The 288,358-nt window shown below is 45.0% G+C and overlaps 1 protein-coding gene across 2 annotated transcripts; it reads left to right on the top strand.

The window, feature by feature from the left end:
* The first annotated feature begins 47,440 nt into the window (after positions 1 to 47,440).
* On the top strand, positions 47,441 to 264,741 carry RHPN2 (rhophilin Rho GTPase binding protein 2). 2 transcript variants are annotated; one of them, XR_013603773.1, is made up of 16 exons: positions 47,441 to 47,641; positions 127,850 to 127,965; positions 168,191 to 168,319; positions 169,602 to 169,677; positions 190,725 to 190,802; positions 191,095 to 191,219; positions 208,416 to 208,582; positions 212,861 to 213,048; positions 220,711 to 220,867; positions 222,139 to 222,258; positions 230,845 to 231,039; positions 234,740 to 234,816; positions 240,054 to 240,200; positions 250,031 to 250,186; positions 259,996 to 261,579; positions 262,024 to 264,741. XR_013603773.1 is itself a non-coding variant. In XM_078670447.1 (15 exons), exons 1-15 carry the CDS (start codon positions 47,570 to 47,572, stop codon positions 260,251 to 260,253), a joined length of 2,061 nt encoding a protein of 686 aa, XP_078526573.1. In that variant the 5' UTR covers positions 47,441 to 47,569; the 3' UTR covers positions 260,254 to 264,741. The 2 variants fall into 2 exon arrangements, 1 of the variants encoding a protein (XP_078526573.1); XM_078670447.1 differs by having other exon boundaries at positions 259,996 to 264,741.
* Positions 264,742 to 288,358: the final 23,617 nt, after the last annotated feature.

Genomic DNA, 288,358 nt, shown 5'->3' with positions numbered 1-288,358 from the left:
TAATCCTGAACTACTCTACAAGAAGAAACCCTGGACTTCGACGTTCTGCTCCACTGAAGACTGAAGAAATCTCCCTTGTGGGCAAGGAGTGTCCACCCTGCAACTGCAGGCACCATCAAGCGTCCAGCGGCTTCACTTTGTCGTCTTCCCTTGAGGATCCAGACTTCAGAGCCCAACAAGACCCGGATTCCCAGACCTCTCCGACCTCAACTCACATCTGCAGCTCAGCTGAGACCCGTGGGTGCGACGAGACACGTGGGACTTGCCATCTTGAAAGAAACTGCACTTCGCTTCCAGCACGACTCCCGAGGTACACTCGACCAAGTGCTTTGGGGACTGAGAAGCCCCAGCCCTGAGCAGCCCCTGCACCGAAGATCAGCCCTCCAGCCTCCACGAGATCTGCGTGGGGCCCTTCTGCTTGTTTGCTGCTCGACGCGTTGTCTGGTCACTTGCCGGCTGGCTAGTGCCCTCCTAGACAACGAACCTTGAAATCTTCACTCCTGGTCTGGTTGCTCCAGACTGGCCCTTGCTCCCTTCCAAAAGAGAAGCACCCCGGACTCTTCTAGTCCGCACCAGACGCCTTTTCCACTCACCGCGTGGGTTGCCTTTGCTAAGGCCTGTTGACGCCGAATCCGGAACAGACACCGCCGACAGCGAGAGCCTACGTGGGACAGCACGTGCCTCCATCCTGGTCGTCGAAGACGCCTCCTGGTCCACGTGGCTGCAGAGTCAAGCGTCCACTCTTCACCTGATCGCGACGACGACAGCTGGTTCCTTCCTGGTTCTACTCCAGTCACTGGCTAGTGACTTTGGACATTGTCCCCTCTGCTTTCAGGTCTTCAGCATCTGTGACCCACCCTTGGATCACACCGGACATCTTCCTCCTGGTCACCTGCAGCATCTTTTCTTACAGGCTCCATAGACTTCAACGCAGAAACCCGACACGATTTCGCACCTATGCACCCGCAGCCCGTGGGTGAGGTAACGAGAGAATTTCGGTGCTCAAGGGTAGCTTGACTCTCCTAGTGTCCAGATTCACAGTCGTTTTAGTCCTAACTAGTCAGGATTGTCCGTACTCACCTTTTACTTGTACTATACTGTCCATAGACGTTGTTACGCATCTTGCGTGTGAGTTCACACTCTGCACACGCGTTCCGTGGGCCTCCTATTACTTACCTAAGGTTAGGATAGTGTAGTCCCAATGATCCTACAGCCTCTGGACCGCTCCATTTCTTCTATTGATTTCCTTATACCATTTACTTAGTATATGGTTTCCCGTGCCCCTAGGGCACCATTGTAATTTTGTGCAACTCATCGTATTTTTCCTAAGAGATTGCCATGTGCTTAGCCCTCTGATCTCATAAAGAGTTCAGAGGTGTTTGTTATTAATAAATATATTGTTTATTTTCATAACAACCTGTGTGGTGTCCTTTCATCTGGTATTCAAGGGGTTATATTGTGGTAAAACAGCTGGCTTCACATGCCAAAAGAGTTTAGCCTAAGACTGCTTTGTCCATGCTACCATTAGGATAGCTGGTCTATAAGGTTGACCTACAACCAATCACGATAAGGGTTGTTTGGACTGATACAAGGAGATCACTAGAACTAGTGAGCATCATATATCAGGCCAACTTCTCACACGGGGCTGATTCTCCGGCGCTGTTTCGGGGACCGTCGCTGGTTGTGTGGCCCTCGGCTTTCCCATGGTGGCGACTCCGGGGGCTGCTCCCGTGCCGGTGTCCGTCAGGCGTGGGGGTGAGGTCCAAGAGTTACACCCCAGAGTATCGTGCGTGTTGCTCTTCGTCTTCCTGCGGTAGGGGGCGAAATGTGCCCTGAGGTCTCCGGCGCCCCAGCGGGGCCTACCTCGTCGTGTCGCCAGCCGTGCCAGTCGGGTGGGGACCCCACAGCATGTGCCACCAGTCTTCCACTTGGTCTCCCAGCGCTTTATGGCTCAGATCTCTGGGTGGCTGAGAGGGGCCCGTATTCAGCCCAGAGGGGAGCTGGTCTCTCCATGATGCATGCTCGGGGGTAGACCTGGATTCAGTCCTGGGTTGTGGGTGCCATCTTAAGGTCAGGCAATATCCACGTGATGGTCAGCCCATGTGCAGCTGGTGCGGATCCCCCGGGGAGTCTCGTGGGGGGGGCGTGGGGAGGTCAATATTGTGAGGCACTCACCCCTCGAAACCGCCCTCTGGGCTCCTCAGGTTCGCTGGGGGCATCTGCTGCACTGGTGTCGTCGCGCTATGGGCGCCATCTTGGGGTCAGGCGGGCAACGCTGCTGGGGCTCCCGTTGTGTGCCTGGCCCCAAATCTTGACCACCGGTGCTCCCCGGAGTCAGCGTGCACGCCTGCGCGGGGGGGGCCTGCCCAAGGCTCCGCCGCGTCCCGCAGCGTCGCGGCGGTGCCCCCAGTCCGTCAGCCGCTCCCGCCATCCCAGAAGCGGCCTGACAAGCTCTGGTAGCATCGCGGTCCCTCGCAGCAAGGGGGACCTCCTGCGGGGCCAGATCCGGGCCCCCGGGTCCGGCGGGCACTCTCCAGGTGTATGGCAGAGCAGGCTGGTCGCGTCTCCTTCCCCCGGCTCGATCAGCGGTCCGCAGTCGCTATCTTGTCAGCTGGTCCGCGGGCTGGGGATTAAGCTGATTCCTTCCCTGACGCCGTGGAGTGCTGCAGGTCTTGGGGTCTCCCCCGGTGCCGTACGTGCTCCGCTGCCAGGGTGTGTGATTTCGCCCCGGGAAGACGAAGGTTACAGGGCTTTGTGGCCGCCCGCTCCCGGAGCCTCAGCAAGGCACAGCCGCCATCGTGGCTCGCCTGGCCACGCCCCTTCCCTCGTCATCCACTCTTTGACTCTTATCAAGCAGGAGGACAGTTTCTCCCCATCCCTACTATTTTTTGGGTCCAGGGAGATAACCTGCTGCAAGTCGTCGGCATACAAGGTCATGGATATGTCAAATTCCTGCACAATAATGGGATCTCATTACACTTGGTGCAATGGGGGATGTTACTGTTCTGAGTATTTACTGCACACCTCACAGTTAGATCCATTCACTTTTACTCTTACATGTCACTTAAACGCAATGAACATCACCCAGAAAAGTAAGTGTTTCACAGGCATATTTGCGTCAGTACTGTCCATTTTTTTATCTAACAAAACATTGACAGTGTTTTGGCATCCTAATCAATTTTGGTAGCTATCTCCAGGATGAAAGGAGACTCGTGGGTAGAGAATTGGATACAACAATATATCAGTTGCAGAATCTTGAAGTTTGAGGAGCTTACTGTTGAAAATTAGTACGTTTTGGTGAACATTATCTGCGCCATCTTGCCTCTTCCCCTGATGCCACACTTTTGTCGTGCGCGCCCGCCATTTTAAGATGCCCCGATCAGAACAAACCCTTTTGCATGCCGCTGGCCCCTGACATAGCCTTTTGCCTTCGCTAAGCCTGCACGCTGACCACCCCCTGCTTGCACCTGCCTTGAGTCATAAACCCCTCTTCGGCGCTGCTCTGCCCCAGGCCCTCATCCTGTTCCCAGCGCGACACCTCCCTGCTTTCCTTTCATGATCTCCGGCCCTTAGATGCAAACCCCCTTTTTCCCCGTGTGCCCGTTTTGTCCTCCCCGTTCCCAAGCCGACACCCAGCTCTGCCGATACCATCCTTGCCCCTCCCCGTACAACAGAAAGCTTCCCCCATCAAAGAATCCCCGGGTTGATCAAAGCCCCCACCCCATGAGACCCGATCAAACCCCCCACATTCCGTGAATCGGCGGATTATCCAGCTGCGCGATGCTCATCACCTGTTGTGACTAGGGTGGGGACTTCAACTGTAAATGTGTATGGGAACGGGCCCAAAGGGGAGTTCCGAGAATGTCTTTTCCGTACATCAAAGCTTTAACATGTATGTGTAATCTACAATAAAGTCATAAATGTGTGTATAAGAGGCCAGGCCTCAGGAATACAGTTAGAGCACCTCAGAACGATACCTTCTGTCCGTTTCGTTGTGTTCTCCTCCGGAGAGAATAAAAACCTTGTTTCCTGCCTTCCAGTCTCCAGCGCCTGCCTCTTCAATAGTTTAACTTCTTTGTGGGTTCAAGAGGCGACACCGCCGGGCAATAATTAAGGATCTTATATTCTGGTTGGTAGTGCCCCCCAGTTTAGTTTCCACAATTGGCGTCCCAAGCGTGGGGCCCATCAGCGACCCATGGATCCAGTGGGAGAGGTCCTGACGACAAAGTGAACGACTGCAACGATCGGGAACGCGTCTGTCCGATAGACCCTCGTCTGACAGCCGATCATCCGAACTTCACTGGGTCCGAACAGACCTCTCTCGAGTGATCTACGGTCCTGACTGGGAACCATCAGGAGTGCCGCGAGGATAACGGAGAAGAGAGGACGATCGGGCGCTGGATTCGGAAGACAGGAAACTGTCCATGCGGTCCGGGTAAGGTCGTGTAACCACGACAAGTCGCGAAATTTGTTTGATTGCCTGTTTGTTAAAAAATACTAGTATTGCTCTTTTTGTTTATTTGGAGATTCACTGTCTGCAAACGGAGAAGCAACGGTCTCTCTCTTTGCAAGCAGTGGAGGATAGGTAGGCCAGCAGCCGTGCTTATTTTCTCCCCCACTCAATAATCACCTGAAACTGAACTGTTGTTCACAAACTATTGTTTCCTGGAGATTCCCTGTCTGCAAACAGGGAAGAGACCACCCTTTTTGCAGATAGTGAAAAAGGTAGGTAACGCAAATCTTTGCGGACCTACTCATTCTCCCCATTGTTATTTATCGGTCTTTTGTTATCTTGATCTATGAGGGATTCACTGTCTGCAAACGGAGAAACAACGGGCTCTCTCTTTGCAAACAGTGGAGGATAGGTAGGGCAGCAGCCGTGCTTATTTTTTTCCCTCCCACTCAATAATCTCTTGAAATTGAACTGTTGTTCGCAAACTATTGTTTCCTGGAGATTCCCTGTCTGCAAACAGGGAAGTGACCACCCTTTTTGCAGATAGTGAAAAGGGTAGGTAACGCAGATCTTTGCGGACCTACTCATTCTCCCCATTGTTATTTATTGGTCTTTTGGTTTTTGATCCATGAGGTATTCACTACCTGCAAACAACGTAGAATAGAAATATTCTGTCTAGTCTTTGCACCTAGTGATAAGATAGGCAGTGCTGACTTTTTTAGTCCCTCGTTACGAGCCGTCATGTCTGTCTTCTCCCCACTGATAAATAGCCTGTTTAGCCCGGACCGGGTGTTAGAGGTGGACCATATAGCTCCACTAGAAGGCACCCCTAATAAGGACATGTTCATAAACTATGGGTTAGTCACCATAGCTTATAATAAATTATGGCACAGGTATACCGAAGATAGCCAAGACAAACAGTGGCCACTGGCAGGATCCTTTGACCTTGATAAAATAGAAACGTTAGAAATAGCCCTTCGAAATAATAAGACAACGCCAATTATGCTCGACAGTCTCGGTATGTGGCGCAGAGAGGCTACGCAACGACAGAGAAAAGACGAGGACAAACCAAGTAGAGAAATATACCGACAGGACAACCCCAGGACACCGCCACCCACGACTTATCCCCCGACACTATGCAAAGGACGACCAGACTTAGGGTCAAACCAATGCGCTTTTTGTAGGTATGTCGGACACTGGAAAGCCCAATGCCCGACTCTACTGAGCGTGAGTAAAGGCAAAGGGCCGACAAGAACGACAGACCGACAGTACGAGAAAAGGCGCGAGACAAAGAAGAACCCGACTTACATAGACAGACCAGACAGAACTACCACGTTTGATTATGCCCGATGGCACAGATTTCGCCAGGAAAATCTCAGCGGCATGCTCAAGTTCTCCTAGGTCGGGCAATGTCAAGACGGGAACCCAGCCTCGTTTAAAATTCACAGACGGAAAGAGATAATTATGACCAATAACTGTTTTTATATTTGTCTTGGGTCTTTGTATGTCGTACTTGTACTGTCCCCCGTCTGAGTTTGTGTGTATGTAATGTACAAATCTGCGTCATCCCTCTACACGTGTTTCCGTGTTACTCGACCTCTGTTAGCAGAAACTTAGCATAAAAGCAACCTGGAAAGAAAGAAATGGTAAAACAAAATCCGTAGACCATTAATGAACTTGAACTTTTAATTTAACACAACAAACAAGGAATAATAACGATAAACTGTAGAAAATGAAAGTCAAACAGAACATTCGCCCCCCCCCCCATTCTGGAACCTTCCAAAGTAGGGCAGGGCTACGGCTACGCCCAACCAACGGCAACCCATATAAGGCGAGCCCGGCCGCCAACTCTTGGTCAGGAAATCTTAACGTATGGGGGAGCCGGAGGAGAGGCAGGAGCCCGCAGCCTGGGCATTTGCAGGTAGTCCCGCCACATGTCTCCTTGGCCGGCCGCAACGGGCCTGGAAAGACTAAGGTAGTCCCGCCACATGTCCAGAGGAGAACGAGGCACCTCTTCCTTTTCTCTTCCGTCACAGCCGCAGCAGTCCTGGACGGCGGGATGTCCTGCACGTACCTCCACAACAATTTGTCCAAGTTGGGCTGGGAGGGAGAGGCGACGCGGACGAGCCTCTCCCACCTCCGCCGATAGGAGGTTTCCCAGCCCCCGGCCCGACGCCGAACACCCCCAGTCAGGCGATGGTGCCAATACTTCCACAGCACCGAACGTACAATGGTGGCACCCCAGTACTTGCGCAGCACCGAACGTACAATGGTGGCACCCCAGTACTTGCGCAGCACCGAACGTACAATGGTGGCACTTGGGGAACACTGGATGTGGAGAGACCTTCATGCGGGGCGATGAAAAGGAGCGGCATGGAGTGCACCGGGAGAAGGAGACGATGTGAACGAGTCTCCCTCGCCCCCCCAGGTGGGGGCATCACAGCTGCACCCCAGCTGAACGTCCCGCTTACACAAAACAGGGACCTCTTCCTTTCACTCCGAAGGATCTCTTCCATTCTTGCAAACTCGACGAGAGTGGCCCCTGTAGGGCCTCAAAATGGCGTCTGGATCCGCTGGAAGGCGGGCCCCGGCCACTAGAGTAACTTTGGCCAGCCATATAACTCGAACATTTGTCCCATGGAGCACGAGCCCCCATCTCCGACAGCATCTCCGCAGCCTTGAAGATCATACAAAGGTCCCCGGCGGAACCTTCGGCCTTTGCAGGTTTCCGGTAAGGGACGGCTGCCTTGATCGCCAACGAAACAAACATGACATTGCCACACCTTCTGTTAGCGTGAATTCTAGAACTGCCGAAAAGGACTCTGGTCCAAACTGCCAGTAATGGAAACATTTCCCCCTGATGCTGCTTCCGGACTGTGCCGGCCCCGCCCAAAATGGCGCTGGTATCAATCGGAACTTACGAACACCTCGTGGTGTTCCTTCGCACTAATATAAACTTGATGTTCTGAGATTTTATATGATCCTTTGTACACTTGGCTAGAAAAGACAAGGAGAACTCACACGACGAACAGTATGAAAGGATCCCCGTTACAAATGTTGATTACAAATGTACAATGTATTATATTTTTATAACTGATGTAAACCTCATTTACGACGCTCACGTACGGTATGCATATAGGAAAATAAATGCCCCCGAACCCCCAACCAATTAATAGACGTTTTTAGTTACTTACAAATGAACGAGTAAAACTTTCCGATGTTTTTTTGCTGCAAGCGAAACCCCCCACTGTATGCACTTTAGCCATTGCCACGACCGGCCAAATACGACCGCACCCTCATAATCCATATGCTGAAATGATTTTGCAAAATAAAGTCTTTGAAACTATGGACGGGTATTGCATGCTTTATTTTAAAAAAAAAATGTGGGATCGGTGGGAAAGTTTTTTCTGTGCACCCTACTCTGCTCTCTCTTTAAGGTTAAAGGAAGATGGTTACCCAGCCCTGGAGGACGGATCGGATCAACAACACGACACTCCGCCTTCAAAGTACGCGACTGACCCATGAACTCTCGCGTAGAGGAAGACCTTGACTTCCAAGGATGGGTAAAACGAACGGTGTAAATGAGGGAATGTAAAAGGAGGGAGAAATAAAATAATGTAAATATTATAAAGTACCACGTTCCAAAGTATCAGGGGCCCAAGAACCGAAGAACCTTAGAACGCCACAGCGTTGAAAGAGGTTTAAGGACCCCGATAGTGAGATACATCCTTTTGACTAGATACCTCGCACTAGGCACCTCTGGTTTCCTTTTTACGTTTCCCCGCACACGACCTATATGAACACACTACCCCCCCCCCCCTCGACTCCAGAAACCATATCCCCAGGGACCCTGCCCCGAGGAGGAAAGACGAGTAAGAGGTAAGTAAAGGACTTATGAATCCATGTATTTGAATGTGCGCGAATGCTGTCTCCCACCCCCCCCCCCTTTTTCCTCCCTCTGCAGGTTACATCAGAGATTACAGCCGAGGTGTGGCGAAGATCCGAAACCTTGCCATGTCTAATGCACGAAACGAACTAGCGCCGCAAGGTGGCGTCTAAGCATGCCTGCAGACTACTCACGTACCGAACAAACCCGAAAAATTAGCACAACCCTGATACAAAGTGATCACCCTTAAACCAGACCGGACGAATGAACCCATGTCACGTATGATGCGAAACTATGAGGGAATGTGTGTGTGTGACTGAGGCGTCGACCCAACTGGTCGAAGGACCGAGAATGCGAGAAGTGCGACAAAATGGTACCTCCTTTCTTCTTTCCTTCTTCTCAAGGCGCGTCCCCTCTACCCTGTCTAATGCTCAAACTGCATGATTACAAGATCCTAACGCAGACCCGCGAATGCCCTTTACTGTGTAATGCACTAAATAGCCTTTCTTGAATACACTGCCACCCTCTCTGTTGCACGTGTACTATTTAGCCTGCCGTTGCACTCTCTCTCTCTCTCTCTCTCTCTCTCTCTCTCTCTCTCTCTCACTCTCTCTCTCGCTCTCTCTCTCTCTCTCTCTCTCTCTCTCTCTATTTCTGCACTCCCACTCTTCCGAGTGGTTAGCCCCGAAATTGGCAGACTGCCACCCCTAGCACCCCACCTAATTGGCTTCAAATACCGTCAGTATTTGCACAAAAACTTGTCTTTAATACAATCACCCTGAGACCGCGTCGTTACCTCTCCTTTTCCGCTAGAAGTCAATGAACCCAGGTGGGGCCGTAAGGGAAAGGACAGGTAAGACGACAGAGGTTCCCTAATCTGACCCGAAATAAGGGAACTACATGTCAACGGCTCCTATAGTATAAAACAAGGACCTCAGAATACGCGACCCTCCCCTCCCCGAATTGTCGCAATACCCAAGCCGAAAAAATGATCACCCCCGTTACCTCCCCTGTATATGTCCCTGGTTGTTTCCCATAAAACCCCTGTCCTTCCTGATTAAGTAATCGGGCTGTAAAAGGTTACGTAGGATCCAGAATGATGTTTTACAAGGTTAACAGATTAGCCCAAGGTAAAGAAATAACCGAAATGAACCCCGTAGTAGTTTAAAAGCAGGATGCATCTATAGAAAGGAGATGTTTTAGTCATGTTCGCCTCTCAGCAAAATACCTGTGTAGTACCATGTTGATGACTCACAGTACCCTTTGTAAATGTAAAACTCTAGAGAACAGCATATCTTCGCCAGGTTCGTCTCACGAAGGTGGGTCACCATCAGATGAACTGTCGTGAACTAATTATGAAGGAAAGTCATAAGTAAATCCAACAGGCCCGTCACCGGTCATTTCATGTGTCAGTTGTGAGAACGAGCATTTTCATTCTTTGCCTGGAGCTGGGAGAGAAATAGACTTTTTGATTATCTCCATCTGCAAATTTTCTAAAGACTGTCTTTTCAAACTTGTTTAAGGGTACTGCTGTTGGAGGAAAGAAGGACCGGATGTGGGAGCACGAGGCCTGACTGCAGACTAAGGAACACCTGCGACATTAGCCAAGGCGAGACCACGACAGAAAAGAGCTGCAGGACGAGGCACTGTTTTCGACAGCATGAAAAGAAAGGGTCGACCTGATGCCCCTGCTCGACGTCCAGTGCCTGTCGACAAGTCCCCGCTCTCTGAATTCTGTCACACGCCCGCCTATTTGAAGTCTCTCGTTCCCCTAGTTTGTTCCCAATTTGGCCTTGCTCCATCCCCCTTTTTCCTCTGACCTACCCTATGGACTGTTTTGAACGCTCTTCTTCCATCGGAACTTTCTGACAATCACCTCAAAGGACACAGGGCGAAAAGGACCTTACCGACCAGAAACGCGAGGAAAGGGTCGTGCCCTGCAACGCAGAACTTAGAACAGAGCTGGACTCGTAGCTCCACCGCCGGTGCTCAACAGCGCCAACGAAAGACCACAAAGAACAATGAGAACTCGTAAAACTTCGAACATTTGACGTCCACAATCACCGTTTTTGCTATGCCTCATTTCTCTCCCAGCCGCCATTGTATTGATCCTGCTCCAATCCAAATCTGAAATATGTAATAACCTGCCAGTTCACGTTATGATATGTACTTGCTGCTCGCTACAGAACCGTTTTTTGTATTGCATTCCTATGACTTTCCTGCTGAACAAGTTTATCAAAGTTTATCAAATAGGCCCACCTCCTAAAAACTAGGAATCTCAAAATGTATTGTTTACAATTTTTTCATCTAGGGTTCCTACCGTTTCCTTCTCATGCCCACCACAATAGACCCGAGTAGAAAATGAACCAGCAAGATGTCTTGAATATGTTAAAGGGAGGACTGTTGAAAATTAGTACGTTTTGGTGAACATTATCTGCGCCATCTTGCCTCTTCCCCTGATGCCACACTTTTGTCGTGCGCGCCCGCCATTTTAAGATGCCCCGATCAGAACAAACCCTTTTGCATGCCGCTGGCCCCTGACATAGCCCTTTGCCTTCGCTAAGCCTGCACGCTGATCACCCCCTGCTTGCACCTGCCTTGAGTCATAAACCCCTCTTCGGCGCTGCTCTGCCCCAGGCCCTCATCCTGTTCCCAGCGCGACACCTCCCTGCTTTCCTTTCATGATCTCCGGCCCTTAGATGCAAACCCCCTTTTTCCCCGTGTGCCCGTTTTGTCCTCCCCGTTCCCAAGCCGACACCCAGCTCTGCCGATACCATCCTTGCCCCTCCCCGTACAACAGAAAGCTTCCCCCATCAAAGAATCCCCGGGTTGATCAAAGCCCCCACCCCATGAGACCCGATCAAACCCCCCACATTCCGTGAATCGGCGGATTATCCAGCTGCGCGATGCTCATCACCTGTTGTGACTAGGGTGGGGACTTCAACTGTAAATGTGTATGGGAACGGGCCCAAAGGGGAGTTCCGAGAATGTCTTTTCCGTACATCAAAGCTTTAACATGTATGTGTAATCTACAATAAAGTCATAAATGTGTGTATAAGAGGCCAGGCCTCAGGAATACAGTTAGAGCACCTCAGAACGATACCTTCTGTCCGTTTCGTTGTGTTCTCCTCCGGAGAGAATAAAAACCTTGTTTCCTGCCTTCCAGTCTCCAGCGCCTGCCTCTTCAATAGTTTAACTTCTTTGTGGGTTCAAGAGGCGACACCGCCGGGCAATAATTAAGGATCTTATATTCTGGTTGGTAGTGCCCCCCAGTTTAGTTTCCACATTACAACTTTGATCATGTAACTAACAATTGGCATACGTGAGATTCATATGGCTAAAACTTAAGAGCACCCACACAAGTTCCTTTTGCAGCACAGGAAAAGTCCACAGTGTTGCCAAGTTCAATAGTTTTATATCAATCAAACAAGAGTAAATAACTTGTGATTCATTGTTTTGTAGGGTAAGTTAAAGCATTTTTGCAGCAGCTTGAACTGTGAAATAGTGCTTTTAATATTTTAAATGAGATTGAAGAATCCACCATCACAGGGAATAAATAACAACCAGACCCATTCATCTATTTCACCCCCTTCACCTGCTGTACTAAATATTACAAAGATATATGTAAGGTGTCAAATGCCCTGAATAGATAGTCTACATTGTGGTTTCTCCCACCCGGATAACTATGGCGGAGATGTTGGGGTAAGGGAGAAAACAACAAAATCAAAACTATCTTCACTTTATCTCATATAGCTCTACTTCCATGAGGATCCTCCTCCCCCGACCCGCAAATAGATCACCCCAATAACAGCACAACTACAAACACTTCTCTACCAAAGGTTAGTCCTCTCCTTTGACCCAGGCGCCAGTGACTGACTTCTAACAGGGTATTCTGTGCTGTGTTGATTGTTAAGCACATCTCTTTGTCAGAGCATTAAGTCCTCTTTGTTTTTAGATCTACCCCTGCCTCATCCAGGGCACTCACATAAATCTCTCTCCTCTCCATGGGACCCTTTTTTTACAGGATGATTTGCTGGATCCCCAAAGGGTAGCCTTTTCTTGTAAATAACCCCTTTTCCTGTCCTCCAGATAAAACTGTCAGGGAAGGGATAGCACAAAGCTTACAAGTAACTTACAGTTCTTTTACGGTTATCTCTTATACTGTTAGAACTCTATTGTGCTGTGGTTCCTGCCACATGTACCTCTTAATTGTGCAGTTTCTTCCTAACAGATTTCAACCCATTCATCTGAGAACTACTCACCCCTCCTGCCCAGGTCACTATCATAGGTTGTATGGACTCCATCATACACCTGTGGACCAAAGTGAGCTCTAAGCATTTAATTTTAGATTCAAAGAAATCACAGCTACTAGGTGTCTCCTGGAGATGTGTAAACCATGCACAGGCCTCGCTGTTTACAGGCTCAAAAAAGTTCACAGGACAGAACCATGGACACCTCCCACAGGGTCCCCACTTTTTTTTTTAAACCTTTATTTTCCATTTTCAAATAACAATTGTCAGCGGTACATATACAAGGTATCAGTGGTCAGATTAAGTTTATAGGGCGACATATTTTCAGAGGAGGTCTTTTACCAGCATTTCATTGGGTGAGGGCGATTCTAAAAGCCCCCTCAACCGTACAATTCTGAATACACTCATACTATCTTTTGGAAAGAACAGCCCCTTTCATGCTCATTCATCCTCTTCTTCACTCGCTGCCATACCAGCGCACTCGAAGATGTCAATGTCTACATCCGGCCTGAAAACAGCTTCACTGAGCTCCCTCCAGTCTCTGAGGTCATCTACCAATTCGTCATCCCTCCTATTCAATTTCATGTGTGATTCTTCAGCCAGGGCCCATTCTTGCACATCTCTGTGCCTGTATTCTACCCTGGGGTAGTGCCGTCCCATCCATGTGATGGCTACTCTCCGTCGAGCTAATTCTAAGGCAAAATGTAAGAATTGATATGCCATCGTGTGTTTCTTTGTTTTTTTTTTAATCTAGCCTAGCAAACAGTTTAGTGGTGTGCTGTCTATATGGATACGTGTGATCCTATGCAGTTCCGACACCACCTGTGTCCAGTATCCCTTTACCACCTGGCACACAGGGTCCCCACTTAGCTCTGTCTCTGCAATGAGCTCTTCTGTCATCTATTAAAAACTTTGATGCTGCATTTCCAGTATGCTTGCACCTTTTTCCTTTGTTTCGCCTCTCCTGAGGCCCAGTCCATTTCCACTCCTCTCATTGCCATTATTAGCCTTCAATTCTAGCCCTCAACCAATGTGGCAGTTAAGGCTAGGCTCCACGTGCCACAAGATGTCAACATCTGCACAGAACATCCCCACCTTCTTCTTGTGAAGACCACCAATGTCTGAATGGCTTTATCATGCCTTGGTGAAACAGCCTGGACCTGTGCACTATCTTGACCACTGCAACTTCACATAAAGGGACCTGGCTCACCAAAGTATATCTCCTGACTAGTACAGACATAGGTTCCCTGTTGCTCACAACAGATTCTTCTTCATTTCTGACATCCATATATTGAAGCTTTATGGGAATCGCCATCCTACAAGTGCTAGTTGTACACCCAAATGTAGAGCTTTCACCTAAGTATTGATTGAGAATGACCACTGCTCTGTTCATCAGACTCCCTTGCCTTTGTTTTCAGCACTTTAGCTCAACTGATGAGAATCATAGAGCTGTGAGTAGTGTGTATAGATGTGATGGGTTCAGCAAACACAGGGCTATTGAAAAATGCATTGCTTTTACAACTAGAATATAGAAAAAACTCTTAAGGATAATAGATATATTTCTCAAAGGTAAATTTTACATATTTATTTCTGGGGCGTAGAAATCAATGGGTGGTACCGTGCACTTCTTTATCTCATGGTGTCCTTAAATGCTCACACACTCCAATGAAGAGTGAAAACGATCTGTGTAAGGGTGGAAATGTATGCAAATCTGCTAATTCAATACAGATTTCAAAGCCCCTTAGCTACACCATCAAACAGGGACACACAGGACCTTCTCCATGAGTGAACCCACAACTGAGACCCTTTGGAATTCAGTGTGATCGGAAAACGAATATTCTTTTCCCCCCTGAAGACCATACTCTTCATTAGATGCATGACCATTTATTCTTTGGTCCTGATTACATTAGCTGTGGTAAACCTGGAATCGCGAAAATAAAATAATGTTTATGCACCCAATTTCAAATTACAAGTTGGTTAAGTTGCACATCGACACTGCAATCAGACCCACTGCTCTACGGCTCAGAAGAGTACCTTTCCACATGTGCCCACTTGTAGAAGAGGAACTACACAAATTAGAGCAACAAGGAGGCATTGAAACGGTTTCTGGGACAATACCCTGGGTGTATCCCATGGTGGTTCTGCCTAATCCCAAACAGATGGGGGCTATCAGACTCGGTGTGGATATGATACTCCTAAACAAACTCATTCGCAGGGAGCGGCATCTCATGCCAACCATGAACAACATAATAGCAGACCTCAATGAGCCCCAGTGGTTATCGAAGCTCGATATAAATGTGGGGTATGACCAGCTGGAACTTGACCCCAGACGTAAGTAAATTACTACCTTCTCTATGCACTTGGGGTGCAGAGGTACTGAAGATCGAACCTTGGAATTTCCTCAGTGGCCAAAATGCAGTCATAGAGACTGAAAGGGGTCCAGAACATAAGTGACAATATTTTCATCTACTCAGCAACTGTAGAGCACCTCTACCGCCACCTCCGAGCCACCCTCCAATGGCTTGTGGACCAAGGACTGACCCTTCACATGTAAACGTACCCCTTCTTTGAAACTTCCATAGATTTCTTTAGTTACATCTTGCCAAAAGATGGGATGAAGGTGGAACCTCGCAAAGCAGATGCCATTCGAATCTACAGAATACCCTGAGGTCAGGAGTTTTCTGGGTATGGCCAGTTACTGCGGGTGTGTGATCGTGGGCGGTCGGCTGACTGGAAAAGCAGGCAAGGAGGCCGGATATAGCGTGCAATAGTAGGGTTTATTATGTATAATGAGAGTCCAGATAACGTAGTCCAAGGGGTGTGAGGGAGGAAAGAAACCAAAGAAACGATAACTGTGTGATGGGCTGTAGGTAAGACAAGGAAGGATTCGGAGGGGTCCAGGTCTTGGGATGACGGGCTGGTCTTGGAGTGCAGGTCCGGGTCTTGGGTGAAGGTCGAGGTCTAGGTTGATGGTCCGGGTCTCGGGACGGGACACTGCTCTGCCTTGGGGAGTCCTCCGGAGGGCGGTAAGAGAAGACAGAAGAAAGGAGCCGTTAGTCCCACCGTAATGGTATATAAGCGCCACTACCTACACCGGGTCGTGAGGGCTTGAAATGGAACCGTGAGGGAAGAAGGCTATCGGGTTTTTGGGCAACTGGGGTATGGACGGAGAAGAGTAAAGAGGCTAGTGCAGCAGCGTGATCGGTGTCGGGGAGGGACGGTTAGTATCCTAGGGCTATGTACATCATAGGTGCTTTACAATTATCAACAGTGAACTATCAGGGTTAGCGTGCCTAAAGAGTGCTCAGTGAGACATCAATACTGCTCTAAACTATGTACAGGCACTTAAGGTGCAACAGAGAGGCTAGGCGTTACTCACGCGCTCCGCCGCAACTCTCCGGGTGAGTTGCGGCCGCTCTTCAGCTTCCTCCTGGGGACTCCACCAGTCCTCGCACCACTCGTCTGCTTCTCCGTTCTCTTCGTTCTCTTTCTCCTCACCAGTCGCAATCTCCTGCCACGATCTTCCGACGTCTCCTGGTCCTCTGTTTCCGTCTTTTCCGTCTCTGGCCGGCGGCGGGGAGGCTGGACTTCCGGGGTCAGGCGGGTGTGCTTCCGGTTCTCGGGTCTCCCGGATTGGTTCCTGCAAAACAGAGAGGGGAGGGGATTTTGTTGTCATGGACGCTGCCGCTGTGGAATCCGCCGGGAATGGTGAGAGTCTGAGTGGCGGCAGCCCGGGTGGTGTACATGACGGTGTCCCCGGGGTCCTTTCCCGAGGGGCCATTTCACATCCCTTTCCCTAGCTGTCTTTCTTGTACCGGTGGGGGATCTGGGGTATCGGGAGAGGAAGTCCGCATTGCCCTGATGGGCCCCTTTTCGATGTTGAGTCTTAAAGTGGTATGGTTGCAGTGACAAGAACCAGCGAAGGACGCGGTCGTTTCGTCCTTTGTTTTGAGCCATCCATTCTAAGGGGGCATGATCCGTGTATAAAATGAATTCACGACCATCCAAGTAATAACGCAGACTCTCGACGGCCCATTTAATGGCAAGGGCCTCCTTCTCTACCACGGCGTAGTTTTTTTCTTGTGGGAACAATTTCCTGCTGAGGTAGAGTATTGGTTTTTCGTTTCCGTGGTGGTCTCTTTGGGATAGTACCGCCCCCAAACCTTGGTCAGACGCGTCTGTTTGGAGGAGGAAGGGTAGGGTATAGTCCGGGCTAACTAATACCGGACTGGATGTCAGGGCCTTCTTTAGGTCTATGAAGGCCTGCCACAGTAGAGGAGTAGGGTCTCTGAGGGCGGCCTCCGTTTTGGTGGTTTTCTTGAGGAGATCGGTAAGGGGCGCTGCTCTTTGCGAGAAATTAGGTACGAACCTCCGGTAATAGCCCAGAAATCCTAAAAAGGCCCGGAGATCTTTACGGGTCTGGGGAAAGGGTAGAGTATGTATGGCGTCGATTTTGTTCTTTTGGGGTCTTATCAGGCCTTCGCCAAGGAGATAACCTAGATATTTCACCGTCTGTGCTGCCAAGGTGGTCTTGGCGGGGTTAATGGTGAATCCGAAAGACCCCAGAGCTGTGACGACCTTCTGCAGGTGTTCCAGGTGTTGGGGCCAACTATTGCTGTAGATAATGATGTCGTCCAGATAGGCACCCGCATATTGGGAATGAGGCGTTAGGACGTGGTTCATCGCTCGTTGGAACGTGGCGGGTGCTCCGTGTAAACCAAATGGCAAAACGAGGAACTGAAACAACCCATCAGGGGTGGAGAAAGCGGTCTTTTTTCGGTCTTCGGTTCGGAGGGGTATTTGCCAATACCCCTTACAGAGGTCCAATGTGGAAATGTATTTTGCTTTCCCTATTCGTTCAACCATTTCATCGACACGAGGTAATGGGTATGTATCGAAGGTGGAGATTTTGTTGACTTCGCGAAAATCAATACAAAATCTGACCGACCCGTCAGGCTTCGGGACAAGGACGATGGGGGAGTTCCAGTCGCTTACTGATGGTTCTATGATTCCCATCCTCAGCATCTGTTCCGTTTCCTTACGTATCACCTCCCTACGGGCTTCGGGTACTCGATATGGCCGCTGTCGGACTATCTTCCCTTGTTCGGTTTGAATGATGTGTTCGGTTACAGTGGTCCTTCCGGGTGAGGAGGAGAACACTTGTCGCAGGGGATGAAGAACGCTCTGAATCTCCTGTTTTTGGGTGGTGGTCAGGTCTGCATCCAGGCAGGGGTCGAAGGAGAGAGGGAGAGATGAGGCAGAACCGGCCAGGACCGGACGTGGTCCTTCCCATTTCTTGAGGAGGTTCACGTGATAGATCTGAGTCGTGCCCCGGTTGGAATCCAGCTCTATTTCATACGTGACAGGAGTCACTTGTCGTAGGACAGAATACGGTCCCTGCCATTGGCCCAAAAGCTTCTGATCTGAGGACGGCATCATCAGGAGAACCAGGTCTCCTACGACGAACTCCCGGGGTTTCGTACCCTTGTCATATTGCCCTTTCTGGGTGAGTTGGGCGCACTCCAGGTTTTGACGCACAATCTCTCGGATCACCGATAGGTGGGTTTTTAAGTTGTCGACGTATTCGGGAAGGGGACGGGTGCGATCTGGTTCGGCTTCCCATGCCTCTTGGGCCATGTCCAGCAGTGTACGAGGGGGGCGTCCGTACAGAAGCTCAAACGGGGAATAACCGGTACTGCTTTGGGGTTTGCACCGGATGGCGAACAAGGCAAGCGGTAATATATCTTCCCACCTCTTGGCTTCGAGGCCCAACATCTTCTTCAAAGTCTGTTTCAGGGTGGCGTTGTACCTCTCGACTAAGTCGTCTGTTTGGGGGTGGTAGGCTGATGTTCGGATTTGTTTGATGCCCAACTGGGAGCACACCTGCTTCATAAGTGCCGAGACGAACGGGGTGCCTTGGTCGGTCAGGATTTCCCGGGGAAACCCTACCCTGCAAAACACTGAAAGGAGCGCTTTGGCAATGTTCTGTGTAGTAGGTTGACGCAGGGGCAGGGCTTCGGGGAATCGCGTGGCGTAGTCCACAATCACCAGTGCATAACAACAGCCACTTCTAGAGGGCAGAAGGGGTCCGATGATGTCCATCCCTACGCGGCTGAAGGGGACATCTATCACAGGAAGGGGACGCAGAGGCACTCTGGGGGGTCGGTATCTGCTATGCTTCTGGCAGACAGGGCATTCCTGGCAGTATACTTTGATGCGCTGGTAAACGCCTGGCCAGTAGAACTTCTCCAATACGGATTGGCTGGTCTTCTCGTCACTGAAATGGCCCCCCAGGAGGTGGCTATGGGCCAAATATAGCACCTTGTCCTGGAACAGTCCAGGGATCAGGAGTTGGGGATTGTGTTGGGCCCCTCCCTTACGGTACAATAACCCTTTGTTCTTAAAGAAATAGGGACCTACTTTAAGGGGGTCCTCGTGTTCCAGGGCGCTGCCCCACGCCTCTTGTAGGAGGGGGTCCTCCAGTTGTGCTGCCCGGAATTCTCTGTCCGTCTGCCAGGGGTGGTCGTCTGTCATGGTGAGGTGCACTTCTGTGTGTTCCCTCCTTTCCTTCCTTTTCTGGGTTCGGGTTTTGTGTATCTTGGATTCTTTGGCTGGCGGAGACAGTCCTTGTGGATATGGTGCTTCTTCCCACCATCTGGATAGGGAGTCGTTGGGGTCTTGGAGTAGCTGAGGCAGACCAGAGTAGTCTCTTCCTAGTATGGCCTGTTCGGGGAGAGCGGGGATAAGACCCACGGAGAGAGTGGTACCGGGGTCCTTAGGGTGTTGGACCCGTACCCGGGTGGTGGGGTATCTTTTGGTGTCTCCGTGTACACACTATATGGCAACCATGCCAGAAGGAGGTTCCAATGAAGAGGTCATGTCTTGTGGCCTGAGTACACTCTGACGGCACCCAGTGTCTGCTAGGGCAAGGACCTCCTGTCCGTTGATGGTCACTGGACATCGGAACGGGGGAGGTGCCAGGTCCGGAGGAGAGCATACGTAGTTGTGCACCAAGCCTACTTCCATGGGCTCGTCTTTCTGAGGGCAATGCCGTGCAATATGACCAAAGCCGCCACAACTGTAACACTGGGGCCCTGGATTGGTCGGTCTATACATGAGCGGGGCAGGTATAACGGGTGGCAGTTCGGGTCGTCGTGGCAACGAGGGTCGGTGGAGCCGGGCGCCTGCAGGAACGTGCGGTTTAAACGGATGTTCATCTTTGTGCCGCTGTTGTTCCTGTGCTCGGCTGTAGGCGCTCGCGATTTCAACGGCAGTCTCTAGGGTGAGGCGGGCCTGTTGTCTCACCCACCGTTGGGTCCCTGGGTGTAGGGATGCCAGGAATTGTTCAAGGTATAGTTTCTCAAGGATTTCATCCTTAGTGGAGACTTCAGGTCTGAGCCAACGATTGGTTAGATCCTTAACCCTAAAGGACAGGGCTCTAGGGGTTTCCTGGGGTCCTTCCCTGATCTGCCAGAGCTTTACTCGGTACCGTTCATCATCTATTCCTAGACGTTCCAGGATACACTTCTTGATATCCGTGTACGGCGTGTTGCCCTGTATATTGGCCTGTTGATATGCCGCCTGGAGATCGCCCGTCAACAAGGGGCCTAGATATTGACCCCAGCGATCATTTGGCCATGCAGCGGCTTGGGCTAGCCTCTCAAAATTTGTGAAGAAATAATCCGGGTCTTCCCCCGGTACATATTTCTGAAGGACAACTGATGGGAGGGAGGTCATCGGTCTCTGTTGACCCAGAACGTCGGTAAGCTTCCCCAATGCTTGACCATGGGAGTCCCCTTGTCCTTTAAGGACGTCGTGCAATTGGCCACGATCGTCCTCAGCGGTCTTCAGAAATTGCTCCATAAGCTTCCCCAGCTGTTCTTGGGACTCTGCCATTCTTTTTACCGCGGCCTCCATGCTTCCAGGCGATCCCACTTCTGACACCAGATGTGATCGTGGGCGGTCGGCTGACTGGAAAAGCAGGCAAGGAGGCCGGATATAGCGTGCAATAGTAGGGTTTATTATGTATAATGAGAGTCCAGATAACGTAGTCCAAGGGGTGTGAGGGAGGAAAGAAACCAAAGAAACGATAACCGTGCGGTGGGCTGTAGGTAAGACAAGGAAGGATTCGGAGGGGTCCAGGTCTTGGGATGACGTGCTGGTCTTGGAGTGCAGGTCCGGGTCTTGGGTGAAGGTCGAGGTCTCGGTTGATGGTCCGGGTCTCGGGACGGGACACTGCTCTGCCTTGGGGAGTCCTCCGGAGGGCGGTAAGAGAAGACAGAAGAAAGGAGCCGTTAGTCCCACCGTAATGGTATATAAGCACCACTACCTACACCGGGTCGTGAGGGCTTGAAATGGAACCGTGAGGGAAGAAGGCTATCGGGTTTTTGGGCAACTGGGGTATGGACGGAGAAGAGTAAAGAGGCTAGTGCAGCAGCGTGATCGGTGTCGGGGAGGGACGGTTAGTATCCTAGGGCTATGTACGTCATAGGTGCTTTACAATTATCGACAGTGAACTATCAGGGTTAGCGTGCCTAAAGAGTGCTCAGTGAGACATCAATACTGCTCTAAACTATGTACAGGCACTTAAGGTGCAACAGAGAGGCTAGGCGTTACTCACGCGCTCCGCCGCAACTCTCCGGGTGAGTTGCGGCCGCTCTTCAGCTTCCTCCTGGGGACTCCACCAGTCCTCGCACCACTCGTCTGCTTCTCCGTTCTCTTTCTCCTCACCAGTCGCAATCTCCTGCCACGATCTTCCGACGTCTCCTGGTCATCTGTTTCCGTCTTTTCCGTCTCTGGCCGGCGGCGGGGAGGCTGGACTTCCGGGGTCAGGCGGGTGTGCTTCCGGTTCTCGGGTCTCCCGGATTGGTTCCTGCAAAACAGAGAGGGGAGGGGATTTTGTTGTCATGGACGCTGCCGCTGTGGAATCCGCCGGGAATGGTGAGAGTCTGAGTGGCGGCAGCCCGGGTGGTGTACATGACGGTGTCCCCGGGGTCCTTTCCCGAGGGGCCATTTCACAGGGTGGTTCATACCAAACCTGGCCACCCTGTCAGAACCTCTTAGGGCACTAACTAGGGTGAAAGTAGACTCGTCCTAGACAGAATAGGTTGACCCAGCCTTCCAAAAAGTTCAGAAAGCCCTTCTCAGAGATGCCACTATAGCATACTTTGATCTCAGGCGTAACGTGGAGCACATGGTGGATGGAAGTCTGATAGGATTGGGAGCAATATTCACGGGGGAACTAAGCCAACGCATATGGATGTCCACTGTGCATCAAAGCTGAATATTAACAAAAACAGTGACATGATGCGCACAGATTGAATGGGAGACCCTAGCCATCTAGGGGGAAAGCAGGCCTTTTCACCTTTATCTCAATGGAAGTCAGGGCCGGACTGGGAACCAAAACCGGCCCTGGCAAAGTGCTCGTCCGGACCCCCGGGGGTGCCGCCGAGCTGTTTGCAAGGGCCGGTTTCAGCCGATTTTGTTACAGGGACCGAAATTGAATCTACACTGCAAAAACGGCCCTGTAACACAAGCACTGGCGTTGCCAATAGGTCTCGCATTAGGAAAGTTTAACCTATTGGTATTGTAAATGACATAAACTTTCCTAATGCGAGACCTATTGGCAACGCCAGTGCTTGTTTTTCCTGCGATGTTACTTGTATTCAGGAGGCAGCTCTCTAAATAGAACTCCTCGGCTCCGTGCCAGTAGCGAGTTTTTCGATCACCCTGTCCTCCATCTCTGCCAGGCGGCCTACGGTCGTCCGGAGCGTTTGTTGCTGGGTCTTCAGGGTCAAGTAAATAATTGGCTTGGTAGTTTGGTCTGCCCTGTTCCCATGATGCACTGGGCCAGGGACAGACTAATTTGCATGTAGCCAGGTTCTGAACTGGGATGGTGCAGTGAGCTAAAAAACGTTGATGGATCAAGCCCTGATCTTTTGACTGGGTAGGAGTGTTCTGCTTAATTCAGATACTCTGTCCATCACCACCCCCCTTTATGAATTGGGTCTTCAGGGTCGGCTGCATATCGGCGAGTGTTCTCTCTCCCTCACGGACCCTATCAGTTAGTTTCCGCTGATTGTCCCTGATAAGGTTAATGTCTGTGGTGAGGGTGCCCAAGCGCTCCTCCATGGAAGCCCTAGAGAGTTCTATGGCGGCCAGGACGCGGTCCAGCTTGTCGAATATGGTGGGGTCCGGCTGCGATGGTGGCGCCGTGGGAAGAGCGCTGATGCGGGGCTGATTCTCCGACGCTGTTTCGGGGACCGTCGCTGGTTGTGTGGCCCTCGGCATTCCCATGGTGGCGACTCCGGGGGCTGCTCCCGTGCCGGTGTCCGTCAGGCGTGGGGGTGAGGTCCAAGAGTTACACCCCAGAGTATTGTGCGTGTTGCTCTCCGTCTTCCTGTGGTAGGGGGCGAAATGTGCCCTGAGGTCTCCGGCGCCCCAGCAGGGCCTACCTCGTTGTGTCACCAGCCGTGCCAGTTGGGTGGGGCCCCCACAGCGTGTGCCACCAGTCTTCCACTTGGTCTCCCAGCGCTTTATGGCTCAGATCTCTGGGTGGCTGAGAGGGGCCAGTATTCGGCCCAGAGGGGAGCTGGTCTCTCCGTGATGCATGCTCGGGGGTAGACATGGATTCAGTCCTGGGTTGTGGGTGCCATCTTAAGGTCAGGCAATATCCACGTGATGGTCAGCCCATGTGCAGCTGGTGCGGATCCCCCGGGGAGTCTCGTGGGGGGCGGCGTGGGGAGGTCAATATTGTGAGGCACTCACCCCTCGAAACCGCCCTCTGGGCTCCTCAGGTTCGCTGGGGGCATCTGCTGCACTGGTGTCGTCGCGCTATGGGCACCATCTTGGGGTCAGGTGGGCAACGCTGCTGGGGCTCCCGTTGTGTGTCTGGCCCCAAATCTTGACCACCGGTGCTCCCCGGAGTCGGCGCGCACGCCTGCACGGAGGGGGGCCCTGCCCAAGCCTCCGCCGCGTCCCGCAGCGTTGCGGCGGTGCCCCCAGTCCGTCAGCCGCTCCCGCCGTCCCAGAAGCGGCCCGGCAAGCTCTGGTAGCGTTGCGGTCCCTCGCAGCAAGGGGGACCTCCTGCGGGGCCGGATCCGGGCCCCGGGTCCGGCGGGCACTCTCCAGGTGTATGGCAGAGTGGACTGGTCGTGTCTCCTTCCCCCGGCTCGATCAGAGGTCCGCAGCCACTATCTTGTCAGCGGGTCCGTGGGCTGGGGATTAAGCTGATTCCTTCCCTCATGCCGTGGAGTGCTGCAGGTCTTGGGGTCTCCCCCGGTGCCGTACGTGCTCCGCTGCCAGGGTATGATTTCGCCCCGGGAAGACGAAGGTTACAGGGCTTTGTGGCCGCCCGCTCCCGGAGCCTCAGCAAGGCACAGCCGCCATCGTGGCTCGCCTGGCCACGCCCCTTCCCTCGTCATCCACTCTTTGACTCTTATCAAGCAGGAGGACAGTTTATTCTTTTTGGGTCCAGGGAGATAACCTGCTGCAAGTCGTCGGCATACAAAGGTCATGGATATGTCAAATTCCTGCACAATAATGGGATCTCATTACATTTGGTGCAATGGGGGATGTTACTGTTCTGAGTATTTACTGCACACCTCACACTTAGATCCATTCACTTTTACTCTTACATGTCACTTAAACGCAATGAACATCACCCAGAAAAGTAAGTGTTTCACAGGCATATTTGCGTCAGTACTGTCCATTTTTTTATCTAACAAAACATTGACAGTGTTTTGGCATCCTAATCAATTTTGGTAGCTATCTCCAGGATGAAATGAGACTCGTGGGTAGAGAATTAGATACAACAATATATCAGTTGCAGAATCTTGAAGTTTGAGGAGCTTACAACTTTGATCATGTAACTAACAATTGTCATAAGTGAGATTCATATGGCTAAAACTTAAGAGCACCCACACGTTCCTTTTGCAACACCGGAAAAGTCCACAGTGTTGCCAATTTCAATAGCTTTATATCAATCAAACAAGAGTAAATAACTTGTGATTCATTCTTTTGTAGGGTAAGTTAAAGCATTTTTGCAGCAGCTTGAACTGTGAAATAGTGCTTTTAATATTGTAAATGAGATTGAAGAATCCACCATCACAGGGAATAAATAACAACCAGACCCATTCATCTCTATCACCCCCTTTACCTGCTGTACTAAATATTACAAAGATATATTTAAGGTGTCAAATGCCCTGAATAGATAGTCTACATTGTGGTTTCTCCCACCCGGATAACTATGGCGGAGATGTTGGGGTAAGGGAGAAAACAACAAAATCAAAACTATCTTCACTTTATCTCATATAGCTCTACTCCCATGAGGACCCTCCGCCCCCGACCCGCAAATAGATCACCCCAATAACAGCACAACTACAAAGACTTCTCTACCAAAGGTTAGTCCTGTCCTTCTGACCCAGGCGCCAGAGACTGACTTCTAACAGGGTATTATGTGCTATGTTGATTGTTAAGCACATCTCTTTGTCAGAGCATTAAGTCATCTTTGTTTTTAGATCTACCCCTGCCTCATCCAGGGCACTCACATAAATCTCTCTCCTGGCCATGGAACTCTTTTTTTACAGGATGACTTGCTGGATCCCCAAAGAGTAGCCTTTTTTAAGGTTTCCTCTTTTTTTGTGAATAACCCCTTTTCCTATCCTCCAGATAAAACTGTTGGATAAGGGATAGCACAAAGCTTACAAGTAACTTACAGTTCTTTTTACGGTTATCTCTTATACTGTTAGAACTCTATTGTGCTGTGGTTCTTGCCACAAGTACCTCTTAATTGTACAGTTTCTTCCTAACAGATTGCAACCCATTCTTCTGAGAACTACTCACCCCTCCTGCCCAGGTCACTATCATAGGTTGTATGGACTCCATCATACACCTGTGGACCAGAGTGAGCTCTAAGCAGGTGTCTCCTGGAGATGTGTAAACCATGCACAGGCCTCGCTGTTTACAGGCTCAAAAAAGTTCACAGGACAGGACCATGGACACCTCCCACAGGGTCCCCACTTTTTTTTTTTAAACCATTATTCTCCATTTTCAAATAACATTTGTCAGCGGTACATATACAAGGTATCAGTGGTCAGATTAAGTTTATAGGGCGACATATTTTCAGAGGAGGTCTTTTACCAGCATTTCATTGGGTGAGGGCGATTCTAAAAGCCCCCTCAACCGTACAATTCTGAATACACTCATACTATCTTTTGGAAAGAACAGCCCCTTTCATGCTCATTCATCCTCTTCTTCACTCGCTGCCATACCAGCGCACTCGAAGGTGTCAATGTCTACATCCGGCCTGAAAACAGCTTCACTGAGCTCCCTCCAGTCTCTGAGGTCATCTACCAATTCGTCATCCCTCCTATTCAATTTCATGTGTGATTCTTCAGCCAGGGCCCATTCTTGCACATCTCTGTGCCTGTATTCTACCCTGGGGTAGTGCCGTCCCATCCATGTGATGGCTACTCTCCGTCGAGCTAATTCTAAGGCAAAATGTAAGAATTGATATGCCATCGTGTGTTTCTTTGTTTTTTTTTTAATCTAGCCTAGCAAACAGTTTAGTGGTGTGCTGTCTATATGGATACGTGTGATCCTATGCAGTTCCGACACCACCTGTGTCCAGTATCCCTTTACCACCTGGCACACAGGGTCCCCACTTAGCTCTGTCTCTGCAATGAGCTCTTCTGTCATCTATTAAAAACTTTGATGCTGCATTTCCAGTATGCTTGCACCTTTTTCCTTTGTTTCGCCTCTCCTGAGGCCCAGTCCATTTCCACTCCTCTCATTGCCATTATTAGCCTTTAATTCTAGCCCTCAACCAGTGTGCCAGTTAAGGCTAGGCTCCACGTGCCACAAGATGTCAACATCTGCACAGAACATCCCCACCTTCTTCTTGTGAAGACCACCAATGTCTGAATGGCTTTATCATGCCTTGGTGAAACAGCCTGGACCTGTGCACTATCTTGACCACTGCAACTTCACATAAAGGGACCTGGCTCACCAAAGTATATCTTCTGACTAGTACAGACATAGGTTCCCTGTTGCTCACAACAGATTCTTCTTCATTTCTGACATCCATATATTGAAGCTTTATGGGAATCGCCATCCTACAAGTGCTAGTTGTACACCCAAATGTAGAGCTTTCACCTAAGTATTGATTGAGAATGACCACTGCTCTGTTCATCAGACTCCCTTGCCTTTGTTTTCAGCACTTTAGCTCAACTGATGAGAATCATAGAGCTGTGAGTAGTGTGTATAGATGTGATGGGTTCAGCAAACACAGGGCTATTGAAAAATGCATTGCTTTTACAACTAGAATATAGAAAAAACTCTTAAGGATAATAGATATATTTCTCAAAGGTAAATTTTACATATTTATTTCTGGGGCGTAGAAATCAATGGGTGGTACCGTGCACTTCTTTATCTCATGGTGTCCTTAAATGCTCACACACTCCAATGAAGAGTGAAAACAATCTGTGTAAGGGTGGAAATGTATGCAAATCTGCTAATTCAATACAGATTTCAAAGCCCCTTAGCTACACCATCAAACATGGACACACAGGACCTTCTCCATGAGTGAACCCACAACTGAGACCCTTTGGAATTCAGTGTGATCGGAAAAGGAATATTCTTTTCCCCCCTGAAGACCATACTCTTCATTAGATGCATGACCATTTATTCTTTGGTCCTGATTACATTAGCTGTGGTAAACCTGGAATCGCGAAAATAAAATAATGTTTATGCACCCAATTTCAAATTACAAGTTGGTTAAGTTGCACATCGACACTGCAATCAGACCCACTGCTCTACGGCTCAGAAGAGTACCTTTCCACATGTGCCCACTTGTAGAAGAGGAACTACACAAATTAGAGCAACAAGGAGTCAGTGAAACGGTTTCTGGAACACTACCCTGGGTGCATCCCATGGTGGTTCTGCCTAATCCCAAACAGATGGGGGCTATCAGACTCGGTGTGGATATGATACTCCTAAACAAACTCATTCGCAGGGAGCGGCATCTCATGCCAACCATGAACAACATAATAGCAGACCTCAATGAGCCCCAGTGGTTATCGAAGCTCGATATAAATGTGGGGTATGACCAGCTGGAACTTGACCCCAGACGTAAGTAAATTACTACCTTCTCTATGCACTTGGGGTGCAGAGGTACTGAAGATCGAACCTTGGAATTTCCTCAGTGGCCAAAATGCAGTCATAGAGACTGAAAGGGGTCCAGAACATAAGTGACAATATTTTCATCTACTCAGCAACTGTAGAGCACCTCTACCGCCACCTCCGAGCCACCCTCCAATGGCTTGTGGACCAAGGACTGACCCTTCACATGTAAACGTACCCCTTCTTTGAAACTTCCATAGATTTCTTTAGTTACATCTTGCCAAAAGATGGGATGAAGGTGGAACCTCGCAAAGCAGATGCCATTCGAATCTACAGAATACCCTGAGGTCAGGAGTTTTCTGGGTATGGCCAGTTACTGCGGGTGTGTGATCGTGGGCGGTCGGCTGACTGGAAAAGCAGGCAAGGAGGCCGGATATAGCGTGCAATAGTAGGGTTTATTATGTATAATGAGAGTCCAGATAACGTAGTCCAAGGGGTGTGAGGTAGGAAAGAAACCAAAGAAACGATAACTGTGCGGTGGGCTGTAGGTAAGACAAGGAAGGATTCGGAGGGGTCCAGGTCTTGGGATGACGTGCTGGTCTTGGAGTGCAGGTCCGGGTCTTGGGTGAAGGTCGAGGTCTCGGTTGATGGTCCGGGTCTCGGGACGGGACACTGCTCTGCCTTGGGGAGTCCTCCGGAGGGCGGTAAGAGAAGACAGAAGAAAGGAGCCGTTAGTCCCACCGTAATGGTATATAAGCACCACTACCTACACCGGGTCGTGAGGGCTTGAAATGGAACCGTGAAGGAAGAAGGCTATCGGGTTTTTGGGCAACTGGGGTATGGACGGAGAAGAGTAAAGAGGCTAGTGCAGCAGCGTGATCGGTGTCGGGGAGGGACGGTTAGTATCCTAGGGCTATGTACATCATAGGTGCTTTACAATTATCGACAGTGAACTATCAGGGTTAGCGTGCCTAAAGAGTGCTCAGTGAGACATCAATACTGCTCTAAACTATGTACAGGCACTTAAGGTGCAACAGAGAGGCTAGGCGTTACTCACGCGCTCCGCCGCAACTCTCTGGGTGAGTTGCGGCCGCTCTTCAGCTTCCTCCTGGGGACTCCACCAGTCCTCGCACCACTCGTCTGCTTCTCCATTCTCTTCGTTCTCTTTCTCCTCACCAGTCGCAATCTCCTGCCACGATCTTCCGACGTCTCCTGGTCCTCTGTTTCCGTCTTTTCCGTCTCTGGCCGGCGGCGGGGAGGCTGGACTTCCGGGGTCAGGCGGGTGTGCTTCCGGTTCTCGGGTCTCCCGGATTGGTTCCTGCAAAACAGAGAGGGGAGGGGATTTTGTTGTCATGGACGCTGCCGCTGTGGAATCCGCCGGGAATGGTGAGAGTCTGAGTGGCGGCAGCCCGGGTGGTGTACATGACGGTGTCCCCGGGGTCCTTTCCCGAGGGGCCATTTCACATCCCTTTCCCTAGCTGTCTTTCTTGTACCGGTGGGGGATCTGGGGGATCGGGAGAGGAAGTCCGCATTGCCCTGATGGGCCCCTTTTCGATGTTGAGTCTTAAAGTGGTATGGTTGCAGTGACAAGAACCAGCGAAGGACGCGGTCGTTTCGTCCTTTGTTTTGAGCCATCCATTCTAAGGGGGCATGATCCGTGTATAAAATGAATTCACGACCATCCAAGTAATAACGCAGACTCTCGACGGCCCATTTAATGGCAAGGGCCTCCTTCTCTACCACGGCGTAGTTTTTTTCTTGTGGGAACAATTTCCTGCTGAGGTAGAGTATTGGTTTTTCGTTTCCGTGGTGGTCTCTTTGGGATAGTACCGCCCCCAAACCTTGGTCAGACGCGTCTGTTTGGAGGAGGAAGGGTAGGGTATAGTCCGGGCTAACTAATACCGGACTGGATGTCAGGGCGTTCTTTAGGTCTGTGAAGGCCTGCCACAGTAGAGGAGTAGGGTCTCTGAGGGTGGCCTCCGTTTTGGTGGTTTTCTTGAGGAGATCGGTAAGGGGCGCTGCTCTTTGCGAGAAATTAGGTACGAACCTCCGGTAATAGCCCAGAAATCCTAAAAAGGCCCGGAGATCTTTACGGGTCTGGGGAAAGGGTAGGGTATGTATGGCGTCGATTTTGTTCTTTTGGGGTCCTATCAGGCCTTCGCCAAGGAGATAACCTAGATATTTCACCGTCTGTGCTGCCAAGGTGGTCTTGGCGGGGTTAATGGTGAATCCGAAAGACCCCAGAGCTGTGACAACCTTCTGCAGGTGTTCCAGGTGTTGGGGCCAACTATTGCTGTAGATAATGATGTCGTCCAGATAGGCACCCGCATATTGGGAATGAGGCGTTAGGACATGGTTCATCGCTCGTTGGAACGTGGCGGGTGCTCCGTGTAAACCAAATGGCAAAACGAGGAACTGAAACAACCCATCAGGGGTGGAGAAAGCGGTCTTTTTTCGGTCTTCGGTTCGGAGGGGTATTTGCCAATACCCCTTACAGAGGTCCAATGTGGAAATGTATTTTGCTTTCCCTATTCGTTCAACCATTTCATCGACACGGGGTAATGGGTATGTATCGAAGGTGGAGATTTTGTTGACTTCGCGAAAATCAATACAAAATCTGACCGACCCGTCAGGCTTCGGGACAAGGACGATGGGGGAGTTCCAGTCGCTTACTGATGGTTCTATGATTCCCATCCTCAGCATCTGTTCCGTTTCCTTCCGTATCACCTCCCTACGGGCTTCGGGTACTCGATATGGCCGCTGTCGGACTATCTTCCCTTGTTCGGTTTGAATTATGTGTTCGGTGACAGTGGTCCTTCCGGGTGAGGAGGAGAACACTTGTCGCAGGGGATGAAGAACGCTCTGAATCTCCTGTTTTTGGGTGGTGGTCAGGTCTGCATCCAGGCAGGGGTCGAAGGAGAGAGGGAGAGATGAGGCAGAACCGGCCAGGACCGGACGTGGTCCTTCCCATTTCTTGAGGAGGTTCACGTGATAGATCTGAGTCGTGCCCCGGTTGGAATCCAGCTCTATTTCATACGTGACAGGAGTCACTTGTCGTAGGACAGAATACGGTCCCTGCCATTGGCCCAAAAGCTTCTGATCTGAGGACGGCATCATCAGGAGAACCAGGTCTCCTACGACGAACTCCCGGGGTTTCGTACCCTTGTCGTATTGCCCTTTCTGGGTGAGTTGGGCGCTCTCCAGGTTTTGACGCACAATCTCTCGGATCACCGATAGGTGGGTTTTTAAGTTGTCGACGTATTCGGGAAGGGGACGGGTGCGATCTGGTTCGGCTTCCCATGCCTCTTGGGCCATGTCCAGCAGTGTACGAGGGGGGCGTCCGTACAGAAGCTCAAACGGGGAATAACCGGTACTGCTTTGGGGTTTGCACCGGATGGCGAACAAGGCAAGCGGTAATATATCTTCCCACCTCTTGGCTTCGAGGCCCAACATCTTCTTCAAAGTCTGTTTCAGGGTGGCGTTGTACCTCTCGACTAAGTGGTCTGTTTGGGGGTGGTAGGCTGATGTTCGGATTTGTTTGATGCCCAACTGGGAGCACACCTGCTTCATAAGTGCCGAGACGAACGGGGTGCCTTGGTCGGTCAGGATTTCCCGGGGAAACCATACCCTGCAAAACACGGAAAGGAGCGCTTTGGCAATGTTCTGTGTAGTAGGTTGACGCAGGGGCAGGGCTTCGGGGAATCGCGTGGCGTAGTCCACAATCACCAGTGCATAACAACAGCCACTTCTAGAGGGCAGAAGGGGTCCGATGATGTCCATCCCTACGCGGCTGAAGGGGACATCTATCACAGGAAGGGGACGCAGAGGCACTCTGGGGGGTCGGTATCTGCTATGCTTCTGGCAGACAGGGCATTCCTGGCAGTATACTTTGATGCGCTGGTAAACGCCTGGCCAGTAGAACTTCTCCAATACGGATTGGCTGGTCTTCTCGTCACTGAAATGGCCCCCCAGGAGGTGGCTATGGGCCAAATATAGCACCTTGTCCTGGAACGGTCCAGGGATCAGGAGTTGGGGATTGTGTTGGGCCCCTCCCTTACGGTACAATAACCCTTTGTTCTTAAAGAAATAGGGACCTACTTTAAGGGGGTCCTCGTGTTCCAGGGCGCTGCCCCACGCCTCTTGTAGGAGGGGGTCCTCCAGTTGTGCTGCCCGGAATTCTCTGTCCGTCTGCCAGGGGTGGTCGTCTGTCGTGGTGAGGTGCACTTCTGTGTGTTCCCTCCTTTCCTTCCTTTTCTGGGTTCGGGTTTTGTGTATCTTGGATTCTTTGGCTGGCGGAGACAGTCCTTGTGGATATGGTGCTTCTTCCCACCATCTGGATAGGGAGTCGTTGGGGTCTTGGAGTAGCTGAGGCAGACCAGAGTAGTCTCTTCCTAGTATGGCCTGTTCGAGGAGAGCGGGGATAAGACCCACGGAGAGAGTGGTACCGGGGTCCTTAGGGTGTTGGACCCGTACCCGGGTGGTGGGGTATCTTTTGGTGTCTCCGTGTACACACTGTATGGCAACCATGCCAGAAGGAGGTTCCAATGAAGAGGTCATGTCTTGTGGCCTGAGTACACTCTGACGGCACCCAGTGTCTGCTAGGGCAAGGACCTCCTGTCCGTTGATGGTCACTGGACATCGGAACGGGGGAGGTGCCAGGTCCGGAGGAGAGCATACGTAGTTGTGCACCAAGCCTACTTCCATGGGCTCGTCTTTCTGAGGGCAATGCCGTGCAATATGACCAAAGCCGCCACAACTGTAACACTGGGGCCCTGGATTGGTCGGTCTATACATGAGCGGGGCAGGTATAACGGGTGGCAGTTCGGGTCGTCGTGGCAACGAGGGTCGGTGGAGCCGGGCGCCTGCAGGAACGTGCGGTTTAAACGGATGTTCATCTTTGTGCCGCTGTTGTTCCTGTGCTCGGCTGTAGGCGCTCGCGATTTCAACTGCAGTCTCTAGAGTGAGGCGGGCGTGTTGTCTCACCCACCGTTGGGTCCCTGGGTGTAGGGATGCCAGGAATTGTTCAAGGTATAGTTTCTCAAGGATTTCATCCTTAGTGGAGACTTCAGGTCTGAGCCAACGATTGGTTAGATCCTTAACCCTAAAGGACAGGGCTCTAGGGGTTTCCTGGGGTCCTTCCCTGATCTGCCGGAGCTTTACTCGGTACCGTTCATCATCTATTCCTAGACGTTCCAGGATACACTTCTTGATATCCGTGTACGGCGTGTTGCCCTGTATATTGGCCTGTTGATATGCCGCCTGGAGATCGCCCGTCAACAAGGGGCCTAGATATTGGCCCCAGCGATCATTTGGCCATGCAGCGGCTTGGGCTAGCCTCTCAAAATTTGTGAAGAAATAATCCGGGTCTTCCCCCGGTACATATTTCTGAAGGACAACTGATGGGAGGGAGGTCATCGGTCTATGTTGACCCAGAACGTCGGTAAGCTTCCCCAATGCTTGACCATGGGAGTCCCCTTGTCCTTTAAGGACGTCGTGCAATTGGCCACGATCGTCCTCAGCGGTCTTCAGAAACTGCTCCATAAGCTTCCCCAGCTGTTCTTGGGACTCTGCCATTCTTTTCACCGCGGCCTCCATGCTTCCAGGCGATCCCACTTCTGACACCAGATGTGATCGTGGGCGGTCGGCTGACTGGAAAAGCAGGCAAGGAGGCCGGATATAGCGTGCAATAGTAGGGTTTATTATGTACAATGAGAGTCCAGATAACGTAGTCCAAGGGGTGTGAGGGAGGAAAGAAACCAAAGAAACGATAACTGTGCGGTGGGCTGTAGGTAAGACAAGGAAGGATTCGGAGGGTCCAGGTCTTGGGATGACGTGCTGGTCTTGGAGTGCAGGTCCGGGTCTTGGGTGAAGGTCGAGGTCTCGGTTGATGGTCCGGGTCTCGGGACGGGACACTGCTCTGCCTTGGGGAGTCCTCCGGAGGGCGGTAAGAGAAGACAGAAGAAAGGAGCCGTTAGTCCCACCGTAATGGTATATAAGCACCACTACCTACACCGGGTCGTGAGGGTTTGAAATGGAACCGTGAGGGAAGAAGGCTATCGGGTTTTTGGGCAACTGGGGTATGGATGGAGAAGAGTAAAGAGGCTAGTGCAGCAGCGTGATCGGTGTCGGGGAGGGACGGTTAGTATCCTAGGGCTACGTACGTCATAGGTGCTTTACAATTATCGACAGTGAACTATCAGGGTTAGCGTGCCTAAAGAGTGCTCAGTGAGACATCAATACTGCTCTAAACTATGTACAGGCACTTAAGGTGCAACAGAGAGGCTAGGCGTTACTCACGCGCTCCGCCGCAACTCTCCGGGTGAGTTGCGGCCGCTCTTCAGCTTCCTCCTGGGGACTCCACCAGTCCTCGCACCACTCGTCTGCTTCTCCGTTCTCTTCGTTCTGTTTCTCCTCACCAGTCGCAATCTCCTGCCACGATCTTCCGACGTCTCCTGGTCATCTGTTTCCGTCTTTTCCGTCTCTGGCCGGCGGCGGGGAGGCGGGACTTCCGGGGTCAGGCGGGTGTGCTTCCGGTTCTCGGGTCTCCCGGATTGGTTCCTGCAAAACAGAGAGGGGAGGGGATTTTGTTGTCATGGACGCTGCCGCTGTGGAATCCGCCGGGAATGGTGAGAGTCTGAGTGGCGCCAGCCCGGGTGGTGTACATGACGGTGTCCTCGGGGTCCTTTCCCGAGGGGCCATTTCACAGGGTGGTTCATACCAAACCTGGCCACCCTGTCAGAACCTCTTAGGGCACTAACTAGGGTGAACGTAGACTCGTCCTAGACAGAATAGGTTGACCCAGCCTTCCAAAAAGTCCAGAAAGCCCTTCTCAGAGATGCCACTATAGCATACTTTGATCTCAGGCGTAACGTGGAGCACATGGTGGATGGAAGTCTGATAGGATTGGGAGCAATATTCACGGGGGAACTAAGCCAACACATATGGATGTCCACTGTGCATCAAAGCTGAATATTAACAAAAACAGTGACATGATGCGCACAGATTGAATCGGAGACCCTAGCCATCTAGGGGGACAGCAGGCCTTTTCACCTTTATCTCAATGGAAGTCAGGGCCGGACTGGGAACCAAAACCGGCCCTGGCAAAGTGCTCGTCCGGACCCCCGGGGGTGCCGCCGAGCTGTTTGCAAGGGCCGGTTTCAGCCGATTTTGTTACAGGGACCGAAATTGATTCTACACTGCAAAAACGGCCCTGTAACACAAGCACTGGCGTTGCCAATAGGTCTCGCATTAGGAAAGTTTAACCTATTGGTATTGTAAATGACATAAACTTTCCTAATGCGAGACCTATTGGCAACGCCAGTGCTTGTTTTTCCTGCGATGTTACTTGTATTCAGGAGGCAGCTCTCTAAATAGAACTCCTCGGCTCCGTGCCAGTAGCGAGTTTTTTTTCCTGCGATGTTTGTCTATAGTAGGCAATGGATTATTCATCTATTTTGTGTACATGAGTGTTTAATACTTATCAGTGACTCTAAATTCTTCAGATAAAGCCACTGTTTTACTTTTTACGTTGGTGTGCACTGCTCGGTTTTATATTGTTGGTCCTCTAAAGCGCGAGACATGCGTGCAGCCCGGCCTGTTAAGCAAGATGCACCTTTTGAAGTCACGGCCTGCGGCCGTGAATAAGTGAGGGCGGGGGGCGGGGCAGCGGAAGCCTTTGATGAGGCAAATGCTGCTGGCAAAGCTGGCTGGGGAGGGGGAAAGTTTATGGCCCAAAAGCACGTGCCTGTGGCCACGTGAACTCGATGAAAAACGCACGAAAAAAGCGGTGGTTTCACGAGAATTTCGAGCACTTGAATTCTCGCCATTTCCCATTCCTTCGGAATGGAAAAGGCGAGACCTAAAAAACGACCCCTCAGGGGCCCAAAACCGGCCCCTACCCTGGCGGCCCACTGGGGAAATGCCGGTGCCCGCTACGGCCTGTCCGGCCCTGATGGAAGAGACTGCAGGGTGGTAAAGGACCACAAGCCGCTAGTGCCCCTGTTCGCCAAATTGTCAAGAAACCTTTCCCCGAAAATTGAGCATTAGGCTGTGCAGCTCCACTTGTAACACTTCGTCATGCTATACCGCCTGCGGGTTGGAAATCCAGCTGACTATATCTCCCTGCACCCTCCCCTGCTTGTCAAAAATGAAGACAGAGATGAGAGAACAGCCAAAGAATTAATCCAAATAGTGGTACAGGCTGCGGGCCTGAAGGCACTATCGCTGGAAGAAATACAATCAATGACCCTAGCTGTGGCAGTCGGCAGAAAGACACCTGAGCCATCCAATAATACCAGTAGATACGATCCTGGACGGCGCTCACTAGTAGAATGAAACTGAGTGCCATGCAGCTCTGAAATGTCAAGTACAAGCCCAGCACGACCTATGACAGTCTTTTACTGTGAGGTCAATGCCTAGTACTGCCAGAGGCGCTATGGAAACAAGGGGTGGACCGGGCACACCAAAGCCATCAAGGTGCTATAAAGATGAAATCCAGGCTCGAGGCAAAGTATGGTTTCCTGGCATTGACAATAAAGGGGGATGAGAAAGTGTGGGCCTCCATACCTTGTCGAACCATAGGCTAGTCCTCAAGACCCTCCCTTGTAAGAACAGAGGAAATTATCTTCGAACCAGGGAACCATCTATACATGGACTTTGGGAGCTTTCCTGATGGTCGCCTAACAATTGTAATAGTGGACAACTACTTGAAGTAGCCGGTGGTAGAACTGCCATCTTTCACTGCGTTTTACAGCTTGAGACCTCTCCTGGAAAATACGTTTGCTACGTTCAGCCTGCCTAAAGAGGCAGAAACTGACAATAGACCACCTTTTCACAAATGTGAATTGATAGACTGCATTGAGTCATTGGGTGTTGTACACCGACAAACCACACAGCAATGGCCCCAGGTGTTCGGTGAGGTGAAGCATTTCATGTGAACCTTGAACAAGACTCTACGTATCGGTATGTGTCCCAAGATGACAACCTCAAGTGGTGTTTCCTTCAGCTCCCAAAGATTTACCACGACACGCCCCATAGCACTAAATCCTTGTGAGAAAGTGGCTCTATATATACTGGACCAGAATAAGGTACAGTGTGTATAGAGTCCACAAACCCCAGAGGTATAACAGAGGTTAAAGCCAGGTGTGACCTTACTCTCTAAAGTGGTAGCTTGGTCGAGCAGTAAGGCAGTACCAGAGGACAGTGTGAAGCATTTATTGTACACACTCAGTCAGCAAAAGGTTTCACACACTCAAAGACTGAACTCCAGACCAATTGTTTTTATATCAAAGATATAGTTGTTTTATTTCTAGAACCAACAGGTATCAAAATATACTGTTCTCAATATGAGAGGTCTCAAGTGAGTACTTTGCAGAAACACAATACACTTTGTAAATACAATAGGTACAGGGGTTGCAGTAGGCAACACAATTCTACAGACAATTTAGCATTGAGTTCAATGGATTTTCTTGTATAAACACAGTTGATTACTTTGTAGATTACTTTGATAATTCCAGGACTGGCTCCTAGATTCAGTCATGGGGTCTAAGCTGAAAACAGTTCAGCAAAAACATGTTAGGTATTGCAGTGATTTTTCAGGAATAAAAAGCTATTTTGAAAGTTCACACTTAGAAACTTTTCAACAGAAATCTGGCAATGTTAACCAATGGGAGAAAATTCAGGTTGCAGGTAAAGTACGTTCTTGTTACTTTTGTAATCCAGTACTGGGCAACTGGGGCCAGCACTGGGGTCTCAACTTAAAACAGGTAAGTAATTACGTTTCAGTATTTCGTATGATTTTTAAAGAATATTTCTAGTTTTCAAAAGTAGACAGAAGAAATTTCATAGAAAAGCATACAATGGATTCCTGTGGAGAAACACAAGTTACTAGTAAACCCTCTAGGGATTACTTTTGCGGTTCAGCACTGGGCTACAAGGTACAGTACTGGCTCCTCTCCTGGTCACAGGTGATATTTCGGAATTCTGATGATTTTATAGGAATATTTCAAGTTTTCAAAAGTAGGCACTTTTAAGATTTTTTGAGTCAAACCAGTCAATGTTTTTCAATGACAGGTAAGTGAGTTGCCGGTATCCTGGTGAGTACTCGACTGGTGAAGTTGTGGTTCTGGGCATAGACTCAGGGGTCTACCAGAGTCAGGTAGGTACAGTTGGTTCACCCTCAGCGGCGCAGGGGCGGCAGGTAGTTAGGCCCAATGTTATCCAATAAGGGACAGGGGGTCTTCGGTGTGTAGCTGCTGGCTAGCAGGCCACGTGGCTGTGGGAGCTGGACTCCTGGACACTTGCTCGGGGCAAAGGGGGAAGCAGGATAGGAAAAAGGTGACACAGCCAGCGGCACTCGAGCGGCTGGGTGCAGGGTGCGTTTGAGCCATCGGGTGTTCAATGTTATCCAATGGAAAAGGTAAAAGGGGAACAAAGGCTGAAGGCTCGGGGGCGGAGACTCTCCAGGGGCGACCAGCACGTCGAGAGGTAAGTTGGGATCTTGGAGCACAGGTAGGTACCCCAAAGGGAGGCACAGGGGGCTGTAGTGCGCCGGGTGCAGGCGTGTCTTTGGGTGTCGGAAAAGCTTACCCTCAGCTGGTCGCGGGTGGGGGGTGGCCTGGTTCTGAGTCTGCAGGCATCCTCTGGTTTGTCGAGGAGGGTCTTTGGGCACTGGACTTCGGGTCCCAATCACCGGGGGGACGTCCTCGTGGTCTTGGATCACTCAGGCACGGGCCGGGCTCGGCGGGAGCAGAGCGGGCTGGTCCAGAACTTCCTGGCTGGCACCAGGGGGGTTGTTGCAACAGAGCCTCTGCTGATGGGAGTCCCAGTCTTTAAGAGGGTCAAGGCAGGCAGGTCCTCTGGGTGTCCCAAGGTTGTTGTCCGCAGGAGTCACCGGGATTTAGGCAGGAGCAGGTTCCAGGATCGACAGGCCAGTAGGGCTGGGGCGAAGTCAGTTGTTGTCGTCCTGTTGTTAGCAGCTGCGCAGCGGGTCTTCTTCTTGATCATCTTTCTTCTTTTGGTATCGGGATCTGAGGAAGGAAGGTTCAGGGAGCCCCTAAATACTGAATTTAGGCAAGTGCAGGGACCAATAGGTCCCTGTCCTGTTGTGGGTACACCCCCTAGCCTGCTCCTCTCCTGTGGGAGGGGGGCAGAAGCCTAGCTGGGATTGGGCAGGGCTCACCATCTTCAAGATGGCCGGAGCCCGGGGTCGTGCTTCACCTCGTCTCCCTCACCTGAGGGGTGGGGTTGGCATAGGCTGGCACACCCCCCTTCCTGACATAGTTTTTCCCGCCAGTCTTCCCGCCAGAGTGGGGGTCAGAACTGGTGGGGGCCAGTTGCTGGGTACAGCAAATGGTCTGGAGAAGCTCACAGAGGCGGCATGCCTTTGAAGCTTCCCCCTGCCCATCCTGGGGGAGGAGACCTAGCACCTCGCCCAGGATGTGCATTGTTGCAGGCCCAGGAGAGCGGGGGCTCTCCACCCAGGGGTCCAGCAACATGTCTGCTGTGTGGCAGCCTCTGCAGTGACTCAGCTCAGATGTGGATTGTAGGTTAGGTTTTCAGGGGGCATCTCTAAGATGCCCTCTGGTGCATTTTACATTAAATCCCACACTGGCATCAGTGCGGGTTTAATGTGCTGAGAAGTTTGGTACCAAACTTGTCAGTCTTCACTGTAGCCATTATGGTGCTGTGGAGTTCGTAATGACAACCTCCCAGCACCATATACTCCTAATGGCATCACTGCACTTACAGTTCCCAGGAATGGCCCTGGGTACTGTAAGGGCACAGGGCTCATGCACCTGTGCCCACACCTCAGTCATAGGGCACCCAGCTAGAGGGGTGACTGAAGTATGCCAGGGCAGTGGCTTATGTGGGCATGGCACACAGGGATGTGTGCCATGTCGACTCTTTGTTTAGGTCTGTACTTAGACACTCTGCCTGCAAAGGCAGTGTGTGGGTGTCAGGGTACAGGGCCCCTGAGGGTGGCACAATAAGTGCTGCAGTCCTCAGGTGTCTTCTCTGGTCACCATGCCCTGGGTACCTAGGGTACCATTTACTAGGGGCTGACAGGTGGCCAGAGAATCCAATTGGGTTTTAGTTTCACCACAGCTTTTAGGGAAGGAACACAGGCCCTGGGTACCTGGTTGACAGGAACCCAGGGCACACTCGGTCAAAGTTCATCAGCAGTTCAGAAAAAAAGTGGGGGCATACCAGTGCAAGAAAGATGGCACTTTCTCACAATCTTGCTCCTATCGATCGCTGATGTTCCGGCAACCGACAAGGAACAGCATTCAAGCTTGAACAGGTTGGTGCCCTAGGGAACTAAATGCCAGATTGGTGCTGCAAAAAAGGAAAACCACAAATGTCTGTACTAGTCATGTCCGGCGAGTAGAGCAGTCAAATCTGCACATGGGGAACTCAGTAATGAAGAAAACAGATGCCCAGGTTGGAAATTTCTAACACCATTTAAATGAAACCTTTGGCAAGTGCGTTTGAAAAAGGCACCATGGTGACTGCTGCAAGAGGGTGGGAAAAGATCACTCACAATGTGTTGTGATTAAAGAGAGTGTCAATGCCTCTAATAGGCTAATGCAAGTCACATCTTAGCCTGCCAGTGCTAAATTTGTAAAATATTAATTGCCAGGGCCCTGACCAGGAGGCCACTGCAGCTTGCACCACCCATCACCCCTGTCATCACTGCCAAAACAACTACTAACCATTTCTCTCTCCAGCAAGCGTGACAGTTTAGGTTATTCCAGGTCCCCAAAGCTAAAGGAATGACTGAGGATGCAGGTATTAGTCATTTTTAATGTATATTGTATTCACAAACAACCATTGTTCTACTCATCACTAAATTAGATGAGCAGCGCCACCATGTGGCAGTCTGTCCTAAGTGCAGTGTTGACAATTAAGTGCCGGTGCCCAGCTCCGGAAACCAATTAAGTATAGTGTTGAGCACCGGAAACCACCAGCTCAAATTAGGCACTGTAGCCTGCCAACTCCTTGGTGTAGGTAGACAGGTTGGCCTGTCTTCCAGAGGGGGAAAACGCATTGAACTGGTTTTCCAGGAGGGGTGGTTCATTATTACAGTTCTGGGGTGTGCCCATAGTGCTGACCTAGAAAAGAAGTGTACCAACATCTTGGATTTGTACAGAGAGATACACTGTGGGATTGTTTAGTGCTAACCCCACAGCAAATGATTGAAAAGTAATTAACCTTGCGCCTCCACAACGCCCAGCTGACATGTCGCCACTAGACTTGACCTGGACTCCTTTGGAATAGCCCATGAGATTGAGTCCTAGCCCCTAAGAGTTGCCCACCAGGTCATGGGCCCTTGGCTGGTTGGTACTAGAGTGTACTTATTCACCCCACAGAATCCCAACTTGGGAGCCTAGAGCAAAAGATAAAAATTGGGCACAGAGTCCAAGGTTCATAGACTACTGCTACTTGCCAGTTCGTAGGTAGCCTCAAACACCGCCAAGACTCAAGGCTTTCACCGGACCACTGGACTTTGACTGATGGACAAACGTTGAGAAAAAGAAAAAGGAAAAGTGGGCCTGAAACTTGCATTTTGCCACTGACCAAGGTTTGTAGACTACTACTAAGAGTGGAAAGCAGTGATTTACAAAACGTTTTGGAGTGAATTGCAGTGATCTATGAAAACCTTTTAAAAATCATAACTCCGGTTGCCTTCATCAGATTTGTGATGTTTTAGTGTCGATTTAAAGATAAAAATGTACACAATGTTCATAAATTGGAGTTGGATTTTGTATTGTGTCATGTCTCTTACTTATCAACTGTTTTGGTACTGTTAAATACATTATACTTGTTTTCCTTTGGGCTAAGACTGTCTGCTCTGTGCCACAGCTACTCAGGACAGAGCTATGGTTTGATTTAAAGAAATCTAATTGGACCTGATACAGAACAGTGACTTTATTACTGGGCTAGGTCTCACTACCACCCCATCTAATAATCCACTTTCTCACAGGATACATAACGGGTTTCTCTGTAATATATTCCAATATTGTCATTGAAAGGTTCTAGTGACATCATAAACCACAAAACCCAAGACTGAGTGGTTTGTAAATGTCACCAGATCCCTACGATGGCAAGATAAAACAATATTGAACATTTTACACATTATGTATTTTATAAAATACTCAACAAGTTTGGGATAGTTGGCTTTAAGTGTGTTTGCTTCAAAAGAGAGCTACCATTAGGAAATTGTTTGGAATCATAATTAGGACTCCCGGTTTTATTGTATTTATTTTTTAACATTTCCGTCTGTATTTATCCATATTTATTTTTTGGGCATTTTATCTGTATTTATCCATATTTATTTAGTGTTTTGTAGATAAATGAAGTTGTAAAACTGTACATTTCCATATTTATTTAAGTGATAGACACATAGTCATACTTTGATGTATATTGTGTTTTAGCTATTTAAGCTGCCAAATATTACATAACAATACATCTACAGGTAAATATTAGCCTTATACCACAAATGTAAAGAGATTTCATCCTGTTTTTCAACTTCCCATGCTGTCCTTCTGCTCATCTGTTGGGCTATAATTCACGAAGGACAGCGCGGAGAGTCACTTAAAAGAAGCTCGATTTTCTGTATTTATCCACTTTTTAAAATAAATGCAGACAGAAAAATATTGCTTTCTGTCTGTATTTATCAGTAAAAATCCGTAAAAACTGAAAACCGGGAGGCTTAATTATAATGTTTAAGTTTTGTTTACCTTTCATGAATATTGGTTTTGATAATAAAGTGGAGAATGGTCAAGATCAGTGGATTTCACTATCTTTAGTAGTGTTGAACTAGTATTCTTTTTAACGTATAAATGGACTACTTTATTGACCCTTGTGACAACAGTGTGGTACCGGGTTTGCACCCATAAGTACAGACAGATTTACAAGGTGATGTTTTAACTCTATGGAACATTTTTCCATGGGAATGGTGGCGGCTGTCAAATATATCTCTTCATTTTCAAAAATCGGTCTTTCAAATGCAAATTTATCCACCGCAGCATATTCTTTTGTCACACGGAATTACAGTGTTTTTAATGCACACAGATGACCGGAGGGAACTTTCGTAGGAAAAAACAGGAAAGGGTTGTTTGCTTATGTAAACTGGGTAATCACCTACGGTGCCAAATTATTTGCGGCAATAAATTCAAAGAAAAAAAAGAAAATATAAAAAAAGGGGTACAGTCTGCATTATTCTTCTAAGGCTATTTTGTTTTAGAGAGAGAATTGTATTTCCAAAAGCCTTGCATTGAATTGTGGGATGTTTTAGGAATGCGGAAGTAAAAGAAATAAATATAAATAGTTTTGGCAAAGAAAATTCAGGAATATCTTTTGCAAATTGGGGATATTAAGGTTGTAAGAGAGGTACATCCAGCCAGTTCCTAGATCCGGCACCTATTAATGAGCCAGACCAGCCTCAGTGAAATGCGCCACGTGCTGTTACAATTTGCCAACACCAGAACTCAATCAGCTGTGCCCATCATTGGTGTGCTTTGTTTTTACAGCAGCAACTTGCGGAGGATATAGAAAATCTCTTATTTTCAGTTCCACATAGAATATCACTTAAAGGCCCATCAATGTTCCTTTTGTTCCACCCTCATCCTGGTTTGGAGGTAGCTGGAGCCTAACACCTTGAGACAATGCCATTGAACAATCAAAGATATTCAGCTCGTTGTCACTTCCCAGGTGCTTATGAGGTAAACTATGATTTGGAGGGACATTTTGTATTTTTCCCAGCTCTATATGTAAGAGGTATGCTGGTGCTCTTACGAATATCAGATATATTTGCATGTATGAGTAATTATACTAAAAACCATTAACATAGCACTTACTAATTTTATTACTACCCTAAGGAGCCCGTTTTAGCAAATTAATTAAGAATACTGAAAGACACAGCAAGATTCTAAATGTATGCCTTGCTGTTTGCATGCAGCTCTTTGATGTCGGTTCTTAGCTCATTAAGCTGCACTACAAGGATTCTGACCTGTCACTGGCTCTTCACAAGGATTTCTGCAACAAAAACAGTAACCAAGTGAGCTGTCTACATAAAATACCATTGTGTGACCTACGTGTTACACTGTTGTGTAGTTCCAACTAATCCGCAGGACCTGCACGTTTGTTGGACAACATAAACTTTGGGTGAGGTGCCGAGACTGATTCCAAGCACCCCCGCTGGATATGTTGGCCTAGAGACCAGCTAGCTCACAGTGCCACCATAAGCCTCCGTAACTTAAACAAGGAGCAAATGGTTTCTGCAACCACTGAACATGACATCCCTGACCCCTCAGGGATCGTGGGAACAGATCAGGACCCTTCCGCACACATTGGGAAGTTTTCAATACATTTATTGAACCAACTTTATCCTTGTATAAAATACATGTGCTGGGATAATCAGTAGACAGAAGCAGATGAAAGTGATTACAAGCACCAAAAGAGTAAATAGCAGAAGTAGTTCCACCATGGTGCTAAGACAGTGTATACATGCAGGCATATAAAACAAGGTAGTAATCAGTGTGTACTCCTACTATGCAGTCCCTACGCTGTGTATGTCTAGAGTGGGTGTAGGTGTTGAACCAAGAATCCCCTCTAGGGATGATCCAACCCCATTATCTGGCAGGAGAGAATGTAGGACCCCGTCCTGGTCATGAACTGGACACCCCTCACAGAGATGTCAGATCGATGCGTGGTGAAGTCTCAGCATGCAGGGACCCTCGGTGTCAGCTGAGTACCTCCTCTGCTAATCCTATGAGATGCTTATTATTTATAATAAAAGGCATGTATGTAGATAGTCTTGTCACCCCGTGGATGAAGATAGAACGGCATTTGTGCATTTGGCGTAAAGGTCTGTACTTGGTGTTTGAGGCATTGTGAAAATGTTATGCAAAGCCAGAAGTATAAACAGAAGTACTCCCAGAGAAACTAATCCAACAGTCATGCCCGCGAATATGTGCAAAAGGTCACAGCAGTCATGTTTTTGTACAGAAAGAGGAAAATGTAAGAAAATGTGCAGCTAAGTAACATGGACCTAAACTTTTGCACATAACAACACACTGTACTTTTCAACTGGCACACTAACCTCACATGCTACTTTATAATGAGACAATTGAGTGACTGGACTATACTCAGGTCTCCCTCATAAAGTGCATTAACAACCAAATTTATGTTATCACTATTATATAATGGAATTCCCAAATTGTATAGCTGTTTTAATGAAAATGCATATTTTGTATTAACACATGATGAATTCAAGATATTCTGCTGAGAAGCTGTGGTTTTTTTTACACTGGATAATGTAAGTCTCTTGTTGTTGCTTTCTGTCGCCATCTTTCCCTTGCAGGCAGTCATCTTTCTGTCCTTTCCACACTGTGCATTCAGTGTCTAATAGATATTGTGTGACCAATGTTTTGAAGCACAATGTCATTCTCTCATGTACAACAGGATACTCCGCTATCAAGCTTCGTTTTCATGCTGTGTAAGCATAGTGGATGTTTTCCGAAGTCTCACCTATTGGGGCGATGACAGTGACCTAACACATGCCCGAGCTGCAGGGGCTCCCCTCAGCACAGTACTCTGGTCTGAGAGCTCTGGATTAAATCTGAAGCGGGGGACCCTCCAAGCACCTTGCAGGGGGTGGGGGGGGGGCTCAAGTTTCGTTACGCATGTGGACTACGCTGTGATTCTAATGAGAATTTACCCTAGATTTGTAACAATTTCTGTACTAATTTAAGGTGTTTCAGGAGCACTGGGGATGGAAACTACATTACATGAATCTGTGGGATTGTGCTTGCAAATGATATTTTAAACTGCATCACTCTTTCTGTAACATGATTGGAAGGGAGTTCCAGACCTTTGCACACTCGCACAAAATGTGTGAATCTTATTGTATTTCACCCTTTATAATGAGCCTTACCCAGAGGGTGTATTGCTCACCATCCCATGATCTTTAGATGGCGACACTCCGGTTTGACCTCTGATTTATAATGCTGATTCATTTCCTTAGAACTGAAATATGCTGGACTATGTTTATTCATTTTCTGCATTTATTCTGGGCGGCTCCATGCCATTTACTTGAATTAAATTAATAACTGGTTGATTCTAACACTTGATTTTTGCCTTCTCTAATGATTTATGCCTTTAATAAACCTTCATGATTTTGACCTTAATACTTGTCCGTTTGTATTGTGAAGCCTTAATGTGCTTTACCTTATATCATGAAATATTCTTTCAAATTTAATTGCTTTGAATGAACAGATCCAGTGAGAATCAACAAAATCCTTGAGGGATTAGCACTGCACCTGTTTCATCAGTAGCGCTTTAGATTAAATACCATGAAAAAGCACTACATAACAAGTGTTGGATTGGACAGTCTGGCACTGCCAGATGGGCCAGCTTAAAAGGGCCAGTGAGTGGGCTATTTTTTTCCGTGGCCTGTTGGGACCGAGAAAGAAAACAGCCCATACACTGGTCCTTTCAAACTGGTTCATCTGGCAGAGCCAGGCTGCCCGACTGGTCAGTCCAGCACTGTAATTTGCACCAATAACTCTGCAGCAGGTGCCTTGATTCTGCAAGATAGTTTAAATTAGTGTCTGTTTCTGATCAATTGAATAAACCGGAACAGCATTATTGTTTCATTTGTCCTTCGTGCCAATTTATTTAGGGGCAGACTTATGAAGTTTGGGAAAAAAATAAATGCATGTTGATTGTAGGACTCCTGATGACTCAATTCCTGAGTGACTTCGCCCCCTTTCTGCTGCCACCTCTTGACCCCAATTTTATGGGCCTACATTTTAATTTTATTTTGCATTTCTAATACTGGGATATGTATTTTTACATAATGTATTTAACGTCAGAGTGCTTCACGTTGTCTATTATGTTACACATTGTTTTTGGTTTTGTGTTATTTTGAGAGATATTGGGAACACTTACTGTGGTGTAATTTATTTTGGTCTACTTTGATTTTATTCAGTGCAATTATTTTTTAGTTAGAGACAGAATCATAATGATTATCAATTTCGAAAGCCTATCGAGTTCACTGTGTACTGGCGTGTGTATTCCTTCTTGTATCCGCTGTGTTCCTCTTAAAATAAACACTTTTAACTCTGGGGTCGCTCTTCCATATCCACTCGGAAACCCGGCCGCACATCAAAGACCATCCACTTTAAGCCTCTCTCGGCTCAGTAAGAGATATGAAACTGGGAGCAGAGAACACAAATCCCTAAGGCTGAGTCACAGGGCGGGAAAGGGGAGGGCGGTGGTGTTTGTTTGTCAGTGTACTCTTTTCCTCATCACTAGGCCTAGTTACTGATTACGCGTTGCCAGGGTAACGAAGAGCGCCACCACGAGCCTCAGAGGGCGAGAGGGCGAGAGGGCAGGGCGTGTAACAATGACGTCTCTCCTGTTAGGGCTGAATGCTCGCTGCTTGAAAAGAACGAGTCCGTCCTCCTTTTCAATAGACAGGCTTTTGAATATTCATTAGGGGGTGGACACAGGGGGCGGAGTGATGGTATGGAATGTCTACGGAAGGGAAGAGATAGGGAAATTATGTTCAATCCTAAAGTCGTGCGCTGGTTGGGGGAGGCGTTCTAGATCTTCTTCTGGCGTGACGTCACAATGTCAACAGTAGAACTAACGCTGGGGCTTCCTGCCAAGGAGGAGTCCGGACGGCAGGGGAGGAGATGGGCGGGACCATTGCGAAGCGTGGGTGGGGTGAGAGGAGGAGCTCGGTTCAGTGCCGAGCCAGAGCTGAGCGCTACGACTCTCCTATAGAGCGCAACAGGTTGACGGATACTTGTGGCACACAGAGCGCCGAGCACAAGGGCACGGAGGGCAGCAATGACCGACGCCATCCTCCGCGGCGGGGCCGAGGGCCTCAGCATCAAGAGGAACAGCGAGTACTTCAGAAAGGTAAGTGGAGGAGGGGTCGGGCAGGTGTATGTGTGCACAGGTGCCGGGGGAAGGAAGGGGAGAGGCCAGCTCCTTCAGTCCGTTTAGAGCCAGGAGCACCGTATAACTACACAGTAAACTCTGTAGGACACCTTATTGAAATAGGTTTTATTTTTTCATTTATTGTGATGTCAAAAAGCACACACATATATTTATTTAATCCGGGCACGGTAACTTAAATAGTTAGTGTAATATAATGTATTTTGTGTTCTGGTGAGCGCAGACCACTTCTGTTGTCAGTTTGCACCACAGGCGTCGATTTAGTGCTAGACAATTGTGTACGGAATCTAGTCATACCCATTTTGGGGAGGGCACCATATGTTAATTATTACAGTGTATGGTATATCGTGATTTTTGTGTGATCAAGTATACCCTACTGTACTTTATGACGATATTGCATGTTACGAAGACATTTATTACCAAATAAAAGAACGAGGCCAAATCCCTAATCCCTTTAAAAGGTCACAGAACTCCGAGGCCACTTGCAATTTATAAGTTATACGAGGGAGTATGTTTTCCCTGAGCAAATCGTCAGCCTACCCCCTTGCTTCGACCTCTCTCTCTGATGGAGAAATAACTCTGGTTGCAAATAATGTAAAGCTAATGAGAAATTAAATCTCTAAGGTGAACATAGCGTCTGTCTGCAGATTTTAATGTTGTACAGACACACTCATGGATGAATGTAAGTCGCAGTTAAAGCTAGTGTTGTGGTTTTGGACATGTGGCAACATGGAACCAGAGTCCCTTTCTCTGCTGTTGAACTCTAGCAGTGCAATAAATAAACATTAAACCACAGATTTCCACCTATTAACCAAGGGCTGTGTTGTGAACCCAGAAAACCTGCTTCAACGTGTATCATTACATCTTAACACATTGTCCTTTCAGCATGCACTGTCCGAAAGAAATGTAATTGAAAAGGTAGCTGTAACTTCATTTGTTCATGCAGCAATTGTTTTTAATTTATCTGCTGTTCACACTGGTGGCTGTTCCATCAGACATTAATATGTATCAAGTGAAATAAAGTATTGCAGTTTTTCTATTGAAAATACCCAATATAAATTATTTGAATACGAAAGTATTGCAATTTAGTAGAGTAGGAACATTAGACACAGGTGTTTAGACAGTGATTGCAGGCGTCTGTGTGTTTTTATTTTTTGTTTTTTTTCGCTCACCCATACCTAGTTAAATATATGTTTGCTTTGATATTTGTAATGTTATTGGTCCATGCTCTCCAAGGCTCGAATTCCCCCTTTATACATGCTTCGTGCGAAAGAGGGGATGTTCCACAGTTAACTGTAAAAATATATTAATTTCAAAACACTATTACCAGTGCTTTAAGTTGGCTGGTACTGTGCAGTACTAAACTGCCCCTCCTATTTTGAGAGGGAGAGTACTAGCACTTTTCAGCAAAGGTGCAATACTTTTAATTTGAGAGCACAACCACTTCTCAGGAACAAACAAGTACATGTACTTCCATTATTTCACTACAAGCACCGATTGTTACCCTCTATTAGGGACTGGTTTGTTGAAACGAGGGCTGGTGAAGAGGTTCCTCTGGTAATTTGAGTTTTCAAAAACATCCTTCAAGGGCAAAGCCTGCGGTTAGCAGTGAAACTGATGCAGTCGTGTGTAATTAGGGCTTATCTGTGAGCTCTCCTGATGTGTGCAGTGCCACTAGAACACCTGTGTGTCTTAGACCAACAGTGTTCTTGTGTTAAAGGCTCACTTGTTCATAGGTAAACCTGAGTGCGCTCAACAGGAACTTCTATTCTGCCTTGTTGTACTGGGCCTGTGGCCCAGAGAACTTGATGTTGTTCAAACATACCATGAGAAATAGCCTCTGGTTAAAATACTCTCGAACTTAGACTTTAATATCGAACATGTACATATCCCTAATCTCTAAATACTTAGCCTCAGTTGAGTGAACCAGTATTTTGAGTACTGCAGATTCACCGGGCAGTAAAGTCACCGAAGAAAATCTACGGCATTTTGTGGTATTACCACATGTTTTTACGTCCCTCATTCAGTGTGAATGGGGTTAGAATGTGGGGAAACATCTGGCTGTCGTTTTTACTGCACCCAAAATGTGCACTTTCCCCCCGTTACTGACCCCATTTTTCCTGGCCACATTCCTCCATGTTATAGTTGCAGGAATTTGTGCGAAGAAAAAAGAGAGGGTGCTGTAATTTTCCACATTGCGGAACCCTATCTCTGTTACCTATATTGGATTTACCCTAATACTTCTAAGAAGGGCGTTAGTGGTGTACATGTCATGAGGATATCAAGTGACTCCGTGGTACTGCACATGTGTACTGAAGAACATCAAACAAGCGACATAGTGTACTTTTTAACATAGTACTGAAACTGCTCTAACAGTGAATAAGAGCATCCGCTCTGTCTCGGAGCACTTGAATCCATATGACGGACATTCACAAGAGTCAGAAATCCTCCATTTGCAATTTGGAGATTAAATACTTTACGGCATCCCTTTCAGGCAGACATGTGTTTCTTGCAAGGAAGGACGAAAATTAGTTAAAGACTGAGTTGCATTAGGCATTACATTCTCAATGACCTTTAGACATTTACTTGAATTGTTTTTATTTTTATGAAACAAGTGGCTGTGTTTACCACCACCTAGATCATGTTTCATTTGAAATGCAGTGTTCAGAGTGTAATTTTTTTGTATTTTTCCCAAGTTCAGTGATATATGTAAACTTAGACGGAGATTTACCATGAGGATTAACAGATTGTTACAGTTCATAATCGCAAGACATGTTAGTCAGTACAATTTTTGTTAGTGTTTTTGACTTGGCACCTGCCGTGAGAAGAGCTGTGTTTTTTTTGTTGTTTTGTGTAACACTGATTACTTACCCCCTCCCCACTTATTTCAGCGTTGCTTCTTTTCCTTGGTTTTCTTGGGATTTTAGCGCTTTAAAGCTCTGTCTTGAGCATAAATTGTGCTCAATAAATCATATTTCAATAGCTATCACCATGGCAGAAGTTTGGATTGCTTATGTATGCGCTTTTACGGTTATTTAAAGAAAGTAATCAGTAGCCTAGATATATTTTCATATATGGTGCTTACCAAGGCTTGCAGCCGATGAGACACATCTTCTGTGGACTCTTGAATCTTGCAGCCAGCCTTTTTAGATCTCGCCTATCAGGCAGGGCAAGGCAAATTATTGGAAATGCTTATTGTGGGCTTAGCAAGAGCTGACTGTGGACTTGACAGTCTGTCTATTAGTTACGATTAGTTGCCTCTATTGTCACTCTCATGTGCTTCCTTGTTATTCAATGACTTTCCTTGTCTATCTTGTTCAACCTTGTGTTTGTCCCTCCCATGGGGCATATCCTCTTTACCTTCATTTTGTTAGGATAACTTGTATCCTTCTACTGCTCACTTTTAGGGGCCTACTTTTTAGGTCAAGCCTGGGCAGCGCATGTGCTGCTCTGCAAGGCATGCTGTATTCAGCTATGGACTTGGAGCTCTGCCCACTCTCCACCCATATTTTTAATTGGCTATTGTCTCTGTCCTTTGGAAACTGTGGCTTTTCATTGGTCAATAGGCTTAGTAGCCCCTCCTTAGGGGCCGTGTCTCATTTTGTATCCTCTCATGAGGACACCCCCTGTTACATGTGTTGTTACTCAGTAGTCTTTAATTACAGCAAATTGTTGTCAGTTCCACAGCCATGTAGAAAATTATTTCGTACTACTTCAATTTTTATTATTTTTATTTACTGAGCTGTGAAGGATTGGTAAATAAAAAATGCCTTATAATGCCCACATCATTTTGTATTGACGAATGGGTGCACTCACGTCATCATGTATGCGCATGCCTACAAAATGCTGTGAGCACGCCATTGCACATTCTTCTTTTTTTGGCCCTGCAGCACAGCATTTTGCCAATGCTGTATAACATCGCGAAATGCCATTGTCAAAAGCAGAAGGTCCTAAAGGCATGAACTAATGGCCTTGACAGTGCTTTTTTTGAATTTGCTCCTATGACTTTTTGGAGCAGTGGTGTCTAACAAGCAATAGCGTCAGTGATAAACCTACCAGTGTCATTGTAGCTCGTCTTCATGTTTTCCTTAAAGGTCTATAAGCTCCACATAACCATCACACAAATGGTTCATGAACTCAAATTTAAAAAGTTGTTCCATAGCATTAGGTTTGAGGCCCCCTCAAAGTATGTATAAAGGACTGGTTAATTTAGAATGTGAACGGCAAGGATAGAGCCAGTCACCTATTTGCAGAGGTAGCTGTTTTATGGGAGCAGGGGTGTTCTGGAGCAGGATTGGGACAATCCTGATGGATATAAGTGTTTTCCCAGATCCTGGATTCATCAACAGAACATTATTGTTGCCTTGTGTTTCTTTTTTTAATACTTCTTTGCCACCAGTGTGATGATGTTGTGGTTATGGGTGTGCTGCGTACCACCAGAGATAGTAAGCTAGTCAGTCAAATAGGTGGGAGTGTTGATTGTGATGGCTTTAAAGCTGGTTTTGAAGATAATGTGGGCTGGCAACGGGAGCCAGTGGAGTCCCTTTAGGATGTGGGTGATGTGATCAGTGTGGAATGCCACGGAGGAGGGCGTTCCCACCTTCCATATGCAAGAGTTGCAGAGATTGAACCGCAGTATTGAAGCTGCTTTCAGGAAAGAACAGTTTCACTTTCTTTAGTGGAAGGAGCTGGTACCAGGCTTTTTTGTTTTTATGGCAATGTGCTCCTTGAGGATGAACTAGTGGTTTAGGATGGATCCAAATGAGGTGGCATTGGGTGAAAGTTAGGGACTGAAGCAATCAAGGTTCATGTCGTTGAGCCTTTTTGTACTATTTGGTGCTTGTTTTCCTTCAGAAATAACAGGACTTCTGTCTTGGTGGGTGATGGGAATGTTTCCTAAAGGTTAATTCGCCCAGGGTGCAGGAGTGGATAGAAGAGGAGGATCTGAATGTATGCTGCAGGTTGGGATTGCAAAGGGAATCTACTCAGTGGAGCAGGGCTTTCTTCTACAAATGATGATTGCTACTTTTACTGAGCACAAAAGTGCTCTCCTTTTGGTCTGATTGATTTTAGATTACCCATGGCTCCATTAAAAGGTTCTGTTTTGGCGGAAGCTTTGGTAAATGGAGTGGATCCCGCACTTCGTGCAGGAGTCCAGGCAATATACAAATGAAACACTGCATGTTAGGTTCAGCAAACTGACTGAATGCTTTGCATTTTAATGGATGAATTGGTGATGTCTACGTTGCTCTACAAGTGTTAGCAGTGGACATCTCCGTAGTGGACGGTCAGAGTCTCGGGTTTCTCTTGTTTACAAATAACACTATCATCATGTTGAGGACATAGAGGGTATTGCGTGCCAAGTGAGGATCCCCGGATGCCACTTGGTTATTAATACAATGATACCTACAAATATTATTTTTGAGGTTTGTTTCTGATTAAGGAGTATTGGGGCTGGGAAGGCAAGTGTGTGGTAGCCTAGTTATGGCAGTCTGCAGAAGCAACCCCAGGCGTTGGTTCCATTGGAACTGCCCTTGCTTCCCAGTCTCCGATATCATCAAGACATAGACACATTGTATGGTTACCTTGGAATACACCGCTCAGTGAATCCCATCTATAAGAACTTGGTACAGAAAGTCAAAGCTACATGGCCACCTGGCAGGTGGTGTGGTCAGTGTTATCATGAGGCATTGAGAGACACTATGATGGAGTGCCTTCAGGTTTGCCAGACCACAGTGATACCAGCGGTTTTAATAGTGTTTAGACATAGCAAGGGGTCCAGAGTAAAGGTGTGAGAGTTTGAAGAAGACATCCCTAAGGTGTTTGCTTGTGGTAGACAATGGCACCCCACTGATAGTACTAGAAGGAAAACTGAGGTTTTATCCCACCTCAAACCTTTATTCTTCTGTGCAAAGCTATGGGCAAACTCTGCAGTCTCTTTGTATAGAGAAAATACAAAGAATTTAAGGAAGCTTGATAAGCATGGCAAAAGTGGATGTCTGGAACAAGCCAGATTATGCTGGTAGAGCGTGACCTGACCAGTTGGTCGATATCCCAGAATTCTTACTAAAGAAAGAAGTTGCACAGCTAATGCAGTGGATCAAGTGTATAATCTGGAATTTAATTTTCTGAGGCTTGGGGCAAGTCAAATGATTGTCGGATTTCAGGAATAACAAATTAAAATAGTTACTGCTAATAGAGCGTAGCGGAATACGAATTTAGACCTAGTCATCTCTCGCATGGAGCTGAGGTAGGACAGTAATTAAAGGACATAAGAATGTATTTATCCATATAGGGATACTGCCTTGGATTCACCATTCTGTTTTGGCACTCCACGTAGCAGGCTGGCAAGAGGTTGGTCTAGTAGGCCCTTTGTCATTGCAAGCAATATTAGGACTGAAAGGGAGGCCATAACTGTTGTGGCGGATAATTTATGGGGGCAGAATTCCAACCCGATTAAGAGTTACCTTACTGAAAATGCGGAGGTATCACTGAAAACTTTGCCTCGCACTGAACCCTGCAGTTTTTCCCCAGATACCAAGCACTGCCCTCCCAATCCTACTTCGACAGGTTTTGACTGGCAAAATGTGACTGGGAAATGGCAGAGCTGCAGGCTGTACTGCTAAAGTCGTAATCTCAATTCTGATTATAATTTACTTGATGTATCTGTGTTTTTTCTAACCTGTTAATGAGATCCTATAATTCTTTTGTAATGTTTATGGCTGAATATTGTATGTTCATATATGTATCTTGTATTTTCTGTTTGTTATTATTGATTAAACAAATGTTAATTCATATTTGAGGAATATAATTATCAAAAATCCCAATATTGTTGTTGTTTGGATGGATTTGAGGGTATAATAAGTCAGGGTGGATGAAAAGACAGGCCCCTTAAGGTCTAGCCATTGCAATCCCAAACACCGGAAGCTCATGGATGCAGCATTCTGCTTAACGTGTGAGGCAGCTAGTGGACACGTGAATAAAGCGTAAGACGGGTGCAGTGCATGAGCACGTGCAAGTAGCCTTCGGTGTACAAGCCCAGGCTTGCCAGCCCTGGTGTCAGAGGATGGCCCAGATGTTGTTACTGTCGAAGAAACGTGGTACATTGCAGAAACGCTGCACCCTGTTCATAGGAGGTTGTAACACAGACCTGTATTTCTGCGAAGATTATTATAACAGATGATGCATGTGAAGATAGGCACGTGAGTAACGCTAATGGGATGGCCTGAAATTAGTTTCTATAGATAAACATATAGATGTAATTCATAGGATGACAAACAATTACTAAAGGGAAACGTTTTATTTGATGGGTACATTCCACTTATAACTAAAGATAGTAGCATGGATATTTTGCGCTCACCACATACATAGTGAGAACTCTGATGAATTTTGATGGCCGGATGAAGCCAGACATTCAGAATTTTCACAAATAAAATTCACTTAAGTAATTCACAGAAAATGGATGTAAATGATGATCAATTTCATATATGCTAATTATACTGAATACCTGACTTTATGAGTACCTGCGACCTTTTGTGAGAGGATGGTACTGTGGATAAAATAAGCATGCATATCATTTATATTTGATCTAATATCAGTGGGAGAGTTGCCCCATTTAGACACCCTATGCTTTGGAGTAGCAAATATATTCTCAGTATCCGACATACTTGTAGGGGGATCTTAGCAGCATCACTAGCAACACGTTCTTATTGTCTCCTTGATGAAAGGAGACGTTACAGTGGCTGAAGTTAAAAAACAGGCTGGGGAGCACCACGATATAATATCTGAGCTAGTGGAAAATTGACAGTTATACATATGACTGCCAGCACGACCTATTTGTGTGAAACAGTGTGTTTAAAAGAAGTACTTTAAAACAGTGGCTTGTAGAGCCAAAATTCCAGTTAATTCAACCACAAGAAGTTATTCTACACATATTTGCCAAGGTGAAGGGGGAAGAAGATGTAAAGGACTGCATAGAGTTGTTGGTTTGTGCGTCTCTTGGCAGTGTTCCAACGTTCATCTTGGAAACTAAGAATATCATCTGCGACCCTCAAGGCTTGTTACTCCAGCCCTAGTCACCTGCCGCCTGGACTATGGCAATGCACTCCACGCAGGATTCACCACTTACCTCCTGAAGAGACTGCAAACCAGAAGGAACTCAGAGGCCAGACTCATCCTCGATCTCCTTAATACGGACCCATATCACCCCTCACCTCAGTAAACTCCACTAGCTCCCCATATGGAAGAGATGTCAATTCATGCTTATCCACACCTACAAAGCCCTGCATAACCAAGGACCAGCCTACATCAACCCCCGCCTGAACTTCCACAAACCCCCATACACCTGCGCTCTGCCTCCCTCTCGCATACCCCCCACATCCGCCCAAGCAACAGTGGTGGACGCTCCTTCTCCTCCCTCACGGCTAAATCCTGGAACAACCTCCCACTTCATATCCGGACCTCCATCTCTCCTATAATTCTGGAAGGCGCTCAACCTGGCCTTTCGCCTAAACCCACCTGAAGCAGCAAGACCCTCAGTGCCTGAATATCCTCCAAGCCGATTAGCCTCACTCTCTAAATCCTGTTTGGTTGACTGATTGAGTGAAGAAAGGAGTACGTCGAGCCCATGGGTTGTAGTGGCAAGAGATGGAACTCCAGGAACCAGAACAAATAGAGGCTGAGTGAGCAGTGCACCAGCAGGATAGGAGCAACCCATAGATATGTAGCACCATAATGTTGTTGCCCTCCACTGCCTTCCTGGTTATCTGTGGCCACATCTTTCACCTATTGCGGATGTGCTATATTTCTGTATAGTAACAGGATTTTTTGACAGTTTGTTGACCAATAAAGCAGACTTTAACTTTCCTTGTAGTCTACTTTTCCAATTTACAATAGTTATGTTTAACCAATAAGTTTACATCTTCTTTTTCACAGCTACATCAACACTGAGTGATGTAGGTTAGCTGACTTGGGTTTAGGGAAGTAAACACCATGGACGTTTCGGATTCACCCCAATTCTTTGCCCCTTCTTCCAGCTGTGCCCAATCAATGTGGTTTGATAGTGTGGTCCTCCTGCCCCCAATGCTAATTGACTCTAGCTCAGTGAACATTTGAGGAATATGTTGACTGGGAACATGTCAGGAGACACTAGTCGGGTACAAACCTTAGCAAGCTGTGGCAATGAATGTTCTGAGGGCCACATGAAGACTTTGCTTTCATGCTCCTGGTGTATAGTCTTGGTTGACCCAGCTGGACCCCTCTTTAAACTGCGGCTTACAATTCATTTATGATATTTCACCACACTTGCCAACGTCCCACTGAGTAATTCAGGTGAAGGAAAAAATGGAAGGATTAAAAGGGAGCATCAAGAGGGTCACTATATCTTCTCCTCCCTCATTCAACTAATTCACATTTTAGGACGCTTGCTTTTTGGAACAATAACTCTACTGACTTCCACAGGATTCACCTATTTTACTCCTATTTCAAAAACCCCTGTGCTGCCCTTTTGGCCATTCTGATGCCCTAGGACTTGTGTACGTCTGTGCCTGTGTTAGCTCCTCCTTGATTATGCATTCAGTGGCCGTACACAGGGTGGTTTTGACCAGCACCTTTTAGATTTTTCCTGAACTTTATGTGGTTACTCGGCCATCATCCTATGAATTTGAGTCCTGGAACACTAACGGGTTTTCTTGGTTCTGCTTGTTTTCATCACAATTTCCTAGAGAGAAAAGACTCCCAAATAGAAGATATAACTTGTGAAATGATTTTCTGGTGCAGATGAAGTGAGGGCCCCATATTCCGCAGCAGTGTATGCTACCCTATACTTTTCTATCCATCATAGTTGGTGTCTTGAGTTTTGCTCTTTGAAAATGCTCTAGATTTGTGCAGGGTATTGTGATTTATCGCTCCCCTGAAATTATTCTCTTGTATTGCATTTGGTAATGGTGCCATTCACAACTTTTTTTTTTAGTTTCTTGCAAAGTATTGAATTTCTCAGGTGCTAAAAAAAATTCAAAACTTAACTAACATTATTGATCTACTTAATGGTCCACCAAATGAGCAGATTAAGGGAAAGCATAACATGTAATGTACTGATGAATGATGTTTCAAAAACTGTGCCTCTGGCATTCCTGATAATAAGCACACCTCACTCAAGCTGCTACAATTTATAATTCCTCTCCTTTGCGACCACAGAGCACTCTTTTATTCCACAGCAAAATTAATTTCTAAAAATAAAAAATTGGATCGTATCTCCCGCTATTGCAAGAGCTTCACAGGTCACTCCTTATAACAAGGACCAAGTTCAAAATTAGCTGCTTGGGTTCTAAAAGCTGTTCACTTGAGCAAGCCTTAATATCTCGTCATCTAACCAACTATATCCAGTGTCAAAAAAACTCTGAGAAGTAAAGACTCACCACAACTTGAGACTATTACTCTTCGAATAGCGTTTCAGAGGAGCAGCAGCAATCCTCCAGGAAATTCTCCCTATACAATTGAGTAAACAATCTACCAGTTTGTTCTCCAGAAACCATGGAATCCTCTAAATTTAAGCTAGCATTCGTACAAATTATACAGGGTAGGGAAATCTGTTTATTATTTCGACTGCTCAAACAAGGATAACAAGAAAACAGGAAGACTTTTAGAAGATATCAAGGGGGAAACTGGTATCAGTTAGTAGAGGGGTTTGGTGGTCTGTTTAAGAAGATAGCAACTATCCCATAGCAAGTAAAATGACTTAAATACATATATATGAGCTGCTGCTGCCGCCAAAAAAGTATGACTGTTAGTCTTCAATGGCATGGCAGCGTAACACGCGAGTCAGCACTTTTTGGTTTTCCAAAAACAACCACATCCTCTCCCCAAAAGTGTTTCTTTTCTGAAATAAAAACACAATGTCCCTGATGCAATAAACTTTTTCTCCAAGCTCATTGTTTTTTCTAGTCTGGGGCTCCTCTATTGCGCATGGCATTGAGTGTGTTTGCCTGGCAAACTCAACAATGGCTCTGCTTTTAGAAACACATAATTCCCCAGACTCCTAAGTGAGACGGGGAAACAAAGGGCTAGACGGACACAACATCTGACAGTTTTTGCCACTTGTCTAGTTACCCCATACCTTAAACGAGGCCCTTGATGTAATTTTGGTCTTGGAAATTTGCGAGGATAATTTTGATATCTGTGGGGAGACACAAGGGTAGCAATTTGCAAAGCCCCTATGGAGCCGTTCAGAATGGTGGTTCAAACTCTATTGATCCAGAGCCTGGGAATTCATCTAGTTAATATCCCATCGATTGACCTTAATGTATGCCAGGGCCATCCTAATTGCCATAATTTTTAATAACAACAACATTTACACAAAATTACACAGATTATGCCACATTGCGTAGTTACAGGGCTAAATTTTAACACAAGATATACAGTTCGGTTAATTTTTTAGCATAAGCAGCTTTTCAGGAAGATTTTTTTCGGTGAGTGGACCATTTAGGTAATTTTTTAGATCAGAACTAGAGATCTGAATGCGACCAGTAGCGCTTTGAACCCCAGTAGCAGTTCTTTTAACGTGGGCTGTCGACAAACCTTCGGGTAGATTTTTACCTGAGTGAACCATTTGGGTATTTTTTGAGTGCAACACTACAAATCTGAAGGCAAGCAGCCATGTTTTGACTGCAAGCAACTGAAAATCAACTCGAAATTAGATTTTCAAGTTGAATTTTTACCTGAACACACCACACCCTTAAGGTAATTTTTTAACGCAAGCTGCATCACGCATAATTTTGCTGTATTTTGTGTCATTTCACCTTAGGAAATTATACGAGTTGCACCTAAACCCACATTCAAGTGGAATGCTGGCCGCTTAGTAAATGCAAAAAAGATCGTGCAGTTGCACACCTATGTGAGGGGTTCTTATGAAGGTTAAACTGAAATTGGAATTTTTTAATTGCTTGTAAAGAAATTGCGTGCTACTACCTATCTATGAGAAAAGACCCCAAAATTTCCCAATGAGTTAAAATGCAAAGATAGACTGTGGGAATACCCACAGTCAAGGGAGTGCACAGCTAATGGACAAAAATGTCTCAAATTAAACTGATTGAGTTATAGTTCAAACACAAGTATTCAAAAATGCTCAAGGGCAAAAGGGTTTTATCAAATTTCAAATCAACATTTTGCGACAAAATATAAACACATGGCTCCAAACATTATATGCATGCTGATAGTCATGTATCGTTCTTACAAATGTTTCCTTGTGTGGTTAATTGAGTAACATAACATTCTATATAAACATATAAATCAGAAACAACGTCATTGACTTTAGAAATCCCAATGCATTTCGGGTTCTAGCTTACTAAAAGCATTCTGGTTTCCAATGAATGATCCTTTTGGTTTTTACATACTTGACTGTGTGATGCCAATTATGTACGGCAAATTAGCTGAACAATGGTGGTGCGACTAACTAGGACCAGAGAAACAGTACTGAACAGGTCAGGGGTTTAGGAAGAAACTACACATTTCAGGTATAAATATACTGATGTGATAGAAGACAATCAATCAATCAATCAATCATTACATTTCTAAAGTGCGCTACATACCTGTGAAGGTCTCAAGGCGCGGGGGGGGGGGTGCTACTGATTGAAGTGCCAGGTCTTGAGAAGTCTTCTGAATGCCAGCAGGTCCTGGGTCTGTCGTAGGCTGGTAGGGAGGGCGTTCCAGGACTTGGCGGTGAAGTAGGAGAAGGATCTGCCGGCGGTGGTTTTCCGGATACGAGGAACTGTGGCGAGGGCGAGGTTGGCCGAGCGGAGGCTGCGGGTGGGGGTGTGGAAGCTGAATCGGTCATTGGGGTATGTAGGTCTGGTGTTGTGTAGTGCTTTGTGTGCGCGGATGAGGAGTTTGAAGGTGATCCTCTTGTTAACGGGGAGCCAGTGTAGGCCTCTCAGGTGGGGTGTGATGTGGCTGCGTCAGGGGACGTCGAGGATCAGACGTGCCGAGGCGTTCTGGATTCGTTGTAGTCGTCTCAGGATCTTGGTTGTTGTTCTTGCGTACAGGGCGTTCCCGTAGTCGAGTCTGCTGGTGATGAGGACCTGGGTGACGGTTTTTCTCGTGTCGGGAGGGATCCATTTGAAGATCCTGCGGAGCATTCGGAGGGTGTTGAAGCAGGACGCGGAGACGGCGTTGACTTGCTTGGTCATGGAGAGAGCGGAGTCGAGGATGAACCCCAGGTTGCGTGCGTGGTCGGTGGGTTCCGGGACTGTGCCTAGCGGTGTGGGCCACCCGGAGTCGTCTCAGGCTGATGGGGTGGGTCCGAGGATGAGGACCTTCGTCTTGTCTGAGTTCAGCTTCAGTCTGCTGTCCTTCATCCAGTTGGCGATGGCCTCATTCCTCTGTGGAGGTTGGCTTTCGTGGTGTGTGGGTCTTCAGTGAGGGATATGATCAGCTGGGTGTCGTCGGCGTAGGAGATGATGTTGAGGTTTTGTTGTCGTGCGACGTGGCCGAGTGGTGCCATGTAGATATTGAACAGTGTCGGGCTGAGGGAGGATCCCTGTGGGACACCGCAAATGATCTCGGTGGTTTTTGAGCGGAAGGGTGGGAGGCGGATGCTCTGGGTTCGGCCGGAGAGGAAGGAGTTGGTCCAGGCCAACGGTCCAGATGGGTAAATGTCTGTACGGAATTATTTTGATCAAAGCGGTAGGAGAGATATCAACTAGACAATGAGATACGAGCAAAACTCAAGTGGTCTGTGATGTCACTCAGACTCTCGGAACAAAACATTTCTCCTTTTATCAAAAGTATCCACAGTTTTGCTTTAGCTATGCACTTCCACCCCAGATCGTCTTCTACTTCTGTGATACACAGTGCTTTGGTTGAGGAGTCCTGGGTGAGCCATGCACAACATGGCCACAACCCCCCATTGTACGTGCATGAACAATTATACCTAGTGTCCTGTCATCCATTCCTACCACGCTCTTACTATCGCCCCTTTTCACCACCCAAATTAATATACCTGTCATCTGGCCACTTTCCTACACATTCTTCGCCCCTACCCTCCCCATGTCAAACATTCAATAACAAATGCAATATGTAGTTTCCTGCCACCTTCCTCATCTTTTTTCACCGCTGTGATGCAACTGAGGTTCACCCTTTATACAATAAGGCTGCGGATCACAAAGAGCTCGGGACGGAGAGGCGGGAGAAAGGGGTGAAACATGCACGTACGTTCTCTGAGGCATTTATTTATCAGTGTTGAGTGAGTAAAATTAGAAGTGAATAGAACTACAAAGGGGAGGACGGTTCAAAAACATTAATTTTTCCAAAGATGATGGAGTGAACGCCTCTGAGCGTCAGCCAGTGTTTGTGGTAGAACAAAATGCATTAACTCCATTAAAGATACGTAGTCTGGGGCAGTTGCGTTGGTAGGAGGAGAAACCGTGAGTTTTGGGGTTTTAGAGAAAGCAGAAAGACTGGCACCGCCTATGCACCCCTTTGACGTTACTTGTTCTGTTTCAGTGAGGCATTTGTACATAATCATTACATTCAGGCAATACTTTTCCTTGACGTATTCTTTCCTGTAAGTTTATGACTGGGTGGAAGAACTGAGCCCTGGCGAAGTTATGGGTCGTTCAATTTAGCAGGCCATTAAAAACCGGAAATGCCCGAGCTCGAGGCCGTGTTTGTCCATTAGAAGCCTTTGAAAATACCATTCGTTTTTTCGTTTCGCTGCATCTAATCTTGGTTGCCTAAGTAACGTTTTTCCGACCAGTTAATACCCACTGTCCTGATTAATCTCTAATCAAAGGACAACCTCCTTTCCCCATTGTCTTATCGGCCTCCTAGGTCCCGAGGTTCACAATATACATTTAGAAGTGACAGCAGAAAGAAAGGAGACACACGAAGCTTTTCAGTGCCCTGATTAAATCAGTGCCTCGGCACGAATCCTTTGTCAATAAAGGCAACGAGCAAAGTGCATTGTTTTTTCTTTGGGCTTGGACAGTGTCCCCGTCAAGATAGTTTTTTCCTCATTTTTTGAGGCTGCGTCATCGAGTTCGGTGAAATTATGTTTCACTAGAGTGTGGGCACTGATGAACGAGCATAGAATATTTGTATTGCAATTTGCCTTTCTGTAATCGATAAAAAAAGACTTCTGAAAACTGCGCGCTTCGTCAGCAAGGCGTGTTAATATTATGTCGGAGAGTTATGTAGCGCAAACATGCCCCAAGGTCACTAGGCGCTATAACATTAAGTTCAGCCAGTTAAATGCAGTAACAGTTAAAGGGAACAAGGACACTTTGAAGCTTCTTCCTAAAAAAAAAGAGGTAAGAGGGGACAGATTTCAGCTAAAGTCGGAGACTGATTCCTAATCGGAGAGCCAAAGTGAAACAAGTATTGGCAAAGACAATAGATTTTGCCTTTGGGAAATATTGGCTCTGTCAGAGGTTTTTAACGATGCTCTACATACAGTATCCCCAGTGCAGTGCAGCATGGCTAGAGTAAACCAAAAAAAACCTTATGAGGTGTCATTTATAAGCGCATGCAACACACATGCGCACACCTGCGTAATGAAGAAGGCAGTTTTTATTTTTTTACTTACCGTAAGTTGGCTTGGTAAATTAAAAAGTAGGATAAACGCATTGTTTTCTTTTTTTTAGGTCGAGCTAGAATGCGCATGCATAGCATGCATCTAGCTCGACAACTATTGTTGTCAGTCTCCTGGGAATCTGAGACAGGGTTCGGACACGCGCGCCGATTGCACCTCGTGGGCGCGCACGCCCAGCCCGGCGCCGTGCCGATCCCCTGCCTCAGATTCCCTGAGGTCCACAAACAGAGCTACACTCACGCATGCGCACATACACAGCCACACGCACACACACTGCATACACCCCCCCCTTAAACAGACAGACAGACAGACACACGCACAGACAGGCACACGCACAGACACACTCAAACACAGACACACGCGCGTCCCCCCCCCCCCCCCCCCCCCTTCCCCCCACTCACCGAGTCTCTTGGGCTCCTCTCGTCTCATCCATCACCTCTTGTACGCCATCAGCAAGCGGAGAAGCGGCGCATGTTGTTCTGCTCGACGCTGGGTGCTGCGTGGATGATAGACGTCACGAACCACAGCCTTCTAGGGCAAGGGAGTAGCAGCAAGCGGTTATACAGTCCACTTTCTGTATCCTACACTCCAAAGTCTGGAAATGGCCGAATATCCCGGAAGCGTTTCTGAACCCTGCAGAGACTACATCTCCCATGATTCAGTTTTTTTTTTATGTGTGACGTCACCGAGCCCCGGGAAATGGAACGGGGTTCAAGATGGAGGCGTTTTGAGGGTTGGTGGAGATAGAGATCGTAGAGTTGCATCATGCACCTTATGTTCGCGGAACTAAACACTGCGTCTGTATCTTCACACTTCGTTCACCTCGCGGGAAGTGGGCATTTTGTGAATGTAGTTTGACATTCCGTTTGTGTATATCCAATTCTGCTCCACATCGTGATTGGTCAAGGGGCGGTGATTAATCAAGGGGCGGGACTAGCAAACTACACACCAATCGCAGCACAGTCATGGTGAGAATAGCTTCAGCCTATGACGCAAGGATCTCTTTCAATCACGTGACATTCACTAATGAAGCTGCTTCGGCCATTTTGGTGACTGGAGAAGGGCGTCTATTTCCCTTAACTCAATCAATAAAGACGCAATCAAATGGTAGCGCAAAACAAGTTATTTGTTAAAACAAAAAGGCACATATCGATGTTCGTCGTCTCTTAAAAAGGCACAGCAGTCGTAGTGCTCGGTGTGAAAATGGTGCAGTCCTGCTCAGCTTACGGTTGCAGGAACAGGTACGACAAGGAGAAGCCCATCTCTTTCAACAAGTAAGAAAACTTCGCTTTCGTGCGTGTAAAACCGTTACATATAGGGGTAACAATGTTTGGCAGAGTCAAGATATTACCAGACATAGTTCAGAGTTGAGCAAAGCGTTTATACTGATGCTTCTCGTGCATGCTTAGAAGGGAAAGGGGGCGGGTATAGCATAGAGACGAAGACCTTTATTTAAATATTTGCCAACTCGGCCTAAGAGGTCGACACTGTCTTTGATTTGTTGTTAAGGGTCGAAGCTGCGTGAGCAGCATGCGCTAGCAAAGGGGCCGCCAATGCTTGTTTTTAAACACATTCTTTTCTACCCCGTCAGTTTGGCAGTCTTGAGCAGCTGCCCATTTGTGACTGCCTTTTTTTCTCTGAAACCCTGCTCATGCGTATTCAGCGACCGTCTTTTTTATTTTTTAAAGTTTCCTGCTGTTGCTGGCTAATTTCCCCGTGCGATGCCAGGTCCCCACAAGCACTTCCCATTGCTCCTTGTTTCCCTTAGACAAGTCAATGCTATCTTTCCTGTGGCATACAGTTACCACCAAAGAATGCTGCAGCAGTATTCAATGTCGGACGTTCTGAGCATTGATGTTTGGCGTAGCTAACGGCAATACTAGCCATACATCTAATTGCCAATCACCTTTACAAGCATTTTATTAACTTATTTAATACCAGTGTAGCTGCTTTTTAAAATATATATACTTTCCTCTCCATTAATTATGCTTTATTACTGTACAAAAAAACATAAATTCTCTTTATTATGCCCATTATTTAAAGATGGCACCCCCATTAAATCGTTTTCTTGTAGTCCCTCACCTCTGTCTATGACAGGAGCCGTTGCTCTCATATCCCAGTATGCTCCACTCTTAAAAACCTATTGCGGTGAGCGCAAGCATTGGTGGTTATTAGGGATACCAGTTGTGATTTAACCGATTCTTTCAGCTTCCTAGCTTTTGTAGGTACAGGGAGAACTTTCATCGCTACATTATATAGGCACAGGGAGAACTTTTACTGAGACTTTTTTGTTTGGTTGAAGGGGCCTACTTCCCCGGGGCTGTGTGCCAAAGTGTTTCAGCCAACGGCCATCTTTCAGATTTGCCCAACCCCCCACCCTCAACCTCCTACCTCAGCTCCCTTGGTTAAAAGGAGCAAAATAGTTGTTATTGGCCGCCTGTGAATTCCTAACATTCCTGCCACTCAGCACCACCCCAGCACCACCCAGCACCACCCAGTACCACTCAGCATCACCTCAGCACCACCACAGCACCACCACAGCATCACTCAGCGCCATCCCAGCATCAATCTGCGCAACAATTCAACAACAACTGGTTCAAATATGTTCTCTCAATGTTTTAAGCTTTATTACAAATGTCACAAAAAGATGTTAATATTTCACTTCTGTTCTTGGATTTTCGTCACAATAAAATACACTGAAAATAATCTTCACAAAAGTTATTTACAAAAGTTTAAGCTATTGCCATTATAAATTACAATCACTTTTATTTAAGTATTAATTATTTAAAAAAATTAAAAGCCATTGTAATTTGTAATATCAATACATCTAAGTCACGTAAATACAAAACATGTTGCATTACAAATGCTATAGGTGTCACATTTGCGAAAGTTATAACTATTGGCATTGTAAATGACAAAGCTATTAATTTAGCTATTTACAAAACCAACACATAAATAAAAACATTGTCATTTACAAGACCAATAGCTCAAACTTTCCTAATGCGAGACCTATTGCATTGCAAATGCTTGTTTTAAGTAGGGTTGGGAGGAAGCAATATTCGGGAAGCAAGCCGAAGCACTACTGTGCAGAAGCAACACAAAGGGCGGGGAAGTCAACACCAGAGAGGAACGTGGAGCAAGGGGGAAGAGCAGCACATGGGCTAGAGAGAGTAACGTTTGAGCTGTTGCGGGGGAAGCTCATGGGCAGGGCTCGAGTCGGGGTACCACGTGGGTGGACGGCGTCCCCCCACTTATTTTACCGGGGGGGACACCGTCCCCCCTGCCAGACAGCTGGACTTCACTCTTTGGCCTCTCTGGGCCGAGAAGCTCGGCAACTTTCGTGACGTCACTTCCTGTCGTGACATCACTTCCGGTGACAGCGTCCCCCCCCCACTGCTTTTTTTACGACTTGTGCCCTTCTCATGGGCGAGAAAACAGTGTTGTTGGACAAAGCTCACAAGGGTGAGCACAACACGGAGGAGGCGGGAGAGAAGCGCAAGTGCGAGAGACAGCATCACGGAGCATGGCGGAAGAGGAAGAGCAGGACTCAAGGGAGGCAGCTGGAAAACACATATACTATCTTGGAGTGCTTAACCAACAAGAAAAAAATTACTGCTTCATCAGGGGGAAGAGACAAGTAATGCGTGCATGACAGGTCAGGGACATACACAAGAAGAAGAAACACTTACATTAGGGGTTGAGCCATACAAACATTTGTGTACCAAGCAGAGAGGTTTGAAGTTAATTCTTTAATGAATGGGCAACCAATGAAGCTTGAATAAGATAGATTTAGCTGAAGAATGATGGGCGGAACAGCATGTGTAACCTAAAGCTGTAGATGCTTGTTGATAAAGGGGACGTTTTGTCTCAAGGTTCTAAGTGACATCACAGACAACTCAAGCTTTGCTCTCACCTTGTTGATTATTGGATATCTCTCACACACCCTCGGTCAACATAATTTGGTAGGTCATTTACCCGTCTATAATTCTCAGTGTTGTATTACAGCAGTCAGAACATACCTGAAATGTTTAAGATTACTACTCTTGCAGTTTGATTTTGGATAGTTTGAAGTCTGTCTAACTGTTTTTCGGAAATGCTGGGGTAACATGCCTTGCAGTTGAGTCAGGATCCAATAATGGCAGCTACAGCAGTTCTTCCATCTTCAGAAAGAAGAGGAAGAATGGATCTCGGTTTGTGCATATGTGAGGAACATGCAGAGATAATGGAAGAGACCTGAGCATCCATTTTTATGTTTAGAATCTAATTTGACTCCCAGACTTAAATTTAGTTTTGGATGGGGCAAAAGACCAAGTGTGGGTGACGATAATGAAGGAGGAGAGAGCCATAGATTCTCTATCCCCTACCAAAATCTCTGTTTTGACCATATCAAACTTGAGCCCGTTTTTGTCCATCCTTTTACTAACACTGCCTTTTACTAACACTGCATAAGCAGTGTTGCTATCCTGTCTTCAGGGCCATTAGACACATTTAAAGAGGACATTAGTAGTTTATCAGATATAAAAATGGACTGGTGTCAGCAGACCTTCACAAAGCAAAGCTGAGTAACAACGTATTGATGTGGTGAAACTATGTTCACCAAAGTGCATGGATTTAATTTGCGGTAATTGCGTCAGTACATGGGTAAAGATGGCATTCACACTAAACAAGAGTATTCCTGTGTGAAACACTACTGGTTCATGCTGTAATTGGGTAGCTTGGATTAGGAGTTAACTGGAGTGCACCATGGGTTCTTTCTGTTATACGTAGGGGCGATAACTTGGCTTTTCAAATTCTCTACTCTTCTAGGAAGTGATAATTTCTCTGTCTGCAGGATCTTCAATCTCCCTTTGTTTGACCCATGCTCCCCGATCTTGTGATTGCTAACTCCTTTCCAGGAACAAAAACAAAATGGTGTCTCCTATTTGTCCACTGTGGCCTGACTTTGGTGCTGTGAATGTGCTCAAAGAGAGGAGGAGGAAAAAAAGTGCATGTGTAAACATCTTAAGAGTTACTAGATCCCTCTGCTCAATGGCTTCTCTTTCTCAGTCAAATGTGACTTAATTTACAGTTCATTCGTAACTGCAGCTCCTCCAAATACTATGTTGTAGAATCCACTGACTAGCTAGGAATAGATGATACTGTTGAGGAAATTCAAGCAGTTGTTTCTCACCAATGAACTCTAAATCTGACTCTTCATACTTTAATTCTTCAATATACTAAGTCCAGTCTGGGGAAGAATAGATTTCCTGACTTATGTGTAATGGCCGTTCAGAATTACTAAAACAACTCTCCAATGGTTGCTGGAAGCAGCCTGGGCACGTTTTACGTCTGTCAATTTGTGAACAACAAAGATTGTAGAGTTGAAATACAATTATAATGATAGACAGAATGGCAAGACATTTGCTCGATTTAAAGGGACTGGAGGTGGGAAGAGCATGGATAAAAACGTTTCTCTGTAAATTGCTATAAAAAAATCAGAAAGCGATAAAACGGTTAGTTTACTGTTCATTAAGCCTACATTTGTTGGTGATAAATGAATATGTGCACTAAAGGTCAATAAAGTGGCTAAGCCCGATGCTAGTCTTGTGCACGAAACAGCATAGAAACCGACAGACTATAGTGCAGTGAGCTGCTTGCGCCAGCCTGGAGGATAAGGAGGAGACAACATGGGCCTAACATGAAGCTGAAGAAGTTTCCTAGAAGGGACCACTTCCCAGACTGTACCTGATGTTGACAGGTGAAGGGATTGGCTCCTGACTAGTGTGGTGGTGACTGGTGGTAGCAGTGTGACTAGAGCAGGCTGTTTTGGTGACCATCTGATGTAAGTGAGGTGCTGCCCGCTCCCTCAACTTGAGCTCTGCATAACCAGTTGCTGCACTAGTTTAGCCTCAAAGGAGGTCATGTGGCAAGTTCCTTAAAGTGAGGCTGGCGGCATCTATGAATGAAGGGGAGGAGATTAATGGCAGGAGACTATGTGCTCAAAGAGATATGGTACAGTGTTGGTGGGGGCACCCTGCAAAATGTGTCCAAAACGCTAAAGTTTTTATTTCCTCTTGGGCAGGGCATCACCCTCAAAATGCTTGGGAACAATGTACTGCAATTGAAAGGTGTACTGACACAATACAATATAATTCACTGAGCCTGAACACCACAGCAACAAGATAATACAATACAGAAATAAAGCAATACCTTGCACAGTGAACCTCAGCCAAGAAGGGAAGTATGAATCCCTAAGACGATTTCCAGGCATAAGGAAATTGTATACCACTTGAACTCTCACAGACTGTATTATGAAAAGTCAAAGGCACCTATTCCTAACTAGTGTGTATGCACAGGCCTTGGGCCACAATGAATCAAGAGTGCTAAAAGTGGTCATGCTAAAGGCCATTGAAGAACTGGTGGTCGTAGGAACTGAAAATAGTTATAGTGGGCATATAAGAGTTCTTTATTAGGCAAAATGTCCAGGAAGTATCTATGAAGGTAAAGAAAGCGGATGAGTTCCTTCCGGGAGCAGTGAATACAACAAACCCCTAAAATGCAAATAGCAGACTACATAGAAACAAGCATTGGAAATGCAATTGGTCTTGCATTTGTTTGAGTTCGAGCTTTTGGCTTTGTAAATGGGAATGTCTTTTACCCATGTGTTTTGGTGTGTATGCATGTGGTCTGTAATGGAATTATGTGTGTTGTATTGGAATTTTTAGTTGTGGACCACCATGAAGCATAAGGAAGGAGAGTGGGTAGGCACAAGGAAGGAGAGTGAGGAGAAAAGCAGCCTGAGGCACAAGGAAGGAGAGTGAGAAGAGCAGCATGAGGCATAAGAAAGGAGAGTGAGGAGAAGAGGAGCAGGAGGTACAAGGATGGAGAGTGAGAAGAGCAGCAGGAGGCACAAGGAAGGAAAGTGAAGAGAAGAGCGCAGGAGGTCCAAGGATGGAGAGTGTGGAGAAGAGCAGCATGAGGCACAAGAAAGGAGAGTGAGGAGAAGAGTAGGAGGAGGTACCAGTAAGGAGAGTGAAGAGAGTGGGGAGAAAAACAGCGTGAGTCACAAGGAAGGAGAGTGAGGAGAAGAGCAGCTGGAGGTACAAGGAAGGAGAGTGAGGAGAACAGGAGCAAGAGGTACAAGGAAGGTTAGTGAGGAGAAGAGCAGCAGAAGGTACAAGGATGGAGAGAGGAGAAGAGCAGCGTGAGGCATAAGGACGGAGAGTGAGAAGAAGAACAGCAGGAGGTAGAAGGACGGAGAGTGAGAAGAAGAACAGCAGGAGGTAGAAGGGCGGAGAGTGAGGAGAAGAGCAGCATGAGGCACAAGTAAGGACAGTTGTAGTAATGTTCGTAAACAACTCAACAGGGAAATACAATCAGGATGAGACTGGGACAGAAAACACAGAAGGGCCTCGAAATAAAAGTGCTTCCCATTAGTGAACAATTAGCAACGTTATTTTAGAAACTTACAGATCTTCTAAAGCAAAAGGGTGTTTGAATATGTCAACCGAATCCTGTGGCAATGGGTCTAGAGAGTGGGGTGGTTATTAAAGCAAAAAATGAACATATCTGGAAGGCAGAAATACAAACCGGAAGACCCACACATGGAAGAACTAATAAACCAAAGTTATGTATACATTTGCATAGATTGTGATGTGCTGGAAAACGTTCCTGTTTGTTTTTGGGGTTGCGGTAGCGCCAAGGGATAAGGGCGTTGGCTGCCACCTCCCAGCTGATATTTGGCCCAGAAACCCAAGCTCCCCTATTACCCATACCATCACCCAGAGTGGTGCGGGTGGGGGAGGGGTCAGTAAATAATGTGCTAATACCTTTAATTGCTTTGTGGTGAAAGCGCTAGCAGTGCTGAACATTTTCTTTGCATTAAGTTCTACCTAGAACCTTTACAAACCGCCTAATCCCTGGGAAATGGCTGACTAGGGTGGACCAGGGAATGCATTACCAAGGTCTGGGCTTCTATCAATAATGGAGCTAGTGTGGAGAAGTATACAGGTTGGACTGATTAATCTTACCATTAATTAATGTAGAACAGCTTTTCTGGCCTCCATCATTGGACTCTACTCGCTACATCTTGCGACCTGTCCAATGCTTTTTGATAATGTAGGTCATGGCAGTGTGTGGGCAGAAAGTGGTGGGGGAAATTAAGAAATACGTCTAGCAAGATGTGGTGACAATGGATTGGGAAACACAATGGAGCCTACTTTTTAAACATTCAGGGACTGTAGGGGTAGGCAGAAGCTTTAAAATAATGGGGAATTTCGGCAACTGTTGCCTTGCAAGGCAAGCAACCTCAATGTCTTCATGCCCCTACATTTTAAGCATGCGAGGACTGTAGGGACTGGCAGAAGCCTTAAAGAATGAGGGATTTCAGTAACTGTTGCCATGCAAGGCAAGTAGCCTCAATATCTTCATGTCCCCGGAACAGCGGCAGCGCCATGTCGTTGCCGGAGGCGGGAGCCACAGAGAAAAGACGACAAGCCCTCCGCTGAAAAGGAAGGCGAGGTTGTTTTCGAAACAGACTCCTAGTCAAAAGAAAGAGAGCGGCGCTCTCTAAACTGATGCCGCAAGAGCCTTGAAAACATGATGTGCCGTGCTAGAAGTAGTCGGCGGCACCTCAAAAAATGTATGAAAAGTGGAGCCTAGAAAGAAGGGCTTGGCAGCATATGAAAAAAAAATATGAAAAATTGAGCCTCTAAAGCACAGTATGCCGCACTGGAAGTGCTTGGCCTCATATGAAAAAAAATAATGAAAAATGGAGGGGGGTTGTAGAAATAGTACCTGATGAAACCGGATGACCACTAATGATCAGAAAACAATCTGTCGTTGAGCGGTGCTCCTGAACAACAAAACAGAAGTGATGCATCAGGTTGGGAACCAGTTAGCAGGCTGCAAAGAAGAGCGATGCTGGAACCAACCATTGGTAAGCAGCAGGCGGGATAGTGAATACAGCATTTCTTGCAGACAGCGCATGCACGCTGACGCTTAACCTAAATACTATGTCTGGAAACCAGGCAAAGGAGGCCAAATACTGCTCCCTGCTGAACAGACATACTGTGGAAAGTAGGTATGCCAGAATTGATGAAGAGAGAAACAGTGAATAGTTAGTGTGGAAATTGTTGATCAAGAAAGCTAATAAAAGCAAATTTTAAACTTTATTGTGAATAAAATGAGCCCACAGATTTCTAGCGAAGACACCATCTGCTGGTGCACTGCCACATCCATAGTAGCAATACGTACCGGACCCTGTTGCTTTTATAAGTGTAAATTTAACTTTGTTATTCACAGATAAAGAATACTTAAAAATTAATATATTCAGATTGCAGCTATATAGCTTAATACTTTTGAGTAAATGTGCTCAAATGGGCATCTTCTGTACTTTTCAGGACGAAGAAACATAGGGTAAACTGTAGTGTAGTTCCTATATTCCCAATTGGCCCTGCACATTGGAATAATATATCCTATAAATGTGACGTAGGACTTATGTTTACTAGGTCGCTATTGAATATATTATACTTAATTGTGAGTGCCAGCTAGCTCCGAGGCCACTAGAAACTTTCTCGAGTTCACCAGAAGGGATTTAGTTTCTGACAACCGCATAAACATGACAACTTTGTTTCCCCAAGATAAAACTGATCTTCAGAGTCGTGGAAACAATAGATAAATATTTTACTCAGTCATTCGTGCATGCTTTGTTTCACCAGAGGTGCAGAGAAATAGAGAGACGGGCGTTGTCAATAAAAGTATTTATTGAACAGTCTTCTTTCTCTAGCAGAAGAAATGACTGCTACAATCGTGATACTGGTTGCAAAGTATAATGCGTACAGTAAGAAGAGTATTATAAAATAATACTGTAAAAGCATTGTATGGTTCCTAGACCATAAATAAATAAATACATACATAAATAACAAGGGCTAAAAAGTACTCAACTGGTGCTTCTAAAATACGCCTACCCCGATGTACCTAACCTAAGTCTAGCACGAGGGAAGAAGTACGTGAGGTGTAGCAAAAATTTAGTATTCTTTACCAAGAATCTATCCAAGATTTCTCTTAGGGTCTAATCAGCTCTGTACCTTGGTTTAGAATGAAGGAGGTCAGTCTCAGGACTCTATTTCCCAACAACCCGCAAGGGTAGCTTGGAAACACTGGAGCTGGATTTCTCGGCAAGAGAAAAGACAACATCTCTCTCAGTGCGTCTGCTGGAGGGTCGGCTTCCTTCGGCACTTGCTGTAGCAGGGTGCGTCGGGGAAGTACGTAGTCGAACTGCTCCAAACCACCGTGTGTTTGCTTGGGCAAGTGTGGGTATATTTATACCTTGAAGGTGCCGAGTGTGACGTAAAGGTGGACATAATAACGTCATCAAAGAGTCTCAGTTCTTTGAAAACTCCATGAGCTCTTGGACAAATCAATATTCAAGCAAGGGGAAGTTCCTAGCTGCTGAAGCCAAGTTTTCCAGGAAATTGTTGTGGATTTTCAGAACTAGTGGAAGTAGCCATGCCGTATTTGGACTGCATGAGCTATGTCTAAATATGGTTATGATTTCTAAGTCTATATAAGGATATGGTGATTTATACCTATATAATGACATCAATCGGGAAAATTACGCTAGGGTCCTAAAATGCTATACAACAAAACACCCACACACTTGCACTGCCTTTGTTAAAAAGTAATGCTTTTCACAAACATTTTGTAAATGGTTTCCCACCTTGAAAACAGTTGGAGACTTATTTGTCTCATGCCCGGGCAACGATATGGAACATTGGTGGTGGTTTAGGGGACAGGCTCCTCTTTTGTGAAAAAAGTTAGCAAGTGCTCTTATGCGGTACACTACAGTAACCTATTTGAGGACATAAATCGTAATAATTTCAAACCCATACATGTTTGCACATGTCAATTGTCCTGGACTTCTTTGCGAATTCCAATAAAGTCAGAAATTGGCACCAGTTTCTCCACGGGAGCAGAGTTCTTTCTTTCTTTGTGAAGTGAGCCATCCATCCATACATATGAATAGTGCTACACTTGGAAATGGCAGCACCGCCTGAAAGTGCAACATGAAAAAATGTGTTTTTGTTAGAGAACACCAAGCAACATCCTTCATCTTTTTCTAAGTCGAAATATCTTATATAGAAAATGTGGACTCTGTTTATTTCAGAGTTACCTATCCACGAACAACCCTGCTGCATGCATTTTTATTTAGTTTATGGGCACCACATAAATATAAGGACTTTCTAACGCCCTGAAAATACCAAACCTGCCTTTTTATTACGGCCATTTTAAACCACTGTTTCAAATGTATTATTTCTTTCTAAGCTAAAATATCTTTTTGCTTTTATTTAACTTCATTTCTCTGCTTGACTGCATTGGTCTACCATTGTGTGAGGAAACGGAGCAGCAGATTCCTCTGCCTACCTTCTGATCTTGAGCCAGTTCCTGGTTTTATGTTGCTGGGGCAGAAGTCTGTCATGAATAATCTTTCAAAGTTGCATAATGCCTCCTGTGCGTTTTGCCCCGCATGGTGTATTTTCTTTGCCCACTGGACTAAAATGTTGAGCTTATTCATAGATCCTACACAATGATTTTGTTTCTATCTTAGCTGAGTGCAATGCCTACCTAGCCAGGGGTATAGCAAATTGTACCTCACCCGTAGTAGAGTAAAATGCTAGGGAGACTGGTATTTGGTGGCTGCTGATTGATAGCCAGGGATAGCCATTTACCTGTACAGGTGGGAGAGGTGCCTGTGACCCCTTCTATAAATCTGATCAGTTTCACATAACTGGGTACCCAGAGTTCCCCAAGAATGTGCATTGTGTGACTGTTCCTAGGAACTAGTTAAGAATGGTGTTCTTGTGAATAACCCATTTTTATAAAGCACAACATTGTTGGTCCCTGCACAGGGTTAAACCCACTCTGGTGTCTTTGTCATTGGAGCCAACTGTGGGGCAGCACCTCGGAGGCATCTTGGAAGTTTCATAGAAACCTCTTTTCTAGATACAGTTTTTCCAGCTCCCAGCCATTCCAGGAACAACAAGCTTTGACGTAGCCAATAGGTCTTGCCTTTGGGACCTTATATGTGTTTAGCCATGTAGCACATTATACTGGGTTCTACGTCTTCTACTGTTACTTCACTGCTACATACACACACACACACAAAGTTAGGCTTTCGTGCTATTTAATGAACACTAACATGCAATTCATGTCAAGATAGGGCAAGCCTGCAACCTACTACGTTACTTTTTCATTTTTGAAGCTTCTTTCTGAAATGTGCGAGTAAATGCGGGATGAATTTGTCTTAATCTTTGTAGTTCCACATGCTTACTGTTAGTAACCTTGCATTGTGTTTAATATTACTTATTAATTATGAATAATTTAGCATTCTCGGCTTCTGCACTATTTGAATGGAAACAGGCTATTGTGACTCCTTTGTTTAGGAAGCCTTCTGTTGACACTTTGGTTGCTATCAATGTTGCCCCATTTCCTTATTACCTTTACATGATAGTGGCTAAGAAAGAAGCGACTAAACAAATGGCTCGCCTTTATTGACAATGATGCTATTCTTGACGTGACACAAGTTTGATTCCATGCTCACCATGGCACCGAGTTGGATTTTTTAGCAATGATGGATCAGCTGTCGGTGATCCCTGTCAGGGGCATAGCAGCTGCTTTAATTCTCATGAATTTACCCACAGTATTTGACACAGTCACTCACTCTATCCCTCTGGCCATCCTTCAGGAGATAGGTGGTGAAAGCACAGCTTTTCGATGGTTTAAATTATTTCTACATGGACTTACTCAGGTTGTCTCTGTCCTTCCTTCTGCTTCTTCATTACTCAAGTTACAATGTGAGTTACCTTTATGGCTCTGCTTTAAGTCCAATGATGTTTAATACTAATGCTGCTTTGCTTGCCAATTTTGTCAGGTCTTTCAATCTGGAGGTTATGGTTTATGATGACAACACTAAGATTATGACTAGATTGAACAGCGATGTTCAGCCCGCAGATTCTAACATCTGCTCATGTGCGTCTGCAGTAGCTTCTTGAAACTTATCTGAGACAAAATTGAGGTGTTTGTTTCTGGGAGAATCTCCATCCGTTTGGTCCCATCAGTGCTGGCCATCATTCATAGGCTCTTATACTACCCCAGTGCCTACAGTACCAAACATATGCATTGTCTTTGGTAACAAGCTGGAGTGTTTGGCCCAGATCACTAAACATCCCTCTTCTTTCTTTTGCCATCTAAGGCATTTAAGGATAATATGTCCCCTATTACCTGCTTGTATCAAAAACAGGCAAAAAACAATAATCATACACCTGATAAGTAGTATGTGTTTTGTCCAGCCGGACAAGAAAATTTATTTTAAATGTTCTGGTTGATAAAGTAAATTTTAAGAACCAAAAAAGATAACAAGTGGGCACAGCCGTGACCCACAACAATCAAGACAAAACAATAAGGAAATGGCCAAAAGGGCAAAGCGAAAATCTGTCTGTATACTTGTGGTCAGTGCTACAGACTCAATCTCTTAAACATAACCATACCATTGCATAAAATAATATAGCATTAGATAATGCTATATTATCTAATGCTATATTATTTTCGCTTTGCCCTTTTGGCCATTTCCTTGTTGTTTTGTCTTGATTGTTGTGGGTCACGGATGTGCCCACTTGTTATCTTTTTTGGTTCTTAAAATTCACTTTATCAACCAGAACATTTAAAATAAATTTTCTTGTCCGGCTGGACAAAAGACATACTACTTATCAGGTGTATGATTATTGTGTTTTGTATGTTATCTTGTCCACATGTAGGGACCACTGTTTTTTGTAAATTGATACTGCCCAAGGTCCCTATGGCATACCTTTCGGGTTCCCTTGTCTTTGTGAAAACAATGTATCAAAAACAGGAGTAGGAACCAGTCAACCGTGTTGGGATTGGGGTAGAGAATTAGATAAGAACATATGGTATCCCAACTGGTATTATTCAAAGACAATTAGTAAGGATATGAATACAACATTATCCAGAGGGAAACAAGGAGACTCTATTTGATTATAGCATGTGCTCATGGCATCATTTATGTATACAATTTAGGAGAGAGGAAAAGGCAATTAGCAGTTGTGACAGCACTGCGATATACAAATAAAACCAACGAAAACAACCCAAATTGTACTAGGTGCTCAAGGTGCGTGAGTGAAAAACACGGTAGCGACGCAGGTGACCATGTGATCAGCGTGGACGGCGCATGGTGACTAGTGCATAGATATATATAGTGAGTAAAAACAATGTGGTTCCAGGTAGTTTGGAGAGTTCGATTTTGATTTGATGTATTATTAGTGAACCACTTTGTATGGAGCGCCTATGATCGTGCTAAATGGTCGACGGCGTTTCGATCCACATTAATCGGGATCTTCATCAGGACTGCGTAGGTCGGATGCAGTGCGAGGGCTAGTAGAAACAAAGCGCCTCGTGGGGGGTCGTCCGGCAGGGCAATTTCCAGGTACCGATCCAGCAGTGATCGGTGAGGAGAGAATGAATCTCTATGGCACAATTTTACAAGGGTTCCCATCCGCTGCTCATACTGTGTTGTTGCCTTCAACTGCCATCGCAGGTTAATGGTGCATATCTGCTGTTTTTTCCCCTCAGCTATGCAGAGAAGGCTTCCCTACTGCCTCCCTCTGATGGGGCTCCAATCTATTCTACAGTGGATACACTTTGTGATAGTGGCAGAGCAACGCTGTCTTGCTCCATAATTGTAGAAATAAAAAATGTGCCCAGACAACTAGGTTGGGTAGTAAAAGGCAACCATAATTATAGTACATTGGCCCCCTCACGCTTTCAGGTCCCGTTGTCACTGTCTGCAAATTTTAAGACCTTCACCCACTATATTTGTGGCATACTTCATCATAGGATCTAACGCTGATTTATCCATGTGTCGAAGTGGGCTCAATCACATAAAGGGGAAGCTCTTGTGATAGAGTGTATCCCATTAATGTAAGACTCTCTGACACGATTAAAAGGAAAGGACATGCCCTTGGGAATATAATTGTCCCAGTATCCCAGCATGGGCAATAAGTTTCAGCCAACCGTAATGCCACAAAAGGCCAATGGGACTTCCTCAGGACCAAAAAAATCTCTGTACTATTCATTATTGAATCCTAGCCCTAAGCCTCTAAATATTGGAATGAAAACTTATGGGGAAAAATGAATCATGCTAAGTAAATATGCAAACCTGTTGAAGAGAAATGTGCAAACGTGATGAGGAAAGCAATATTAATAAGAAAACACATGTAAAAGTCACTGTTTCGGAGCGGGAAAGAAATTTGGAAACGGGTGGCGCTCCTGGGTTCCAATAGATGCGGGTAGCTGAGTGCAAAGTTTCACTACATATGCTGCACTATCCATAGGTCTTCCCCTGCTCTGGAAAATTATGCTACTCAACCACTTTCACTTGATCCTTCCCTGCCCTCTTTGCAGCTCAAGTTAGTTTTGCGGTTGTGTTCAGTAGAAATGTTTGTCTTCCGCCTGCATGTGGCAATGTATGCAAATGAGAACAAGCAAGGGTGTCCTCGACAGAAGGTAGACAATGCCTCAAGCATGTGGAAAACTCTTTCTCCATTAGAGTACTTTTTCTCATCACCCTCTACGTCCATCTTTGCAGCAGCTGTTTTTTAAACATTTAGGGGCTCATTAGGATGGCGGACGGACTTGCGTCCGTCCGCCACCCTAGAGGAGGAGGGACCGTCCGCAGGGGCAGCGGTGGTCCCTCCAGTGCAATTAGGATGTGACCACCAGCCTGGCGGTCACATCCTCAATATTTAACATTGCGGCGGATGCTGCTTGAAGCAGCACCCGCCGCAAGGTTAAATATGCATGCTTCGCATTTGCATGCACAAAGCCGCAGGCACCGCGCGGTGCCTGCCGCTCCGTGCACGCAAATGCAGGGGGGTACCATAGGTACCCCCCATGTGCACCCCCCACCCCTCCCGTCACCCTGGGGGCCCGCAACAGGCCCCCAAAGAAATCTCCGTATGCCTTTCTACGGCGGAGAAGCCGCCGCGGAAAGGCATCAGTTTTCCGCCATCCTAATATGGCTGGCGGTGTCTGATAGACACCGCCAGCCATGTTAGAGCTTTTCCGCCGTGGTCGGAAGGCGACCGCGGCGGAAAAGCTGCGGACCGATTCTGAGACCCACCGCCATCCTAATTTGGCGGTGGGTCTTTTGTGCCTCCCGGGCGGTTTTCCCGCATCCTCCGGGCCGGCGGTGGCTTCCGCCGGCCCGGTGGATGCGGGAAAACCGCAATCCTAATGAGCCCCTTAGTCTGTAGTGAGGCTGTACTAAGACGTTTTGTCCAAATCACAAAGGTTTCTACATACCTTTGAAAATGCTGTATCACTTTTCACTGGATGTGGATTTGTGCGTTTTTTAAGTGTGAAGTGTAAACAATTTGCCGGGATGGCTGGTTTTTCACCACACTATTTTAGAATTAGGCATGAGTTAAGAAAGGCATTGGATGTGCAAGGACACGTTACTTATGCAGACTTTCCACCTAATGGAAGATCCGAATGAGTGAATTTTGGAAAGGGTACTCTGACTCTCTGTAAATTTCAAAAAAGTTTGGGATGTACAGCATATGCAGGACGATACGTACGGTAGATTTATGTGTCTTTTTTAGGTCTGGTGTTAGCCAAGACCATTTGATTTTATTAAATGACATACCTAGTATACTTACTTATAAGGGCTGTCAGATAGACCTCAGTATCCATTGGTCTATTGTTGTCATTCACATTTTTTTCTGCCCCTTGCAGCATGTGGGAGTGCATCTGCCTACTTTAGCCATTGGTTAACTTCACTATGAGTAGCACCAGCAAACTGCTCTTTCACAAGGCAAAGTAGTTCCCGCTAATGCCAGGTACTACTGGCATTGCTTGCTTTGATGAGACCAGAAAATATTTGTGCTTTTGGCCAATGCATTGTTTTTTAGATGAGACTGCCTGGCTGCTTTCCCTCGACAGTGAAATGTTGCAAAAAGTATAACGGAACAAGCATTGGCAAAGCGAAAGGGTTGTCTGCCAAATGTCTGACCTGTTGGATTTGCCAATGTAAACTTTATTGTTTGATTAATTAAAATCATTACAATCATCCGTTTGTAGCATCACAGAGTATTAAAAGTAGCATTCATTTGAGGTTATATAAAAAAAACGAAATAAAATTAATTCACATGATTTTAGCAACTTATTAGTCATTTAAAAAAGGACACTTGGGAGCCGTTATTGTCCTGTATGAGTTAGCGTCTACTAAAAGTTGAACACAAGGCGAAAGCCAGAATAATGAAGATACATAGTTGGCCCTGCTAAAAACACCAATCCGTCAAACAGTAAGAACACTACGTATGATGACTTAATGATCCTGAGACGCATAGTGTCCGTAAATTGTCTATATAAAGAAAGAATGCAGCCTCGAGCGGCTGCTATTTCATGGTACGTAGGGGTAGAGCATCCCATTTAATGTTGACCATTGTTTACTTGTTGGCATTTCCGGTTGAAAATCTTGTTGCTGCTCTTGTCATGAACTTGGTAAACCGAATGTTAAGCATTGGGTTGTCCGGGTTCATTGATGCGAGTATGGCTTGTCTGCATGTACGTATGCCCAGTTTGTTCCATTCGCTTTTAAACATGGACTTCCGGTCGTCGAGAAGTACTGGACAGTGACATGCCACATGCTCGATTGATTCCTTGTCACTACCACACCCCCTGCACGCTACCTCGGTATTTGCACGTTTCCAGCTCGGCAGATGGTACAAGAATGGCCATTTGCCCATTCTGAGGGCCATGAATCTTTTTTTCCATAACACGGAGTAGGTGCATGACAGGTATGGGGCCATGACCCCTGGCTTAAACCATGGAATGATTTGCCAATGCTTGCTTAAAGCTTTGGTTCGAGAATCTAACCCCCGCTGAATGACAGATTTTGTCCAATGCCATCAAAGGTGCTTTAGGGAATTGATCCTAAACCACCTCGCAGCAGAAAACGAGAGCAGAGAAATACCAGATTATAAAGCATCGGAAAAATAAGCCCCTGAAATTGAATCCCGGTTAGGAAGAGCCAAGTTGTATTATTTCCGACATTTGAGAGGGGACCGATTAACTAACTATTCAAACAGAGAATGTGTTATTGCAGTGTCTCCTAAAACAGACAGCGGCTCCCACTTTTGAATAAGCAAAGCATTTGCCAGTCTGATGCAGTGTTTGATCTTTGGAGTTTCGGGGCGAGGCTCAGAAGTGGCATTTTTGGAAACACTTGGACTTCCCTCTAGTACAGAGTGAGTAGCCCGGTGAAGTCAGCAGTTTCAACTCCTAGAGAGTGATGGACATGGGTTTGCTTAAACATGGGCTCTTGAGCACAAAGGTTCCCTACGCCCTTCCACTGTGCACGTGGTGAGAGTATTAACCGTGCTTGAGCGTTTTAAGTGTCGGCTACTCAGCCAGGGTGTTTGTTTGTTGTCCTGCAAGCTCCTATTTAACTGCAGGGGGGCGGTTGTGCTCCTGCCTCCTGTTTAAACTATGGCTTGACGTCTGATACCCGTGATGGATGTATGCGTGATGGATGTATGCGTGTCTATCAGTAGCGCAGCAGGTGCAGTGGCGGGGGGGGGGGGGAAGCTCAGAAGATTGAGGGGGCTCTGGCTGTCTTTTATTACTCAAGTAGAAGCTGAGAGCCGATGTCACTTGCGTACTTTAGAGACATGACATCCTTGCTACACCACGGCATGGAGTTAGCCCAGACTGCATCAAGGGACTTTTACTGGGCCAGACCCCAAACCCAGAGCTCAAATGGTGCTTCTGACACGCCCATTCGAATTGGAGTGATGTCTTCTGTATTTCACATTTTACTTCTGCCCAACTATCAAACGCGCAGTGCTACCCCAAGGTGCCATCATTCCTCGCCTTTGCTTATTCCCTGACTGCTGTCCACGCCAGTGACATTAGTCCAAGTGTACTGTAGCTCTCAAGTACCACCTTTTTCTATGTTCACTTATGGGTGCTCAGGGCCAAATGACGCGGTTAACCTGTCTCGGGGCACGTGCGTCTGGTCTCCTCATAGGACTCTAAGACACTCCCTCCGAACCACAGACAATTCCCTCAGTAATCTTGTGAGGAGGTTGACAGGACATATAACAAAGCCTGCAGACAAAGACCCACTACGTCTTGTTATTCCGTTACACCTGCCGCAGGCGCTGCTCGACGTGTGTGAGCTCCCGGTGAATGCACACACACACACACCTGTGCTGAAAGGTTGTGAACTGCTTGCATCGCAGGCTCATTTCAGCAACTTGAAAGACGTCACGCGAACACTGACTGAATGTTGTTCATTCCGCCTCACACCGTTCAAACGGAACCTAACATCCGACCCGACAAGATAGAATAGACATGCTTAACCCTGAGGAGGCATTCGGAAGCTTTATTGTTTAACCTTTAGACCTCTTTTTTATTCAAATCTTTTTATTAAATGTTACAAAATAACGCAACATTGCAGGTGGTAAAGCGCATGTACAAGGGATGCATAATAGTGCTCGGAGGCGAACAGTGTGTAAAGAAGCGAGGGAGTCGTAGAAAGTTAGTTCTTATTTATTTCAGTCAGGGCTCGAGTCGGGGTACCACGCGGGTGGACGGCGTCCCCCCACTCATTTTCCCGGGAGCTCGATAACTGGAGCAAATGGAGCCGCACATTCACTCTTTGGCCTCTCTGGGGCGAGATCGGAGCCCATCCTGAACGCTGCTCACGCGCTGGCTTCTCTGATGCAATCACATCTAACGGGTGAGCGAGGGGAGGCAATGAGTCTGATGGTGCAAGCCACCTGCCGTGACGTCACTTCCTGTCGTGACGTCAGCGTTCCCCCACTTCTATTTTTTAGGACTTGTGCCCTGATTTCAGTGCCAAAGAAAGACCCACTGGTGCACAAGCTCAAGCGTCCTGTCAGGTCAGCTCCAACCGCTTCTGGCATTCAAACCAAAGCTCATACCTCAGCAAGTTCCACATTACACAAAACAATTCTAAAGTGATGAGACAATACAAAATAACATCACACATTCTAACTCTATAATGAATAGTGAAGAAAGATATATTTACCACTCAGTGGACGAGGCATCTTGAATATACGAAGCAGTATTTGCACTGGAACGAGGTCGCCAGTTTACAATTTAGAAGGTGTAACGGATATCCAAGAAGCTATACAATCACAACAACCTTCAGACCTTTTAACCTCTTAAACTGTCTAGCTAAAGCTAGTGAAAGTAGAGGTCAGTGATCGCTCTGAGGATAAATCTAAATATGGATGTCTCTATTTCCAGAAGTTCCCTTCGCGTGACAGAAATCTGTTGATAGTGGCCTTTTGTGTGCTTGAAATGGAACCTTTCCGGGAGTGTAGATTACAGCGGGTGGGGTTGGTGCTTACGTTGTCTAAACCATTGGGGCCAACCTAGTTCAAAGTTTGCGTTGGTTACGTTATTTGATAAGGTTAGGGGTTGGTTTATCTAGTTAAATGTGGCTACAGTGAAACACTTGCTTAGCAGTGCAAACAACATTCCTGCTGCGTTCTCATACAACAAGACTTTAGGCGGTCATTAATTCGGTTACCGCATGCATCGTTGCTGGTTTGTCGGACATGATGGGTGCATTAATTTTTTGGGGGCAATTGAGCTATGTGCAGGGCTTCTGCTATGCTCCCAGTCGTTTGATTGTAAGAGAATAACTGACTTTTAGTAGTGAAGTAGTGTTTAGTTAAACGTAGAACAATACATCGATTCTCACCGTAATGGCAAGGACAAATGTGCTCAACTCCCTGCTTTTCCCACTCCTTGAGAACTCCACCTTTTAGTACTGGCTGTAGATAGCTTGGGGTATTTCCAGAGTTTTATGTCCTTTACAAACATTCAGCCATTGATTGGTTGAAGTGCCTGTCAGATTTGGATCAACACACAGGAGAATTGTGCAGGTATATATGTTGCTGTGGTGGCTGGAAAATAAGCCTATCATGCATCATATTTACAGTGCAAAGTGATTCTAGACAGGAATTGAACAGGGTGGCATTAAAGCTCCATTCTTAACATATTTAAAAGAAAGCTTTAAGACCTTTGTCCTTTCCACTTGTACATTTCAAATACATTGTCTGCAAGGTTAAATTATAAATGTTAAAAAAGAAATAGCACCAGTGTGCAATTCTACCCAGGGCATTATGAGTTTGCAAATTAATCCGGCCAGCCCAGTGCCAAAACTAATTTTCTAGGTCTGGCTATAGACCGTTTTACAAAGATCACATCAGCAACAGAAACAAGCGTTGGCATAGCCAATAGCTCTCTCCTTTGGGACCTTGTAAGTGTTTAGCCATGTGCTAGGCAAGACCTAAAAAGGAATAGGAAGTGTGTAAAAAGCTTATTATAACATTTGGATTATTTTTTCAAAATTGAATGTATCTGTTTCCCCTTGTGCACTTTACCATATGCCAGTGGGACCTACGCCAGATCGTTGTGCTGAAAAGTGTGGGGAACTAGTTTTCTTGTGCGCGTGACTACTACCCAAATTACACCTGAGTGAGATTTCCTGATACATGCAGAAATCTCCCAGGTCATTCTTCATACATGTCCTCTGAATGGTCCCAATTGTAAACTGGATTAAAAAAATTGTTTGTGCAGAAGTTAAGCACGCCTGAAAAAATATGGCCATTTATTTTGCATTCTTGTGGCTCTTGCGTAATTTACACAGGCTTAAGTTATGAGTGGAAGGCTGACTTTAAATTTGGGCATAAGCAGTTTGCCGGATTTTTGTAAAAGTTGCATATTATTGCATACTGCTCAGTTAGAAAGAATCTCTTGTCCCTGGGCAAATTTGCTCGCTCAAGGGAGCATGGATGCAACAGCATGCAGGATTTTAGCGAATGTGTTGATTACCAGCATATAATTATAATATTGCATATTATTCCTTATTGCTTATATTGCTCCTTATCGTCCCTCATTGAAAGCTTGTTTAGGTCTACATGCCATTATGGTGGTGATTTTTTAAATAGTCAATTCTGTTAAAAACAAATTTTTTTTTAGGAATTTTGACCTTTGTGTTTTTGGTGTTAATTTGAATGACAGTTATTTTACTTACTAAATGCACGGCACATGTGAGCGAAAGTCAGTGGCATGCTCTTATACCTTCCTTGCATAACAGAGCGCATGTTTAAACAAAAAATGGACACATAAATCTGTAAGATGTACTCTTTTTTTTTTTTTATATTTATTGAGTTTTTCCCCTTTTTATAGCATGTACAGGGCACATTCAAGAATTTTTTTAATATAAAATACATATATAAAATCAATCATTACATAAATGCAGTAATCTACATGGTGTTGCATTCTTAAATCAAAACCTACTTACTGGAGAACATAATCATCTAACTACAAATAGTACTCAGAAACAGAAGAAAAAGAGACAGTAAAAACAAAGACAGCACAACATAATGTCTATCAACTAATATTTCCTTCTTTCCAACGAATAATCGGTTCCCAAATTTGTATACCCAGTTTCCTTCCCTTTTTCCCCTTCCTAGCATATATAGCAGATTCTAACTTATAAATTGAAAGTAGTTTGGCTAACCATTGATGGTACGTTGGGGGGAGGGGATCAAGCCATGCCGTGGCCGTACATAATCTCAAAACTGCCATTGCTAAGAAAATAAAGCTTCCGCTCCGTATCTGCCCCTCCGCCTCAACTCCTAGTAATATTATTTATGGAGTTAATACAATCTCAATTCCTAATGCATTGTTTAGAAAGTTCTCTATATCCTTCTTGGTTGTTTCCAGATGAGGGCATGATGCAAAAACGTGTACTAAATCAGCCTCTAAGCTGCCACATCTAAGGCATCTAATACCTGATACAGCTCCCCATTGGGCAATTTTCGCTGGTGTACAGTACAGGTGATACAAGACTTTGTAGTGCTGGGATTGTAATGAGGCTGAGCACAGCAATTTCTGTCCCATATCTAATGATAGGGAGAACTGGCCTCGGTCTATATCTAAACCAGTTGCCCATTTATCCGCCCACTTTTTCAAATCATCTTTCTTCGAGTTTGATCATTCTAAATAGAACCTCTTAATCGTACAGTCTGTACCTGTTTGTATAACCTCCAATATTGGATTCTTTGCAAAGCCCGCGGGACCCCCCTTTTTTTTTTATTATTAACAAAGCTTCTTACTTGGAGATATTTAAAGAATTGTCTTGTATCTAAGCAATAGCGTGTCTGAAGCTCTGAGAATTGCATCATGCCTTGTGGACCTAGAATATCACCAATCTTCCGAATTCCTTGCCTCCCCCACTCATTAAAGACTGTACCAGAAAAAACCTCACTAGGGAGATTGGAGTTGCCTTCTAATCTTGTATAAGCATTATACTTCCCAATACCAAACCTCTTAGCGAATGACTTCCATATTTTATATGCTGCTAGAATAGTCTTAAATTTTGTCCTTTTGTAGTAACTTGCGTCTGTAAATTTCAAGAGTAAATTTTCTGCCTCCGCTCCCATAACTAATCCGTAAATAGCTAATGTACTAAATTCGTCCTGCGCTTCTACCTCTGCTCCTCCCAATAGACCCACCATATATTGTAATGCTGCTGCCCAATAATATAACTTTATATCTGGTAGCGCCCATCCTCCCCTTTCACGTGTAAGTGCCATAAATCTGAGCGCTCTCCTTGTTTTCCCCTTTGCCCAAATGAACCGATTGATCATATGTTCACAGGTCTTAAACCACTTGTTCTCGAAAAATAATGGGATCGCTCTGAATATGTACAGAAATTTTGGCAGAACCATCATTTTTACAATATTTGTTCGCCCAACAATTGAGAGGTGTAAGTTATCAAGTCTATCTAATTCCTTCCCTACTTTAGCAATTATTGGGGCTATATTTTTTTCCACTAAGATATCGAGCTCAGCCGTAATATTTACTCCAAGATACACCCCTGTTTGAACCACACGAATGTCATTACATTGTTCATAAGAGTTTTTAATTATCTGTGTCTTAGATGTGTTTAAAGCGTTTCCGAAATACGGCCAAACCTCCGTGCCTCAATCTCTAGCTGCCCAATAGCCCCCGTGGGATTTGGTGTGATCAATGCCACATCATCGGCATATGCCAGGATCTTGCATTGTCCCAGATGTGTGGGCAAGGGAGTAATTCTCTCGCACATCTCTATCCTACGGATTAATGGGTCCATATACATTGCGAATAAAAGCGGGGAGCAAGGGCATCCCTGCCTCGTGCCCCGCTTAATCCTGAATTGTCGAGTAGAGCCTGCATTCACTCTTATAGAAGCTACTGGATCAGTGTATAATGTCTGTAGTGCTCTAATATATCCCTTTTTAACCCCTGCCCTTATCAAAACATGCCACAGATATTCCCAGGAGACCCGATCAAAAGCCTTTTCGGCATCCAATAACATAACCGCCATCGGGTCTCCTGTGGCCTCCGCGGCATCAAATAAGGTGATAACCTTGCGCGTATGGTGTGTGGTGCCCCTTACAGGAATAAACCTGTATTGGTTACTACTTACAAGGTTTCCTATTGTTGTAGCGAATCTCGTTACCAGTGCCTTAGAATAAATTTTAGTGTCCGTATTCATTATCGTAATCGGTCTATAAGACCCCGGCTCGGTGGCAGGTTTCCCCTTTTTTAAAATTAACACAATATCCGCACCCCCCCATGAACCTGGAATAGATTCCCCTGTTTGGGCTGTCTGTATTGTCGTAACTAGATCATTTCCAAGTATTTGCCAAAACGTTTTATAAAATTCAATAGGGAGCTGGTCAGGGCCAGCAGCTTTCCCTGAAGGGAGATTTGCTATAGCTGTTTTAATCTCCTCTATTTCCAAAGGTTCTTCTAACCCTTCTGCCTCCACATCTGTAAGTCTTTCAACTGGTATTTCCTGTAAATACTCGGCTATTTCCGTAGGGTCAGTAGGCTGCTGGTCGTTGTATAGTGACTCATAAAAATTCCTAAATACTTCTCGTATTTCCTGCGAATCCGTGTGTAATCCACCGGTTATATCCCTAATTTCCCTTATCATTCCTGATGCTGCTATTTGTCTAGTACGTATGGCTAAAACACGACCTACTTTCTCGCTAAATTCATGGCACCTCTCTCTTTTGACCAAAAAATTCTTGGCTGCCTTATTCGCAATGTCTTTTTCTGCCTCACTTTTTGCTTTCATTACCTCGATAAGCGCTTGATCCACTGATATCCCTGTTAATACACATTGATGTAACTCCTCCTCAGCGTCTACGGCTGCCTTGACTAATTCATTATTCCTAAGCTGTTCCTGTTTACGCTTAAATGCGCTAAAGCTGAGGGTCTCTCCGCGGGCACCTGCCTTGAAGGCATTCCATACCATCCCGACAGCCGCACTACCTCTATTGCTCTCAAAGAAATCTTTCATCCACTTTGACATATGGTGTATATACTTGTCATCCTGTAGGAGCCCTCTTTCAAATGTCCAAACCCTCTCAGTTCTAATTCCTACTATCGTTTTTAATGTTAGGATGAGGGGATTGTGATCGCTGAGAATTCGAGGAGGTCTATCTATCTTTAAACTGGAAAGCTTTGGATTTGGTACAAAGAAATAGTCTAACCTTACACAAATTTGGTGTGGAGCCGAGTAATAAGTATATCCTTTTTTTTTATCTGATCTGATTTCCCCACACACATCTGACAAGGTATTATTCATTAGTAAATTAGATAGTGCTCGATGTACTCTTTTTTTTCTACCTTGATATCTACCAAAGGAGCCTACCCCTAGCCCATCCGCCCCATTAATATTGAAATCTCCAGCCATAATGATACGAGGGGCCCATACAGCAAGTTCCGTATCCAGGAATTCTAAGATCTCTGGATCGTCCTCTGTTGATCCATATACAACCCCCAGGGTTGTCCACTCCCCCTCAATCAGACATTCCACCATTGCCCACCTCCCCCACTGATCTTCCAATTTCTTTCTGACTACGACATTCCACCATTGCCCACCTCCCCCACTGATCTTCCAATTTCTTTCTGACTACGACATTCTTATTCTTTGACATTATTGCTACTCCTCTAGTTTTGGTACCTTGCCTAGAGTATACTAATATATGAAAGTCCATCTGCTCCAGCAGGTGCACTTGTGAGGACATGATATGGGTTTCTTGTAAGAATATAAAATCTACATTCATTTGTCTTAATGCAATTGAGACCCTTTGTCTCTTCTGATAATCATTTAACCCGCAGACATTCCAGGTTACAAATCTAGTACCCATTATTTTTTTTACTGTTTTTCCTTGCTGATACATCCATAAAAAAGCTTATAAACCATTTTGGTTCTGTATTCTCCAGATTTATTTGTTTACCACAAACTCCTATATGTCCATTTTGTTTTTGCATTATATTGTGCCCTGTACACCTCCCCTCCCCAGACACCCCACCCCTGTATACCCACCCCCCATACTGGCAAATAGGTCCGACGGACCTATGTCTGACAGCCGAGACCCCCTGGGTTGTCTCGTCTCTCCCCTCTCCCATCTTGTTTCATATCTCATCTCTTTTTTTATCCCTGACCCCCCAAGCTTAGTGTAAAACGTGATAAGAAAAAATAATATACTCTAATGCACTCTACATGTTTTGCATATCTTGCATTCAGTACTCGGTGTATTTTCAGTATGTAATGTTAATGTTGAACCTTACTACTTCTTCCGAGGTCCCTCCCTCACCGCCACCACCTGCTTATTCTGCTCCCTATTCAGCTCCCTGTTCTCTCTAAGAGAAGTGAGGTATTCTTGAGCTATAATTTCGAGTAGAAAACTCTGACATGCCCATTGAAAACTACTTTAAGGCGCCTGGAAACATTAAGTAAACCTCACAGCCTGCATTCTGAAAAGGAGTTATCAACTGCCTCATACGCCATCTCCTCTCAACAGTGGCGTGGGAGAAGTCAGGGCGGGCAAAGAAAGATATGTCCTTGTATGTACGCTTAGATTGTGGTTTCGCCTTGCTCATTATTTCCTCCCTTAGCAAAAAATTACCTACGTATACCAGAATTGCACGTGATTTAGTAGAAATGTTACCCCTTCTCTGCGTCATTGGGAACCTATGGGCTCGCTGTATCTCACTTTCTCAGTTCTATCGGTCCATTTCCGGAAATGCCCCTCTCAGTAACTCAACCACAAATGCCCGCACATCTTCCCCCTCTTTCCCTTCCTCCACCCCGAGAAGTCTTATATTATTACGTCGCTGTCTGTTTTCAAAATCTTCTAATTTCCAGAGCACGTCTGATGATGTCTTGTCTTGTTCCTGTTTAGTTTCCTGAAGCTTCACCACGTCATCTTCGAGCTTCCCTGTCCTTTCCTCCACTTCTGAAAGTCTATTAACCACCTGCATACAATTTATTCATCTTTTGTAATGTACCCTGTATTTTTTTGTTAGCATGTTTTGCTCTCCGGCTCTCAGCCCTAGCTTCACTCTGAATTTGTTTTAGAGTTGAGAATAGTAGGTCAAAATTAAAGTTACCACCTCTGCCCCCTGCCTCCGAGTTAGAAAGCTGTTGACCAGTAGCTCCATCTTGATATAGCTGTGATGTGGCCGAGTAATCCCAATCAAGTTTCTTGGCAACTAATAGACGAGGAGAACTTCGGGGATTTTTAGCGCTGCTGCGTAATCTAGTCTTATTTTTGTTCTTATCTGTCCTCTTTGCACGTCCTCTGCGTACAGTCTCTTGGTCTGTTTCAGAAACTTCTTGAGCCGAATCCTCGTTATGACTCTCAGGCGAGGGTGAAGTGATATCTGGATCTGTTTCAGAACCTTCACTGGTAATCAAGTCTGTATCTGATCCCTCCTCCCCCTCTTCTTCCTCATCATCGTCATCATTACCAGTGTAAAAATATTCATCGCTAGGTGAGGCCATAGCTTGTGTAGGAATATTCCCTTCTTGTAGATTACTCATCGAGTTCGCGGGAGCGTTCTCGGTTTGTAGTTGCGCATTGTCTATAGTACTTATATTAATGTCCAGCATTTCTACATTTGCTTGTGCCGTCAACCCTGCAAGGGCTGATACATCCACCTCCACTGTTATTGATGTAGCCTCTCCCCCCAGCTCGAAGGATCTTTTCGATAGGCTGTACTGCATTTTCATTGTTTGCTGTAATCGCCATTTCATTATTTATACCAACCCCATCGCCACAGAGGTCATCTCTCAATATAATTATTTGCTTCCCAAAACTCTGATCATTAGGCCCTAAGATCCCACTACCAGTCGAGGGCTGCACCATATCGTCATCACATACCTTTTGATGCCCTCCTTACTATGGCGGTATCTGTCAGTGCAGTACCAGCCGCATCCAACATTTCATCCATGTTAGCCGGTTTCATGCCTGCGTCCATTCTCAGCATCTCCCTCTCAGAAGCCGAAATCTCAGGCTGCGTTACGGACGGCTGCACGTTGCTCGCAGTACCGCCCTCACAGCATGGCTCACTCGTAAAGGCTCCAGTATCCGCTGCTTCTGTAACTTCAGTGACTGCTTGCATCGGGTGCAGGTAGATTTGGTCCGGCGTTTTCTCAGCACGCATTCCGGTCACGGCTGGAGTCGAAATCAAAGCTGAAGCTGGGAGAGGAGAAAAGGACTCCATTACAGTGGGCTGGCGAAGGGCTGACTCTCTCTCACCGGTGGATCCGCAGGTACTGGTTGCTCCTTGTTATTTTTTTTCATAGCAGGTGCCTTTCTTTGTTCCAGATCCATTTCTTTTTCTTTTATTTTTTGTGCTTTTAGTTCCTTCGCTGCCTATCTGCGCTTTCGATCTCATCTTTGTCCTAAGATTATTCGCCGGTGCTCCAGGATCACTAGAGGTGACATCCTCGTCCTCACCTCGCTTGTCACGATCCTCTCGATGCTGTCTATGTTGCCTTGGTGATTTCTGCAGTTTCGGGGCCATAGCTTGCACCAGCTTACTCCAGCCGGATCGGCAATACCTTGCAGTATTTAAAAACAGCAGATTAGCTTTCCGAGTCAGGTTTTTCTTATCTGTCTGCCTCAATTCAATAGAATGCAGTGAGTGCTGAATCTAGTCCGTCCATTTAGCCAACACTCCCAATAATCCGAGCATTACGTTATATTTTTTCACTCGTTGGTTCTCCTTGAATCTTCTTTCCACTCTTTTTCTCAAAAGCTTCAATTACATCAGGGTCAGGGTCGAGGGACCATCACCATCTGGGAGAGAGGAGAAAGCGCGACTTTCCCCTACGGCCTGCTGGCGGCCATCTTGCCAACCACCGCAAAAGGGGGCGTTTTTCCTGTAAGATGTACTCATTCGAAGGCGTGACGTTATCTTACTCTTCTATTGTGTTCCAACTTAAAATGTACATTAAAAGTTGTTTTTAAAAGATCAACACCACCAACTCTTAAGGAATCGCTGTAAATAATAAAACATCACAAGATGGCGTACAAGAAAGACGCGCTTCGATTTTTATAAATAATACTCAGAAAAGTAATATTTAAATGCATGTGAAGCACGATCCTCCAGCTGGGTATCAGCTTTTCTTTCTTCAGTTTTATATAGCACAAACTCAACCGAAGGTATTTGAGCGCTTTATATAAGCACCAGTTACATTACATAAGGGCACATTCATTCTTGGTATACATGGGAAGATTACGTGATTTGCCCAGAATCACAAGATGTTGAGCCGATGCCTAGACTCAAATCTGGTACCCCATTTCCAAAGTCGGCAGCTCTGGTCGTTACTCTATATCCTCTGGTGTGCATTGGCCAGGGTGTGCATGGGGCCCAATGGTTTATAATTATAACAATATGGGGGTGTTTATAGCACTCACAGGTGCCTTCCTGAGGTATCTAGGAACTGAATAGAGTTTGTAAATGAAAGCCTAAGTAAGAGCTGTCACAACTCGGTTTAAAGTTACACCGAAATGTCTGCAGCAGGTGCATTAGCCTTATTGTTATTTGATTTACTTTGTTCAACGGAAATAAATAAGCAGACATTTTGGTCACTGATAAAATTCTAGTAATTGGAATTGTGTTAACAGTAATAATGGGTGTAGAAAATAACAGTCAAACTGGTGATAAAATATGGAGGTTGCGCTGCGCTTACCCAAGACCAAGCCTGCCAGAAGGAGCAAAGCCAGAGCCGTTTCTCCCACACCCATGGCGCCTAAGTGTGTGATTTATGAAACCGGCTGAGGGGAATCCCAACGAGGCACTGGGCACGAGCCAACGACTAGCGTAGTGCAGATACGACACACTGGGCTCCAGCAAATGACACCGTGTGCCGAGATGCAACAACACACTGTGCCGAAATACAACCACACACGGGGCTCGAGCCAACAACACCGTCTGCTGAAATACAACCACACACTGGGCACACCTGAGCTGTGACATGGCCGAGGTGCGAATGGCGGAGGCACAAGCTACAGTAAAGTCCCTGAGAGAGGACTGGGGCAGATGAAGAGCTCGAATAACAAAAGGGCAGAGGGAACGTGAGAAGCCAAATGAGGAAGGGGCAGAGAGGATCTGGTTGCAGACTCTATGGTCGAAGATTAAAAGATAGCAAAACAAGAGGACCTTTCGAGTGACGAGGCGCTAATTGTCTGCCCTGAAAATGGGCGCTGGGAGGAAGCCAAGATAACAATCTGGGAGGAATGCAGCTGGCACAATGCGCACCGCTGCTCGCCGTCGTGACCCCCTAGGCCATGGGGGTGAAAGTTTTGAGGAAAGGCGGGACATGCACCCGTCTTTGGCCATTTGCGTGCTTTCATTACTGAAAGCCACAGGCAACGGCCAATAGTATGTGTGGCAGGAGGCAAACCCACACTGAGAAGTCTCTTGGAAGTCTGAAGAGATTACAAGAGGCCCTCTCCTAACAGCACATGCGCACTGTGCTAGGTGAGACCTAAAAATATACAGAGAGGTGCTTTGTGCCAGCCTCCTTCAGCCATCGCTTAAATAAAGTGTTATTCATAATTTGGAGCAGTTACTCTGGTTTAGAACACCTTTAACTGTTTACTAGAACACATATCGTCAGCAGAAAAAAGTATACAGCGAGGGGCTTTAGATCAGCCTCTCTTTTGTTTTTCATTTTCCTCGGAGCACAACCATAAGCAGATGAAGCACAGTTATGTTTTTTTTTTGCTCCTAAATGTGATACCACACCCCTGCTGACTTTTCACCAAGCCTGACTTTGCACATTAATAAGTTTGCATCTAAATGTAGTTTTTGTTCTTAAATCTGTTTTTGCACCTACAAATATCTCCACGGTTTTGTTGATATTGTAACCAAGAGTGATTTTGCACATAAGTGTGTTTTTGATTCTGACTGTGATTTGTGCACCTAAAAGTGTTTCTACACTCCTGTCGATGTTGCTCCAAGGGGAATTTGCAACCACATGATTTTGCTGAGAAACACTATTTTTCTCCGAATTATGATTTTGCAGCTACATATGATTTGTGATTCTAGAAGTTTTACACATTTTTGCTGATGTTGCACCAAAGTGATTTTGTACCTTCTTTTCTGTCAACGAAATATTTTATCATCTGAAGCACCACTTTCACTTATATTGTATTATGTTATTTCCACATTTTCTCCTTATACGGAGTGCTTTTATACCCAAGTGTGATACCACACACTCTTGTTGACCTTGTGCTAAGGGTAATTCTGCTTCTAACTGATTTTGTGTACCTAAATGTCACTTTTGGACCTAAATGTGTTTTGCACTCCTTTAGTGATGTCAAACCATGGATAGTGTGCTCCTAAATGTGTATGTTCTCCTAAGTGCATTTTGTGCTCTTAAATGTGTTTCCACCATCCCTTTGATATTTCAACAAGGGTTATTTCGAACCTAAATATGGGGTTGCTTCTAAATGTGATACCACAACTGGGAAGGGAAGCTTCATCACAGCAGCCATTTGAGCTGCCTCCGCCTTCCAGTGTTTAAGCCACAACTCCCTCCGAGCAGCCACAGAGGCTCCAGACACTGCAGCACTAAGGGAATTGAAGGACAAATCCGCCAGGAAACGCAACCATTGCTCCAACATGGACAAAGATTCTGAGGGATCCTCATCCTACAAGAGCTGCTCAGAAATACCCTGGCAATCTTTAAGAAGGGACTGAACCAGACAGCTGGTGTAAGCCGCAGACCCAAAAGCAGGATTAGAGGCAGCAAAGGACCGCTTCAATGCTCCCTCAACCCGTTTGTCCACAGGATCCAAAGGAACTGCATCGTCGGACACCTCCAGGCTCTGGGACGCCATACCAGCCAGCAGGGAATCCACCTTCACCACAGCGGGAATTCTTCAGCGAACCCCTGTAAAGGATACCTCTTAGCCAGAAACCAGGGAAATGCATGCTTGTCCACATCCTTCCACTCGCCCTCCATCACATTTCTCACAGACTTATCAATAGGGAGGCTTTCAGTCTTCTTCTTCTGGTAATTTGCAAAAAAGTCTTCCAACTTTCCACCCTCCACGGAACTAGGGAACCCCAAATTGTCCCGAACATGTTGCAGAACACTGTGAAGGTCAGCCCCCTGGACAAAACGACCCTTCACCTCCTCATCCGAATCTACGAGGCATCCAATTTCAACCTCTTAGGCCCCTTGGGCTCACAAGCCATAAAGGCCGCAGCCATAGCAGCCTCAATCATCTTCTGCATATCTGCCAGGGAAGCAGCAGTGGAAGACCCAGCAACCACCACCTCCTCCTCACAGCGGAGCTCACTCACGTCCGAACCGCTACTCTCCATGATGTGAACAGGGAACCAACGCCAAATAAATACCCTAGACCAATCAGTGCAAGATTCTTAAAAGCCAACCAGGGAACGCCACCGGGACCAACAGCCAATCCCCAACAGGACAGTAGGCCGGCCCACACACTGGCCAATCAGAGGCAACTCCAATCCCACAAAAGAAATGACTGAAACAGGCCCCAACAGTAAGGAACCTGAAGGATCCCAGAAGCCCTGCCACAGGAACCAATGCACACCCCCAGGTAAGCGTCCCACTCACGTCCGAGAACACAGTGTAATAATTATTGGGAAAACCCCTACCAGGGAACACTAGCCGCAAACCCATTACCACACGGGAAAAGCGCAACCACCCCTTTTAAGGAACAGAGACACACATCCCATCGCACAGCAGCCCTGAAAATCCCACCAAAGATTGGGAGACAGAGCCCTTCTACTTTACGGGTAAACTGAAACCCCCAGCTGCTCCAACATGCAGTCCTCACAACGAGTGGGCATATACGTCCGCCCACACTAAACCAACACACTAAACCGCCAACGAACCGCAGATTTCCACAAGGCGTAGTCCGCCATATTAATGCAGAGTTAACCGCTAATAACAGAGGGGAAACACAGGCTCGAAATGAGCACCGAGGCCCCGTAGAATACCTCCGAATAGGAGCCGATCAGCCACGCCCCCGGCGCGTATAGAAAGGCCAGCAGCGCCCAACACACTTCCCATTCATCCCTGGGTGTTCCCACTAGAACAGGGAATGTAACCAGAAGAGGGGAAGCTGCAGCAGGGACCCACTACCCCACACCAGGCGGTCCGGACCCCCGAACCCCACAGTCCCTCAAAAGCAGGGACTCAAACGCAACCAGACAGGCACGTAGGGGAACCAACAGCCGCAAAAGCAGACTGCTTCACACTCACCGGCCGGAAGGACAGCCAGCACCCCCACGACAAAGTCTTGCAAGGAAAGTAATCAGCAGAAAAAAAACAACAGGATGGGGTTAGGGTGGTCACATGTTATATGCCTCTGGGTGTGGGTATTGCCTTGAGGGAAGGGATGGGCTTATAGTTTTGCTTGGGAGTTTCTGATGGGAGGAGCTATGCTCATGTGGTTTGGACTGGGATGGGGAAAGCTGACGAGGAGTAATGAATATTACCGGTAAGTAATCGGAAACTATCTTGCTCACAGGGTGATTTGCATACTATTGTGATTTGTGCTACATGTTTTCCACACTCATGCTTGTGTTGCCCCAAAGGTGGTTCTGCACCTCAGTGTACTACCAACCAAATTAAAAATCACACTGATGTACACCTTTTACACCTTGTGTGGCACCTACTACCACACTTTCTCTCTTTATACTTTATGATATACCATGGATTGAAAACATGGTTGTTCCATACTCTAACTGATTTCCAAAATCAAAAGCTCACACATCTTTAGTGTGTAGTGTGATGTTATTATAGCAACCAAATATAAAACAAAGAGAATGTTGTCAGGTCAGACTCTTAGATGCATTTAACAACACTTCAGAGTGTATGTTACCCTTTCCACTCCTGAGAAACATCAAACTCTGACAGCTAACCAACAAATCTTAATCAGTGACAGACCATATGGTCTCATACTAAGCTTCATTAAAACCTACACAGTCTTTCTTTTATTAAGGAGAACATCTCCTGGGTAATGGTACTATGTTTTTTCATCCTTGCCTCACAGAACACAACAATCTCTTGCAGGAAAAAACATACTATTTTTATAATTACGATACAAAAAATGTGAGTTTCACATCACCTTGCATCAAAATGGGAAGAGCAAGGTCTAATCCTCAGATATCAACCTCTACATATTAAACCAATTATTTGATACCCTAAATGGCTAATTGTCTCTACCTTGGCCAGGGATGCTAACATTGATACAGTGCCTACCATCTCTGCGGACTACAACACTACTAGGTCATCCTCCTCAACTTCCCTGTCTCCCCGTTAATTCCTTACCGCTCTCGAGCATATCACTAACAAAAACTGTGCCGAGAATAGCGTGAGCGTCACCAAAGGTTTCCATGGCGATCCGCAGCATAACCAATCAGATTCATTGCTGCTGGTTTTAGTGACCCGGAAGCAGAAGATTCTGTTTCCGGGTCTAAGAAGGCAGCGCGCTCGCAGAGGACGCCAGGATAGGACGCAACAGGTAGCACAACTGTAGAACAAACAGTCCAACAACCGCAAGTATTGCATCGAACCGCCTTTTAACAATACTTTTCTAATACTTTCCCCATTGTTTAGTCCCCCTGTAAGCCTTCCTACCCGATTGGAGCGCGTCATATATACGCGCGAGGTAATATACAATTACGCCGAGAAAAGCATGTTGTCTTTTAAGGGAACGCTCAGAAAAGTACACGTGTGTATAGGCACGGTAATATGCATGGTTCTTTGTGTGATGGGAAAAATTGAAGCTATATGTGTGGATTATCTCACCATGACATAGAAAGAAGTATATTATTCTAGCACCACATGGTGTTGAAACCCACAATAGATTTCACAATATACTTTACAGGTGTATAAACGCTGAGACCACTTGCATGTAACCTCTACCTCTGAGTATGCTATTACCCTCTGTCAGAGTATGGAGAGAAAAAAGAGAGAGTTGACATTGCCATTGATAGCAGCCGACAATGAAGTATTGCCATTTTTTAGTTGTTGCAAAAGTCTATCAACCGATGGATTTGATAAGCAGATTTCTGCTTGGTGTGTTTCCCCGTGTACCCTCTCCCCTGAGTGTTGAAAGACGAATATGTTTACTTTTCTCTTTACAGGCACATTGGGACCTCATTCGAAACAAGAGACAGGTTAATATACCTTTTTCTTATCACTTCTTTTAGAGCACCTTGACCATACCCCATTACCCTCACGTTATTCACATAACGGTCCTGATGAAAGCCTATAAGTCCTATTAAGGCGTAAAAGGCAGAAACATGTCAACCAATTTTTAATTTCCTTCCCATTCACAATATCCCTTTTATCTATACTCTGAGTGCATCAACTGCTCATAATAAGTATCTCAAGATGCACAATACCGGAGTTTCCTAGACCCGAACCCAGACTCATTAAAATTCATATTCTGGGATTTCAGGCCTTTTTAACGATTCCTTATCACTGGCTCACTACTGTTTCAACCTTGGGTCAATACCTCCTGGTGGAGGTTGCATAACCTGATCGACCTGATGATTATGCACACACGTGACTGAAAAGCGGAGAATCAAGATACACCGCTACAACGCCAACATACCCATCACGTGCATGAGGGTCTTTCAATTTGGGACACCCCCCCGCTCCTGCAAGATACCTAAGGTTGTGCAGGACAAGTGATCCTTTCCCAATTGATTATTGTGTCCCCGTTATCACAAACACCCTCCTCCGGGAATGAAACAGATAGCTCAATTCTGATATAAGTCATGGTAGTTGGGATCATAACCTGGAACAAAGCTGCTCGTAAGCTGACACATACCAAAATACTGTCAGGGTACAAACTAGCCACATTTCTAGGAGCCACCACATCCCCTCAATATAGTCTTCTTTTGTCAACCCAACTCCAGTTCCAGTTAAGCCAATCGAGCCACAAAAACACTCAAACTGACTCCCCACAAAACGATTAAATCGCCCAAATGCATGATTCTCTTGAAGTGTGGTGACTCACCTCATGCAACTAATCAAAGAACAAATCCCTTATCAACTCCTTGAAGTGAACTGCTTGTTAAACTGAAGCTAGATCACCTATGTGAGATGATACAAAAATCAGCAAACCACACTCTCTACCTTCGTTCTCGGAAGGACCTTCACCCCAGGGAGTGCTTCTCTGGCTCTACAGCCTCCCTTACTCCTGACTCAACATACTTTCTCCCCACAAGCTCAGCACGTACACCAAACACAACGTTTCAGAGTATTCTTCCAAGCACATTACCTCTAATACACCTCATACAACTGATCACAGATCTCCCACCACACATCATAGTACCACAATATTCAGAGCTGGACACCTTAAGCACAAACATCAGTGTGCCCAAGGGACTTCAAAAGAAGCTCCTCCCCTAACCCAGTGACCAATTTCCTGCACATTAAATCAAAGTTGCCCTTTTGAAGAGCATCTCAATAGTCTCTAATTCAATGTCCATATCTGCTCTCATTGAAAACCTTGGCCATGACTCTGTCATAGTGTTGGAAACCTGGTTCTGCTCATTCTCAATGTTATTGTGATGCCTAAAGTACCGAGTCTGAACATATTATACTGCCCACCTTGCAGAAAGTGTTAATATGATTGGGTTCTTGGTTACAGCACTGGTCAACTCATATTGTCTTTTTATAAGGTTTTCCTGAGAGATTTCACGTTCTTTTTGGAAATAACAGGCACCCATGCATTCAATTTCATATTCTTCCATTTGGACAAATGCGTACTAGAACACTCTACCTTTCATGCCTACAATAATGGCTTTACCATGGACTTAATTTCTGTAAACCACCACATACAGATCACTCAACCTTCAAATTTAAACTAATGTACATATATTGTTTGTTCCATTTCATTGTGCAATCTTGTTCTGTGTCTCTTATGACTCTGAGCCTCTGTTTCAACTGCTTCTTCTAGGCTTTCTCCTGCATCCTCGTGTGCCTTCTGGGCCATCCACCATCTAGAGTGCACAGGTTTTAATTTTTGAATGTGGTATTGTACAATCCGTGATTCCATTCACAAATGTGTTTTTATTGTTTACGGGAGCTTGTTGGGAAACATTGAGTTGGGTTATAATGGATGGGATTAGAGCACTTTATCCATCTGCTGTTGATTGTTACCAGATTGTTAGAGAAGTAGATTAGGATCTATGCTGGTTTTCTCAAAATGTGAACCTAAATCCCCCATAGAGCGAAAGTGAATGTTTGGGATTGTTGCCAGCCCTCACATTGCATTGTGAAAGTTATGGTTATCTGAAAAGGGGTTGATGTATCAAGTACATATCTCAATAGTGATTTGTGTGTGGTGTATAATATTTTGAATTGTGTGCATTGTTTAGGTGTAACCACAGGAATGATCTGATAGTAGGTGTCACACAATCCCCTGGTTTTAATTTTTCAAAAAAGTGGGCGGGCACATTTTGTAGCTTCAACTGATTTGAGAATGCTCTAGGGGTTTACATGAAGTAAGTTCTTGCAGTCTAGTTGACTATCAGTAAGGCTGTCTTTTACAAATAGACTGGGCGTGAAGAAATCCCCCTGCCACAAGCCCATGAGGCGCTTACACCATTAATTATTTATTTCCCTGCCTCTGATAATTCGGAGAGGCTACAGGAGACAATACCTGCATAAACCCTTACAGACAAGGTTGTAATAGTTTTCTTTCCGCACCATAGGTCTGCACACCTTAGCGTGTGTCAGACCATGGAGTGAGAAAACCTTTTTTGGTCCTGACAAATGCTAAGCTGATCTTTGGCTTATTAGCAGAAACATGTTGACCCTTCTTTCTCTATTAATAGGACTTGATGGTTCAAACTAACACAACCACGTTTTAGTCCGCATTTTTGTCACTGGTTTTAACGGAGTTAGAACTACCCTCTTATTAAAAAGAATGTTTCAGTTTGGGGAGTAGTCCACGGTCCTTTTAAATTCACTTCCATCACCAACTCTGATCTTTTTCTTACTATAAGGACCCAATGAAGACAACTGGCTACCAACTTTTAGTTGGGACCTGAGGGTCCTTTTACTTTACACTGAGCACGTGCAGCTTACCTCCATACTAACTGGGAACTCCTTCTGGTGGTAGTAACTATACTATGCGTTATACTCCCTTTTGTCTTGTATATTTGTCTCAAGTTATGCTGTCACTCTTATGTTGATTGAAATTTTTTTTTTACAAATATCCTCCACTAGTCAGAGTGGAATAAAAGCAGTTGTGTAAGTATTCTTGTTCGAAAAAAAGGTTTAAAGTTAGGTAATTATCTGAGACTAAAGAAAAGTCTCTGCCTAACTAACATGAGCCAAATCAACTCCATGCGCAACAGCATCACTTTACAGCTTTACCTGCTGCAAAGATCCTTCCCCCTACTCCACATCACCCCTTGTTTGGGATCGATGAGAACTTTGTCAATGTATTGGCTGGACAACTGTAAAGTGATATATACTGCACTTCCACAAAATGAAGAAACTGACCAAAAAAACTAAACAAATAGTGAATCTAGCAGCTAGACTGTGCCTGGGTGTAGTAAATCCCGAACAAATAAAGCCAGCGTTGTAAAGATTTCATTGGATGCTGACAGGAGAGATAATCATGTTTAACGTTATTGGAGGAAATGTTCAGGGTATTACATTTTGCCATCCTCCAGCCCCCGCGGCACCATCAAATTAAACGAGATTTGTTGGACAGCTGCAAAACCTTCAAAAGACTAAAACCCAGAGGTAGATAGCTACCAGTTCAAGTACCTAAGTTGTGGAAGCGGTGAACCAAAACTTGGATTCGTAACCCAACTGTGTGTTCTTCAAGGAACTCCAAAAACAGAGCTATTCAGATTGACCTTTGTCTGAACTACTGAATTGAGGGTATTGGGGTAGCAAGTTAGGAGTAACAGAAAGGGGTCATGCACCCCAGATAATTGGACTCCTACTAAACCACATTGCCTTACTTGAAGTTTGAACTAAGCAGTGCTCTAAAGGAACCATGACAAAGTGCTCTATTTAATATTCATCAGTTAGTATGGAAGATTTTCGCAATACTTGTACACCTGTCAAACAAATTGATGTACGTGTTAGTTAATTTCAGTGTCATTTGCACAAGAGACATTATGAAGTCCATATGAACTTTTATATTCTGTAAAAGCCTGATATGTGTCACAAAATGCATTGAGGAGAGGGAACACATATGATTTGTCAAAGTTAGGGGGAGGGAAATTTGAAACAAATTAATTTAGTATGATACTGTTGGTGAACCATAGAGACAGCTTGAACTAGACAAGATTGATACTACCTTGCCTAAGCCGAACCTTAGGGAGAACTTCAGCCAGGCAAGACAGATACTACTTTGCTTACATTTTTTAATAGAACATGATTGGCAACAGTGAAGAAGCCAGCCAACATTTCAAGCAGAAGCAGAGTGTTTTCGGGAGTAGTCAGAATACCATCACAGCCATTGTAAACTACTGATTTGGTGTTTTAGCCCATTCTAAAGTTTGATTTTTACTGGAATGGGGAATTTCCTTTTCTTTAAATAAATACAGGCTTGGCTGGCTACACTTTTGTAGTACATTCCCCAGAGGAGTGAGTTTTGTTTGCCTTTTACCAGAAATATATGCTCTTATTTTGTTAAGATTATTATCTGCTCTCCGTAAATAAATCAGTACAGGTTTGATGTTTACTTTTCGAGTGATTGTGTTGGGCCACATGGGTGATTTTTGGATGCTTTCTTTGGCCCACAAGCTCTTGCCCCTATTCCCATTGAATAGTGACTTACTTGTTAACTATTTCAGCTTTACCACATTCATGTCTGTGTATAGATTCAATTATCTGCTTGCCCTAGCATGGTGGTCTCTTTTATAATGGCTGTTATCTGTCATGTAGTAACAGTGACATATTGAATATCAAATACTGCAATATTGTCTGACATGAATAGTTTTATCTACCTATCATTTACAAAAATACCATCCCATTGGTTGCAGTTTATCATCTACTTCATGGTGTTATAGTTTAATAAACAATTAGCCTGATTCACAAAGGTCATTTACACTTTATTGTTTAACACTTTTGAGTACGTTTGCTACTTTTCGGTATTAACCCCTTCGGTGCTGATGACGGCTCCCAGTCGTCATCAGTTATGGTGGGCGTCTGCTGATGACGGTCGGGAGCCGTCATGACCACGCCCGCGATCGGAATGTGCCGCACAGGCGCAGAATTCCGCCCGCAGCCAGGGGGTTAACAAACTCCAGGTTCAATTTACTACTAAAAAAAAAAAACTGCAGTAAGTCCAGCACTACACATGGCCAACACCCTCCCATAGAAAATATTGGAGGTAAAGATTTTTTTTAAAAACCCATATGAAATAATGTTGAATTAAATTATTTTAAATCGTTAAAAATATAAATAAATACTCTTACACACGGAGTTTGTGAATACAGCAAAGTAGTAAGTATACTCAAAAGTGTAAGATTTCCTTTGTGGATTAAGGCTAATACTTAAGACACTATTTATGTCAGAAATTATTCTTGTACCATGCACCAGTGATTCAAGTATATTTACTGCACCAAAACTCGAGATGTTTGTAAAGGCCTCAAGTTTTATTTAGCCAGTTTCTCCAGGTTTAGGATATACAAAGTATACACTCAACGGGGTAATAATTGTAAGGTTCACTTGTTTTACCAGCAAATAAAATACATCGAGTTAGATGAACATTACCCTCAGAATCATTTCTTTTCTGATTCCAGAGATATTCATTTTTTATGTCCCAATAACGCTGCATGTTTGTTATAATCTAGCTGTATAAATTACTTTTTGGTTACCTCAAATAAAACGCATCTTTGGCTCTGAATGTATAAATTCCCACTTAACTTTCAGATGTTAGCAGGCATTTCATCTGCAGTGCATAGTCCCGAAGAATGCGGTACTTGATCAGGAGCTATTAGCTTCTTGATTAAGAATCCATTCTTTGTCCGCCTCCACACTGCTCAAGCTCAAGTTGTAAAGAGAAGAATGTTTCATAACAGATCTCCTTCTTTTGTCAAACTTTCAGTATGTCTTCCATTTCTATAACTCATATTTCAACCATTAATGTAAACAATTTATTTGCATATCTTTTGCGCTGCGTCACCTAACCTAAGATATATCAAGTCTATTTAGGTTTTTAAATGTTTCGATGAGTTACATGTAATGGGAATATTCGTTTTTCAAGTGTCCTCTTTCCAGTTATGAACTCATATTTATACGGTAACCATACAATTTAGAATTTGCAGACCTTTTTGCTCTGAGCCCCCAAAGTCGGGCCCCCCCTTAAAAACGTTATGGCAAGGATTGGGGGAGCAAGAGGAGCAGGGCTGAGCACAGGGGCGGAGTTTATGAGATTATTTCATGGATACTTTTTCTGCAGCTCATAATCCACAATAAATTAAAGATTTATAATTCAGCAAATTAATCACACAAGAACAAGAATTGATCCAAAAAACGGTACATTCAAGAGTTAAGCCCCTCTCACTCCTGGGCCCCTACGCAACTGCACCTACTATACTGATGATAGCTGCGGCCCGAGTAGCAGTGTGTCTCCTGCCTCTTTCACCCCTTCCCCACGATGCCTAATCATCACTCTTCTTTACTTAAACCGCTCTGTTCTTTTTTGGGGGGATTTTATATAGTGCAGACTTGTACAGAGGGCTTTGGAACACTTTACGTGAGCAACAGTTACATTATACCACGTCAGATTAATGTTTTTAGTATAGGTAGTTTAAATGATTTTCCCAGAATCACAGAATGTTGAGCTGACACCACGACTTGAACTTGGTTCCCCAGTTTCAAAGTCAACAGCTCGCCGTTAGGTCACAACTCCTTATTCGAAAAAAAGATAGTTACTGAATATTTTTTTCTTTTTAGCAACATCTTTGACCCCACTGACTGACTGTTCCCTAGGACTGGGGATTCAGAATTACAGTTCCACACTTTTTATGCACTTCGACCTCGGCATATAAATAAAGACAGTCAGGAAGCATGCCAAATTGACATGGCTGCGTTTCTAGGCCATCTTTATTTTCAAGTAATTGCAGATTCTGTTGCACCCCTGGGAACATAGTCACAGACCCCTGGGGGGGGCGCGCCCCTCAGTTTTAAGGTTTGTGATCTAATTGGTGGTCCCTGGACTGAGCACATCATATTTATTGACCTCAGTAGTACTCCTGTATGCCAAGAAGCCCCAACTGGTTTGCTTTTATTGGTGTATCTTTAGTTATGTGCTCCATTGATGCAAATATTGTGTGATGTTTATGGGCTGTTGTGGATTTCTTTTTTCAGTGTGCTCAGAGAAGTTGAGTCTTACTTTTAACTCCCTCACCGCATTTAGATGCAATGGGGGTGAAATGGTAAGGGAGTACTTGGGGATGCCTAAGAACTTCTATCATATCAGTGTGTCAGTCTAGGGTAAAATATGGGTCCTTACCTGTCCCTCCAAGTCAAGCTGCAGCATCCTACCTTGACAATGCCTTACTCTATCTACTTCTGTTTCAGCACTCTTCAGTAACTATGAATCAATCCTTAGCTTCATGCTCCTGTGGCTCAGTTGTTGCTAATCTAAGTCCTCTCCGCATCCATCTCTAGATCATAAAGCAGGAGGTACCACTCAAAGAACTGGTAGATATCGATCTCATCAGCGGCTGAGTCTTTTCCATTTATTTGCTTTTTTTCATGTCCTTTCTATACTTTGTCACCTCGAAGTGCTGTTCCAGAACCCGTGTTTCCTTTTCACAGAATCTTCAGTAATTGATACACAACTGTCTGCTTAAGTTAACTATACCTTATTGTGCTCATATGCGCTTATCATTGGCATCACAATGATGTACAACAAGAAGATGCTGTAGTGGTCTTGCTACCTCACACCAAGTGATGATTTAAGGTGGACGCACATCTTTTCATTTATGTCTATTGCCAGCTCTAAAGAAAGCATGGATTATGGAATCAATTTATAATCTATTTTTCCATTTGAATTTACTTACATTGGGAATGAGAAGCACTCTTTTAATTGCATAGGACATCATTTCAATCCAAGTGTTTAAAAGTAAAGAGTAAAAGTTCTCCCAATCCTAAACCTTATCTTGAGCCCTAAACAATCTTATTATTGTCTGTTATATGAGCTATGGGACACTTTACAATGTTACTCTTGCCCAATTCTATTCAAATTTGTAGTTCTGCTCCCCTGTTCTTGGCTGTTGATAAGAGTATAAAACACCCATTCCTATTGTATTACTCTTAATGATGAAGGCTCCTCTGTATGTCTATTTAGGCTTTCACTTTGTCCAACACATTTGTGACACTTACAGTGCTTGTACATCATATGGGATAAAGTGGCAATGAGAGATGACAATGATAGAAAAGAGGAGGATTTACCATTAGCAAGTAGAATGCAAAGAGAAAATAAAGAAACCCAATTTTATATAACAATCCCTTTTATTTTTTATCATGGTATTGAGATGTACACCTTCCTGGCGATGCATCATTATCTAATTCTTGTTTACCAGTACCCAACTGCTGATCAATGAAGGCCTTAGAAAATCTTAATTCTTGTTAAAGTCTGAACGCAATGATAAACTTGCAGTATCTTCTTGGATATCATTTTAAAAGTGTGAAATCCTTCGGGGCTATGGCTCCACTTCACCCTAGGATTTGCATTACCCGTGAAAAAGCTGTAAGGACACAAAAAACTCTAAAAGAGAGAACTCCATAGCAGTAGAAATACCCCAGCCACTGGAAGCATTAATTCAGATAAAGAACTGAATACAGACTGGTGTTGCAAAGAAGGAACAGGACAAAAACAAAAACAGCAGGAATCGTCAGCAAATACGGCTGGCAGACTTGATGTCTCCTTCTGTACTTCGTAAAGAGTCACTTGAGTGGAAAAGCAAAGGGTATTCCCCCTTTAATTCAGCCAAATCACCTGCACTGCGAGTGTCATCTTGAGTTTGTCTTGCACTTGCCACGTGGATCTTGTAAGCATCCTGCTCTACCACCATGCATGAGGTAGAACAATACCTGTTTTACATTTCAGTAGCTTGCGCCTACAAAGCATTGAAAACGAGGACCACATACTGGAGGCACTCATCGAAAGGGCTTAATGAGTGGCACACATGCCGTTCACACCCAAACACATAAATATCAGGGAAAGTAATTGGCATAAGCGCCAATATGAGTGCTGGAATTGGCATAGAACCCAAGAATAGTATTTTTATGTCTATTAATGTTCATTGCACGAATTGTCAGAAGTTGCTGAATTAAAAGAAAAATAAGAAGAAGTGCACTTAAGTCGGGGTTGAATCTAGCCGAAGTAATCCGGACTAAGTATAGCATTTTTGAGCATTGAATGTGATGCATATATCTACTTGAAGGTCTATATATGTCTTTAGAAATTAACCTCTCTAAAAAGTCTCAGTAATCCCAGATGTGAACCTAGAAAGAAATATGTTTTCGATTATAAATAATGTGCCCTTGAGTTGAATTACCTACAGACAATACATTTGGAACATAAACATTTGTTATAGTAACATTCATGACACTGCTCATGTAAACTGACAATTTAAACACAGCTATGCCAGTTTATTGGTGAAATATAATGTTCTGCAATTGCTGTTGAAAATGTGAGTGTAACTAATGTCCAGATTAGTTACTCAAAGTATTTATTACTCCTAGTCTCCCTTATCCCATTCCTTACTTCGTGAGCAGGTATGCCTCACTGATACAAGTTATACACTTGATAAGGATTTCTTTTTTTGGGATGTTTTCCCTTTCTTTCTTTTTGCAGCCCCCGGTAATACTATAATTTCTCAATCCAATCTGTCACTTTTGGAAGCTAAGGCAGAAGATAAATCTCGACTTCAAAACGTACTGTGAAAGAGGTGTGGGAAGTACGATGGCAAAAGAAAGGAGACAAAGAAGACAAGAATTTAGAGTAATGAAGATGAAAGATAATAATCTGGACTTTACCTCATTCCCCGTCTTTGTCATCCCAGTCCTTACAGTTAACCGGTATCTAACTAAGCTTATAAATGAACCCCAAAGTCAGGATGCAGTAACAAACAAAAAACATTATTTAGCCATAAATTAAATATTTCCAGAATATTTTCTTGAACGTTGTTTTGTCCTGAACTTAAAATAGCTAAATGATAATGATGAATGAAAGTTTGCGAATAATTCCATTTATCTGTTGTCTAAGTATCTGGAAGTGAGGATCCACTTACTTTTGCTCAAGAGGTCACTGCCTCTCCAGTAGATCAACCTTGGATTCCCACTCAAGGTTCCTTTCCTACTGCAGCATAAGTAACAAATGTCATAGTGTCCAGAACTTAATAAAGTGATTTTCACTTTCTTAGGACTCACAGTAGAAAGAATGCATCAGAAGAGTGAATACATTCAGCGCTTTCTAAGTAAATGGTCACAGTTCTGTGTACCTCTGGAGGATGAGGATAACCTTCCCCACCTTCAGGATGAAGACTGTCAAAATTATCTCATGTAAACAGTGAAACTGAGAGGATACTTTTGAGTTGATCCCATGCTCAGGTCTTTGTATTATTCTTTTCGGAAGAAGACCTGTATATGAGGCTATAGGCATTAAGGACCCTATTTCACCAAATTTTGACCAGAAGTGATGACAATCAATAAAACTACTTTTGACGATAAACAGTATAAATGAGAAGTGACTGAAAGCCTGTGTAAACAATGGTAAATCCCAGAGAGTTTGAAGAGTGGATTATAGGCTTTTTGTTCCAGAAGCTTATAAAAAATGTAGAGCCTAAAGAGTGAATTTCAGTCAAGAGCCCCTCTACACTCTGAAACCTCGTATAGCCACCCATTAGGTACTTAATGTTCAAAGAGATAGAGCGCTAGTGAAAGAATCCCTTGGAAACTCTAAAATTAGCATGGGATCACAACTTTAAGAATTGAAATTACCACTCCCCTTTCACAATCTCTCTGAATGAGTCCAACATTTTAGGAAGCATGTCTTGGTTGGAGGCTTTCAGGATTTTTGGATAGCTAAGTCTGCCTCTCTATAGAATCCTTGTAATTGGAGACCCATTCTCTCATTCTCAAGGCCAAAAGATGGAGTTGGACAAGAGCTTGGTGAAACAGAGGAGGAAATCAAAGAAGAGATTGAGGGAAATGAAAGATTTATGATACAGCCAGAACTAGAAGAGATGCAGACCATGGACTGATAAGGAACCACTAGGATCACAGTTGCCCCTTCCTCCTGAATCTTCCACAGCACTCTGGGAAAGAGGGAAATAGAAAAGAAAGCATACAGGAAACCTCAAGGCATTAACAAGGCAAGAACTTTAATTTCCCTTACTTCTGACATCAATACCTAAAACAAAATTGAGAAAGCGAAGTATTGTCTTTTTCGGAAGATCAGATCTAGTTATGGGATTCCCCTACTGGTCCATTATCGTCTGAAAGGCCTCCCCAGATCGATGCAAACACACTGCTGAGGAAAGGCCCTGCTGAGGCAATCCGTCCTCAGGTTATTTGACCCGGAAAATAAGACACCCTGAGAAGGAAGAGATTATTTTCTGCCCAGGCAAAAGTCTCGACCATCTGGTGACTCAATCTTGATTTATATAGGTTTTCACCCCCTGGGTGTCCCTTTCCACTAAAACTGCTTTGCTCTGAAGGACTGAAACAAAACATTAAAGTGTTATTATCTGTTTTTCTCTACTAACATATAAAGACAAACAACCCTGTAACATTTAGTCTCATCATTAGTCTCCCACCCTACTGATCCACGTCTGTTACAAGTATAATTGGGGTTGGAGGAGCAAATGGTACACCTGCCTGCAGGTTTTGTAGCTCCAGCCGGAAAGCACAAACAATGGAGAATGCTGGATCACAGGAATGAGAGCTTCAAAGACCTAAGAGGTTGTATACCAGTGACTGGTTAGATGAATCATCAGGGTCTTTTTGTGAGCATGTGTCCCAGGTACTGCTGCAGATGTGGTTGACATGAAACCTAGGATTCTCTCAGATGACTGCACACATTCTTGGTGTCAATTTTTGCCTTAAAAAAGGAAATGTGTTTTAACAAAACAGCAGAAAATGTATTAACTCACCTTGAATGGGTATCCTGAAGAGAGGCAAAAACAATGTGATGTCGTGGATTGAGCAGGGAGGTTATAAGGAGAGACAGGGCAAAAAAAGAAAAGGAAGACAAGCTATATAAAAAAATTAAAGAAAGCTTCCTTCTCCGGCCATATCAATTGGGTAACTTGCGTTAGGAAGTCAAAACTCTTCACGGAGTTAGAAATGAGATGAGGAAGACCGAAGAGGAGGCAGTTACCTTTATTATGCATTTTATTGAATTAGTGCTAAGACTTTGAGTGCCATCCAAATATTCTGATGCCCTATACAACAATTGACAACGACTTGTAGCTGTAGCAGAAAAAAAGCATGCTCAACTGGTTTTGAGTTAAAATTGTTTTGACACAATTATGCCTTGGTGAGAGACGTCACTCAAGCCTAAAGCTTTAAAAAGCTAGATCTCATTTACCCACTTCAAGTTAAAGATTTGGGGTTCAGAAATCTGTCTAACTCCCAATTGAAAATAAAAAAAAGAAACAATAAGTATCATTTATCAGTATAACTTTCTTGTAAGGTGATTATTTTTAATTTTTAAGTTGCAACGAGTCAAACTGCTGCTTGCTATGCATTGTATTCTCTACTCTCCTGGTGTAGCAGACCTTATTGACTTTCTAGGGCCATTGCAAGCTCTGCCATTAATGTGATGCCCTCTACCGGTCGTAGGGGTTCCACTTTAACAAACCTCCCCCGACAAGCTACTGATTAGGACAGTAGAGACCAAGCTCCTCTCACAGACTTAACTGCTTTCACCTGCTGATTGTCTCCATCCCGTTTCACTACCAAGCACCGAAGACATCAATATACCACTGGGTCATCGACCTACCTTTGCCAGCTCAGAATATTACATGTTCAACAAACCCTTAAATCGTTCCCTTGCCAAATTAACAGTCAAAGCCAAGCACTGTGATCCGATGTCCCAGTGTAGCAGTAGGTGATTCAGTTAACGTCCGCAGTCGTGTGCAGAAGTTGTGTTGAAGTCATTTCTCTGCAAAACAGCTTGTGTGAGCATCTAGTTCATCAGACCTCCGAATGAAATCCTTAATCAATGTTTTATTGTTGCTGGGAGTTCAGAAGCACAATTCACATCTTGGTGACTCCAGCGTAATTGCAAGAAAGTTACATTTCTCCATGTTCCCCATTGCTAACAATTTGCATTGCAGGTTTTTTATATGATCACTTGTAGGATTGTTTAAGGCATTGATTGTTGGGCTCTTGATTCTCGTGCGTTCCAAATGATGTGCACCCTGTGACTTTAAGAGTCCACTTTAATACAGCCCTGTGACTTAACTTCCTAAATGCTCTTGGCTTAAACTACCATTTGTATTCGTCAATTAGCAATACACAGACTCCTGAGAATAACCATGTTGTAGATATCTAAAATAGTAGAACAGATGCTTGTTTGTAGAAGGCCCTATATCCTGCAGGGCTCTGAGTTAGTCAGATAACAATGCTTTCTTCTAATTTCTTTGAGGCTTTGGTTTTTCAGAAAGATTTCAAGTAACTGTCTTACCTCTATGATTACATTTGTGTTTTCTTTTTACATTTAATCTCGAGCGCTATGATACATGATCCCCATCCTCAAGCCCACGCTTGAGCCCAAGAAATAACCGTTCACAAACCAGTGCGTATTATACCTATTACCCTGAGGGCCAAACGTGAGCTCTTTAGAGTGTAAATAAAGCCCTCTTTGTGCCAAATATCTCCACGCCCTATAAATGTATTCCTTGTTAGTCAAGTGGCAAAACTGGTTTCTCATGTGAACTACCTTAAAACGGAGTTAAATGTACCTTGTTTTTCTGGCAAACAGGACATGCAGACTTCGACACTGCTACCTTTTTGCAGTACACACATATTAGCCCAGTCATTCAAGTTGAATATAAAGTACTGGTGTACACAGATGGTCCAGACAGATCTCTCGGCGGCACTTTCTAAAATTGAAGATCAAACCAGGCAGTTTGGGCTTTGGTCATGATATAGATTGAAATAGGAAAGACCCAGGTGCTGTGCAAGGAGGGCACACGATGTAGAGATGAAAGAGTGGTAACAGAGGCGGTATACCTGGGGATTAAGATTACGCCAGCCTTCGATAGGCTAATTGAATATGGCACCACTATTGTATAAAATCAAGCATGATCTTGATAGAATGACCAACTACATCTCTCGCTTTTGGGGAAGTGCAATGTATTGAAAATTTTATGCTTCCAAATGTGCTATATATTTTTAGGACCATCCTGTTGGAAATCAATAAAAATTGGTTGTCCAAATTGGAGAGTATATTTTTTAGCCTTTTTGTGAGGGTAGAGGTGATCAAGGAGAGCAGCCAAATATACGATGTTACCGCATTTGCGAGGGAGATGGGCAGTTCCTAATTTTACTCTGTCTTATTGTATGTGCATGCCACAACATATGGGTATTTTAATTACAGTTGGAGCAAGTAAGAATAATTTAGCAGAATCCTCTACCATTTATGAGTGAATTCTTGGAGCGGAAACTAGGGCATGTTTTGTCAAAAAAAATCTGAACCTAGCTATTATAAGAAGACCTGCTTTGAGGTCTTAAGTGCAGCATATAAAGTCTGGAGCCAGATTAAGCGACGATTAGGTAAATTTAATTTGTATTCACCTTTATCAGCCTCGTCAATGTTTCCCCCTGTTTTTCAGGATGCGATCATGGATACTTGGGTGTAGAAGGGACTTACAGTGTTAGGGGATTGTTTTGTATTTGTTCAACTCCGTTCCTACACAGATTTACAGGAGGCTTTTGGGTTGGCTATGGGTGATTTTTTTAAGTTTCTCCAGATAAAGGACTAAGATTAGTGGTTAAGATTGCCTTGATTGAGACGGCAAGGCGGCAGGATAGAATTGGCTTAATCTATGATGCACTGGTGTAGGCTCAGCGAAATGATTTGGAAATACAACATTCTAAGTGGGAGGGTACGCTTGGTGGATAAGGGCTTTAACTCCAGGAATCATTTAATTTGGGTAATAGAGTTTTATTGACGGCTAGCCTAAGAAGCCAACATTTCAAGACCGTTCAATCTGTACCCAACTCCGGCCAGGGTAGCCAAGTGAGTTGGCAGGTTTAGTGGCAAACATAACAGATGTGGCTCCGTGCAGGCCTACCTTGTTCACATGTTTCTAGCATGCCCAAAACTGGAATAATTGAAACAGGATATTGGGATGTTTTGTGGCTCTATCATGGGCAGGCAGGCTCATATTTCTCTGGTAGTGATGATTCTGGGGGAGTGAAAGCTCGGAAGACAATGAGGTAGTAAGTAGAAAAGCATACTTATTATTATTATTATTATTGCCCTGGCAGGTGCCCGCCTGTGCATCGCGTCAGAATGGTTAAATTCTGATCTCCAAAATTTTCAATTTGAAGATCAAGAATGCTAGCAGTTTATAATATGGAAGCTAATTCATGTGTAAAGGCCGCAAGAAGCAGTGGTGGGGAGTCAGAATCTGAGCGTCACTCACTACTCGGATGGAAGGGTCGGCAGGAATTAACTAGGTGGAAATGTGACAAAGGCCGCGCTAACGTTTTACTATATAATGTGCCTTGGACTCCTACAGCCTTCCGGGGTTTTATGCATCTGCTTTTTATTGCTTAGTGATTGGGGGACTCTAAATATCTCTCTGAATTCTTTTTTACTGCTGTTAGAGGTGTAATGTCTGTTTTGGGGACTTCTGTCTAGGAAAGTTTATTGGCCCGGGATTTAGGAGAAAATATGCAACTTTAAGATGCCTCTTATTAATAATACTATATCTTTCAACTGTTTGTCACTTTTTATATGTTCTTCTTGCACTGATGTCCTTGGAATAATGCTGCTAAACCTATCGGGATTTATTTTTGCACCTGTTGATAGTAACACGTTTAAGGAATTGTTATTTATCTTTTTTTTATGGAAACGAATCTGCTGTGTATTAAATTGTAACAAATGGGTTGAAATGCCAATAAAAATATTGTTTTTTAAAAAGACTTGACTGAACTTTACCTTCTCGTATTTGGCAAACAGGACGTGCAAACTTCGACCCTTCTATCGTTTTCAGTACACACATGCGAAGTTGAAATTTTTTGTTACTTCAGTAGTTTAATTCCAGAGGTATCCCATGCATGATGGTGGCTGTTGGGATGGGAACTTTCACCGCATAGTTAACGGTTGTGTTTCCCTGCCCTGTGTACCTGATAAGTGTAAAACTAGTATCCTGACTTTTATTTTAGTCCTGGCATCATGTTAATATAGTGCGTGCTTAGAGGCATAAGATTGTTCCTGATAATTCAAGCTCCAGAATTTGTTAGTGACCTGGAGGTGTGCATAAAGCAAACCTTCATAGCAGGCAGTGGAGCACGATCTATTTTTTACTTTTTATTTTATTTTAAAGAGTTTTATATAGCGCTGGCTAGACCCGAAGGTATCAGAGCGCTTTACATGAGAATCAACAATGTATCAGACAAAGACAATTACACAATACGTCAAAAAAAATAGGCAATGCATTAGGAGAGGAGGGAAAGGAGAGAGAAAAGTAGTGGAGGGGGCAGGGGAGTTGAGTAAGGGAGGGTAAGGGAAGAGAAAACCAGGTGAGACGAAAGGAAGTCTGTCTAAAGACTGACTGGGTAGGTGACGACCAAGGAGGGAGTCCACGGCCCATCTCCCCTATAGTTAAACCAGGTAGCTCCATCGGGCATCAGACAAATTAATACAATCTCAATACATTGAGAGAGGAGAGAAGGAGAGACATAAATAGAGGGAGGATGCGGGAAGAGACGACAGGAGAGATGAAAGGAAGTCTGGCTAAGGACCGACTGGGTAGGTGACGTCCAAGGAGGGAATCCCCGACCTGTCTCCCCTATAGCTAAACCAGGTAGCTCCATCGGGCATCGGGCAAAATAGCTAGATCTCAATTGACGAGGGAAAATTCACAGATAAACAGGGTGGGGACTAAGGGCCAGGACAGGTGGGGGCAGAGGTCAGTGGAGAAGAGGAGAGCGGGGAGGGGTAGGGGGTAGGTAGCTCGGTAAAAGTTCCCATGGATCCGCTTCGAGTCATTCTAAAAGCAGGTCCATTCCTTCTCAGGCGTCATCTTGAAGGTAAAACACCGGGTAAGATTTTCGCCAGTATCCTGGTGTTGCTGCGACCGGTTGGAATGGCGGCCACAGCGTCAGACGCTCCCGACCAACCGATATCCGGAGATGGTTGAAACAGTTGCTTAGGTGGGGATTAAGCGCCTCGCTTAGTTGATGAAGACGGGGCTCCAGCGGGGCAGAGGCTCCGGGGAGCCATGTTGGATCCTGGCTCCTCATCTTCTCCCCTGCGGTGACACCCCAGATTGCAGCACTGAAGCATGACCCTGATATTTATGGTAAGGCGTCCCTCAGTTAAATATACTGGCAGAGGAGGGAAACAAGCAAAACCTTACTGTGCCTTAGAAGTGTACTCTACCATTTATATGCGCCATAGATCACGTTTCTGGCGCCATTTCAGGAGCAAGTGTTCCTAATCTGCAAAAACAATCCCTTTTACTTGCTGTGTGCTGTCACCGGATTACCGAGGAATCACCGCCCTGAAGGCTATCCAGCTGCCACTGACTCCAACCTCGCCGGACCCGCTTCGCGGGTCCCGCAGCGCCTCGTGTCCCTGAGGAGGCTGACTATTGTGGGAGCTAGAAGAGGAGGCGCGGGCAGGTGAGAGTGCCGGCGGGGCTGCGAGCACGCAGGCAGGGACTCCATTGTCCAGGAGCCCCTGCGCGCCCATCAACACACCTGGGCTGCTCTCCCCGCTGGCCACGCCCCCCGCTTGACTGCAACAAAAACCGCCGTTTGCTGCATACCTTGGGATCCCTTTTACTTGCTGTGTGCTGTCACCGGATTACCGAGGAATCACCGCCCTGAAGGCTATCCAGCTGCCACTGACTCCAACCTCGCCGGACCCGCTTTGCGGGTCCCGCAGCGCCTCGTGTCCCTGAGGAGGCTGACTGTTGTGGGAGCTAGAAGAGGAGGCGCGGGCAGGTGAGAGTGCCGGCGGGGCTGCGAGCACGCAGGCAGGGACTCCATTGTCCAGGAGCCCCTGCGCGCCCATCAACACACCTGGGCTGCTCTCCCCGCTGGCCACGCCCCCCGCTTGACTGCAACAAAAACCGCCGTTTGCTGCATACCTTGGGATCCCTTTTACTTGCTGTGTGCTGTCACCGGATTACCGAGGAATCACCGCCCTGAAGGCTATCCAGCTGCCACTGACTCCAACCTCGCCGGACCCGCTCCGCGGGTCCCGCAGTGCCTCGTGTCCCTGAGGAGGCTGACTGTTGTGGGAGCTAGAAGAGGAGGCGCGGGCAGGTGAGAGTGCCGGCGGGGCTGCGAGCACGCAGGCAGGGACTCCATTGTCCAGGAGCCCCTGCGCGCCCATCAACACACCTGGGCTGCTCTCCCCGCTGGCCACACCCCCCTGTCCACTAACCAATTAGCTACAAGGAACAGAGATTAAATCTGCCCACTACCTCCGCTTCGCGGGAGCGCACCGGGAGAAGCCCGGGACAATCGCGGGACCGTCTGTGGCCGTCCGGGGCCGAAGGAGGCCGGGCTGGGCCAGCCCCTTAACACCTGTTGTTAGCGGCCCGGGTCTCGCCACACGTTGGACATGGCGACAGAAGAGGAAACCCCGGGGAAAAAAGGTAGATTACGCAATGGGTCACTGGAGAATTATTTCCAAAAGAAGAGTGAGGGTGAAAAGGACTCTATCCTAGCAGAGCGTAGGGCTGAGCGCCGCCGCTCAGTTGAGAGCATGAAACATAGACCCCTCACTGACAGTTCCCTGCTTGATCTGACCCGGGAGGGAGGTTCTGTAGACATGAGTGAGGACAACGGTAGTCAAGAAGGTGTTCCCCTACTGTTCCGTGATTTTGTTGCCACTCCCTGTTTGCCCTTGGATAACATCATAATCGTTTCTCCTACCCCTAGCCCAAGTCGCATCATTGTTACATCTAAACCCAGGAAACAGAAACCTAAGCTTCTAGCTGCGGCCGAGATCCACCGCCCACCACCCAGTAAAAAAAGGAGAAAATATAGGGTGGTACCAGGTAAAGCCAAAACCCCGCACACTGAGTTCGGTAAAGGGGCAAAAACTCCCAGTTCAACCGAGATTACACCAGCAGTGGCACCACCATTGGTTCACAGCCCATTTGAAGTAGCTACACATGCGGTGGTTTCTGATAGTAACGTTAGAGCCACAGAAGCTGTTACCTCACCTCCCCCCACATTGATAGGGAATTTGGAGTTTTTATTGAGATCTCTCCTTTTACCTATTAATGAGTCCATTAAAAAGGTGGAAATCAGACTGACCATACTGGAAGCCGCCTTAACCAGCATGGCCAGTCTGACCAAAACCCAGGGGAGTGGTGTGGCGCATCCTGCACCCTCGATAAGGTCTCTTCCCACCTCAGTCCCAAAAAACCCACCTGCTCAAGCACAGCCGACTAAGCAAACTGTACAGTCCCAGGATAGAGTAGACACTCCCTCGCAAAATCCACCGCCTCCAAAACAAATAAAGACATCTGTAATTGAAGTGGGTGCTGCCTCAAATAAACCAGTCTTAAAGGCTCCATCAAGTAACAACCATAACGTCCACGGGGAAGGTAGAAATAATAGAATTCCACAAAAAAAGGTCCCACAAGTGGAGATTCCCCCAGAAGCAGTGCCCTTTGTGGTGGTCTTGACTGGGGTCCCTCAGTTAGCAGAAAACAAGAAGGAGGGATATGTTGACCTCAAGAATAAAATCATTCATTGGTTGAGAACGTACAGGCCGATAGCGCCCAATATAGACGGGGATATTGTCCATGTTAGACGGATCCATTGGCTGGGGAGCAGAATTAAAAATATTGAGGGGGATGTAGTGGTGGTCAATTTTAGAGATCCTCGGGCTGTTGATTATATTTTAAACTGGCCTCCAGGAAATGGGGACACTTGCATTACCCCTAGGGCCTTAACACAATTTTATCCCAGGTCAGAGGCTACCCCTTTTAAATACCAAAATAAATTTCAATCCTATAGGCCTTCTCTTACCTTGCCCTATAATAACAATTATCCTCAGCATGGGCAACATTTTGCCATGTTGTCGGACCAGCACCTCGGCTGGTCTACGGTCCCCCACAGACACACGATGAACCATGACACCAGGATGAATCACTTGAGACCTTTTACCCCGCTGGACACTTACAATCGTTTTTCTCAGCTCTCTGGGCTGGAAGACTGTGATTGAAGTTCAGCGCCCGGGGGGGAGGTATGTGAATTACCCGGGGAGGAGGCGCCACGACGATCCTGTGGTAGTAGAGATACAGGGGAAGTCAGTGCACCTTCAGCTAGAACCAGTATTATCAACATCAATACTGAGGCTTCTATGTCAGTTAGGCCTCTGACTAGCATGGTTGGTTGCCCTGTAACCCCTGCTCCCTCTGTACAGGAGGGGGGGAGCTGCTTGACCATGGTGGATAATGTGGGGGAGATCGGGGAGAGAGACACCATTGCGCCCAAAGGACGGCGGGTAATAAACCTCCTTTCTTGGAACATCGCGGGGTTAAAAAGAAAGTTAGAAATTCCAGAGTGGCACACGTTCATTGAGAGGTTTGACGTTTGCCTGTTCCAGGAAACTTGGAGCCTATCACCGTTATACAAATCGGGGTATACCACCCACTTTTTGTCAGCTGTAAGTAAGGGAAAGGGTAGACCTGCGGGGGGCCTCATGGTCTGGATTAAAATAGAACTGGATTGGGTGGTCACTCGCCATATCTTGGAGAGTAACGATATACTCCATCTCTCCTGTAGAGGAAAGGTGGAGGGCAGTAGGCTTGACCTCTTCAATGTATATGTTAGAGGGGCCCCTGGGGACTCTGCCTCTTTGATTTTAACAGCTCTGGACTCCGCCCTAGATAATTGCCCGTCATCAGCAAAAATCATCGTGGGGGGTGATTTCAACTGCACGTTCGAACCCCTCCTCGGAGACGACCCTTTGGGTATTGAAGAGGAGGATTCTAAATGGTCCATCCCAAGCTTGTCTCTGCCCCCCATTAGGAAATGGTCAGCTAGGGCAATCCAAATCAATGCACTGACTAGGGACCACAAGTTAAGAGCCCTTAATGGCAGGACTTTATCCGATCAGTCAGGGGCACTGACCTTCAATAGAATCACTGGGCCGTCCAGAATTGACTACATCCTCATGGATGTTAGTCTTTGGGAAGACCTTATTAATATGGAGGTCCTCCCAAGTCAGGATAGCGACCATAATCCCCTGTGTTGCAAGTTTAATTGGGGCACCCATAAAGATAGGAGGGTGAACCTCAACTCAAAAACAACTAAAGAGGTTATCCCATTTAATAACAACCGCAGACTGAAATGGGATAAGGCTAAACTTAAGGAGGACGATCTAGGGGCCATTACATCTCTGGTAGAGGGTTTGTCCTCTGATTTGGGGGTCTGGGTCGGTGAAAACCAGATTAGCAGGGCTTCATACCCCTCCCTTGACTCAGTTTATAAAGTCACAATAGATCATGTTGGTCAATTTTTCACCTCGAAGGGAAAAAGTAATAGGGCTACTGCTACACCCCCCACTTTTAATAAACCGTGGTATACAGATCAGTGTAAGGGCAAAAGAAAAAACCTGACAAAAGCCCTGATTTCTGGGGATCCTTTGCTGGTTAGAGCGGCCAGGAAGGATTACCTAAAAGCATTATCACTGGCTAAACTCGAGTGGGAGGAACAACATTGGCAGGACCTATCCAAAGCTGTGAGTAGTAGGAACCCGAACCTTTTTTGGGATTTGATTAATAGATCTAGGCAGAGGAAATCACAACCATTGGCCGCACATATAACTAGTCAGCAATGGTATGACCATTTCTCATCCCTATATGGTGGTATTGAGGAAACAGCTAGCCCTGTGGCAGTCAGGTTGGGGATACCCTAGGGGTGGTTGACCTTCCTTTTACGACCACAGAGGTAGTGATGGCTATCAAACACCTAACCCCCAAGAAAGCAGCCGGGCAGGATGGGATACCTGGAGACCTGCTGATAGCGGAGCCACAGGCTTGGGCCAAACTAATAGCCACAATAATGAATTTGATTACCAGGGGTCACCAGGTGCCAGACTCTTGGAAGGGGGCAGAGGTAGTAACCGTGTTCAAGAAGGGGGCAAGAGATGACCCTGCGAACTACAGACCTATCAGTCTGATAGACATAATCCAGAAAGTGGTTGGCAGGGTCATTATTTCAAGAGTAGGAGATTGGATCGAGGAGGCCAGCATTCTCTCCCATCTACAAGCGGGTTTTAGAAGAAAGGTAGGCACGATGGACCAGGTCTTTCGCTTTTTTGTTATCTATTGGAAGGCAGTTACCATCAAGAAAGGCAGCTTATACATGGCCTTCATAGATCTCAAAACGGCTTTCGACCTGGTCCCCCGTGCAAAATTATGGGAAATCCTGGGAGAGATGGGATTTCCCAGTGGACTTCTGTACCTAATCGTAAAGCTCCATGAGGGGAATTACGCGAGGGCCAGATGGGGATCCCAGGGCCAGTTAACAGATAGGGTCCCTGTGAGGAGAGGAGTACGCCAGGGCTGTGTCATGGCTCCGACCCTTTTCTCCCTATTTGTGAATGGAGTGGTGGACCATCTGAAGGGGGAGGAGGCGGATGCCCCATCCCTGGCGGGGGAAAGAATCCCCACCTTACTCTTCGCCGACGATACCATATTAATCTCCAAATCCCCAGTGGGGTTGCAAAAACTCTTGAACCGGTTTAGCTCCTTCTGTACCAGCCGAGGCTTAACCATCAATACCTCGAAAACTAAATTGATGGCACTCTCCCCCTCCAAAAGATTCAAAAATAACTTCTTGCTCAATGGTGTCCCTCTGGAGTTGGTTGAGTCTTTTGATTATCTTGGTGTCCGGATAAACAGTCGCATGACCTGGAAGGACCACTTGGCAAAAATGTTACTCAGTCACCAAAGAGTATCTGGGGTGACTTTGAGAGAGCTCCGTGAATCATGTAGTAAACCTGTCTCCCCGGCCATGGCCATTTATGAGGGTCAGATTCTCCCTGCGGCACTATATGGCTCCGAACTCTGGGGGTTTGAAAATATTTCAGAGCTATCGAAAGCAGAAAACAATTTTCTAAGGAAGGTGGTGGCTCTTCCTATCTCCACCCCACTGATCCCCCTGAGAATAGATCTGGGTAGAAGAGCACTAAAGGACTTGGTAAGGCTACGCCCGTTGCTCTTTTGGACCCGTCTAAGAAGAACTGAGGAGCTTGCAAAATATGCTGAAGGGTTGGACGATCTTCTTCTACTGGATACGGGGAAAAAAATAGGATGGTTGAACAAATTGAAAGATCTGGCTCTTAACCTGGGGCTAAGAGATGCATGGGAGTCACAATCACCGCCACCCAAGGAAGTGATCAAAAAGCTGTATTGGGATTGGGTACAGAGTAACGCGCTGAGGGCTACGGATGGGGGCTCACTCACGGACCAATTTTTGTTATTTAAATGTGTGAGAAAATTGGAGCCCTTCCTTGACCTGATAACTAAACCTCTAGATCGAGCGCTATATCTAAAATTGCGATATGGGACGCTCCCGGTGCATGATTTCACTGTGAGATGGTCAAACTCTGGTGCCCCCCTGCGCTCATGCCCTGGCTGTGTAGCACCAAAGGAGTCTGTGGCCCACCTATTCTTTGCCTGTCCAGCTTACAAAGGGGCGCGAAAATTTTGGTTGAAACCTGTCTGCAGGGAATTGGGGTTGAGGTGCCATAGCCAGGCACTACGTGTACTTTCTACGGACTCTTCATCGTCCACCATGATTTGTGGAGTGGCAAAATTCTTGGGCAGTGCGTGGACGACGCGCTCCCGCCTACTGAAACTTCATTCGGGGGGTTCTACGGTCTGATGTTGTATCCGCTGGTAGCAATTTAGTGCTCCTCTTTCTTTTATTTGTATTTTAATAATTTTTCTGGAGAATTGGTAATGTTTATTGTATATGTATTCTTTTATGGTGATCAATTTACCGAATAAAGATAATTAACAATCCTGCTCCGACACCCTTCACTTGAGGAGCACACGGAGTACTTCCAATAATGATCATGCAGCTAACAGGCAATGAACAGCACCCCCAGTAGAGTTACTCGATTTTCATAATCCTCGCTTGTCCACCATTTTAAAGTCCGGCACTGAGCTGCGATGAAGAAGCAGATACTTTGAGCGGTCCCACTCTGAAAAGATCTGAACAGATTGCCCAGGCTGCAATATCCAAAAATTGTACACGGTCCCCTCACCTCAAACAACACGCTTAGAGTCGGGAGACGATTTTCGTCATATAAACATCGCTGCCATTTTGGGGTCAGGCTGAAGTATTAAAAAGCTCGCCACTCTCTCATCCGATAATGATTATAAGTCAAATACCTCATCCGACATTATAGTTAACCATAAACGCCTTGGCCTGATAACTTGCATGGCCAAACATGACTTTGCTGGACGATACGAGTTTAAGAGTGGAGATCATCCTTCTCAGGCGCCATCTTGAGGTAAAAGCGCCGGGTAAGATTTTCGCTGATAACCTGTCGTTGCCGCGTCCGGTTGGAACGGCGGCCATAGCATCAAACGCTCCCAACCATCTTATGTCCGGAGATGGTTGAAGCAGTTGTTTAGGTGGGGATTAAGCGCCTCGCTTAGTTGATGAAGACGGGGCTTTAGTGGAGCAGAGGCTCTGAGCAGGGTGTCCCACTATGCCCTGGGTGCACCACGTAAAGGCCCTCCTTACAAATGTATTGGACTAGGGTGGGTATTTACCACTTGTGGTAAATACCATTACTCCTGGGTGAGGTATTTACCATGTGTGGTAAATACCTCCTATTCTGAGTTTTCAACAGAAAAATTAGGCCTGACAGCTAAATTATTATTTTAACAATTTGAATTCCGCATGTTTTGCTTTTCTTGCTGGCCTCTCTCCCTGATAAATATCGGCAGTTTTGACCTGCTGGAATTTATCAAGGGAAAACTTCGATGGTGTGATAATTACCACACAACTATGTCACTGAAACCAAACTATACCTGGCTGATGAACCCTAACATGGGCAAAACTGGTCCTGGGTTGCCTGTGTTCGGGTTCAGGGTATACCTGGCCTGGCAGTTTGGGCTGGGTAGTTTCATTTGGAGCTGGGTCAAGAGTGATTTAAATATGGCTGGTTCCAAACTGAGGTGGCATGGTATGCAAAATAACGATGACCTGGGATGCGGCCAAATTAATACCCGGTGGCTGAGATTAATTCAAGCAATCCATCCATCACTATTTTTGTATACTTTAGTGTGTCACTCTAAGTGGGGTGGGTATACTCAGACGTGGGTCCCGTACACACTGTGACTCGAACCAAACTATACCTGGCTGATGAGCCCTAATTATTGTGAAACCGGACCTAGGTTGCTTGCGTTCCGGTTCAGGGAGTAGCTGGCCTGGCAGTTTGGGCTGAACTGTTCCCATAGGAGCAGGATCAAGACTTATTCGCATAAGGCTGAGTCGAAATTGAGGTGGCATGCTGTGCAAAATATTGATGGTCTGGGGTGCTGCCCAAGTTTTGTAGGCTTTAGTGTGTTTACCTAGTTATACCATGGCACAAGATGGAGAGTGAGGAACAGACAGTGAAAGTGCAGTGCCTGCACTCTTGTAGCTGAAAGGTGGAGACCCAGACACTAGTGAGGGAGGGTGGAGACAGGGCTACATTTAGAAATTCAGTGAGGTCCTAGCTAGCAAAGAGCTTGTGATTCCTCCTTCCTGAGCTTTGCCAATTGGGAGGTGTTAAGACTGAGGGGTGGCACTGCAGTTTCTGGTGAGGACGTTTCTAGGTAGGGCCTACCTTTTTGTCTCTCTACCTACTGCTTCAGGAATGCTGATGACAGCCAGGTGTACAGATCTCAATCTTTATTATGCTCAAGTTTTGGATTCTCCTGCATGGAACCAGAAACTCTGCTGTGAGAGCTGTCCCGGTGCACAAAAGCTGTTCCTAGGGAGCAGCCTGAGAAGGAACATTTGAAAGAGAATCAACTCAAACTGGTTCTGAAACCTCAGATAGTGGATTCACTGCACAATGTTTATAATGGTGGGATGCTGAACGGTTCACTTTTTTTATCAGTCCCAAGTTCTTCTTGATCAAGGAAATGGTGCTCCACACAATAGTCGAAGAGATCCTGTGCAACCAGGTCTTGTGTCTTCCTGACAACCAGTCTACCAAGGCGAGAGGACATTAGCTGAACTTTGCATTTTCAGTAGGACGAGATGAGGGTCTACCAAATGTGCCTATTAGCCTGCCTGCGGAGAGAGAGGAAAAGTGTACTTCGCACTGCAGGACGGGAAACTGTCTAGGAGGAGATGCCTATTGTGTTCCCTGTGTGAAGAGTACCCAGAGAAAGCTGACTTGCTCAGAGAGCGAAGCAAGGAATGACTTGTATTGAGAAAAGGTTCACACCCTGGTTGCTCTGCGCAGTTTCCATTTGATCTGAGCAAGACTTTAACGGAAAACGTATCCTGTGATGCCCAGCAGTTTGACACTGGCTTAAGATACAGATGCTACTCTGCCAACTCTTTGAGTGACAGCTGTGTATCGGCTAAAGCCGTAAGCCCTGAGCAGCCCAGACACGTCAACTCCCAGAAAGACACCACTCCAAGGGATTTGTTTTGGAGGGTGCAATTCCCATACAAGAACACCTTTATGCAGCCACCTTCGTGTTTGGTCGCCGCTCAATATGAGTGCTCCCACACAGATCTGAGTGAGGCTGTCAGTGCGGCCCCTGCAACAGAAAAGCCACTTGTGTCAGGGCATCAGCCTAAACCGTACCTGCGAGAAAGCTTGAACTGCTACAGTAACCAGCAGATAAAATATGGGGATTAGCATGCACTGGGGTCAACAGACGAAACGCATGCTGACAACTATGCCACCCACGTTAAGACTTTTTGCCAAAGGGGTAAAGAGACATTAAACAGAATTGCATATTTGACGTCTTGGAGTATTTGAGCTATCAGCGCCTTATCCACCCTAAACCCCTGGTGTGTAGGGGACAACAGATACAGGATTTTAGTCATAGCTGGGGGATGGAGAATACCAGTAAGACGGGAGTAGCACCCCAGTGTTTTAAACAACTTAGATCGCAACCCTGTATGCCAGTTCTGTTGAATGATGTAGTGCTTAGTTCAGCTGTCTGTTTCCAACACTTCCTTTTTGCATAAAAAAATCAGCACTAGGCTGAACATTACATTATTGTGTCTGTTGGTTGATTATTGAGCTCTGCGGTGTGGACCCCAACACTACCTCCCTGGTAAATTGATGACTGCTTGCCCTCACTACCCTGAGAGACAAGTGCGGAAAGGGTTTTTCAGGGCCCAGTTTGGAGAGCCATAGTCATACCCCCCAGGGCAACCCTGGCAATGACCGCACCCACTATGGTTGGCTGGCAGTAGTACCTGTTTGACCTGTGGCTCCCAAACGGGGTCTGACGGCCTTTTAAGATTGGCTTTTTATTGAAAAAATACGATAGGCCTCTTATAGTGCAAAGGACTGGCGAGTTCATCATTAGGTTGTTTTAAGTTTAATGTTGGAGTATGGTTTGCTCATTGTGAACATAGTGATGCAGCACATCTGAATAAGCACATGCAAATCATACGAAGAATACATACATTAAATTCTGAATACCATATGCTGCATTCCCATACTGTGCTCCTCAATCTGCCAGTAAAGGCAAACCCAGGATTTAAAATTCAAATAAATCAGACGTACCTCTGCCTACAGGGATGCTTTCACAAAAATCGAGTATACACAGCTCCAGGATTTATTTTTAAGCAGTGAGCCATAACAGACTGATGAGTTGAGGTTCTCACTCTTGCCTTTTAGAGACAGCCTAAAGAGAAGCGGTCTTAAACTTAAATTTTACTCAAATTCATTTTGCAAAGCTGATTTTAGATGGGAATTGTCTAAAAAGCCATTGCTAATGCTGACAAACGTGCAAGTTTGCTTGTGTTTTAAAGAAGGCTCAGTGCGACCTACCACCAAGAGCTGATTTTCTGAGAATGGCGTTTCCACCATGCTGGTATAATTTCCATGACTCAATACTTATTTCCCTTGTAGTTGCAAAGCATAGAATGTTTTTTTTACATGTAACCAAAAATAATATTGCGCTGAAAACAAATTGACCTAGAAAGGCCGAGAAAGAGGCATCCGCATGGTACAAAGTATTTGAGAAGTAAAAGCGGAACTAAACTCATTGAAAATATTTGTTCCAGATGTTGGTCTTAAATATGAACAATAAGGCAAATAGTTGGCTGCATGACCTTCTCTGAAAGGTAAGAGTGTTGTGCTCATCTATTACAGACGCTTTATTGGACACTTCTGTATTATGGTAACCCGGTGAGGTGCCCCACACCTGCACCAGCTTTTCTTAAGCATCCTCGGGATATGACACTTGTAGTTAATGTAGGTTTTGGGACACACATGCAAGTGCCTGCAGCGATACTGTGCCCATGGATAGATGGCTCTCTTTTAAGAGACCGCTCAGATGGAGCGTACTTGATTTTAGGCGGAATTGGGTGGGGGTGGCACATTAAGAGGTTCAAGGTGTGGGACCCTGGTCATCATTGCTTCTCCTTGGAAGCACGGCAGATAAAATCCAGACATTTACTGCGAACATATAAAGTATGTCACGCTGGCTAATGGGATGCTGTTGTTGGCAAATATACAACTTATGGAGGTTATTATTTAATATATGTTTTGGAATCACTCTAGGCCATTTCATTGGCTAGAATGGTTGGCTCAGGTTCAGGTATCTGCATTGAAAATCGCGCAGACTTACACGTTTGGATTGCTTGGCTCGCAACCCGAAGTATGCGTCATTGTTTTTAATTTCTCCAATAATGCCCCCTTTGACGCGTTGTTTGTTTTAATTTCTTCCAGGGCTGTAACCCCCTTGCCAAGACCGGCCGCAGCAAGCTGCAGAATGAAAGGGCCGTGCTGAACCAACAGATCATGAAGGCCATGCGCATGAGAGCCGGGGCCGAAAACCTGCTGCGGTATGTTCCCACCCTCGCCGCTCTATTCAGTGTCAGCAGCAAAAGGCTCCCTTTGTTCTCCACCACTGATGTGCCTTGGTTCCCAGCCCAGCCTCGGAGCCGCGTCCAGGGCTCCCTGAATGAAACTGTATACAGGATCCGGCCCCAGCCCCTCCCCCGCTCTTGATCCAAAGTCATCTGTCATTTTTGCATCAAGCTCTGTTATAAAGTTTGATTAAATATGCAGATATGGCGGCCAGTGCATTCAGGTAGACTTGTGTCGGCCGACTTGTATGGAGTGTGAACGGGATCCCTTTCTAACTCTGGGTGAAACTGAATCCAGCCACCTTTGTGCGATGTTTCTCATTCTGTGTGTGTCATTTGGTAGTTTTTCTTCTCTCTTTGTACCTGGCAGGGCTCTGTTACTTGTCCTTTGTTTGTGTCCGTGTATCGTTTCTTTTGCAGGTTACACTTCCTGCTGTGTCTCCCCTGGTCTGATACCCTGGCACCTGCAAGTGCCCCAGCGGACACTTACTCCAGTCTGTTAGTTTACCAGTTTATCAAGTTAGTGATCAGGCCCTGTCTGCCGTTCACCGTGATACCGTTGAAGGGCTCCATGCCCGGGTGCCAGGGCTCCCTCCCACCCTTGGGACTGAGATACCTGAACCTCCTTCATCGGCTGACTGCCGGTGATCACACGATCACACGGTTGTTCTTTCCTGCAGCGCCTATTTCCTGCAGCAGATGCTCTCGTGAGCGCTATTATGTAAATACAGGCGTTCAAAGTAGAGTATGCCAGAAGGATGACTCAGTGAGATGAATGCTCGCTGTTCGTCAAGCACTGATCTCCAATCCCGGCAACGCCGACTGAGTCTCCCATCTTTCATTTAAGTGGTAATTTGACGGCAAATGAACTGGGAAATAGGAATACTGACCACTTCGCTGTTTAAACATTCACCAAAAGCATTTAAAAATGACATTGAAAACGTGTTAGGGCTGAGCAGAAATGGAGGATAAAAGGCGACAGGGCATGGCTGGTTTGGTGCTTGTCACAGAGAAGCTTCTTTTGCCTCGCGGTCTTTGGCCCCGATGTTTAGCTAAAGCCATGCCTGGGGATTTATTGGTTTATGCACCTATCCAATCATTTTTGGTCTGAATCCCCCGTCAGCCCATACAGTAAAAATAAACCCGTAAAATGAATTACGAATGCAGCCCATTCCTCATAGTATGAGTCTAGAAACCAAGGCATGATGTGTGACCCTGGGCCAGGGGCGGAACCTGTGGCTTTCATTGCACATCTGCCTTTAAAGCACTGTCTCCCTTCACCACTGGAGTAGAAAGATGAGGGGTAGTTGAGTAAAAGGGGGTCATTTGGGGCTATGGTCGATTCGAGTCCGAGTCCAGCAGTGGCTCAGTGGTTAGAGGCGGCAGACCCGGAAGCTGAGATCGGCCGTGGACCAGGGTTCGATTCCCCGCCTCGGCGGGTCTCGGGCTCAAAAATTCCACGGACTCGATAATTCTCGTTCCGGTGCCTACTCGACTCACGAGGTCACACTCTGCAACTCTGGGCAATAGCTTGCTTAATCTCCACTACGGCCCCTCGCGGCGGGATGCCTGGCTTTCACCTTGTGGACACCCTGCCGGGGTATCTCACAGGGGAATACCAGGACGGGTTCCCTAAGCAAGCGCTTAGATAACGTGTCGGTGACATGTACAGCAGTGTTCTAGTTTGGACATTGTGCTACTTGATTCAGGTGCGCAGGAGGGACCTGTGATCCAGCCATGTTGATGTCCTGAGATCCTAAGCTTTTTCCAGAACTAGAGGTCACCCGCGTGTCATCGCCCCTGGCATTGCCACATCCCTTGACCCCGAGGCCCTGGATCATTCAAAGGGTGTGTCGAAGCGAAGGCGGGCTCCCACCCTCCAGGATCAAGCCCTTGATGTGTAATATGCATTTACGATGGAGACTGACAGAAGGGCGGGCCAGGTGCGCGTGATCTCCTTATGCCCTCGGGTTCCTTCAGAGAGCTGATCACACCAAGACTGAACCAGGCATGTTTATCTGTTAAGACCACAGGTTATCCTAAGCAGCCAGGGCTGCACGCTGCCAGCCAGTACACTTAGGCAATGGTTGACCGCAGATTCTGGGGTGGATCTCAAAAATAGCAACTGGACTTTCACATGCCAGTTCGCAGCACATTCACTCCCTCCTCAAGATGGCGCGCAGACTGTGGCGCTGGATCCAGGTGAGCTCTGGAGTGCGGGAGAGGTGATTTTTGGGATGCGGGTGTGCACAGGCTCGGCTCGATGGTGGTAGCAGCACCTGTCTGAAGAGGTATGCAGCACAGGGCACAGTAAGCCTTCCCATCCAAGATGGGTAACCGTTGCTGTAGCATAAAACTGCGCCATCAAATCACAGATGCCGGCAGGAATCACAGACATGGGTGGTGCATTCACAATTAAATAATGAGGCAACAAAGAATAGTAGAGGGAATATAGGGAAAGCAATCTAATCTTGAGGAGCAGAGACCATTGACAGACAGAGAAGCGTCCGCACCCTATGGGAGCAGAAACATGCATACAGAAGTATAGTGCTATCGGCAACCCCCTGCTTAGCAGTAATTAGTTGCGCTGGCCAAAATAAACAGTCCACAAACGTTTTTGGCTGGAAACAGTTTGCTGCAGGTTTTATTACATACAAGGAGTATGCCAACTTGGTTGGTTAACTTAGGGGCGATCCAAGGCAGACAGTAGAGACTAACCTAAGCTGCCCTGCCTACCTGACGATCCAAACTGCACCGTGGCCAATCCAATCGGTGCTACCATTTATGTGGGGGTTATCCCCCTACATATCATGGACCACCAGTCCATAACTTTTACTCACCCCTTTTCAGGGGTGGAGTGTAACCAGGCAAGCCTCCGGTTGCTCAGGCTTACAACCGCCCGAAGGACTAGCGGGGCGTTGTCGTTTCCAACCAGGGTCCTGCCGTAAAGACTCCTGGGAATTTGGCATAATGCACCCTTATTGTCCTCCTGAAAGGGTACCCGTCGTACCAGTCAGCCTCTGGATAGCCCTGTAACTCCACCTGCAACACAAATGTATACATTAATACGTTCAATTCATCCAGCCCTCACGCTGGCACGCTGGGTAAGCGGTTGGGAGGGTGACAGCGTGTCCATTGGGGAACAAAGAGGGTGGCCAGTGGGTGGGGGCAGGTATACATACCTGTCCCCAGCCCACCGCTCACCGAAAATTATGCAGCAAAGGTACCAGACCTGAGGGGGGACTCCTAGAGGAGATGGTCCCAGTGACCAGGCGTGGAGAGGTCCCTGAAGCGGCATTAAGGGGGCCGCCCTCTTACAGGGCCCACTGCGTGTGCCCCGGGCCGCCGCATAGTGCCGATATCGGCAACACCCCGCTTAGCAGTAACACAATTGAAAGTGGTGTTTCTGTACTCGGTACATTCGTACAATCACATCACAGATTCGGTAACGCTTAGAGAAAGCCATTCAAATCAGTAGACAAATTCGTATATGCAGTGGTGAAGAATACCCTCACTGCTTGCCTTGACCCTAGAACGTGGAGTCATCAAAATGTTACATAAAAAGAAAAAAGGTGCCAGACACACAAGTAACCACCAATTGGATCGCAGGTTTGAAGCTATCTACCTTAATTCTAAGTAAATGCAAGATTACACTGGAGCGAGGTGTTTGCACTGTGGTACCACCCACTTAGAAGAAACTAGCATTGGCCAACCATTTAATCTCGCTTCGTCAATCGATGTTTGCTGCCAGCACTGGCTTGCCAGTGGGGCGTATGGCTATTTTCGAATGTTATTTAATGTATACTTCAAAGAGGGCTACCAGGCTGCTTCTCTACTCCATGTGATGGCCATGTTGGAGTGGTATGAAACGAAGTATACAACATTAGATTGTTATACCATTCCAAGATATCCATCATTTTGTGTCTAGATGCAATCAGACAGCCATTGTGGAAGTGCATAAAATAACATTCCAAGATGGCCTTCTCCTGCTGTTGGCTTTGCCCGTACTTGTGCCACAGTTGTATAAGATTTAGCAAACCAATGCCGGCAGCGGCGGGGTGAATGGTCAGTAGTGGTCATTACTTGGTAGGTTGTTAGAGAGAGAGACAGAGACAGAGACAGAAGTTGGAGGAGAGAGAGAGAGAGAGACAGAGACAGAAGTTGGAGGAGAGAGAGAGAGAGAGACCTGGGATATCAGCAGACGTCTGTGTTGGCAGAGTAGAAAGGGTGGTGGAGGGAGATGTGAAAAAGCAATTTGGAGCAATATTGAGGCTGTGTGGGGGGTTATTACAGAGGATTATTGGGGAGATGGAGGATGAATAGAGGAGGGGGATAAGGAGATAGACACACACTGACACAAATAGAGAAAGAGGAGTGAACAGGACATGTACACCGTTCTAGTGCTAAACCTCAAATGCCACATAAGCATATATAAAGGAAAAAAATAGTTCCATGAAGCCAGTAAAAGATGGATACATAAAACCAGTCAAATATCAGATTGAAACCAAAATGCCTCAAGTGCGGAATAGTCACAATAAAGAGGAAAGCCACTGAATCACAAGCTGGGAATTGAAGCAAACAAGAAAGCCATCCAAACCTGAGCAAGGGGCAGAGCCACTGCCAAATCCAGCTATATGTTGAAGTATTGGCTACAATGCTGCAAAAAAAAACAGAAAGACACAACACAAAACGTGACGAATGACAAGTGGATCATTTCATAAACCTGCTGCTGAGTTAATTAAATCTTGTCAACTGTTTGGTCCAAGTGAGGTGAATCTACACCTTTCATCACAAAATGTATTTAAATCGATTCCCATGTTTTAAGACATGTTTACGAAAGCAGAGTTTTGTGGCTAAAGTACAACTAGCTGTTTCTGAACAGAAGTGCCTTAATATTGTGGAATTCTTGTGATACATAATATATTGTTTCTAGAACTCTGGCGCAATTGCTGTGAGAGGTTTGCCAGTGACTGTGGATTGTGTGGTCTGTTCGGCAATACTTTCCCCCGATAAGGATGTGTTATGATGGGACCCCATCAGTCAAGCTTCAGAACCTAGCCATTCTTTTTATTTAAACGGTAGAAATTTAGTGACATTAAGTTGATTACGTTTTAACCTCTGCACTTAGTCCTCTTTGTTTAATGTTATTGTAGAAAGATACATATGACAGAGAGCAGTGTGAATAGTTTCTGTGGATTATACTTTTCCATGACTCTTTCTTTTTCAATTCTGTGACTTTTACCCCAAAAATCCCATTCCAAAATCTTAGCCATAATGATCACACCACATGAGATCGCCTCTGCAGTGAGCTCTCTAATTGTCTCTTCACCTAACTCAGTGAGATGGCACTTGATATCCTTTTGCCTTGGCCGATAAGTATGTGCCGTGCTGAAGCTGGCTGGTGGGTGAAGGAAGTAAAACACTTGGGACAAGGGTAGAGTTGTCAAACGCGGACCAGAAGGTCTTTCAAGAGCCCAAGACATGGCCATGGCATCTCACAAGTCTCTGTGGTACCATCTCAGCCTCAGACTTGTTCTGTGAGTTTCCATCTGTTGGATATATATTCTGCAGCATTATAGTGAAAAACGGTGCTCAGTCCTGGTCACTCCTGGCCTGAAAGAGACGTAAAGATGTCTTAGTGATTTGGGAGATGCCACAGGCCGTATCATTGGCTTATTCAAGAATTGTTGATAACCCGACTTTGTTTCCTGTTGGACCTCTGTACTCTGGTCCCAAGTCCCCTACCAGCCAGCAGCCCCCATAATGCTTCTGTTGCTTTGATATAAAAAATAACAAATTAGTGATATTGTGTGAAGTTGTGCACTATTATTTTATTATTCACATTTCGTACTGTGTTTAAGTTAAATATGGTAAAGTTTCAGACACGTTTTATAATAATTTTTTTTGAAAGCTATGAAACCTCTATTTTCCAACCGGGTTTTAGCAGTTAGCTGACACATTGATTGGCTGTGTGGCTGTATTTTGGTTCAGTGATGAGACTTGTCCAGTTTAGTGGTGGAACATTCAGAAGCCAAAGGTCTGTAACCTATAGTGCTAATTGCCCCAGTCTTTCCACCCCTTCACCTTCGATGTCTTCTGAAAAGTGTCTTTCGGTCCTACAAACCCCTTAAGTCTCTTCAGCTAAATCAGAGAGGTGTGTGGCTTGGGACCGACACACCATATCAAAGGTTCTGAGAGTGTGTGCTTTTTTACCCACTGAACAACTGACATTACAGTGTGCCAAACAAGTGACCATATAGGTTATTGCGCAATCATTAGTCTGCACTTAGACAATCAATTCCCAGTGATTTATTTCACAATAGTTAGAAAAGTTATTCACATTGTTCAAAACAACATTTCATCATGTCATAGAGAGAGACACACAAGATTTATCAGTGTAGTGAACTTGTGGGAACATAAGCTACATAAATAACACTGTGACATGCAAAGTAACAAAGTCAACATCTATATACATACACATGTAAAACGCACAACATATCAAAAGAAAAGTAAACGCCAATCAGATTGGTATAGTCCTGTTACTATTTAGGCGGCACCAGTCCTTATGTAGCACATAGAAACCAGGCGTACCAATAACTCCACCCAAATGCCCCTCAGGACGTGGACTGGAAAGGACCTTAACAGTTAATGAGTAGGATTCCCATGTCTTTTTTTTTTATCCATGATGCAGCTTTGTTTTCAATACTTCAACTTCTGTGGAGCAGTGTGGATGGAAACCTCAGTACATGGAGACCTGCCGTCGTCGCTAATGTGCAGTCTGAATATTCATTATTGCCCTTAAATGTTCTTGATAAAATCCGACCTTTCGTCAGCAACAGTTCATGCACATGTCCTCAGCGGCTGTGTTTCACTCGCACTTGGAATTGATTGGCTAAGTGCAGACTAATGATTGCGCAATAACCTATCTGGTCACTTGTTTGTTACATATAATAGGGTGGTCCAGGCCGGGTAGTGACAGGACCCCAGCAATTGTTTGGTTTAGCCATTAAAGTGTGCCAGGCAGGCAGACCAATATGGCGAAATTCAATTGCTAGATTTTTCATTATCTATAGCCATAAAATTACGCCCATGGACTGAACTATTTCACCAGAAGCCTGAGCCCATTTTGTGTTCATCAATTTGTGTTACATTATTTTAATATTTTAATCCCTACAGAAACGCAAGCAATTTGTTCTGGATAACATGGATTCCGTGTAGCAAGCCTTCCGTTGAGGTCAACATGTCATTTGGACATGGTAAACACCTATTTGTAATGCACAAAAGGCGTGGTATTGAGTTGCAATGGATTGTGTGTGGTCCAGTTTTTAATGATGCATGCTTTCTGCTGTGTTACTTTGCAGTGCTGTTTTAGTTTGTCTTGCACCTTGCATTCTGAGGTTGTGGTGGGAAAAGGTATAGGAGTCTGCACGGGCCATAGCTTTCTCCCACCTCTTTATCCGGTTCAAATGCGCAGGTATAGTTCAGTGGGACTGTGAGAGCTGACTCCCAGTTCAGCAGTGCAGTCTTGACATCATGGTTGCAGGCACATGTGATTCATGCCTACATTTTCAATGTTTATTCAGGAACATTGAGTAGCTTTTATTATTGCAAACTGACCTGTGATTACGTGAAGAGTTTGCCTCTTAAGAAACTACAGTGTTTCTATGTGTTTCATAAAAAAAAAAAAAAACAGGGGCTTTTTTACAAGCCCATTGCGCGCCGGTGCATCACTTTTTTTGAGTTAAGACCCATATCTGATGGACGGAATGCGGAACAAATTAAACATTCACCTCCAGTCACAGATCTGGGTTTAATCCATTGTTTTTTTGTTCAACACACTACCCCAGTTTGGACCCAGCATATGCATATCAGCCTTGACCCTGCTCCCCATGGGTACAGTCCAGTCCGAGCTGTGGCCAGGTCCTCCCTAGACCTGAAACAAGCATCCTGGGATCGATTTCGGGGTATCACCCCTCATCAGCCTGGCTAGCTTTAATCTAATGGCACGTTGAGCATGGGGCCCACGTCTTGGCATACCCTTCCCACTTAGGGCGACAAAAGCAAAAAGAACTGATGATTGATGGGAGCACAGGCGTGGTGAAGTGCTCATTGGGACTACTGTTTACCGTTTGTGGTAAACGCTGCAAATTATCTAATTCTTCTATTGATAAGCGCTGTTGTAACTTCTATCAGACGAAAGAATCTCAGAGTTCCGCTTCAAAAAGTAGAGCTAATGTTTGAGAGCTGAGAGATCCACTCAGGTGCCTGCCTGTTATTTGCAGCATAACTGTTGAGATCGGTAGGTGCTGAATAATCAAAGGCAGCACAAAGCAGCTATGGCAACACCCTCTTGGTTTAGAAAAGCTTTCAGCACTCTCCCTTGAACTCATTTTAATTTTGCTGTTGCTAGGATCTGCAGTAAGGGAATTATAGACTGTTGTATAGCACAAGCCGTATTAAATTGTTGTGATGCCTTTAATTAGTGCAGCATTAGCCATTTCCCAACCTGTGCCTGAATCCTATATCAGGCACCCTGGCCCTGTTTGTGCTACAGCACATTTGTAATTAGGTATGTCCGGATTAGTCTGGACAGTGCACCTGCATAAAAAAAACAAGCATTTGCAATGCAATAGGTCTCGTATTATTAAAGTTTGAGCTATTGGTGTTGCATTATTTAGCAATACCAATAGCCCAAACTTTAATAATGCGAGACCTATTGCATTGCAAATGCTTGTTTACATTTGCCTATGTGCTTCTTCAAGTATGCAGTGATAGGCATGTGTGTGATGCCTGCACAGGTAGCTGGACAAATTGGAAAGTATGCAATATACATTTCTGTGTGGCCAAATACATTCAAATTGGAACCATCTATTACTGTCCCAAAACTTATATGCATCTACATCAGCCACACATAGGCTATACATTGTGGGGCATTTTCAGAAAGGTACTTATGTGTACGCAAAGTAGTACTCTTTTAGTATTATTTCACATAATATAAAACACCTTTGTGAAATGGCCACAAAACATCTAATCTAGAAATATTCAGGTGATATTCATATACAGTTAGCAACGACAGAAATTACTGTGCCTTGATTGCTCTTTTACTAATAGGGAGTTGGACAATGAGGTCCAATTTACAAAGGCATTTAGGAGTACCTGGGCAGTACTACATGGGTATTACTTCATGTACTCATAAATGTTTTTGTGAATTGTTCCCTATTCCTCGCTGCAAAGGGCAGGCATAGAAAGAAGTGTATTCTCTCTACTGAAGCCTGTTCTGTGGCTTTACAATGTAAGTTGTATTACAAAGGAGAGAGAGGCATGCCAATCCTGCGCTCCTATTATGGGTTTCTCCATCTGTCCATCTTTAATAGAAGAAGAGCAAGCATGTATCCACATTCACTGTAAAATTAACTCGTGAATGAAACCACTTTTGGTTCTTTGCAAGGCCCTCACTCACCAACCTAGTTGGTGACATGCTGGTTGGGGAGTGAGGGCCTTCCGAAGACCCAAAAGTGGTTTAATTCACGAGTTAATGTTACAGTGAATGTGGATACATGCTTGCTCTTCTCGTATTATTGATACACTCCTTTGTTGTTTTCCGGACTTTGCTCGAGGGGAGTAGGAGTGTCTTCACTGTTCCCTTCCTCTCCTGTTGTTACACACATCTTTAATAGAAGCCTCTTTTATTAGCCTTACCCTGTGGGCGATAAGAGGGCACTTGTCTCAAAGCTCCAGCCACCGACTGAATCGTGATCGAGATCTATACAGATAAAAAACACACCACTAGGCCATGGTCTTCATTGCCAAGAAAGAAGTTCTATTGCTAAAATATACAAACGCAAATACATGAAACTAAGAAAAAAGAAACGTAATACAATAAATGAAATACATAAATAAATTAAAGACCTAAAACTGCAGGAGCTTAGTAGATATTGGTACCATGCAGGTATCTGAGACCCAGAGAGTAAAGTCATTGTGGCTACACATGTTTCTGCAGCCTCCCTGGGATCCGAGACTGGCTCAGCCCGTCACAAAGCTGAGACTAACTTTTGATTGCATGTAGTCTAAATTAATCAAGAATGTGAAGCAGGACCTCCGACCCTAAAGCAAGCAGGGACAGTTGGCTTGTTTGTCTGCGTGAGGTGAGTATAGGGCAGTGCTTAATTTGAGGCGGGGGTTTCTGGTGCTCCCGCACATAATTGTCAACACCGCACACATGGCAGTGTGCCACGTAGTGGCGCTGCTCATCTAATTTAGAGAAGAACAGTTGTTTATGAATACCTGCCTCCCCCGCTGTTTCTTTAGCTCTGAGGACCTGGAATAATGTAAACTATCGCCCTTGCAGGAGAGCAAGACAGCAGTTTTGGTAAACCGTATTCTTGCCTATGTTGGGTGAGAGTAGAAGAACTGGTGCTTAAAGCTTTAATAAAATGTTGGACACTGAGCCCTTTTCCCGGCCATTAATCTGCTTAACATTTAAGCAGTATTGCACCCTGCAGAGGGTGTTAACCACTGTTTATTTGCTGCCCCACAATTATGGTCCCGAACTGAAGGTGAGAGGCTGCATAAAGGCAATAACACTATTAGCATCCACCCGCTAAACTCATCCAAACCTTGCAAATAGACCCACCCACTGCCCGACAAACACAGCAGTTCGTGCCAACAAAGCCAACCCCCTTTTGTACCGCTTTTGGCCGCCATAAGTGTGGCAGGGTATGCTCAGACGTGAGTCCCTTGCTCACTTTGCCACTGGATTCAAGCAAGCCGGCCTGAAGACGGCTGTAATGCCAGAAACCGGTCCTCGGAAGCTTGTTTCCGGTCCAGGGAAGGCATGGCTTGGCAGTTCGGGCTGGACTGTTCCCATGAGGCACAGGGTCAGACTGATTTGCATATAGCCATGTCTGAACTGGGATGGCAGAGTGGGCTAAAGAACGGTGATGGGTCAAACCCAGATCTTTTGACTGGGTGTGAGTGTTTGATTGGTTCAGATGCTCCGTCCATCACCACCCCCTTTTGTACCGCAACAAAGCCAACCACAGCACTCCAACCAGGATGCGAATTGTGCTAAATAAATTTAAGGACCGCATTCTACTAGAGTGCGCTTACTTCTCTTTATTTTTCTGTCGTAGTTATAAGCATCTCACTGAGGGACGTGCCCCTGGCTTGCGAGGTGGGGACCCCAGGGAGCTGTTTAGTTGTTGCCGCACTGACACTGCAGGGAGACGGGGGCCGCAGCGGGTATTTACAAGCTTGTAGTACCTGAACACAACGTCTTTATGTTTATGGGCTGCACTGGGGACTGATAAGGCGTTCCCGCTAAGCGTGAACACAACGGGACACAGTGTTCAGACGATACCTCACACACCTCACTCTGTAGAGACACGCTGCGCACTTTACCTATGGTATAATCGCGGCACCCGCGCTTTACTTTTAATGTTATAAGTAAATCGCGGGTGCCGCGATTATACCAAAAGTAAAGAAATAAATGTTTTTTCTATTTCTTTACCTTTGGTATAAACGCAGCACCCGCGCTTTACTTTTAATGTTATAAGTAAATCGCGGGTGCCGCGATTATACCAAAAGTAAAGAAATAAATGTTTTTTCTATTTCTTTACCTTTGGTATAATCGCGGCACCTGCGCTTTACTTATAACATCAAAAGTAAAGCGTGGGTGCCGTGATTATACCAAAAGTAAAGAAAAACAAGTGGCGCGCGCGTCACGCCTGTGTCTGGGCATGATCATAGCTCCTCCCACAGCCTATTGATTTCAATTATGCGCTTGCTGCGCGTAATAGACACCAATAGGCTGTGGGAGGAGCTATGCACGCGCCTCGGGCCAATTGCGTGCAGTCTTTTAGAATAAGACACACGCAAAGGCCAATGGTGGAGCTGAAAAGGAAACGCACACTCACGAGCGTGTGCGATTCCTAGGTCAGCTTGGTTTCCCCGTTTTTTCACTTACTTAAGGTCTCGCGACCTGCGTTGCACGTCGCACAACCTGCGCGTGCACTGCGGCGCAGTGCCCTAAAAAGTAATACATGTCCTCAGCTCAGGCACAAACTGTTGACAGTTGGCTATTGTGCCGAGGAGAGCGCATTAGTGAAAGTGAAGGCCTCTCCGTATTTTACTGGAGGCACACCAGCTGCTGTAAGGGTTCTCTCTGAGTTCATATCACCACCCCTACGGGTGCCCTTAGGGGAACACTGATGGTGCTCCACCTTTATACATTTCACAGTCATCGCATCTTCCGACAGGTTCTATGCTTCTGCATCTACGTCAGTAGTGTGGCACAGGCACAAAGGCAGTGTATCCCCTCATTTGTTTCCTGCAGCTCGTATGAACATAGGGGCAGACCTTTCGAGCTTATATTTTTTTAACTAAAGGTTCCACCCGGTCTTAAGATCAAAGTAGATGGTTTATTTTCTGCTGTGGCAAACCAGCTTACTGTGGAAAGAAACAGAAATCACTAAATATAGTTTTATTTGAAATTATGCTTCTTGGTTCCTCTGTTTTGGCCCCCTCCAGTAAGAAATATCCCCATTGTCTCCCACAAATATCCATCCCTAGCCCATGCCGGTATAGAGGTTCCAGGCACATGAGTACTATGGGAGTGGTGAAGCAAGGCTGCTGTGCGTCCTAATGCAAATGAGGAATATGACCATCTACCTCGAAGTAGAGTCATAGAAGACAGTCGTACGTCGGGTGCAGTGGGTCCCTCACAATCCTAGCTCCTGTTGCCAGTGTACCTGCTGGTGGATAAATGGACGAATTTTCTATCAGATTACATCACTCTGACATTTCTAACAAGCTCAGCATTTACATCAAACCTACTTCTGTTTCGTGAGTATCCTTTCTTAAATTCCATTAGTGGTATCTTACTCAGACTAGCCTTATCACATTTTGTGATCAGAGCCTCACCCTGCTGGCAAACGTCGACATTCTGGAGCTTTGTTTGCTCTACTGGGTGAGGGTGTGCTAACCACTCTGTACACAGCACTGGAGGCTCCAAGGCCCACTTTCACCTGACCACTCCCTCGGCGAAACTGAAAAGTACAGAGGATTTCCTAAATTAAAATTCCTGTGTCAGGAACATTCTTCTAACAGGAACACATTGACATGGTTTCTAAAAGTTTATGCCAATGAAAGTAATGCCTCACATGTTAAGAACACCCTGGTTATAAGAAAGTGTTCTCCTTGGCACCTTTGCCACAAAAAAACAAAAACACTTCCCTGCAACGTGCTGAAAACACTCCACACGACGTACATACTCCCTCTGTTAAGATTCCTCTTATTTCTGTTGTTCACTGCGCTCACATTACCAAGGCAAATAATGACATACAGCAGTCAATAGGCATATACTGGGCGCCATTCTGCTTACATTAGGATTCTGTCTACAAATGTACACTCGTAACATTTACCTTTTGTGACGTCCAGGCTGTTTAGATTGTGTGAGGCGGAATAGGTTTTTACCTCCAGCAGGGCGTTGGTTGTTTGCTTTGCTCATGCATGAGCTGGCTTGTCTGGAAGAAAGCCCATTCTGATGGTGTTCTTACTGCGGCAAGCTTGGGAAGAATAGGGCTTGTGCATGGAAGAAAATCATTTTAGCGTATTCACGAAGGACGTGCAGCTGGTCGCAGTCAAGCAACGGAGCCTGGAACTCTGTTGAAATGCACACGACTGAAAAACGCAGCACATTTCCAAAGTTGAGCTGCTGTGCATGGAGATACAGGGCCTTGGCCAATACTAGAATTAGAAAAATTGTACTACGGCAACCCATAAATTGGGGGTCAAGGTGTGGCAGATGAAAGAGGGTGGAGTCATGAGGGGTGGAGCTTGAAAAGCAAGTTTGATAGTCAATTTATAAATTAATTTAAAAACAAAGGGCCTAATTGCGATCTTGGCGGATGGGATACTCAGTCACAAACGCGACAGATATCCCGTCGACCGTATTACAACTTCCATTGGATCGAATGGAACTTGTAATACGTCGGACGGGATATCCATCACGTTTGTGACAGAGTATCCCATCCGCCAATATCGCAATCGGGAACCAAAAATCAGCTGCAGGGAAATTGGCAAGAAAGACAAATGTGACCGCAAATCTGTTCTAACGTACTTAATTTGTCACAAAGAGGCTGCATTTTAAAGTCTCTACCAGGAGTAAGACACCGGCTGCCGAGAACTTTGTGTCCAGCAATTTTGAGGGGATTATAATAACAGTAAGATAACTCTGGTGGTTAATGCAGTTTTGACTCATAAAGTAGCGTAGAGGGTTAATGTGCCTGCTGCAAAGCGCCTCGTGCAACAGGCAGATGACAGATTTGTATTTTATAAAGATATGTAAGTTGGCTACTTCTTTTGACACAGAAATCATTTTGCTACTTCCAGTTCATGAATTGCAATCCTTCTAGTATAGGACAGCGATATGTTTACCAGCATCATGGAGCTGCAGGCAAATTGTAAGTCCTGAGTTTAGATCAATCTGTTGTTATTTCAAGATTGCAAAGAAGGGCTACGGTGTGAATTTAAAAAAAAGTCTTCTTAGTACAGGCAACCCTCATCTTTGCATTACGTTTTATGTCCTGGCTTTGTTTTTCTCCCAGCTGATTGCCCTTAACAAATAATATCTACAAGGGTGATATTGATTTACACACTTGTGTGATTTATTTTGTCTCTGTGCATGATGTAAAGTGATCTGATATTCTACACTGGGATGAGTTGCGCTATAAAAGAACTAAATAAAAAACAATCATTTGCATTGCAGTCGGTCTCATCATTGGGCCCTTATATGTATTTAGCTATGCAGCACATTAGCCTGAGTGCTAAAACATCTACTTTTCTTTAACATGGAGGGAAAGTAAGCAACAAACTGCGTGACACGCCAGGTATGGGAACACATGGAGAGAAATATTGCCTTTCAGCGGGAAATGGTGTAGTTCAAAGCTCTGTTTTTAATATAAAATCAGGGCCTTCAGTGGTCATATCACTGAAAATACAGGATTTGAAAAAAATATTGTTGTCTACGGGTGCTTGTGGAAGACCATTTCTATGTACTGGAATCTAGAGAATGCTAAAGTGATTCTGGTATTTAATTGAGCTCTGCTAGTCGTTTTCGAGCAAAGTTAAATCGAGGAAGTTGCCAGAAAAATAAAAAAAAAGTTCCTTAGCAGAAAGCAATTCTGGTATTTTACTGACCTACTGATTAAATAGAGGCATTTGAACAAGCAGAAATCAATTCTGGTATTTTACTGACCTCTACTGGTCTTTTTCTATCAAGACAGTTAAATAGAGGCAGTTGAACAGAAAAAAAAGACCCTAAGCGGAAGCAGACAAGTCCTAGGGCTGATCTCCAGAGCCCACAAAGTACATCACATATAAGTATATACTAAAGTATATACAAGAGGTCTTGAATGCTCGACCTAATAAATTAGTAGGTGCCATTTAAATCATAACACGTGTAACTACTCAAACATACAGATACATCTTGCATTCTTACAGTGCATGTACATCTCTTACATAGGGGAGGTTAAACATAGTCAAATACCTGCCTCCAAGTGATATTTTCTCAACATGTGAAGGGATAATCTGCGTGCCTTTGTTTCCTTCCATTGCATTGGCTTCTAGGTGTTTGGCTTCCTATGACTCCCAACCAGGATGATACTTGAACAAAAGATGGGCTGATAACCCTTAAATTCAAGCCTTTGTGTGTGTCTGATTGAAAGTAAAAATAAGAAAACCCCATCACTGCCTGCAGGTTGCTGCACCGAATGGAATGCAGACAACTTGAGGGCCCTGCTCAATTGTGTCTTGCTGTTGAAAAACGACACCAGGACAAACTCAGAATATTTCCCTTGGTCAGCCAGATCCCACTTATGGCCCAGAATTAGCTACTGGAACTGGGATGTGGTGCAATCCCCCTACTTTCCAGCACTGGTCTTGACTTACTTAAAGTTTTCTGTACGGGATACTCCAACACACCGTGGCAGACATATTGCCCTTGTTATTACACACTCCATAGGCTATATTGCTCCTGTAATACGGCGGACAGGGCACTCTTCATGTTTGCTACAGAGTATACTGTGTACAAAACTCTAAAGAAAGCTCATCGTTTTTGACAAAAAGACACCTGCAGAACAGGAAGTTCGAGAACTATCCCTGCAACCAAATCCTAGGGATGGGGCACAGAACCTGGCAGGTCACCTGACACAACATTTTAGAACTCTTCAGTTGGGGTAATTGAGCTAGCATCTTTTTTAATGCTGGGGCACGGGGCCAGCGTGGCAAGATTACCTTAGAGACTGACGGTCTAACGGACCCGTTATGAAAACTCTCAGTGCACAAAGCATGGTGTGCTTTAAAACAGTCTCTATGAAGGGGAAAAAGGGAACGTGAAAAGGAGGAGGCTGAAAAAAGGAGAAAAGAAAAGGAACTTGAGCAGAAATAAAGGTACACTTTGACAAATAGAAATTATGTGAATGATGTAAGGAGGATCTAGTTGAAAAAAGTAAGAGTCTCATTACAAATGCCCTTAAATAATCTCCATTATTTTCCTATCAAAAGAATTATTATAATATTTTTTTGAAGAGTTTTATATAGCGCGAACTAGACCCGAACTGAATCAGGTATCAGAGCGCTTTACATAGCACCAGTTACGTTACATGAGGACACGCATTCATTTTAGACACGGGGAGATTAAGTGATTTGCCCAGAATCACAGGAGGTTTTTGGCGTCGTTACCGAGACGCGAACCCAGATCCCCAGGTCCGAGGTCTAGCGCCCTAGCCGTTAAGCCATTAGCAAGGGCCCCAGTAATTCTGGTGTGATGAAGTACCGGAAATGTCATGCTGTTGGAAAATAAAATGCAGCATTTGACCTTTCTGTGTAGATTCGTGAATGTTTCTCCCCAGTGTATACTCTGAGATTACGACTGCAATCTGTAATCCTGATAGGGCTGGTAAGGCCTGTTGCCAGCTCTATCTGGATTATAAGGGGCAGTCATAATAATGCCCAATGACAAAACATCTGCCTTACAGATGTAATGACAGTTTAGGATGTACTGAGATAAGTGCTGTTAGAAGTGAGTCCCAAGGAAAAAACAAGGGAACCCTACTCACAGAGGAACCAGGGGGATTAGTTTATCAAGAAAACAGTGGTTCCTGTGGTATAGTAATTGTACGGTGCAGAGTCAGTACATAGCGTAATAGCAATTACAGTAATAGAGGGATTGAGAGGGGATGTCAAAAGGAGAAGCAAGGCTCAAAATACCAAATTTTTATCATCATAGTCTTTGTATTTCAAAGCAAGAGTTTAATCAATGATATACAATTGTACACATAGTATTCAGGAGAAAGTGCAGAGTGTCCCATGTGTTTTTGTGAGAACCAGAGAGTAACTGAGTGACAATAAGTGAATATATACAGGTTTCTGCTGGGGGTATTTACAAGAAGAAGGAAAATGACCATGAACAATAGTACAAACAATAATTATACAGTGGCTATCTACAGTCATAGGCACTGTTTGCGTGGTTCATTTCCTATGACGTCGACGGCGTTTAGACCCGTGAGATGGGGGGTCTCGTCAGGACTGATCGTTGCGGGACATCTTATGGTGTGCTTGATTTTCAGAAAACGCAACCCATGCGTGATAGAAGAACGTTAAAGTTACTTACAGTGAACCCGGGCAGCTACACTGTTGGTGATAGTCAGAATGTGGAGAGCTTGTGGTTATCAGCTCTCGGGGGTTCATAAGTGATTGGTGGCGGCCGGTGCCGTCAGTGTGATGATCCGTATCGAGTGATATCCAGCCGCGGAAGGACGAATAGGTCCAAGGAGGAACCAGACTGCAACACTCGGTCTCTTTCTCTGCCAGGCGACCCATGAAGCTTTTTACAAGACAAAACTGATCAAGCTTGAGGGAATCCCCCTCTAACAGTTATAGCGCCTTAGTGTGCGCTTCACTTAGCCTAAAGACAACACAACCACTATAATTTAATTTTTATCTGCACGTTTTGCACATATTAAAACGGTCCTGAGGAAAGCCAGTATAAAATCTATAAGGCACTCGCTGAAACATGTAGACCACACTAGACGCTGGAGGTCATAATTAGCACTCCAATTAACGTCTACTTGCCTTTTATCCGCTAACAGAGGCCCAGTTCATTAAAATATTTTACCCTCGGGTACTGGGACCAGCTGTATAGCTTTTAAACTTCACCCTTCTCACCCAACTCACTGCACACTCAGCAACATACCAGCTCCGCAGTCACTTGGCGTTGAAGCACACCCGGGGCACATTCGGTGCCACTGCGGTGGGCCCGATGATGAAGCATGCCACCGACTAGGTCGGTGGGTGAGGGCTTTATAAGGAAAACAATGTTTATCCTTATTTGACGTACTGCTCTGAGTCTCCCACTTCTCTTAAACCTTAGCTAGTCCTATATTCACTTATTGTCACTCAGTTACTCTCTGGTTCTCACAAAAACACATGGGACACTCTGCACTTCTCCTGAATACTATGTGTACAATTGTATATAATTGATGAAACTCTTGCTTTGAAATACAAAGACTATGATGATAAAAACTTAGTATTTTGAGCCTTGCTTCTCCTTTTGGCATCCCCTCTCAATCCCTCTATTACTGTAATTGCTATTACGCTATGTACTGACTCTGCACCGTACAATTACTATACCACAGGAACCAATGTTTTCTTGATAAGTTAGAAGTGAGTCCGGCATTAGCTGGAACTGAGAGTTGTTTGCCAAGGATCTGTCTGAATTGTAGCAAAGAACCCCCCCCGCCCACCATGCCCCCTAAGCAGAATGTTTCCACTGCAACCTTTTCTGTGAAGAACGTCTAGATTTATACTTGCCTCCGAACCCCAAACATGTCTCCTATTATAACCAGGTGTTGAATAACTACACTTGATATATAATTGTAAAACAATGAGTACATGTTCTCTCAGTATCGGGCATATAATCTCAATAAGTAGGATAAATGAATAACATTTAGCCTAAGAAATAGCCCAATCGCGTCTGGCACAGAAAGACGTCTGATCATATGGCTGTCCAACCTGTTTTGAAATCTACCAATCCCAGACATTTCTGAACATTAGACACCTGATGGTGAATGCCATCACCCCTTCTTACCCAGAATTCCCTGCATAGGTCAAATGTGGGCTATGAAAACCGAATTTCCCAAATTTCTGGGGAGGACAATTCTGGAATTTGTTAATACCAGCAAAACTCCTTCCACCCATTGTTCACACAATTTTACCAACAGAAGCATTTGTGTGGGTGGGCCTATTGTATCCGACTGGAACACATCAAATCTGTGTCAATGTGAACTCAATATGTTGTCAATGTGGTCTACACTTGATAACTATTTTGGCCTACTCCTGTCCTGTGCAGTAGTCTCATCCAAACATGGGGGGGGCACCTTTTTTTAAATCAGAAGTGTGGGAACATTGGATTGTAGAACTTTTGCCCTTTACCTACATTTCTGGAGTGTTCAGTGAAAGAAAAGTGAAGACATTGTTTTTTTGTTTATTCACATTTGCAGAGGACTCGGGGTAATACATGTGTTGTGATTCATGCAAGCCACATCACTGTGTTTCTAACTTTCATAAATGTGTAGCTTGGTAGGTTCTCCGAGTTGCTGGTTAACTCCAGGTCCAAATACTGTTGACTTCTCCCTTCAGTCAAAACATTCACTGGTTTCAAATGTGTGGATCCCTTCTCAAATGATAGAAAACCCACAATCTGAAAATCCCACGCCCAATAGATCTGTGTGGAATACAGATGTGTGTCATGCCTTTGTGAGGGTTGATTTCTGTGTGAGGAATATTAAAGGAACTACCATTTCTTTGGAAAAATAAATCTGACATTTGTCATAGCCGGTGCAATCTCCTGGTCAGCCAATAAGACTGTGGGGGCTCTGACACCCAGTGATAGAAACGTTCTAAGATCTGTAGATGTTGAAACTATGTATCATTGTGGTATATTTCCATACAACCCAGGAGTGAGACCTGCGACCGAAATACAGGTATTCTAAACTGGCATTTACACTTGGAGTTGTATTACAAATGTATAAAATGCACAGCATCCTGTTTATTGCCTGTGGGCACCATGACAACATAGAAAATACATAGATATCTGGTATGCCCATGCTCAAGAGACTCGGAGGAACAAAGCTGGGGGTTAAGCTGTGGTAGGGCTATGTTCCTGCGCAAGGAAGATTGGAGGTAATCACCATTCTTGGAGAAAGAAATGCTAAAAACCTATCAAACATCCTATTTGGTGTCGTCTCCCGAGTCAGTCAATCACAGTGAGAGGTTTGGCTCCCAGAGATAGAAACCTTGGGATGTGAAGGCGTTAAAAATGTATGGTTATGGTATGTTTCCATACAGGCAGGGGTGCATTTTGCCAGGATGTAATTAATTTGTCTCGTCACCCTACACTCAAGAAAAAAAAACAATTTTCAAAATGTAGAGTTTAAGCAGCACTTGAATGCATTTTGTATCAATAAAAGCAACCAACACTATGTTGCGTTTATAAAACAAATTAGGTTGAATATATCTCTTCATGTGCAAGACATCAGAGATTGTAAATGAACGGTATTTCAGAGCCAAATGGTTGCAATTATTTTGACTTCGCTGTGTCCATTTATATACCGTTAAGTAAAACAAGGGGTTTTCCCACTGGGAAGTATTATAACCTGTTACTAGATCAGGATTCAAACTCATAACCATCAATCACAACATTCATTTTGTGGAACTAGAACACTTACCAAGAAGGAACATATACAAACAGAAATATAAAAAAGTTGCAATTTATTAAAAAGATATTAGTTACACAATTTATCGACAAAGATATCAGTTAAAAACATATAAAAGACAAAAATACCTCAAATCTATACAATTTATAAAAATACAATCAGAGCCACCTAACGTGGACGTGGAGAAATATCAGAAAGACAATACTATCTGTCTTATTCATTTCATTTCGGACACCTAGTTTGTCAACAATGGAAGGAATGTTGTTCCTTTGAACCAGGATTGTTGTTGGCAACGCCGAATATGAATTTAAATTATAGCGTCGACGCGTTTCGGAAGCTTCAACTTGATAACGGCTTCCTTCCTCAGGACCAATTTATATTTTTATTCTCCACAACGTGAACGAGTTACTCCTAATGCACAAAAATATACAATACAATGCAACTGTTATACTAACATGTGGTGTATCATGGATTACATTTTTTTATTTTCCGTTTTGTTTCCTATTCCACAAGATTTATTCAAACTCTGCCATTAGGTCTTAACGAGAGGTTTTTAATAGAACCATAAATCCTGGCCCAACCATGTTCTGGACATTTGTTTCTCTCTTTTTTCTATATATATAAAAAAACTGGCAGTGCACTTGTTTATCAATACAACACATTAAAAATGTCTACATGGCCCTATATATAACATAGTGGTCTATTACCTTTACTATTGCAACAATACTCAAAATGTAACCTTCTGGTTGTGTTGTCCACCTGTTTTTGTCCCATACATAGCCACACACAAATATCATTCATACCAATAAATTTGTATTGAGCACTGACCAGAGTGGTTCTATTGCTCGTAGAAGGCTAGCCAAGGTGTAGCTCCTTATAGCTTGTGAAGTCATCAAACTTTTTTTACTCCGATCTAGAATGTGGAAGAATATAACGTTTAGTGAGGCATGCCCAGATGTCAATGGTATTAAATTAGCTTCTTGGTGCACATTCTTTTTTTTGTTACCTTAAATTTATTTTCAAATGCTTTTTAATTAGCAACTTCTCTGTTCGGAGAATAATTCAAAGACAGAACCGGCACAAACCTGCATAAATTGCAGAAAGAAGATTAGTGTATTATCCCCTCTAGTATTATTACGTTAGGGATCACTTGCATGGAAAGGCTCCTATGCATTCGTATCGAGATTTGCATTTACCTCTTTTCATCTGTGCCAACCAGCGTACTTGACTTGGCAGTTCCCCTCCGTTTGAAATCGTTTTATACTGCAAGACATATATTTTTTATATATTGTAAAATCAAATGTATGTTTCTAACCAGATCAAACCTCCTATGTCTAAGAATCATTGTTCGTTCTTACCCAAAGGACAGGTCTTGTCTCCGTGGGTGGGGTTTCTGTTTTACAGCCGGGTAAGTTTTACTCGAGGCTGTATTGAAACAATATACAAAATGTGCCTATGATTAGATATAGTACTATTTGGCGATCCTCGATTTGCTGGCTTTATCGACTACACCATAAGGGCTGATTTGAAACGAACACAGTTTTAAATTCATAGATTCCTTACCTAACGAACGGGTTTCCTCTCCGTGAGGGGGGATTCTGTTTGGCAGTCGGGTATTTTAACACGTGGCTGCAAACAAATGCAAAAGGTGCATATGCTAGCGTCAGTTAGCTGTTTTTAATCCTAATATAAGGAGAACGATTTTAACGAGCAGTCTAAACTGTTGCTGTCCCTATGTTGCCCCGGATTCCTTTCTTACCTGTTGAACGCACACGGCGAGTTTCCCCGGACCTGCTCTTCAAAGGCGTCTGATAGATCACCGCTTTTGTTTTGAGAGTATCGATTGCTCTCTGTGGGATGGTCGCTTTTAAAATGCATCATCGGGTCACATGGTGGAGATACAGCCCCATGTGACTCGTGAGGGCGTTGTATGGAAAGCGCCAATTTCTCAGTTTTTTTCAAAAAAGTTTCTTTTCCAAAACTTTAGGCTATATTGTTCTTGTTGTGTACCTATACCAATGGGGCTAGCGTTATTTACGTCATCGGGTCACATGGTTAAGATGACGCCCCGTGTGACTCGAGAGGGCATTCTCCGGCGAGCACCAATTTCTCAGTTTTTTTATTAAAAAAACTTTATTTTAGTTCGGGATTACAAAACTTTGTTGATTATATGTATATATTATTTTACCACGAAGTCTTCGCTTTCTATATTTTGGTCAAACTTGACTGAAATGTCTTTTTATTATTGTTTATATTCCCTGAGTAATGCAAAGATCAGCAATTTTTTTATCTATTTTAATTTGGTTGGTTTGAATCTTATGTTACTATGTCACATAAACCGGTTGTTCAGCTTTTGGATTACGTCCCTAATACTGTTAAGATGTTAGATTTGGCTGACGATACTGATATTTAAAGAATTGACTGGGGAAGTTCTTTTATTAATTGATCTATGTTACAATTCTCATCCAATCTTCTTTTGAATTGAGTCCATGGTTGACTGTATCTAGGGTTGAAATATACCACTGCTCTCTGTTTTTGCGTTTTGTCTCCAGATTGCCTCCTCTTTTTGAGCCAGTTATTTTTTCAATGACAAACCAAGAGAACTCAGTGTGTTTATGTTGCAGTTGTTTGAAATGCTCCACCAAGGGAGCATTCTCTTTATTGGTTTTCAGGGCAGATCTATGTTCTAACAGACGCAGTCTTATTTCCCTACCTGTTTCTCCTACATAGGCTAGTTTGCAGGGGCACAAAATTATGTAGACCAGGTTACTGCTTCTGCAATTATTTAAGGTTTTTGAGTTCATGGTGTAGTTGTTGTAGGTCAAGGACTTCCCTACGATGCAGTTTTCACATACAGAACACTTACTGCATTTGTGGTTTCCCACAGCTTTGTTACCATTCAATGTCAGTTGGTTGTTTAGGTTCTGTTCCCTGTAGGTATGGACCAAATTTTGACGGATATTCTCATTTCGTCTAAAAGCAAATATGGGTTTGGCCAATTTGACTTCCTTACCATCGTTTAAAATGTGCCAACTCGAGTGGATCACATTTTTCAGCTTGTTACTAATGTTGGAAAATTGGCTAACAAAGACTAATTTTTGGTCATAAAATCGTGCCCTTTTACACGAATTCCTGATTAGTTTTTTTAGGGTAACCCCTCTCTTGAAGTTTTTCACTTAGATTGTTGGCATGCCAATTCGTGTAAAAGGGCACGATTTTATGATCGCGACACAATGATACATCCAGATCCCGCACGAGCAAAAAAGCCACTTAATGACCAAAAATTAGTCTTTGTTAGCCAATTTTCCAACATTAGTAACAAGCTGAAAAATGTGATCCACTCGAGTTGGCACATTTTAAACGATGGTAAGGAAGTCAAATTGGCCAAACCCATATTTGCTTTTAGACGAAATGAGAATATCCGTCAAAATTTGGTCCATACCTACAGGGAACAGAACCTAAACAACCAACTGACATTGAATGGTAACAAAGCTGTGGGAAACCACAAATGCAGTAAGTGTTCTGTATGTGAAAACTGCATCGTAGGGAAGTCCTTGACCTACAACAACTACACCATGAACTCAAAAACCTTAAATAATTGCAGAAGCAGTAACCTGGTCTACATAATTTTGTGCCCCTGCAAACTAGCCTATGTAGGAGAAACAGGTAGGGAAATAAGACTGCGTCTGTTAGAACATAGATCTGCCCTGAAAACCAATAAAGAGAATGCTCCCTTGGTGGAGCATTTCAAACAACTGCAACATAAACACACTGAGTTCTCTTGGTTTGTCATTGAAAAAATAACTGGCTCAAAAAGAGGAGGCAATCTGGAGACAAAACGCAAAAACAGAGAGCAGTGGTATATTTCAACCCTAGATACAGTCAACCATGGACTCAATTCAAAAGAAGATTGGATGAGAATTGTAACATAGATCAATTAATAAAAGAACTTCCCCAGTCAATTCTTTAAATATCAGTATCGTCAGCCAAATCTAACATCTTAACAGTATTAGGGACGTAATCCAAAAGCTGAACAACCGGTTTATGTGACATAGTAACATAAGATTCAAACCAACCAAATTAAAATAGATAAAAAAATTGCTGATCTTTGCATTACTCAGGGAATATAAACAATAATAAAAAGACATTTCAGTCAAGTTTGACCAAAATATAGAAAGCGAAGACTTCGTGGTAAAATAATATATACATATAATCAACAAAGTTTTGTAATCCCGAACTAAAATAAAGTTTTTTTAATAAAAAAACTGAGAAATTGGTGCTCGCCGGAGAATGCCCTCTCGAGTCACACGGGGCGTCATCTTAACCATGTGACCCGATGACGTAAATAACGCTAGCCCCATTGGTATAGGTACACAACAAGAACAATATAGCCTAAAGTTTTGGAAAAGAAACTTTTTTGAAAAAAACTGAGAAATTGGCGCTTTCCATACAACGCCCTCACGAGTCACATGGGGCTGTATCTCCACCATGTGACCCGATGATGCATTTTAAAAGCGACCATCCCACAGAGAGCAATCGATACTCTCAAAACAAAAGCGGTGATCTATCAGACGCCTTTGAAGAGCAGGTCCGGGGAAACTCGCCGTGTGCGTTCAACAGGTAAGAAAGGAACCCGGGGCAACATAGGGACAGCAACAGTTTAGACTGCTCGTTAAAATCGTTCTCCTTATATTAGGATTAAAAACAGCTAACTGACGCTAGCATATGCACCTTTTGCATTTGTTTGCAGCCACGTGTTAAAATACCCGACTGCCAAACAGAATCCCCCCTCACGGAGAGGAAACCCGTTCGTTAGGTAAGGAATCTATGAATTTAAAACTGTGTTCGTTTCAAATCAGCCCTTATGGTGTAGTCGATAAAGCCAGCAAATCGAGGATCGCCAAATAGTACTATATCTAATCATAGGCACATTTTGTATATTGTTTCAATACAGCCTCGAGTAAAACTTACCCGGCTGTAAAACAGAAACCCCACCCACGGAGACAAGACCTGTCCTTTGGGTAAGAACGAACAATGATTCTTAGACATAGGAGGTTTGATCTGGTTAGAAACATACATTTGATTTTACAATATATAAAAAATATATGTCTTGCAGTATAAAACGATTTCAAACGGAGGGGAACTGCCAAGTCAAGTACGCTGGTTGGCACAGATGAAAAGAGGTAAATGCAAATCTCGATACGAATGCATAGGAGCCTTTCCATGCAAGTGATCCCTAACGTAATAATACTAGAGGGGATAATACACTAATCTTCTTTCTGCAATTTATGCAGGTTTGTGCCGGTTCTGTCTTTGAATTATTCTCCGAACAGAGAAGTTGCTAATTAAAAAGCATTTGAAAATAAATTTAAGGTAACAAAAAAAAGAATGTGCACCAAGAAGCTAATTTAATACCATTGACATCTGGGCATGCCTCACTAAACGTTATATTCTTCCACATTCTAGATCGGAGTAAAAAAAGTTTGATGACTTCACAAGCTATAAGGAGCTACACCTTGGGTAGCCTTCTACGAGCAATAGAACCACTCTGGTCAGTGCTCAATACAAATTTATTGGTATGAATGATATTTGTGTGTGGCTATGTATGGGACAAAAACAGGTGGACAACACAACCAGAAGGTTACATTTTGAGTATTGTTGCAATAGTAAAGGTAATAGACCACTATGTTATATATAGGGCCATGTAGACATTTTTAATGTGTTGTATTGATAAACAAGTGCACTGCCAGTTTTTTTTATATATATAGAAAAAAGAGAGAAACAAATGTCCAGAACATGGTTGGGCCAGGATTTATGGTTCTATTAAAAACCTCTCGTTAAGACCTAATGGCAGAGTTTGAATAAATCTTGTGGAATAGGAAACAAAACGGAAAATAAAAAAATGTAATCCATGATACACCACATGTTAGTATAACAGTTGCATTGTATTGTATATTTTTGTGCATTAGGAGTAACTCGTTCACGTTGTGGAGAATAAAAATATAAATTGGTCCTGAGGAAGGAAGCCGTTATCAAGTTGAAGCTTCCGAAACGCGTCGACGCTATAATTTAAATTCATATTCGGCGTTGCCAACAACAATCCTGGTTCAAAGGAACAACATTCCTTCCATTGTTGACAAACTAGGTGTCCGAAATGAAATGAATAAGACAGATAGTATTGTCTTTCTGATATTTCTCCACGTCCACGTTAGGTGGCTCTGATTGTATTTTTATAAATTGTATAGATTTGAGGTATTTTTGTCTTTTATATGTTTTTAACTGATATCTTTGTCGATAAATTGTGTAACTAATATCTTTTTAATAAATTGCAACTTTTTTATATTTCTGTTTGTATATGTTCCTTCTTGGTAAGTGTTCTAGTTCCACAAAATGAATGTTGTGATTGATGGTTATGAGTTTGAATCCTGATCTAGTAACAGGTTATAATACTTCCCAGTGGGAAAACCCCTTGTTTTACTTAACAGTATATTGGCGCTCCATTTCCCTCTGGGTAACTAAGAGCCCCTCTCTTCTTGTTTATTCCATTTATATACCTACATTTACATGCAGAGAGACTCTGGGTCAGCCCTCTTCTGCCTTTGGTCTCTGGGTGTCCTTCACCCTCTGGTTCCATCCATAACAGCAAAGGTTCCTTCCATAACCGCATACAGTCGGTGGGTCATTAGGTCATCCTACTTCAGACATTGGCTCTGATTCCCTGTGAGTTGCGGTATTTTTTCTGGTTGTATTTGCACATCTACCTAAAAATGAGTGCGCTACAGTGCCAGAGCTGGTGAGCGAGTCCTTTAGTTTTACATTTTCATCTTTCAGAGCTACAGCAGCTCCCCGAGCAGTGTTGCCAGCCACTCGGTAGCCACTTATTTCATCTGCCGTGCTCTCTCTATCCTGCGCACCACGATTTCTAAACCGGGTGGTCATAGCTGAATTATATTATCCATTGAGTATCATGGATTTACCATTCCTAGACGGCCAACACTTTGTCCTAAACATGGTGGCCATGTTGGAACTATAAGCCAACGACTAACAAGGTACAATACGATTGGAACATGGCTGCCCACTTCTGTGTTTGATTTTATTTTCCTTTGCAAGCATGCACCGACGATTAGGTGGTGCTATGATTTGTTTTTTTTTCACTTTTATTCTTTTAATTTCTCTTGCATATGCTTATGGTCATATGTACGTGTTTTATTGTCGATTGTGATGTGGGTGAATGCAAGAATGATTCATTGGATGGGTGAATGGATGCAAGGATGAGAGACAGAGAATATGAGAACTTTTTTTTTCTAAACCTTTTTATTGGATTTTACAATTATTGTACAGGTTATATAGCAGTTGATAGTGCTTATCATTGCACAACAACATTATCAACATTTTCATAATAGATAACTGCGTGTCTATTGAGGGGGATGCCGCTCTTCGTGTGTGGGGCAGACCTAGATGCATTACTGTTTGGGGATGTCGGGAGGCCTTATGGAATAACCATTCCCCGGTAGCGAGTGTTGGACCTATTTTGTCTATGTGTGACGGTTTAAGATGATGATCCATATGTACAACCGAATTGGGGAGACAGAACTCGGGGAGATGGGGGCAGTGGATAGGGGCATAGCTCCTCGCAGGTCCTTTATCAGCAAGCGGTGCGTGTATGATAACTTATTTTGTGCCTAAACTCAACAGTGACTGATGCAGCATTTCCATTTATCAACCAGTCCTATTGGCCTTGCCTGTGATTGCTGGGATCCTGTTGGCCTTGTCAATGCTTGTTGGAATAGGGTGGGTAATATTTTAGTTAGGGCAGCAGAGATGGAAATAGAAGACTATGCAACTGAGCCCTTCCAAATCAGATGAACTGATCTTTGAGCTAGCTTTGATTGTAGTAGGGCTAGGTGTGGGTAGAATGTTGGCAAGGGCAGCTCATATGGACTGGTACCTGCTAACAGAGTAATGTGTATGCCAGGCAAGGGGCTGCCCTAAGAAATTTGAAAATGTATTGTGTCCCTTAATGCTCTATTGTGGACTATCCTCGGGGGTTCTGAATTTCACCAGCCCACTAGTGGGCTGTGAATTCTCCTAATTGAAACAATTCTCCTTCATTTTACCCAGCGGAAGCAATGCTTTTAACATCTAATAATATGTTGTTGAGCATTTTATAATTGCTTGTGTAAGAAGCTTATCTGGTGCCACCTGATTAAATATCTTAATGTTTATCACACTCGATTATCCTTCAAGTTGGACATGTTACAGCAATAATCTGACCTTGTTGGTTATAATGAAATTCAATAAAACATTTTCGAAAACCAAACCCAAATATCCAATCATGTTTTTGGAGTTGGACTGTAGCTCTGGTACTGGGTTGTGTTTATGCCTTTGGCAGTGTTGCATGATGAAGTTAGTCTAGTGCTTGTAGCCAACTTATGACGACTCCTGGAACTGTTCCCCTCCCTTTGTCCACTTCAAGAAAATGTCAACAATGGAAGTAGCTCCAGTTCTACTGTTGTTGCAAGTCAGCCATAGCACTTAGGTGTGTTGTTATTGATGTCTGCTGCTTATACTATTGAAGGCCCTCAACCATGTCAGCGGTTGTATCTTTAAGGCTACCGAAATACTTTGAAGGCTCTTACTTGTGGGGGAGGAGCCAGGACTTGCTGGTCTTGCAGAAAGATCCAAACTCTGCGGTTTTTAATAAAGCTGGTTGGGTTTCTAGAATTGTGTTCTATGAACTAGAAACCTCTTAATTGAGTAAAATATTAGGCACAAGTACAAACCTGTGAATGGTGGTAACAAGGGTGGCCAGATAGGTGGTTATGTACATACTGCCACAATTAAACATACTTTAAAGTATACATTAGTAATTATTGATAAAGCAGAGATCTCAAGGTTAGTGTACCCTCTGAGTTTCACTGTATGTATGAACATAAATTCGTATCACTTAACTGCAAGTGCCACGTTATCATTGCTTTATAATTCTGTGCCCGGTTTTCCTAGAAGCCATATTTTAAAGTTACATATTGTTTGAGCTCACTCCTAATATTATTTGTTTATTATTGAGCTTGAATACCCCTGTTTATCCCATAAGTGGAATACGTCAATGCAACGATATTAGTTTAATCAGACTCTCCAGCACAAAACCATAATCACATATTTTATTATTGTTGAGGGTGTCAATTCTGTCTGTATGCTTGCTAAAGTGTTAGTAGAAATATTAGAGAGAATATACTAGAGGCTCAACAACAGATCCAACACTATATCAAAGTTTGGAGTCAATTTAAATTATTTGAAGCATTAGAAAGTGTACAAGAAAATTCCTAATCAGATAACAGCAATACCCCATAGAGCACTGAACAGACTCTTCTAAGATGAGATTAAGGGCTCTTGAGGTCGATTCACAAAAGAATGTTGTATGTTTACACGCTTACATGTAGCTTCCTGGAATTCACAAATGTTCCCATTTGCATGCTGAAAAATTGCAGCAGTTCCCCAGCATACTACTGGGAGTGTCTCTGGCATTTGTTGTTCCTCCAGTGCAGAGTTATACTCCGGGCACAATTGTGCATTGGGGAAAGCTGCCCCACTTCATGGGGATTTTGTTTTCCCTGTGGAGAACCCCCTTTCCTTCCACCCCAACAAAGTTTGGGGACGTTTCGTTCTTCTTCCCACCCTAGAAAGGGGAGCTACTTCAGCCATTTTCCAAGGTGAGAAAAGATCAGAGAGGAGTTTATGGATGGCAATAAACCTATGGATGTGTGCCTGTTTACAAAATCTTATGGTAAACGATGACGTGGTTCTTTCAGTCTCCATCCATTGATTGGGGTTTACTACTGCGCAACTGTTCTCAGTGGCGGCGTACAATTAGTCAGTCATAAAACTATGCTTCTTGCAGGTGGTTCATTGAAGAAAGCATGGGCCTCTCTGTACCATTCCTTAATGTGGAGCCCCAACTCATCTCGTGGTGAATCCGTGAGGGAGGATCCAAAGTGGCTATGGGTGCAGTTTATCCGAGGGCATTGGTGTGCCCTGCCCTTGTTTCTGCAGGGGAAACCCAGGGTGTCGAATTTGTCTTGGGTGTGGGTTTTGTGGTGGTCCATGGACAATTCTGCTCAAGAATCAAAGTCTTGCGGCCTCGATAGCCCTAGTGTACAAGTCTGGGAAACCGCCAGACCAATGCGCCTCCTATCGGCCGATTTCCCTGATAAATGTAGAGGCAAAAGTGCTTGCCAAGGCATTAGCGGACAGACTGATACCGTGCTTTCTGAAATCATACATTTCTACCAATTGGAATTCATGCCTAAAAGAAGCACCCGCCACAATCTGCGGCGACTTTATGGTGTGCTCCACCTCACAGACAGTCCAGAGGACCAAAAGACGGCTGTGATGTCATTAGATGCCTCCAAGGCATTTGACAGTATAGAATGGCCCTATTTGTTTGAAGTCCTCCGCAAACTGGATTTTGGCCCCAACTTCAGTCCTGGGGAGTCCTGGTTGAGTCACAAACAGGAGCTTGAGACAGAATCCGGAGGTTTGTGGGGACTACAACATCCAATAGTTTTACCCTGCATGATTTTAATCCGATAAATCCTGGTGGTTAACATGCAAAGTGAAAACTCTTGCATTCTGCTTTGTAGCACTGTCACTTGAAGCAGACAGCCACGGGCCCCTGAGCACTCACTTTCATTGGGCCTTGAACCAGCTTGGTTTATACTCAAAAGAGATCTGTAGTGAAATACAAGCATACATGTCTTACAGCAGTGTCAGCAAAAAGATGTGTGTTAATGTGTGGAGTGCGTTTTCCGTCTTTGTACTCCTAAGGCTGATCCTCACTTTCTTTCCTCACTTTTCCGTCTTTGTGCTCATGAGGCTGATCCTCACTTTCTTTCTCCACTGCCTCGACACAGGATATGCAGGGCCACTATCGACTTCATTAGAATCTTTTTATTAGCCACCCTGGATTTCAGCTCCCATTTTGTAATATGGTCACATGGTGTGTCATACTGACTTCATTTACCAGCAACCATACATCGTGAAGCATAGATCAATTTGTTGTGTCAAAACACAACCTTCCTACAGAAAGCAGAGTACTGCATGAATTGCACCTTTTTTGCTTGCTTCGTTTTGTCTAGGCGCATCCTTATTTGGTGTAGATCATGAAAAATTCGAACTATTTGGGCAACATCTAAGCCGTGGTGGGTACGTTCAACAAACTGCCTCAATTTTAGGTCTCTCCTAGCGACGCAGCGCAGCTGCTCGCTAGCGAGATTTATTGTCGCCAGACTTGGTTTGCGATGCTGGACAGGATAGGTTCACGTGCTTGAAAGACATCAGCTGTGAACGCGTACGGCAGCGTTAGCTGACGTGGCAGGACAGGACATGTGCACTGCGTGTGCACATGGCGCCCGGACAGCCCATGTGCACGCTCTCGGCGTCTCTTTCAGACAGCCGGTGTGCACCCGCAGTGTCTCTTCTCTTCTCTGGTGATCTCAGCACTTTTGCGCGCTGCCCCATGCTTTCACATTCGTGAGCGAGGCTTGCCTCTCTGCTGTTAAGGCGTGTCAGCGCTCTGCGTGCCTGCTGCCTCCTCAGCACAGCCTGCTCCTGTGCCTTCCTCTACAGAGCCGCTGAGACGCAGCACGCATTCCTCGCTTCCTCACTCAGTCCGGGGAGCCTAAGCCCACGCGGCACTGAACATTATCACCGGGCAAGGGACCCCCAGCCTCGGGTCGCTGTGAACCATCCCGGCGTTCCCTGCTGCCGAGCCCCGTGATTGAGGAGGCTGATCTGCTTTGGGAGCAGCTCAGGCCATCACAGTAAGTGCTGCTCTGGCTTTCGCTTTCCCTGCCATCTTTTCTGTTGCCGTCATGTGTTGACATCCAGTTCTCACCCTCCTCCCAATGTCCGCATTGCAAATGCTTGTTATTTGGGCATTGTATCGCGGGCGTTCAAGCGCGATGCAGCGCTTCATCATGGAAGGGTAAGAAACTTCAATGTGTTTTACTTTGTCTAAACATTTTTACATGCTGTTTTCGTTTTTCTTTGAAATACATTTTTATAATCCCTTGATTAGTTAAATTCCGTCTCTCATGCACTTTTACATATCGTGATCTTTTTTCAGCAGTGTCATTCTGCAGAAGATTGTAATTATTTTATCTCTGCACTTCTTCTCATGGTTAGGTAGTGAAGCAATGTTCACACATGATTCTATCCATGTTACTTTTTATTTAATTCCCATCCGGTTATTTCATGCGGGTATCGTTGTGCAGTTGACCCAACCGAGGCGCTCCCAGGCTTGGCACGCTGTCAGAAGTACAATGTATAAATACATTTTCCATTTTATTCTGTCGCTCCCGCAGCAGAAGATCTGAAACACGAACCATTGTATTTTACCAGTGTCAGTCAGTATCCCCCTAAAAACGTTCCCAGCACCGATTCTCATAGGTTTTTTTTTTTTAACTGCGAGCGTAACTCTCTTTTCATATAAAAAGGTAAAGGGAGTAACAACAGTATACCAAGCACTCCTGTTACAATACATCTGGAGAGAGAAACAGCATTGATCAGCTGTCCTAAATAAGTATGGTGGGGGACCTAGTAAGATGCATCGAGAACTGCAATCAGAGTGGAATAAAAGGGGTTGGAACGACAGGAGTGTAACATGGCAAATTAAGCGGCTCTTAGGGAGAGGATGTTGTCTATCGGCTAGACTGCCGACTTTGGTGCTAGAAACCAGTGTCAGAGCCTCCGGGTCGCTTCCACATCCTGTGATTCTGGGCAAATCACTTAATCTCCCCGTGCTTGGATATGTAATGTAAATACGGTGCTCATGTAAAGCGCTCCAATACCTTCGGGTTGAGTTTGTGCTATATAAATATGCAACAAAAAAAAAACAGACATAGGAATACTGGAAAGGCGAGAATGAAGAGGGAGGAAAAGAAACAGGCAAGGGGAGGAGGGAGGAGAAGGGAGGCTATACTGGGTCGGGTCGCACTTAACAAGGGGGGGGAATACTAGCGCTTAACACTTGCAACATGCATTGTACCATCAATAGTGTTGGTATGGTGCATGGTTCTGGCCAGCGAATCACATCAGGAAATTGACAGTAAGATTATAGCAAGTTTGGAAGTATGTTATTCAGTGTCAAAACAGTTGGTCCTAGAGCAAAACGTATGCTGCTTTTCGTTTTATTTATTTTTTAAACATTTATAGTGGGTGCTTTGTTCTGTTTTCATGAGCTCGGATGTAACTGGAGCTTCTGTGAAAGTGAAGAGCTGTCCAGAGACACAATGCCATGCTATCGTTGGTGTGGTTTTGGTATTCGGCAGTTGGAAATTTTATGGGCGGGTGAGGACAGCCTTTGCAAAAAAAAAAAAAAAAAAAAACTTGCTGAATGCTATTCTATTCCTGTCCAGGTACCTCTTGGCATGGACTGTAGCTAGTGCCAATGGAATTATGCGGCAGTGGAGAATCAAATTCAAGTCAAGTCAAGTGAATTTGTATAGCGCGCTTGAGGAGGGAGGGGAATTACTTGTCGAATATCCAGGTTTTAAGTTGCTTTCTGAATGCTAGGTGGTTTTGAGTGAGGCGGAGGTGAATGGGGAGAGAATTCCAGGTTTTAGCCGCCAGGTAGGAGAAGGATCTTCCTCCCATGGTGGTTTTGTTGATGCGAGGAAGAGCAGCAAGGGCTTGGTTGGAAGAGCGTAGCTGGCGTGGGGGGGTGTAGAAGGAGACTCGCGTGTTGAGGCATTCGGGTCCAAGTTCGTAAAGTGCTTTGTGTGCGTGGGTGAGGAGGCGGAATGTTATCCTCTTATTGACAGGGAGCCAGTGGAGGTCTTTCAGATGATTAGAAATGTGATCTTTACGCGGGATGTCTAGTATGAGTCTGGCTGATGCGTTCTGGATGCGTTGGAGTTTTTTCTGCAGTTTTGCGGTGGTGCCGGCGTAAAGGGTGTTTCCGTAGTCCAGGCGGCTTGTGACCAGTGCGTGGGTGACCGTTTTTCTAGTTTCGGTGGGGATCCAGCGAAATGTTTTTTTGAGCATGCGAAGAATGTTGAAGCAAGATGATGAAACGGCGTTGACTTGTCTGGTCATTGAGAGTGAGGAGTCCAGGATGACGCCCAGGTTCCGTGCGTGGTCCGTCGGGATGGGTGCTTTTCCAAGGGCCGCTGGCCACCAAGAGTCGTCCCATGCGGAGGGGGAGGTACCTAAGATAAGGACTTCTGTTTTGTCTGAATTCAGTTTCAGACGGCTGAGCTTCATCCACTCTGCTACTTCTTTCATTCCTTGATGTAGGTTGGTTTTGGCGGTGTTAGGGTCATTGGTGCGTGAGAGGATCAGTTGAGTGTCGTCAGCGTAGGAGATGATGTTGAGGTTGTGTTGGCGTGCGATGGTCGCGAGGGGGCTCATGTATACGTTGAAGAGGGTGGGGCTGAGTGAGGATCCTTGTGGCACGCCACAGATGACTTCAGAGGCTTCTGACTTGAACGGTGGGAGGCGGACTCTCTGAGTTCTTCCGGCAAGGAACGAGGTGATCCATTCCAGAGCTTTTCCTTGGATTCCGATGTTTCTGAGGCGTTGTAACAGGGTGCTATGGCAGACTGTGTCAAAGGCTGCGGAGAGGTCGAGGAGGATGAGGGCGACTGTGTCTCCATTGTCCAGTAGTTTTCGAATGTCGTCTGTTGCTGCGATGAGTGCGGTCTCAGTGCTGTGTTTGGCTCGGAAGCCGGACTGTGAGGAGTCGAGGGAATTGTTGGTTTCGAGGAAGGCGGCGAGCTGGTTGTTGATTTCTTTCTCGATGACTTTGGCCGGGAATGGAAGGAGCGAGATGGGGCGGTAGTTTTTGAGTTCGGTGGGGTCAGCTGTGTTTTTTTTTTTTTAGAAGGGCGCTGAGTTCGGCGTGTTTCCAACTTTCCGGGAAGGTGGCGGAGTTGAGGGAGCAGTTGATGATGTCTCGGAGGTGTGGTGCTATGATGGAGTCTGCTTTGTTGAAGATGTGGTGAGGGCACGGGTCTGTGGGGGATCCTGAGTGGATGGAGTTCATCAGGCGGATGGTATCCTCAGTGGAGATTGGGTTCCAGTCATTAAGGATGTTCGAGGGGGGTGAAGGTTCGGCAGAAGGTTGGGTGGGTTGGTCTTCGGGTTGGTTGTTGAAGCTGTTGTGGATGTCTGCTATTTTGTTGTGGAAGAACGAGGCTAAGGAGTCGCAAAGGGTTTGAGAGGGAGTGATGTCGTTGGAGTTGGCAGAGGGGTTGGTAAACTCTTTGACGATGTTGAATAATTCCTTGCTGTTGTGGGCGTTGTTGTCTAGTCGGTCTTTGAAAGCGGCTTTCTTGGTTGTCCGGATCAGTTGGTGGTATATGCGGGTGGCGTTTTTGAAGGCGTCCCTGGTGCTGGTGTTTGGGTCTTTTTTCCAGGCCTTCTCGAGGGAGCGACAGAGTTTCTTGGATTTCTTAAGCTCATCGTTGAACCAGGGGGCGTTTTTGTTTCCTAGTTTGATTTGCCGTTTTTTCAAGGGTGCTAGGTTGTCGGCGCTGTGAGTTAGCCATTGTGTGAGGTTGATGGCTGCTTGGTTAGGGTTCGACGAATAGGCTGGGGGGTTTTGAGAAAGCGATGTGGAGATCTGTTCTGTGGTGATTTTGTTCCAGTTTCTTCGCAGAGTGGGTTGAGGGTGGTTGTGGATTGTGGTCTTTTTGTAGGTGAAGTGAACACAGCTGTGGTCCGTCCAATGGAGAGCTGTGGTGCGACTGAAGGAGATGTGCTTGCTGGAGGTGAAGATAGGGTCGAGTGTGTGTCCTGCGCAGTGGGTGGGAGTGTTGACTAGTTGTTTAAGTCCGAGGTTGGCGAGATTGTCCAGAAGGGTGGTGGTGTTGCTGTCGTTGTTCTTTTCCAGGTGAAAATTGAGGTCTCCCAGTAGGATGTAGTCCTCGGAGGGGAGGGCGTGAGGGGTGATGAAGTCAGTGATGTCTTCACAGAATTGTGCACGGGGTCCTGGTGGTCTGTAAAGGAGGGTGCCTCTGAGTGTGGTCTTGGGGTCGGTGTGGATCTGGAAGTGAAGGTGTTCGGCGCTCGCGAGGTTGACGTCTGTGCTGGTTGAAACGCGGATGGTGTTCTTATGGACGATGGCGATGCCTCCTCCTGTATGCTTGGTGCGGTCCTTTCGGATGATCTTGTAGTCTTCCGGGATGGCTATGGTGATGTCTGGAGCTGAGGAGGCGTTCATCCAAGTTTCTGTTAGGAAGGCGACGTCCGGAGACATGGTGTCTAGTAGATTCCAAAGGTCGATGGCGTGTTTGTGGACCGAGCGGGTGTTGAGAAGGATGCATTTAAGGTGGTTGTTGTCAGATCTCTGTTTGGTGTTAGTGGATGGGGAGTTGGTCTTGGTGCCGTCATACTTGCAGGAGTTGCAAGTGAAGGGTCCATGGGTGTGTCCAGGTGCGGCTTGGGCGCAGTTGGGGAGTCGGCCGGGGTTTAGTGCTAAGAGGGTGGAGGCGTCGTATGTAATTCGGGAGGGGTGAGTTGTACGGGAACCAGGGGGTCTGGCGCTGGGCGCGGTCCAGGCGCGGACGGGCGTAGATGGGCTTACCTTTGGCGCACCTTCGGCGCGGCCGCAGCGCGAGGACGCTGCGCGTTGGGACATCTGTCATAAATGGATAGTGGAGGGGGCGGAGCGTGGGAGGGGGAGCTGGGAGGCGGGAGCGTAGGGGGAGGGACGGGCTGCAGGCACAACAAAATGGACGGGGAGACAACAACAGGACCGGGAAATGCGAGCTGGCGCTGGAACACGGGCACAATATCAGTTTAAATTAAATGAAAGCAATGCACAGCGTTTCTAAATGCGATATTCTAATCAGGCTAAGCAATGCGGAGAAATCACAGTTCACGTAGTCGAGCAAGCAGAGTAATGCTGAGCGCTACGCAAACAGAGCGGGTGCAGATCCAATTAGTAAAATGGCAGTGGTAAAATATCAATTATGGCAGTGGTGGGGGAGCAGCGCTACGATACCACAAGCAGCGCTATGGATCCAGGAGGGAGGGTGGAGCGACCGCTTCACACGGAGTCAGGCAGGTCAATTATATAACAGGTTTTATTAAATTATGCAGCAAGGAACTGGCAATTTATGCAGCATAATATCCTGTCACAGGCAAATAATTCAGCATAATATGTGGCATTGTTGTGAGGCTATTTTTATATTTTAACACACTGATACAAAAAGGATTCCAGAGCCATTAAATACCAGGGCGTCTTAACCAACAAAGCTGGATACGTACTGCAGATCCCTTCAAATATGTTATGCTATATTGATTTGTAAAGCGCACTAATCACCGAGAGGGTATCTAGGTGCTAGGGCAGGTGTGTAGGTGTGAGGTCCCCAAGGTGCTTATACGAAGAGCCATGTCTTCAGCTTCATGCGGAACTGAAGAAGTGAGGAGGAGGCTCTGATGTGTTGAGGGAGGTTGTTGCATATCTGACGTGCGATGTACGAGAATGAGCGACCTCCCGCTTGCAGGTTTTCAAGCACATAAATAAAAGGCATTGTCATTTACAATGCCAATAGCTCCAACTCTCGCAAATGCGACACCTATGGCATTGCGAATGCCGGACAGTTACTTACCGTCCGGCACTCTGTGCTGGAGGCGGAGAGCCGGGGCTGCTAATCCTTGCAGATGGCAGGAGCGCTCATGAGGCTCTCATAGTCTCATGTGGATAGTACTGGGCAGCTTCAACCACGCGCTGTTGTATTACAGCTACCCCCCGCAATCCTTACCGTTACGCCTTCCCAGAGCTCATGGGGTGCTCTGTGTACCTCTCGGCTCAGGCGGCTGCCGTCACGCTGGCCGTGCTGCCGTCACGCTGGCCGTAGGAGCGTGTTTTGGTGCGTGACAGGCTCAAGGACAGTTTAGCCTCCCATTGAAACTCGGAGCCTCAGCACGGATAGACAACGTGTCTTCTCTGGCTATCCTCAGCTTACGTTGGGACAGCCGATGTGCACTTTCACAACGTCTTGTGCGCTCCCACCGCGCTTTCAGTTTTGCGTCCTCAGCCAGAATCCCAGGCGGCTCTGTGGTTGGATAAAAATATTTGTTGTTCAGGGAGAAATCAGCATTGTAATTGGTGCAATCAAACGAAATTCAAGATGGAGCACTCGCACCCCTATGGTAGGTAAAAGCTGAGTTTTATATTCAAAATAGTTGAGGTACAGTACTAGAGGCATGTATTGTTTGTGCTGTAGCTATAATTGTTTCAGCACTCAAGTCAATATAATATCGGTCATGGGTGTTTTAAAAATCTCAAGCTATTGATACCCACTATGTAGATGTTACTCTTTTTAATAGTTTAACCCCTTTCTGTGTGTTTGCTGTGATCACCGTGTCATTATCGATTAAGAAATCTTTAAATACAGCAATTTAGTGGGAATAGAGAATTGCATATCCACAGTAAATGTTTTTATGAAATCTCCCTGCTCATTCAGTGCAAACAAGGCATAGCATTTTTTTTTAAAATTAAATCCTGTTTTGTTAAATTATCGATTACATTCTCATTATTTTTTCATTGTTTCTGCTGCTTACTTATTAGCTGACTGTTGGTGTGCTATGTCTTACCATTGATTTAATAGTTGAATACTGGTAATATTTGGGTTGTACTCGTGTCACTTCCTCTTTCCCACGTGTGTCTGCATAGACAAATTGTGCCATGCACCTGGCCTTTATACAAGTTCATGTACGTCCATGAAATGTTATTGTATTTTTATGGAGACCGTCAATATTCCTACATATTGAATCCTTAAAACAAGCTCCTCCCTAAAATCGACTCACAAGGTTTTCTTTCTAAATTAGTTAAACATCTGTGTTGAAAGGTGTCTGTATGTATGTATTGCACTTTGGATATATTGCACCTATAAAAAAAAACAGCATTTGCTATGCAATAGGTCTCGCAGTTATGCGAGCTTGAGCTACTGACATTGCAAATAACAATGCCTTTTATTTTTGTTTTCGTTTTAAAAACATAAATAAAAGGCATTGTCATTTACAATGCCAATAGCTTAAACGTGCGTAACTGCGAGACCTATTGCATTGCAAATGCTTGTTGTGTAAACTATTCAAGCCTTGATACAATCTGTTTAGACAATATTGAATAATCTCTTTGAAATCCTTCAAGAGTATCCGTGGTTGGCCCAGATCCATGCCATTCCTTTAGGATAATCAGCAATTATGATATAGAATGTATATTTAGATTCATTTTATGTAACTTAAACCATTGTGGATATCTTGAAGATTTTGCATGGGTACAGTCATGTGGACTAGCGTTGGAAACTACTGCATTAACTTAAATGTTGTGTTGGAGCCATCAGTCTTTACTCCACTACCCTATGCTCCATGCAACAAAGCTTGTGCAAAAACACTGAATCATATTTTCCTTTTTACAGGGCTAGCAATAACAATAAAGTACGAGAGCAGGTGCTCCTTGAACTGAGCTTTGTCAACTCAAATCTGCAGGTCTTAAAAGAAGAGCTTGAAGGTCTTAACATTTCTGTTGAAGTTTATCAGCACACGGAGTAAGTACCCCATCAGAAGCGTATTGTGTATATTGGAAAGCTGTGTACTCACTATTACATACAGGGCCAACGGAGTAAGTACCCCACCGGAAGCGTATTGTGTAGATTGGAAAGCGGGGTACTCACTATTACATACAGGGCATACGGAGTAAGTACCCAACCCGAAGCGTATTGTGTACATTGGAAAGTGGTTTACTCACTATTACACACAGGGCATACGGAGTAAGTACTCCATCAGAAGCGTATTGTGTATATTGGAAAGCTGTGCACTCACTATTACACCGCCTGATATACAATTCTCACTTAGTGTTTTGTTATTGGGTATTAAGAAGCAGCAATGTTGTGTTTTTCCTTTGTGTTATGTTGAGTAAACCCCTTTTCTTCTGTACTTCCTATTCTTGCTGTGGCTGTTGGTACAATTCAAGCTTTATCTCATGCCACACTTCAATATCTGCACGAGAATCCAAAGTAATTGATGTAGGCCTGTGAATCCTGTCACAGTCATATCTTCATTGTCAAAAGCTTACAGGGGATTGTAGAATGGCGCTCTTCCCATGGAAGGCAAAGAAAGAAAGAATTAAAGAAGATTGGCCTCTGGTACCCCCCCTCACCCCAACCCCAGCCAGCCGGTGGGGAAGACTATTGTGCCCTCTGGCTACGTATACAAACTTACCTTATTGTTAGAATGTTTCCTCTGAACGCTATGAAGCGCCATGTAACATCATATAACATTAAACTCTCATAAAACGTGCAACTGATTGCCCTTTTACCTGTTGGCAACCTTTAAAAGCTCACTTCTAAAGGGATGATTCAGCAGGAGAGGGCTGTTTATAAATAGGATCTGGTGCAAGTGGACCTGTGCAGACTTGTCCCGTCAAGGGAGGTTTCTTTACATTAACAGGTAGCTGCCCATTAAATGTATCGATCACACCCATGGCCTCGCTGTCACCTCAGAATGGGCATTGCGCAGTAAAGGGAGGCGCAGCGCCTGCTTCCAGTTCACTCCCAAAGCGTGCATCCTCCATCCGCCTGACTCATTCCCCTGCTCGAGTGATGCACACTTGAGTTTCAGAGGTTTATTTATAGCTATGACTGCTTTATAATGTGTGTGCACGGTAAAGTTACTAATAATGATTGGTGCCGCCCTGGAGCTACACAAAAGTCCTAGTTCACAACAACGACAGAACCTGACAGACCTGCGTTGTACAGAAAACGGCTGCAAATTGCATGTTGCACCTCAGCGGTGTGGTTACTTGATTCTCTCCCTTTTATTGTTCCCCAGGCAGACCTTCAGCATTCCCCTCATTCCCCTGGGCCTCAAGGAGACAAAAGAAGTCGATTTCACGGTTGCATTTAAGGTACTCTCAAGGATATTTACTTTTCGAGTTAATGTTTGAAGAAGTGCGCTGGAACTGGGTGTGCTGCAGAGCAGTTTGAAGGGTTACAAGTAAAAACATGCACTAAAGCCTGTTATTTTGCGACTGTGAGTTTTTGTGGCGAAGATCTAGAATGGTATTTGAGCAAAATGTGTGTTTCTGGTTGCGATCAGCTGTTACTTTCATCTTTATGTTACTAGGTTGCTGGAAGTATTCCTTGGATGTTTCTTCACTGTGACATTTAGGCTAATATGTTGTCATCGAAATGAAGGCAGCATTTTTTTCCTAGCACTGATTTAAATGTTTGGTGTTACTTTTATGATGAACCTGTGAAACCTGTTTTTTGCGTGAACGAACTGCAAGGTAGGCGGAAATTGGTGATTTTTATACAATTCATGTTAGACTAAATGCCACAGAACAAAGCATGGAAGTATAAAGTCATATGAAGTTAGTTTCTAAGCGTTTCTCAAAACTTATTCTTGCAGTTTAAGGATTTAAAAAAAGAGCAGGAACCAATCTCCAAGAACGTGGGCGCTTCTCTGTAGGTGAAAGAGATTTTAGTAAGCATTTATATAAGGCCTGAACTAGGCAGGAAGAAGCAAAGTCCAAAGCCAACTCGGATCCTGTTTGTATCCTTATAAGCAGTAATCCCCGTACGTCTGGACAGTGCTAGAGGTAGTACAGAAAGGGTTGGGAGGACCTCACCACTGCCTCTTAAGACCACACAGATTCGTAACAGACTCCCTACTTCTCCTCCAGCAGATCTTCAGTATAGTCAGAAACACCGGCTCTTCATTTATAGTCGTAAATTCTGAACTGATCCACCGACATATGGGATTCCAGAGCACTTTTTACATAAGTATATACAATATACTTTTCTTTTTGAAAAGCCAGCTTTAAAAAAATATACTAAGTACTTTTGCAGTAAATAAAAATGCAGTAGTGCCCAATTGTCACTTATTTTGTTTTCAAATAATAGCAACTTAAAAAGCAGAAAAAAGTCACTATTTTGAGTATAGTGACAAGAACACTCGTTTACAACGTGTTTTAAAGTAAAGGCAAGAAAATAGGGACTTGTAGCCTAATAGGCCGTAGAAAGACTTGAAAGACGAACACTGTTGCTTTAAAGAATAGCATACCACCACTATCCATAATGCCCGTCCAGTGGCAGCTGAGCAAATTATTTTTTCCCTCTCCTACTTACTCTTTAGTTTGTTTTGTTTTCTCTCTGAAAACCTTTACAAACCGAAAACACAACCCCATTCACCATCTTTAGAGATAGAGAGTATGCTTTTCTGTTTCCTTTTTTTTTTTTTACTTTTTATTTATGGTATTTATACATACAGTAAACAGGTTTACTTCCTTTTGGGAAGCCCGCCGGTGAGCATACAGGTTAAGTCATACATTGCAAGTTTTGTGTCGGGCCCCCTAATTCTTGCTTGTAGGAGTAATGTAGGGAGAAGGAAAGAGAAAGATGTGAATAAGTAAAGAGAGAGAGAGGTTGTAGTTTAGATCTGGCGGCTGCAAGGTATCGTTTGGCATTGGGGTACATTTCTGCTAGCAGGGAGCTCATTTGGGGTGCTCGTGTCGTATCCTATGGTGGGTCAAAAGTTCGTAGGGACTTGTCCAGTGATTTCCACAAGTCTCTGGAGGTGGTTTTCCAGGGTGAGTACTTTATCGCCAGGGAGTCGGCTCCTCTTGAGTAGGTGATCCAGGAGAGCCATCCGCTGTACGACTCTTTGGATGTGTCTTTCCAGTTTGTGAGAACTAGCTTGGCTGCAGCAATTAGGAGGAGGTCCAGAAGCTCTCTTTCTCCCTCTGTGGGGAGGTCGGTGCGGATAGAGGCTGTGATGATCAAAGGGAAGTCTCTTGTCATTTTACATTTGAGCACCTTTTCTATAAAATCAAAGACCCTCCCCCAAAATCCCTTGAGAGTCAGGCACAGAAAGATCAGGTGTTCTAGGTCGCCCTTAGCGCTGTTGCAGTTCCAGCATGTATTATCCCTAAGTCCTAGCTTGTGTAGACGCTCTGGTGTCCCTGCTTTTCTGTTTCCTAAAAGAAAAAAATCTAATTTTGTTAAGTGTCCTACCTACGGGAGAAAATTCGTAAAAACAGTCCCTCAGAATGTCTGCTCTCTGCCTTCGTACCTCGCATCCTCCAGAAAATGCCTAGGAGGACATTGAAGGATAGGGAGAACATCCAGTTAGATGGCTTGCAGAAGGACCAGGCAGCATGAAAAATTTGTGTCTGTAAAAGTTGAAAGACATGCAGACAGTGAACTCTCTGCCAAGGCTCCTTCACTGTTTCCAGGGACTGTGTCAGAGGGGAACCCAAAGGAAAGGCATTTCAAAGACAAACACAGGTTCACCTGTTTGATGTTGAGAACCATGACATCGAGGGCAGGTTCACTCGCCACATGTTTAGCATCGAGGGCTGGTATCCATCAAGATGACAGTCAACAGCAAGAGTGCATCAATGTTGGGGAACCTATCAACATTAAGGGAGACCTGGCCAGACATGCATTTCCACCTATCTACTGATTGGGTCATCAAGAAGAAAAAGAGGAGTGTGCCGCACATGCCAGATTCAGACTATTCCATGGCATATTCACCATCCCGAGCAGTTTTACATGCAGTAACTTTGTCTACTACTTCTACTCTCAGATTACCTTCTCTAGGGAGTCAATGGCTTCACCTCCAATTGACCCATCTTGCCTGTCCCTCTGATAGCGTTTTAACTTGTGCTGCCTCTTCTGCCACCTTTGCCTCCACCGCCTCCTTTTATGAGGCTTCCAGTATCTCCTGTTTGTCATCCAAATGCACAAAGAGGAAGATCCAAAAAGTCCTTATCATAGGAGACATGATCTCTCCATCTCACTCTCGTACATTGATTTACCCTTTGTCTCACGTAGACTTTTATTTATCACCTCATACTTTGGTTCTTCCTTTCTGTGTTTTAACTGGGATCTTCCCTAAATTGTTTTCCTTCGTCTTGCATATACTGTGATAAGACCTTAAGTTACGGACGTGCAGCCCTTATTCACCTGTCGGGCTTCACCATGTCTTTATTTACGGTTTCACGCTGTTAGGCACCAGTTGCTTTGTCGCATCAGCCGTAGAAAGCTCGAATGACTGCCAGCTTTGCTTACCCCCCCATGCCCTGCGAGCATTTTTCTCATACTTGTTTTCCCGTGCACTAGCCTTTCACGATTTATCAGCCCCTCGGTCATATCTTCAGTCAGATACGGGAGCACTGCCATAGTTTCCTTCTCACTGGTACCTTCACTTTGCTAACCTCTGGATTTCAAATACGGTGCTTGCAACATGTTGACCTTCGCCACTCCCTCATGTTTCTTGTACATTCTTTTCATGCCTCTTAATTTTACGCACATTTGTCTCTTACTTGGTTACCCTTACACTGGCCTTTCACCGTTCTGCAGCACACTTTACGGTTTCGGGTACATGCTTTTCATGTCGCTTAATTTTTATGCACTTCTTTTTCTTTAATTTTGCGCACATTCCCTCTGCAGATTCACTATTTCATGTCTAAGTGATATTATTGTGCTGAGAATATTTGGTAATATATATATATATATTATAAATTATCAACAAGGGGACCCATTAGGTAGCATCGGCCAAGGGTATCCATTATTACAAAGAACAAAGGTCCTATGCTTATTGATTATTTTTTTTCGTTCCTGCCATCGTGCCGAGGAAAGTGCATTTATTGCTTAGCGAGGAGACTCGAACGAGCTCAAACGCGGCCACATACCGGCTATCTAGCGGATTGGCCTGAATTATTTGGATCTTGGAAAACTTCTCCACCAGCCCTTAAATAGTACCAATTGGGATGTCTCTGTGGTCCACTTTCAGTGAGGCACAGATAACTTCGACCGTTGCGGGATCTCTCCTCTTCTTGGAAGACCCGCTAACGAATTGCAAATGCCTGATTCTAGGCATCAATGTGAATAACCAGGCAAATTGTCATAAATAATTAGTCCTGATGATGATCCCACTCACTTAGGAGCTAGGGATCGAAACGTCGACTGTTTTGAAACAATCCCACATACTAACCATTGAATGATATTGCTGTGGTGTTTTGTTTTGTAGAGCTTGTATTATCATATTCTGTAGGCAAGCCTATTTTTGCTCCAAATTGTTTGCCTGACCAATTCTTTATTTGTTTTGTGCACTAGTTTATTGTTTACTCCCTTCACCTTCTTCCTCCTGTGGGGTACAGAATTGTGCCCCTGTCAAATTGCGTGTACATGTATTCTGAATAATTTTTTGTAAACTAATTGAATTAAAATCCTCTGTCCGGCTGGACACTGGAAAACATATATAGTACTCATTGTGGTCTATATAAGAGAATATTTGGTAAGTCACGAATCATATCTATATATTTTCTGGGTCCTTCACTCATAAATTGCATTACCACTACGTCAATCTTCCCCTACCTTACTCCGAATCAGATACTGGGGTTCTTTCCCCATTACTATTTCGCCTAGGGCTTCTTTTTGATAACCTTCAGAACTGAACTGTATCAATTTATTAATATGGGGACGCCAGTCTGTGGTTATCCATACACCGTGCTTGAGATGTCATTTACTTGAAGTTCTATTTCCATACTTTTGCGCAGCTTGCGAAAATGTGAATCATGTGCATAGCCTGACTACTGGATACTATTGCAGCAAAAAAAATGTCATTGCTCTGATGTAATTGGACTCTATTTTTGATCGTTTGCTTCCTTCCTCTCGTTCTTTCTTGACTTTGATTATGTGTTTAATATGATGGAATTATTCTCTTGAAATACATGAGGATGCTTTGTAAGACATTCGATTTATTATAAGTCTATGCATTTTTTACTTGATACAATTACTTGGCTGACATATAAGAGGATATTTTGTATAACATTTCATTTACCAAACAAACGTAACTTTAATGCTCAAACAGAATGCGAATTTGTGAACAGTGTACATACACTGACTACTTTAAACAAGTCAAGTCAAGTAAAAAAGGCTTTATTTCGATAAAAATTATCATAAAAGCTTCACATAAAATTCAATGGAACATTCAAAAAGGCAAAATAAACAAAGTACAAAGAATTTATGTGCAAACAGTTTTTAAAAAAGATTTCAATATTTTAAAAAAGATCATTTCATAGGTTATTTAAGAAAGAATTAAACAATTGATTTAAGCCTTTTAGATCTAATGGACCAAGCCCATGATAAAAATTTAGCGAGAGCACAAGCATAAGTAGTGCGACTATCAGACATTAGTATGCGTATTGCCTCCGCATAACGCCTAGTGCCCAGCTGGCGGCATAAATGTTTGAGCCATATCTTCCTGGGTAAGGTATACTCTCCACATTCAAACATGAAATGCGCCACTGTCTCTGGTCTATCTAAGCATACTGGGCAGAACTCTGTAGTTTGTGCAGGCAGTTTCCACCATGATGAAAAAGCATACAAAGGGAGAGTTCCTGCTCTGAATTTAAAATAAAGGGCCCTGTCAAAAGGTTTTTCAATAACATCTAAGTATAGTTCCCGTATTGGTAGGTCCTTAAACTTCAGAAAATCTTCAGTGAGTCTGCCCAAGGAAACATTAGTATTCCGTTGTAGCGCAATCCAATTCCAGTAAAGTTTCTTGAGGATTGCCTTTGGGGGAGAAGATCTGTTTGTCCACGCTTCGTTTAGACCCAAATTGAGTAGCAAGGTTTTCATGTCGCTCAGCCATTTAATTTTATGCCACCCTGGTAGTGACATAATTTCTGAGAGACCTTGCGCATATTTGCCAAGTTCCCGCACTCGCCACAGGCGTGCCCACAATAAAAGTGGCCGAAGTTTTGCTAAATCGTCAATAGGGCGACATCCTAGATCCAACATTAGTGGGACCATAGGAGTGCCCTGTGGGAGTGACATGATCGCCCTACAAAACTTCCTCTCAGATCTTGGCAAGTCGTTAGTAACAGATGAACCCCATAGCTCCGCCCCATAAATAGCAGAACTAAGCCCTTTGGCTGTGTAAATTTCGAGGACAGCAGCTATCGGTCTAATTATACAGGAGCGCTGTTCTTTCAAAAGGGCTCCTGTTATCCTCTTGTGGGTTAATAGCATTTTATCAAGATGTGGGGTCCATTGCATTTTGTGGGATAAGCGAATGCCAAGGTAGTCAAAGACTTCTACCCTCTCCAATGGTTCTGCATTCAAAGTAGGGGAGCGTACTGGCTTTTTTGGGGGGTTCAAAACAAGATATTTCGTCTTACCCGTATTAATTACCAGGCCCCGTTCTGAACAAAAAGATTGGAAATTGTTCAGGAGCCTTTGAAGGCCTATTGGGGTTTTCGATATTAAGAGCGTATCATCCGCGAAGAGAAGGGTAGGTATACGTTCTCCAGCCAGGGATGGTTCGTCTGAAGGATGTTCCCGAAGGTGCTCAACCACCCCGTTGATATAAAGGGAAAAAAGGGTGGGAGCTAGCACACATCCCTGGCGGACCCCTCTCTCGACGGGATACTGCTAGTTTTTTCCCCTCCTGAACCCCACCTTATATGAGCAAAACTGTTTTCATGAAGCCTGACAAGTAATGAAAGTATATAATGTGGCAACCCCATGTCGGCCAAAACTCTCCACAGGGTCTCCCTTGGTACAAGGTCAAAGGCAGTCTTTAAATCGATAAACGCGAGATAAAGACTGCCTTTGCCTATAACCACGACCTTCCAATACACCATCATCAGCCTAAAAGCTTGTTCAATTGTGCCAGTACCCACTCTAAAACCTGCCTGGTAGTCCGAAAGGATTTTATTTTCGTCTATCCAGTCCAGTATTCTGACCAGTAGAACCTTGCAGACTACTTTTTGACTAATGTCTAGCAAGCTAATAGGTCTATAGTTGGACGGGTCTTCTCTGGCACCTTTTTTAAAAATAGGGACCACCTCCGCCCCTTTCCAAGATGAGGGGATCGGAGCACCCCTGCAGATGGCAACAAGTAAGCAGTGAATGAATTTCCCCCACTTCGGGATATCTAATCTCAACAGGTCACCAGGAATGCCGTCCGGGCCGGCAGCTTTTTGAGGCATGATGGTACTTATAGCATACTCCACTTCTTTTATTGTGAAGTCAACTTCTTCGGGGCAAATGCCCCAGTCCAATTGAATCGTAGTTAAGGCCACTTCCCTCCCTTCAGTATCATTGGGGGCATCAATGGTAGTGTAATCATCTTGGCGGGTATATAACTTTGAAAAGTGGTTAACCCACGCCTGGCCTGTTTCTGGCTCTAATTGTATCCCAGAAACATTTTGGGTCTTTTTTAAAACTAGCTTCTTTAACCCCTTCGACGCTCATGACGAGCTGGGCTCGTCATGAGGTAGCCTCCTCGCACGCTCATGACGAGCCCAGCTCGTCATGAATAATGGGCTTTACAAATTCTCAGCGTGCGAGCGGAATTCCGCCCGCACGCATGCGGTTAAGAGTACGCCAGTACTCCTCTTCCCACTCTTTTTTTGCATGTGCCAGTGTTCTCTTATGCTCTTTCCTGGCTATCTGAATCAGGGATTGGGATTTGCTTTTAAACTACTTGAGCCCAACCTGTTATCGCACTGAAATAATATAACTTTATTGTGATTTCTTCTCCCTTCCCCCCCTTCCCTCATTATGACGAATGTTGATCTCTTTTACTAAACTTCTGTATCTCTCCTTTGCCTACACCTGTACTTCTGTCTCCCTCACCGCCTAATCAACCCTTTACCTCTGACTTGTTTTTCATCTTTCCATCTCCCAATGGTATTAATAATGGCCTAAAACTTCCCCTTATCTGCACTTTATCATTTATCACTGTACATGTGCCACTTTTTATTCTCCCTTCCATTCACGTTGTAACGGTACTGGTTCTAATATCTTACTCACTGTCTTCCTATTTACCCTTATTCTATTCCACTATTCTTACTTTACTTACTGTCTTTCTATTCTACCCTTACCTTATTCTTCTATTCTTATCTTGATTTTTATTTGACGGGATATCTTCTTTGGACCATAGGCGACTAGTTTATCTACATTTATGTTGTGTAAATAATGTAAATTTTCACATGAATCAGCCTTGAGAAAGCCCCTGGCTTGTGGGCCACAAGGACAAAACACTTGTCGGCTGTTCCTTTGCTCACCTGTATTTATGGCAATGAATAAATACAGAAACACTATATTGGAAACTCAATACTAGACTTGTGTATTGAGATTTTTTCCAGGACCCTAGATACATACTTTAAGGCATAAACTTGTCACAATTCTAAAAATGTTCTCTCCACCAGACTCTCAAGACATCGCTTCTAATCTCACTGTGTTCAAGACCCACGCGGGATTCAAGATCCACACATCGTTCAAGATCCACATTTCTCTCAGGATCTAGATGTCCTTATTTTACCTATTCTGCATCAGTTTTGGTCTTTACAAATTTCAATGAAGGCTTGGTTAGGGGTGCCACAAAACAAAATACACCCATTCAAACAGCTCAGCCAAAAACATTGGTCTTTTTAAAACCCTTAACCACTGTAGTTCTGCAATATATTTGGTCTCAGGACTGCTGAAGCCTGCTATGGAGCTTTTTCTAACGTTGTCCTCAGCAGAATCCACTCCATGGCACTCAAAGGAAAACATAGAGACCACTAGAAGAAGACCCATTTTTCAGATCGTCCTCCGGGTTGTGTAATATTTTCCTGCAAAGAAAGACCTCCCCACTTCTCCATCTTCCACATCACCTCTACAAAAGGAATGTAAGATAATTGATGCAGTTGGACAGAATTTCTGTGTTACGTCTGTAACCTCTATAAAGTCAGCAAGGGCTACTGTCCTTCTTAGACATATGCTAGCTCCCTGTGCAAAGGTCTCCAGTGTTTTCAAGAAAAACCTCTGTGGGTTCAGATGATTTAGCTGGCCATGAAAACTGTCTTGGGATGGCCTTATGTAGCTTTTCATTTCTCTGCCTTACCAACTTGAAACCAGAAGCTCAACAGAGAATTAATTTAAAATGTCTATTTCCTTGGAACCATCTTTTTGAGGCTCATGCAGACTACCAGATGCACTGTATGAAAGCTGAATTGGGTACCCTAAAGGCTTTTAAGCTTGAAGAGGGGAAATAAAAACGGGAAATACAGGTACAAGTGGTTTGATTGGTGTTACCCATTACAGAGGGTTCAGGCCCCTCAGTGGCTGCAACAGTACCAACATCAACAGCAGCATCATAAACCATGCCCTCCTTGTAAGTCTACAAAAGGGAGAGGCGTCGATCAAACACCATCTCCCACCAAGCAGTGAATTCCTGTTTCCTCCTCTTCGATGGTCACTCTGGTAGGAGGAAGCATCAACAACATTCTGGAAGAGTAGAAGAAAATAACAAAAGACATGTAGGGGATGAATATTGTGCAAAATGGCTATTGTCCAGGGGGTTCATCCTTCTCCCCATCCATTCCTTAAAGCAAAACATCTCAGTACCAATGAGATTTACTCCACCTGGAGGTAACCCAGTATTTGTAAGTGCAAACTAATCACCCTTAAGGGTCTTAAAGTGCTGGGGGGCCTCGGAAAGATTAAGCGAGCTTTTTAAAGCCTAGTTGCAGTTTCAATTAATGAAGGTACATCTAGCAGCCATTACTTTCTATAAAAAAAGTCCTTCACAAACCTCTTTTCTCAGTTGTGAAAGACGTCTTAGGAGAGAGTAAGAATGAGGGGTTGTCTTATTAAAGTACCAAATGTCTGCAGAATGTTTAGGGTTAGATTGGACATTTATTAACAAAAAGACAATGCCTGTGGCATTGAAGTTTTTGGGATTATTCCTTGTCTGCTGTGCCTCGATCATTAGATAACATTGATACTGTGGTACATGATGTCAATTTACAATAGCTACAAGCGGGAAAAAATATGAGGATCCAGAAAATGTTTCAATGTATAGGACTTACTAAGCTACCTAAAGGAGTGTAAGAAGTCACCATTGTAAATGAAAAGGACTTTCAAAGACCAGTAAAGCATATTAATACCAAGTGTATTATGTGAGAAAGAAAGGCTAAAAAGACTACTGACCACTATGTTTACCTATTTGCTGGCCATTACTAGCCAGTATTGACCATGAGCCTTATTATCGAAGGGACACATTGTCCTGGTCTGTACCACGGCACACCCTTAAGTTTGCTATTTGATGAAGGATTCTGCCTATTTTGGTGGGTAGAAAAGCACCAATTATGAGGCAAAAAGTGCTCCATCAGCGTTTTAGTCACCAGTGAGACAGCACGTCAGTGTCTATCTCCATTACTTAAACATCTTCAGATAAATTATGAAATTGTATTCTTCATCACCTGTGCAATTTTATCTCAACCATGTGTTTCTTGTTTACATATTCATTCATTCAGAGGCCTTATTTAGATTATGAAGAAAACTACAAATCCTCTAATTTTTGGAGGAAACTAAATATCAAATAGAATCCACAGATTGTGGAGGAAATTAAATTGACAGATTCTATTCTATATTTAAGAAAATGTGACTGCAGCTTTTGTGACATGCGTTTTTGCTTTTTGTGCTATTATTCCTCAAAAGAGCCCCTTGTCAAGAAATAATTAAGATCATACTCCAGTTTTTAGCATCTTGAGTAATGTGGGTCTATGTAACATTAGTTGACACTGTCCCTGATTTCCAGTGGTGGCAGATTGTATAATCTGTAGCCTCTCCCTTCATGGTTATTTATGTAAAGAACTCCTTTAAAGTACTACTTCTCCTTATTCAAGTGCTGCCTCCTTAGATTTATTGTAAAAAGCATCACAGCAGGCTTCCCTGAATGTGTAGACTGATTGTAGAATGTTCACTCTTTCATAGCTTTGCAAGTGGTCGGCATATTGTTCGCTGTAGTCTCTTGGTTTTAATTAGCTTGTATCGATTGTCTAGCACCCTTATTCTTTCAGTATGTAATCGTGGAACTCTTTGTCAATTAACTGTAAGACCATTTCTCTTCTCAAGCCAGTTCTTTGGTAGACATGAAAGTATTTTATTTTTAAATCAGGACCTCTTAATTTTATTAATAATGACAAAGGAACATCTTCTATACTACCAACTAATCTAAAACAAGAGAGAGAAAACATCTAAATCTCGATTTTAGTTTGTTTGTACCATAATTCCTCAAAGCACACAACTTTGGTATTCTTATTTCTCTAATTGTAGTATATTGCTTCAGGACACCTCATACTGTGTATCTTTCCATGACAGTCAACTTCAGGCGTTTGTATAATTGTCTCAGATAATGTTCTGCCCCTATCAGTCATCGTGTTTCTTCCATTATCTAATGTCATGCATTCTTAAGAAGTCATTAATGATGTACATTTGGTTTCCATAGGATAAACGGTGCTTTTTATGAGTCAGTTTTCCTTTTTTCTTTTTGAAAAACATTTACTCATCTTGCCACAAGCGCCATGTCTTTTGCAGACCATGCTGCATCCATTCTCAAACAATACTTTAAGGAAGTAAATTACTTGAGTAAACACGAGCAGAAAGGCAATAGATTGTTCACGAGGGAATATCAAGAGCTGTAGATTATTTATACTGCATCAATTGATTATTTGTAGGAACAGCGTCGTAGAGTTTTCATAGCATAGCAGCACTTAATGTAATTGAAACTAAGTACAGGCTGACTTTAAATATGATATTTTTAAACATATTTATTTGTGAGTATATGTAGATATCTAATATAAGAACTGGTAGTAATATCTTACTTTTCATAAAAAAACGTAGGAAATTCACTGGAAAAATACACAGGTTAAAGTGATGTTATAGTTAGGTGAAAATGTCAGTTAAAATGTAAGTGTAAACTCAAAAATACACTGTAAATCATCAGTTACAGTTTACTGAGGGAGATAACCAGTACTTCTGCCCCCACCATGCTCTGCCTATAGCCTCACACACTGCACCAATGATGACATGTTCCATTACATCTTTGATGACATCACTGATGACATCTCAAATGACATCTTTGGTGACAACACTGAGCATGGTGGGGCTACAAGTTCTATTAATCCAGTAAACTTAAACTGATGAATTTCAGTGTTTTTATTCTATTGATTACATTTATTTTCCTACTATGAGTAAAGTTCCTAAAAGTTTAAGTTTGGATCTCATTTGCTTTGTCATATTCTATTTTTTTTCAACGTTATTCTTAAAAATAACATGTATTCCTCATTGACAGACATGCAGAGCTCAGACACTACTGTGTTCCCTGTACAATCCTAGGTTACAAATAGCCATAGATCTTCAAGATGATTGAGCTCAACCAACATAGTGTCCTGGGAAGCCTATTAACCCCCATTTCCCATCTGTTTGTGTCACTGGTGGGCTTGAAAGAATAGAAAGATGTGATGCATTCAGTTTCAAATCAAGAGTCCTATGTTGCAACACCCTCCTTCCCTTAGACCAAGTTATTTTGAGGGAATGGCTTCTCCATGATTCCATAATTATAAATTGGTAAGCCACCAATATTAATTCTGTGCAAATCTGAATGTTTATATTATCCCCATACAAGAACTCTGTTCTACTTTGCTACTGCTACAGTGATGATATGCAGAAAAGTTTTCTTTTTTGTCTGAAGATATGTGCATCATGAGTAGACCAATGTTATTGAGGGCTCAATGTGGTGAATATTAAAGTGTTTTTTTTCTACAATAGACAAAAATGAAATGCACTAAAAGTGGTATAGTGTTAAGGTATGCTGTTTGAATGCTTCTAACTAGCTTCAATATGCAAGTTCAAGTCACTCTTCATTTAGTTCATTCCATAGGTCTCCTATTTAATCTGTAGCGATATTTTCCTTTACATGCTCTGCCCTCCTTAATTCATATATTTTTTCCATCTCGACCTGACAAACCTTCCCACAAGCTGATAACGTAACATAGACAATGTATTAGATAATGGAATTAGTACAGATTAGTATCTGCAAGAAGGGCATAGGCATGATGGAAGAGTGGAGAAGAAGCACAAAGCTCGGTGTTCTCCAACATCGGATTGTTCACAAATTCACTTACTTGAATCACTCCGCATTATCAGGCTGGGAGCCCAAGCATTCTAATGGTAAAGTAAACAATATTAACTTGCCCATAGGTAAAACAATATTTTGTATTCAGTCGCACATTATCCTTATTAAAAAGGAGAGAACAATCAAGTAGATAAAATAGCGAGACCACGTAGCGCCCTAGGAGGTACAGTAAACCGCACCATGCATATTTCTGCCAATGATATTTGTTCTATGCATTGTTGAGATAGCCTCTAATTGCTTTTGGATTGTCCATGACATCTAGAGAGAGGCATTATTTTCACCATTACTTTAAAGTGCAATCTAGGAAGTCAATCAAGTCTATTCCATCTTAGATTATGCGTTGATAGAGTATCAAATACTCATGAAGACTCTTTCTGGGGTCCAGGCACTGCTCTCTCACTTTGAAACGAAATACAGCATTATAAACACTGCTTCGGCATGCCTCAAGGTCATTGAAAACCTGATTATGTGATTAGCATAGTAGCCCACCATTGCTAACACAATCCAGTCATTCCCAGCTCAGTACCTCCAGCAGAGACTGTAGACGAATCAACCCCACAGGGAAACAGTGAGGTCAATGGTAGCTACTTCACTAAAGGTGACTAATGCATTGGCTACCTATGAGAGATAACAATCTCAAATGTCGAATGACTTCTATCCGTTCATCAACTTGATTTATGAGGACAGAAAATCGGAGGATGAGTCAGTTGCACACCAGGGTGCCAGATCTTAAGCTGCATTTGTTAGTGCAGTGATGGATGTACCCCCAGTGGGTTTTCACCAGCAAGTGGCCATTGCAGTCTTACTTCACTCAAGATTGACACACTCAAAAGTTAGTTTTGACTAAACACCCATAGCAAAATCCTGGACGTATCTTTAGACAGGAAAACCTTGTATAGTAAATCGGTCAGCAATGCCCTGCAAGGGATCTTGACAGACACAGGTACTGCATGCTAACTAGAAGTCCTTCTAAATATACGCCCAGCTACTTTTTGATGATCTGAATAGAGCCTAGTCCTACAGAGGAATATCCTTGTATCGTACTATGGTGGCAATACTATTGCTACAGACAGTGCTCATATAGTCAGGGATTTTCATTATCAAGCGGTCAGTAGAGGCAAGCATTTGGTTGTTCAGCCTCCAAAAAACGCGGGGGCACCATTCTTGCTACCAAAGCACTTTACAGCGAGTCTAGCTCCTCAATCCTGATGCACCTCCCTCCCCCCCTCATAGAACAGTCTGTTGTTGTAAGAACCTCAGGCTTCATCTCAGAATGGTGAGAAATTACTATTGTGAGTGCTTCAAATAAGATCTGGTTATAGTCTTGAATTCCTGCATAAACCACCCTATCTGGCCCATGTTAAGAAAAACAGCCTACACCTTGAATAATGGCAAAATACATTCTCAATATGCTTCTTGAGGGGCAGTAGAGCCAGTGCCCAAAAGCCAAAGCAAACGAGTACAATACTCCAGGTTGTTCCTGGTAAAAAATAAAATTGGCAGCTGGAGGCCCACCCTAGATGTCAAGAAGTTGCACAAGATTCTCAAAACGCAGTTCATCATGAGTCAAAGCATTACTAGAAATGAGATGAAGAAATGCAAAAAGGAAAAGACTATCTGTGCACCCAACAGCTTAAGGACCCACTGCCAAACAGTGCCATCAACTTCAGAACAGCTCCCAACCTCCTGATTTTCCGAAACAAACTGAAAACCCATGTCTTTCAAAGAACTCTACCTCCCAACGCAATAGGAACCTGCGTTAGCTTGCAATCATGAATTGTGTCCAGGACCTAAGCAATTGTTTAGCACTCATTAGTCCTCCAGCTACTTTTGTCTCCACATCTATCACTATATACATACACTGACTGGTTCAAAACAGTTTGGGAGCTTCAAAACATGACGTGTGGGGTTAGAGCAGCACTGCTCCTGTACACTACTTAGAGGTTTTTTTAGCTGATAGACCAGTCCTGCTGCTTCAACTTTGAGGCAGAAGACCCATGCTCTGTCATGCAGACCTGCTGAGGAAGTAATTCTCAGTCCACAAGGGTTCTTCACAATCATAAAACTCTCCCATGATTGGTAGGATTTCTACCCTTTTGAGATACTCGCTGTAATCTTCCTGAAATGGGACATCCTCCAGTTTTCACCCTAAGATACTTCAGTTAGTCCTCCTTGGGGTTCCAGTATTCCTCGCCTGTGAAAACAATGATTTTTCTTTCATGGATTTTACAAATGTAGGTGTCAGCAAGCTCTTTAAGACATCAGGGATTGCCGGAATTGGCAATTCCAATTGCCAATTCCGGCAATTGGAATTATAAAATTCCAAATGCCGGAATTTTCTTTCCATTCACACTGTTAAAAGTAAAATATAATTATGTGATTTATAGAAATATTTTACTCTGTACAACACATTATACAGTAACCTAGCTATCAGAAGGAAATCTCAAAAGGCAAGTTGATGTGGGGAGTGTATAATAGATTTTTAAGCATTGTGCCGTGTTGTGTCCTGTGGCAGGGACTATGCGCGAAGGTCTTTCCCTTGCTAATGGTAATGGATGCAGGCTGCATATGAATCAGAAGTTATTTGCACCATTTACACAGCACACAGCACATAGGATTATGTACAATATCAGAACAGCCAGAATCTTTGCTCCGATAAAAATGGAGGACCAGAACACTGAAAAAGCAGATTGATTAATCTCCTGCAGTATTGTTATCACCCTGAAATACTTAGTTTAATGGGTTCTCATCTCTGCTCCTCACTTTGAAACTCTTACTTATCAGTTTCTTAATGCATCCCAGTTATAAAAACCCCTCCTACCAGAGCTATGCGATTACAGGCCGCTTTTGTGTATCAGTGAGCTGTTGTTGCAAATGTACTATACACATGTGGCCTAAGCATTGGTGGTGTTCTTTCCACCTACCAGTGTTGCGAATCTACATCCTGTTCTACACTGAATGTGGGAAATCAGGCTCAATTTGCAGCAAAGTTTTCTTGTGAATAAGGCGGCCTCCAACTTTTGGGGGAGCGGTTTTGGGGATGGGTTAATATTTTATTGAAATTCTGCCAGTAACCATGGAGGATGGTGAAATTCCCAGCTCTTAATGCCGATGCTAGAAATGTTCCCCTAAAAGTGCTGATATTTTGTCGATGCCCACGTATCTTGCCTCCGTAACTTACTGGGGACATGTGTCCAAGTATGTTATGGATTTTTGCCCAGAGCTCATTATTAAAGTCCGCATCCTTTTCATGACCGGCATTAATAGTGTTAACCCAACCACAAACCGTAGGTAGGGTGACTGAACCTCAACCCTCTTTGGTAGAGTTGGCACCACACCTTGTCAGGGCGAAGAAAGAAGCAGCAGAGGTGGCTGCCAGCAGGACACCAGCTATGTGTATTAAATTGGGTAGGTAAGGGTCCAGTGGTGTGTTTGCCAGATCCCCTCTAGCTGCCCTCCTCTAAATAAGGTCCAAACGCCACGATCTGCACTGGTTGAATTCCGTGTTAGCCCAGGACCATACTGTATCACAGGGGCCAGGATTCCCTGGAATGAAAGTGAGACATTCCATTGAAATGTCATGCCAATAATTTATTGCATTTTGAAATGATGGAGCCCCGGTTACTTTTACAAAAGGCACGCATGTTCAAAAAAAAGAGTAAGATATACCTCTTGATAGGCAGAACAAATCACAATATTGCATTTAAAATTGTGTGTGCGCCAGAAAACGTAAATTAGATGTGAAAGAAATTGAAAACGAATTGATACTGTCGTTCACAGGTTTTCTCCTCACATTCAGAGTGTATTGCATTTTTCATATTTGTCCTAATTCGGCACCACGACATTTTGACGTTTTTCAAAAATGCAGGTTACATAGCTATCACTAACAAAAACCTTCTAGTCTTTTTTCATTAGTTCAGCTTTCTGAACTGTCTTAACTGCAGTATTTATAAATACATTAGTGTTAATTCTCTACCTTCCATACTGCACCTTTCCTTCTTCTATGTGGGTCATGAACACCTGTTGGACTACATTACTATTTGGGAATTTGTGCAGTTAGCTTGTTATATCTTTCCCCCCGTATTTCTTTTACCTAATATAACATAAAGTTGGAATTATTTGGGCTACAAAGAATACTTCCCATTTCGACAACATCCGATTCAGTGGATGGCATGCATTCTCTAGCAATAGTAGGCACAGCAATTGGCTGGAAGTAGAGGCGTAGAAGTAACAATCAGTAAATATATTAAAAGGGAAGTGAGAACATACATTCGACTGCATAACTTTGGCCCAATTTGTTGGCTCTAAGGAATTTGATTAGCCGTGTTTTAGACCCACGGGCACTGTAATTTGTCATAAGCCTAGAGTTGCCCACGCAGCACCGTTGGCTCTTAAATGCCAATGTGTGGAAACTACATTTTTAGTTTGCTTGCACTCCAGGTCTGAACAGAGAATTGCATCCTCTGGTGGAAGATACAAGTATTACCTCCTGTATTTTTCAAAATGTTACCAACTATTTTAGCTGAGTGGTTTTATTTTAAATGTATGCGGTGTGTGGCCTTGTGCCTTCCTCTGTAATGATAAACAGCACAATACATTGACACTCAAAATTATAGAAGATAATTAATTTAATTTATACAAATGATGCAACTGTTTTTACTGGTTTTAAAGTCAACATTTGCTCTCTGTCTTTCTTTAAATGTTGTCAAGGACGGCTGCACATTTTGCTTTTAATAGCTGCATCTCTTTTCCACAGGACAGCTTCTCATTTGGTGTTATTATTTACCTGCGTAGAAGAAGTTTTTTACAGTTTCATCGCCAAAAAAAAATCCTCGGGGATTGATTGTTGCACATCCCTAAGTAGCACAAACTTTAACATTGCAATTTCGAGTTGCTACATTCCATGAGTGGGTGTTATAGTAGTGTCATCGCTTGACTAAATGTAGAAATAACTAGTCATTACAACATTTAGGTTTTGATTTTTGTAAAAGTGGAAATTAGCATGTTTTGGAAAGATCTTTTTTTGTGAGATTAGATGGTATTCACCTCTAAAAGACTGTTCCTGTAAGATATTCTTTGGTCAAAAAGCTACTTTGAATTTCCCGATTACATTTGAACTCATGTTGTTATCTAGTTGAGAAACAAATGTGCTACTTCCTCGCATATCCTTATGGTTCGTGTTGGTGCGCCGCTTTCCCTTATATTAGGGCCTTTGCACTTCACTGAGAGTAGTACTCATATTTGTCAGGATTCAGTTAAATATCTACTATGATCCTCTGAATACAGTATTGGCCTTTGAAATATGATTTTGCTAGATCAGAAACAACACTAAAACCTCAGGTAACTCGAATGATAATTTTTACTCCTTACGTTCTTGCAGTGTGGTCACTAACAATGTGCCAATGCGCACTAGGGAGGTGGAGAGTATCCATGGTGTATGTTTTCCTCCACTTCGTGTCCTACGACAAAATCGTTTCTTTTATGCTCAGAAATGTCTCTCTTTGTCATATGAGTGCATTGAATACAGCCGCTTCACACATTGATTTCAAACAAGTGCATAGACTCTGTACCAACAGGCAACAATTATTCTCTCCAGTTGTGGTCCCCAAATACTTGACATCCTTTCTACAAGGGAACCATCTGTCTTTTCCGCTAGTATCTCCAAGCCAATTCCTGCTGCTTTGTGAAAAGGACGTTACCTAATGAACTAGAGACAGTTTTAGTTAATGTGACAATGAGTCCCCTTGATATTGCACCTTTCAGTGGTGATATTTAGGTTCCATGGTTGGTTGGGTGTGTTGAATCCTATATCCCTAGAAGTATTCATCCTACTAGAGCAAGAATAGTTTTTATTTTGCTCTGAGCCTCAAAAGCTTCCTAAAATATTACAGATCTTGGTTACCAAACTAAATAAAAAAGTAGTTGCCTTGAATTTTCCCCTCTTTCTACCTTTGCTCCAACACAAACATCTTGTGATCGCTGTATTTCTGTTTTGTGATGCCTCTCTCAAAGGCTTATACCTTTTGTTCTCACATAGCTAGCTTTAAGCCCATGCTGTAATTATGTGATGTAGGAAGTACAGACAACTGTATTGCTTTTATGCACATAGTAATGTGAAATGGACCATTTACGAGAAAGTCTTTAGGGTACATGATTATATTGTACTCCGTATTTTTAGCACTTGGTTTTGTTAGCTTCCTGGCTTGCCTGCAAGCAGTGTGTTGCTTGTAGCAACCAGTGCTCTGATGTCTGCAAGTGGTGTCTTGCTTACAAAAGACCAATCCAGAGCTTGTCTCAAGCACCTCATCATCTCTACCATCTACCCTGTACAAGGTTCTTGCTCACCTTGTAAGAGCAGAAAGAAAAACGTTTAGGAAGAGCAGGGCAGAAGTGGCTGTTGCTGAAATGTAGAATTACCTCCCCAGCTGAACAGAAGAGATCTTTTAATACCCTTTTCGAATAGAGTTTATTACTTGCTAACCAATTCTGTAAAATGATTCAACCATGGAAGACAAGGACGAAATTGCTTATTTCTTTCACTCTGTTTTGTTTATCTGGGGACTAACTTCAAGAATAAGGCAGCTAGGAGAACTACTGGGTATAGGAGACACACTTTGTGACACCACCCTACATGGACGGAATCCTCATAAATACTGACCCGAAACCAAAGAGCCAAAGGGATCTAAACACACATGAGGAACTGTCCACATTGCTGTATTCTCAACAGCGTTTTTCTTTGTCACCGGCCTGCTGTATTCCCCGCCGACTCCCTTTTTGCTCTATGTAGAATGACATGGTGCTTATGGCAGGCATTTACTGAAACCAGTTTTGGAGCATAGCCATCAACACAAGTGCTTATCCATTTGTAAATGTGACACTAATCTAGGGGCCACTCAAAGAGTAGAGTTGCCAGATACACAGAGCTACATGGTTTTTGCTCTGCTCCTATTCAACTTTTGGTGCTCTGCCCGTAGGTCTAACTCCTACCTGACGTATGGCTACTCAGACACTTGTCTCTGATTGTGTTTTTATTCTCTCGCTTGCATGGGTCTCCTTTCTGATATTCCCCAGTATTTCCCTCTCATATCACATATACAGTGCCTACATTGATGAGCTGTCAATCTTTTTTAATAGATCATCACTTCAGGTATCAGTATCCAACACGGCTACATCTATGTTTTACACGATCTGCCATAAAGGTCCTGTCCCCCATATTGAGGATTTAACTTACATTTTCTTGCTGATACATATCCAACACTATACCTACTCTATTTATTATTGTCTTTGCTAAAATTCGTAACACTCCCTGTCACAGTCATTACCCTTTCTTCTTCTCCCCTTATTTCTATTCCTTTTAGAAGGAAGCGTTCCCAAACGTCTTTCATGAGTTTTTTTCCCCAATGCACTGCTCCATGCTGATTAGAACAATACCTGATTTTATAATCACATAATGATTTTTTTTCTTTAGCTTTTTCAAGCACGTAGGTGATTAGTACAGTCGTCACTAGTATCTTTCCCAGTATGCCCTTGTTTTGTGTTACTATTTATAAAAATACCTGTGAAAAATCTGCATTCCATTCTTGCCCTTGGAATGGCCCAGAGGGGAGAAAATGCAAAGCCCATTGTGGTGTAGCCCGCTGACATATTGAAAACTTTTGGTTTAGCAGACTTGAAGTTCAATTTTTTTGTGGAGGCTAGTGTTTGTCTGTTTGAAAGAGAGAGAGAGAGAGAGAGAGAGAGAGAGAGAGAGAGAGAGAGGGAGCGAATTAAGTTTCATATGTTTCAGAGAAAATAATTGGATAACTGCACATCTAGGCCCAAGATGGGCAGCTATCCAATGATTCTTGTGTACATTAATTATCATTAGGTTTGGGAGAAAGGAGGACCTACAACATGTGTATGTATCTTTAATAAAAAGTAAATGAAGTCTCTAGCTCTAAAGAAATTAAAACATTCTTCCATTATTGTTTTTAGGACTTCATACTTGAACATTACAGTGAAGAAGGGCCAGATTATGAAAATGAAATCGCAGACTTTATGGATCTAAGACAAGTACGTTTGGATACCTCAGTCTGACTACAATGTGTACTTTATATGTTTATTTTTTCACTTGCTTAGAAATTTTTATATGCAAGGATTTGTGTTAAAAATGTATCTTATCATTTAGTTATACCCATTTTACAGGTTGACGTTCTTTGTTGAATAGTTGTAGGTGACTTTACTGTCTGTGTAATCTTCGAGTATTGTGATGTTAGCCACGTCTATCTGTTTGTTTGATAATGTATAATCAGCATGCAGTGTCACCCCTTAACTAGATGTGTTATTCTCTTTGTCTTTTCTAAAGGCGTGTCGCACTCCTAGCAGGGATGAAGCAGGCATAGAATTGATGATCAGTTATTTCAATCAGCTTGGCCTTGTCGAAAACAGGTTTTTTCCATCTGGCAGACAAACGGGTATTTTATTTACATGGTAAGAATTTGCTGTATCTTGCTGTATATTTAATTGTAACAAACAATGATTGCGTGTATGGAAAAAGGAAAATATACAGTTATTTATTTATTTACACATTTACAGTTCTGATATTACAAAAGTAGGCATAGAAAGTCTTACAAATATTAAGGGAAGTGCTAATATCTTGTGATTAGGTTCTAGACTAAATATCGATATATTTATGTGTAATTTCTGTGGCCGTGTTACTCACTGGTCTTTCAAGTGCAAAACTCAACTCTGGGAAATTAAAAGAGAAGCTTGGTATATAAGAGCATAGGCAGCAGAGGGTTACATATTGGTGAAGATGATTGTTGAGTGATGCAAATCAATGGCACAACATTACATATAAGAAAACAAGTTACTTACCTGTAACTATAGTTCTCCAGTATTTGTATCTTTCATAGATTCACATAATTGAAATGGGATTCCCACTGTAAAACTAGAAAGCAGTGCCTTGCTAAAAATATCCTAGAAAAAGGCTCGGAAACATTCACTTTAGCAACTTATTCCTGTCATTTAAAAAGGACCAAACCCAGCCACTCAGGCTGCAGCCCCCTTGGAACACTCTACTCAGAGACTGCCTTCCCTCAGATTTTCCAACACCAGTGTGAACATGACATGACATCAGTGATAAGTTGAGGCTCTCAGAGGAGAAGGGTGAGTTGCATGGGAATCCATGAAAGATACCACTACTGGAGTTCTATATTTATAGGAAAGTAATTTGTTTTCTTCTCCAGTATTGGATATTTCGTAGATTCTCTTGCTTGAATCTCAGTAGGTATTCAAAACAGTGATGGATGAAATGAGGCTTGAGTTAATCTCAGCTACTGGTAATCACTCAAGCTGTATCCCAATGCATTGTTATTTTGCACACCATGCTACCTCAGTTTGGACAAGCTATATGCAAATCATTGTTGGCCTTACTCCAATAGGAGCAGCCCAGCCCAAACTGCCAAGCCATGTCCTCCTTGAACCAGAACCCAAGCTACCCAGGACAGGTTTCGCCCTACTTATGGGTTCATCAGCTCGGTACAGCTTGGTTCCAGGGACAGTGTGCGTGGTACCCACGTCTGGGCATGGCCTTCCCACTTGAGGTGACACAATAAGTATACAAAACAGTGGTGGATGGAATGCTTCAATTAATCTCAGCCACTGGTAATCACTCAGGGCCACATCGCAATTCATTGTTATTTTGCACACCTTGCCACCTCAGTTTGGACTTCCAAATCCATTACCTTGTTGTTTTTGCATTTGCCGCCCGAAGTGTGCTGGGTATGCCCAGACATGGGACCCGGGCTCACTGTGCCACTGGAACCAAGCTATACCCGGTTGAAGAGCCCTAACGAGGGGGAAACCGGTCCTAGGTTGCTTAAGTTCTGGTTCAGTGAGGACCTGGGCTGGCAGTTCCAACTGGACTCCTCCCATGAGGAGCAGGGTCAAGATTGATTTGCATATGGCTGGGTCCAAACTGAGGGGGCATGGTGGGCGGAAAACTATGGATTGGAATGTGGCCCAAGGGATTGCCAGTGGCTGAGATGTTCATTCAGTCCATCCATTTACTTGTTGTTTTTGCATTTTCCATCCTAAGTGTGGCGGGTATACCCAGGTGTGGGTCCCCATCTCACTGTGCCACTGGAACCAAGCTATACCTGGCTAAGGAGCCCTACCTAGGGTAAAACCGGTTCCAGGATGCTTGTTTCTGGTCCAGGAGCGGCCTGGCTTGGCAGTTCGGACTAGACTGTTTCCATGAGGAGCAGGGTCAAGATTGATTTGCATATGGCTGGGTCCAAACTGAGGTAACATGGTGGGAACAAAACAATAGATTGGAATGTGGCCCAATCCGATTGCCAGTGGCTGAGATTAGTTCAATCAGTCCATCCATTAACTTGTTGTTTTTGCATGAATCCAAATAGGTAGCAGTTAAAAAAAAATCATAATATAGATACATAAATATGTACATATCATTATTTACAGTTATGATCAAGCATGAAGTCATAGTGGGTAGTGGGATGAAATTTACACTGTGAGCTTACCTTCACCGGAATAGATGTCTTAATACTGCTTGTCCCACTGGAGCATCCTTCAGCACTGTCAAATCTAGGCAGTAGTGCTCTATGAATGTGTATCTATTTCTCCACATTGCTGTCTTCAGCTGTCCTCTAAAGGCACACCAGCAAACAGAGCTATAGACACCAACACACTTTTTGTGAAATGCAAACGTACTTTACTTTGCAAAGGTCTTCCCGCTTGTTGATAACAGAATTGTATGACTGTGAAGAGCCATCATGCTATATCTTGTTAAGAAAGTGGGAAACCTTTCCTGGGAACTCCATTAGCCAATAGCAGTTGGTCTGATTTACGAAACTGTGTTGTTCTGTCTAGTTGAAATTTCAAGCACCTCTTAACATCTAGAGAATGTGAAGTCTTTCTGCTACATCCTTTGAATTTAGGAAGATTGTCCTCAAAATAATTGGTTCATTGAAATTAAAGTCTGATGTTACTTTCGGAATGAATTTTGGATTTGTTCTTGATATTGCTAGTTCACTTCTGAGTTGCAAAAGGGCTCCCGAATGGTGAAAGCTTATATTACGCTTTACTCTCCTTGCTGTTGTTAGTCCTAACAAGAGCACCACTGTCCATGACAGGCATTTTATTTCTGCCTTATGAATGGGCTCAAATGGGCGTTTCATTAATTGCGAAAGTACTGTATTCAAATGCCAAAAAGGGGGAATATGTTTTACTGAAGGATACACTCTAAAGAGTCCCTTGAGAAACTCTTTGATAAGCTTGTTTGACCATACATTTTATGACTCGGAAGATCTTCTGCAACAAGATATGAATGCTAAATGCACTCTGATAGATGCATGCTTTAGACCTGTTTGTGCCAAATGTAACAAATAAGGTAGTATCTCCTCTGATGAGGATGTTATCGGATGAATATTTGATTTCTTACACCATAGAAAAAAACCCTACCAATTAAAATTGTGCATTTTGTTTGTGCTATGCGCTCTGGCTAAAATGTTCTTTTTGGAATGTTTAATGTGCGAATTCATAGTGTTCAGGAGCCAAGCCTACAAGTGTAAGGATTTCAGATCTGGGTGAAGTATTTACCCTTGATTCATTGCTTGTAGATGAGGAACCAGCTGTAGTAGGATGTGATGTTTCTCTGATAGGCGAAGTAGCTCTGTGAACCAGTGTTGTCTTGGCCATCTTGGAGATGTAAATAATCCTGCATGGTTCCCTCTTCATCTTGCTGAGAAATCTCGGCAAAAGAGGTATTGGAGGAAAAGCGTAAGCAAAGATTATCGACCATGCTATCGAAAACACATTCCCCCATGACCTTGGTATTGGATGCCAGCTTGCGAGGAAGCTGTGTTTTTGATTTTGGAGAGTCGCAAAGAGGTCTAGGTTTGGTTTGCCCCAACATGCTAAAATGCTGTTCAGGATCTCTAGGCTGATTTCCTATTCGCGGCAGGCATTCCTCAATATGCTTAATGTGTTGGCCAAAACATTGTGTCTTCTGTGTACCTGCCCTGCTTTTAGAGTTGTTTGATGTTGTATTGACCATTACTATATTATTTGTGCTTCCTGAGATAATGCTGGAGACTTAGTACCTCCTTGTTTGTTGAGATAAAGCATAGTTGTGGTATTGTCTGTCCAAGTACAGTTGATCCGTCTATCCGTTTATCCTTGGGAGGAATGTGCCTAAACACTATGCTAAAGCTTTGAGCGCAAGGAGAGTGCTATGTAGGCTTAGTTGATGTGACTCCCATTTGCGATTCACTTCCAGATTTTAAAGATGAGCTCCCTAACATCCTAGGGATGCATCTGTTGTAAATACAAAATGTGTAGACTGAAGTTTAAACATCGTGCCCGATAAAAGATCTGTCATCTTCGTCCACCATAGAAGAGCCGCTCTCCTCTTTGGAGTAATCTGAATTATATTGTTGAAAGATCCTAGAATTTGGATCCATTGCTCGTCCAGTTCCTCCTGAAAATGTTGCATTTGAATGCTTTGGATGAATTGGGATATGAAAGTAAGCATCCTGGAGATGCAATGATATCATACAGTCTCTGTCATTTAGAAGTTGAAGGATGTCTTGAATCGTCACCATGTGACACGTTTGTTTCCTGAAATATTTTTAGATTTCTTAAATCCAGAATGGGTTTTCACCCCCCTCACTTTTTTCTTGTCAAGAAGAAACAGGAGTAGAAACCACTTACTTCCTAGCTTCCAAGGACTCTTTCTATAGCTAAGCATCTTTAGGATTTCTAACTTCAAAAGATATACATGCTTCTGGGATGTTTTCTGAGCTGGAGTCGTTGGCGGTTTTGGTAATCCGGTCTAAAACTCAGCAATCTATTGTTACTGATTGCTAATGTGGTAGGTAATGTGAAATTCACCCTCTGAGCAATGATGGGGGAAACTGTTGTGAAACAGGTGCCTTCATCCAGTCACTGTCTTCATGAGTCGTTACCTTGAGGCCCTTGCATTTTTCTTTGAGGTTGTCTTGTGTAAGCTGCCGAGATAGGATGTCTCTGTGGGTATTGCATTCAAATTTGTTGTTGGGTAGGTCGGCACATTTGATATCTGTACGGCTGAAAACTTCCCCATAAGAACATTTCCTCTTAATCCACGTAAAGGCAGCCATTTGTATTACAATGTACCCAAAGATCTTGCAGTATCAGTATCTGATTGTATTGATTGTGATGCATCATCAACATCTTTTCCAAAAAGGGTCTTACCATCGTACCATTACAATCTTAATTTGTACTTCTGGCAGGAAAGAAGTGGCCTTTAGCCACCCTTTCCTTCGTAACACAGCCTACGAGTTGCATGAAACCGGTGGATGCAATATCCATAGCATAGTCTATAACTTCTGAGGACACTCATTCTCCTTCTTGAAGTATTTTCTTAGACCAGAGTCTATGTTGTCTGGCAGTCGGTCAATGTAAGGTCCAATATCTGACCACATTTGTCAATCTTAACGACCAAGTAGTGCCAGTGAATTCGCTGCTCTCACTGTAATTGCTGACATTGAAGAAAAATGTTTTCTGATACTATCCAGATGTCTGCCTTCTCTGTCCGGTTTTACTGAGATAGGTACTTATGGATTCTTTCTCTTTGCTCAACACTGAGCTGCCTGAGCTGCCTGAATCAGGCTTCAGGTCTCCAATGAAGCATGTTGGCAAATCATCCAGTGCTTTGTATTTCTTGTCCAATCACATACAGCAAGACTGCTGTGATCCTCGCACAAGTTTTCATTGTCTTAATTTTTTCTTCCTGTATATAAGCAACAATTGGAATTGCTCTGACCGTTTTGTGAGAGGTCTCCTTAAAATCATTGAGGAAACAGTCTAATTGTTTGCCCCAGTATTGGAACTTTCATAGATTCCCATAGCTTGTATCATTCCCGTCGTCAGAATGGGAGCCTCAGTGCCTCATCTCATTTTGTAGCATATCCACCTCTGTTTTATAAAAGAGACCAAAACCTTGCAACAACCAATCAGATTAGCCTCACCCCATAGAAACCTCCTGAGAGAACCTCAGATTTTCTACCGCACATTGTGCTAAGGGAATCTCCACTGAGCTCTTCTCAGTTTTCTCTACAACTTTGCATTTCAGCTACTTTTTCTTCAAGATGTCTGATAAAGAAAAGAAGGCTTTATTTCAGGCCTGTTCTACCTGTTCTAAGAAAAGTCTCTATGTTGAAGACAAGCATAAGGATTGTATTTATTGCTTGTACCCTGACCACAAGGCCACTGATTGTAAAATCTGCAGAACCTTTTCCACCAAGACACTTAGAGACAGGGAAGGAAGGCTTTTTACCTGGCTACAGAAGATGAAGTCACGGAAGGAGGTGATTTCTAGTGAAAGCGAGGATTCCTCCTCAGCTTCTTCACCAAGGAGATCTAAAAAGAGGGGTAGGTCTTCCCCTTCAACCTCAACTGAACCTCCTGCTAAGGCCTCTCAAAAGACCTCTGTTCGGTCTAATAGGCCCAGTCCCGGAAAATCTCCTCACCGAGGTCCAAAGGAGAGGGAGGGACTTGTGACTGAGGTAATTTCTACAAAGAAGGTGACTCAAGTACCTTCTGCTGTCTCTCCACCATCTGAGAAGACAAAAGGTTTAAAAAAGTCAGCATCTTTACCTCAGGAGGGAAAATCAGAGAAGAAAACCCGTTTGTCGACGACGGCATCATCAGGTACGTCGACGGCTCAGGCGTCGATTACGGCTCCGTCGACGGTCCCGTCATCGAGGGCTTTGACGACTACAGCTTCGACGGCGACTTCGAAGACGACTTCGAAGACGATGCAGGTTCCTATCTCAGTGTCGTCGACGATATTAATAACCTCAACGTCGACAAAGCCGACGATGACAACGGCTAGTATGATACTGACGGCGAGCTCGTCGACAGTGCCGTTGACGATTTCTTCACCCTCGACGATGATCCTTTCTCTGACGACGGTGCTCTCGTTGACGACGGTGCTCTCGTTGACGACGAATCCATCGATGACGACGATGTCGTCGACGACTCCGGCGACGGTGCAAATAGTTAACATTTTAATTAGAAAACGCCAAATTACACCGGAGATGACATCTCCGCGAAGGGTGACGCCTATGCTTCCTGCATTACTTTTGGATTAAGACTATTCTGATGAGGAAGATAGGCCTTATGGTGATACGTACAGTCCATCGCAGCTCCAGGTGAAATACCAGGATTCAGATTCTGATGACTATTATGAGGAACAGCGGCAACCCCCTCCCGGGAGAGGCCTCAAGAACAATCACATCAGGGTATGGTTTCTATGCATTCCTCCCTAATAAGTGACTTACAGGTCATGTTGATAGATTATAGGATGAGATTTCCATCCCAACCCTCTGAATCCATGCAACCAACTCCGCCACCACCACCACCACCTCTGCCTCCTCCATCAACTTCTACGGTTCAACCACCAGAGCCGGAACCTTTGACGAACGGCAGAATATCACCACAGGGTAGGCAAATGATGATGATGATGATGACGATGATTCCTCAGATGATGAACGGAATGTGAGAGAGGTCCCAAATCCGGATAGAGAATGGGACGACTATATCATACCAGATCCCGCTTTACCTGTACCAGATCCTGTAGATTCGCCTCCAGCAGACATCTGAGGATTCCATAATCTTATGGAGAGAGCTTCAAAAAGATTTGTTCTTCCCGTTCCGGTTGTTCAATCGGACTGCTTTCTCTATGATTTTAAAGAGCCTTATAGGAAATCCATCAGCTCTATCCCCATCATAGAGCATGTATGGAGTGAAGGTGATGCAGTCTCCAGCTACTGTTATCCCTGTTCTACCGCAGCTGGAGAAGAAATATATGGCTCCTGATGGTAGTCCTGCTTGCCTGGTTGGCCAACCGAGGCTGGACTCCGTAATCTCCCAGGCGGCTCAAAGAAAATCGAAGAACCCATCGGCTCCTCTTGCCTCACCACCAGATAGAGAAGGCAGAGGCCTTTATAACGTGGGCAAGAGATTCTCTTCTATTTGCAGCCTCCTGGTTCGAGCTTCCAATGCACTGGCAATTTCGGGACGATATGATCGCCAAATGTGGTGCGATTTGTCTCCTTTCGTTGATCGGTTACTGGATACTTCCAAGGCAGATGCAAAGAAGATCCTGGAGGAGGGTGAGCGATCTTCCTCAGAGATTATTGATTGTGCCATGGACATTGCCACAACTGCTTTTCACGCCTTGGCAGGTTCGGCTGTCCTGAGGAGACAAGGTTGGCTTCGGGCTACCTGGTTTCGCCCTGAGGTACAGAATAAGATTTTGGATTTACCATTTGATGGTGACATGCTTTTTGGTAAGCATATAGATGACGCCTTACAGGACATCAAGAAGGACACGGAAACGCATAGGTCCTTAGGCATGTTACAATATCGCAGGGTACCTTTCCTAAGGGCAAAAGGTAAAGGTTTTTCAAACTACAGAGGAGGATACCAACAACACTACTCCTCCTATACGCAATCTTCGCAGACTTACAAGCCTCAATACTCTCAACGCCAGGGCCAGTCGGCGTCTTTCTCTCGTCAACCTGCAAGAGGTCGACAGGGGCGTCAAGGGAGAGATTCTTCTAAACGTCAATAGCGGCCTCTCAGCTCTGTCTATTGTTCCTCCACCCCATGTAACATCAGTAGGGGGCAGGATTTCACACTGTCTGCGCAGCTGGAAGATCATAACATCAAATCGGTGGGTCCTCAATATCATTCAGTTTGGCCACACATTGGAATTTCAACACCTCCCACCTTCCAGAGCCCCTCGCGCCACTGAATCAAAACATCTACAGCTTCTAGGTCTCGAAGCCCATCAACTGCTCATCAAGGGAGTGATAGAGCCTGTGCCTCTATCTCAAAGAGGAGAAGGGTTCTATTCCAGGTTTTTCCTGGTTCGCAAGACGGAAGAGAAATGGCGCCCAATTTTAGACCTGAGGGAGCTCAACACCTATCTCATAAAGCTATAATTCCGGATGGTATCCCTTCACGAAATTTTGCGCCTTCTCAATCCAGGAGATGACATGGCAACTCTGGATCTCGAGGACGCATATTTTCACGTACCGATCCACCCAGCTCACAGACGATTCTTACGCTTCACAGTAGCCAAGAGCCATTTTCAATTCAAAGTCCTGCCTTTCGGGCTCAGATCCGCTCCTCGGATATTCACGAAGGTTTTAGCCCCGGTGGCAGCGTATCTCAGAAGGCAATCTCTAGAACTTTTTCCCTACCTAGACGATTGGTTGATAAAAGCTCCATCTTCTCAAGCAACTACAAGAGCAGTCAAAAGTTGCATTCGACTTTTCGATCATCTGGGTCTACAACTCAACAGGAACAAATCGGTCCTTCACCCATCCAGGTCGGCCAAATTCCTAGGTTCCATTCTGGATACAAGATGCTGCAAGGCTTTCCCATCGGAGGAACGACAAAGAAGGCTCATTCTCTCGGCTCGTCAATTGCAAAGGAGACGATCTCTAACGGTCCGTCTGTACAAGTCGCTCCTAGGATCGATTTCATCCTGCATACCCTTAATTCCGCATTGCAGACTACGTATGCGCTTGTTGCAGGAGCAGCTAGACAGGCAATGGCGCCAGGCGGAAGGCGCATTAGACGACTAGATAATGGCCACATCTCTCATGAGGAAGGCGGCCGATTGGTGGACGAACAAAGACAATATCTCAAGGGGTCTCACTTTCAAGATTGCTCCATCTCCCTTGGTTCTGACCACGGATGCCTCGCTGGAAGGCTGGGGAGCTGTTTTACAAGACCTACAAGTGAGCGGTCATTGTATGCCCGAGCAGCATACTTTCCACATCAATCTTCTGGAGCTCAAGGCAATTCATTTAGCTTTGCAGGCTTTTCTTCTGAGAATTCGGAATTCCACGGTACTGGTTCATACGGACAACACGACGGCCATGCATTACGTGAACAAACAAGGCAGAACAAGAGCTCGAGTTCTATCAAGGGAGCCCCAAGACATATTGGAATGGGCAATTCTCAACTGAGTTTCTCTCTCAGCAGAACATCTCCCAGGTACACTCAACACGACAGCGGATACTTTGAGTCATCTGAAATCAGTCTGTCACGAGTGGGAACTGGATCAGGACACTCTCTACAGAGTCTTCGCATGTTGGGGCACTCCGTCCATAGACCTATTCGCAACCCCAGACAAGAGGAAATGCCAGTTCTATGCAAGCAGGGATCACCATGGCGGCTCATTGGGGAATGCTCTTTCGATAACCTGGTCAGGCACATTTGTTTACGGCTTTCCTCCAATTTCCCTGATTCCCAGCATAACCAGGAAACTCAAGATGGAATCATGCAGATTGATTTTGATCCCCCCACGTGGCCCTGCCAATTCTGGTTCACAGAGCTTTTCCTGCTCTCTCAGGATCAGCCAATTCATCTACGGCCCATTCCATCTCTATTGACAATGTCCCAGGGCCAAAGGTTGCATCCAGACCCGAGCTCTCTACAATTGACAGCGTGGCTCCTGAGCACCGGGAATTCCAGGATTTAAATATCCCTCAGGCGTGTAAAGAAATATTATCTCAAGCCCGTGCACCAAGTACGAATAAGACCTATCGCGCGAAATGGAAACGTTTCTGCTTATGGTGCCACCGACAGAATCTCCATCCGTTCTCTTCTGCTCCTCACCAGATATTGCCTTACATTCGTTCTCTTGCTAAGTCAGGCCTGGCACATTCTTCCATCAGGGTACACCTGGCGGCTATCTCTAGAGTCAGGCGGACAGCTTCAGGTCCTTCTCTCTGGTCCCCGAGGATCGTCAAACAATTCCTGAAAGGTCTTTTCAGGAATTTCCCTCCAGTTCGGCCTCCGCCTCCGCCTCCAATCTGGCAACTCAATTTGGTTCTGGCTCATCTCATGAGACCTCTATTTGAGCCTATTCACAGAGCGGATTTAAAGTTTCTATCATGGAAAGTGGCTCTCCTTTTAGCCTTGACGTCGGCTAGAAGGGTTGGGGAACTGCAAGCTCTTACCATTATGGAACCTTTTTTACAGTTCAAAAAAGACACTCTAATCCTAAGAACATATCCGAAATTCATTCCAAAGGTCCCTTCGGCTTTCCATTTGAATGAACCTGTGGTTCTGAAATCTTTTTTCCCTCAACCTATGTCTCCAGCAGAAAGGTCTCTGCATTCCTTGGATGTCCAAAGATGTCTAAATTTTTTATCTTGAACGGACAAAAGATTTCAGCAAATCATCACAGCTCTTTGTTGCTTATAGCGCGGTGCGGAAGGGTTTTCCGCTTTCAAAACAAGGCATCTCACGTTGAATTTCCAGTGCAATTCATTATTGCCACCAAGCGGCGGATAAGCCGCTAGAAAGACATGTACGAGTTCACTCCACAAGATCAGTCTCATCTTCTGATATCTTTGCTGGAGTTCCTATCAAAGACATTTGTAGGGCAGCTACATGGAGCAGTGCCCACATGTTCACAAAGCATTCCTGCTTGGACTCTTCCACAAGGAGTGAGGCGGCAGTTGGACAAGCGGTCCTGAGGAATCTCTTCCAATGAGCGGTGAGCTTTCCCTTCTATCCCTCCTTCCTATGATTGCACATTTTGTATCTGATAATGTTTACTGTCTGCTGTTTCAATGGCTTTTTGCTTCTTATGACAGTATGAATACTAATGTATTTTGATGCTCATGTCACAAAATGTGCTTTTATTGCTTACTGCTAGCTATTCTGATACAAGCTATGGGAATCTATGAAAGTTACAATACTGGGGCAAGAAAACAAGTTACTTACCTGTAACTTTGGTTCCCCAGTATTGGTTACTTTCACAGATTACCATGCGCCCACCCTCCTCCCCTGGGAAAGCTCAGCCTTCAGCAGATGTGGTTACTGTTACACAACGGCTACAAAAATCTGAGTCTCTGAGGTTCTCTCAGGAGGGTTCTATGGGGTGAGGCTAATCTGATTGGTTGTTGCAAGGTTTTGGTCTCTTTTACAAAAAAGAGGTGGATTTGCTACAAAATGAGATGAGGCTCCCATTCCGACGACGGGGAATGATACAAGCTATGGGAATCTATGAAAGTTACCAATACTGGGGAACCAAAGTTACAGGTAAGTAACTTGTTTTCTTTGTGGTTATTGGCAAACCTAACCTTTATGCTGCTCTTTCTAAAAGGTTGTGAAACCCCCCCCTATGTCCTCTGGAGGAGAATCTACAGGTTGTGGGACCAGTGGTCATTGAACTTGAATTAAATTGTCATCCCATTCAGCAGTGACAATCTGTTCTTCTGTTACTTCACCTTCCTCTCTATCATCATCCATGGACATATTATCCTCTACTGGAATCACTTTGAGTTGTGGTGTGTGTGTGTTTGAGAAGGTACATTGTGCTGTGTTTGCAGAGTTGATGGATGCCCCGGAGGAGACTGAGCATGTACTGACGCTTGTTTAGGTGGGCTTAATTGTAAAGGGTCTGGAAACCTCTTGTATTTGTCTGTAAGTATATGTTCCAAGCCTGTAACTGACGCTTTTGGCACATATCTTCTTGGTATTGTTGTTGGTGTAGGTATGATAATCATCCGTATATTGTGTTTCTGGATGTTGAAGCATAATATTCCTCTCCATAATAGTAATTATCTTCATTATCACGCTGGTATTTGACATGTGTAATTCAGATGGACTGCGTGCTGCACCGAATAGCCCATCATCATCGGAATCATCTTCATCTAGAAGATGACTAGGGGTAGTGGAGAGACTTTACTTTGAGATTTGTAATCAGGAATCGAATAAATGGAATGCTTCTTTATTTCCATCACTCTCTTTTCTCTCGTCGACATCGTCCTTATGGGTTTTTCCATCTACTATTTCCTTCATCAAGGAAGCCACAGTCGACGCTGCGAACACTACTTTTACCATCAACGACATAATTGCAGATGACTGTGGTCGTTGACGACGTGGAAGTAGTCGTCGGCACACTGACGGCAGTCACTGTCGTCACTGTTGCTGAAACCAATGGTGTTGCTGTCGACTATGTGAGTGTTGTAGCGGATTTTCTCACCAACGGTGCAGTCGTCGTCAGCTTGTCTGGCGAAGGTGCTGAAGTAGTTTTTAAAAAAAATGTAACAGCTCCTTAGTAGATGGTGTGGCGGGTTCAGACTTTGATTTTCTGGAGGGAGATTCTAATTTTTTATGCTTCTGATGGACTTCGCTCAGGCTTTGATTTTTCTGACTTTTGTGAGGAGAAGTCCTCTTTTTTTGTTTGTTTATGAAAACGTCCTTCTGATGGACGTAGATCCTTGGAAACACCATGATGGGGTTTTTCAAAACATTTTTGGGAGTTTTTTTATATAATCTACCTTCTTACCTCCCCCTTTTTTAGCCTTTTTTGTAGATTTTGAAGAATCCTCACTATCCTCCTCAGAAACTGGAGCATCCTTTGCTTTTAGCCTCTGAAGCCATAACAACAGTCTCCCTTCTCTGTGTTTTAAGGTTTTGGATGAAAAAGTACAACATATTTTGCCATCATTTACCTTGTGAGATGGGTAGAGACCGTAGATGCAGTCCTTATGTTGATGATCAGAATACAGGCTCTTTTCCCCACAGGTTCCGCATGACCTGAAGGTTCATTTTTAGTAAAGTTTGACAGCATAGGTTGTCAGTTTATCTCTCACTTTTAGGAAAAGTAAAGTTTAACTGAGCAATGGTTTAGGGTAGGGGCCCTTCACAGGACATGCTCTAGAAAATTTGCGGGTATGAAGCCTCTGAGGGGAGTATTCCAAAGGGTGCTGCTGCCTGACGTTTGGTTCTTGTTAAATGATAGAGATAGGTTGCTACAGTCAATGTTCTCTAGTTTATTTCTAGGCTATTTTTTACATGGCACTGCTTTCTAGTTTTACTGTGGGACTCCTATTTCGATGACCTAGAATGATTCAAATATGATTCAAGAATTTCTATATAAAAACAATATACAACTTGTTAAGGTCAGGGATCCTCTAAAGGGTGGGAGGGGGGGGTCAGCTCAACAGGTCCTTATGACGGCATTGGAGAACATGGAGCGTGGTCTTGAATGCAGGAAGGGAAGTGTTTACTTGAAGATGGCTGAGGAGGGCACTGGACGCAGGTACATTAGTGTTCAGAAGACCTAAATCTAGATGCAGCACAGGATGATGTGGGGAATTAGATGTCTACAAAGTATGATTCAAAATGTATGCATTGATGAGTAGATAGCTCTATCTAGAGGAGAGCAACACTCCTGGAGGCTGAAGAGGAGATGAGTAGTCAAGCTTATGAAGGAAGTTAACATAATTTTTTTGACAAATTGTACACAGATGTTCCTAGCAGAGGAAGGTAATTGAAGTGTTTTGGTGGGAGACGGTGTCAGTGAAGAAGGGGTAAATAACACTAGAAATTAGAATATTTCCATCTTAAAGGTTTTAGGCCTGAAATATTAAGAGGCATGCATGTTCTAATGGCCATTACTGTCGGAGATTGTTCTTTTAAAGGTCAATGTGAAAGAATGAACAAAGAAGATTTGAGTATTGTCAGCAAAGTGGTGATAGAAGGAGCTGAATGAGGATAAAATGCTCCTAGGTGAGTTGGTGAAAAGAGCTATAAGGATAGTAGCCCGGGGTAACCGTTAAGGGATGCTCACCAGTAAGGTTGAGGGCGAGGTGCGTGAACAGCATCAGGAGATATAGCAAGTAAGCATTTAGAGAGCCAGGATGACGTGTTGTACAGAGGATGCATAGAGAGATGAACGTGTGTTAGAATTATTTGATCACCGAAGGTGTCGAGATGTATAAAGGTACAAGAAATATGATTCTAATTAGTCTTGGTAGGAATTTAGGCTTGTGTGACATTGGTATTAGTATATTGCCTATAGTAAAACCCAGATTATAGGGCCTTCAATAGATTTTTGGCTGTGAAGTAAACTGTGAGTCTATCTGAAAGGTGTATCTTTTTAGAGAAGAGTTGAGTCATCAGATATTGGTAGTTGGAAGTAGAGACTGGTATCACATCTACAAGTCATTGAGGATTGTAGATTTTGGAAAGGCAGATTAGTACGTTGATGAGCAGGCAAAGGGCTTGATGATTTGGGTGTGGGTGGGAAGTGTGAGTGTTTGGAGGGGGCATAGGAGGGCTTAATGAACCAAAGTATGGGAATGTGTTTGGTTGTGAAATTAATGAAGCAATTGAACTCAAATGGTAATGTGGTGTGGAAGATAAAAGCATGAGGGTGGGGCCAGAGGGAGAGTGCTGATGGTGTGTTTTAAGAGAGTGCTCATGTTGGAGGTACATTAATTACTAGATATCATGGTCGTAATATCGTCCTATAAAAATATTGTGAACAAAACATTAACTACAACAATATCATAAACACAAGTACCCAGTTACGTATAGGTTTACCATTGTTAACTTCACATATTTGCAGTTTGACTATATTTATGCCTTTAAAGTACATGAATGTGGAGTAGAGAATAGTAACCTATATATAATTGCCTTAACAATATTTTGGTTCTTGATATTTGGGCCACAATATTTTCGTAGTACACCATTTCTGTCTTCAGTACTCTGACATACTACCAATAAATGAGAACTAGAGACAACGTTACTAGTTGACAGGATGGATTGTGTTGGTCTGGTACATGGGTGTGTTAGGTAAATGTGCATTATGATAGATGTTGGAATGAGCTTAAGTGAGTTTAAATTGATAATAAAACATAACTAGGATGTGTTCACAGGAGAGTGTGTTTCCCTGTAATACTGTGTGGATAGATGTGATAAAAATGTTGAGGAGGAGACTGTATGTATGAAACTTATATAGCGCAGGACTTACCCTGGGGCATCTCCGCGCTTGCTTAGGGAACCCGTCCTGGTATTCCCCTGTGAGAAACCCCGGCAGGGTATCCACAAGGTGAAAGCCAGGCATCCCGCCGCGAGGGGCCGATGTGGAGATTAAGCAAGCTATTGCCCAGAGTCGCAGAGTGTGACCCCGTGAGTCGAGTAGGCACCGGAGCGAGAATTGTCGAGACCGTGGAATTGTTTTTTTTTATGAGCCCGAGACCCGCCGAGGCGGGGAATCGAACCCTGGTCCACGGTCGATCTCAGATTCCGGGTCTGCCGCCTCTAACCACTGAGCCACACTTCTCCACTGACTAACTGCACAACCGTGCCAGTTGTTTAGGGAGGGGTTGAAGGATATGTTAATTCTGCCTGCATGCATACAAGTTTGTCTGCATAAACAGTGTGGGGGTCTGTGGTTTGCTGTTTTCATTGGGATTGATCAAGTTTCCAGGGAAGGCAGTGAAGTAAAGGACTGTGTGAAAGTAACAAAGACATTCCATGAGCAGAATGAAACTGTTCATATTTTTTGGTTAGATGTTGGTGATGCATAGGGCCCGATTCACATAACTAACTTGAGACAAAATCTTAAACTTACTACCATTTTTGTATTCATAGAAGTCACTTACTCATTTTGGTATTCACAGAAGCACTTACTCATTTTGGTATTTACAGAAGGCACTTACTCATTGATGAGTAAGTGCCTTCTGTGAATACCAAAATGAGGACGTGCCCATAGTGTCCTTTGTGTGTTAAGTCTGGATGGGATATTGAATTTTGGTGGGGGGAGAGAGAGAATAACTTTGCTATAGATCTATTGAAAGATGTATAGTAATGTGGAGTGGGTGATGTGTATGTGAATATGGTGTTTTTTGCAGGCCTAGATAATCCGGTGTAGAACCTAAAGATAAATTATTCTAAGACTAAAGGTATTCATTTTGACTGACAGAAAGCTTAATGTGGCATATTAAAGGCCAAAGGCTAAGACTGCTTATTTAGGAGTGCAGTTTGATAAATGTCTAATGGTATTTTGTGTGGATATTATATTTTCCTTCAGATTCTCCACTGTCCTCACTTCACTCCCCTTCTAAATTAGTGCAGGTTCTAATACCTTCTAAGTTATCTAGCTGTTTTACATTTCGATGTATGATAATCTACTGCCATTAACCTTGCTCGGTCTGGTTCCCTAACGCATGCCTCATTTGGGTGCAGAAAAAGTAAAGAATTGATGACATTAGGCCAAACAGCACCCTACATAGACTGGTGTTGTCACTTCTGGGGCGGATGAAGCCATGATCAGAGTTCCATAGTGGTAGATGGCTATAGTTAAGAGAACATATTTAAGGCTTCAGTCTGGGGCCTCGGCATATTCATAAGGTGAAGCAACTGGGAAGACATTTTATTCACCAGAAATATAGATACTGTAGGTGAGTAACTTTTTCTTTCAGGCATAGCAATTCATATACTTCTCTAGTGACACGCTGAAAGTGTATTGTGCCCTGTGTAAGCCCATTTAACATTAGGTGTGATGTTAATGCTCTGCTGGCCAAGGTTGTGATTCTTGCTCCATTAACAGTGACTGCCACGCTGATGAAACATGTTTCAAGTTATGAGCTGAAATTGTTGCTTCTTAGCCAGGCAAGCTCGCATTTTCACTATTGTTCTTAGAAATTGTGGTAATTGTTTGATAATGTGATTTGCATCCTAGTTTGTACGTGTAGGTCACACATGAAAAACAAAAGATCTGCTTGAAACAAATGATAACACTATATTTTCCCAATCCTATGCAAATAGTCATATTGGTGTTTTATTTTTTTTCAGGTATGATTCCTTTACAGGAGTGCCAGTGTGTCAGCAAAATATAGCATTAGAAAAAGCTAGTATTTTATTTAACATCGGGGCCCTATACACACAGATTGGCACAAGATGTAACAGACAGACGCAAACTGGACTTGACGATGCCGTCACTGCTTTCCAGAAGGCTGCAGGTATGAAAAGCAGTAAGAAAGGTCTATGTCTAAAATCCAGTGCAGTCATATGGTAAAACTAAGTTTTCTGTTTCTTTCTCAAATTGTCCTTTTTTTAGTGAGAAATGAACTGGGACATAAAACTTCACTTAATAAGATTAGATTTGGTGAAATCATATTTTGTCATAAATCATAGGGGCTGTAAGTATTGAGGCCCATGTTATCAACCCTTTGATGTAAGATCATGGAGAAGGAAGAGCGAAAAAACCTCTGGCTTTAAATATAGACTGTGCTGTTCACATCTTTGAGTGACGGCAATCATTTTGTGTCAGAACCGAGATACTTTCTTGAGTATGGAATAGTACCTCTTATCCTAACCTTAAAGCGGTAGCCACAAACCGTAGCAAATGGCAAACCACAAGATTTCTGGGGTGGAATTTAGGATGGGGACAATCGGGAGTACAACCTTATTAGAGTGGCGACCGACCACCTTACCTCCAAGTTCAACGACAACCCATATATCAACAGACAATCATTAATAGAAATAACTTTTAACTCTTTATCCTTGTCTGATCGCCTTATTGGGCTGAGTTTGTGAATTTGGACCTAATCTGTGGTCCGGTATGGGAAGGTGTTGTGAAAAATCCTAAAACAAGCTGAGACCATGTGGGGACGGACAAAAATGAGTATATATGTTCAATACAAATTTCAGCATCACCATGGTGTTTTAACTATCACAGGCTTAGGACCAGCATCCGCACACACCTATTGACAACTCACTTCTGTGAAAAACAAAGACATTCCTCTCCATGTAGTAAAGCCATAGTATCGTAACAGAGCGTATGTCTCTCCTGTTTAATTTACTTCGAGGTTGGTCTTAGAGTAAATAGATCCACAGAAGATTCATACCAGAAGGTACCAAAGGTATACCAAGACCTTTGATAGGAATAAAAAGTCAAAAAGGACCACTCCCTACACTACCATTGCTGAAAAATCCTCATTGACTTGCTGATGATGGATTTTTTTTTTAAATAACCCATCTTCCTCCAACATGGCCGCTAAATCTCATGGGACTTTTATACTTGCAAGATTCCAGCTGCACCTTAGTCTGCCCCATTCGACTTTCGGAAGGCAGGTGGACATAACTTGGCGCTGCTTGCTTGCAGCTAGGAATGGTTTAGGCGACCGTGCAGTCTTGGGCATTGAATGGACTCAATAATATGGCCTTAGCCTGGCTGCAACAGTCTTTGTGGCATCGGGTGCATTCTAGTTTTATGAACACTAGGGTTCATTTGCTGTCTCTGTAGTTTGGAAGGTATGATGTTGAGGGTCATGACGTTGCCCACAACAGTGGTAATAGATAAAAAGGCCCATTTGATAGAGAAAAAGAGACCTGCTTGCTATGGCATAGTTGGAGCATTATACCTAGCTACATAGGCTGGGCGACCAGCTCGTGCATGACCAATCCTAATTGTTTTTGCATTGTTTTTTTATTTTATAGCTAATTTGGCTTTATGTTGTTTTACCATCCCTAATGGCAGCATTGGTGAGAATTAGGTGGTGCAAGATTATATATTTAGGGTAAATGGGAAAATATTTGATTTGGTTCCAGACTCAGAAATTGAACACTTTTTCTGGTCTCTCTCAAGCTGTACAACACTTATGCCATGGGTTGTGAGATGCATTAGAGCTGCTGTCTTTCATATAGAAATGCAGTATATTTATCTCAGACCATTTCTATTCAGTTCAGCATCTATCTTTTCAAGTATGATAACCTAGAAGAAGCATATACTTTGATTATGTTTGAGATGATGGAGTATTATTCTAGTGTCCATGCTGCCTTCTTGGCGCCACCAATGCTAAGCATGTTTTCAAGCACTAAATGGGCTGTATTGGTATATAGTATGTTGTGGCCAGATCTTTGACAGCACTAGTTATTGTGATAAAGAGTAGGAATTGCTCATTTAGAATGGGGTATCAGTAGTCAATGTCATCTTCTTAAGCTCAGGATACACCATAAGGGCAAGTTGGGAGTGCATGCCAACTTTGTTTTTCGTTCTGGCTAGTACGGTATGCCAGCAAATATTTGCCACCTCTGGGAGAATAAATTCTCGCCAGGTGCAAACCATGGACGCAGTCACAGTGAGGAGAAGCGATTTGACTCCCATGGCCTCTCGAACTTGCCTAGCCTCAGCAAAGAGAGGGTCAACTATCAAGCATGCAACCCACTGAAGTTGGGCAACAAAATAATAATTTATGGAATTTGTAACTCTAAGGCCACCCTTGTCAATTAAGCACTAAAGTTTACATAAGGCCAATTTGTGCCTTTGGTCACACAAAATCAGGTCTCTAGGGACAATATTGAGTTCTGCAGAGAAGCAAGTAGGAATGTAGACTGAACTTTTTGTGAATAGATTAAGGACATGGGGCAATAGAATCATTTCGGCAATGGCCATCCTTCCTATTGCCTCTTGGTAGTTTCCTCCAAAAAGTCATAGATTCTTGTGTGCTCGAAAGGTACTTAGTAAACTTGCTATCTATTAGGTTAGATTTTTCATAGTAAATCTTGACACCAAGGATTTGAAAGTCATACGCCCCCACTTCAGTGGCAGATGGGGTAACTGATCAGTTAATTCACTGCCAGTATTTAACATTGCTCATGTGTAGCCCCAACACTGTGCCAAAATTCTTTAGGGCTCGTAGGATGTTGACCTGGGGAGTCTCTAAATCTCAAAAGTATAACAATACAGCACTTGTGTATAGGGGAGGTGAGTGAAACACCCTGCCCACCAGTATTCCATTTGGATGAACATCACAACAATTGGTTCCATTGCAAGGAAACAATGGTGGAGAGTGGGCAACATAGCATGCACCTCTCATCTGTATCTGCACAGAAATGGTCTTTCCAGTCTTGACCTTGGCAATGAGGTCGACGTACAATAATCTGCACTATTAATTATTTTATGTTCTAGTCTAATTTTTTGGAACGCCACACAGAGATATACCCAGTCTAGTGAATCGAACGCTTGAGTCGTCGGCCTTCTCTGTTTTTAATAGACGCAAGTGCTAGGATGCCATGGTTAGCCATGCAGCTACCCATCACATGGAAAAGTAGTCGGATGTTTAATGTGCTATTCCTCATCAGCGAGGTGAAGACAAAACTGTAGCCCCAGAACCTGCAGCAGAGGGCAGGTCCATTAGGGCAAGGGGCAGGAGTAATGTCCTCATGGACACGAAGTCCATGCACTCTTGCTCCCTGCATTCACCTCCAGAGCAGCGTTCAGTGCAACATGGGCGCCACGGCCCACCAGCAGGTCGCGTGTCACACAGTTGATTGTGGTTTCCTGCTACGGGAATAGTCTAATCGGCTAGCTTCTTCTATGGATCTACATCCCACTTAAGCCCTCTACAAAGTCAGGGTCTCTCCGGCCTGTCACGCCACACTCCTCCGCTGCCACTGCTCAATAGATCTCCTTCTGCCGGCTTGATCCTAATATTCAATCCATTTGGGGGGTCAGTGATCTGGTAAGGATGGAGGCAGGAGAACAGCGGTCCCATCTGTTAGCGTTCTCCAGTGTGGCACTGGCCCTACAACTTTCTGCTACACCCACGTTGAAGGCCTCAGCAGCAGGATGGACACCAGGAACCCTGGGCGCCCAAGTCTACATTCCCTGCTTGTGAGTCCAGTGAGAGCTTACTGCAACCTAGCAAGATGAAAGAATGGCAGATTTTCATTTGTCTCCTAATGCTCAGTCCATGTGGTGCATTGTGAAGAATTTATGCAGGCAGCCCCGGGGCACACAGATTTCACTGTCATGCCACCATTTTTCCAGTATACACTCTCCATGGGCACCATGTTTAATGAGTCTGCTCCGCAAAGTGTTTGTATTGTTTTTTCTGAACAAAGCTCCAAAAGCGGAGCTAGTTTTTCAAAATGAAAATGCAAATGGCCATGTTTCGCTGGGGCTGTTCACCCAGCAAAAGTTGTTAATTTCTTTGGTTTCCTGTCCAGTGCTGCCAAGATTTCCCTGGTAGCCCTGAATAAGAATAATGAATGTTGGAAGTCTGCCCTGCATGGGATACATGGTCTGACATACATTGACCGATCATCTTCCTGCTATGGCATTACTGTAAGATTCAGGGGAGTATACCGAATCAAACATTCACCTCACCACAGGTATTATTTTGATGGTTTTTAACTTCATGTTATTGCTTACCCTTGGTTATCTGTCATTATTTAAAGTATCTTCAGTGTAATTGTATTCAGCTTAAATAAAGGTGAACATTATGTTTTTTCAGGTGTCCTCAGCTACTTAAAGGAGACATTCACTCACACGCCTAGTTACGACATGAGCCCAGCAATGCTGAGCGTGCTTGTTAAAATGATGCTTGCGGAAGCTCAGGAATGCTTCTTTGAGAAAATAAGCCTCTCTGGAATACGGAATGAATTTTTCACACTTGTGAAAATTGCCCAAGAAGCAGCGAAGGTATGTTTATAAATTATTGCTAATCTGTGTTACTCTTTCGTGTAAATAACTAATATTTCACACATATATAGAGAGCTAATTTGACACTTGGCAACAATATTTGCTAACGTTAACAACAAATATCAAAATAATTAAATATCAATTTACATATTAATGCAGTACATCGATGATTGGTCATCTACATGCACACTTCACACTAGCGTACCACTTAGTATGCTAATTATGAAAGGAGTTTTTTAGAATTTAATAATATCGTCTAATCACTGTGTGGTAACTGTTCCTAAAAGTTCAGATTTGTAACCTATTTAGTCACGTATGTAGAGGAAAGGGAAAGAAGAAAGGGTAAATCTCTATATACAGTGTCCCCAGTGGATTAAGGTGGGGGAATTTCTCCTTTGAATTTTAGTGCCCTCACACACCTTTGCGAGTGTCATGCTTCATCATCGGGCATTGCTCCTCGTGGGGGTGGCCCTACTTTCCCCCCCACCGGCCCCGCGAGAGGGCTCTTCGTCTGAGATCTTTTTAGGAGACGTCGCAGTTGTGCATGTGGGTGTGTGGGCCTAAAACGGTGCGTGCTGGTGCTTTAACCCCTTGCGCGCCAGTGACAGAACCCTTCCGTCACGAGCCACGGTGGGGCTGTGCTGGTGACGGAATGGTTCCGTCACGGCCCGGCCGCCGTGCCTGCGCGGCGCGTTCTATTGAGCGGGCGGGGCCGTGACGGAACCATTCCGTCACAAGCACAGCACCACCGCGGCTTGTGACGGAGTGGTTCCGTCACAATCATGGCGGCGCCGCGCGGACCCCCTGCCCCCTAGCGCCGCGGCGGAATTACCGCCGCGGCCAAGGGCTTAATATTACCCCACTGGTGCCGTGAGGGTAATTTTATTCGTTGGTCCGGGACGTAAAGGTAAAAGAATTATACAGGGGCATCGCGGCACCTCTATTAATAGATAGCATAGAGGTCAGGGTATTACTCCGCTGCTCCTAGTGCCCATGTGTGACTGTGAATGTGCGTGCTGGTCAACATGTTTCGAGCCGTCATTGGGTCCCTAGTGGATCCCCATGCGCTTCGTCAGGACCGTGTGAGTGATATACTAAGATGATAAATAGGAGTAGTGAAAAGACACTGTCTTCCTACGATACCTCTATTCAGGTACTAACACTTGGGGAAACACCTCCTGCGTGTCCCAGCCTATTACTCCTTATAAGAAGAGATCATTGCCTCCTCGGATGTCCCCCCGGTCTTTGGGGGGGGGACGCCGGAGTTAATAATATCATGCCAACCAACTCCAATATGAACCTGTACATTGTGATCATGTCATCACAAAACTGTCTTTGTGTAGAAATGAGCTACAGGAATCGCCTCTGTTTATAGTTAATAGTTCCTTATTTTTATTTAATTGTTTGAGATTTTGCAAGATCTGGCATTCACCATTAGCATATCCAAAATAGCAGTCTAGAGTGTAAGAAACAGAATCATTGCAAAAACAACTATATTTCAGTCAATACTAGTATTCCCTACCCTGAGTATCATATATCTTATTGTGACTCAATGCTGGATGGCAAATAAAGAATTATGGATCAAGCAGGTCTTTCCTGAGAACACAGCTAATCTGTTCTACTCAGCAATGAGTACAAAATGAGCATAACATAGAGCTAAAAATATTTACCTGCACAGTGGTATTTCCAATCGTGTGAGCATACATGTGTTGAGAAGCTGGGATTCTCGGTTGTGGAATGTGCTGCTGAATTCCTACCTGGTGAGGCATGAAAGTACATACATATGTAGAGACATTTACAAAGTGCAAACCAGCCTACCTTAGAATTATTGCCAGGGGTCAGACTGGATCGAGGACTTTTTCGTGTGCAGTACCCCTGCGCTCATAGAAGGCATCCGTCATTATGATCTGCGTGGCATCGTCGGCGCCAAAAGTGCAGTGCGCGGGGCCTATATAGCTACCAATCCAGCGTGCTGATGTCAGTTCATTTTTTTCCGTGCCAGTTAGAACAGGTCTGGAAAAGAGATACCCCAGGCACTTTTTGACTGACCTTTTTAGACCTTTGGTCGAAGTCTTTTTCAGTTGTCTCCTGGTTTGGCAAAATGCCCACGAGGAAGATTGGTTTTAAGCCCTGTGGGAACTTGACACCAGCAGATGTGGGTGTGGTTGACAGATCCACACCTTGTCTGCCTCTGGTGTCTCGAGCACGACCATGACACAAAGACCTATGTTGAGTTGATTGTCACACCATGCACCTCAAGGTCCTTGCCCCTCGATGTGCGACGCCGCTACGGTCTTGATTCAGGTGGAGAGGAAGGTCCAGGGATCAGTCACGGATCCATTGAGCTTTGTCACAGCCTCAGTCATCCGGGCGAATACCACAACAAATAGAAACGCAAACATTGAAAGAGATCTTGGAGTTTATCCTGTCCGTGGAAGTCATCTGACGACACAAGGGAGCGTCGACATTCAAGACTTGACTCTGCAGTTGAGCCTGGGCCATCTCTGCTCCTGCCTGAGCTTCCTGAAGCTGGAGTGACCACTGCCCAACTCTGAGTTTTATAAGGACATGCACCTCATATTTGGGCAGGCTGGTGTGCCTTTGGGCCATGCAGGCTTGTTAGTGGCCCCTACTGGTTTTCAGCCAGCAGGCTACCCCCTTGGATGGACCTGGGGACGCCAATCTCTTTGCCGGCGTCCCCTATTCCTATCCCTATCCCTGACTCTGACACGGATCGGGTTGGGCGTTGTCTGATGCCAACTCTGACTGGAGCCATTCCCTCCAGGCCGGAGCCTGAGCCCTATGTCTATGGGCTAGGACTTGGGGAAGATTGTGAGGGGCCAATGGACCCTTATGACTACCAGTCCCTAGAACCCAATAAGGACAACTGGTGTGAGGATTTGACAAATGCCAGCAGTTTGAACACCTCTCCAGATACTGGCTTGGTCTTTCCTCTTATCATGGCTGTGGAGGAGGGAGCCTCCTTTGCAATGGTGGTGAGAAGGGCAGCCGAGGTCCTAGACCTTCCTCTTCCCTCTGTGATTCTCAGTAAAAAACGTCTTGGAGGTGCGTCAACCAATAGTCACCCGACCTGAACCGCTTCTCCCGTTTAATGAAGCCCTCATGGACGTCCTACTTGGGTCATGGTCCAAGCCCCGCACAGGTTTCCTGTGAATAGGACAATAGCTTGTTGCCATTGCCCCACCTCAGGAGCCCCCAACGTACTCACCCAACACCCCTCCCAGAACTTTGTAGTTCCAGCCTCCATGTCCGAAACAAATCCTGGCCTGTTTCCTACCACTCCACCGGACAGGGAATCCAAGAGGCTGGATACCTTAGGCAAGAAGAGATTTTCTTTCACCAGCCTGGCACTCCAGTCGGTGAACACCATACATGCTTTTTGGGACGATACTCCACTCACTCTGCAACTCAGTTCCGCAGGTGCTGCCACTGGTCTCGGAGGAGTCCTGAGCCATACTCTCTCAGGCTGTTGCTGACAGGAGGGACGCAGCGAAGTTCTCGGTTTGCTGTGGGCTGTATACGACCGATTCACTGGGCAGAGTGGTTTCATTGTCTGTCGCCCTTTAGCGCCAGCCTGGGTGAGAACCACTAGCTTTTCAGTGTATGTCCAAGCCACGTTCAAAGATAAGCCCTTTGATGGCTCCTGTCTCCTCAGAGACAAGGCAGACTCAGTGCTAGAGCGCTTCAAGAACGAGCAGAGCTAATGGCATGTCCTGGGGCCTTCCCATGCCAACCCCAGTCTGCCTTTCGATACTTTCCTGGCCATGGAACAGTTTCTCTGCCTGCCCAGCCACCATGGCACGGAAGATTCCCAGCCCCTGCCTGGCTGATTATGCGGCACCCACAGGCCTAATGGGTCATGTAGCCAGAGGTTGGGCTAGTCCCTCACTCCCCCTGCAGCTGCAGCTTCCAAACTTCTTTAGTTTGCTTTCTGAACATCATGGGAACCCATTGAAAGACAGGATACGCCATCACCTTCACCACTGGAAGTCAATCACATCTGACTGCTGGGTTCTCCAGATTGTACGACGACTGACAGAGGACCTAATTTCCTTACTCCGCCAGGAAGTGGCGACTCTCTTGTCCAAGGGTGCCACAGAGAGGGGGCCGATATCAGCAGCAGGCTGTGGCTGCTATTCCCGTTACCTTCTTAGGTCCAAGAAGGATGGGTGAGTTTGCCCTATCCTTGACCTGCTCCCTTTCAATTCTTCCTGTGGAAGGAGAAATTCAAAATGCTCAAGTCCTGTTTGCCTTTGACCCGGGAGACTGGATGGTAGTCTTGGACTTTCAGGATACCTACTTCCACATCCCTGTCCTGCCTGCTACAGATATTACCTGTGGTTCCCGGTAGGCCACAAGCTCTTTCAGTTATTTATGCTTGTCTTTGGTCTCACCAGCGCCCCTCAGGTGTTCACCAAGGTGACTGTCTGTGGTTGCAGCTCATTTGCAGAGATCAGGGGTACCAGTCTTACCCTATCTCAACGACTGATTGTTGAAGGCAGGCTCGCCCCAGACAGTCGTCTCCCACCTCCAGATTACGGCACGCCTCTTGCACTATCTGGGGTTCACTATCATCATGCCAAAGTCACCCCTGACCCCTTCTCAGACAATCCCTTTCATCTGGGCTGTTCTGGACACAGTGCAGTTTCACGCTTTTCCTCCCGAACGGCAAGTCCAGTATATGCAGTTTATGATACCAATGTTTCAGCCTCTATCCTGGAATTCAGTGAGACTACCTTGGAGACTGATAGGCCTCATGGCCTCCTGCATCCGGCTTGTGGCATATGCCTGCTGGCATATGTGTGCTCTGCAGTGGGACCTGAAGTTCCAGTGGGTGCAACATCAGGGACATTTTTCCAACAAGGTCCTGATCTCAGAGGGCACAGCAAAAATCGGCAGTGGTATTTAACAAACCACAATTAAGTGAGCGGCAGACCCCTCGCCCTTCGCCAGCCAGATCTGATAGTAGTGACAGATGCGTCACTCCTGGGCTGGGGTGGCAATCTGGGAGAGGTGGAGATCAGAGGACTCTGGTCTCTGGTGGAATCCGGACTCCACATCAACATGTTGGAGCTCTGAGCGCTCCAACTTGCATTGAAAGCCTTTTTACCCTACATCAAAGAAAGGCTAGTGCAGGTGTTAACGGACAACACCACCGCCATGTGGTAATGCAATAAACAGGGTGGAATGGGGTCATGAACCCTCTGTCAGGATGCCCGGTCTCTCTGGACTTGGCTGGAATGTCAGGGCATTTCCCTGGTGGGTCAACATCTGGCGGGATCTCTGAACACCAGGGCAGACAATCTCAACCAATGCCTAGCAGATCATGAGTGGTGCCTCCATCATTCAGTGGTGCAAGGTCTTTTTTAGTAGTGAGGAAAACCTAGGCTAGATCTGTTTACCATTGCAGAGAACACATAATTCCAGCTCTTCTGAGCTGGGTTACCCAGGTGAATCTCAATCTGAAACACTTTTTGTCTTGAGTAGAGCTTTAGCCTGTTGTATGCCTTTTACATACCACTCCTGCCTAGAGTTTTCAAGAAGATCAGGAACGACCAAACCCAAGTCATCCTTGTGGCTCCGGACTGGGCTCGGAGAGTCTGATATCCTGAGCTGTTGAGTATGTCCATCGGTCCTCCAATCAGGCAACCCCTTTGGTAGGATCGTCTGTTGCAGCAGCAGGGGAGAGTTCTGCTCCCAAACCTGTCATTGCTCCGTACTTCATGTATTGAGATTGAGCAGCAGCAGTTGACAGCTTTTCATCTCCCGCCTGAAGTCTATGATTTTATCTTGGCAGCTCAGCGTCACTCCACCAAGGTGGTATATGCCACCATTGTACAAGCTTGTGGCATGGTGCACAGTTAAACAGGTTGACCCCTTATCTGCCTCTCCTTTCTCAGGTCTTGTTGTTTATCCTTACCCTTGCCCAGCAGGGCTCTGCATTGGGCACCCTAGTGGGTTACTTACCTGCCATCTCTGCTTTCCTGCGGCTGCCAAATAAACCTTCCCTCTTCAAGTCCCCTTTTGTAAATAGGTTCCTTAAAGGTCTCCAGGACCTTCATTTGGTTCTTACTTTTCTGATGTGTGCTCCCTTTGAGCTGCTTCATACCTGTCTTCTTAGGCTTCTCACGATCAAGACAGCTTTTTTGGTGGCAAATACATCTGTCGCAGGGTCAGCAGGCGTTGTCATCTAAGCCTCCACATGTGTCTTTCTTTTCAGACTAGTTGGTTCTTCGGACTCGAGTGTCCCACTTGCCGAAGATAGTCACCCTATATCACATAGGCCAGTCCATTACTATGCCTACCTTTTTATATTCCGCCTCATACTAAAGAAGAGTAGAGACTCCACCGGATGGACCCAAAAAGAGCATTGTCGTTCTAACTTCACTGCACAATACCGTTCCGGATAGATGATTAACTGTTCGTGTTTATTCCACCAGATCAAAAGATGCGACCACTGCGTTATCATGCTGAATTCTGATCCTGGACATGTGCCCGGCAGCAGTGCGGGCTCACTGCATACGTTCACCGAACACTTTTGCCTGGACAGTCAGGTCCTTTGAGATGGGCACTTTTCCCCCTTGGTCCTGCAGGACTGTCTGGTTTAAACCATGTTCACAGACCCACCTCAGGGAAGGTATTGCTTGGGTATATATATTCAAAGGTTAGGAGTCTGCAGCTAGCAGTCTCTATCAGATGAACAAGTTAGTTACCTTATGTGGTAGAGACTCAGTCTAGCTGCAGATTCCTTACAGACACACCCATCCACCCCACTTTGCAAATGAACTTTATAGTTAAGGGCTGTTCTCTCTTTCATGGCCCTATTTCTTCTGCCGTGGAAGTCGTGAAAAGCAACTTACATCAGCACAATGGTGTGGTGCTTAAATAGGCACCACACACATCACTTCTGGTGCTCATGTTGCCTCGCAGAGCGGTGCCACCTATAGGCGCACAGAGGTAGTGCTGACGAAAGATTTCTAGATCCAGTCTGACACCTGGGGATAATTCTAAGGTAAGGGACCTGCTGCTATATAGTCTTTCTACCAAAGGTAAGTAACTTGTTCATCTTGTTACACTTTTTCAATCTCTTAGTCAAATGGTGTGGTTTGGATGATGCTCTTAGAGGGATTCCGATATGGCGTGTGACCCAGTATGTAGAGTATTGTCTCATTAGGGGTTGAAAGGAGAAGCGCTTATATAGCAGATCTGACTTCTTATTCAGGAAGGACAAGTAGAATTCATGCTAGACAGTGTTTGGTATTTTTGCTGTGTAGCCAGTATTGATGCAGAATTGCCATTTGCCCACAAGATATGGGGTGAAATCCTCCAGGTGCACTTATGAGAGCCAGTTTTACTTTGTTCTTATAGCTGCCATAGTTTATCATCCACAGACTCTTCACAAAGCATTTTTATAAATCTTATATTTCCTCCTCATTCAACATCTACCCCAGCCATCATAGCCCATATCCCTAATTAATCCATTCATTGCATTCTTTGATGAATTGAACATGGTATGACTATTTCAAAGCTAAGCAAAGCTATTTTTATGTACATACATGGATAACTAAAGTTGTTTTCTTTCACCGTTCCTAAAATCCTGAGATAACTAACCATAAGTTTATGATCATTTTTGCCTCTTAGGTCAGTGATGTGTATACACAAATCTACACAGCAATGAGCCAAGAACCGATAAAGGAGAACATACCCTATTCATGGTCCATCATGGCACAAGTGAAGGCAGAACATTACAAAGCTCTTACTCATTATTTTGTTGCCACAATACATATTGACCATCAGCGTAAGTGTTTAATTTACAAACATGTTCTAGCTTACTTATTGTTACATTTTGCTATTGGATCATCCTGCAAACTGCTGTCATGTCACAAATTACACCACATGTAATTTAATTACACTTTGCATGGTGAGGAAGACTTTTAGCCCTGGTGGCAGCTAGATGCCTCGATTCTGTATGTTGGTGCGTTTTCATGTAGAAAGGGTACTAGGCAGGGAATTGAGGAGACTGAGGGTAGGAACTTAAAGGTAGGGCATAGCTAAACCTCTGTAAGGTGGGGCATGAGGAGCTGTTGTTGTGGAAGTGAATGTTTATTGTGCAAGTTTTAGGATCTGTGTAACTGAGCTGTGGGCACATTGTAGTGCGGCTGTCCAGGGTGTCTTTGTCAATGGTGAATACAAATGAGAGAAAACACTGTCCTGATTGTATGGCAGAGAACGTAACTTTTTTTGTCAGTTGGGGACAGGAGATACCCAATAGGGGTATGTGCTCCTTAGTTTTTAGAGTACAGGAGTATTGAGAACCAGTGGTGAAGCTCCTCCCTAAGCAGTCGAAGAACATGTGAGTGCTGATACTAGATCGCTGGAGTGAATTACATAGTTGAAAAGGTCCGTACTCTTTGTTAATGCTCCAGCTTGTCCCCTTAGGTGGCAATTTGGACATTGCTGGTTTCCCCTAGCTACAGGATGGAAACTTTTTTTGGACTGTTTGCTGAGGGTCTTACTGCAAAAATGCACCAAGTAAATCTGTGATGGGACTGATAGATGCAATGGTGATCCTGACAGTCCAGTGTTAGTCAAATAAGGGTTATGTTAATTTATGAACACCCTCCCAAGGGCTGCATGTCTGCTCTCTTCAGGGTGTATGCCATGGGGAAACCTACCAAGGAATGGTTTTCTCAGGATGTGACAGGCCACAGGGGTAGCTCAGAAGGACTGTTGTGCATTGTGTTCAGCATTAGTATTTGCCTGTGGGAGTCTGGTCCTGCAACTACTCAGAGGAATAAAGTGCAAATGAAAATAGGAGGAGAATTGGGTAGGCCTTTGAGCATTATATCTTGAATCACACTTCTCATTAGTCTTATGAATGAATAAAACAGATTTAAACTTGCCTATTTTTAGTACTTTATCATGTAATGAACAATTATTTTAGGTATAAGACAATGTGTTTTAGACATACTAAAGAGGTATTTTTCTATTTCAGCCTATGACTTGCAGTGTTGCTGAGAAAACACCCATTGTAAATAAAGATTAATGTGTTCAATGTGTTTTTTTCAGTGACTTTAAGCGACGATGAAGACAAACAGGAGAAAGCCTTATCACAGTTGTATGATCACATGCCAGAGGGATTAACCCCCTTGACAATACTAAAGGACAACATTCAACGAATACAACAGGGTAGGTACGCAAATAGAAAATATCTGACAGATCTGAATACCACTGGGCATATTCTTTTTACCAAAGGTATTTTAAAACAACCAAATACATTAAAATGATTTTTGGCTTTGTGGTTATATAGAAAGAAGAGCCTGGTCAGAAAGCGAACTGCTAAAAGATATGTCTCTGAAACATTCCTTAAATCCATTACTTTTCCTTGCAGCTCATTGCAAGGAATAGGCATTTCTATTCGGAGCCCACCAGTGAAATTTGAATTCTCTCTCAGGGGATCTCCATTAATAAATGTCCCACCCATCTGCGGGATCCCGTAGCATTTCTTTAAAAAATATCTTAAGCGTAGACGTTCACCTTACTTCAGGAAGGCCAAGTCTAGGACATAGTTTTAAAAACGTTTTGCAGCCGGTAAAGAAGCCATAGAAACGGACACTGCACCTTTAGGAGCTCATAGCCCTCTACTGTCCCATCATGCCCAGCAGGTGGTAGTTATCTCTGTTCTTCTTTCCGACTCCTTGTGACAGTCAGGATCTTGGAGATCTGAGCTCTGCCTTTTTTTGCTTTTATCTTCATAAAATCTTTATCAGACTATTTGTCAACTTCTTTACTCAACGTCGTTGAGTGTTTAAAATGTTTTTCTGTAATTTACTGAGAGGAGAATAACTTTTCAAGAAAATAAAATGCTTTCTGTATTTAACAAATGTCCTACCTGTGGCAGAAAGAAGGCCAAATCAGATACCCATGATCTCTGTATTCTCGGCCTTCCTGACAGTCACAATCCTGACCGGTGTCAGCACTGCAAGACCTTCTCCAGATGTACCCTGAGGGATAGGGGTAGATTCACCTTTGTGGAGATCAAGAGCGGTGCTGACAACAAGTGGTGCAATCTGAAGGTGGGACTTTGTGTGAGCTATGAGTGGGTCTGCCTAACCAGGGCCCCTCCACTTCTCTCTGAGGACTCTGGTAGAGGGAGATCCGAAATGAGGAAAAGTCCACAAAAGCAACGTCGTTCCCGGTCGACATCGAGGACATTGATGTTGAGACATGGTAGTTTGGCAACATGCTTGTCAATGAGAGCTGGGTCAATGTAGAGGAGGAGAAAACCTTTGATGTTCAGACACAGAAGGTCGACGTCAAAGGATCCCATGACGTTAAAACAAAGGAGACATTCGGCGTCGTGGGAGTCCATGATTTCGAGACATAGAAGACACTCTGTGTGAAGAAGTCTTTCAACATCAAGACATACCAGATCTGCGAAATGTATCAGAAAAATGATAGCAAGAGGGTTGCATTCAACTTCTTATTCAGAATAATCCAGGGAATACTCTACATCATCGCAAGTCCTTATTCTAGATTCCCTGCAACCTCCTCCATTGAATTCTCCAGCTCGCTCCTACACTGTGTCCTAAACCTGTCCCTCAGACAGACGCAACCTTGGAAACTCCTCCGCCAGAGAGGCCTCGAGCTGCTCCACAGAGATCCAAGTCTCATCGGTCAAACTCTCGCCACAGATCTCGATCAAGAGACAGTTCCAGACGCCCTTGTCACTGTTCTCGACACTCCTCATCGCAGCGCTCATCTAGGCACAGACACAGATATCGTCCTATGTCCAGGTCTAGGTCAAGATCCAGAAGAGGTCTTGTTATTCAACCTCGTCTCCTAGCAACGGGAGATAATCACCAAGTTTGACTGACTCCCCCCAGCCAAGAGTCTCACTAATTAATGACATTAAAACCTTGCAGGAGGTACTCCTACGAGGAGCTATGAAACTAACTATAAATTAATTTGCCAGCTCCATCAATGGCTTGATCGGTGATATTTAAGACTGTTCATCAAAGTTCTGCACCTCGACTCTCGCAGATGGATCCAGGTTTGTTAGAACCTTCTATGGAACTTTTTCTCACACCAGATTCAGCCAAAGCAGTTTCATCTAGGCTTCAGACAAAATACAAGCCTCCTGAGCAGGGCCTGTTATTCCTGCGTTCAGATCCTCCTCCTGATTTAGTTATCTTGGATGCGGAGAAAACTCAATCTACTACTCCTTCATCATTGGTTCCACCTGACGAAGAAAGCAGAAAACTAGAATCGGTGGGACGCTAGGTATGTGGCACAGCATCTACGAACATCAAAGCTGCAAGCGCATCTGCCCTCCTTGACAGATATGGTAGATCCTTATGGGACTCCGTACAACAATTTGCAGATGATCTCCAAAGAGACTGTAGGGAGGACTACATAGACATTTTAAATGAAGGCCTGATGGTCTCTAACCAAGTGATCAGCGCTGCTGCCGATTCATCTTTGCTAGCAGCCCATGGATATTGCCACAGATTAGCTGCCAGGTGGCATTCTTGGCTTTGCCTCCTGCACTGGACCAGGAATCTCAACAGAATATTCTCAACCTTCCTTTCTCTGGTAACACTCTATTCGGGAACCATATGGACAAGGAGATGGCTCAAATGAAAAGCGAAACAGAGACCTTAAAAGCAGCTGGTCTAGAAAAATGTAAGGAACGGTGAAAACACCCTTGCGAGAAACATTTTATCCCCAGAGGGTTCAAACAAACCCATCAGTGATTTCAAGGTCACCACCAAAGCTGCAGCAAAAAATGCCTTTTTAGCAGCATCAAAGGCGCCAATCAAAACGAAGATGTGGCTAATAAATTGCTGGCCCCAAGCAATGAGCTTTTGCTGTCTCTTCTCCTCTTACCCACTCAGATAGGAGGAAGTATTTCCAAATATCCAGCTGAGTGGAAATCTATCACAAACGATGCCTAGGTACATAATATTGTACATAATGGTTTATTGTATCTGGTTCACCAGCCCTCCACTAAATATTCCATCAAAATCATACAATCAACATCTACAGATGCTGACATCAGAAGTGAACATTCTTCCGCAGAAGGATTTGATGGAGCCCGTGCACCTAACAATCGAGAAATGGGGAGTTATTCTCATTATTTCTTGATGAAAAAGAAAGGTCTGAAAAACGAATTCAGACTCATACTAGAACTGAATGTCACAAACAAATCAATTCATACAGAAGAATTCCATCGATCCATCAAGGAGTTTGGCTCCGTTTTATACTTTTACATCTAAGTAGCCTGAAAACACCGCAAATTCCTGAGATTTGTAGTAGGACACGATCATCACTCCCAGTACAAAGTACTAACTTTTGGCCTCAAAACAGCCCAAGGAACTTTATCAAAGTGCATGGCAGTGGTCACCGCACATTTCAGGAAACTCAAATTAGTCTACTCGTATCTAGATGACTGGCTTATCAAGTCGTCAACACGACAACAAGCACAACATCATTAGCAACACACTGTCTCTACTCCCAATCAGCTAGGTCTTCATATCAATCACCAGAAATCGACCCCATCACCAGTTTAGTCCCTTCATTACCTAGTATCCACTATCAACACCATCAAAGCAAAAGTGTATCCTCCATAGAAAAAACTTTTATCCATACATCAGAAATGTCAATATCTCATGAAAATCTTTCATCTAACGCTAAGCAAAATGTCATACATTCGAGGCTTAATGGCATCTTGTAAATTTCTGAAGCCAAATGCCATTTCCACCCGAGACCAATACAAAAGTGCCCATAGGACCAGTGGAGTCAATACTCAGGCATTTGGGAAGACAAGATCACACTTTACCTTAAAGCAAGGCAGTCCCTCAAATGGTGGTGTCAACTGAAAAATCTTCTACAAGGTATGCCTTTTTTCTGAGGATGTTCCTTTTCAAACAATAGTAACAACGCCCTTCTGTTAGTTTGGGGGCACACATTGATCACCTTCAAATTCAGGGATCATGGTCTGCGAAGAAAATGACTTATCATGTCAACCGTCTAAAACTAAGAGCTCTTCATTTGGCCCTTGAAGTCTTTCCTATCATCCTTCAAGATGGAATCCCTCCTTTTTCAGACAGACAATACAAAAACGATGTACTATCTGTACAAGCAAGGAAGCCCAAACAAAATGGAATTGGTTGCTGGCCAGGAACCTGAAGATCACTGCAACCCATCCACTGGGTGTCCAGAGTATACAAGCAGACTCCTTAAGCAGGCTTCTTCACGAAAATCACGAGTGGGTGCTAAACGATGCTGTTGTTCGTGACTTCTTCTGCATTTGGGATTTTCCTCACCTAGATCTTTATGCATCTGCAGAAAACAAAAAATGCCCAAACTTCGCCTTGAGGTTTTACCAACCAGGAGCATTGCGCAATGCCCTATGTATCGAGTGGTCTGGCAAATTTCTCTATGCTTTTCTACTGATACCCCTGATCCATCAGTAATCATCAAATTATCTTACTCGAAGGCCAGAATGATATTGATAGCCCTGGAGTGGTCCAGTAATAGTGGTTCACAGACCTACTCCACATGTTTGAACGTCCACAAATGAGGAGCCATGCAGACCGGACCTTCTCATGAAGTTCGGAGACCAAATTATCCATCCCAATCTCTCCTGTTTGAGTTCAGAAGCATGGCTCCTGAACTCGTATAATATGGACGTTTGATTTTACCTCAAGAATGCATGAATATTCTAAAAGTAGCTAAATGGCCATTCTATATTGGGTGTTCTGACATGAACATTAATCTAATTAAGTGCCAAGAAGAAGCTTTACTTCCATACTTACAATTCTATTCTATTAAAGTCCATTTGACAGCTGGTTACTGTCTACAGAAAATATCCTTCACAGACCTCTTTTTTCAAAGTCCCAGACTTAGAGGGCATCAATACACTGTCTTTTCCATCTTTGAAAACTGAACGTAGTACTTTGATTTCTCATGGCACCGGCTTTCGAACCTTTTCATAAAACCTCATTAAAGCACCTTTATTGCCATTACATCAGAGTTAGTGAGGTTCACGCATTATGGTCTCCTGAACTATATACAATATTTTAAAGCAATAAAGTGGTTATGAGACTCATCTGAAATTCTTGCCCAAATTTGTTTAGGATTTTCACATTAATCAAACCTTTACTTTCTTTCAGAATCAGTCTATTTCAGCAAAACTTTCTCTCCACATTTGGATGTGAGAAGGGTCTTAAAATTTTATCTAGACAAAACAAAAGATATATGCAAGACAGATCAATTGTTTTGTTGCTGTACATACACGTTTGGCGACCACTAAACAGTCTTTATCCAGGTGGATAGTTTCTTGCATCCTGTTATGGTACCGTAAAGCAAATAAAACTCTGTCTGGTAGACCAAAGGCCCATTCTACCAGGGGGAAGGCAGCAACAGCTGCATTAATGAGGAATGTTTCTGTTTGCAGAAATCTGCAAAGCAGCTACATGGAAATGTGTTCATACTTTTACAAGACACTATTCATTGAACGCAGATGCTAGAGCAGATGCTCAAGTAGGGCAGGCTTCCCTTAGGAACCTCCTTGCTTAGTTATTTGTAGGGTCCATCTTTTTCTCTTTCACCACTGTTTGTACGGATGGGCTTGCTACTCTATTCAGTGCTTGTGATTATCAATGGACATCCCCTTAGAGAAAATGAATGGTTTCTTACCTATAACCCTAGTTCTCTCTCAGGGGGACCTCCATTTAAATCATAAGCACCTGCACTCCCCCCAGTGGAAGAAACAAAGATGATTAATACACATTCTGTTTTCTTTAGTTGTACTCTCCTTTGCTCTGTAAAAATGAACGGCGGTAATTGCCAGCTGCTGGCCATGATGGGACACTGAATGGCTCTGAGCCTTTAAAGATGCGGGGTTAGTTTCTATGACTACATTACGGCAGCCCATATGTCTATATTGCTCCATTCCTTCTTCTCCATTTCTCTTACAAAAAGGTTTTAGAAGGATATTTATAAGAAACAATTACTCAGCTCGTGGAAATATTTCTTATTTTGCTAATGTTATTTTGATCTAATTAAAGTAATTGGCCAGTATAGCTTTCTTTGTAGGCTGCAACACGTTTTTGAACAAAATGATGTCGTAGTCTTGACCTTCCTGAAGTAAGGCGAACGTCTACACTTAAGAAGTTGTATTTTAAAGAAGTGCTACGGGATCACCGCACATGGGCAGGACTATTAGTGCTTATGATTTCAGTGGAGATTCCTCTGAGAGAGAACTAGAATTGCAGGTAATTAACAATTCCTTCTTTCACAACCTCCAATTGTTTTGACTGCCACTACTCCCAATTTCGAGCAACTAATCACTCACCAAAGGAATGAGAATTTTCTCCTTGAAGTGTGTAGTTTAGCTTATCATGAATACGCAACTGTGCAGGTGTAATGGCATATACCAGTGCAGGATTTATGAACATTCACCTGAACATGTTGAGACTCATCAAAAATCATGGGGCTTCTGTTGGATTATGGTCGACTACATTCATAACTTTTATGCAAGTTACCTGCTGAATCCTGAACTCTGAGAAAAATGTAAGCTCCCCAGTGGAGATGCCAAGATTTGAAGGATAGAAATGTGGCTCCAAAACATTATTCATCTTGTTGGATGTGGGCAGTGCGGTACCTCATGCAGTGTAGACGTTTACAACCAATGTTTATTTTATATAGCGCATTACTGTTAATTATTTTTTCAACCACTTTTTTTCTTGCTTTGACATTATGTTAGTGGTATTTTTACCTGCTGCAAGCCTCTTCAATGCACTGCTGCAGAAGCAAGACTGGGCATCATTCAGAAGACTAGTATTGTGTGGCATAATATTACATTAAAGTGTTTCCCGTAAAAAGTTGCCCTACAAAGGAAATTCTTGAGGTCATTCTTTACATTTAGTTGATTATCAATCACTCTGATAACCACAGCATGAGTGTTCCACAGTTATGGTCCAACAGGGGGCACGTGGTGATCATGAAATACTTTGTTAACCAGAGCAGAAGTATTCTACATCTCGGGTTCAAAAGACAATTGATGATTGCCTTCTGTCTTCTTGACCCATCTGGTAACCCAGTGATGAGCTCAATCTAAGGATAATATGGGGTCAGATCTGGTTGAGAGGTATGCTAGACCTTTAATGTTACCTTGTGTGAGGCATAGGGTCTGTTGTGACAAGCTCATTTGCATACATAAGGCAGACAGACTGCCCCAAGATTTGGTAAGGTGGGGAATGGGGCATCTTAGCAGTGACCTCCCTGCTAGGCGAACTAGCCGCATACAAATTGAAGCGTTGGAAGATGAAGCCACAACCTTGTTTTTAAATCATTTACTGCTGGTATTATCATCCAGCGTTGGCATCCATGACTCCCCAAAAAAAAACAGGCCCCTATATGTCTTTTATTTTTTTCCCCAATATGTTTATTGTTATTTGAAAACAGAAAAAGAATTAATACACATATTATATACGGCAATACACGTATCATTATGGATAGTCAATAAATTAATCACAAATACATGTCTGGATAAAAGGAAACTTCGTATCGGAGAGTAGTAAAATTATAAGTAAGCCGAATATATAGATATGTGATAGAATATATAAGATCAGGCCCCTATATGTCTTTGTAGTTGCCAATAACCAGTGGACCATGGTTAATTCACAAAGTTCCCAGTTTTCTCCAAAGCAGGTTTCTGTTGCCAGAATTAAACATGGCATAAAACCGCCCACTTCAGATTAACAATACCCACTTTGCTTCATGGGCATAAATATGTCAGTCTGTACCACAAGTCACCAGTGCCCTGATCAGACAGAATTTATGACCTAATTTACTGGGTACAAGACCGATCCATCTACCTAGCTGACAGTGCACCTTACTGCCCATTTAGTAAAGAATTTCCCAGTGCCACGAAATAAGAAGTACAATGTATGATCTTGGATGATACACCTCTCCCTATTTGTTGCTTTGAACCATTACTGCACCATGTCAACTCTGCAGTCCAATTTTAGTTATATCAATGTACTTAAATAAAATGCATAAACAAAATAACCACCATTCAAGGCAATGCTTAAGATGGATACTTCCCGGGCATTGAGGCTGGAACCCTGGAAGATTTTGTACTCTGTGTATGTTTTTCTTAACCCCCCCTGTTAATTTGTGGCACAGTGCTGAATCCCCAATGCCATAGCTCTACCTGGCGTTTGACACATTGTCCCTCATAAACTGACCATTTCCCTCAGTAGTGTTAAAGTCCTGCAACTAGCTTGGTAGAAAGGAACATATGTAGATATTTGCCAAAAATGTGTTAGATTTAATTATTTGCTCCTTGAGTCTTAACTAATTTAGTCTATATTATTCTTTTCGAACAATTGATTTGAGAATGCTCTCTGAGCCAGGGGCCCTGTATTTTTAAGCACAGTTTTTTTGTTTGGGGACACTGTTTGCACACAATCCAGCTGAGCTTAAAGATGCATTAGCAGTACTTTGAGTACCAATTTAAATGTAAAAGTCCCCAAAACCAGCCAGATACATTCCAAGTGCCGTATTGTGTTGTGACACTTTTGTCTTAAGTGCTGTTCTAAACTTCATTGAATGACATCGCCAGCAAATAAATTGGCTTTTCAGTAAAGCATCACAAAAAGATTAAGCATTTTGTCACCTCCATGTTAATAGCGGTTTTCAAGTTAGGAATGGCTTATGAAACCTTTCAGGGTGCAATCTATTATCAGTCTTTTTTGTTCCTAGGAAAGGCACATTTACGGAAAGCCATCATTTGTCATGAAGAAGCTTTGAGGATTACTGGTTTGTGCAGAAAATTGAGAAATATCGATATTCTCCAAGAGATACTTTCAGCCGCCCACACGCGTTCTCTCCAGAAATACTCTCAAAACCAGAAAGAAGATGATTTCCTGAATTTACTAGAAGCTCCCGATATTGTTTGTAAGTAGCTCAATTCAAAGATATGCAATGGCTGTTGAGCTCTCATATGTTGCTTGTTAAACATAACAATTTGAACAATATGTTTTTATGCAGTATTTCATGATAATGCAATTTAAAAAGAACACATTTTATATGTTGGTGGTTCAAAAGAATATTACTTTAAAAAGTATTTAATTGTTTAAACCTATGAATACAACAATATTGATGTGTTTATGTGTGTATATATATATATGTGTATATATATGTATATATCTATACTACTATTATAAAGAGAGAACTTGCACCTTTTGGCCAGGTAAACTCGGGAACCACAGCGCCAATCTACACACCCGATACATCTATGTAAATGTCAGGGTGTGTAGATGGACATAGGCTATATAAATTTTAAAAAAAAGTAAATTTAAAAAATTACGTTTCTAAACAAAGTAGTCCCCTGAAAGTAGCGCCGGCCGGGACCTAGCGCTGGCCACGACGCGACGTGCGTCATGACGACAAGGAGGAGGGCGGTGCAGTAATGCCTCGATTTCAGTCTCTCAGGGCCGTGTCTCTCTTCTATGTCTACGGCTCTGAGAGTCCGAGCGACGAGTGCGGTGGGTCTCTCTTCTATGTCTACGGCTCTGAGAGTCCGAGCGACGAGTGCGGTGGAGCGGAGGGTCCGTGCTTGAGCGCACTGCCCGGAGAGTTGCTGGAACGCAGGACTTACTGCCCCAGGACTTGCTGACGCGCGGCTCGGAGCTGCCGAAGGTTGCGGGATCTTTGCAGGGCCCGAGGAAAGGTGTGGAGGCAGCAGTTTCGGAGGAGGTACTGGGGCGCAAAGGGTTTAGGATTAGAGTCTGGGCGGGAGGGGGGCGCGAGTGAGTCTGGGCGGGAGGGGGGCGCGAGTGAGTCTGTGCGGGAAGGAGTCGGTGCGGGAGGGGGTCGGGGCGGGAGCGGGTGTACTGCCCCCTGCCCCTTTCTGTCCCAGGCAACGCTGGGGCGGGCTGCTAGTATATATATATATATATATATATATATATATATATATATATATATATATATATACACATACACACACACACACACACACACACACACACACACACACACATACATACATCTATACATACATACACACACATATGGTGGCCACTAGTTCCCATGTGATTCTTCACATAGGCTGCTTGCACATGGTAGTTTAATGTTTCTTTGCGTGAAAGATGCCACATAAAAGTATCAATAGTCTTAGTTCTTGCTCTTCCTTCTCAAGATCTGGTTGGGGTTTGCCTGCAACTGAAAGCATTTGATGTACACATGCGATTTAAGTGTAGATAACATAATTTAAAATATCTAGTATATACAAAAAATATAACAACTCTTCTCACCCAAGAACTAATTCTAATCTAAGTCCTCACCTTGAACCCCACTCCTAACCCTGAAAGGAATCCTAGGCCTCAACCTAACTTTAGCCCTATGCCCAACCCCAGACTTCAACCCAACCTTAGCCGTGAATCCAAACCTACCCTTGAACCCAAACCCGTACCTTTGTAGTTACTTACATGCAGGGCCGGACTGGCTACCGGGCAGTTGTGTGTGCTGCCGAGCAGGGGGATGATTTCTCCGTGGTGTGGGCTTATTTCGTTGTTGGAGACCTGCGTGCGCTTTGAAATAAAAAAAGCAAAACGAATTTCGTTTTGCACACACAGGTCCCCAACAACTAAATCATCCCCCTGCTCGGCAGCACACACAACTGCCCGGTAGCCAGTCCGGCCCTGCTTACATGCCTGCTGATCTTTTGGTCTCAGAGATATTTGCCCCCAATACTTAAGTCAAAACTAGTGTATTTCAGATACATTTGTTTAATTCCTGCCACCAAACACAGCAGCGAAATTCGTTTTGGGGGGTGAATCCGGTACAAATAAAACCATGACAGCAATACATACAGCTCAGAGAAACCTGAGAAGATATACTATTGTGTACTTAATTTCTGTACAATGAATTATCTTGTCATGGTACAACCTTATTTTCTTTGTACACGGTTGAGGTGTTGCAAGTAATAATATTGATTGTAAACTACTATTACACAACTCTTTAACAAACCAGTTCTTCCTAGCTACTGAAGCCTTTGAGTTTTTAAATATCAGACAACTATCTAGGGGAAAAAATTGCTGCTGCTAAGAAAAAAAGTTGTATTTGACAGAATAACTAATCCTATTTTACCAAACAGTCAATTCAGGCTCACTTCGCCATAGATATAAAAGAGGCTTCACTGAATTTTCTGGAGCAGGTGCCCGAACATCTTCAGCAGACATGCCTAATCCAAGGACAGTAGCGGCTGAAAAGTAGTTATGCTTTGTTTGCAGAGCTCAGGAAGAACTAACTAGCAGACCCTTGCTTACAAAATCTTCATGGGATTTCTTAAAAAGGAGAATTTTTTCCATCCTCCTCACTTCAGTGTCTAGGTCTCTGCCCTGTAGTCATAGGAATACAAGCAATCAACTTCCACTGCCTGGGGCAGCCAACCTCAAAACACACATAAAGAAACAAAAAAACAAAACACACACACACACCCCTACTAACATTCATGTGTCTCATTCTCACTGACAAGCACTCAACATGCACACAGGATGTAGGCTCAAGTTATGGCTTTAACAAAACACCAGCGATGTATCTAGACTCCATCTTGTCAGGGAAAGGCCTCGGCCACTGCGCACAGGCTATATTTGCATGATGCCAGATCCAATATCAAAGTCACAACACTACTTTCACATGCAGTCAGGCACTCCGGGCAGGGGAACATACCTTTATGCCATACAGGGGACATTACCATCCCAACAAGCATTCATGGGAACTTCGTGATGAGCCATATTGGTCATTCAATGAAAAGGAAGGCAGATCCTTCTCATAATTTTCTTGGAAGAGTCCAGTGTATAACAGATTGCAATGCCAATGAATATCTCTAACCCCTGTGCTCTGTCTCCATAAAGCTAGTGTTGCATTCACTAGTGGTTTGGACTGTTAAGTAGATCACAGCCACCAATTTCTTTTAATCCAAGGCACTAATAAGACTGTTCAGTCTACATTCCTACTGCATTTAATGGGACCCTTCTGTATGGGATTCCCCGAGTCTTAGGATAGTACAGTAAACTTTATTTTGGAGTAGTGCTGCCAATAACGCCAAATGCTCCATCAGTGTCCTAGAGTGTACCACAATTGGCTCTATTGCTTTGAAATCGTTTCAACTGATTTCGGATTAAAAGCTTACCAGATGCATTGAAATTGTTATTCTCTTAATGAAAGCTTAAGTTTGTACCAAATAAGATGCTTTTAAGAACTTGAATGTGGGGAGTGGTAACATCACTGCTGATCTGTCACTTAAAATGAAAGTGAAAATGTGTTAACAGTGAGTACTAGATGAATAATATTGGAGACGCAGCTGACAGCTCAATTGTAGCACTGAGATGGTTCTATATGCGGGTGATATCAAACAGTTTGGAATAATGTATAGAGGATAATGTATTGGGTACAGTTCCATTTCTGTATCATGTTCAACCACATTGGGTTCCAGTATATCTTTTCTTCTTGAAGATCCTATAATTCCTCCAGTTTTGTGCCTCCTCCTTTAAGAATGTGGCTATTAAATTCCTCTTGTGGTAATGAACTTTAAGTTTGACTACATAATCTAAAAACCAACAAATGACAGTATATGACTTTTTCCTTATAGGCAAAAGCGAATATAAAAACGAAATCATTGCACCGGAATTATCAAAGGTGAAAGTCACTGACTTTTTCCACAGACTGGTAAGTATTTCACGGTTACCGTAAATATTACTTGTGCATGTTTGGTTTAATATTAATACTTTGGCCCAAATAGTCATATCTTATTTAAATTTATGGTTGTGTTCATTTATGTTTGTGTGATTATTTTAGACCTAGTTGCCTTGCATATCCATTGGGCTGTAAAGAATAGAGGTTCAGGCCATTTATGTGGACAAGAATGGGCACATCAAGCTAGCGTGTCGCTTCGGTGCAGTAACAATATGAACTGTCTTATTCCATGCCAAAGCCATTAAGAAGAGATTGGCCACCTCATAATAGAGAAGTCACAAGGACATCGAATACCTGGCAACTGTTACAGGTCTTTCACTCATTGTCAGGAGAAGTAGATTGATTGTTGTCGTCTTGTCTTGAAGGTAGAGTTTGCTATTTCCCTCCACCAACTTGTTGCCTTAAAAGCAGCCACGCGCAAGAGCTGCAGGTTACAAAATAGTAAAGAAAAAGAATGAACAGTTCTGTCAAAGGAAACCCTCAACAAGTGAAGAACCTCTGAAATACTGGTAGACTCTCAGCATGGGCTACGAACCTGCAGGATACTGAAGAAAAAGGTAACAATTCAGGTTTCGGAGGGAGGAATAAGTAGTTATGGCCCATTGAATACAAAACTAAAACCTTATTTAGGTAGGTGTGCCCTGTGTCCTAGAAGAAGGGAAAATACTGTAAATTGAGCAAAAGAAGCCACTGTCTTGCAATGCCCAAAATCAAGAAGAAAAATAACCAGAATTGCTGGTTTTGCGAGAAAGAAAAAGTTCCGCACAACAGGTAAAAACATTACCTACTTAAACATAGGTAGGTTAGGTCCAAAAAGCATAGTAATTTCAAAATTGAGTTACCAATCTTTGCTGTATCGCACATTCAGGACCACTGAGTCCAGTGTAACATAAAAGGCCTCCAAGTCACAGCTGTGCATGCCCACCAGGAACCTCTACTCTGCATGCACGCCTGGGAAGCGCTGGTAATGCCATCAATGACCTGAAACCAGGCACCCTAGACCAAACAGCTCACCCAGCAGATGTGAAAGGGCTATAGAACTGGTGAAATTCAGGTCATGGCCCCAAAAGGTTAGACTACAAAGGAGGCAATCCCTCTATGGCATCGCCTGCGCACCTTACCAAGTATGTAGGTGACACTGCAGGAATGAGTAAAAGCAGTACCGGGGACAAGAACTGACCCTCATCGATGAAATGTGACTGGCCAAGATAGCAGTCAACACAAGTTTGTGTCTGTCTCCGAACTGTAAGTGATCATTGTACTAAACTCTGAGAACTCCTCAGTGTCTTCTGATGACTTGTGCAATACCAGAAAGAACAGGCTGGCTTCTCATCACCAGAGTTCTGAAGGCCTCATCTTATAAAGAATCATACCCCAAAAGCTCAAACACACTAAAATGCTGCAGATTTTAAGAAATTCGGACTTGTCCCAAAATACCTGCTGATCCCTACCTCAACACCTATTCGTTTCCCAGTCAAATACTGTTCACTCCTAAAGCACTAAACTCATCACACTGAAGGTCTGTGAAAAAACTTTCTTAACTACAGAACAGGATCATGCTTCTGCACTGATCATATTCTACCTTCCTGTGGCATTTATTACTGTGGATATCTTCATACTCCCATGATTTTCAAGACTGTGTGGGCTTTATGCAGGTTTCCCTTTTATACTGGATGGCATTCCAATCCTATCTCGTCCACCATATAAAATGCACCTCCTTACTCCATGTAGGTTGCCCAAGGCCTTGGTACTGTCGTGAGCACTATTTCATTTGTGTCAAGTGTGAAACACAACAGGCATTCCTTAATTCAGGATTTTGGATTTCAGGCAAGGGAATCAAGATAAATGCACTGGTAAGACCAACACAGAAGAACAGGGAAGGAGAAAGCAGGAAAACTGAGGAAGTCACACAAAACAACTAAAAACCATCGGGAGACAGGACAACAACCTACCTAGAGAGGAGAAAGGGAAAAAACTGGCAAAATCACTTGCACAAAAATGGAGTGGAAGAGGGTGACAATCCCAACTTGTAAAAATAAACTAGAAGAGTTGTTACAGAAGGATTATACTATGAACTACCATTTTATACCTAAAGAAAACCAAAAACAAGCTGCAAAAAACCTTCCTAATGGAATAGCAGAGAAGCTATCTTTTCAATGGGAAGTCAGCCATCTAGCTTTATGAAGCATATACAAATGGCCCCACCTCGATTGTGATGTCACACTACTTTGCTAAGTCAGACCGACCTCCAAAATTGTTTGAATCTGTTTATTAGATTTTCATTGTACAGTAAATTGAAGTGCAGGTAATAAGTAGGGTAATATACCTGTACTGTCAGAACATCACATAATTGACATCTGGTAGCAACAGGAACGAATGTAAAAGTACAGAAAAAGTGTAGGAGGTCTAAGTATCAGTCCCCAGTGGTCACATACAACTCAGCATTATTCTGGTGTAAAAGTAACACACACTGCAGGTTAGAAAGCCTCTCTTAAAGAATATAGGACCAGTTTTATTTTGAGGAATAAATACATAACAGCAAAAGAAACAAAGTCAACAGACCACACGTTCTGTACCCAGCCTATATCCCACAATTGACACCCAATTATCAAAGCACACATGACCCCACCCTTGTTGGTACCCAAGTAAGAACCTGAAGGAGCGTGCCTGCGAGGAGGGGTCTGACAGCCATCAGTATCAGACAGCAATCCGTCAGTATTAGCGAGTAAATTATCCGTACCCTCCTAAGTCTACTCTACAGTCGACATCAGGATTGGTGCTTTTTCTGGAGCTCGGTCAGAATGGTGTCCCCCGTAAGTAGCGATCAGGTATTTATGTAATCCAAGGTTATCTTATCTAAGACCGAACACCACCATTGCTCCACTTTGAAATGTTGGTGGCACACTGAGTCAAATTTCCCACGGTGCTGCCTGACACCAAGTGCACACCAGTGGCAGGCTGTGCTGCCAAGAAGGAACCACGGAAGCAATTCAAAACCTCAAAGTGTGGCGCCATGACTCACCCGCCACACTCTTGTGCAGAAACAGAGTGCAAATAAGAAAAGAGAAGTAAGGGATCCCTGCAAATTCCATGTAGCTCACACAACTGATGCATGGGTGCGGACCTCAGGTTGCCTAACAGTAGGTTCGCTTGCTCTGCATCTACAATCTCGGCAATCGATGCATAAGGATGACATACACACTTGCCTTTAATTACAGAGCCAATATCTGTTGTATTGCATTCTGCATATTCAAAAATGGATGTCAAATCTAACTTCCACGTCTAGTGAGCCCTTCACTCCGATCATGCTCAGCTGCTGTCCTCCACCACCCACACAGCATTGAATGTCCTTGTAGATGACCTCACAGTTTGACTGAATCCAACTTCAGTGATGTCTTATTTTTGCTGTGTGTTAGCTGTTACAAATTGTGCTTTCTTCTTCCTGCCCTTCTACTGTGAATTCTTGTGCCTGAATCAGAAAGTCCTTTACGGGCCACCACCTGACTATCCCACAGAATTGTTCATTCGGAAACACTTGACCAAATGCATGATATTAGCATCCCCTAGCCGGCTTTCCCACTGCAATTCAGCATACATGATTTGCAGACGGAAATGATAACCATGCAGACCCCTATCCCAAGTTCAAACTCATTTGCACTTCTGCATAGCCTGGATCAAACTACACACATTTTAAAAGAGCAAAGGAAACTCACCTCTTCTAGGTTTCTTTAGAAAAAGCTCTTATTGAATCATACAGCTTCAATGACTCCTGGTCATTCCCTCCAAACGGGTTTCACTGTAAATACCCTGTACTCTCTATTCTTAGCACTCTGCAATGGCTTAACAGTAGAGTGGGTTCTATATGTAACCTGGGCATAAAAGTCATCTTCACTTGTTAGCTTTTGTTGGCATATAATACAATAATGCATTAATAGATTTCGAGTCAGATTAGGTGTGTTAGACAACTTTTTCAGCACATCAAAAACAAACAAACAGTGAATTGGACAAATTAAAAGAAACACAAAGTATACTCATTCCAATTACTCTTTACATTTACGCTTTTCAAATCTGATATTAGCTGATATAATCTTTTGATCAATTCAGCATAGATACTTAAAATGTCATTATTAAATTCAGTGCCTAAGAGACTGTCAATCAGTCCCAATCAGTGATTTATCTATTAATCTAAGATCTGATTCTAGAAATCCTCTACACCACTGAGCTTGCCAGATGTAATGTGCTTTACTGTTCTGGATACGGTCAGTTTGTACACCTTGCGGAGAAGGAAAACTGATGTCTTATCTCAAATACCTGACTGCATCAGTACAGGCTTAAATCACCTGGCTCTAACAGAGATATAAAAGGAAGGGAAAGAGGTAAAAACATAATTTTAGGGATTTGAAGGCATTCAGAGTGCGAGTGTCTAGCAAATCACAGGAGGAACATTTTTCTCTATTTCCAGAGAAGATCTAAATAGTCAAGTGCAGAAACAATAGTTACTGGAACTAATTTTGTGTAGCTTTCTCCAGATACCCATCAAATCCGCCTGAGACGTTAGCCTCCAAATGCTATGAGCTTGCGTTTAAGAGCAAGGTATTAGTCAACTTGATCTAACCCTGAGCGATGTAACTCTGTAACCAATGCAGAATGTGCAAGCAGAGTAAGCACAGGGTTGTGGCAGTACAATGAGAGGCCCACGCTTAGAAAGATCAGTTGAACATGATGAAATCAATGTTGGGAAATAATTCATCTTCTGTCATAGCATCCTGTAGCATTTGTCTGTGACAGTCGCCTGCTATTCTTACCCACATGTCCATCCACCAGACAACTGATTTTAGTGCAGCTATTTTCCCGATATTCTTTTACACCTTTCGGCGTAGCTTTATTAGCTTTGTGTGTGTTTTGTTCATCATTTTAACTGCCCTGTAGAGTATTAAATGCTACAGATTGAACATTGATAATTATTGTGTGTGATTACTGAGTTATTTTTGGTACCTGCACCGAAATGTACACCACTAGTTACATTGGCATTATATAATATACTGGTTTTACCTGCTGGAAATTACCCCCCACATCCACCGTCTGTGATGGTTGACAAAACTCTCAGATGGTATACAACGCAAAATCGAAATATTAGCCATAACTTAGAAGACATTACAAGCATATAAGGAATGTGTACAAATCACTCATCTTTTTCTTTTCCTTTGCAGGGTCCACTGTCCTTATTTTCAGCTAAACAAAGATGGTCAGCTCCTCGGACTATTTTAATTAATGCCGAAGATGTAGAGCAAGGGTTTACATTAAAAGGCAGTTCACCTGTGCAGGTCCATTGTATGGATCCACTTTGTAGTGCTGCAGTAAGTATTTATCTGTATTGTTATTTGTACTTGGATGCATCTGTCGTTAAATACAAATGCACACATAAATAGAGGTATGGCATCTTTTTATTAGACTCAAAGGAATTCATGTAAAATGAAATTTCAGTCTACAATTTGAAAGAGAGAGAGTGAGTTACAAGCATTGAAAGTGACAAAATAGGATTCTGCCGCATAGGTTAGAAACAGAACATGAGTTCAGAAAGTATTTCAAAACTTGTCTCTTTAGGCAGATGGAGTAGTTTCTTGAGCCGCTCAGTCGCTCTAGTCCGTTCTATCAGCGCCAGGACACCTCTGCTGAAGGAGCCTTTTGCTCTATAAATGGCCATTGATTGATTGATGGTATTGAATCACATGTCCAGTATTTTTTAAGCACCATAGTTTGCAAGTGAAAACTGTTGGTGTGTGGCCTAATGACATCCCTCTGTAACAAATACATTGTGCAATTTCAATTTCCACTTTCATGCCACACGTACTGCTTGGCATAGGGGCATCCCACAAGCCCTCTGCCCACACTTTTTTGATAGGAACTAAAAAAGGCAAAATATCGTTTTCATAGTTCTTTTGTTTGCATTAGCACTAGTCATGAGATTAGTACACATTATCTTTGCTTCAGATGTGCTGGGGCTTCCAATCAGCCAAACAGCTTACGCAAAATATGACAAGCATTGGCAATGCCAATAGGTGTGGCTTTAAATGACTGTTGTACGATAATGTGAAGCATTACAAATAAATAGCATGGACATTATTATGTATTTGTGTGGAAGCAAAGAACTGTAAGATAATATTTTTTTGTCAAATCTGTTTATTAGCATTTATGTTATATAGACATTACAGTAAGTGCAACAGTTCATACAACACATCTAAGTGGTCATTTCAAACGTTCGTACATGCGCAGAAGAGCATATTCTGTAGCCACTGCAGCTGTCCACATAGATACTGCTAAGTTTGGAGTATATGCCCGGGCATGTCCACCACATTGGGGAGCCTATATACCCCAGCCCCATGTGCAGAAGTGACTTTATATAGATAACAACTGTAAAAGATTCATATCAAACCAGAACAAGCAAACTGCGGCCTGTGTACAGATATACATTGCATGTTACTCCCCTCCCCGGCCCCTCGTCAACCCACCCCCCCCCACTCTCTCTTCCTCCTCCCCCCACACGTATGCGCCTCCAACTGCCATCGTCCGGTGTTGCATTATTCTGTAGTGCACCAATTAGGGAGCCAAGTGTACTGTGCGCAGTGCACCCCCCATTGCTCATTGTGCCCCTCTAATCCCCTGACACACCCACTCCCTCAGTTCTCCCTGCTGATTGTAGGGCGTTAATCATGTGTTTCCAGTGCTCCGTAATAGGCTCCCTGCAGAGCCCCACTGTTTCCTCTCCCCGTATAGCAGTCCATTCCACCCAAGCCCACGCTTGGAGGGACCGGGTCCTTGCCCGCACGCTAGGTGGGTCGTGCGCCTTCCACCTCTTCGGGAGGAGGCGCGCCGCTACTACCATTCCCAGATCTAGGAATAATAAAAATAATAATATTAATACTGAGCTTATAAAGCGCCTGGTTACACTAGCCAGTGTGTCCCCGCGCTGTGCCACTGAGGAACCCGTCCTGGCCTGTTCCTGTGAGGTGCCCACTCCTGGGCACCCCAAGGTGAAGCCAGGCATCCTAGCGGTAGGGCCGGTGTGGAGATTAAGCAAGCTATTGCCCAGAGTTGCAGAGTGGGACCCATGATTAGAGTAGGCACCGAGGCGAGAGAATTATCGGGTCGGAGGACATTGAGCCCAAGACCCTGCCGCAACGGGAATTGAACCCTGGTCCGGGCCAGACCTGTGCATCAGAATCTGCCGCTCTAACCGGTGAGCCACACTTCTCCGAGGGGGACGATACCTTATCTTTGGGCGGTCTCTTAAAATGATGCAAGAGATATTCAGGCCAATTACAGGGGATGGTGTGTCCAGTACACTGCCCGAGTAGCTCACCAACGCCCCTCCAGTAGGTTCCCAGCCCTGGACAGCTCTACATAAGATGGAGAAGATCCGCGCCCACTGCTCCGCACCTGGGACATGACGCATCGACTCTGTGGAAGTATTTGTTTATTAAGTCAGGAGTGAGATAGGCTCTGTGAACAATATAGACATGGATTTGGCGAAAGTGCATATTTCTGGGGATACGCACTGGACTTTTGAGGATTTTCTCCCACTCTTTATCAGCGAGCGCTCGCCCTATGTCCCGTTCCCATTTGCCACGCAGCGGGGTCAGATCTAGTTCCGTATGTGCCCTCAATGATGCGGCGAACCACCTAATCAGATGCCGACCCCTACCCATAACGTGGAGGTATTGCACGGTCAGGTGTTGCCTAGGTTCCGCCGAGATATCCCCCCACCGAGCCGACATGTGCGCCGTAAGAGAGCGATGCATTAGAAGCTCATCGCCAGCAACCAGCTTCTCGTACGGAATCAGCGTTCCATCCCTGTACAGGTCGCCCAGCGTCTGGACGTCTGCTTCATGCCATTGCTCCAACATGCGGCGCGTGAGAACCCCCTCACCTCCCGGCGAGCCTTCCAGGGGCACCGCAGGTGCATAGGGGAGCACTGTTCGCGTGAGTAGCAGCGCCCTACGGAAGCATTTGTATGCCACCGCCAGCAGTAGCGGGGCAGGACGCGCCGGTGCCGTCAGTGGGTGGAAGAGCGTAATGACCCGCTCCAGGGTGTATGGAGGCTCGCCTGTGGCAGTGTCCTCTCTCCCCTTGTCTGCTAACCAGCGGGCGATCCATTGGAGTTGCGCAGCCAAATAATAATGCTCAAAACAGGGGGCAGCTAATCCACCCCTGTCTGTGGGTAGGAATAGCTTCCCAAGCGCCAGCCGGTGTCGGGACGTGCCCCAAATCAAGTCACGCAGGATCCTGTTAAGCATGGAGAAAAATGAAGCAGGTATAAATAAGGGCAGGTTAGCAAAATGGTATAAAAGGCAGGGGGCATGACCATTTTGGCAAGGGCCACTCTACCCGTGGGTGTTGGCGGGAGCGTGGACCAGAAGCCGATCTGGGACCTGAGCGCTGCCACCGCACGCCCCAAGTTCCCATCAAAGAGGTCAGTTGGCTGACGGTAAATCTGGATCCCCAGATACTTAAAGGTGTCCGTTTCCCATTGGACTCTGGGTCGGCAACCTCGCTGCTAAACGCATAGAGGCAGGAATTGCTTGCTTTCACCCGGAGCCCGGAGAGATCGGCAAAACTGCTTAACAACTGGGCCAGCCGCTCTGGTATGTGGCAAACATCCCTGACGAACACTAACAGGTCGTCAGCATATAGCGATACCAGATGAGTGCGATCGCCTAGGGGGATGCCATCCTCCAGGGTCTGTCTCATGGCTGCAGCCAGGGGTTCCATGGCCAGTGCGAAGAGCAGTGGGGACAGAGGGCACCCCTGTCGGGTGCCCCTGCCCACCGCCACTGTCTCCGAAACATATGGCCCCAGTCTCACGCGAACCACTGGGTTTCGGTACAGGAGGCCAACCATCTGCAGAAAGTTGACGTCCAGCTTATATTTCTCTAACACCGACGACAGGTAACCCCACTCTAGACATTCAAAGGCCTTTTCCAGGTCTAGCACAAGGTACCCTGCTCTAGGCCAGTCCCTCGTCGCCTCCGCCGCCACTCTGAAATATCTCCTGAGATTCAAGGATGTGGACCGCGCTGGCACAAAACCATTTTGACCCGAATGCACTAAGTGGGGGACCACTGGCGCCAGGTGCTCTGCAAGAATTTTGGCAAAGATTTTGTAGTCAACATTAAGCATGGCCAGCGGGCGGTAGGAGCCCAAGGCCGTAGGGTCCCTGTCCGGTTTGGGTAGTGATATCAGGAAGGCCTCCCGCATAGACGGCGGGAACAACCCGGTGTCGATCGCTGCATTGTACAGCTGAAGGAGTCGGGGCGCCAGGATTTCCCTATTCGCTTTGTAGTATTCGGCTGGCAGGCTGTCGGGCCCCGGGGATTTCCCGGTCGCCAGTGCCTGAATAGCGTCTCCCACTTCCTCAAGAACGAGAGGGGCGTTAAGCGCACCTTTCTGGTCCGCAGAGGCTGTGGGCAGTGCAATAGAGTCCACGAACTCGGTTAGCACTTGTCTAGGACCAGTACCTCGGGCCATGTAGAGTTGCCGGTAGTGGTCAATCAGCGCTCTGTGTATTTCACGCTGGGTGTAGACCATCACCCCCTCCCTCGTGGGAATGGCACCCACCGGGGCACCGTCGCCAGTCTTCTGAACCAGCCAGGCCAATAAGCGGCCAGCTCGGTCTGCCTTGGTGTGAGTCCTGACTGTATGCGCCGCATAATTATGGCATCTCAACTTTTCCAGTAGAACCGCGTGTTCATCACAAAGGCCACCTAACTTGGTCGAGTGTATCCCAGTACCCTCCCACTCCCTCTCATAGCGCAGGAGCTTGGACTCCAGTCGAGTCAGAGAGTCTGACACTGTTTTACGGATGTTCCAGGTGGCGCCTATGCAATGCCCGCGAATGGTCACTTTATGCGCATCCCACTCCACCATGGGGTCGCCTGCCGTCTCCTCATTTTCCTCAAAGTAGGCTAGGATGGCTGTGTCCAGCGAGGAGCGGAACTCGGCGTCTAAAAGCGCGGTTGGCTGTAGTCGCCATGTGGGCACAGGGGGCGGTCCGCCTCCTAGCTAAGTTAAAACCATAGGGGATTGTGATCAGAGTGTGTCCTACCCAGGTATTCTGACCTCACTAGGAGTGGGAGCAGGGACTGGGAGCCTAATATACGGTCCAAATGGACGTGCAGGTCATGTACTGGTGAGTAGTAAGAGTATATTTTATCTGCGGGGTGCTGTACGTGCCATAAATAGTGAATTCCCCAGTGCGACAGCCAGTCTCGCAGTGCCTGTGCGTTCGATGCTGCTGCTGCAGCACAAAGGGGTGGGAAGGCCCGGTCAAGGTGCGTGTCAAGGACCATATCAAAGTCCCCGCCAAGTAGCCACGGGAGGCCTGTATATGGATGAAGGATGTGATTTAAGCTTACCAGGAATGAGGCCTGGTCTGTGTTAGGCGCATATATGGACCCCAGCAAGGCCTCCTGCTCGTTTAGCCTCCCCCTCGCTAGTGAGTATCTCCCCTCCGGATCCACCCGAGTGTCGTCGCACATAAAAGGGACCCTGGCCTTCACCCAGATCAGTGTGCTGCGCGCATGCGCGGAGTACGTTGTACCATATATCTGCCCCCTCCAGCGCCTGCGGAGCTTATCCAGTTCTGTCTGGGACATGTGTGTCTCCTGTAGGAGCGCGATCCCCACCTTGTGTCGCTGTAAATAGGAGACGACAGAGTAGCGGCGCGATGGGGTGTGCATACCGCGGATGTTCCAGGTCATAATGTTAGTACGTGCCATTTGTGGGGTCGCATTGCAGCCGCTCGGGGGTCAGGAGGGTGTCTCCGATGAGGACAGGAGGCATCATCACAGGGGGAAAATCAGTGTGCCGCTTCTGTAACACATAAACAAGAACTAATAGGGTAACAGGGTGGGCGAGTTCCCAACGGGGCATACGTCCAAACGATGTATTGTCGCAGCGCAAAGTGTATGCGTTGAAGTGCGCAAGCACAGTGGCTATGGGAGTGAGCGCACAGCCAACAAGCAAATCATGCTGCACCCCTATCTCAAACCCCTAGGTGTCCAAGAGGCGCTCTAGGTATGCTAAGGTGTGAAGCGTGTGGAGCCAGCGCGAGCCCCCGATGGAGGAGCCCAGCGCGAGCTGTTCGCGCAGCGCCGCTGAAGCACGAGTCCAGAAACCCGCCTGCATACACCGAGCCATGAACCCTCGCGGGGCAGCGAGCGCATCATTAGCTAAGGGCACGCAGCAGCAATGCACAGAGCAACAGCAGTAAAGGATATAGACAATGTCCCACTCAGCGACAATAGGTCCTGCTCGGCCACCATAGTCCTGGATACAGTCACATAATCAGGTCAGCCGTCTGGGGTGTCACGTCGGGCAGGCCCATGTTGTCCGAAATCACAGTGGATGGGGAGAATGAACCGCTTGTGACCAGTTCGCTGTGTGTTCAGGCGTCCAGGCGAGCTGCCGTGTTCGCTGCTCCCAGGATCGCAACCGCGTCTAATGCTTCCTGCCGTTCTAGCCGCATCATCTCCAGGCTGGGTGCGACCTGACCGAGGCTGGCGCCCCGGCGGGCTCCTCTCCTTCTACGTCTCTTCGACCGCTGTGTCTGCCATCCGCCTTCCTCTGGGCCCGCTGACCCGTCTCTTCCAGCCAGTCCCAGATGTCCGATGGTGTATCAAAGAAGCGGGTCCCTTCCTTAGAGACCACACGGAGTCGAGAGGGGAATAGCAAGGTATAGGCCAGTTCCAGTTCTCTCAGCTGCCTCTTCACGGCCATGTATGTGCTTCTTCTCTGCACCGCTGCCGTATAGTCCGGGAAGAACATTACTTGGCTGTTCCCCACTTTGAAATCGCCCAGCTTTCTGGCTTCGCGGAGCACCACCTCGCGGTCCCGATAGTTGAGGAGCTTGGAGAGGAACGGGCGAGGCCGTGCTCCAGGGCGCGGGGCTTGCGTCAGCACTCTGTGTGTCCTCTCCACCACGAATTGTGGTGAGAGCGTCCCCCGAGGCAGGAGCTCCCGCAGCAGGTTCTCGGTGTACGACTCCGGGTCCTTCCCCTCTTCCCCTTCCGGCAGCCCAACCACTCGGACATTGCAGCGCTGCGAGCGCCCTTCTGCGTCCTCAATGCGGTCCTCCAATAGGTGCATCCTGTCATTCAAATCCTGCAGCGCGGTAGCGTGATTCTGTACCACAGGCTGCAGTTCCTGGACCGACTGACGTTGTGCGGCGACAGAGTCCGACAGCTTACGATGGTCCGCGTTTAGCAGGGTGAAGTCAGAGGTGACTTTATCTATCCTGGCTTCTAATGACACCTTGGTTTGTTCCAGAGTGGTTCCAATACCCTCACCGCCGCTAGGACAGAGTCCATTTTGGCTGCCAGGGCTGCCGCTGGCTCCATGGCCCAAGCTCCTGCGCGGAGTCCCGAGTGCTCGCTGACTGCTGCTTAGATTGAGATTTGTCTCTAAGTCTGCCCATCATCATCATCAGCTGCTGCGCCGTAGGCATCCACGCGTGGAGTCGCACCAACTGGGAGCAGGTAGAGGGCCACAGCGTCTGAGTCTGTTGCCAAGTCGGCGGTGCACGGGAAAAGCTATGTAAAGAAGCGGGCTGTCTCTGCTAAATGCCGGGTTGTCCGCCCCAGAAGAAGCGTGCCTCCCGCTCCAACTCCAGGGGCCACTGCGTGCACGCCCCCAGCAGTGAGCAGTGAGTGCACCTCACTTGCACCCAAGGGTCCAGGGGCCTCCGTAGCTTGCAAGTATGGGCGCAGTGCAAGTGCGGGCACCCAGCAGAAAGGGAGGGGGGGCAGCAGTGGCGAAGATGACGCCAATGCCACCAACAAAAATGGCTCCCGGGCCTCACTGCGCCAGATTAGGAACACAAGACCGTGCTCCAGCAGCCGTCGCCTAGGGTCAATGATTAGGGCCTCCCCGCCGAGCCCAATCTCCACACGGCTCTGCGGCGTGCACAGGTCAGTGTCCCTCCAGTGCACCCGTCGGACCGCCAGGCCACGATGCTCCCTCCAGGCTCCTCGTCTCCACCCCTGCTCCCGCTCCTCACCGTGCGGGGCGATGTACCCAGCCGTCACTCCAGTGCGCACCAGCCCGTGGAGGCCGCTCTACACCCGGCCGCCGCTTCCAGCTCAGGGGGGCAGAGGGGTCCCACGCCGCTCTCAGGGTGCAGGTAGTGGTGCTAGGCCACCCTGTGCATGCCTCCTGCCGCCGTGGTCGGGTCTATCCGTCTCGCCTGATATTGGCCACCCAGTATGCAACGGCCGCAAAAATGGCGCCAATGTCTGCAGCGAAATGGCGCCCAGGTCCCACGGCGACACAGTGTGGGCCCACAGTCTCTCCCCGATGTTCGCGGCCCGGGGGCTGTCAGCAATGTCCTCCCAGCCGACCGCTATGACCACTGGGTCCTGTAGAGGGGATTCAGGGGTCCTCCGCTGTTTCAGTAGGATCAACGCCAGTACTTGACTTAGTCTGTGGCGCTAGTCACCACGGGGCCCCGGTCGGCCTCGCTCCACCGCCACTGCCTGTTCAGTTCTCCGCCTCAGCCCACATGTGCCGGTCGTCAATGGACGGCTGATTAGTGGGTACCGTGGTTGCCAGCGAGTTACAGAAGGCATTAATACTGACGTGGTTCCAATTCCTTCCCATTAGCCCCTCCTTGACTGGGGGGTTTGGATATTAATGGGTTATTAAGAGAAAACTTTGTTTAAAAAGTGATCCGGCCAGGTGCATGGGGACACTGTCAATGTGGACACCGTAAGGTTGGAGGTCCATATTTTGTCAATGATGTGCCCTTTGATATCGGTAGGAGATGTCAAATGTTGGATGCATTTTAGCCCATTTAGTAAGTCGGTCAGTTCTGACGAGCATGGACCACCCAACACATCATTGGCCCAGTATTTTAGCGTGGTTGATTACCAGGTGTGATATTTGTTCCCCCAGTGATTGGGAGAAAAGAGGTATATTTTGGGGAGGTCTATACAGCAGTACACAGATTAGAGGTATAAAGACAGAGTCAAATTTAATAACTAGGTTTTCCATGGAGGTGATGTCTAACGTGGTGAGGGTGGTGAATTTTGACTCTTGGTGGATTATGGCGGCCACCCTTCCCTCTATTTTCCCTGAGGACAGTTGGCTTGGAGAATAAAGTAATTGTTGGGAGGAGCTGCTAAAATATTGGGATACGACTCATGCGAGAGCCAAGTTCCAGTTAATAGAAGTATGTCTGGTTAGGCTGAGTCCAGTAGATGAGATATATCCAGTTGATGTTTTACCAAGGACTGGGTGTTCAAATATATTATTGTTAGTTCAGACGACCTATAACTATCCTTCCTTTGAGTGATGTCTACAGCGGGAGGCGGCTGATTGAGTTCAGGGAAAGAATCCCTGATTTCCATAATCCCTAGTTTAACTAGTCTGGAGCGAGTAGAGGGATTAAGTGGGTAATCTTTAGAATGACAATGTTTTAATTTAGTCATCGAATAGTTTAACATTTGGGTATAATGACTGGCCGGCATTACATTGCGAGTCGCAGCTTTTGGCTCCTATCCCCGCTCACCGTGATTGACATTAGACAAATCATGTAGTTGTATGCTGTAGCATCTATCCGTCAGAAGCACTATCACGCAAAGCTACATATAAATATAAATATATATATATAGAGAGAGAGAGAGAGACATTTTTAATCACATTTTAACACTATACTTTCACATATAGATTACTACTTCCCTAGAGTGTATAATCCTAAAGTCTCGACAATCCAGTAATACCTAAAAAGCAAACTTCCATGAACTATCACCCTTAAAAACCCAGAGATAAGCTTTACAGAGCATCTTTGGAAGATGTACTACTCGTCCTATTATATTTCACAGGTAACTGTTTGTGGAGTAAAGGTGCAACAATAGACGCCATATCAGCAGGTAGTGTTTCCTTAGCAGACAATTGTTATGTGCTACACGATAAACACCTACTAAGTGAATTGTATATTTGGTTATTGTATGGTAGTAATGCCAGCTGAACTAAATAACACTCCCAATGGATATTTTGATCAATTAATGTAGGTATGATTCATCATAGAACTGCAGTTTCATTTATTTAAGTTTTATGTTATCGGCTTATGTTACTAACTACATTGAATTCTTCTTGTTGTCCACATACTAAACTCCAGACGTTTGTCATTTAGGATCGGGGGTTAAAGGAAGGAGACTATATTGTTGCAGTTGAAGGCAAAGATTGTAAGTGGATGGGAGTGAGCGACATTGTCAGCCTATTTAAAGGAGTTGGTGAAAAGGGCATTGAGATTCAGGTCATAAGCTCCCAGGAGCAGACTTCGTGTCTGGTAAGTGTAGGGTTTGGTTTATGTTTGAGAATTAATTAAAAACATGTTATATGATGGCAAAGCACAATAATTGAGAATGTCAAAGTAAACAAAATTAAGGTAGTGTTTCAATTCATGTGATGTGTTGAGAATGAAAGGAGGCATGCTACTCTTTTTATGTACTTGATTTTCATATGATTCAGTCAGTTTTCTTTGTTTTTATAAATGCCCTGAGACATGCCTAGCACTCTAAAGGTAGACAAATGACTTATACACGAACATGGCAATGAAAAATTAATTTGAATATCTGAAAGAAACAGGTTAGTATTAGATTCCTTACCTTAGAATATCCCCAGGCGTCAGTCTGGATCCGGAAACTTTTGCGTAGCAGTACCCCTGCGCGTCGGTAGGCGTCGTCTGCAGGCGTCCCCTGCGGCTCCGCGTCCGTCGTCGGCGTCGTGCGCCGTGATGACGTCGCTGGAGTATATAGACGCCGCCTCCGCGAGCTGACGTCAGTTCTTCTTTTTTCCCCGCCAGTTAGCGCAGATCCGAAGAGCAGTACTCCGGTCTTTTGACCATAGTTTTTTGATTATATCTACTCTTACGGTGCCGGTAGGATGCCCGGTTTTAAGAATTGTGATGGGTGTGACCGCACGATGTCGGTCACGGACCACCACCGACTCTGCCTCCGGTGCCTGGGCCCGGACCACAACGTGGACTCCTGCGTCGACTGCCGGGCCTTGACGAGTAAGGCTAGGCGGGAGCGGTCCCGCAAGCTACTCGAGCTCCGGGTGTCGGCCCCGCGTCGAGAGCGGTCCCGGTCCGGCCGGAGGTCGAGGGAGCGGTCGAGGGAGCGGTCGCGGAGCCGCCACGAGCGCTCCGGAAGTCGTAGCCATTCCTCTAGTTCCTCAGGTAAGAAACACAAGAAGTCGGGGCGTCGTCATCGTACCCCCGACTCCCCCGACGCTCGCGCGATGCGGCCGGGGGTTCGGGTGGCCGCGGCTCCGCGTGGGTCGCCGACGCTGCCTGCTCCATACCCGACGGTCCCTGGGCACGGCGCGAGGAGATAGAGGAGTTCCTCATGGCCATGAGGGCACTGTCTCCTCCAACGGGGCCTACGGCGCCTGCGGGCCCGGTGGTCCCGTCCGGGGGCCCGAGCGGTTCGGGTGCTCCTGCCCCGGCGCCGTCGGGTGCTCCGGCCCCGACGCCGCCGGCGGCTCCGGCCCCGGCGCCGCTGGGCCCTTCGGGGTCGACGCCGGCTGGTCCACGGCCTCTCCGGCGCCGATTCCATCGAGGCAACCCATGGTGCCGCCTCCGCGCGGCGCCGGGCCTCCGGCGCCGGCTCCGGCCGGCGTCGGGGCGCCGGCTCCGGGCGGCGCCACCCCCATTCCCTCTCCGACTCCGGACGCGGAGTCGGACCGGCGTCGGCCGACGCCGAGTCCGACGCTGATGGGGCCCATGGGCCCCGAGGAGCCGGTCTACATTGTTGACTCCGAATACGGGGATGATGTAGAATACGGAGAGGGTTGGGAGGGGTCTGAGGACCCTCTGTCACGCGAGTGTCAGTATGACGTGGACTGGACAGGTGATTTGGGTGACGCCAGTGGTCTGGACGACTCTCCTAACCCTGGTTTTGTCTCGGCTCCTACCGTGGCCTCGGAGGCTGGGGCTGCTTATTCAGTGGTGTTGATGAGGGCTGCCAAGGCCTTACACCTTGAGCTCCCCGTCGCGGTGGTGAGGCCTAACATCCTCACCGAGGTCTTCAAACCGCAGGCATGCCCAAAGGAGCCTCTGCTGCCGTTCAACGAAGCCTTGACAGACGTTCTTTTGGGCACGTGGTCCAGGCCCGCTTCAGGTTCGCCTGTTGATAGGAACGTGGCCAGACGCCACCGTCCGTGTCCGGACGACCCCAAGTTCCTGTCCACCCATCCCACCCCTGAGAGTCTGGTGATCCAGGCCTCAACTTCCCAGACCGCATTCCCGTCGGCCCCGCCCGATCGGGAATCTAAGAGGTACGACCAGTATGGAAAGAAGGTCTTCTCGTCCCTGAGTTTGGGACTGCGGTCTTGCAACACCGCATGCCTCTTGGGCCGCTACACCCACTCTCTGTGGGATACGGTCGCGGAGTTGCTGCCTGAATGCCCGCAGGAGGTACGGGCAAAACTCGGCCAGGCTATGATTGAAGGCCGAGATGCAGCAAGATATTCCATCAGGTGTGGTCTTGATACGACCGACTCGCTGGGCAGAGCGATGTCCACGACGGTGGCGATTCGTCGCCACGCCTGGCTGAGATCCGCCAATTTTTCGGCAGATGTCCAAAATACTTTGATGGACATGCCGTTCGATGGCAGTCGCCTGTTTGGCGACAAGGCGGACCACGCGCTGGAGCGCTTCAAGGACTCCAGGGTCACGGCCAAGTCCTTGGGTCTTTCGACCCAGCGCCAGCAAACGGGTTTGTTTCGCTCCTTTTGTGGCCAAGGAAGGGGCGGTCCCACACGTGCTGCCAGCCACGCACCGCAGAACACTTCTCAAGGCGGTGGCGGCCGTGGATTCCGCCGTGGAGGCGGTCGGGGACAACGGCGAGGTCAGACCACACCTCCCCCCGCAGCGACAGCCTCCAAATCATCCTAGTCCGTGCTTTCAGGCCCATGTGACGCCAGTGGGTGGCAGGGTTCGCCATCACCACTCCCGCTGGCGCACTATCACATCGGACAGGTGGGTGCTGCAGCTTGTCCGAAGGGGCTACTCCCTCCCCTTCGAGACCACTCCTCCAGCCATGCCACCGCAGAACCACCGTGTGTCGGGGGACCACTTGACACTTCTGCAGGAGGAAGTTACGGCCCTCTTGGCCAAGGGGGCCATCGAGCGCGTTCCTGGGCCAGAAGTAGGGTGTGGTTGCTATTCCCACTACTTTCTGGTACCCAAGAAGGACAAGGGGGGCCTGCGTCCTATCTTGGATCTACGGAACGTCAACGGCTTCCTCCGGAAGGAGAAGTTCAAGATGTTGACTTTGGCTCAGGTCTTGGCTGCTCTAGACCCGCAAGACTGGATGGTGGCGTTGGACTTGCAGGATGCGTATTTTCACATCCCCGTCCTGCCGGCCCACCGGCGTTACCTGCGGTTCACGGTAGGCCACGAGCACTTTCAGTTGATCGTGCTCCTATTCGGCCTTACCAGCGCCCCACGGGTGTTCACGAAAGTGATGGCGGTGGTCGCAGCTCATCTGCGCCGGTTAGGGGTTTCAGTCTTCCCCTACCTCGACGACTGGTTGTTGAAGGCGGGCTCGCCCCAGACAGTCGTCCACCACCTTCAGATGACGGCAGACCTCCTGCATGAGCTGGGGTTTTCCATCAATGTGCCGGAATCACACCTGTGTCCCTCTCAAAAGCTCCTTTTCATCGGAGCGGTTCTCGACTCGGCGCAGTTTCGGGTTTATTCTCCGGAACGGCGGGTCCGGGATATACAGGCTTTGATTCCCATCTTTCAGCCGTTATCCCGGGTCTCGGTCAGGTTGACGCTGCGGCTTCTGGGGCTGATGGCCTCCTGCATCCTTCTGGTGCATCACGCCAGGTGGCGGATGCGGGCTCTGCAGTGGGACCTAAAGTTTCAGTGGGCCCAGCATCAAGGCAACCTATCCGACCATGTCCTGATCTCGGAGGGCACTGCGAGACAGTTGCAGTGGTGGCTTACGGACCGCGATTGGGTCAGAGGCAGATCCCTCTCCCTTCCCCAACCGGAGCACGTAGTTGTGACGGACGCGTCCCTCCAGGGCTGGGGAGGCCACTTGGGAGAGGCGGAGATCAGAGGCATCTGGTCTCCGGCGGAGTCCCGGCTCCATATCAACATGTTGGAGCTGCGGGCGATTCGCCTAGCACTGAAGGCATTCCTCCCCTTTGTCAACGGGAGTGTAGTGCAGGTGTTCACGGACAACACCACCGCCATGTGGTACTGCAACAAGCAGGGCGGAGTGGGGTCGTGGACCCTTTGCCAGGAGGCCCTGCGTCTCTGGCAATGGCTGGAACGTCAGAGCGTGACTCTGACGGTTCAACACCTGGCAGGTTCTCTGAACGCCAGGGCGGACGAACTCAGCCGTCGGTGCTCGGTGGATCACGAATGGTGTCTGAACTCGGACGTGGCGAGAGGCCTCTTTCTGCAATGGGGAGAGCTTTGGTTAGATCTATTCGCCACAGAAGAGAACGCGCAATGTCATCAGTTCTGCGCGTTGGAGTTTCCAAGACGGCACTCGCTCGGAGACGCCTTTCGGCACGAGTGGAGTTGCGGTCTGTTGTACGCCTTTCCGCCTATACCACTTCTGCCCAGAGTGCTGAAGAAGATCAGGCGCGACCGGGCCCAAGTTATCCTTGTGGCTCCGGACTGGGCTCGAAGGTACTGGTATCCCGAGCTACTCAGCATGTCAGTCGGTCCCTCGATCCGCCTGCCCCTTCAGGAGGACCTTCTGTCGCAGCAGCAGGGGACGGTCCTCCACCCGAACCTGTCCAGTCTCCACCTCCATGCGTGGAGATTGAGCGGCGACTGTTGAGGCCATTTGACTTGCCTCCTGAAGTCTGTGATGTGATTCTGGCAGCCAGGCGTCCCTCCACAAAGTCGGTATACGCCTGCCGGTGGAACAGATTTGTGGCATGGTGCACAGCTAAGGCTGTGGATCCCCTTTCTGCCCCTCTCTCCGAGGTTCTCCTCTTTCTTCTCTCTCTTGCCCAGCAGGGCTCTGCTCTGGGCACTATCAAGGGCTACCTTTCTGCCCTTTCCGCCTTCTTAAGGCTACCTGATCAGCCATCTTTGTTCAAGTCCCCTATTGTAACGAGATTCTTGAAGGGCATCACGCACTTGTATCCACATGTTCCGTTCGTGATGCCTCAGTGGGACTTGAACCTGGTTCTGACTTTCTTGATGTGCGCTCCCTTTGAGCCGCTTCATTCCTGTCCTCTCCATCTTCTGACTTTAAAGACGGCCTTCCTGGTTGCCATCACCTCTGCCAGGAGAGTGAGTGAGCTCCAAGCTCTTTCTATCAAACCTCCTTTCATGTCCATTCATCCAGACAAGGTGGTTCTGAGAACTAGACCTTCTTTCCTGCCCAAAGTAGTTTCTGCTTTTCACATCGGGCAGTCCATCACCTTACCCTCCTTCTTCCCGCCTCCGCATCCTTCAAAAGATGAAGAGCGGCTCCATCGTCTGGACCCAAAACGTGCGCTTTCATTTTATATGGATCGCACACGCCAGTTCCGGGTGGATGACCAACTGTTTGTTGGCTACGTGGGTGAGAAGAAGGGAAGGGCGGTACAGAAACGAACCATCTCTCGGTGGGTCGTCCTGTGCATCAAAGCGTGCTACTCTTTGGCTCGAAAGGAGCCTCCTGTTGGGCTGAGAGCCCATTCCACTCGGGCCACGGCGGCTACTACTGCCCTGGGCCGGGAAGTCCCTTTGCAGGACATTTGCCAGGCGGCTACGTGGGCCTCGCTGCACACCTTTGCGAGGCACTACTGCCTGGACAGTCAAGTCCGGAGGGATGGCTTCTTTGGCCGTTCGGTCCTCCAGGACTTTCTGGTGTAGGTTGTATTGGTTCGCAGACCCACCACCGGGGTTGGTATTGCTGGGGTATCTATTCTAAGGTAAGGAATCTAATACTAACCTGTTTCTTTCAGATGAACAAGTTACTTACCTTCGGTAACGATATATCTGTAAGAAACAGTAGTTAGTATTAGATTCCTTACCACCCCTCCCATCCTCCCCGTTCTGCGAACTGATACCTAGGGTTAAGGACATCCCTTTCAGGGCCCTAGTTTCAAATGGCACCAGTGTTGGTTCTCACATGGCTCTGCGTGTTCTGGCGCGGAAAAGCTGTGTGCAAAGAACTGACGTCAGCGCGCGGAGGCGGCGTCTATATACTCCAGCGACGTCATCACGGCGCACGACGGACGCGGAGCCGCAGGGGACGCCTGCAGACGACGCCTACCGACGCGCAGGGGTACTGCTACGCAAAAGTTTCCGGATCCAGACTGACGCCTGGGGATATTCTAAGGTAAGGAATCTAATACTAACTACTGTTTCTTACAGATATATCGTTACCGAAGGTAAGTAACTTGTTCTTTTGAACGTGTGCACACTTTTCCTAGCCCATTGTTCACAAACAAATATTAACCAATACGGGTCTTTCTGGCAAGTATATGTGCTGCTCTCTCATTTATTTGACTTACTATAGTACTTTCAACACATATTATTTACCTTTTAACCAATGAACAACTAGAAGACATTAGGCTCTAATCTTGTTTCCATATGTGACTGACTCCTATTCTGAAATAGAGGATGCTATTGTATCCCAGGCTCTGCCAAGTCCGGTATCCTTTTCCCTAATTTTGTTTCCCTATGTAGCATGGTGCCATCTGTTTTGGCCTATTTTAGTGTTTTCTGATGGCATGCTTTAAATTTACAGCTCATTCTTACTTGTCATGTCGCTTCACTGATGCAAGGGCTAGATCAATAATTCTGGTTGCTACTATCTTGGCTTTAGATACAAGCTTCTGGGGTTCCTGCGTTATGTATGCCTCAAGCTACGTTGATCAGGTCAACTACATTCTCCTAAGACTCCTTTCAATGCAGGGCAACTCCTGATCATATGGTAAAAGTCTGAGCTCACTTCTCCACAGATGGGACATTTTGCCTAGACTTTGGGAAAGATCTTGTTCATTTATTTAGGGGTGAGGTATGCTGTGGGAATACAATAGAAATGTATCAGCCCGAACCTTGCATTTCTACCAATTTTTGGGTGTGCATTTCAATACTCTTCCCCAGACTTCTTCAATAATTGGGCTACCAACGTGTGCCTCAGGCTTCCGTCATTGCATCCATTGATCCTTTAAACTAGCTCAGAAGTGCCTTGCATATGATAATCATTGCTATATATCTATAATTTATGGAGAACTCTTTCAGACCTTCCCCAATCTGTCCTCCTCCCTGCTTCTTTATTTAGCTCTCAGCAGCATTTCCAAGAATTTGTATAGTTGGAGAATGGGCATAGTTCCTTCTCCTGGGTGCTGCAACCTCTTGTTAACCCATTGCGTGACCCATAGCAGTTTCCAAAATGCTAAGTTCCTTCTCCTTGTCAATTCACCTGAAACCCCGATATTTGGCCATATTGCTGTAGCGCCTTAATTGACGCCTCTACTTTCGATTGTTTGTCAGAATATGTCATGCATATAATTATATATTGTCTTGAGCACCTTTAACAGTGATGCCTATGAATGTACCCTGCCTGTGGTCCGGAGCCGCGGGCAAACAGATACATAATGTTATAAAGTAAAGTAATACAGGAAAGAAAGACACATTAGAATAGAGAAATACAGAGTGATAAGAAAAGAACTGCAGAAGTAACAGTTGTACTAACTATGTACTGAAAATAATTACATTCACTGTCCTTGTTACCCTTTAAAGGAGGGTAGAGGAGATGGTGGAAGGTGCCAAGTTCAACGTTTCGTCATACGAAGATCTCTCACAGCCTATGGCACTCAGTTACAGATTAAAGCATAGTCATCGCAAGCCAGCACATAGAAGTTGATGGCATACGAAACACATACAGACAGTCCACAAACACCTTGTAGAAGGGAATAACATGCTACGGACCAAACCAGGGCAATGGTTGCCACCCGCTATCTAGTAGATGGTTCCAGATCAAAGGACACAAAACTGCACGTAACTGAAAAGTCCATGAGGGAAACGCCAAACGTGTCTTTCCCGCAGCAATACCCCAAAACATGAGTTGAATTTAAATGGGAAAGAAAGAATGATGATGATACCATTGACAGGGAGAGGGCCACACCATCATCATTATTGTCCAGGGCCGAAATAGCCAAAGAATTGATGCCCTGAATGATGGACTGATGATCCATAGCCACAGTCAATGTAGGATACAGTGAACAATGGACCCAGCAATACCCACAACAACTAGACAAATCACAATCGCTCAGCAGCCTTCAATGGTCAAACCATGCAGGTAAACAGCATGAAAATGGTGGCACGGCAACATCACCTACCCACAAACTACCTCTTTGCCCTCTAACCCCCCCGAACCTCACACCAGAAGCTGTGGCTTCAATCGTTAGTGCAGCTTCAACTACCACCCATCCACAATTTGCCTAAAGATATTCTTCTTTCCAACAGAGAAGCAGAGCGTGGAAGATTTATTTTTATGTAGTTTTTATTTTGTGCAATTTCACTCTAATGTAGTAAAGAGCTTTACAAGAAACAGCTAGTATACATAGAATAATCAGTTTATACATGTGCAATAATAAATCGGCTATGTTGAAGGATCACAAGAGATTCGGCAAAACGGGCAGGATGACCGAGGCGCACAAGACAGGGAGGAAAAAAAGTTGTAGGAGGAGAGATGGAAAAAAACTCTGGGTGAAATGGGAAGAGTGGGAGGGGTAGAAGAAGTGCCACAAGCAGAGCTGAGATGTTGTGAGGCATAGAGCAGGACATACTAAGTGTGGCAGGGAAGGGTTGAAATGATCCAGGGGTGTGGGTGTCTTGTAGGTGACCCCAAAAATTCCATGGCCTGGACTTTTAATTGCTTCATAAAGCCTGGTTTCAGAAAGTTGCACACCTCCTGTTGGTTTGAAAAGTATTTTTGCATTAGGTGAAGTTGTCACAACAACGAAATTTGGTCTGAATTGGGTGCCATTTAGTAGGCCCAACGTTACATTCCACTGTCATCACATTCTGGCCTCCCTCAGCACTTTCATTTTAAGTCAGCACCATTGTTTCCAAATTCAGAATAGCATCAGACACACCAGTTTTTGGAAACATTGAACCCTTATCTACAGTTTCCTCTAACTCCAAGAAATCCTCCTCAAATCCCTCCTCGGCTTGGAGTTCATAAGACTTCTGTAGGAGAAGACACTCCAGTGTTCTCTGTGGTAGAAAACGATTCACCTTAGTAGGCATTGGGAATTAAAATTCACCAGAACACCTTTCCAAGTTTACATGGCTGTTACCTCTCAGCACAATAGTGAACTTTGTTTCAAATGAGCAAGGGTTATACTTTTACTCCTCTACCTCCTTACTACCTCTTGTTGTTTCCTTACACCACTAAAAGCTTAAAAGATCAATGAAGGAGGCACAATCCTTTGAGATTTGCAAGTGCAGGCTTCTATGTAGCCGAGTAGTATGTTTGCAGATATGTTTGTGGTGTTCTCGTACTTCAGTTTCTTTCAGCTCTCCTACCTCCTTTGGATAGGATTGAGTTTGTTATTCTATTGTAATGTTTATAAATAATAATGAAAATCCCATGAGGGAGAAAATATATTTACATTTAATACTAGGTTGTCATGACTATCTTTATTAAACTGACAACTCTCCCAAAGCTTTGAGTATTCAAATTATGGATAGTTGACATGAAAATCTAATACAGTAATTACATGTAGACATGGAAAAATACCCTTGAAACGTGTTTTTCACTCAAGATGCTTATTATTTAATTTTATTTTGCATTTTTCAATTGAAGATACTTCTGTAAAGGTTATGACATAAGCAAGATGATGGGTGTTAGAGATACATTTACTGCTAAACGAATTAATGTTATCTTTTGTGATTTGTTGCTCAATTTAAAAAGTATTACATTATTTGAATTTCGTATTTAATTGATTATAGGAGTACCAAGGATGCCTAAGGCTGGATGTATTGCTTTAATTTCTTTTAAACCAAAGTGCCTAACATTTTTAACTTTGCAAACTTGAATGCACATTTTCAGTTGAAATCATTTGGAAAATGTGAAAGGACGCTTTTGTAATTACTCTGTATTCTCTCTTTTTGTGCAGCATAACAAAAGTGCCACCTACTCTGTGGGAATGGAGAAATCCTACTCCATGATTGGTTTGTCTATTCATGAAGATAAAATTGATACGACCAAGAAGATCACAAAAAAACTGTCTTTTCTAAGTTGGGGAGTCAAAAATAGGCCGAAATCTGTAAGCACACTCTGTCTACCAGCTGCCGCCAAGGGACTGGACCAGAGGAAAGATCAGAGACTTGGGACCAGCTTTGCCGATCTGGACACTGAAAGTTCTTTGTACTAAACAGTTATAAGATTGTGAAAATGGACTTCTAAATTCATGAACCTATTTGTAAATATCCCTTATCATGAACCATTATATTTACTGAATATATACATATTTTTGAAATCCTGTAATATATTCCAGTTGAAGGTTATATTGAACACCCCTTTGAATTACTCCTGTACAAAACATGTGTAAACCAATGTTGTAAATGTGAAGCTGCTTTACATTGGTCACATACCTGTTTATGTGTGTGTTAGCTATATTTTGTGGCACTCAAATTTTATTTTATTGTACACTTATTTCATGGGCTGAAGTTTTGGTTTTAATCTATCACCTCTGCATTGTCAGAGACAAGGAATGATCATACTCTGTAATATGACTTAGTTTAAAACATAACCTATTTGGTTTAGCAGAATTAATGTTCATTTACTTACTGTCAACATATTGACTTAGGATGTTTACAGACAATCAAGTTTTAGATTGGATTTGATTTGCAATTTGTAAAGAGCAACCACCACCCTAAGGCATCAAGGCGCTGAAGACCGGCCGTCCAGAAAAGGATTGAAAAAGGGATTACCCAGATAGATGCTAGGCCGAGAAAAGCCAGGGTTTAAGAGCCTTTCTGAATGAGAAAACCGCAATTCTCTTGTGATTTATCTAGTTCACTTACAAATTCATCATGTAGTTTACAGCTACAAACTAAACACTTGAAAGTGGCTTGGTCAACACTGATTCTATCAAATACTCTAATATTGGGATCCAATATATGTGTATATATATATTGTTAGAATGGAAGCTGCATGCCTGACCTGATCCTTTTCCAAGAATCGCAATTATTTAACCTTAACACTATTTCATTTTGAACATACCTAAAATAATTTTTTTTATGCGGAATATTAAGCTGCACTTTCTAAATCTTCCCCAATGTCAAATCAAGCCATACGCTGAGAGGATAAATTAAATGGTGAAATCCTACATGGATAATATTTATGCACAGAAGATCACAAGATACGGCCTGTAAATGTTGAGTTAGAATTGTGAGTTGCATGTTATGTCCAGTTTTAGTTTGTCAGAAAAATTGTCTGGAGAATTGGAGGTATAGCTGGCAAAGACTAGGTTTATACTAGTCATGATCATGTCTCCTTCTGCACATAATGGTAACCAAAGACATTTACCTACCAGGAGGTATGCAGTATTTATGCCACATCTGATAATTTATGGAATGGATTGTGATGCAGAAGAGTGGGACAAGTTTTAGCTGACTCCGTCACCAGATAGGTTTTCCTTTCTGCAACATCACTGCAAAGTAGTAAATAAAAGGCACGTACAAAACTTTCCCTGAATGTTATACTAAGGGCCCGATTCTGATGCAGTTTGGAAAGCTTCCCAACTGAATAGGTTTGGGAATGGCTTCTAACCGACCGAATACGATGCATCTCGATGCTTCCAGATACAATTTGGTTGGACTCCCATTGACTTCAATGGAAGCCTTTGTTCCGGTCGAATGCATGGGCTCCCATTGAAGAAAGGGGTATCTGGGGAAAATAGGGCACCCCTGGTGCCTGCCACACTGTGCATGGCTGGTAAAGGAAGACCCATGGGTACCCCCATGAGCCCGATTGGGAACGCTCAGGTTTGGGTTGGAATATTCTGAACGCCTAACTCTCATCATACTCGGTCGGTTGGAAACTGTTCTGAGTCGGTGTGAAAGACACATTCCTGATCCGATTTGGACGTAGCAAAAGCCGTTGGGAGACCTTCCTAACCGTATCAGAATCAGGCCCTTAGTTTGGTAAATGATCTTGCCTGACCAGGGCAACACCAGCAGTTTTCTTTTCATTCATCCATAATCCTGCCCCATGAAGAATGAAAGACCCTTTACTTCAAATATGGGGTATTTTTGTAAAGGGAGCCTTCAGTGAGAAAATTAAAATACAACAATCTTCTAAGTTTTCATTCTTTAGGGTGTAAATTCTCCATTCTCTCTGGAAAAAGACACTTCATACCAGATTCCATTATAGTACATTATTAGTGAAAATGATAGTGGCCATAATTCCTGATGCCTTGTGTTACATCCGCCTCTTTTAGGCACACAAATTTACATCCGAGATACCTGCAAGTTCAGGTTCTGCGGGCTTTAGCAAACAGTTTGACTTCTAGTTATTTAAGATAAGGTAATTAGAAGGAGAAGAAATATAATGTGCAACCAAAAGGTGGCGATTATATGCACCTCATAAATTGAAACATAATTGAAGGGAACAAAGGATTGCAAGGCAGAAAAAAAAATCAAAATTTGAAAGAAGACCTTTTATGTTGTATAGCATAATTGGTTCATGCTATGGAAAATGCAGTCCAAATATTTTGTAAATGGCCACAGTGCTTTGTTTGATAAGACCATCCATCACATTGCGCCTCATCATGGTCTGTTGCGTGAACAGTGTCCGTCTTTGCCAACTGACATTGTCTCGGCATGTCGCTTTACTCAAATTGAATGAGGTCTTTTTTTTTTCTTTTTACTCGAAAGGTTAACCAGAGTAGAGCAGGGGGTTGTGAGGTAGGTTCATGTAGTTGAAGGCTGGAAAACATAGAAAAGCCACTGTTGTTTTTCTGAATAAAATCAATCTCCATTGGAGAAATAGCATCCTGGATTTAATTGAAAAACAATTCCGCATTTGTACCCAGTTAAAGGACCCCACCCCTGCTTATCCACCTTCTGCTTGACAGCACATCTTTTACAAATAGAATCAAATTTAATGTGTGCTTTCATATAGGTTTGAACAATACAACTTTTTATAGTGCTTCTAAGTCACAAGAAAAGTCATTCACTTAAAGTGCACTTTGATTTATGTTTACCGAAAACAAATGTAACGACACATTTTTACAAGAGATGTGAGATAATTAAGAGTTGCTGCAAACTATTTAACGTTAAAAGATTAATTTATTGTTGTGAAATAGGCAGACATCTTGTGAGAGTTGCAAGGTAAATTATATTCAGTTTATTAGATTGTCTTAAGCCAGTGCAGATGACTAAGGAAATTGAATTGTATCAGTTGACACACCTAGACATCTGTTCTCTTTGTTAATACCCCCTCTCTGGGCACATTAGAAAAATGTAGTGCTATTTAAATTACTTAACAATATTCCACCAGTCTTAAAATACTCTCTTGATTCCAATCCATGGCAGTCTGTTGCACCCCAGTGCTGTTTTCTATGCAGGGGTTAGAACTTTCTGTGGATCGATTTAATTATAAAGCAAAATGTGATGATGCAATGTCCTATTGGAGTATACTCTTATGTTAAAATGGGTAGTATAGCAAATCAAGTTGAATATTTCTTTTACAAGTCTCTGTAGGGGGGGCAGACAAAATAATAAATATTTATTTTATACTTAAAAATAATTTGACATCCTGTAATCTAGCTATTTTAGGCATATTTCGAGCTCTATTTTGGATTTTTCGAAATCTTTATTATGCTCCCTTCTTCTTCTTAGCCTTTCACTCTTTCTGTCATTTTTGTGCTATTGGCAAGTTTGCAGGGACAAAATACATGACATTTGAATGTTAGACAATTCTAAAATTTGATGCATCATCATCATCTAAGCCTTACTCAAATTTGAGGCATCATCCAAGCCTTACTGGCTTATGATCATGTAGCATTTCTTAATTTTTGTTCAGAGCAGTTGACGTTTAACATGTTATTCAAGTCGTAGTCACAAGCCAATGCACTTGTGAGAGTGCCGTTTCACATATGCACCTCCATCTTGTTAGCCAGGCCTTCATTTTTTCACAGCATGCGGCATCTGACCAATGGTGCCGTCCCTTTGTGTAAAGACCAGAGAATGGAATTGTAAAAAGTAGTTTTAACTTCCAAATGAGTAAAAAGAGGCCTTAAAAACGTAGTAAAGTTGCCAGGCTACAATATTTATACCCATGATCACTTGTTATAGGACAGCAAAGTACTCTTGGATTCAGTGGAGCCTCTTAAAGTTGTTAGATCACCATTCTCTTATACAGGCTCTTCAACGTGGATTGCCATTGTGTGAATCAAACCCCACTGTTAACGTGGTGATAATGCTGAAAATAATCACACACAACTGTTTCATAGTTGCTTAACGTCAGATGGAAAAATGTAAATATATATTTATTAATGGAGTAGGGCAATCACTTACTCCTCAGTGTCTTACGTAGTTACTTTTTGTGACCAATTGAATGTAAATATCTCAAGATTTATGTTAGGGTGAGACTTTCTACTCTGGAAGGATGATGCAGTCTTTTCTACAAGGCTGCTGACTTTGTAGTGACATGGACTGCTTAGCGTTTATATACACAGTGCTGCTCTAAAATCAGTCCCAAGGAAAACAAACGTGAACATGTTTATTGTGCAATATTTAGTTTAACATATTTAGAAGATAAAGTATTGTATCCGGATATGTCAAAACCATTTATAGTTACTTTATATTCTTTTATGTTGTCATGACTGAAATAAAAAAAATTGTTCTGAAAAACATATGTGCTCAACGGTTTCTGTTGTGTATTGATCTTAGTTTAAAGTGTACCTTAAATAATTAATTAATGCAAAACTCTGACCATCCTATACAGTAATGAAACTGCACTGTGGTGATTTCTCTCTCCGATGATGATGGCTGTCGAAACCTGTCTCTCAATCAGTGATGATCCGAAATGAAATAGTGTTTTATAAAGCGTGTGTATGCCAAGGCGTCTTCGCGCTAGAGCTGACAAATCCTAAAATAGAGGGGACAACATGAGATTAGGAGTTGGGTGCGAACAACTAAGTTTTGAGCACCTTTCTGAATATTTGTCTGTTTGTTTGGCATCTTAGGTTCAAAGGCAGAGTGTTCCAAAGTTTAGGGGCCAGGTGGAAGAAACGTCTTCCAGCCCACTTTACGGTCTTCACTCTGGGGATGACCAACAATGAGGTAGTTGATGATCTGAGACAGTGCTGAGGAACTTGCCGTCTAATTAGATTCTTGAACTATAACGGTCTAGTCCCGTGGAGGGTCTTGTGGACGATATATAAGGTCCTGAATTGTACCCTTGCCTGGACAGGCAGTCAGTGCAATTCTCAGATCCCTTTGGACACTGAGCTAAATTTGGCTAGTGTAAGTAGCGATCGTGCTGCTGCATTTTGGAGTTATTGAAGTTTGCGTAAAGTAACTTTATTTACACCGAAGTAAAGGGCATTGCAGTAGTCTATCCTGGATAACACTAGGGTCACTATCAGTGTTTTCCTTAAATCCATCAGGATAAATTAAAAAATAATTCTTATAATCTTCAGGGTGTGATAACAAGATAATGGAATGGACCCGATTTGACAAGGATAGCTGATCATAAAGAAGGACGCCTAGACATTTTACCTTCTTTACAGGGGATGGGCAGGATCCTACCCCTTACGCCCACCAAGCTGTATTCCAGAGGTCTGTGTTCTTACCAAAGAGTAGTACCTCTGTTTTATCGGTGTTTCATTTTAAGCAGTTATCACGCATCCAACCCATTATATGAGCCATACAGTTGTTGAATCTTTTTGCAAAATCACCAGGGTTTGAAAGAGACACCTCTATTTGTGTGTCATCAGCATAACAAATAGTGGTGAAACCCTGGGAGTGGATGAGTTTTGCAAGAGGGAGCCACATAGGCATTGAAGAAGGTTTGGGACAGTGAAGATCCTTGGGGCACTCCACATGGCAAGGCATATGGATGTGATTTGTGTCCACCAATCGTGACTTTGTTATGAATGATTCAAGTGTCTTAGAGGCTACACCAGTGATCCCCATTTCGGCTAAGCGATGAATGACAACTTGATGGTTTACTCTGTCAAATGCCGCTGAGAGGTCTAACAAAATAAGAATTTCCTTTCCTCCTCCATCTAACTAGCACCGGATCTCTTCGGTGGCTACAATGAGGGCTGACTCCGTACTGTGGAGAGGCTGATTATCGTTTGCTTCCAGGAAATCTCGCAGTTCTTCATTTAGCGCTTTTTCCAGAATTTTGGAGGGAAATATCTGGCAGGAAATTGGCAAATATTTCTTGATCTCAGTGGGTTCTAGAGTAGGTTTTTTTCAGGATGGGACGTAAAACGATTTTTTCCAAATATTTGGGAAAGATCCAGTGTTTAGTATGTTGTTTGAGAGAGGTGCTAAGTGGCCCGCTATGGTGTTAGGTGCTAAGTGGAGGACCGTAGCCGGACAAGGGTCCTGTGGGGAGTCTGATTTGGTAGACCTCCACTCGCTCGTGCGTTAGGCGGCTGAAACGGCTAAGCTGAGTCTGCTCAGTCTCTTCCCTATTTTAGGTTTAACCACACTACTGTCAAAATAAGGCCATGCTCTAATGGGAAGGTTTTTTTTGTACGATATTAAGTATCTCAAATGAATGCCAATGAGGAGAAACATATATGCAGGCCCCTAGCATTGTGCATCATTTCTTGCTAGAAGCATAATCCTGTTCTGATTGCTATCTCCATCTACAGATCCCTCACTTTAGAGTGAGTCCAAGGCCCCAGACTGGATCCGTAAAACTTTTCCATTGCATTGTTTTGGGGTGCCTCTCTCGGGCATCATGCGTCTCTGCGCAAATGCCACACAGCCCTGGAGCGGAGACACATATAAGCACAACCCCTGTGTTCTAACGTCAGTTCCTTTCTTTCTGTGCCTTTCTGACGCAGAGCTCAACTCTCAGCTTTGTTGGTTTTCTGCCGACTTTGAATGTTTTCACCACTGTATTAAGGAACAATGCCCTCACCCAAAACAACTGCAGGAAGCAGATGTTGATCACGGACCAACACAAGGTGTGTCTTTGGTGTCTAGACTCAGATCTGAAAGAAACAGGTTAGTATTAGATTCCTTACCTTAGAATATCCCCAGGCGTCAGTCTGGATCCGGAAACTTTTGCGTAGCAGTACCCCTGCGCGTCGGTAGGCGTCGTCTGCAGGCGTCCCCTGCGGCTCCGCGTCGTCGGCGTCGTGCGCCGTGATGACGTCGCTGGAGTATATAGACGCCGCCTCCGCGCGCTGACGTCAGTTCTTCTTTTTTCCGCGCCAGTTAGCGCAGATCCGAAGAGCAGTACTCCGGTCTTTTGACCAAGTGTTTGTAAAACTTAATCTTTCTACGGTGCCGGTAGGATGCCTGGGTTTAAGAGCTGCGACGAGTGCGACCGCATGATGTCGGTCACCGACCACCATCGACTCTGCCTCCGGTGTCTGGGCGCGGACCACGACGTGGAGTCCTGCGTCGACTGTCGGGCCTTGACTGGGAAAGCTAGGCGGGAGCGGTCCCGCAAGCTTCTCGAGCTCCGAGTGTCCGCCCCGCGTCGAGAGCGGTCCCGGTCCGGTCGGAGGTCGAGGGAGCGGTCGAGGGAACGATCGCGGAGCCGCCATGGGCGCTCCGGGAGTCGCCACCATTCCTCCGGTTCGTCAGGTAAGCACAAGAAGTCGGGGCGTCGCCATCGCACCCCCGACTCCCCCCGACGCCCGCGTGATGCGGCCGGGGGCTCGGGTGGCCCCAACCCCGCGGGCCCGCGTGGGTCGCCGACGCCGTCTACCCCATACCCGTCGGTCCCTGGGGAAGGCGCGTCGCGTGAGGAGATCGAGGCCTTCCTCATTGCTATGAGGGCGAGGTCTCCTCCGGCGGGGCCTTCGGCGCCTGCGGGGCCGTCGGTCCCGTCTGGGGGTCCGAGCGGTTCGGGTGCTTCTGCCCCGACGCCGCCGGTGGCTCCGGTCCCGGCGCCGCTGGGCCCCTCAGGTTCGTCGCCGGCTGGTCTCCCGGCCTCTCCGGCGTCGGTTCCTTTGGGCCAACCCGTGGTACCGCCTCCGCGTGGTGCAGCGACTCCGCCGTCGGCTCCGGCCGGCGTCGGGTCCCCGGCACCGACGCCGCGCGGCGCCACCCCCAATCCCTCCCCGACTCCGGACACGGAGTCGGACCGGCGTCGGCCGACGCCGGATCCGACGCCGATGGGGCCCGTTGACCCCGATGTCTATATCGTCGACCCAGAATATGGGTATGATGAGGATGAGTATGGAGAGGGTTGGGAGGGGTCTGAGGACCCTTTATCCCGTGCCTGCCAGTATGATGTGGACTGGGTAGGTGATCTGGGCGATGCCAGTGGCCTGGACGAGTCGCCCAACCCTGGGTTTGTCTCCCCGTCCCCTGTGGCGTCTGAGGCAGGTGCTGCCTATTCGGTGGTCCTGATGAGGGCTGCCAAGGCCTTACACCTTGAGCTCCCCGTCGCGAAGGTCAAACCGAACATTCTGACCGAAGTGTTTAAACCGCAGTCATGCCCCCAGGAGCCTCTGCTGCCGTTTAATGAGGCCCTGACGGATGTCCTTTTGGGCACCTGGTCCAGGCCCGCTTCCGGTGCGCCGGTTGACCGGAATGTGGCAAGGCGTCACCGTCCATGCTCGGACGACCCTGCCTTTTTATCCACCCATCCCTCCCCGGAGAGTCTGGTGATCCAGGCCTCCACTTCGCAGTCCGCATTTCCGTCGGCTCCGCCCGATCGGGAATCAAAGCGGTATGACCAGTTTGGTAAAAAGGTCTTTTCCTCTTTGAGCGCTGGACTGCGGTCTTGTAATACCGCGTGCCTCTTGGGCCGCTACACCCACTCCCTGTGGGATACGGTCGAAGAGTGTTTGCCGCAATGCCCCCAGGAAGTGCGGGACAAGCTCACCCGGGCCTTGGTTGAAGGCCGGGATGCGGCGCGGTACTCGATCCGTTGTGGTCTGGACACGACCGACTCCCTGGGACGGGCCATGTCCACGACGGTGGCGATTCGTCGCCATGCTTGGCTGAGATCTGCCAACTTCTCGCCAGACGTCCAAAATACACTCATGGACATGCCATTTGATGGCAGTCGCCTGTTTGGTGACAAAGCGGACCACGCGCTGGAGCGCTTCAAGGACTCCAGGGTCACGGCCAAGTCCTTGGGTCTTTCGACCCAGCGCCAGCAGACGGGTTCGTTTCGCCCCTTTCGTGGCCAAGGGAGGGGCGGTCCCACACGTGCTGCCAGCCACGCGCCGCAGAACGCTCCCCAGCGCGGTGGCGGCCGTGGTTTCCGCCGTGGTGGCGGTAGAGGCCAGCGGCGAGGTCAGTCCACGCCTCCCCCCGCTGCTGCATCCAAGCCTTCCTAGTCCGAGCTTTCGGGCTCACGTGACGCCAGTGGGTGGCAGGGTTCGCCATCACCATTCCCGCTGGCGCACGATAACATCGGACAGGTGGGTGCTGCAGCTCGTTCGAAGGGGCTACGCCCTCCCCTTCGAGTCCACTCCTCCAGCCATGCCACCGCAGAACCACCGTGTGTCGGGGGACCACTTGACACTTCTGCAGGAGGAAGTTACGGCCCTCTTGGCCAAGGGGGCCATCGAGCGCGTTCCTGGGCCAGAAGTAGGGTGTGGTTGCTACTCCCACTACTTTCTGGTGCCCAAGAAGGACAAAGGAGGCCTGCGTCCTATCTTGGACCTACGGAACGTCAACGGCTTCCTCCGGAAGGAGAAGTTCAAGATGTTGACTTTGGCTCAGGTCTTGGCTGCTCTAGACCCACGAGACTGGATGGTAGCGTTGGACTTGCAGGATGCGTATTTTCACATCCCCGTCCTGCCGGCCCACCGGCGTTACCTGCGGTTCACGGTAGGCCACGAGCACTTTCAGTTTATCGTGCTCCCCTTCGGCCTTACCAGCGCCCCACGGGTGTTCACGAAAGTGATGGCGGTGGTCGCAGCTCATCTGCGCCGGTTAGGGGTGTCAGTCTTCCCCTACCTCGACGACTGGTTGTTGAAGGCGGGCTCGCCCCAGACAGTCGTCCACCACCTTCAGATGACGGCAGACCTCCTGCACGAGCTGGGGTTTTCCATCAATGTGCCGAAATCACACCTGTGTCCCTCTCAAAAGCTCCTTTTCATCGGAGCGGTTCTCGACTCGGCGCAGTTTCGGGTTTATCCCCCGGAACGGCGGGTCCGGGATATTCAGGCTCTGATTCCCATCTTTCAGCCGTTATCCCGGGTTTCGGTCAGGTTGACGCTGCGGCTTCTGGGGCTGATGGCCTCCTGCATCCTACTGGTGCATCACGCCAGGTGGCGGATGCGGGCTCTGCAGTGGGACCTGAAGTTTCAGTGGGCCCAGCATCAGGGCAACCTATCCGACCATGTCCTGATCTCGGAGGGCACTGCGAGACAGTTGCAGTGGTGGCTTACGGACCGCGATTGGGTCAGAGGCAGATCCCTCTCCCTTCCCCAACCGGAGCACGTGGTTGTGACGGATGCGTCCCTCCAGGGCTGGGGTGGCCACTTGGGAGAGGCGGAGATCAGAGGCATCTGGTCTCCGGCGGAGTCCCGGCTCCATATCAACATGTTGGAGCTACGGGCGATTCGCCTAGCACTGAAGGCATTCCTCCCCTTTGTCAACGGGAGTGTAGTGCAGGTGTTCACGGACAACACCACCGCCATGTGGTACTGCAACAAACAGGGCGGTGTGGGGTCGTGGACCCTTTGCCAGGAGGCTCTGCGTCTCTGGCAATGGCTGGAACGTCAGGGCGTGACTCTGACGGTTCAACACCTGGCAGGTTCTCTGAACGCCAGGGCGGACGAACTCAGCCGTCGGTGCTCGGTGGATCACGAATGGCGTCTGAACTCGGACGTGGCGAGAGGCCTCTTTCAGCAATGGGGAGAGCCTTGGTTAGATCTATTCGCCACAGAAGAGAACGCGCAATGTCATCAGTTCTGCGCGTTGGAGTTTCCAAGACGGCACTCGCTCGGCGACGCCTTTCGGCGCGAGTGGAGTTGCGGTCTGTTGTACGCCTTTCCGCCTATACCACTTCTGCCCAGAGTGCTGAAGAAGATCAGGCGCGACCGGGCCCAAGTTATCCTTGTGGCTCCGGACTGGGCTCGAAGGTACTGGTATCCCGAGCTACTCAGCATGACAGTCGGTCCCTCGATCCGCCTGCCCCTTCAGGAGGACCTTCTGTCGCAGCAGCAGGGGACGGTCCTCCACCCGAACCTGTCCAGTCTCCACCTCCATGCTTGGAGATTGAGCGGCGACAGTTGAGGCCATTTGACTTGCCTCCTGAAGTCTGTGATGTTATTCTGGCAGCCAGGCGTCCCTCCACAAAGTCGGTATACGCCTGCCGGTGGAACAGATTTGTGGCATGGTGCACAGCAAAGGCTGTGGACCCCCTTTCTGCCCCTCTGTCTGAGGTTCTCCTCTTCCTTCTTTCCCTTGCCCAGCAGGGCTCTGCTCTGGGCACTATCAAGGGCTATCTTTCGGCCCTTTCCGCCTTCTTAAGGCTACCTGATCAGCCATCTTTATTCAAGTCCCCTATTGTATTACGATTCTTGAAAGGCATCACGCACATGTATCCACCTGCTCCGTTCGTGATGCCTCAGTGGGACTTGAACCTGGTTCTGACTTTCCTGATGTGTGCTCCCTTTGAGCCTCTTCATTCCTGTCCTCTCCGTCTTCTCACTTTAAAGACGGCCTTCCTGGTTGCCATCACCTCTGCCAGGAGAGTGAGTGAGCTCCAGGCCCTTTCTGTTAAACCTCCTTTCTTGTCTGTTCATCCTGACAAGGTGGTTCTTAGGACTAGACCTTCTTTCCTGCCCAAGGTAGTCTCTGCTTTTCACATTGGGCAGTCCATCACCTTGCCCTCCTTCTTCCCGCCTCCGCATCCTTCAAAGGATGAAGAGCGGCTCCATCGTCTGGACCCAAAACGTGCGCTTTCATTTTACATGGATCGCACACGCCAGTTCCGGGTGGATGACCAACTGTTTGTTGGCTACGTGGGTGAGAAGAAGGGAAGGGCGGTACAGAAACGAACCATCTCTCGGTGGGTCGTCCTGTGCATCAAAGCATGCTACTCTTTGGCTCGGAAGGAGCCTCCTGTTGGGCTGAGGGCCCATTCCACTCGGGCTACGGCGGCTACTACTGCCCTGGGCCGGGGAGTCCCTTTGCAGGACATTTGCCAGGCGGCTACGTGGGCCTCGCTGCACACCTTTGCGAGGCACTACTGCCTGGACAGTCAAGTCTGGAGGGATGGCTTCTTTGGCCGTTCGGTCCTCCAGGACTTTCTGGTGTAGGTTGTATTGGTTCGCAGACCTACCACCGGGGTTGGTATTGCTGGGGTATCTATTCTAAGGTAAGGAATCTAATACTAACCTGTTTCTTTCAGATGAACAAGTTACTTACCTTCGGTAACGATATATCTGTAAGAAACAGTAGTTAGTATTAGATTCCTTACCGCCCCACCCATCCTCCCCGTTCTGCGAACTGATACCTAGGGCTAAGGACATCCCTTTCAGGGCCCTAGTTTCAAATGGCACCAGTGTTAGTTCTCACATGGCTCTGCGTGTTCTGGCGCGGAAAAGCTGTGTGCAAAGAACTGACGTCAGCGCGCGGAGGCGGCGTCTATATACTCCAGCGATGTCATCACGGCGCACGACGCCGACGACGCGGAGCCGCAGGGGACGCCTGCAGACGACGCCTACCGACGCGCAGGGGTACTGCTACGCAAAAGTTTCCGGATCCAGACTGACGCCTGGGGATATTCTAAGGTAAGGAATCTAATACTAACTACTGTTTCTTACAGATATATCTTTACCGAAGGTAAGTAACTTGTTCGACAGGACTCTTAAGTTGTGCAAAAAGTGTGCCATCATGCCCCGGAAGGAGACCTGAGAGCGGATTCGAAGCTGTAAGTCACCGAAAATAAGATGCCATTGTGGCCTTCACACGTAGGTCCCCGAACATGTTCCAAGACACGGGCACGGACAGTCCGTTACCATGACAGTTCATCGTTGCCCTGATGACCTCCAGTACTTCGAAGTCCTCCAGTAAGCCGAAGACCAAGTTCAAGCATAAGAAAGTGGAACTTGACCTAATTCCCTCCGCTATGGCATCATGATCTCAGTTGCACTCCTCGAAAGCCTCAGGCCGCAAAGCAAATTCCTCAGTTGGTTCTAACACTCCCTACATTTCCCACGCCGTCATTGACCCCACAGCATATGGAGGCCTTCAAGGAGGTCATGCTGCAAATGTTTGGAGCACTTGCAGCTCCCTCTGGTGCGCCTACAGACCCCGTAGAACCGCAGAGGCCTCAGTCAGGTTACCGCGTGTGGGTCCATCCCTGCCGCAGTCTGCCCTCTTGGAACCCACTACCAGGTCCATACTGATGTCAGCACAGACTTCTCCACACCCGAAATCCACGCTGATCTCTGCCACCCCAGTGCAGGTAGGGCTAGAAGATGATCTAGTGCTGATGCCATTGTTGGATCTCACACCGACTTTGGCTCCAGCCTGAACAATGTACTATGAAATAACGTGCAGCTGATCATCATGCATCCTGATTCTAATCCATTGCCTCTGCCATGTCACACCTACTAGCAGAGGCTTCGATGTATCTTTGTTTTTATTTTATTTATTTTAAGAGTTTTATATAGCGCTGCTCGACCCGGAGGTATCAGAGCGCTTTACATGAGGAATTTAGCATATTACAAACGTTACAAAATTTACATAAAAGATCGTTGCGAGGAAGAGGAAAAACAAGGTTATACAAATACATCTAATGATTAGATCATTACAAAAACAGAAGATATTCAGGAGCAATGGGAGCGAGGGAAAATAGGGGTAAGGGAAAAGAGGGAGAAGGGAAATGTGGGAATGAGTGGGAGCAGGGAAAAAGGAACTGACAAAGGACGGAACAAGACGGCAGGTCAGGATCAGAGGAGAGGGTGAGAAGGAAGATGGGGACAAGAAAAGGGGTTCTGGGAGAGGAGGTCATCGGAGGAAGATATAAAGAGACAGCAGCGAAAGGACGAGGAGTGCCATGCACCAATGTCCGGCTGGGTAGGTGACGGCCGCGGGTGCTAGACTCCTCTATAGCCGAACCAAGCGGCTCCACCGGGCATCGGCCATGTCGTCTCAACGTCTTTACATAAGTTTCCACAAAATTATAGAATTATACCAGTTACAAGTTACATGAGGAATTTAGCATATTAGAAACGTTACAGAATTTACATGAAAGATCGTTGCGAGGAAGAGGAAAAACAAGGTTATACAGATACATCTAATGATTAGATCATTACAAAAACAAAAGATATTAAGGTGCAATGGGAGCTAGGGAAAAGGGGGAGAAGAGAAGGGAAACGTGGGAATGAGTGGGAGCAGGGAGAAAGGAACGGACAAAGGACGGAACAAGATGGCAGGTAGGGTCAGAGGAGAGGGTGAGAAGGAAGATGGGGACAAGAAAAGGGATTCTGAGAGAGGGAGAGGAGGTCCTCGGAGGAAGATATAAAGAGACAGCAGCGAAAGGACGAGGAGTGCCATGCACCAATGTCCGGCTGGGTAGGTGACGGCCGCGGGCGCCAGACTCCTCTATAGCCGAACCAAGCAGCTCCACCAGGCAATGGCCATGTCGTCTCAACGGCTTTACATAAGGTTCCAAAAAAACAGATGAACATGAAAATCAAGATCAGAAAGAACGGGGAAAGCACCCAGAGTAGGAGGCACCCCAAGATGTCAATGATAAGGACGGCTTGCTCCCCTTTCGCTATGCTGATAATCCCTTGTATTGTGATTTACAGAATGCCAGTGGGCATGACACCTCACCTGTGAGAGCTTGACTTGCCCCTTAAGCCAACAGCGGGAGAAGTGCCTTGTTTGCAGTGTGATGCAAAGGGTGGCTGGGGCACTAGAATTGCAGATACCCACAGTCCAGGCCAAACCAAATGTTCTAATGGACATGTTGAAGCATAGGCCAGCAACTTCTGAGCCCTTACTTCATTTTAACAATGCCTTCACTCACAGTTTGATGCCCACTTGGTTGAAGCCTTGTTCTTACACACCTGTGAATAGGCAGGTGGCCAGAAGTCAGAGACATGTGCCGGTTGACCTGAATTTTCTCACAGAGGACACTACTCCAGAAGGTATTATTGTAGAGGCCTCGAACAGTAAAATGAACACTTCCTTTCCAACCACTCCTCTGGAAAGGGAATCCAAGAGAACTGATTATTTTAGCAAGAGCACATTTTCTTTGGCCAGCCTAGCACTCCATCAATGCGGTTTGTTTGCTGGGCTGTTCTAAACATGACCCATGGAACATGGTCAGCATTTGTTCAAATGTACCCTGATAAATCTAGGTTCTGTTGAACACGTGGATAAGAATATTATCCCACCTGTTAGACATTTACACATAATCCTGAAAGTATAACGTGTAGTTGGTGGGGAAGTGGGCATATATATTTTCAAGAATTGTTGCATGGCATTGTTCTTACATATTGCTTTCTTAATGGAACCATGTTGTTTAGTGTTCTTGTGTTGGATAATATCAATTTTGTTTCAGAGACACAATGTTTCATCTTAGGAGGTGGACAGGAAATGTGCTTAGGAGAAAAACCTAGAAGTATATTGTTTTCCAAAAATAGTTTGGAAATGAATCAAGAGGATATCTCCAGGTATTTTAAGACGAAGATTCTAGTATTTGTGTGCTGGATATGCAATTGAGGACGATATTTATGATGTGATCTCTGTGGTCTTTTAGAGGTTGCTGATCTGAAATGGCATTAAAAAAAATGATCACATAATGAAAGCCTCAAATCTCGACATAAAATTAAAGAGTTTCTAGAGTGCCCGCAAAACATGGTGGTAAAAAAAGAAAAGAAATGGTGACAGTTAAATTATTCACCCACAAAGCAAGCAAAATAGTTCAGTTAACAAAAGAGAGGAACAGCATTTAGACTCCTCAAAGATTTAAGTCAAGGGCTTTCACTGCAAATTGAAGCTCACACCACATAAGGCAGGAGCTGGAAAAAGTAGTGAGTGTCGAAACAAGACCAGGAGAGGAAGGATGGTGTAGGGAGCTTCCAAGCAAGTGGACGATAATGAACACCTTTCCATCGAATGTCGAACAATGGGGATAAAAGATGGGGTCCTCTGCTCCATGCGGAGTAGAGACCACATGACTATAAGGGACAGAAGTACGGACAAGGTGTACAAGAAATGCAGATCATGTTAAGCATGCAGGATAGTTCTTCCTTTCTGTCTGTTAAAATGCTTCAGAGTCCTTGAATCAGGATTTTCAAGTGCTCGTAGTAATGAATAGAAATAACTCACATCAAGCAGTGAATAGACATTAGAATTTTTGCTTCTTGAAATCCAAAAGAGACTGAATCCATCAGGAAGAGAGTTCCCGGGAATGGCTCTAACGGAGGAAAACATCCCGATTACTAATCCTCATTATATTAATACATAGTCTGTCTTCTGCATTACAGTCCAAAAATTGAACATCAGTTTTGTCTGGGAGAACCGTGACCGTGCTAGCCATTTATGTGTAACATTTTTCAGTTTCTCTCTTCAGATGAGAATTCACCTTTCACCAGGAGTCCATGCTTGTTCTATCCAAGCAGTACCACAACAGCCAAAGGTAGACCGCACAAGAGGGACAGGCCAAGGGGAATCTTGACTACGATGACAGAGTAGGGACACAACTTAAGATCACCGATAACCAATAAGTGCACTGCCACTACGCAACTTCCTCATCACAGTCGACACATAATGAAGATATTCTAGATAGTAGCAAGTCATCTAGTAGCACCCTTTGCCAGTCACCCATAACGGCCTGTGTATGCACACTGGTCCCAGCACATTGCTTAAGAAGGCAAGTGATCTGTTGAGGTATCAACAGCTTGAGGGTTGATGAAAAGTTTGGACATAGCTTAAGATTGTCTTCAGGGAATTAAAGATTAAAATTCGAGAATGCGTCCGAACGATATTGTGTTGTACACATTATTTGTGGGATCCCTTTCTTTGATCTGAAAAGTCAAAGACAATCCACAAGGATATATTTACAAATCCTTATTTAACACAGACCTAGAGAATATGAGATGATACAAGGTTAATATAGTAAAATTAAGCAAAACATTATCACAGACAAGTATTATAAATTAAACAGATATTTACCATTCCTAACATATTAGTACAAGTATTGGCAAAGCCAAAAGGTCTCGGCATGGCTAAAAGACATTCACATTGACAAGGCCAATAGCGTGGGCATTGCAGAGATCTATTGGCTTTGCCAGTGCTTGTTTCGTGTTGATGAGGTCTTACTAAACAAATGTGGAAGTGATCATGAGAAACAGTTGAGGAGCTTAAAAGTGAAGAGTATGTGGCGTAGCTGCCGACAGGGGAACTGGGGAACCAGGTTAGATTATCAGGGTTGGCTGAACAATTTGTGATTCAGAGCAAATCACTTATGCTTCCCCCACCAACTACAATGGGTGCATCATTGTGTAATGTGACTGGAGAGCACTGAAAGCGCTCCAATACCATCTGCTGGTGTTAGCACTACAGCAAAATGGAGGACGGATTGAGTGCTCCAATACCATTGAATCGTGCAAAAAAAAAAAGTAGGGAGGTAGCAGGGAAGCAGGAGGGGATGGGGAGATGGGCAAGCAACGACAGGGGTGGGGGGGGACTTAATTGAAGCAGGATCAGCGACAAAAATAAATGTGTCATTGTGTAAGCTAACTGGTGAGCACTTAAAGCGCTCCAATACCATTGCCTTGTGTTTGCGCTATGGCAAGATGGACGAAGGAGCAAGCGCTCCAATACCATCAATCGTTGGAAAAAAATAAAGTGCTGTTTGTGTTTTAACAAATTTTTAAGAAATGGATTAATTTATTTACACATGCATGCTTTTTACTGGTATGTGTGCATATGCACAAGGGAGAGTACTCCTATGGAGTGCTTGAAAACAAAGAAAAAAATGGTTCTGCTAACCGGAAGCAGTGTAAGGAAACTTACTTGGTTCAAGCGCTATATGAGGGTCAATCACAAAAAGAGGGCATGACGTCTGCATGCCGTGACAAATGTCATCAAAGAAAATAAGAGTGATGAAGAAGTTTGCCAATAGCAGGAGATGGTAGGCAGACTGAAGTGCTATATCTGGAGCATGCTTTAAAGGTGCTGTGCCTGAGAATTAAATCTTAGCGTGGGGACACTTCGGTTGAAGGAACCATGCGATCTATAGATAGTTTTATTTTAATGAGCGACCAGTAAGCACAAAGATGGAACATAACATGTCTATTCGGCACAGCGCATGCGCTAACTAGCAGACCTAAAAAGTGCGCCAGAGCATGCATTGATATTTCTGCAAATTTGCTAGAAAGGTAAACCTTCTAATCCCCCAATATCTCTTCTTAGGTACGCAATGATGAGAGCACCATTTGTAGAGTTAGTGTTCAAGGTTCTTGAGCAGACTGGCAGAGCATCCTGTGGAATTCGAAACATCCTCTTGGAGCAATTATAATATTGGTTCCCGCACCAGACATCAAGCCAAAGCAAAGGAAGTCCTACTTGGATAAGGTAATGCACGGGTTATTGACAAGACAATACTGCTGAGCATGTGCAATACTTTACGCTTATAATTTTAACTTATATGCATGCATTGTGACTGAAAGCAAATCAAAACCATGAGGACTCAACAGAAAAGTTTCATAGTATGAAGTCATTAGTAAAGAACCATTTCTCGTTACCTGGTGATATTCATGAGAGAAGGGTTACCAAATGATTGCAAGTAACCAACGTACACCAAAGATCAAACTAACAAATGTAGGACTCTAAAGACAGTAATCGTCCAACCTCCAGGAGTGGTGATGTCAGTAACTATGCCTGACGACCAAGTAGAGAGCGTCACCAACAAAAAGCACATCCAATGACATCTCACAAGAGCCAGGGGTCCATCCACCAACAGGTGTACTACTTCGGGTAAAATCGAGTTAAAGTAAAAGACGATCGCAGGAAATAAACACCAGATACACAGTATAGTGAAATATTCTACATATGTATTTCCAAAACAGGAGTAAGTCGCCACGACCAAACTACAACCAGCCTGAGAATAGCGGATTGAAGAGAATTGGTGGGATTTAAAGAATACCTGGTTCAGGGTATGCTGCATGAAATGGCACGTTCCATGTAACAGGTACACAAACAGTAAATAGATTAACATAGCTGAACGAAGCAAATAAGACATTTAGGCAATGAGGCCAAAAAAATACATATCAGGTTAAAAATGCACTTCTCTGTTTACCACACTGCAGAGAATTAAACCAAATCCTCATTAGCCCGAATCTGGTCTGGGGTGCTTAGTTTCCTTCCGGAGGAGATCTGGCATGGTAGTTTGTGATGGACTGTTCCTAGAGGAGAAGAACCAATAGATAGATAGATAGATAGATAGACAGGCAGACAGACAGACAGACAGACAGATAATGACTGTACTCTGTCTGGCGTGGGAGAGTGGGCGAACAACAATGAAGTGGAATTCAGCCACTAGCGATCACCAATAGCTGAGATTATTTCAAGCATTCCACCCATCCCCTTGTTGTGAGAATAGGAAGTCATCACTCACCATTGACTTCAAAAGTAGTACTGGAGTCCAACAAGATGGATTAGACAGACAGAGAAACGATTCCCTTTGGCACGTTAAAACTTAATCATCTGCCATTTATCGGATTTAAGACCAAGGACCCATTGGATTTTAATTATTTTTATTCCCTCATTCTCTACTGGCCACTTGCTTTCACAAACACCATATTTGTACTTTCAAGGAGAATTTCAAAAAGTATTTTGAGAGAAAGCATTTGCCCTCTTTTTTTAAACTATGCATTAGACGTGCATTTCTTTGCACAGCGCTTTCATTTCTCCATGCCCTCGCGGGGCACAATTACCCGTGCTTTGCCGCTGTCAATTAATGAATGGCAGCCTTGGGTCTCGCCATTCCTTATCCGCAGCGAAGCAAGAAAATATGCAACTATTTAAAGGAACACACTAGAAGCGACCTGGAAATATATATGGGATTACCATTGTCAGAAAGCAACCTACTTACTATTCCATTTTCAAAGACGCATTCTCTATGAAAGTTCCCTCAATATGACTTTTTTTTTTTAAACTGTCTAGGAAAACATACCCGATACAATAATCGTTCAGTTAGTGATTGCATTAATTTTAATGTCTCCCAATACGTAAAATAGCAATTTTAACATTATGACCGAACTTCGAGCTGTGGAGGGTGTGCACTACTGAGCCAGGATACCTGGTGCATACTGGTGCACTGCAATTATGCCCCAATATTTGCACTGCACAAATTATTTAGCTTGTGCCATGTGTCGTTTATCAGCGGGTTTTGGGGGCAAATAGTAATGAAAAAAAAGAAAGCAGCCTTTTTTTACACCCATGTTTTTGGCTCCAGCCCCCTATCCCACCCAATCAAGCATCTATATCTTTTTTTAAGCAGTCGATCAAATTGGAGGGCTCTGTGGTAGAGGTATGGAATCACACCGGACCGCTGCCTCAGGAAGAGACTGGAGTGGTCTTGAAAAGTTAGAAACCTTACACGTGTTAGCTTAATGAAGAGCTCACCCCTTCGATATCACAGGCTGTGTTTTAGACACTACTGGGAAAGAAAAAAAACTTTACTTAAACACACCATGCAATGAGAACATGTTTTGACCCATATATTACATCAAGAAAGGCATGGTACCCTAAAGGAGAACAAATGTATGGGACATCAACTATGTGTCACTGACAAAAGTACACTAAACAACTCCCAGCTACCATCCTTGTAAGAGAGGCTGGAGGAGTAGGAGACTGTAAAACATGATGAGGTGACCGGTGACCAATCATCAGCTTGCAGGCACCTCGTATTCAACAGAGGTCATAGTTTAAAACAAATGCAAGATCTGTGACGTGCTGAGTGCTGGCAATACTCAAATCTGTGTGACAGAGATGGGGTTTAGCATGTCATGGAGATCCAGAGGGAAAGTGCCCCAACCAGGCAGTAAAAACACTCCACATGGATCAATAATGGTGGCCTACTGAAATCTAGCTTCAGTACCATGAACAATATATTTAAATGATCATTGTTGGCTAAGCATCCAGACAGGTTTAGATTGGATATACTATTACTTACAAGCAACTTATGCAGTCACCAAACTCACTTTGTAGCCAGAGCCTGGTATCTTTATTATGGCATTTACTTCTAAAAATTCAACATGCCTAAGAAGGTGCCTAAATTCATAAAGGATATAAAAGCTACAATGGTTCTAGAAGAAAACACATCATAGATATACCCCCCTCCCTTGAGTTTTATACAGCACAAACTTGACTCGAAGGTATCAGAGCACTTTCCATGAGCACAAGTTGCATTACAGACGGACGCATTCATTTTTTTTTGGGGGGGGAGGGGCGGTTGGCACTGGGAGAGTGAGTGATTTTCCCAGAATAACAGGATGTTGTTTCTCCCTGCCGAGATTCGAACCTGGTTCTCCTGCGTTGGGGTCGACCGCGCTAGAAGTAAGGCTACATCTTAAATTGATACTTGTATAGCGCACTACTCACCCGCAAGGGTCTCAAGGCGCTTGTACGAATACCGCTGTGGAACCCATCCTGGCTTTCCCTGTGAGGTGTCCACTCCTGGGCACCCCCAAGGTGGAGGCCAGGCATCCTTAGCATTGTGGGGGCCGTTGTGGAGATTAAGCAAGCTATTGCCCAGAGTTGCAGAGTGGGACTCCATGATTGGAATAGGCACCGAGGCGAGAATTATCAGGTCCGTGGAATTTTGAGCCCAAGACCCGCCGAGGCGGGGAATTGAACCCTGGTCCCGGGCTAGACCTCTGCATCAGGGTCTGCCTCTCTAACCATTGAGACACACTTCTCCACTCCATCTTCTACCTAACATTACATTACAAATATATTTGTGCTCACCATATTACTAAAAATAAACATACAGACAATAAGCAGCGTAAACAAAAAACAGTAACGATGGCAAAAGGTCTTAATTTCAATTAAGTGGTCCACATAAAATATGTAACCTATCACAACCAATGTCTCTTCCCAGTTTGCCAGTGACGAGTCAACAATGTTTCACCCCTTACAATTTATTGGGTCATCATTTATTTATTTATTTATTTCCAAGGTTTTATATAGCGCTACTGGACCCGGGGGTATCAGAGCGCTTTACATGATAGGTAAACAATTACAACAGAATAAGACAATGTGCATTAAAAACATGAGTTACATAAAATAGGGTCATTGAATGAGCTGGGGGGTAGGGGGGATGGAGATCAATAGGGGGGATTGTCGAAGTTCAGAGGGAGAAGGGAGTGTAGAAAAGGGGAGAGGAAGAATGAGAGGTGGGGAAGGGGTTGAGGAGGTGGCGAGAATCAGACACCAGTGAGGTTACGTTCCCCAGTATTTGTTGTGAAGGAGTATTTTCAGTCTCTTTTTGAAGAGAGGGTAGGAGGGGTTGCATCGAAGATCTTTGGGGAGAGAGTTCCAGATAGTGGGGGCGTTCCCAGAAAAAGCATGAGATTGGTTTTTTTTGTGCTTGAGTCTGGAAGGGATTAGGACAAGGGAGTTGGTGCTCCTCAGGGACCTGGAGCACCCCCCTTTTTGCAGTTTCTCAGCCAGGTAGGAGGGGGTGCTTAGGTGAAGGGCTTTGTGTGTGATACATGCAATCTTGTAGGTGGATCTGCCTTATATTGGGAGCCAGTTGAGGTTTTTTAGGACCGGAGAGATGTGGTCGAATTGTTTACAATCGAGATAAGTCTGGCGGCAAGGATGAGGACAGATTTGAGCGGTGCTAGGTGGGCTTTAGGGGTGCCAGCGAGTGTGGCGTTACCATAGTCAATACGGGAAAGGACAAGCGATTGGACAACGGTTTTAAAGTCATCTGCTGGTATGAAAGGTTTGAGTTTTTTGAGGTGGTGGTGAAGAGGGCACCCTTGGCGGCATTTTTGATGTGTGGGATGAGATTCATGCTATGGTCAATGCTGATGCCTAGGGATTTGACAGTATTCGAGGGGGAGAGGGGGCAGTTGAGAGCTGGAATATCCTTGATCCAGAGGTGAATGAGGAGGGAGTTGTTTTTAGGAGTGAAAAGGATGATTTCAGTTTTTTGGGGGTTTAGTTTGAGATGATTAAGATGGAACCGAGCTTGTATTTTAATCAGGGTCTCGTTGAGGTGAAGGATGTCATTGCGAGATTTAATCCTGTAGTATAGCTGGGTGTCATCCGCATAGAGGAGGTAGCATATTTTAGCTTGTTTAAGGATGAGGGTGAGAGGTTCCATGAATAGGTTAAATAAGGTAGGGGAGAGGATGAAGCCTTGCGGAACACCAAGTGAGACAGGTTGGGGCTTGGAGAGGCAGTGGCTGAGCTTAATTTGTTGGGATCTATTTTGAAGGAATGAGGACAACCATTTGAGAACGGTGCCCTCGAGACCGAAGCACATTTCGAGGGTGTTAAGAAGGGTGGGATGATGGACAGTATCAAAGGCAGCCGAGAGGTCAAGGAGGATTAGTAGAGAGGATTCACCTTTGTCTAAGGAGCGATGGATGTCATCTGTAATATTGAGCGTGGCCGTTTCAGTACTGCATCCTTTTCTGAAACCAGATTGGAATATGTCTAGGAGATTGAAGGAGGCGATATGGTTATCTAGTTGGGTCAGGACACATTTTTCCAGGGCTTTAGAGAGGAAAGGTAGGTTAGAGATGGGGCGTAGATTGTTAAGGTCGTTAGGGTCAGCGGAGGTGTTTTTGATCACCACAAAGATTTTGGAGGAAGCAAAAAACAAAAATCTGAAAACTTAAATAATAATGAGGGGCACCATATTAGAATTAGAACCTAGAAAATAGTAAATAATCAAAGGCTAAATACTCCCCTTGTTGACCACTGAACAAAACACATTGAGCGTCTTAAGGGAATCTTCCCTATAAACCCAAGTCAAGTCACCTAGATCGAATAGGGGGGCAGTCACAATATTTACGTCCAATGTCTACAAAAATTCACCTAGTTCTAACCAAAGGAAATGTATCCATAACCAACACCGTTAACTCATCATTTAAAAGTAAACAAATAAAAATTCCAATGCCTCACGGAAGGATCAGTGTGTGATAGTGAAAAAAATAACCAGAAGAGCAAAAAGCATGCAACCAACACCCAAACCAATGAGGTCCAAAAGTGAATAAAGCTTTAAAAAATGCCACCTACTTGTAGCATGTGTATCTCCTTAAATTTAGGAGGCCAATGTGCCAGAGGATCCTTTAGCTCATTCAGTCTATTCATGCTAGATTATATTATTTTTCAGATTTTTAGTTTTTGCTTGCTCCAAAAACGTTCTGTCCTGATGATAACCCAATAAAGGGAAACATCCTTTACAACGCAGGTTTTACAACGAAAACCATTACAACGCATTGCGCTGGAGGGCGCTCTAGGATAGGGAATAGATTTAATTTACTATCCAACACCTTCCCTAGTGTCCACGGGGTCTGGAGTTGGAATAGTAAATTAAACTATTCACTATCCAGCACCCCAAAGCGCTATGCGTTGTAATGGTATGCGTTGTAAAAACTGCGTTGTAACAGTATGCGTGGTAAAAGCATGCATTGTAATGTCATACATCCCCCAATAAATTGTAAGGGTCGAAATGCCATGGACGCATCATTGGCAAATTGGGAAGAAACACTGATTGTGATAGTTCCATTTATAACGTGGACCACTTAATTGAAATCAAGACCTTCTGTTATTGTTACCGTTTTCGGTTACACTGTATATTGTGTGCATGTGTTTTAGTGTATCCTGGTGAGCAAACATGGTTTGTATAATGTACTGTGATATTTTTGGTGACAAGTTAATATTTAATAATTTCATTTACTCTAAAAACAATGTTTTGTGGGCACTGGTTTATGTGTAGTGTAATATCTGTGATACAATTTCTTCTGGAACCGTTGTGGCTTTTGTATGGTTTATTGGCCCCTGGTTCCTGGTTAGTAGGGCTGCCCTTGTTGTGGCTAACCCCCAAATTCATAAAGGGCAACTGCTTGACAAGATTGACAAAAATCTACATTGAGTGTCTTGCCAGAAATGCAGTACTCAATAGAAACAGGAGTATACGCACAAAAACCATAAAACCAAAACAAGATGTATTAAGGACAAAAGAGAAACAGAGGGTACACATTGTCAACTAGTCCCATTCTCCCCGCTTTCCTTTTGATTTTTTTTTTAATTCACATTGCGCAAAACCATCACTTGGGTACTGCCACTAAAAGACAGCGCAAAATTAATAAAAAAGTAAGGCAACTCAACAGTGTCACCAGTAACACGCACAAGAGGGCATCCTTCAGATTCACAATTACGTAGAAAAAACATGCAAGGGATGTTGTAGTACAGACTAAAGGTGGATTGCTTTTCACACATTTGGATACCAAAAGCAAACGTTCACTGTCCTAGGCGGATCTAAAGCACAAAGTATCCCCCGTTAACAGTTAAAGTAATGTTGCACACTTTATTAGAGAAAATGCATTTCTTGAAAATTGGAAAAAAAGCATTTGCAATGCAATAGGTCTCGCATTTGCGAATGTTTGAGCTATTGGCATTGTAAATGACAATGCCTTTTATTTATGTGTTTTGAAAATCTACAATCAGTGCATAAACACACACTTTGTACTTATAGTAGTAGTTGCTTACGAGAAGCAAGGCTGTCAGTAACTGTGCCTGTTTTACTGCCGGCCGTGCATTTCGTAAGCAAGGTCTATAAGTACAAAGTGCATATTTTTGCACGCGCTTGCAGGCTTACAAAATACATAAATAAAAGGCCTTGTCAGTTACAATGCTAATAGCTCAAACTCTCACAAATGCGAGACCTATTGCATTGAAAATGCTGGTTTAGGACTTGTGCCCTGTGAGAGAGCCATGTAAGAACGCAATAAACAATGGGTTGAGGGTACAGTGTGTCATCAGAAGGGACAGAGCCATGTAAGAACCTAGAGAGCAAAGGCCTGACAGGGCTGTGTGTGATCGGAAGGGGCAGTTCGGGCTGGACTGTTCTCATGAGGCACACGGTCAAGACAGATTTGCATATAGCTGTGTCTGAACTGGGGTGGCGCAGTGAGCTAAAGAACAATGATGGATTCAACCCAGATGTGTGACTGGGATTGAGTGTCTTAAAAGTTTTAGCGCTCTGTTTAGTATCTCCTTGTGTTTGCTCTGTTTGCCCGAAGCTGGCAGGGTATGCCCAGAAGTGGGTCCCTAGCTCACTTTGCCACAAGATTCAAGCTAGCCCGGCTGATGAGGGGTGTTACCCTAAATTCTGTCCCAGGATGCTTGTTTCCGGTTCAGGGAAGACGTGGCTTGGTAGTTCGGGCTGGACTGTTCCCATGAGGCACACGCTCAAGACTTATTTGCATATAGCTGGGTTTGAACTGGGGTGGCGAAGTGAGTTAAAGAATTCTGATGGATCACGTGATGGCGGTCGGCGCTTGAGCTCCGGGGAGGCAGGGGCTGTCGGGACGATTCTGGATTCCCTTTCAGCGATCCTTTCTCTTCCGAACTCGGCATTTTAAGTCGGAAGGTGCCGGGAACGTGGTGGAATGTGCGGACATCGCTGACGACGGCAGGAACATCATTTTCCAGCGATTTGCAGCCCTGCTCACTGGATTTCACGAGCAGCCGCCATTTTGTTTCCTCTGTGGCGTCGCTCGTGTTTTCTACCTCAGGCACTATGGCGCATTTCTGGGGACTGAGCTTCTGATGCTTCTGAGGTGACATTTACCATATTTACAATTTTTTCTCAAGTGTCTGGATTTTTAACAGCGTTTTCTTCACCTGCTGATACTTCCATGACTCTCTTTGCCTGGCGGGTCCTCATGTACTGCCTCAGTGGTCTCCCTCTGCTCTTTTGCTTCTGCCTTGTGGTTGTTTTGACATGAGGTCTGTTCAACCTGATTGCAAGGTTGTCGGCTACCTGGAGTTTTGTTTTTCCATGACTCTCTGAGGAATATTCCATGTCGGTTTTTTTCCTCATATGATATTGACGGCCATTTCAATTCTACTAATACGGCCAGTGGTTCCTAATTTGACGCCTCTCCAGCTGTATCTCTGGGGAACTTTTGTGAATTGTCATTTTTTTGCTATTTTTCCTACACCTGCTTTGCTCTCTTTATCTCCGCATACTTATTCAGGGGCTTTTTTGACCTTTCAACGTGGGCTGTTCTTATGGCGGACAACATGGGTCCTCCTGCTACTACTAAGGATTCCAAAGGTGCCCTCAAGAGGTCCAAACAACAATCTCCTACACCAGAATCTTCTCAGAAGGACCCTACTACCACTCTGGATACCATTCTCTCGCGTCTCAATGCGGTTCATGATATCGCCCAATCTACTAAGACTAATACTGATCTCTTACAAGTTGAAGTGGCGGCTATCAGGAATGACTTTAAGGCATTATCTGTTAGGGTCAATGCTGCGGAGTCTCGGATTAGTGGTGTGGAGGATGTTGCCCATCAACATTCACGGTCTCTTCAACAGATGGAACGTTCTATGGCTGCTCTACGGAGAGACCTCACGGAGCAGGAAGATCGTAACCGAAGAAGTAATTTACCAATTTTTGGTCTCCCTGAGGATGCGGAGAAGTCAGTCTCCTCGATGGTTGACTTTATTTCCCAATGGCTTCCTGCTACTCTACAGATTTCATTTTTGAGAGACTTTGAGATTGAGAGAGCTCATCGTGTTCCTTCCTTCAGGTCTAAATCCGCGACAAGTCCAAGAGCGGTAATTTTTAAACCGCTCCGTCACCAGCATTCGGAACACATTTTGGCTCATATGAGGAAGGTCAAATCCGTGACTTGGGAGGGCCATCGCATCTCTATTTCTCAGGATTTTGCCAGAGATACTGTGATTCGTCGAAAGGGTTTTCTTAACCTGCGGAAACGTCTTTTAGACATGAACATCCCTTTCTCTTTTGCTGGACCTTCCAAATTTCGCATTACATTCAAAGGCCGCTCTAAGATTTTTGATGAACCTTCTGATCTTTCCAATTTTTTGGATAATCAATCTGAATCGCAGATGGATTCTTCTTCTGTTCCTGGTCCTTCTGGTTCCTGATTCGGATTGTATCTTGTTCCTGTAACTTATTATATCTTTCCTTCCGATATGTGCCACTGTTTCAGTGTTACATGTTGTTTTTGGCTCCTTCCCATTTTTTCAGGTGTCGTGTTTTCTCATATCTTGACATCGTAGTTCCTTATACCTTGAGTCATGTCCTTAGACACATATGTTGTCTTTTGTTACCTGTCGTCC

This window comes from Lissotriton helveticus, chromosome 12 (genome assembly GCF_964261635.1).
Source record: "Lissotriton helveticus chromosome 12, aLisHel1.1, whole genome shotgun sequence".
Lineage (NCBI taxonomy): Eukaryota > Metazoa > Chordata > Amphibia > Caudata > Salamandridae > Lissotriton > Lissotriton helveticus.
The sequence above is the reverse complement of the archived record's forward strand: the minus strand, read 5'-3'. Positions and strand labels throughout refer to the sequence as shown.

Coding starts and splice junctions, on each gene's coding strand:
- RHPN2 (XM_078670447.1), top strand. CDS start 47,570: ATGACCGACGCCATCCTCCGCGGCGGGGCCGAGGGCCTCAGCATCAAG. Junction 190,803..191,094: donor ACTTTATGGATCTAAGACAA/GTACGTTTGGAT, acceptor TCTTTTCTAAAG/GCGTGTCGCACTCCTAGCAG. Junction 240,201..250,030: donor ATCCACTTTGTAGTGCTGCA/GTAAGTATTTAT, acceptor TTTGTCATTTAG/GATCGGGGGTTAAAGGAAGG.